The sequence below is a fragment of the Ictidomys tridecemlineatus genome, chromosome 4 (genome assembly GCF_052094955.1).
Source record: "Ictidomys tridecemlineatus isolate mIctTri1 chromosome 4, mIctTri1.hap1, whole genome shotgun sequence".
NCBI classification, from domain to species: Eukaryota; Metazoa; Chordata; class Mammalia; order Rodentia; family Sciuridae; genus Ictidomys; species Ictidomys tridecemlineatus.
In genome coordinates, this window is record NC_135480.1 from 125,302,011 (window position 1) to 125,590,368 (window position 288,358).

The following is a 288,358-nucleotide window of genomic DNA, read 5'->3' on the forward strand; positions in this document are numbered from 1 at the left end:
GAGAGTTCTATAAAGAAATTCTGGGACAAATTAACAAATTTAAAATTATTAAAGGAAGACTATTATGCAATCGTTCTCCAGTTGATAACTCTTGATGAAGAAGACTTTATGCAGGCTTTAGAGATGAACAAAGACCATTTTCTTCCATTGTTATCATCCTAACTTCAAATTGTTCATTGCTGCTTTATATATTTTTCAATTTCATCCACACAGAAAGAGGGAAAATAGAACTAAACAAGAGAACCCATTTGTGCACACTTGAAAGACCAACACTTATCTTAAATAATTTAATTTAATTTACTCCTCTACCAACCATATGAACTAGGAACTCCTGATTCATTGCATAATAGAAAAAGAAAACAAAATGCTTGAGTCTCCTTGGCAAGTAATTTGGGTACTCTGTGCTTCCAGGCTTCTAGTATAAAACTTTAAATAATAATATTTTATTTATGTGCTAGCTAAGTAGATGATCCCAATTTTAAGAGTTCATCTGTATATTATTTGGAATGACACATGAGGGGGTAGTTTATCTTTGTGTTATATTATTGCTAGAGCTATGAATTTCTGAATATGATAGCTCATTAAGATAATAAAAGTTCATTACTTAAAAGTCAAAATAATATAGCACAGGATAAACTACCCCTTTATATCTCATCCCAGATAATATACACATGAATTCTTGAAATTGAGATCAGATGTCACTTGCTCAGGATTTACTTGAACCCTAGAGGGCAGCTTGTCACAGACACATGTTCTGACTATGCTCTGTCCCAAGAGCCCAGGCTACATGCACTTGCACATGGATTCCTGCCATGGTATGGTATACTGGTTCTCCTGTAGAATGTAGACTTCAGAGAGAGGAACAGGGATTATTTGCTTCACTTTTGTGTCCCCTAGTCCAACACACCACTACCTTCTAAAAGGTGGCCAGTAAATAATTGTTGAAAGCATAAATATTTTAAAAAACAGCATTGAAATACATAAATTATGAAACTTTTAAATGTAGTACTAAAGAGACCATGTCTTTTTTGTTGTTGTTTTAATTAGTTATACATGACAGTAGAATGCATCTTGACATATCATACATAGATGGAGTATAACTTCTCATTCTTCTGGTTGTACATGATGTAGAATCACACCAGTTGTGTAATCATAGGCTATTAATGTCTGATTCCTTCTACTATCCTTCCTACTCCTACACCCCCTCCCCTCCCTTCTTTCCCCTCTAATCTAAAGTTCCTCTATTTTTCCCTAGCACCCACTTATTGTGAATTATCATCCACATATCAGAGAAAATATTCAGCCTTTGTTTTTTTTGTAGTTGTTGTTGGTTTTTTTGTTTGTTTGTTTGTTTGTTTGTTTGTTTGTTTTGGAATTGGCTTATTTCACTTAGCTCCATCTATATACCAGCAAACGCCATGATTTCTCCAGATGGAGCTTAGCTCCATCTATATACCAGAAAATGCCATAATTTCGTTCTTCCTTAAGGCTGAGTAATATTCTAGTGTGTGTGTGTGTGTGTGTGTGTGTGTGTGTGTGTGTGTGTGTGTATCACATTTTCTTTATCCGTTCATCCGTTGAGGGGCACCTAGGTTGGTTCCATAGTTTAGCTCTTGTGAGTTGAGCTGCTATAAACATTGATGTGTCTGCATCACTGTAGTATGCTTATTTTAAGTCCTTTGGAAATCAAAACTACTCTTAAGATTTCATCTCACTCCAGTCTCAATGGCAATTATCAAGAATAAAAGTGACAATAAATGCTGATGAGGGTGTGGGTTTTGAAAAAAAGTACACTCAAACATTGCTGATGGAACTGTAAATTGGTTAAAACATTAAGGAGTGCAGTATAGAGATTCCTCAGAAAACTTGGAATGGAGCCACCATTTGACCCAGCTTTTCCAATCCTCAGTTTATGCCCCGAAAGCCATGTCTTTTAATAGTACTTTATTAACTTACTTTGGAGTGATTGTGAATGTTTGTAAAACTTACTTGTCAAAGTTTAACTATGTATATATGGTTCCCAAAATTTCTTGCTTTGGGAGCCTCAAGCCATGGAGAAACCCTATATATGCACTCTGGTCCTCAGTCCAAAGTAACTTTCTAGCCAGAACCAGCATCTACAACCAGTCACTGAGAGACCCTGTGGATGTCCAGCCCAGACAAACCTATTCATATTCACAGCGGGGAAACAATTTCAAATGACAAGCTGAGTCCAGCCAGGAAATGTGAAAGTTTTGTCTCAAGCTTCTGGGTTTCCTGATGTTTTATTTTTACAATAAGAGATGACCAGGACAGTTTTTTTTCCTCTGTATTCTTTTTTTTTTTTTAAGAGAGAGAGAGAGAGAGGAGAGAGAGAGAGAGAGAGAGAGAGAGAGAGAGAGAGAGAGAGAGAGAGAGAGAGAGAATTTTTAATATTTATTTTTTAGTTCTCGGCGGACACAACATTTTTGTTGGTATGTGGTGCTGAGATCGAACCCGGGCCGCACGCATGCTAGGCGAGCACGCTACCGCTTGAGCCACATCCCCAGCCCTCCTCTGTATTCTTTTAATTTTTCATTTCTTTTCTTTCTTTTTTCAGGGACTTGTTATGTTACCCAGGATAACCTGAATTGAATTCCTTGGTGCTCAAGTGATCCTTATGTCACAGGACTATAGGTACATGCCACCAACCCTGATTCAGAATACCCTTTTCACTTCCCTTATCAGTTATTTCCTAGAATCCTAAAAATCAATTCTGTAGCAGCCTTGTCTCTCAACACCTCAACACAATCACTTCATAGAGTCTCTAACCACAGTCTGTGTTCTCAGGAGTGTTGACCATTAGTCTACTCAGATGCTTACGCTTTCATCTTTTCTCATTTTCTGGGTGCTCTGGCGAATGTCTACAGTCCCTTCCTCATCAAAGTCCTTCCTGAACACCTCACTTTCTGTAACAGCACCTGCTCCTTGAGGTCAGGAAAGACTCTTTCACAGTGGTGATGACTGGCACAGAGTGAGTGCTACATAAAGTCTAGTGGGTGCTACATAAAGTCTTGGGTTCCAACCTGCAGAAGGGATTTGGCTTCAGAATCTCACAAATATTTCCCTCTCTCTGTTTCTGCATTTACATAAAACCAGAGGAATTTTACTCTGATGTAACACCTACCAATTTAAATCAAAAAGTTAGAAATTTTGTCAAATATTAAGGAAGACCAGAGGAGACATCATGACACCTGGTTCAATCCAGATGGACTTGGGCACAGATTACTAGAGGCTCTGTGGACTAAGACCCTGGCTAAGCATCCCATTCCCTTCTCAAGGATGATAGATACTATCACTAAATACTTCCATCACCATCCCTCCTTTCTATTTTCTTGAAGGGGAACATGAGACATTTGAAAACCAGAGTTGATGGAACTCTGTGCTCTCTATTAACACAATATTGTAAGAAGTTTATTTCTATTTTTTTCTTTTTAATAGTTTATATATCATGTATCTTTGTCTATATGACACCTTAGGCCCACACTTCTGATCCTTTTACCTGTCTTTTATCTTCCAAGACCATGTTACCATTCTTAAAGACCAGTTTCAAACCTGGGAATTTATCCCTTATCCCTTGAGGACCCAGAGATTAAATGGTATGGGCAATCCCCTGGGGTCCTATCCTTCCTCAAGTGCAACATAATCATATAAATCTCCAAGGAATCATGCTCAGCATTTCTGAAATGACAAATTTCATCACCAGCAGTTCTGAAAGATGCTGACTCTGAGACATTTGTTCCATAATTCAACTGGATTGCAATAATCTTGGGTGACATGAATATCATCTCTCAGGCCCTTTCCTAGCAGTGAAATCATATATATGTCAGCTCACTTTTCAAAACAGTTATTTTTTTATCAAGCGATTATTTTTGTCCTTTTAGATCATTTCTCAAATTTTGTTCCAATCAAGGACTGGGTAAGACACAATCACTGGCATAAGATCTGCATATGTGTTACTGGAAAATCCATCAGGCTACTTATCTTAGTGTATCATTGGCACATTCAGTTATATATTTAGGCCCTAATCACAGGTTTTGACTACAGACACACACAAAAAAGAAAATCAGAAAAATCAGTGTAATAAAAACAGAAAGATGGTCAACCTTTGCAAAAAAAAATAAAATTTATTAATCAAATAAATTGATAAATTATTTAGATGACTCAATAATACAAATCTATCTATGGCAGTAGAGTAGTGATAAAATTTTATCAATATAAAGTGTCACAGAATTCATAGCAATACTGAGTTTTTAATGACTCAAATTTTGGATCCAAGATAATAGTGGCTGATCGGTTTGAAATGGAAATCCCTCTTGTATACATGTTGCCACAAGTATACGCATTTATTATCACTGCCCATGACTTCACACCAGGGGGTAGCTGGCATCTGAGGCAATTCCACAGTGGTTGTTCTTGTTTCTGGCAATCTTCATATAACCATTCATGCCCCATCTTTCACCCCAGCTGAAAGAAGAGCAAGTTTTCCATCTTAGAGAATAAAGCTCATTGGATTTGTTAACAGTGACACTAGATTTAAGCACTGTGCCAGAGGCCACAGACTTCACAGAAGGAATCAGGAGAGACAAATGTTCTTGTTCACACAGTATAAACTTTTGAGTCTAAATCTACACATAACCTCTATTCTTGACTCCAAAATAATTGCAATACTGATGACACAAGACTGAGAAATCAAGAGTAAAATATTTTTTTCCAGTAAGATGTATTATAGATATATAAAAAATTCAGAATTTAGAAATACAGTGTTACATACCATGTTAATAATACCTCAATACCCCCAGGAAGCTTGTGATCACATCTTAATGTTATAATCACACATTAGTAGTTCTATGTCCAACCGGATTAAATAAAGATTTCTGGGACCTGTATCCAAATACTGAGTGGAAACCAGAATACCCTTTTGAATTTCAAATATAAATATGTTTGCATATTTATATCTCACTGGCAACTTATACCTGTTCTTGATCAGCCAGTATTTTTTGTTGTCCGATTCTGCTCCTTCAAAGCCATAGCCAACCACCAGAACAGCATGAGACAGCGAAGTGTTGCTGCAGTGTGGATTATAATAAATTCCTGGAGAATAAAATCAATGCTGGGGTAAGAGACTCCAGCAATCTGACACAGACCCACCCTGTCACCCATCTCAATCCTCTGAAATGACAAATTCCAGATCAGACTTAAAAATAGGATCTATTGTTTTTAAGTCTAAGAATCTCATATAAAACTGACAAAAATACAAATTGGCTTCTATCCCTTAGTAAAAGGTATATCTAGAGACATGAAAAGTCACTCTTGAAAATAATTCTGCTGCTAGGATGTCAATCTTAGGGAATAGCATAGAATGCAAAAACACTTGAATTGAGATACTCTTTTCAGATTTAATAACAGAAATAAAAATATTGGAAAATTTTTTATTACCCAATAATTAGAAAAATCAATTTAAGTAAACTAAACATTTAATGACATAGCTATTTAAAAATGTTATGAGGCACTAATATTCATGGGGATATACTTCAAGTAATGTCAAAGGGGAACATCAGACACAAATTTGTCACGTATAGAATGAACATGAATATGTAAAATTCATGCACCAAAAATTTTACATTAACTTTTGCATGCCAAAGGGTCAATCATATTTGTGTGTCATGGTGCTTTTATAATTTTTATGCATCAATTTCTATAAAAAATACTTACCTTCTTTATAAAACTTGAAGGAATCATGCTCAGCATCAATAGCAACTGAAATAGGCCCCACAGTTGCCACAGCCTTCATAAGGGCCTCCTCATCCTCTGGGATGTCAATAAAGCCTTTGTCATTAGCAACGGAGTTCTGAGGATTGTACCTGCAGGGCCGGTTCTTTTAATGATAACAGGGAAGAGAGTTGATTATTGCCATCACCTCCTGGGGAACATGAGTTAGAACCACAACCCTTAACAGTATGCAGCAGGATTTCTAAGTCAACACTTATAAATCATCTGAAGAAGTAAAATCCTATCAATTGATGTAAAACTGAAAATTAGCTCATATATTTTTAATGGGACCCCCTAGGTCTACCTGTTCATAAAAAGTTTTTCACATTAGAATTCTATTCACATGTTCCATGTTACATGCAAGTAAGATATGTTAACCATCTCATCAGAGAATTATGCAAAGGCTAACAATGTATTGTGATAACACTAAGAGTTTGCAGAGATTGATTCTAACATATGGCAAGTAAATTCTGAAAAGGCATCTTATCTCTGAAAGTGTTTCATTTTCCAAAACCCAAGCAGAAATGACAACACAAGATGATCCATTTACTTGTGCTTCATATGGATAGGATGCCTCTGAGTCCAGGCCTCCATTGTCCTTAATATACTGGAAGGCATGATCCATTCGGCCACCATAACATCCATAATTGCCTTGAGGCAGAGAACAGTCGATAAGGTTCTGCACGCTCAATGGGACCAGTTTTTTAGTTTTCTGGAACATCTGTCCTTCAAGGGCACCAGTTGCACTAAAAGCCCAACATGAATTACAATTACCCTGAAAGTAGAATACAAAAAGCAAATAGCAAGACTTTGACAACAGCTTATCTATTTGAATATTCTCTTCTTAAGGAAAAAAAAATGTTAACTGTATGTCCCTCCAAAATCTACCAAAGTAAAGATGTCAATTACTCTTTGTTTTCCAGTAGGAAGAAGGTCTGAATTAAACAGTATCATACCTGATGTTTCACAGCAGTCACATAGCCTTTCTTTCTCCAATCCACAGATTTGGGTATATCACCAAGGAGAGGTTTCTGAAACACTTTCCCTTTCTTGTGTTTCTGGTTTTGAAAGCCATTCACCATATTACTGAATTCTGCTCTGGTCTTCAAGGAAAAGTAAATAAAATGTTGGAAAGGAAGATATGTTCTTTAAAGAACTGAGTAGAGGAAGCACAGAGTTAACCAATCCCCGCTCCACTCACCATGTCACCAAAGACATTCATTGCCATGATGAAGCTGTGTTTCCCTTGGTTATATTCTCCATTGTGCAGTTCAATCATTTTCATATTCTTCTCCCACTCTGCTTTCCTTTTTCCTTCTTCATTCTAGAAGTACATATCATTAATGCTCTTTCTTTATACTTACAACCCAATCTATGCTCACCCAGTGGATTTGTTGCCAGATATGAAAAGAAACCATGACCAAGCATGACTCTACATTTCTGGAAGTATTTCTCCAAGCTCAGACACAATAAGGGAGTGTTTTCTCTCACTGGGCTCACAATAAGTACCATTAGGTGAATGCCTCATAAGAGGTATTTTCTAGAAGCTACTGTGGCTATACTCCTACAACAACAGACACCATTCTCTCCCAGGTCCCTCTGGACAGTTTTAGTGCTACCAACCATGTCATATGTTTTCCTGTGCTTTGCCTTCCACTCTTGCCACTGTGCTTCTAAACTCTGATCAAGTTTTGGAGCAGGTGAAGCCATTCCAAAACAAAGGATGGCCAGGAAGAGAAAGGGATTCATGTTTCAACAACCTAGAAAGGGAAAAGAAATGAGGGTCTGATTATATTTATCCTTCTAAAAAGTCATCTTACTTTCACCTAAAAAATAAAGGCTGCCATGGTAGAATAAAAATATTTCAATTATTCTCCCCAAAATTTATCCAAAGACTGTGAAAGAAGCTCACAGTATTGTTTGTCAATTAACTTTTGTCACTGTGACAAATACCTGAGTAAATTTCACTAAGGAGAAAAAATTTATTTGGGCTTACATTGAAACCCTATTGCTCTGAGCCTGAGTTGAGGCATAACATCATAGCAGAAGGGCATGGTGAAGGAAAACTGTTCAGCTCTTGGTAGCCATGGAGAGAGGAGGGTGTGGGAAGAGACAAGTTAAACACTTCTAGAGCATGCGCCTAGTGACCCACTTCCTCCAACAAAGTCCTATCTCTCCTTCAGTTTTTACAACCTCCCCTTAGTTCATTCAGCCATGGTGGGTTAATCCTTTGATAAAGTCAGAACCCTCATGATCTAATCACCTCTTAAAAACCCCACCTAGGAGCACTGCTGTACTGGGGACCAAGCCCTTAACACATGAATCTTTGGGAGACACTTCATATCCAAACCATGACAGTTTTGGTTGGATTAAAGCAACCAAGCCAGATCCCATCAAACTACCAAAATTAAAATCAGCATTCCCAGAGCTTGAGGAATTGTGTCAGTGTATGAAATGGTAATTAAGCATATAAGGGTGTGAAGATTGCTATTCAGTCAAAAGTTTAAGTCAACAACTAGAAAGCCATTGGTCCAGGTCTTGTATCAATTAATGAGATCACCTGGGAAAAACTGTATTAATGAGGCAGCTGAGGCCAAGTAGAGGTAAAGCTCCCCAAAATTTTCCAGGCTATCTCACATTTTATTTTTGACTAATATAGAGAGGAGACGATACACATCTTGGAACCTCCCCTTCCTGAATGAAAGCTTTATGTAATGCCCTTCCTCGGGAAACTGAGAAGGACAGCACCCAACACTCCAGCAGTTCCACACTTGAGAGTGTGCCTTCCACACCCATAATCACTACCCAACTAAGGACTGGAAAAGTGGCCAAGTAACCACAAGCCAGAACTACAGGTGAATACCTGGGCAGGGGCGGGTAAGTCCTAGGGCTGTGGGGTATGGTATCGGGTCAGGCCTCCCAGGCTCACTTCTATAATTCCTGGCCAAGGGCTGTCATGTGCTTCAGCCCTTGCACGTGCTCACTGAGGCCAGAGTATATTACATCACTGCAGGCTGTGACAAGATGGAACTGCACTGTCCTACCTGACCAGACCTGCATTACTTGCACTACTTGGGGCTCCCTGAGTGGTCTCAGTGCCTCCTTGCATTCTGCAAACACCTTATTCTGCTTCCCCACCTCAAGCCTGACTGTGCAGATGCTCTTGTTCCTGGGGGTTGCACTTGTCTTCTAGACCTTGTCCTTACAGAGTTCCCCTCTTCTAAGTCCTTGTTCCTGCCATACCTCAGTGAGGCTAGTGGCACTCACCTGGTGTGGCCAAACCTTCTGCAGGTGCTCTCTGAAGACTTCTTGGATCCTCAAAGGTCACCAAGCTTCAAGCATCTGGTTTTGCAACACCTGGACTCAAGCTTTAAAGCCATCAGTCTGCTAGAGGCCGCCCCCACCTCCACTATCTCCCACACTGCAATTGGCTGCCCCAGCTTCTGGGAGGACCTTGTGTGAACTCTATCTCCCATGGAAGTGATGAAAATCTGTTCAACCTGTAACAGATAGTGGATTTCTTATCAGAGGAGTAGTTCTTAATGAGGGCAAGTTTGGCCATCTTTTTGCCTCTGGTGACTGCCCTTTTTGCCCTCCCATCATGTGATACTCTCTACCATGTTATGAGTCAGCAGGAAGGCCATTTCCACATGTGATAGATTGATATTAGACTTTTCAGCCTCTATAACTGTGGTCTCTGGTTTTAAGGTGCTGTTACAGCAGTACAAAACAGACCATGATACCTTCTCTAGGTACTTCATATGAGTGGAATCACACACAATAGTTGTGCTTTGTCTAGACATTTTATTTAGTTTCATTCCTCATATAGCATGTGTCATAATTTCCTTCCTTTTTAAGTTTAGATAATATTTCATTGTATTGTAGATTTTGTAGTACTGACTTTTTATTTTTCTAATTGCTATGTAGAACATTTTTGCATGCTTATTTGCCACTGGTATATATTCTTTGGAAGAATATCTAGTCAAGTCCTTGCCCATTATTTAATTGGTATTTATTGTTGTTGTTTTAGGAAGAATATCTAGTCAAATCCTTACCCATTTTTTAATTGGCATTTATTGTTGTTGTTTTGGTAGTTCTTTACATTTTCTTATACTAATTTCTCAATAGATATATGATTTGTAGACATTTTCTCCCATTCTGTGGACTGTGTTTTCATTATGTTTATAGAGCTGTTTTATGATGAAAAGTTTTTACTTTTGACAAAATCCTATTAATTCATTTTCTTTTACTGCCTGTTTTTCCATGTTATTTTGAAAATTCTTACCAAATCCCATGTCACAAAAGGTTTTCTCCTGTTGCCTTCTAAGTATTTTTATAGTTTCAGCACTTATATTCAGGTATTTTATCTACTTAAGCTAATTTTTGGATACAATGTAAGGGAGAGGTCCAACTTCTTTCTTTTGCATATGGATTTCCAGTTTAACTACAACCATTTGTTGAAAATGTTCTTTCCCTCTTGAATAATCTTGGCATTCACATGAATTTTTAAAATATTTTTAGATGTTGATGAACCTTTATTTTATTCATTTATTTATATGCAGTCATGAGAATTGAATCCAGTGCCTCACATACACTAAGCAAGTGTTCTACCACTGAGCCACAACCCCAGCCTTCCACATAAAATTTTTAAAAGCAATTTATTAAAAATTTTATTTTAAGGCCTTTAAGGAATAGAATAAATATACCAATGAATTTGACACAATAAATGAGTCAGTGGTACCAACTAGTTTGGGGGAGGTATTGGAGATTGAACCCAGGGGCTCTTAAACACTGACCCACATCCCCACTTCTTTCTGTTTTGAGACAGAGTCTCACTAAGTTACTTAGGGACATTCTAGGTTACTGAGACTGACTTTGAACTTGTGATTCTCCTGTCTCAGCCTCCCAAGATGCTGGGATTACAGGCATGTGACACTGTGCCCATCCCAACTAATTTTGATGAATAGGTTTTACAGTCACATTTAGGACACAACACCATAAGATGCATAGAGTGGAAATATCTACAACTGCACTAGGACCTGCCCTTAGAATCTGTCAGAGGCTATGGGTCAGGTTCTTCTGTGAACAACAGCTTCCTTTTTTGTATCTTGGGGTGTGATATAAATGCCTGGAAAAAAACATGCATTTTTAATACCAAATATGGCTGAATCTACAATTAATCAAAAAATATTTAACTACAAGATAAATAGGGGAGAAGTCTATTTAAACAACAACAACAAAATGATATAATTATTTCAAGTCATTGAAGTGCCTATTTTTAAAAAAATCTCTAAAATAATTCATAAAAGAAAGGTGCTATTGCTAACCATTTGCTTCTTCTTTCTACTTCTCTAAACTTGTCATAACAAAAAAACTTCAATGACTTCTAATTACTGAAATAGTCACATTTTGGACCAAGCTTTAGTTGGACTTTAATAAAATGCAATTGGCAGAACTTCCTGAGTCTTATTTAAAATGCAGTACTATGAAACATGTTCTCTTGTGTATCTGTATAGATTTCTTTTTCTCATAAAACCAGATATAGTTCTTTACATAGAATCACCAAATTTTAAGCTGCTGGGAAACCAAAATTAGAGTGGTAGTATGCAGGACACTGACATCACCTCTCCCCACCGTATCAACATCTCCAATTTGTTTAAATTGCCTAAATTACTTTTAAAAGGCACTATCCAGCAGACTGCTACTGAAAAAAATAGTTCATTTTTTTATATACTGTATAGAAAACAGTTTGCTGATGAACACATGTTTATATAAAACCATTTGTGAAATAAATCTCTGGGGTCTTTGTTTTCCTGAAGAGTTAAACCATCAGCCACTTCATTGAGAAGGTAAATGAATCAATCACCAAAATTTTATGAGCATAAAAGCTTTCACTTTATGCTCATTGTCCTTTGCATGGTACACTTGCACTCTGCTTAGAACTCACCTACATGTCCCTTCTATAATGGCTTCTCTAAGGCTCAGCCTTTCCACTAGAAATCTGAGATTAACCACAGTAATCTTGCTTTGACAGAAAACTGGCAAAGAATGTGATAGATATGTTTCAGTGAAATAATGTTCAAGACTTCTGATGCAGGACGTAACAGGGAGCTGACCTTGGAGAGCTCATCTCCTTATCCTCATCCCCAGATCTATAGTCTGTAACTCTCTGGAGGCCAGAGATTCTCTTCCATAGATATGACTGTGCCTCTGCCATCACCTGATTCTTCCTCCTACAGTAGAAAAACACCATCCCAGGAGATGGGACCCCATGCATAGAAAAATGCACTTAAAGAATCAATTCTTGCTTCCTCATGTTAGAACAAATGTACTCCATATTTAACTGTCAAGTGTTATTTTGACAACCTCATAATGACCTTGTGAGGACAAGCTTCCTTACTCAAGAGTGTGGATTAATTCTCCAGAGTAGAAGCTGAGTTTCTCAGTGGATGGACCATTTGGCTTTGAAAATAATGCTTGGGATCACAGCTAGAGGTCCAGTTGGAGGATAATTTCACCAAGATATGGAGGCAGCAACCATGGAGAAGAGGAGGGTGAAGTGGAGACAAGACCCAAGAAAACAAACTTCAACCATAGAGTGGAGTCAGTGATTTAGCAGAATGTTCAAAGTATATTTTGAGATTTCTTTTTTTTTTTTTTTGAGGGCTTGGAGGAATTGTTAAGTCTTGATTATCTGCTCCTGTTTCCTTTCTGTGTTTTGTTTTGTTTTGTTTTTTAAGATTGTTTTCTGTGTGTTTTTAGAATTGTTGAATAAATGAATCTCATTATTTTAATACCTGAGATTGTCCCTGTAGCATTTTCACTGATTTAAGCTTCAAAGTCTGACAGTGAATTGATTCATGGGGAATACAAAGGGTTTTTGTCTACTAGAAATGATCAAGGAGGACAGGCTCATGAGGCATAGGGAAAATTACCTTCCTGGATGCTGATGGGACAGGAAGATGAGGAGCCCCAGTCAGGTGCAGGCAGCACATATTCTTCATGGTCAAAAAGATTCCCTGCTTGACCAAACTTGGATCAGGTTCTGAAACTTCTGTAAACCATACATGTACACTTTTTAAAATAAAATCTAATTTTAGTAAAGAATAATGCTAAGTTTATCAAGAACACCAATGTTTGATATCTGATCATTCTCTATATCTTAGTTTTCTCTTTATCTTTCTTCTCCCAGATGCCGTCTGATCTCCCTGTACTGTGTTCATCAAGGATCCTGTTAGATCCATTCAGGTGGATCCCCCTTATCCTTGATGTTTCTTGTTAATTATCTGTCCATTGGCCCTAATCCTGCTCCTTGGCCATCAATTTCCATTTCATATTTGAATTTTAACCCAATATGTCTCCTTCACATAATACCCATTGCTGTGGTTTCTATACCTATCTTAAAGACCCTGAATAAAGTCTTCATAACTGTGCTTAAACAAGTGTCATATAATAATTTTTCTTTTACAGTGGCTCCCCTGTCTTCCTCCTACCAGCATAACACAAAGTGAGTCAGCACATATATCCTATACAGACAATGGCCTCAGGAATCACATTCCACTTCTCTTGATGCCCTCTGGCTCCAGAGTTGAGTGTGCTAAACAAATGATAAGGAACAAGCCCCAAAGCTCAGCTTCCTTTTCTAAGCCCTGCTGGCCTGACTTGCAATGAAGTTATTTCTTTTCTTTAGAAAAGACCCTTTACTTGTCACTTATGATTCTGCATTCCCCACCACTGTGATGACCCTCACTTATAAAATGGGGTATAAAGGAGTAGTGTGGAGAGCAGGCTGTGCTCTATACTCCATGAAGTATAGAAAAAGAGTTTTCAGGGTATTCCTAACCTGGAGTTACTCCATTTTATAAAGCAATAGTTTGCCATAAGCTATTTTATTTTGAGTATAAGTGCAAAAGTAGAATGTCTCTAAACCTTGTTTACACAGGCAAACAACCACCATCTTCCTGGTACCATAAGGTAGAAATTGATCAATAACTCATACATGCCAACATATAAAATTAAATTGGATTTTCTGGACATGTGGCCATCCCAAATCATATCATGAACACCAGACACAGGCATTTATCAACCTCACCAGACATAATGCCCTTACCTAAGACCCATAAAGGAAGAGCCCCACCGATATCAGGCATGATAGCACTGCACCCTGATCTTGTCACCTATTCATTTGATGAAACTGATTTCCTGTTCCATCAGACTTCATTATAGCACAGTTTCTCCTGCCCATGACAATGACACACAGCCCACTCCAAGCTGGTACCTCCAGCTGACACTTCAAGCTGACACTCTAAAACTGATGGAAAGGAAGATAATTGGAGATTTTCCTGGATCTTTATTTCTATTGTATCTTTTTTGATTTTCTTTCTGTGTTGTAGAAGTAGTGAAAATTATCTGGGGCTGGGGATGTGGCTCAAGCGGTAGCGCGCTCACCTGGCATGCGTGCGGCCCGGGTTCGATCCTCAACACCACATACAAACAAAGATGTTATGTCCACCGAGAACTAAAAATAAATATTAAAAATTCTCTCTCTCTCTCTCTCTCTCTCTCTCTCTCTCTCTCTCTCTTTAAAAAAAATAAGAAAATTATCTGTATGTTGTCTCCTTTCTGTTTATTATTTTGATTGAGTGAAGAAAATTCCATAAATAAGAATATTTTTCTAAAAATACTAAACTTTGATAACTAAGGATGTGAAAGTCTCTTCAGTGGAATTTACAAAACATTGAAGAAAAAAATGAAGAAGCCAGAAGATTGAAAGACCTCCCATGTTCTTGGACTGGAGAATCAATATTGTTAAATTGGCCATATCAGGTAAGTGTCAATGCAATCCCCATCAAAACACAGAAAATATACTTAACAGAACCAGAAAAAAAATCCTAAAATTCATATAGAAACATGAAAGATCCTGAAGAGCCAAAGCAGTCTTGAGCAAAAAGAACAATTCTGAAATATCACAATATTTGATTTCAAAACACATTACATTATACTATGCATTGAACATATAGATTGCTTTCAGTGGTACAGTCATTTAGTCTCTTAATCCAAGAACATGGGAGTTCTTTCCATCTTCTAGTGTCTGATTTCTTTCTTCATAACAAAACAGTATGGTATTAGCATAAAAATAATCACACAGATTAATGAGATCAAATAGAGTGCCAAAAATAAACTCATGCATCTACGGCCATCTGATTCTTGACAAATCACCAAAAGCATATGTTAAAGAAAAAAGAGGCTCTTCAACAAGTAGAGCTGGGAAAACTGGATATCTACTAATAGAAAATTAAAACTAGATGCCTATCTCTTCCCCTATACAAAATGAATTCAAAATAGATCAAAAACCTTAATGTAAAATCTGAAATTTTGAAAATAGAGGGGAAAACATAAAGAAACACTCCAAGACATATATATAGACAACAACTCCTGACTAGGACTTTAGTAGCTCAGGAAATAATAGCAAGAATTACAAATTATCAAATTAAAAATCTTCTGCACAGCAAAGGAAATGATCAACAGAGTGAAGAGACAGGCTACAGAGTGGAAAAAAAACTTTATCAACTATTTATCTGACAGATTATTAACATTCAAAACATATAAATAACTCAAATAATTTTAACACTAAAAGAACAAATAATTCAATCAATAAATGAACAAATGAGCTAATTAGACACCACTCAAATGAATAAGTAGAGAAGACAAATAGTTATATGAAAAATGCTCCATGTCTTTGACCATCAGGGGAATGCAAATCAAAACTATATTGAGATTCCATCTCACCTCAGTCAGAATAATTATTATCAAGAAAATAAAAAATAACAAATAAAGGCAATGATGGGTTGGGGGAGGAACATTTATACACTCTTGGTGGGAATGTATATTACTACAGCCATTTTGGAAAACATCATAGAGGTTCCTCAAACAAATGAAAATAGCTCTATTATATGATATAATTAAACAACTCCTGGGTATATACCCAAGGAAATCAAATCATACAATAGAGATACCTGCATACTCTTATTTTATGGTGGCATTACTCATGATAGCCAAGTTATGGAATCATTCTAGATGCTCATCAATGGACTAATAAAGAAAGAAATTGTAATATATACACACACACACACACACACACACACACACACACACACAATGGGGTATTATTATTCACTCATAAAGAAAAATGAAACTGTCATTTGCAAGAAAATGAATGGAATCAAATATCATCATGTTAAATGAAACAAGCTAGACTCAGAAAGACAATTATTATGTGTTTTCTTTCATATGTGGAATCAAGGGGTGGGGACAGATAACATGAAGTAGAAGGGGGCTATTAGGAAAGGCAAAGTGTGCCAAGGGGACAGGAGATAAGATAGGGTAATAGAGAAGGTGGATGTGATCCATCAGTATATTATGAAAATGTCACCAGGTACCTGTTGAGAGCCACAGCCAAGTTGGAATGGCCCCTGGCATTTTGCCAGAAGTAATGGTTGAGAGGTGAGCCATTAAGATGATGATAATTAAGTTAAACTGTGTATAATTGCTTTGACTGGGTGATCCTGGATTGAAACAGGCTGTGTATTCAATTGTATATAGACCCCTGTTGTCCGCCTCAGGCGCCGGCTACTTTGGAGTTCTCCTGGGATTCCTGGGGAGTTCAGGATTCCTGGGGAGTTCGCATTGGTTGGTGAAGTTCCAGTGGAGGGAGTTCCAGTTGGTGTGTGGTGTTCCAGGAAGGGCCGCATGGGTGCATTCAGGGGAGTTCAGAAATAAAGTTTGTTCCTGCTTGAGTGGCTCATGATTTGTGCCCAGCCAGACTGCAGCAGATACCCATTGTTTTTATATAATGTGGGCTACTAAATATAATAAATATTTTTTTAAAAAAATCAATGATTGTACTCAGAATATGTCTAAATGCTAAAGTAAAGATAAAAAAATTCCTAATATTTGCTTCCTGGAAGATTCATGATTGCTCTTACTTGAACTTTCTTTTTAGGTCTAGTTAAGAACAAAAGCACTTTACATGTTTTCTAAAAATTAAATTTTGTATTGAATCTTAAAAGTAAAGGAAAAGACAAAACAAAAGTTGAAAATTAGAAATTTGAATATAAGGCTTTTTTCCCTAAATCAGCAAAAATGTGATACCTTGATGTATATTTTGGGCAATAAGTCTCTATTATTTTAGATCAGGGGTAGAAACTTTGTGCCACCTCTCATGCACCAAAAAGTCCTTTTCAGTCTGCATAGGTTAAATACTTTATAGAATGTGAATTTCTTTACATACTTTACTACTCTCTACAAGTCTCCTTGTGCATGCATTTATACTTCCCTGCAAAGCATTTCAGCTCTCAACCTCTATCTCAGTGGTTACTGATGTCTCTTGTATCTCCTTCTCCTTCAACCTGTAAACACTTGTGAATCAAACAGCCAACAAGGAAGCTAACCTCTCTCCATAGATCCCCCCTCATGAATTTGTTCCCCTTATGACTTTGTCCTAAGAATGTGAGCAGAAGGAGAGGATACTCAGCTCATCCATAATCCAGTAGAGGCAAGTTAAATAAGATACATTTTTTTTTCATTTTAACTATGTCATTTGTCAAAGTGTGAAGAATTGATGATATTTATGGCTGGTGAGAATCGAGAAATGGGCCTTTTGTTTGCCTTGAATTTTATACAATTTTTTGGTCTAGTATTTGGGAAATGTTCATTGTTTTTTAGAATGATGATATTCTTGAACCCAGCAAATCTACTTTCGTGCTACAAAAGTAGTAACATAAGCCTAAATAGTATATGCTTCACATATTTAAAAGTTTTTAAATAATCCTAAATATTTATTAATAGGGAAATATTTAAACACATTACCTATGTAAACATTGAGAGGGGCCCAGTGTATACCATTCTTATTACAAAAAGTAAATTCTAGATCAAGGAGCATAGCATAATCCTATTAAAAATCAAGTATGGGCTGAGGCTTCAGATCAGCAGTAGAGTACTTGCCTAGCATGCATGTGACCCTGGGTTCACTCCACAGTACTGAAAAAAAAAGAGGGACAGAATAAATTAGCTATGTCCATGTATTTTGATAAATAAACATATGTTTTATATAGAGAAAGATTAGGAGAACTTGTAGCCAACTCTTAATAGCTTCATTTGACAATGGAAAGGAGTGACAGTTTTGTTGGAGGAACTCACTTTTTACTTTTACTTTATGTTATTTTTGTTATTCAGTATTTTTTATTTAAACAAATTTTTATAATAGTGAATGAATTTTATCCACAAATACAGGAAGATCCACACAACTAAACACTTTTTTTTATCCTAGTCCTCAGTCTATTCATACATCTATTGTTAGTTTATTACTCATCCTAGAATTTATGCATTCATCTAAGAACAAATTTATAGAAAGATTCTTATTTTTTACTTTTCCATAAAGGCACTACATTATATCCTTATTTGCACCTTATTTTCCTACCTTTCGGCAATATATTCCACACTTTTTTATTATTTGAAAAAAGCATTTTACAATGATATAGACTCCTCATGAATTTCATTCAGTGAGTAATATTGGATGTCAGGTGGGTTGTTGCAACTGCAGAAGGATTATTCAACTGTCACAGAATTGGTGGCACTTAATGTTTGGCAGGTAGGGAGCTAAGCAATAGTTACAACATAAGGCAAAAATAGCTACTTAAGCAACAAATTTTATCTCAATAGATAATGAATTTTTCCTTTGCTTCCTGATTTTGTTCCACTTAGAAACATAATTCAGCACCTCTAGACAGTTACTTATCTCCTTGTCCTGAAATATCTTTGTTAAAATATGCCAGCATTCTTTCCTCAGGTGTGCCCCTAAGCACTTGCTCCACACTTAGAAAACAGTGAACAGGGAAGTTGAGAACGTGCTGGGAGAGTGAAGCCCTTCTGTGACTTTCCAGCAGTGGAACTTGGGAGGGTAGTAGGACCTCTTGGGTTTCAGTTTTATCATTTCAGAATTGGGAATAAAATTATCCTTTCTTTATAGATTGTTGAGAGTGATTAAGCATAAGTTTATCATAAAGCTAATTTAAAATTGCTTTATTGTGGGGTCAAAGATAAAATCCTTCCAGAAGTCTTGATTAATTAAGAAAATATTTATTAAAGAATTTGATGCACATGTAACCCTTACTTCTTTCCTTACTCTCTGAGCCAGGTTATAAAATTAATCATGAAATCATTATGGTTAGTAAGCAGATATGTAGAAAACAAAGATAGAGTTAACATGAGTAAATAATGTTCCCAAATTGATCAAATTAGCTATATGTATGCCAGGAATATACTCATACAACTTCAAATAAATTCAGATAAATCTTCTTGCCTTGTTAGGATTTAGGAGGCCCTGGGTTCACTTCTCATCATTTGAAGGATGTTCAAGTTTTCTTAAAAACTGTTCAAGATTGCAATGAGACAACATTCTATTTCCAACAGAGTAGATAAAATTTAAAACCAAAGGTTGAATGTTTTCACTGATATGTGGAAGTTTAACCCACAATAAGTGGGGCAAGGGGAAGAATACAAGTTCAATCAATGCAACATAGGGGAATGGAGGGAAGAGAAAGAGGATAAGAAAAGGAAAGACAGTAAAATAAATTTGACATAATTTTCCTATGTACATATATGAAAACACCACAGTGAATTCCACCATCATGTGCAACCACAAGAATGGATTTTAATTCAAATAAGACATAAGATTTTAATTAGAATAAGATATAATTGCATAATTATATCAAAATGGATTTTACTGTCATATATAACTAAAAAGAACAAAAAACAAAACAAACAAAAAAAGAAAACCTGTGGCAAAACTAAGCATTGACCAGGTTGCTGAGAACAACTAAAACTCACACACTACTGGTCAAAGTGTTAAATATAAGGCCACCCTGGAGAGACATTTGCCAATTTCTTATAAACTAAATCAGATGTCTACCCAGTGCCTCACAATACTAATCTTAGATATATACCCAATGGTGGAGGTTCATTGCAGTCTTATTCACAACAATTTCAATGAAAATAGATGGAAAGGTGTCCATCCACAGGAGAATGGATGAGCACACTGCAATGTATTCCTATTCAGCAATTTTTAAAAAACCAACTATTTCTATTGACAATAATATTAATGAATCTCAAAAACTTTGTGAAACAAAAGAGTCAGGTAAATTATGATAATTATTAGATTTGAATATAATTATCAGATAATTATATTCAAGAATAGACAAATCCTATAATACACATTATTTAGCTTGATTTGGTCATTTTACAATGTAGATATAATACAGAACATTCCCGTACAAGCCAGGTTTGGTGGTGCATGACTGCAATCCCTACAGCTCAGAAGGCTGAGACAAGAGGATCACAAGTTTGAGGGTAAGCTCAACAACTTAGGAAGGCCCTAAGCAACTTAGTGTATCAAACAAAATAATAATAATAAGAAGAAGTTGGGTAAAGCACACCTGGGTTCAATTCCCAGTACCCACCTCCCCAAAACAAACATGTATGCAATAGATACATAAAATTTTATCTGTAAATTTAAAATAAATAAAAGAAAGTAGAAAAATATCCATCCATTAACAAGCAGAGAAATGCCTATTTGATAAAGGAATTTTATCCAGAATATGTAATGGCTATGTCAAAGAAATATCTGCACCACAATTTCAAAATTGCATTATTATAATAGGCAAAATGTTGACTGATTCTAAATGTCCATCAGTGGATAAATGGACAAAGAAAATGTGGCATATCTACATACTGGAATATGTAACCTTTTTAGGTGTATGTGTGGTACTGGGGATTGAACCCAGGTGCACTCTCCACTGAGCTGTATCCCAGTCTCTTTATTTTCAATTTTAAGACAAGATTTTACTAAGTTGCCAGGCTAGCCTTGTAGTTGCCATTCTCCTGTCTAGGACTCACAAGTCAATGGTATTATAGACATGCACCACTGCACTTAGCTGAATACTGTCTTAATAAAGAAGTAAATCTGGTCATCTGACACAGCATAGATGAACATGGAGAACATTATGCTAAGTGAAATAAGCTGGACCCACAAAGATAAACACTACAAGATCTCAATTATGAGTGGATTCCAAGAAAGTTGAATTTATGGAAGTAGAAAGTAGAATGGTGTAACCAAGCACTGATAGAGGGTGGGGTAGATTCCAGAGATGTTGGTCAAAGAGTACAAAATCTCTGACAGAGAGAATGAGGAAGAAGGAGGTAGAGAATTTGTTTGCAGACCCTTTCTTCAATGAATGGCATATGGAGATCATTTTGTTAAAAGGTCCTTGGAATTAGAGATATGTAACTTTTATCTCTAGAAGAAGCAATCTTTCCAGGAACAATAAAGTACATTTCTGTTGAAGTTGCTCTTAGCAGTTTTGTTTTTGGAGCTGCAGTATCTGCTAGGACTCCTGGTGGTAGTGGGTTTCATTTAGGATACTCAAAAAATTATTTCCTCCAAGAGAAATTATACTTTCCAGAGTCCAAATCATTTCTTGAACACTGGGATATGTACTAGTAACTAAGTGAGAAAATGTCTTTCTGGAAACCACTGACTCACTGGGTACCATGTAGTGGTCAGAGTGTCCTGTAGGTCAGCACAGAATCCACCTGTACTGCACACATTTATTCCCAAGAAGGTGAGAGAGTCTGACCTTCTTGGGAATAAGGTTCTAGGGAACCTTATTCTAAATGTCTGATTCTAAATGTCCATTAGTGGATAAATGGACAAAGAAAATGTGGCATATCTACATACTGGAATAGTAACCTTTTAACAGGTTCTAGGGAAGACAGCCTCCTTGTCAGTGTGTGGAGCATGCCTTTGACCTCTCTAAGTTCCAATTTTCTTATTCTGTAAAGCAAGAATGAGAAGAAATCAAAGCATCAGTGCTGGCATTGGTGAGGTCTCAGCAAATTCACACTAACATGAAAAGGGGTAGTGACTGATACTGCTTTGTGTTGGATGAAGAGCAGGAAATCACCTGGGACCCATGTCTGGTGAACCACTGACTATAATATCCCTCATTGATGCAAAGTTCTGCAAGATGCAGGACAAAGAACACATCTCTCATAGTTTCATTTTTTAGCCCAGAGAGGATTAGAGGATTATTTTGTGAAGGAGTCAGGATAACTGCTATCCTCCATCTAACAAGGATAGAAGCTGAGAGTGGTTGAAATGATTCCAAAACGTGAAAACTTCATTTGGAGTAACAGAGAAATCATTAAGACCAAAAATGAATGCACTTCACAATGTTACCCAGATTTCTTATAGTATACCTAGTTGTCTAAAGAAAGAATAAGTTCATCTGTGTGATTTTTGTCTTTTTTTCATTTATGTTAGATAGAATTTTCTGTGGCACCTATTTTCACTGAATCATAGATCACATTAATCCTTTTATAATAGATCACATAGATCTATGCTTTTTTATTAACATTTTATATGCCTATTTATATAACACAAAAAATTATACATATTTATGATGCACAACATGATGCTTCCAGATACACACACACACACACACACACACACACACACACACACACACACACATACACACACAGATATCTATTTGGAATGGCCAAATCAAGCTATTTAATACATGCATTACCTCATATGCTTATAATTTTGTTGTGATAACACTTAAAATCAATTATCTTAACAAATTTCAAATATATATGATTTTTAATGACTATAATCACCATGATTTACAGTAAACCTCTTGAACTTCTTTCTCCTCTCTGTAATGACTACATAGATTTCCACCATGTGGATACACCTATTGGTAAAAAACACTTGGCTGTCTCCATATTGTTTTATTTTTGTTTTTGTTTTTTACTTTTGTTTTTTGAAGGGGTGCTGATACTGACAACCTAGCACAGGAACCCTTCCTGGATCCTAGCTGACTGGAATTCAATTACTCACCCTTATAAGAAATAGACAAAAGATGGGAAAAGTAATATTGAACTTGATGCAGTTTGACCCAACTGGGGAGAAATATATTGCTTCTTACCACCAGCCCAACATAAGCATTTATAATTTATAGAAACAAAATCAGGAGATGTGTGTGTGTGTGTGTGTGTGTGTGTGTGTGTGTGCGCGTTGTTAGTTAGCCAGCCTGTGTTAGACCTGAGTGATCAATTTTCACTCCCATCTTCTTCAACACTTATCCAGGTCAGGGGTCTCAGGCCCTCCAGCTTCTTTTTCTCAGTAGAAATGAGTTCTCAATTCAGAGAAGGGGTAGCCTCCAAATTCAGTCTGTTTGGGAGAGTTGTTTTTGTAGTTTTGTTATTATAAATGTAGACAATGTTGTACATATATTCTTCCACATCACCCTTATTCATGGAAGATTAGCCTGTCTGTACAGATATTACTTCAGATTCTTGGGAGACTTGCTACATAAATTTGTATTCCTGTCAAGACTTTTGTAGATATTTCCAAATTGCACCCCCCCAAAAAAAGGCTGAACTCATTTACACTCTCATGGACTCTACCCATCAGGACCACCCTGGATGAACATGTTGAATATTTGTAGATTCACATTCTAGTGGGAAATTATATAAAGTAGGAGTTCAATTCATGAGAAGAGTTATTGTTTTTGTCTTTAATGTGAAAAATAGTTTAGCATCTTGGGCTGTGTGTCCAATTGATAAAAATAAAACCATGTGGCACTATTTTTTTCTTGTGGGTAGTCACATACACATCAAATATTATGAATTAAAGCAAATTTTTCTCCCCATCCCTTTTTTCTCTTTTATTCTATATGCAAATTCAATGAGAACATTCTCGAACTATATCAAGAAAATATTTAATTGTTCTCCTGCACATCCCAATGACATTATTTTTTAAACACCAATTTAATAAGTTAGTTATTTCTTTTTATATTTCAAGATTTCAAATTTTTTTGTTTTTTGTTTTATTTGGCAGTTCTTGGAATTGAACCTAGGGCCTTGTCTATGCTAGGCAGCTGCTAACTCAAGTTTGGGAAAAGACTGTAGTTTACTGAAAAGAATTGGTGAGGATGCGGTGGGGGGTGAGTTGGGTCAATAGAGAGGTTGCTATGGCTGCAGCATAAGGTAAAGTGGTCACCAAAGCCAGTCTTTTGCAGGTTTACAGCATTGTAAGAATATATTCGCTCAGCATGAGACCCTATGAGGCCATGTAACCCTGAGTCAAAACTATGCACTGGGGCAAGAGGAGGATAATGCAAGAGGGTTAAAAATGCAAAGACTATAAGTATTATACAGCTAAACAAAGTAAAGCAAAATAAAATTGAATCCCTGAAGACTTGAGACCAGATTTGTCCCATATATTCCCTGTTTTGTGGGTGAATCTTGAGCACTTAAAATATTTCTAGGGCTGATTCTTCTGATGCCTCCAGATCTCATGGGTCTATGGATTGATTACAAGGAGCTTGTATTAAGCAAGTTTTCTAAAGAAAGAGAACCAATAAGATATAGATAAAGAGATGGTAGATGGTAAGTAGAATCAAAAGACTTGTTAAAAGGAATTGGCTTATGTGATGATGGAAGTGGAGACATCCAAGATCTACAGTTGGCCAGCTGGTGACAAGGAGAGCTGATGTATAGCTGTAGTCTGAGTCTAAAATTATAAGAATCAGAATAGCAATAGTGTTAACTTCCATTCTGATAACTTTGTGGCTCAAGATGCAAGAACAGATGATGTTTCAGTTTAGTTTGAAGAGAAGGAAAAAAAAAACCAATGACCCAGCTTATTCACTAAGAAAATGAGGAGCTCACCCTTATTCATGGAAGATTAGCCTGTTTCGTCTATTGAGGCCTTCAAATACAGATTGAATGACTGCTTTTCTCAGCCTACAGATCCAATGTTAATCTCATCCCAAAACATACACCCCAGAGTGAAGTTCAACCAAATATCTTGATTTCCAATGGTCCAGTCAAATTAGTGTATAAAATACACCATCACAAGCCACCCCTTCTTATCCCCTTGGCTCCAATATGCTTTTTCTTAAACCATCCTTAATTTATAAATAAGAGATCATAATTCTGCCTAACCTTATACAACTATTTATCTTCCCTGAAAGAGAAAATGAATACCTGAGTAATATTTACTTTTATAAAAACTTTTTATTTTATAAAAGCTTTATGTTAAAATAATAAAACTTAAATGCCTTGAAATACTCAGTAATCTTATGCTTCATGATAAGGAAATGAAACAGGAGAAAAATGAAAATATTACACATACACATGCACATACAAACAAATCATCATTCAGTGCCTGTGAGGGATTGATTCCAGGACTCACATTCCCCATGGATACAAAGTTTGTCACTGCTCAATTTCTTATATAAAATTGTAGAGTACTTGTCTGCAATCAAAACACCTCTCCCCACATACTTTAAAGCATCTCTAGATTACTTACAATATCTAATACAGTCATGCCTTATTACATTGTACTTTGCTTTATTGTGCTTTACAGATATTATAGATTTTACAAATGGGATGCATGTGGCAACCCATTATGCAGCAAGTATATTGGCACCGTTTTTCCAAAAGTGTGTGCTTACTCCAAATCTTTGTGTCACATTTTGGTAATTCTTAAAATATATCATATTTTCATCACCAGTAACAGATCTGTAATCAGTGAAATTTGATGTTAATATTGCAATTGTTTTGGGGTCCCATGAACAGGATCCCCAGCATAGCAATATAACAAATCTACAAAAGTGTTTGTTTGGCTGTTGAACCACTCTGTCATTCCCCCATCAGTCTCTCCATCCTGGGGCCTCCCTATTCCCTGAGACACAACAATATTGAAGTTAGGATAATTAATGACCCTACAGTATCCTCAAAATATTCAAATGAAAGGGAGAGTTGCAACAGCTAGAAATGATTAGCTTACTGAGGAAAGCATGTTGAAAATTAAAGTAGGCTGAAAGTTAGCACTCAATACCAAACAGTTCATGAAGCTATGAATGAACAGAAAAAAAAATTAAGGAAATTGAAAGGTGAGTGGTGAGTGCAATGATTTACAAGAAAAGATACAATAAGAAATCAACAAATAAATCATGATGAAGGCCATTGTTTTGGGAATCAGATAGTACTGGGTATACTTAAACTGGTAGAGCCCCCAATTCCTCGCTCTTACCAGGAATATTAAAAATATGTAGCTCAGTGGCTACTGAAAGCATTAGATGGGATGGTTCATCAGTTCATCGTGTGCAGCATGCAGCCTCCAACATAGAGCTGCCATTGTTCTCCTTAGACCTGTTTTGGATGAAGAGTGCCTTTGTATCATTGAAATGCCTTTGCCGGCACCACACCTTAAGATAGATCACTGTAGATTTTAGATGGAGTTTTCAAGAAACACAGGAAAATTAAAGGACACATGACAAGAGCTTAAAAAATGCTGGGTATTTGAGGTTTTAGGACCCAGCAGAGATGGCCAGTTAGAGACACCAGGCTATCAGTAATGTCCTGGAGCCATTTCAACATGTCACCTTTAGTGTACTTTAAAGACCTCAGGTGCTCTTGGAGTTTCTCAACCAAGCAAGATTTAATCATCAGTGCCTTCCTCAAGTTTTCCTTGACAGTTGAGCCCCTACCTACATGTGATGTGTCAAAATATGTTACAGTGGGCAGAACCTATGACTAAATGAAGTGATTAGCCAATGATCCGATGGAAAGCTTGCTTCCTTCCTTTATCTTTTGCATATTCTCAGATAAATAGTAAGCAAATAAAAAAGATGTACTTTTATAGCAAGAAAAAATGACTCTCTTAACTTTCAGTGGACCCACTGTCTGTTCTATTTATTTTGATTGAAACTAAAGAAGACCTGAGTAAACACTTGCCTTACAATTTCTATCTTTAGGGCTTGACCTGTTCATGATCTAATGAAAAAGGCATTGGTTTTTTATAAACAAGTGGAGTATATAAAAGTTTAATTATCAAGTACAGAAATTAATCACCTAGTTATCTGGCTCAGGAGCAACACTGTCACACATTCGCTACAACTTTTTTCTGGAGATGGGACAGTAGGCACAAATAGATCTGGCTTGGTTTTCTTCCCTTGGTGCTTCCAATGAATGACTTGGTGGTAACAGTTTTCAAGGATTCTCAGAACTATCTTAGCAATATTTTTCTATCAGTTTATTCCACTGTTCAGATTTTTTAGTTAAAAAACAAAACAAGTAATTATTATGAAAACTTAGAAAACAGAGTAAAGCTAAAACAACAAAATAAGAGCAACAAAAACTCACCCATGATCTCAAAATTCTTCTATTAGACTCATGAAATTCCTAATCAGATTGGAATGTGTTGTTCACTTACATGTCAAACATGGCATGCACTGTCTCTTGTACTACTGTATTCAAACATATAAATTCTTCATCATTTTCAAACCACACTTAACTTCTTAAGACTTGTACTCTTTTAAGAAGAGTATAATAAACCTGGTTTGTATCATATCCATGACAAAAATCTAATATTTTTCTCTTCAAGAAGCTTTCCTTCCCCCAAAATATAGGTCCCATCAGTTATGAAATAAATATGGGATCAGTAAAACCCTGTATTCCTCATGGAATTTTACCATTCTATTAAATTTCTAATCTGGGGGATCACTGGTATACACAGGGTCTAAAAATCAGTAAAATGAGAAGCTGCTCTTTATTGGAAATCAGCTTTCAGGGATAGAGAAAAATAAAATTCATTTTTATTTTTATTTTTGAGGATAGCACTCTTGTCAAAATAATTATCAAGTTATCAATCAAGCCTATAGTCTACCTCTGTTCCCAGAGGACAAGTAAAGATAATGGGAAAAAAAATCTGATAAATCCACAACTTGGAACATTCTATATAGTAACTGGTTCTGCAGTTTTGCTCTATGGCAGGGTGTTCTCTATGTGAAGGCCTGTAGTGGGGTTTTCACCATTTGCAACTTGTGCTGACTCAAGTTCTCTGGTAGTATGTATCCATATCCAAAACAGAAGCAAAGTTTGAAGTCCTTGGTGCCCTGGGTGGGATGGAGCTGCTCAAAGAGAATGGACCAGAACCTGTATGAAGCTCTTCCCAGTGGAAGAAGTCTTCCCAGAAACTCAGGCCATGAAAGCATACAGAAGGAAATCCATGACAAATTGAGTATAGAGTGTGGAAAGTTCAAAATACATTTAAAGTAAGTCACTAGACAAGAAAATTTGAAATGTCAGTAACTTCTACAGCTTGTACATGAAAAAAACAAAACAAAGCAAACAAACAAAACACTCAAAGCTTTGCAGTGGTGCCCCAGATTTGACAGCAATGCAACATTAATATACCATGAGCAGTAGTGGGTTTTGAAACTGCAAGTTTTTGAAACTAATAATAATGATAATTGTTGAAGATAACCTTATTCTGTCACTGTGGTAGAAAGATTGATTTATCTTTCTATTGTTACTAAAAGAGTAATATTACAAAACCTGTTACATGTAGCAAAAATGTGGTAAGAAACACGGGACATGTTATCAGTTAATTAATAAAGCAATGTTTGTCTGGGAGGGGGAACAGATGGAGCAAACAGAAATGCAATTTTTTGCTTTCTCTTCTTGTATATTAATTATCAGGTGTCAAAAGTAAAATGGTAAATATATTATGTCCAGTTCAAACTACAGAAGAAAGGTGCATGGAGATATTTACCTAGCACTCTTTATAATAGGGAAATTCACCTGTGTGTTTCATAATTAGGAAAATTAGGGTGTGACGCATTATTATAGCATGCTATAGCAATTAAAGCTAACTTTTTAAAAAGTTTCTAATAGTATTGAAAAATAGCTCTGTTGTAATGATAGGTTAGAAAAACAGCAGAGCACAAGATACTATGTGATTTCAGCAAAGTGTGAATATGTACAGGAAAAAAAATCAGCTGACTGGGAAAACAAACTTTATTGCATGAAATTACACAAAAGCCTAGGGGCACTGCCTCTGGCTGAAGCAGGGCATGACCAGACTGATTTGTCGGTGCATGGACCCAAAATCAATAACTGTTTTTCTCTTTCCACAGACATGTAGATCACAGAATATCATGATTTGGAAGCAGCAGCCCTCACTAGCTTGGGATAACTGACCTTACATTTTTGAAAACAGAATGATTGTCATTGCTGCTGGCTGTGATGAAAACTGAGGGCTTTTCAGGGCTCCAGCGGGGCTCATTCGAGTGCAGAAGCCTCAGAATCAATCAAGGCTCTTGCCCAGAAGACCAAGTCTTTATAGTCAGAGAATCCCTTTCCACACACATAAACAAGATGCACATGTCCATATATGTATATATACACAACACACCTACATTTACACTTACAAATTTATGCATGCTTTGATCATACTTGAGACCTTAGGTACCATAGGGCACCACAAAATGCACAGTACACTCATAAACACACATGCACACACTCATACACCTAAATACATATACACAATGTGGGAACATATACAATAACTCAGTTACACATATGCACAAATATTCACATAACATGTGTGTGTACACATATATACATATAAATGAAGACTCACATGCATACACCTGTCCAATATGCATGTACACTCATGAGAAACACATATTCATACATATGTCATACATACACAGATATATATATATATATATGAGATTATAAATATATATATAAATGTAAACACATATTCATACATATGTCTCATATATATATATATATATATATATATATATATATATATATACGAGATTATAAAATAAGCATGTTAGCATAGCAGTATAAATCGCCCTCAGATGGTCCAACACATAGTCTGAATTGGGAATAATTAACTGTGCAACTTGATCTTAATCTTTCATCTTTTTTCTTCTAGTCCCTAAAGATAGTATTGTCAAATCAAATAATTTCTAAGATTTCTTGTACTTGTAAATTTATGTGATTTCAATGGGACAAGATGAGAAGTCATCCATCACAGACTGGCTCAAGTACATCCTTGTTCTTGACAAGGATCCAAATGGGTTAGAGTCACAGCCTTGAACACCTGGTGAAACTATCAGTTTAGTCCTCAAGGTGACACTATGTGAACAGCTCAAGGTCCAAGAGACTCTACTGCAGGCATTTGTGTGAGTCCTCTTCTGTCCTCCCTCACCTGCCATACACGAGCAACTCCTTTCTGAAGAAAACTTGGCCTAGGGAACATGTGGTTACCAGCCAGCAATCATTGGGGTGGGTGGTTCCAAGGAAATATGAGCATCTCTCAGTCCTGGTGGTAAACACCTGTACCAGACAAACCCCAGGGTCTCTTTTCTGTCAGGAAAGGAGAAAGTGGGCTAACTACTCTTTAATGTCCACTTGTGGAGGCTTCTCCTTGGCCAACTCTCTGGCCAGGGCATTCACCTGAGACAGAGGAGTCTATCCCTCTCCTGGTTCCATATGTGGAAGCTGCTGATTTCTGGGATTGAAGGCTTTGGAGGCACAAGTGTCTCCTTAGTACCTGACTTCTGGCAACAATGATGGAGTCAGACTTCAATCTCAGTTGCTGCCCAGAGCCCAGCTACCATCTCTGAAACCAGGCCCTGAGAACAAATTCCTGATGCAACTGTGGAATTGAGGCCTGATGCTCTCTCAGTGAACTGCACTCCCATGGGAAGCATGGAGCTGGCACCACAACAGGTGCTCCACATTTGTCTTGGAATGATGAATTGGAGAATACTGCTCCTCATAAAGAGTCTGGCCTGGTAAGTCTCCAAGAATTCAGTATTGCAAACAGAATGGTGCCAACTCAGTAAGTGAAAAAAATTCATTGCAAACCAACAGAAAAGAAGCCAAAGAAAACTCTGACTTCTCACTTCTGGTTAAAAAAAAACCATATATATATATATATATCACTTTTCCTATTTTTTCTTTTGTGGGAGATTCTGCTTTACTGGGCTGCTCTAAATGCAATGGGTAATTTTGTGCATTACTCTTTATTGCTACTGGGACACTTTTTGGTTCTAGTTAATCTCTTTATTTTTTAAAGTAGTAAAATATTTATGAGTAAAATTTACCACTTTAATCATGTGTAACTGCAAAGTTCATAGGCAATACATTCAAATTGTTCTCCAACCAAAACCTCCAGCCAACCCCAGAACTTTTTCATCTTACAAAATTGAAACTGTCCTCTTGCTCTTAATGAGGGCCTTTCATTTATAAATTCCCATCTCTCTCTTGCCCTCAAGGTTTTACACCTGGCTGGCTCTGGTAGCTCTTTATCCAGGAAAATCTAGTCACACCCTCACATTGGCATGGCTTTTCTGAGGTCACACCATCAGGGGTAAGACTGAAATGGACTCTGATGGGACTCAATTTAGATTTAGAATTCTGTGAATTCTGAAGTTGTAATTGTAAACTCTTTTCTATAAACCCATCATCAGAATTCCCACCCAGAGTTCTGATTGCTTTCAGGCATATGGAGATTCAGATTTTGGAACCAATTTGAATTCACAGAAATGCCCAGAAACCCGCATTACATCTAGTCCCTGGGATGCTTTTGTCCATACTTAAGACCTCAGGTACCATAGGGCACCACAACTGAGAGATAACAAGGAACATGCTTCCCCAGTGAATTTCCTAGCTATGTTAAAGAAAAGGCCCCATGAATGGCTTTTCTTTCTGGATCATAACAACTTGCATATCATAGTTTTTACTATATCCACAGGAAATGAATTATAGTCTGGTTTCTTCCTTGTCCAAAGGCTTTCCCAATTGATCACAGTTCCTGGTACTCAAGTCCCCACCCTGCCTCCTGTAATTCCTCCATGACAGGTCACAGAATTGTGCAGTGAGCTCAGTAAGCCTTAAGCTCTTGATTATAAAGATTCTGGAATGTGACTTCAATATTTCAGGAGCCTGGAGATCCAAGAACCAGATGAGCAGGTACCTGTCCTGAGACCTGCACACAACAAAAGTTAAATAGTAAATAATCTAGCAATCCCTTCATTTGTTTGCCCAGCATCCTCCCCCTTCTTCAGTTAACTGAACACCTTTTTGTGGCAATTTGCTCCTCCCCATCATCAGTACAGGGAAGAGGAACAGGGGCACTATCATATAGGCACTGTCTCTCTAACCATTGTGATTCTCACAGGGATGGCCACATGACCCAGTATGATCTAGTCAGAGGCCTTCTCTGGAATGTTGCACACAGATGCTGCAGGAGGTCAGCCCTGGCCTCTGGTTTTCTGTCTGCTGTTATGCCCCAGTGATGTAAGGTTCCTTGAGGTAGGAGAGACTGAGGCTAACATTCAGGATGGGGCTGGTAAGAATGTGAGGTTCACTCTTGAAAGCAACCATAATTTTGATACTAGTGTATTCCTTAATATATCTTTTATTTAGTTTATTCCTTAATATATCTTTTATTCCTTAATATATCAGTTATTTCTTAATATATCTTTATATTTATATATATTCCTTAATATATCTTTTCTCATTATAAAAGAGAACTGTATTCCTATAAGCACAATCATCATTATCATTTTAGTATTTTCCCTTCTTTCCTTTTTACTTTTTGTACATTGTTCTTTAACTCAATCTTGAGATTTTTATTCAATTATGGTTTTGTCACCTCTAGCATTTGTCACATCTAGGTACTAGAGGTTGATCAGTTGTAAAATTCCTAGCCGATGCCCTGGACAAATGTAATGTTTAGTTAAAGAACAGCAGGAAAACAGGTATTTCCTGCTAGAAGCCTTCTCTTGTTCCTGGTGCTACCCACTGTTTCTCGGTATAAATGCCACAAACTTTCTTCTGTTCCTGTTGTCAGGATTAAAAGATCTCATTTGGTTCCATAGTTTAGCTATTGTGAATTGAGCTGCTATAAATATTGCATGGCTGCATTATAGGAGATGGCTGCTTTTAAGTCCTTTAGGTATAAACCAAGGAGTGGAATAGCTGGGTCAAATGGTGGTTCCATTCCAAGTTTTCTGGTAATCTCCATACTGATTTCCATAGTGGTTTTACCAATTTTCAATGTATGAGTGGACCTTTATCCCCACATCCTTGCCAACATTTATGGTTACCTGTATTCTTGATGATTGCCATTCTGACAGAAGTGGGATGGACTCTTAGTGTAGTTTTTATTTGCATTTCTCTAATTGCTAGAGATGTTGAACATTTTTTTCAACATCAATTTGTTGATTGATTGTATTTCTTCTTCTATGAAATGTCTGTTGAGTTCCTTAGCCCATTTATTGATTGAGTTATTTGGTTTTTTTGAGTTCTAGAGACTAATGCTTTATTGGAGGTGAATGTGGTAAAGATTTTCTCCCAATCTGTAGGCTCTTTCCTCACAAGATTGTTTCCTTAGCTGAGAAGAAGTTTTTAATTTGAATCTATCGCATTAGTTGATTCTTGATTTTACTTCTTGCACTTTAAGCATCTTATTAAGGAAGTCAGATCCTAGACTGACATGCTGAAGATTTGGACCTACTTTTACTTCTATTATGCACAGGGTCTCTCTGTTCTAGTGCTTAAGTCTTTGATCTACTTTGAGTTGATTTTTGTGCAGGGTAAGAAATAGAGGCTTAATTTCATTTTTCTAAAGAGGGATTTCCAGTTTTCCCAGCACCATTTGTTGAATAGGCTATTTTTTCTCCAGTGAATGTTTTTGGCACCTTTGTCTAGTATGATGGTTTAACCATATTTATGTGGGTTTGTCTCTGTGTCTCCTATTGTGTACCATTGGTCTACAAGTCTATTTTTGGTGCCAGTACCATGCCATTTTTGGTACTATAGCTCTGCAGTATTGTTTAAGGTCTGGTATTGTGATGCCTCCTGCTTCACATTTCTTGCTAAGGATTGCTCTGGATATTCTGGGTCTTTTATTTTTCTAAATAAATTTTATGATTACTTCTTCTATTTCTATGAAGAATGTCATTGGGATTTTAATAGAAATTGCATTAAATCTGTATAGCGCTTTTGGTGTCCTCCAATAGATGAATGGATAAAGAAAATGTGGTATAGATATTCAATGGAATATTACTCAGTTTTTAAAAATGAAATTATTACATTCACCAGTAAATGTATGGAGTTAGAGAATATCATACTAAGTAAATAAGCCAATCCCCCAAAACCAAAGGCCAAATGTTTTCTCTAATATGCAGATACTAATTCACAATAAGGTGTGGGGCACTAGAGAAGAACAGCATTAACTTAGATTAGACAAAGAGAAGTAAAGGGAAGGGAGGAGAGGAGATATGAGGATAGGAAGAATACTAAAACAAAATAGAAATTATTACTTTCTGTATATATGTGACCGCATGACCAATGTGATTCTACAACATGTACAACTCAGAAAAATGAGAAATTATATCAGATCTATTTATTATACATCAAAGTGCATTAATGCATTCTACTGTCATGTATAACTAAAACAAATTAAAAAAATTTTTAAAAAGATAAATAGGAACACAAAAAGTGAGAAAAAATGTTAAAATTATCTGGGTTGTTTTTACTTTCCCATGCCACAGTAAGCATCAATAATAAGTAAGCACCTAAGAAAATTTGATTGTTTTCCAACCTCTGGGGCTTTAGGTTTAATGGCTTTCTGGGTTTACGACTGGTTTGTGAGGTGTTGGTAGGGAAAACCCAACAAAGAGAGAGAACTGTTTTTGAATTAACGAACAACAAATCCAATGCGATAAGCAAGTTTATTTATTAAAAAAAAAGAGAAAAAAGAAAAGCAAACGTTTCTTTTATGACATATTATAGATTAAGTAAAAATACCAGTATTAATATATAGGTATATACATAGTGTGTGTGTGTGTGTGTGTGTGTGTGTGTGTGTGTGTAAAAATACACACAGATGATATAACATTAACACTACATGCTTCTCAGGACAGAAGAATTAGGACATGTTTCCCTCATCAACTTAAAATTCTATCACAATGTCAAATCACTGCAAGAAAGCCTGTTCCTGTATTTTCTTTTTGACTTCAAATACAAGAAATTATCAAATCAGGATCTAAATGTGGAAACCATCTTCTATACACCAACCACAACAGACTTCCACAAATCATGAGCCAGGGATCTTCTGAATTCTTACACAGGTCTTCACAACCCTAAAACTGTGTCAACCTTCTACCTGAGATGAGAGAGGATGATGAAGCACGACAGTTTGTAGGTTTCATGTGCACATTCACATGGACATTGCAACAAAAGCCAAGTGGAAAATGTTTTTGTAGAACAACACTGGCTATGAAATCACCCTGGAGGAGGATTTCGTTGTCCCCTATCCTTGCTGAATGAAACAGACACCCCCACCCCAAACACCAAGAAAATAAAAACAAAAACAAAAACTCCGGGTGAAGCACCTCTGGCGATGATCAGCATACAGCAAGGGACAGAGAGGTAGCATTTCCTTGGTGACAGCGCCTGGCTGACTTAGATGATTTCAGACATACCCTCTTCTGCAAAAGGCACTCACATATTGTCTGTTTATAAATCATACAGTGGGGGTCCAAGCATGGGAGTCTCTTCTACAAATATAAAAGATAAGTTGAGGAGCTGGTATAACAAAGAAAAGAGTGTAAGAAATATACATTGTGGATAAATGTGCGCTTTCTCAATAAAGTAGTTTAAAAAAATTTCATTGAAAAGTTATGAATTCCAATAAAATTACTGGTAAGAAGCAAGGTACTGTAGGACAAGAGATGGAGTCCAAAACACTGATAAGACAGACATTAGTTTTTCAAGTGGCCAAAATGAAGGATATTGTCTACCCTCTTGACTAGAAAGACCATCCTCAGACAAAGGATAGGTGTGAGGGAGGGAGGTGGTGGCAGGGAAACAGGCAAAGCTGGAGGGAGGGAAGCTAGCATCTTCAGGATGTGGGCGCAGGAAGGAAAGTCCCAAGATCTCCACTAGAAAGGATGAACTGCATCCCTTGCTTCTGCAGTTGGAAGAAACCCTGTCCAAGTCCAGGCTACCTTCACCGGGACACCACAGAGCTAATGGAATTGTAAGACGTGCCACTATTGCAGCTTGATGCATAGGCTTCCTGGCCATTGCCATCCAGGTTAATTTTGAACACAGAGGATGCCTTCAGTAAAAAGTCTGCGGCATCCCTGCGACCCAGCTCCCTCAGTTTGGACATGAGGACGCCCACTGTGCTCTCAGGGTAGGAGGTCCACTCCCGTAGCAGGGCATGAACTGGGCTAGGGAGGAAATCCCTAGGGGCCCCAGTATTGGTGTTGTACTTAGCCACAAGGTCCGGGAGGCCCAAGTTCATGGCCAGAAGGCACCAGTCTTTCCCCATAGGGTCAGGTGGATCCAGTAGGCGACTCAGTTTCCTTCGGGTCAGGAGGTTCAAATCTGATGCGTGGATGTCCATGCCAAGACTAGCCTGTGAGTAGACATCATGACACCCAAAGCAGGTGATGCTGCTGAAGCTCTCCTTGTACCCACCCATGGTATTCGTCAGGGAACTCTCCTTCAGGGTCTGTGCTCGGAAGAAATCTCGTGGCTGGTAGATCATAACGGGCTCATGGTGCTCTCGCAGCTGCTGGGGGCTCAGGTAGTGCTTCACTGTCAACAGCCCCGGCAATGTGGTGGCCATGACATTCTCAATAGTACTGCACACCGAGTCCAGCAGCAGGCAGCACTTGATCTTCTCAGTCTCTAGCCCGCGTACCTGTACTTCGATGCCCTGGCCATGGTTGACCAGCAGCACCAGTAGCTCTGCCCCACGGTTGGCAATCTTGCAGCCGCTTACCCACAGGCGAATGTCTGCATCACCCTCTGTGCTCTGCTGGTGAATCCACCGACACAGGTTCACCTGAACTTTATGAAAGATGCCACACGGGAAGGGAGTAAGATGCTCCACAGGAACAATGCGAACACCACCGTACACCATCACCTCGTCCTCTTCATCTGTCCAGGAGCGCTGCAGGTTATCTGTCTTGATCAATGCAGGGACATCCACCATGGTCCCACTGCTCAGGTCACGGGCACAGATGTCCATGGCATCCAGGATCTGCAGCAGTTCTTCCACATCACTATCAGGTACCAAGCGCTGGATGTCCTCCATGGTGTAGCGGCCCCTGTAATGGTGCAGGGCCCTGGGAGTTTCCACCGAAAGCAGTTTCCCCAGGACATTGGTGCAGAGCCAGCGGGGATCTAGGAGCAGCACATCCTGCACAGTTTCACTCTGTATTATGTTGATCTGTCAGAGGGGATGATACAAAGTCACTAGTAGGAATGGAACCCAAGGCAAAGGCACCTATCACTAAGAGCACAGAAAAGCCTAATCCCAGTGAGAGAACCTGAGCAGACCTTCTAAGAAACCACACAGGGCAGTTCCGTGGATTCATCTCTAAAATAATGATTCCACCCAAACTAACTTGAGAACAAAAGAGAGATTCTGAGAAGCAACTACATATGACTCGCAAAAAAAATAAATAAATAAATAAATAAATAAATAAATAAAGGAAAAAAGTCCAATATGTAATGAAAGAAAAAAAAAAAAAGACAATGAGAAAAGGGGGGAGAATAAGAGGAGATATGGTAATCAAACACTGCAAATACTGCAATGGGTAATTTTCAACTTGATTCTGAATCCCAAAATAAATATGTAAATGAATAAAAACATCCATAAGAGAAGTTGCTGGGAAAAATAAAAAACCTTTGTATAAAGATGATATAGCCATAGTCCTATATCAATGTTATGTTTCTGGAATATAATCATCGATTGTATCAAATTATGTGGGCAAACATCCATCTCTTTGGAGATATAGATCAAATTATTTAGAAGTACAATGTATTGACACTTTAAAATAAATATGTAAATGAATAGAAGAGAAACCCAGAAAATATAGCAAAAGGTAAATTTAGGTGTAGAGTATATAAGGATTCATGGCAGTGTTCTTACAACTTCTCTTAACTTTTTGAACTTTTTCAAAAAAGGATGCAGAATGTGGAATTAATATGCCATTATGTAAATTTTAAACATACTTCATTAAAAGGGTCTGGAAAAATATGCCACCATGATAACAGTTCTCCCCAAGAAAGAAGAGGAATGAGACCAGAGATAGTGAACAAAGGAGACTTCAGCTCTTTGGATCATGTTTATTTCTTCAAGAAACCAAGTGGGGCTAGGTGTGGTGGTACATGCCTGTAATAATAGGCATTAGAGGGGCTAAGGCAAAAGGATCACAAGTTTGAGGTCAGCCTACAAGACTCTTACCAACTTAGTAAGACCTTGTGTCAAAATAATCGAAAAGGGCTTGGATGTAGCTCAGTGATAAAGCACCCCTGGGTTCGATCCCCAGTACCAAATACCAAACTAACAAAAAACAAAAGGTGGAAAAGAAAAAAATATAACAAAAACCAGAAGTCACTTTTTATTTTAGAGAACAGCTACCTTTCCTCTATTTCTTCTCCATTCTAGAATAGTGCTATGAATAACAGTGATCAGAATAGGCTTCTTCCTCATAGGAATTTCAGACTGTACCTGCTGGCAACAAGTGAACTCCTCTTCACTATTTTGGCTTAGGCCTTTGGATGCCTTCCCTATATGGTTCTGTTCAAAATTGAGCCTTAGACTGAAAATTCATGACATGACCCTGACATGGCTCCCAGGATTAGAGAGTCAAGCTTCTGGTTTTTAATATTCTCAGAACTGCTTCTAGCTGTTAATATTCAGAATGGCCACTCTTGGCCCAGAATAGCTCATGCTGTCTCCTGAATTTCATAGGATGGATTTCTTTCCTGGAAATGGGCATACATAGAATTAGAACAATATTTCCAAACTGCATCGGAGTGCTGAATGTCAAACAACCAAAAGTTAAGATTTCCTCTTTTCTATCATTTCTAGCAGGCATCAGTTGCTGGGATTTTTGTGTACTCCAATTATGATACTACTTATCTGTCTTAGCATATCCAGTCATCCTCTCAGTTAGGACACCTCACTATCTTTTCTCAATTGTTTGTCAACCTAGGATGTCTGTTTGGAGCTGGCACCTCCCAACACCAGGAGCAGCTATCCTGAAGAGTGCCAGGAAGACTAAGGAAGAACCAGGTGCCCAATAAGGGGGAAGTAGACCTAATCACCTAGGGCAGAAGTCCTGTACCCATGATCTAACAGGATTTGGAAGATAAAATAAACCGAAGAAAACTCAACAGCAGCTGTTAAGGTAAAGCAGATGCAGAGAACTGCAGTTCTAAGAATCAGTTGATGCTGTAAAAGCAACACAACTAAAGATATTGTGGGTAACTGGGCCATTTCCACTCTGTTACCCCATGCTCATCCATACTTCAGGAGCTGGATCGTGGGACAGAAATGGGTCCATGGAATCCCTTGAGGACATTCCGGGCTCCGGGTAGCCCTTACCTCACCGGTGCTGTGGAGCTGTTGTGCGATGCGCCTGAGGTCCTCCTCACTGGCCAAGGGGTTCAACTGGTCCTGCACATCATACATGAACTGCTGCAGTGACATCAGTTGATTGGGCCCATTGAGCTTCCTCCAAGAAGGCAGCGTGGAGATGATTTTCTCACAGAGGTGTGTCATGGGAGGGCAGCCCTACAGGGACAGGGCAAGGCAAGTTAGCAGAGGGTGTTAGGAGGTGGAGTCCAGTGAAGAGGATGCCATTTATTCCTGCATGCTGTGCATAACCCTGGTGAATGAGTTAACACTTTGCTTGTGGAGTACTGGGGTAATTAGTGTTTTAGTGCACCTGTATGTAAGCAAAATCTATCAAATATACAGTTGTGTAGAGGCACTATCAATCATGTTAAATAGATGGTGGGTCTTCACATTTGTTTTGGAATTGAGGACTCAATCCATCAACTAAAGTTCATCAACTCTTCATGTTTTACTCATTTTTTCCCTCCCTCCTTCTTTTCTTCACTCACTTTCTTATTCCCTCATTCAATGGTTAGTGACTATTTCAGTAGAATAGTGGTCATATGGTGAGCACAGAGAAGTAAAGAGCATGGGTATCATTATCAACATGAGAACATTCATGGGGACTATTGTCGAAATGCTATTTCAGATTAGATTCATTATTGGTAATTGGCTTGAAATTGGTTTTTAACCTTTGAAGTTGGTTAAACAAACACATCATCCTAATTAGACACCACACAAGTTACAAGCCGCACTGCATCCTTAATTTGACATCTGTCTCCAAATCACATTTTTTTTTGTATCAGCTAATTCTATTTCCTAATTTAAAAAAAAAATTCTCAGGGATAAAGGCAGTTTATTTGAGGGGTTCTACCTGCCTGTCCTTAGAAGTTTGGGGGCATCAGTCTGTCCAGCAGCTGATGTACCACATTTCAGCTCAAAATCTTCAAGATGCCTGGGAATAGAGGCCCTGATCCTGACCTGGGGGAGCATCTGGCTCTTCACAGGCTACTGTTTGTTCCAAGTTCAATGCTCACTGGCTTCTGGTACCATGTTCCCAGAAGCCTGCCATCTGCCAACTGTGCCATGGGACCTTGACAGGAAATTGAGGATATCTGAGTTGTGAGGTCAGGGTCTTCATGAAAGGAGAGGGTTTCCTGAGAATTCTGAAAGCCTGTCTGGAATGAGAGCCTGTTGCTGGATGTTCAGGGTTTGGGAAGGGGAGATAAATCATGAAGTGGCCCCACTGGGTAGGAGAGGGAGAGTCTAGACTCAAGCTTGGGCAGCAGGGACATGCCTGAGAACAGATTATTATTTTTCCATTTTAGCATGTTTTCCATTTAGCAGGTTTTCCCATTTCTTACCAGCTTTGGAGAGCTGTTTGTACATTTTAGATAAATAATATTTTATCTGTCAAGTGCACTGAGAATGTTTTTCCCAGTTCAGTATTTCATTTTTTTTAATTTTTATGATTTTTTTATCATCTCTCTATATATTTTTTTATCTTTATTTTGTCAAATAAGTATACATTATTAGAAAATTTCTAGGGTTGTTTTTACCTCGCTTACTCAGTCCCAAGTTATTTTAAAACCACATTCTCCAAAATTTCCATTTGGGATATTTACTGCTTTGTATTTGCGTACTTAAACATTTTAATCCATTAATTTTGGGTATCTGTCTTGTAGGATAGTTCAACTTTACATTCTGGGCAACTAACCAATGAAATAGGATTTTTATTAAGTAAAAGTTTTCCCCACTAAATGAAAATAATGTATTTGTTTTCTGTTAAATTTCTATAGATATTATGATTTATGTAGACATTCTCTGAGCTGTTGCTATTTAATTAATTATAGAGCCTTTATACTATGTTCTACTTATTCTTTCAAGAAACTCTACCTGCTTCATCCCACATAGATACTAACTGGAATTGTATTAAATTTATACAACTTCACAAAAAGTGAAAAATTTACTTATATTTTACCTACAGCAAGAACACGATCTCATTCTTCTTGTTCTCATATAATATCATGTCCTTCAATAAAATTGTAAGTAACTGTTTTTCTACTTCTCTGAATTTTCTAAACATGTTCTCCAGTAAATTTTGCTAGTGACTGTTTTTCTACCTTTCAAGAGTTTTCCTAAACATTCCAAAATAAAGCACTTCAGAATTGCTTTTATAGTTGTAAAAAGAAATTCTATATTTAAGCAAAACATGAAAACTTTAAGAATTTCATGCACCAAATGGCTCCCTTTTGCCTATTACAACCCTCCATCTCCTACCATTTCCTGTTTCTCTCTCTTCCTGCCTTACCACAGAGAAATAGGACAGCATTCCCCACCCCTCACCACCCAGTTCTGGGACAGTGAAGCCATCCCCTGAAAACTAAAGCAACCAAGAGAGAGAAGCACCCTCCTCCCTGCTGGTAACAGCAAAAGTTGGGTCCAGACCCCTCCAGGGTATACTCACCAAAACAATCTGACTCCGAATTTCTTGCAGGTGATTCCGAAGAACTTTTATGTCCTTAGACCCAGAAGCTCCAGCATCCAGCACAAACAGCTTATTTGAAATTTGAAGATCATTCCCAAACCTATGGCGAGAATAGGTGCCTGAATCTCTCCAGGTCTTTTCATGGAGTGGACAGGTTCATACTTGCCTTAGTGGCTTATAGGAGGCAAGAAAAGTCCTGGTAACCTTGCAAAGGCCTCTCTGTCCCTGCCTGGTCATACTAAGTGCAGAAGTCTGGGGGAAATAACATGCACTCCTAGAAACACAAAAAGGAGCATGGGGTTTCCACACATCGGCAGGAACACAGTGTGAAAATATGTCACCTCCACCTGAGGCAGGAAAGGGATAGTCGGTGTGCTCACTTTTTAATTGAGAAGAAGCGATGTTCCTGAAAGCGAAGGGACTAGTAATAAAGATATAATTTTGTATTCTTACCTGAAATTGATAATACAATATTTGAGTTACTAGTATTTATATAGAGCTGCAGATTCAAACTTTCTTTGATGTAACCCTTGGTGGTTCAAGGGTTAATGCTTTTGAGGCTTGGTCCCTAGTGTGTTGATGCAGTGATGAAAACTTTAAAAGCCGGGGCTTAATTGGAAATAATTAAGGTTATTGGGGTGTTACTCTCCAAAAGGACTAACATAGTTCTCATAGAATTCCAGTTAATTTTCATGAGAGGATTGTTATAAAATATGGAGCTTGATTCTGGCTACTTGTTCCAGCAGATGATCACTCCTTCTCCTAGGTGAACCCTCTAGGTTGCCATCTGTTGTGATGGGACACAGCAAAGGAGGGATTATCCAGATCTAGCTACCTAACAAACTATGAGCTAAATAAACTTTTTTCTTTGTAAGTTACCTTCCTCATGTATCTCATCACAATAATAGAAAAAGGCAAATATAGATTGTGCATTTCCATATATTATAAATAAAACAAAAGGTGTACAAAGTAATACTTCACAGGAAAAGCACTCTGATCTATTCTATTGTGTTTCACTCTTCTCATTCTATCTCATTATAGAGAGTGTTGGTCATGACCCCCTGCATAATTTCATAATCCATTAATGATCTGTAATACGTTCAGAAATACTGATTAGTGCTATAGTGATAATCATGGAGGGGGGACTCTGAAAACTACAAGAACCAACAAAAGTTATCTCTAGGCAGTGGTTCTGGAACATATGGAAGGAAGTGACATGCTTTTTATCAGGTACTCTATTGGATTTGTTATATGTGTATTCATTACTTTGTTAAAATACAACAGAAAGATCAACCAAGAAGGAAAGGCCTTTGATTCCTCCATTTGGGTCCCATGACTTCTGTTTTGCTTCCACAACAATGATTCAATTCCTGAGGTAGGAGGTCCCCAACTCCCTGGATGGAGACCCAGTGCCATCCCTCACCTGTTCTTGATCTCTTTCAGCAAGGAAGTGTCTTTGTCATATCCAAACTCGCCTCCAGCTGGACGAGGGACATTCATGATGTCAGCATGAGTGGCCACCAGGACAACTCGGAGTGGGTTCTTCAGCTTGCCGCCAAAGGCTAGGGGCAGACAATGAGTCCTGTCAGGAAGCTGACTCTCCTGTCCAGGTGAGGGGCCACATTGGCCTCAGGTCAAGCTACCTCTCCAGGTGATGTGCAAGCTGCCCGCTGACTTGAGGGCCCCATGCCATCTGGGCAATGCAAACCCTACAAGGCCCCAGGCCCAGCCAGCAACAGACAAGCAGACTCCCAGGCCTCCAAGAGTATTCTCAGCAGTAGACAAGGACTCACATCAACCCCAAAGCCACATTTTCAGGGCTCCCTTCAAATAGCCCTTACTGTGTGGGGGAAGAAGATTTTACCTCCAACAAGGGGGATGCCCTTCACAGAACCAAGAAAAGTTCTGAATGCAGCCACACCACAGATGGCCCAGGAGAAACTACATGACATACAGGAGGTGTCTCTCACTTGCAGGAGTGTTTAAAAAGAAAACAAGACAAAGTGGCAGCACCCTGAGGGGGATTAAGCCCAATTCATTTTATCATTCTATGCTTTTCTGGAAAAAGACACTGACTTCTTTTCCCCAGAAAAAGATGCCTCTCCTACTGTCTGAAAAGAAGTTCATCCCATGTTATCTTCTCTTAAGAATAACGTCAGGCCAGCTGGTGCTCTTTTTCCAAGGCTCGATGGATCTGCAGGATGAAGCAATTCATTCTGCTGATGAATTAGGGACCCTTTAGGAAAGGAATAGAAGCCATGGAAGGAGGATTCAACTTTGCACTCAGCAAAAAATGACTGTGGTTCTTAGGTGTAGAATAAGTTAGAAATGGCCCTGAAGGAGTGGCTCCAATTGGGCCTTTGAACAGAAATTTGTGATCATGAGACAAAAACTCCCTGCAAAACCCAACAACCAGCTGGACCCCAGGAAGCTTCCCAGTGTGGATGTCTCCTAATGAAAAGGTCAAAGAAAGGGAATCACACTGGTGGGCCACATGCAGGGCCGGGCTGTCTGTTCCTTCCCTAGGGGCAAGGCCAGAGCACAGGCAGGAGCAGAGCAGGAAGTATGCTCCCCATGGTGGCTCAGCTCACCTATGGGTTCTTCAACTGGGACCAGAGACTTCAGGAAACTGAGCCAGAAAATCACTTGGTTCAGCTGGATCTCATAGGGTTCTTCTAGACTAAAAACGATGACATGGATGGACGTGGGATCATTTGCAGCAAAATAGTCATAGCAGCAGAAATATACGGGATTTCCAGAGAATTCCCACACACTGAAATCCCCGACTCCTACAGAAAAAGAAAAATAAGGAATACTATCCCGAAATACCACCAACTTCAATCATAATATTTCTAAGCACTCGGGGGAGGGCTGATGATATCTGTGGCATTCACACATACACAGCCACCCAGTTACAGATCCACACATGAATCCTTATACACATACATCATGTGGACCCATGTCTGTTTCCCTAGTTCTCTCTGTATCTGCTGTCCTGTTTCTTCCTAAATATCTTCAATATGGCATCTATAGCTATACTTACATCATAATTACTCATGATACCCTGGAGAGGTATGGGTGAGTGTTTGTTGTGTGCACCTAGATTCATGCATGGCACTGTGTGTGTGCATATATAGACACAAACACACACATACTTTGTTTTTTTCTCTTAAAATATTGGTGTATAAAAATAGGAAAGACACCAAGAGGTTCCTCCTGTCAGCTTACACAGAAGCATGTACAATGCATCCATAATGACACAGCTTGATACATGTTCACACACATATTCCATCTTTAGATAGAAAGCTGACTCCTGACAAAGAAGGAGCCAGAAAGCAAACTGCCCTCCTTTGTCCTAAAATTCAGAAGATTAATTGAGCCAATATGAAAAAAGGTTCTGTGTCAATGAGAGAACATGTGAGAAAAGATTCTGTGTCCTGAAACAAGTTAGGATTCCAAAATAAGTCACATTTGGCACATGACAGAATACAAAATATTATGGGGGTACTATCCTTGGAAGAGAGTAATACTTAATCTCTTGGGACGTTAGTTTCCATGAAAGGGAGTTGTTATAAAAGGTCAAGACTGGCTTCTCCCTAGTGTCTGGCTCACCATGCAATTGCTCCGTTTTGCATAAACTCCCATCATGAAGCCAATGCCATGAAGTGACCCAGTGAAGGGGCCTTCGACAGAGGTCAAACCCATGGGGCCACCCAAATATGGACTTCCAGAACTGTGAATTAAATAAACCATTTTTCTTTATAAAATACCCAATGTAGGGTATTTCAATAGCACAGAAAGTGTACTAATATAGCCCAATTTTTCAGTTGCACACATAGTCTTGGGAAAATTTAGTAGGCTGTCCTAGGCCACAGAATGGGTTAGAAGCTGTTTCAGGTTAGAATCTGGGTATTTAACTCTAAAACCTCAAGCTCTCATCCTTGGCTTTAAATTGCCTCTGACAAAGCAGGGGACTCCTGTCTAAATGACCCAGGACCATCCAGGAGCCTGGCAAGTGATTTGCTGGTTGAAGGAAATCATTTCAGGAAAGACTTAAAGCCTCTCCCCTTGGAAAAGCTTGAAAGAACACATTTTAAATTTTGTTGATGGAAAATCTTAGCATTAGCTAAACTCTAGATAGCATTAGCTTCAGCTTTATAAAAATAATCATTCTCTTACTTGGATCAACAGACTACTAGTGGGTGTGTTTTATGAGATGTCCCATCTAAGTGGGTGTTCAGTTCTAGTTTTAAAAAGGTATTAGTTTACATATGAGTCATTTGTTAAGCATCTGCTGTGTGCAGGTGCTTCACTAAGTGCTAATGATACCCTTGTGTGTAGTTTTAATCTTGAGCTGTGTTAGCCAGTAGTGTTTCAGTCTGGATCTCTCCCAGCTGAACTTCTGTTGGATTTTATTATAGTCATGATAGATACTGTCTCAGACAAATCCTATTTGAGGAATAACTTAAAATTCCATCAAGGGGAAAACAGACATTCGTTTCTGGGGCCAGGTGAGGTATACCATTCAAATAGGCATTCTGGATGTCGATGGCCTTGGTGGATTGGTCATCGGTCGAGCAGTGCGGGTGGTGGGATGGGGCCACGAACACCTCCAACATTCCTTTAGTGAGGCCCGGCTCAAACATCATGCTGCGGCTCCTCACACTCACGTTCTCACAGCCAGGGTACAAGTTGTTGATGCTCACAGAGACTACAGGTCAGAAAGAAAGGAAGTAAGACCTTGTATAAGGCAACATGTATGTTTGCTCTTCCCTCCCAGCTTCGCTGTGTGTTTTCCTTTTCTGAAACATTTCCCAATCCCCATCTCCCACTAGGCCTCAGGCTGATCTGGGTATGTGCTCTGTGGTGATGCTGCCCAAGGAGGTTGTGTAGACATTCTCTGTCTACCCACCTCCCAGACTTCTCTTCTGCCTTGTTCTGTGAACTGAGAGGTTGACCTTATAGACTGCATCTTTCAGGCTTGTTTGCCATTTGATTTCTGGAGAGGAATAGCTAATGGGAGGCACAGAAGAGGGCAGAAAAGCCTGGGCATTTCCTCCCCTCTCACTTCCTGATGCTTCTCTGATACTGGTTGTGTCTCATTCTATGACTCTAAGCAGAGCTCCAACATTCCAAGTCCCTCTTAGGTTCCTGTCTCTTGTATGTTCAGCCCTATAGTGGTAACAGCCTCCCTTTCTTGCCAGTCTCTAAGTCTTCCATGTTTCCTGGGGTTTGGACCATGACTCCTTCTTCTTAAATTTTTGCAGGTGTATTCTCCTCCAGGTCCATGGTGGACACAGATGAGCACTACTCTTATACATGCAATTATTTTAGGTTGCATACAAAATTATTTTAGATAATGGTAAACCACAGCATTAAATAACACTAATCACACAGCAAGAAAGTTTTGAAAATCCTTTTCAAAACACCCAGCAAGTTTTAAGATCCTTTTGGTTGCTCTAGCATTAAGTCATAATCTATGCCATTAAGATTTTAGCATGGGCTGGGGATGTGGTTCAAGCGGTAACGTGCTTGCCTTGCCTGGCATGCGCGGGGCGCTGGGTTCGATCCTCAGCACCACATAAAAATAAAATAAAGATGTTGTGTCCTCTGAAAAATAAATATTAAAATAAAATTTCTCTCTCTTCTTTCTCTCTATCTTTAAAAAAAAAAGATTTTAGCATCTTTTTAGCAAATGCTGATCTTCTCTTTCAAAGTAAGGGAGCAGGCAACAACACACTGTTCAACCTCACTGCATTTATTTTTACCAGTGGTGGTGGTTTTCCATTTATGGCAAGGAAATTAAACTGTTTCGTTTTCAAATTTTAATGTACTTTAGTAAGTAAAAAGTGAGTTTTAAAATAATTTACATAAAAACAATGGTAGCAAGCAGGTGTGCATGTGTGTGGGGGGGGGGGAGTAACAAATCTGTGTTCTCTTTGTATGGGTTTACAGCCTGTGCTTCCTAACTATCTCCACTGCTTGCTGGTCTACCCATCACTCTGTAAGGTAGGTAAGAGGGAAAAGGGCAATGAAGGACAGGCATCAGGTTTATGCACCAAGAAAAATTCAGGAGTCATAAACCTGAGACAGTGGGGAATCTTATCTAAACAGGCAAACAGATCTGGAATGCCTAACCTTCCCCTAGCTGTAAAGAACTGTAATTCCTTGAGGGAATTATTACTTAAAATTCTGGGACCTAACTACAACAGATACACATCAGAAAAGTGGGGATCACCCCCAGCTACAGCTAATTATAACCCCTCAAGGAGCTATGGTTTCCAAAAATATTTTCCATCATTATCTCTTGCAACCAGCCTTCCCTTATTACCAAAACTATGTCAGAACCATCCTGTCAGCTAGAACATCAAGACCCTCACAAACAAAGTGTGTTGAGGGCCATCCAAGGGGTAATATACCAAAACCAATTAAGGGTGGACAGGAAAATGGAGGCAAGAAAAAAAGACACAGTCCTCTGAAAAGCTCCAGCCTAGAGACCACCTCGCCATCCTCTCTATGAGGCAGTCCGTGCAGTCCCTATGCTGTACGTTACTCTCACTTCTCACTCTCTTTACTAAACTTTTGCTTGCTACTTTGTGTTTTTCTGGAATTCTTTCCAGTGGAGTCAAGGACTGTGGTGGCTGCCCCAGCTCAATGTGGCAGGCCCTAGCCCTATAACCACCCCAACATGTGGTGAAGCCATCTGCTTTATGGCTGAAGCTCAGACCCTGGCTCGAGGTAGGTGTTCCATAAGTATTTGTACCCTTAGTTCACAACAGGTAATGAAAGACACTAAAAGTTACCCAAGAAATGACCATTTCACCGAGTGAGTAGTGTGACTTTCAAAATTGGTGAACCAAACACAAAAGCAATCCCATCTTTAGAGACCAAAGAATTAGGACTCAGGGGATGGGTAATGGATATAGCTAAAGGAAAGAGCAAGAAGGAGAAAAACAGACAGATGGATGAGGCTTAAGCACAGAAAAAAGGAGGAAGGGCAGTAGGAGAGGCAGTTTAATATATATTTTATTCTGATTATAACAGAATAATGTTTGGTAAAAAGAAATGTAAGATAAAAAAATGAAATGACCTAACCCCAAAGGTTAATATGGTCCATATCATAGTGTGTCCTCACAAATCATTAGTTCAAAATAATGGACTTTGGTGATTCCCAGGAATGGGTTTGTCCTTCTTCCTGTGCCCTGACACCTGTGCCTAGGACAATCATTTGTTAGGACCAGACCATGTTTAGTGGCCTCTGGGCTTGTGCTTGCTGAAAGCAGGCAACATTTGGTAAGTGGTCATTATTCCTGCAACTCAAAGACAGTTTACATGGAGAATATAAAAGGTTAGGGCAAGGCGTGGATACGATTAAAATAATAGCTTATAAGGGAACACCGAATCACAGAATGAAATTTTTTTTTTTTGAATTTTTGTAACTGCTGCCCCCGAGTGATAAAAAGGGGCAGACCCCAATGGAGAACCAACCCACTTTGGCACCAGGGTCATAAGAGATTTCCTTAGCAAGCTGCTCTCTAGTGAGGACAGAAACAACCTCTCAAGTGTTCCTCCCATGAGATGGATATTTTCCTCCATCCTGCAGGGCCTTGACTAAACAGCCACAACCCTCAGTGGGTGATGAAGCTAAGTGAAACATGCAGTAGTAAGATGATGAGCAAGTGTAAGATCTATTGGAGATTGGGTCTCCACCCCCCCTGTGTGTCAGACAAGTGTGTAAACTCAGAATCCTCTCATGCCACTTCCTTCATCAAGGGCGAGAATTTGTGAAATGGAAATAACATAGTCTCCCTACCTCCGCCTCTTCTCTAGTACTACTCTGATCAAAGAGTACAATTCTGATAGTGTGAGAGCTTTAACTGGAGGCCTAGCAATATTGTAAGCTGCTGTGAACAGGGCTGGCCACATTCCACCCAGGAGAATGCATACCATGTCCTGTCTCCTGCCTAGGAGCTCAGCTTTTGTCTCTAGTGTTTTTGTAGGAATGGCAACAGCAAAGAGTCAAAATTTTAAAAGCAAATAAACTTCTTGATGTCCAAGTGATGAACATATTCCCATGTGGGCATATCTCCAACAGAAAGAAATAAGGCCTGCCAATTCCAGAAGTTGTTGTGAGGAGGGACAGCAGTGCCACTGGGAGGTAACAGTGCTAATGTTTGTAGAATCAGGTGACTTCCCTGGAGGCACATACTTAGGGGTAGTCTTTCCTGTGGTGTCTATAAAGCAACTCCTGCTTCTGTTCCCTAGTATGCATGGTCCACTGCCAGAGCCCAGCTCCCTACCACTTGTACTTTGAGGCCTTATACTTGTGCCAGGCTCAGCTTTTTAGAGAATGTCCTTTTCTGCTGATAAACAGCTGTGAGGGCTAGGGGTGATATGACCTATCCACCCCAGAGCTGGCAAAATCTTCTCTGGGTTCAGCCCAAACCCCAGATGTGCTTTCTATGACATCTGCCTCAACTCAAACCTGCAAAGACATGTTAACCCCACCAGGGCAAAAGGAGGAGATACTGTGGGGCCCATGGATACCACTCTTACCTCCCTACCAGCTGCAAGCAGGTGCTGGACTTAGAGTATAGGAATATCATTACTCCTGTGACTGTTTATATAAATATTCTGCCAACCCCTCTGGAGCAGATGTGACTTGAGTTTTGAGGAACATGGGCAGCTATAGATATTATATTTCTTCTGCCCTTGTCTTGACCCTCCCTCCAAGAGGCTACCTAACCTGGAAGAACCTACCTGGGTCCAATTCAGCTCTCACATTGACCAGGTGTGACCTTAGCTCAGGGATCTCACACTCCATAGCATTCCTGTCCTTTCTCCACTTGATCTGAAATATCATTGTGCAGGGTAGAATCTCATACATGGGATCCGATGTCTGTATTTGCCTTCTTTCTCTCCTGTTCTACTAGACTCCTGAAGTTGAGGGGAGATGGGGACCATGTGAGCCTATATCCTCAATTGGAAGCTGTCCTCCTCCTCCCTATAATCACTGCTAGGCAGGAAGGTTGAACCAGAGAGGCCAATTCTTCCAATTTTCCACAAGAAGTCAAATATTCAGGTTTTTAGGTGAGATCTCTTGATTTAAACGCTATCAACTAATTCAATTTATCTTTTCTCCTGCCTAACTCTAAAGAGAACATGGCAACTTATCAGGCCAGGCCTACTAGTAGCTGGTGTTCACCACAACTAGGCAGCCACACCTTGTATCTCTAGGCCTTGGGTTACTTCTCTATAAAATGCCTTTGATCTACCTCTGAGTCATGGAAATCAAATGAGATGATCCACATGCAGCACCTGGAACCCAGGTTAGCATGACCTTTGATTTTTGTGTCCCCAAGGAGCAGCCACCTCACAAGCTGGACAGACTCTTGGGCTTCTCTGGTTTCTTTCTGGCATATATTACATTATTAAGACTTGAATATCTCCAGGTGGACTTCCTCAGAGTTGTGCTTCCTGAGAGAATGATGTTAACTCCCAGGGGGCGAAAGTATGAGGAAGGTTTTCTTCTTTCAGCATCCTCTGAGATGACAGGATGCAGGAAAGACTACAAAGAGAGTCACATGGGATTGATTGACTTAAGCACAGCATTTATTCTCCTAAGTGTCCTCTTGGAGAAGCAGGGTTGCCTATTAGATGTGAGGTAGGGGAAATGGAGGGATTCAGCTGGAGTAGGCACCTCAGCTCAGGGTAGCCAAAATAACAGGAGAAGCTGCCTCCTCACTAGACCTGCCATGGCTCTGCTGAGAGCAACTGAATAGTTCATCTGCTCCAGCCACAGATGGTCCTCCAGGAAATCATCTTTCCCAGCACCCATGACCCAACTGTCTCCAAGCACTGACTTGGATGTGGTTGCTTGCAGCAAGGTTTGTTGATTACAACCATCCTGAATGGTATTTTGCCAACAGCCCACTTCAGAAACTAGATATGGAAAACTGACCAAAAGGAAGAGAAATGGAGACATTGTTTCTAAGGAGTTGAACAGCAAGTATGTATTCCCTCCCAGGGAACTCATGCCACTAGATCTGGGCTCCTGGAATACAATCTTCACATCAAATTAGGACTCAGAAATTCAAGACCAGTGTCTGGTGCTTGTGCTCATTTACTGCCTATCTCCTCCACAGAAGTTCAGACCAGTGATATTAACCCTCAGTGAGAGAGAGCCAAATCCCTCTAGCACCAGGAACTGCTGGAGAAGCAGCAGTCACAAAGGCTGGCCCTAATAATCAAACTTGGAAATAAATCCATTGTAAGAAGATATAACCAATCTCAAATAAAGCCAAAATGACAGAGAAAAATGGAAAATAAGTACATAGAAAGGCACTTGCACAGAGCATTCAGGCACAAGATGCTCCATGAATTGGCAGCTAGGACTCCACAGCCTACTGTCCTATCAAAGTTTCTGTGATACCGGTAGAAACATCCCATAAGACTGTTGTGTGGAATATATGAAGCACCTTACATATCATATTTTGCCTAGTTCTTGGCACAGCTGGTGCTCAATAAATATTAGCAGTCTGTATTAACAATATTATCACTATAGTAATTACAATTCCATTTCAGTTATTTCTTCCCCAGGTTCCCAACTGTATAGCTATAGTTAGGGACAAGAAGTTGAAAGGGGAAAGTGAATCTCAGCTGACTGCTCCTGACTACTGCACTCCTCAGACATCCTTCCTCACTGAGAGAGGAATGCAACAGAAACACAAACTTCAAAGTATTTGTTTTAACTTACAGAACAGCTATAACACCTCTGTAATATCAGGTACAGAAAGTGAATCTGAGGTACACAACTTCAAAATTGACATTGTTTAGAAACTCATGGAAGGACTCTATTCTTACCTTCACAAGCATTCATTCTCTCCCTTTACAGTGGGACTCTGGAGACATGATACCCACGATTGCATAGTTTTCTCTTGCTCACTGTGGGTATTTTTCCCCTCAGGAGGGGTGTTTTCTCCTGCAGTTCTGGGTGTGATTCCTGACAGCCACTTTCAATGAAATGACAGATGTACCCACAGAAGGTAGGGAGGACAGCAGAGGCTACTTATCAAGAAGGGTTGATGTGACCAGATAGATCAACTGTAAAACCATTCAAGAGAATTGGAAACCACTAACCAACTTTGAGCTAAGCAGAAACATGCTTCTTCAGGAACCCAATTTTGTTATTCTGGGCTCTCACATGACTGAGTGTACCCACAGTGCTCCAGCAAGAAAGGAGAAGCAAGTCCCCTCCTGGGGCTGCTACTGGATCTGGGCTGTGCTTGGACCTGTATTATTCCAAGAGCAGAGTACTGCGCTAGAACAAACTCAAGTTCTACAATGTGCAGTTATTACTCTGGACCTTTGTGATTGATTTCAGTGGGGCCCCTCTTCTAGTATGGCTCAGTAGATATGAGTCTGGATGATATGCCATCGCTGGATGAGAGAGGTTAGACACAAAGTCAACAGCCAGCCAGAACTACATGTGAAAGCCAGCAAGGAAATGGAATCTGGTCATCCACAAGCCAAACGACCAAACCAGAAGAACCTCTCATCCTCAGACCTTGACCAGAGAGCCAGAGAGAATACAGAGCCACAGCTACTCGAGACTCAGCAGCCACACCGAAGCGCCTACCTGTCGGCTTAGCAGTTAGGGGAGATGGTGGGAATCTGGTGGAGTTGGTGGAGGAGAGTCTGGGCCGGCGCCTTCTGAAAAAGCTCCTCAGCAGACCGCACTTGAGAGATTCCACCAGGGTGGTTTTCCCAGAACCTGAGTGGCCAAATAGCTTGAGCTTGATTCTTGGCTGAAGATTCTGTGTGGGTCGGAGCTGCTGGATGAAGAGCCCTCTGTGAGCATCCTGAATAGAGAGGGAAAAGAGCCTGTTAGTCAGAGGCGGGGATAGGGGGAGAGTATCCCTGAGCATACTTCAAGTGATGATTTCCACCTAGTCACCAGTCTGCACTTGACACTTGTAGTACAGATTTTGTTCTGTATCCACCAAATTTCTTAACAATTCAGACAAATTTCACACACCATGCAAATCACCATTTAAAGTATCCCATTAACAGGATTTCAGTACATCTCTAATGCTCTACAACCATCACTGCTCCCTGGTACCAGAGCACTTTCCTCATCCCAAAGGAAATTACCTATTAGCATTTTTTGCCCCCCCCCATCTGCTCAGCTTCTGGCAATCACTGCTCTGTTTCTCTCTCTCTGGATTTGCCTATTTCCATGGCATTTTTGATGCATAACAAATAGGTGGAACACTTGTGAAGCCATCAATTTAACATGAAATAGGATGAGCCCTCTTTGACCAGTTGGGAGCCCACTTCTCACTTGTGTGGAGGAACTGTTTCCTTAACTGCACCACCAAGGAACAAGAGGGCACACCTTTTCCTGTCTATGCAGGGTCCGGCTCCTTCATGGCACTGTTACAGCACAAATGAAAAGAGCATGTCCTATTTTTGTGGAGGGTCTACTTACCTGATGGTGGTTCAAAAGGATGGAGCCTATCCCTCTGTGTGGAATCTCATTCCTTAATGGGACTGTCAGGGGATAAGGCCATTACTCTCTGTGGAGAGTTGGTTGTTAGATGGCATAATTGCGGCACAAGAAGGAGCCCTGTTCCTATCTGTGTGGAGAGTCTGGTTACTTGACAACACAAGGGAATGGAGAAAAGGGGAATCACAGGAGCCAAGGAGGACACTTCATCCCTCTTACTTCATTCTTTCCTGCTCCTCCAAGAAGACACAGAAGTCTCCCCAGGACAGAATCCCCACGGATCCACTCACTCATTCATTCACTCACCCACAAACATGAGGTTTCATATACTAAGCCCAGTGCTAAGAACTGGAAGGAAGAGTTAGTCTCAGCCCAGATCTATATCCTTGGGGAGATACAGAAGTGAGAACAATTTGATATCAGATATACTGTAAGTGCTATTAATGTAATGGTGTTATCAAGGTGTTCAAGGGCATCCACCCTGCTCAAGTACAGTGGGGCATCCCTCATGACACCCAGGGTTTTATCCTGCCTTCACATGCCATCCTTATTTCTATCACCTCCTGCTCTGCTCTCTAGCAAGGACCTGTTTGGAGTTGTTGCATGCTGCCTCAGGTCTCTTCCTTTACCGGATTTAGTTTGGCTCCTATGCATCTCACAAAACAAGTCTTGCCTGTCATTTTTCCTACAAGCCTCCTTCCCAGGAATGCTCAGGCTATGCATGGCCTCATCAAACTATAGAGTTATATGAAGCTCTGGCTCTAGACCAGGAGCCAACTCAAGGGTAGAGATGGTGTTCTTAGCCCTGGCACATGCAGTACACTCATTAACAGGTGTTACATAACTGACTTCACTCAGAGGGGTCCCAATCAAGAGCATCTCAGTGAGATCTCATGACTAACTGAACTCATTTCTTCAGTTCTAAATTCTGAGAAATGTTCATTTTTTTGTTAATCTATTCCAGTTGAGCCACTGTTATTTTTTTCTTTAACTGTGTGTTTACAAATACATATAACCCTGTAGAAGAGTTACATGTTTCCTAAACAGTTTCCAATTTCTATTCTGGGATCAGTTGTTTTCACCTGGGTAATGCTTCCCCCTAGTGTGCACTGTGGAAAACTGCAGTGGTATTTTTGTTCTCAAAATGTTGGGGAGATGCTACTGATGCTGGAAGTTAAGTGTCCCCACAACATTGCACAAAATAGCTCATACAGTGAATACTCCTGTGTCCCCATAACTTTTGAGCATCTTTTAAGCATTAATATGGAAGGAAAACTTGTTTATTGTCATCTGAGCTTAGGACATTACTGCATATTACATGTAGCATAAGGAACTTTGGAAAGGCATTTTTTTAATATGCCCCAAGTATTCCAAGATTGTGATTATATAAATTGATGTTTGGACTTTGGTTTTAATTCTTTGGACTACTTGTACTCCCTGCTTTTGAAAACCCTTTTAATATGTTGTGTGGCATCTGGGCTACCATAGCAAGCCATCCCTTTAGTACCTGTGGGAACTGCTTTCAATAATTTTGGGAATTGGAGCAGGATCTGCCTATCTCACTAGTCTCAAGCTCCATGTCCCAGCATCTGCAAATGGAGACATGAATACAATTACCATATTTTACTACAAGCATTTCCCTTTGAAGTTTGTTATTTTCTAGCTAGGGCTCACAGATGATTATCTGTGTAGATGTGTTCTTATGTATGGATTTTATTTCAGGACAGTCCAAGATGCATCACAAAAGATATGCTGTGAAATGTTGGGACATCGAGGGTTGGAAATCATGGCTCTGGAAAGTGATTATAGAACATTCTTATTTCTTCTAACCTAAAGTCTCAACAAAGCGCCATAGAGGAAGGAAAGGGCTGGGTGTTCCACCATTATTTCTCCTGGTTTATCACCCAAGTCAAAAAAAAAAAAAAAAAAGGCTGACAAGGTACTATTGTAAAAGTAGTACCACCAGGGTGGTCACTCAATCGGCTGGAATACATGAGGACTGGGGTTCTCCCCAGTGCCATCTATAGATGTTGATAAGCCCATGTGGCTGAGGAGCCACTGACCCACTGCAGAAATCCTACCTTCTTTCATTCTAGTTTAGCCTTCAGAATCAGCCCTTCATCTTCCTTTTGGACAGCAGCCAGCCCGCACCTCCATCAAATGGAAGCACCTGAGCTGCAGCCACTTTGTACAGATTGTGAGCACTTTGTACACCTTCCATTGTGAGCAGAGCAGCAAGCAGAAGGAAACACTCTATCTAGTCCAAGACACGCAACTCAGTCATGCTGAAATCCCTTGTACCAACTGGTGTCTACTTGACCTGCGACAGAGGGGAAGGCAGAAACCCTGCTTTCAGCTTAAACTCCATGGGGCACTTGTCACAAGTAAAGAACCTGTGTCATGATTCAGCTCCTTTCTGCCTCTTTTGTGCTCCAAGGATATTGACACATGGTACCTTGGCAAACACTCCCATCCATGTGAAGGAATGAGGCAGCTCATCCATTCTTCAGGAGTACATTCTTCCACTCTCAGAAGACTTGAATCACAGTAATTGACACACACTGCTGGCCTTGTGTAGCTTCAAAAAGTGGTTCCAATACTACAGATTGACTTATACACTGAGGGCAAGTTACGTCTATGCCTTGCAAATTCTGAGAATACAGCTTACTATTTCAGATTCCATGAGGGATAGTGGTGGGTTCACAACTATTGGCAATTTGTGTGCCCATGTCCTGAGTAAAAACAGAGGAGTTCCAGTGGCTGAAAACAATTGAGACAAATGCACTTCCAGTCTGCAGCCGTAACTTCCTTGTGCATGACATCTTCTAGCTTATGTGCTTTTGCTCACATCACTTATATAAACCTCCAAGAAATGTTTTTGAATAATATCATCATCTTCCTTTTCAGATAAGGAGATAAAATTCAAAGGGCCAAAGCACTTGCCCCAGCTATAGGGAAAAGCAGGATTTACCACAAGGTCTTTTATCCTTCTTATCCCCTTTAGTAGCAGGGGGAGAAAGGAGCAAATAAGGATGTACAAATTAAAGGCAGAATCTCAAAGCTGTGTGCTGGAGATAGAAGCACTAAAGACCTTCCAAGCAGTACCATGCACAGTTCATGCCCTGGGAAGACACCACCTCATTTGTATATTGTCTCAAGGACCACATGACTCTGGGGACACCTTGATTTTAAGTAGACTTATAAGTAATGACAATAAAAGAAGCAGGTAAAATGAGAAAGATCCTCTCTGCCTGGATTTTCATAGACAGAAAGCATATATCATTTTAGCACCTCATTCCATTTTCTGGCCTCAGTGTGAGTAATCTTCTGCATCCCAGGAAGTTATGTGGGCTTCTGTTCTTTCTCAGAGATGCTGTTTATTTGAAAGATGAGCTATAACCTAAAGAGGGATGCACCATCTCAGAATCAGTCACAAGCTCACATGCTGTTTCCCAAAAAGTAATTGTCCTCACAAAAATCTTATTTTACCCCAGAAATAAGCCTGGCTTTTATGATGTCCTCAATTCTAGGTGATCATACAATCAAACACACATTCTAACTTTTCAAATGGGGACCAATGGATAGCAAGCAGAAAAAAGCTTTCAAAAGGCTGACAAATCCTCAGAAAGGAAAACTACCCCAACTACAATAGCCTCAAAAAAATAAATAAATAAATAAAATACTTGGGAATCAACTTAACAAAAGAGGTAAAAGCTCTATACAATGAAAACTACAGAACACTAAAAAAAGAAATCAAAGAAGAACTTGGAAGATGGAAAGATCTAACTTGCTCTTAGATAGGCAGAATTAATATTATCAAAAGGCTGAGAACATGAAAGGGGCCACTGTGCCACTTTCCCTCCTGTCCTGTGCCCAGTACGTTCTTATATCTACCTGGTGCATCCTGCCCTTTCCACCAAGAGCTGTTGGCCTGGGATGAGATGGACCCATTTGCAATTAACCTCGGCTCTGAGAAGACAGAGGTTAAGAAAAGGTTAAGAAAAGCAAGGAAAAGCAAAATATCCTTGGGTCTTTTCACTTCTAAAGAAATCCAAGACCTCTTATCCTTTTCACTGAGAACCCTGGAGAATCTAAACACAACTCAATTTGACTTAACCTTCCATGATAGGTTTCTGAAATCTCAAGGGCTGAGGGTGAACTTTCACATATTGCCACAAGATGGCGCAGCAAGGACAGGAAGGTCCAGAGTCCTTTCCCTAGGAAGGTGGTTTTCATCAATCCAGAGTCTCCAACTCAACAGGAAAAACCCTAGGGTAGTTCTAGAAGGTGCTATAAATATTAATTTGTTTGGAAGGGTGCACAAAATTCCACCCATGGTCAAACTTTATTAAGGAGCCACAATACTACCTTGAGACCTGGGTTGGTCTCATCCTCAATGGATGGTCCAGGTAGGAGCTTATCCTACAAATACCCCTGGGAGAGGGAACAGCTGGGAATTTTGTGTTATCTAAATTTGGCCTTGAAATATTCTGCTGTGTGTGTCCCCTGAAGTCTCTGTGACTGGAACACACATGAGGCCTGGGGTGTCCATGAGTGAGTGAGCACTCCCCTCACTGCATACCAGAAAACTGGGTTGGGAAGAAAATATAGTTCCTAACTATTAGAAGTGCAGAATTCTGAGCTAGAATTTTCCAGGTGGTCATAAAGGTGTACTTTTAGGACATGTTACATTTACCTATTTCTTAGCTTTAATTGTTCACTTTGAGAATATATACAGGAATGTAAGCTTCCACTTCTATTTATATCCAAGGTTTTATAATAATAGAGCCCTGACAATCCCCAACCAAGTATCAACACATCTCACCTGGTTTCCAAGATCACCTCCTACCAGGGTCCTTTGTTCCTCCTCCTCCTGACCCTGACACTGCAGCCTGAACAGCTAGAGATTTCCAAACCAATCAGGTCCAACACCAGCTTGTTTTACAATGCTGGTCCAAACCAATCTTCTCATCAAGGTTCATAGGCTGTGCTTCCTCTCCAGTCCTATCAGGCATCACTCACTGACTGCACCACAGTGCTCAAGCTTTAGCCCTGGCCCAGTCAGCCTCCTTTCCTGTTTGCTCCTTTGAAGAAACTTAACTCTTACTTTCTCAGGCCCCAGGCCCTTTGCACTCACTATTCTCTCTCTGCTTTCTCCAACCCTTCCTCTGGCTGGCTTCTCCCAGGTTAGCTGATCAACCAGGGGAAAAACAGCTCCCTGCTCCCTCAAAACACGGAATCAATTCATTCATCTATTTAATCCCTTGCAAAGCACATACACTAGGGGGCAGCAAATCATTTTGTAAAGGACCAGATCGTCCTGGTTGCAGCTCTGCAAACAAGCCACTGAAAAGAGTAAACGAAGAGTTAAGGCTAGGTTCTAATAAAACTTTACTTACAAAAAATAGGTGGTGGACTGGCTTTGGATTCTAGGCCACTATTTGCCAACCCCCGATCTATCTCATACTGTCTATAGTTTTCTTATTTGTTCACTGACTGGATCTTTTCCCTTCTGTTTTGTGTTCACTGTGTTCTCTGAGTTCATTGGAGAAATCTCCAGTGCTGGGTCCTGGGGAGATCTGGCTGGCATACCACAGACACTGGGCTATCTTTTAAATGCATGCATACATGGATATTATTAGGTAACTGCACTGCTCTTTGCATCCTGGTGAATTTTTGGGTCTCCAGTGTCCTTTTTTCCGGCACGTTTTTTTTCTGGCAATTTAGCTTTCATGTTCTCATCAGAAGAGATGACTAAACCTCTGCAGGGTGACAGGGAAAACCATCCACAATCTGAGAGACCCAGATAAGAGCACCAAGAGGTGATATGGCTTCCACATGTGACAGAATGCAATTAGAACAGATGGAAGAGAGCAGCAACTCCTAGTTATGCAAATACAGTTTACTCATGGTGAATTTTTAATTCTGGGCAACTCCCAATATAGTCCTATTTTCCAAACTATTCCTGGACACCTCTCCACTGTCTAGGCTTAGGCTTAGCAAAAGTAAACTACAGCTTATGGAAAATCTGATTAGAACAAAAATCAAACTAAAATAAGCAACCAAAATCCTGAAACTATTATTTTAACATCAGATAAGAATGGGACTTGCAGGGACAGATTTAGTAAAAATGGAGTCCAATGCAAGCTCTAAATACAGCCCTCTCCTTGCCTCTGGTGACAAGAATCCCATCTTTTTCTAGAAGAACTGGGTTAGGCTAAGCAATCACAATTTTAATAGGTTCACAGGGCTGAAAGGGCAGGAGCTGCACAGGATAGAGTAGAAGGGGGAACATCGTTTTTGTTATAAGGTGGCAACTGCCAGTCACAGTAAAACTGTGGGGGCTTCCAGAAACACCCAAAGGAAGAGTGTCCTGGTAAGCTAGCTCAATGGAAAGTGGAAACCTGATTTGAAGGATTTCTGATTTCTGGGGTGTAAATGCTCCACCAGGGCTGACATCAAGACCCTACTGTCATGTCACCAAGTTGGGACAAAACCACAGGTTCTAGCACCCACTGCCCCAATTCACTCCATGTTGAATTGAACCAGAGTAATCTACACAGATCAGCCCTTCCCCATATTCTTCCTTCTTCACGGCCTGGCCATCCCTCAGACGCCACACCACCCAGAGTTGGGGGGGGGGGCTCACTTGGGTCCCTTGAATACACTAACTACAAACTCTATGACCCCATGGGTCAACCCTTGCATTATCTAATAAAGAAAAACACCTCTCCTGCTCTTCTGCCTTCTTCTGCTGGCAGATAAAAAAGAGGATCTGTTTATCATTTTCAAAAGCCAAACCCAGCAAATGTGCAAAAATCCATTCCTAGGCAATGTCAACTGATGAGAAGTGAAAACATAGGAGGCATTGGTTTTGCTAATTGGCCCCCATGGAAACTAAACAGAATGGTGACAACCTGGCTTTCCCAGATAATGATTTCTCCCATGAATGTGTTCTGGATCAATCTATGGTGACTTACAGAAGGTGGTACCAGCAGAGGGGTGTCAGGGAGTGTGTAGAGGCAGGATTTTTTTGTTTATTTGTTTATTTTGTTTTGTTTTTGCTTGTTCATTTTCACAATGAAGGTGGAGAAAGAATGCTATGATGTTAGATGCTTGGAGGCCAAGGACCAGAAACATCCTGAAAAGGCAGGACATCCCTGCCACCAAAAATACACCAATGGCACACATATAAGAAACACTGGAAAATATTGAGGAAAAATATCATTGACAGAAAAATGATATTAAATGATCTGAAGTGTAATATATTCTCTTCTCTCTGGAACCCCATTGTATCCTGGTTGTGAACAGTCTCTTCCACCAGGTGACACAAATCATAACTGCAAATTATATATTGCCTTGGCTTTCTCAGCAGGTATTGGCTGCTCCCACTGCAACCTACAACCCTCATCCCCATATAGTCTCCAAGGATGCTGTTTTCACAGCTTGATCATTTCCAATATTCAAATTCTAGAATCCAGGTGTACCTAAGTGTCAATTAGTTATTTATTTTGGGACTTATTCTAAAAATATTCAAATAACAAAAGCCAAAATAAGATAGAATGCAATTAGAAATGCTCAGGAGATCACTCCTCCTCTTCTGGCTCATCAGGAATCTGAAGTCAAGTGATTTGAAGGAAGGCGAAGGCAAATAAATACAAAAGAACAGGAATTCTAGAAGAAGAAGATGCTGCTGAAGGGAACAGAAGCCTGGCCCACTCCACTGGGAGACAATGTGTGATCTGATTCAAGGCAGGGCTGCTCTGTACAGGCTCAGCAAGGTATCTAGAAAGACCATTGTGCTCAGTGGTAAGGCATCTATACCACAGCAGCCCTGTGCTGGCTGAAAGGCACTAAAAGCAGAGACTGCTACCTCAGGTCTCAATTGCAGTTCTGCACTTATAAGCATGTTGCTCACCCTCTTGGATGCCAGACTTCCCTCAGGAATATCCTCCTCTGTGAACCATGAGACTATTGTAAAATTACGGTGCTGGCCAAACATACTGACAGTTAAAAATGATTGTTATCACAGATGAATCTGCTGGGTCCCCACCACAATTGCCACACCTTAACATCTATCCAAGAGTGCTTTTACAGGGGCTTGACTACAGTGCTCTACAGTCTATCACGACTGCAAACATATGGCAATTATGTGTGCAGGTACTGTTCTCAGGACATCACTTATAGCAACTCATATGACCCTTACTGGGAGATGGCACCACACTTACTCCACTGGACAAAAGGGGACACAGAGACAAAGAGCTTGTAAGCTCTTGGGTTGCCCAGCAAGACTCTCAAAAGGAGGAAATGGGAACCCAGGCTGTTGTACACCCAAGTCTCCACTCTTTCGCTGCAAGCCTGTATTGTGCCTCTCAAAGAGAAAAGGAAGGGGGGACTTTTTCCTTGGGTTCTAAGTGCAAGAAAGACAATGTCTTTCAATCAGGAGCATTAAAATTAATGTTCTTTGCGTTGATTTTCCTTTGGAGAAAAATCACAGGATAATGGTAAAATACTAAATATTGTAATATTCCCCCTCCCAGCATTCTTTTTAAAACTCAGATATCAAAAGCACAATGGTGACAATCAATAGGAGAAACTGAGACAGTGCAGGAACACACATCATATTAAATTCAAAATTCTAAGCTGGAAAACAGCCACCCCAAAAACACATGGATGGAGCACTCCACAGGCTTCTTTTATTTTAATTATAGAAATAATCTAAGAATGATGCAGAAAATTTGGTAATAGATTAAGAGAAAAAGACTTTTTACTGTACCAATCCCAGTCCAAACCTGGCATTATTTTGATGCTTTCCTTTTATGTCTCTTTTTGATTTTTTTTTCCCCTGAGCAATTTATTCATTTTTTCAAAGCAATTTACTCATTTTTTGCCATGAACATCTGGGTTTGCATGCAGCCTGGCAATCTATTTTTAAATAAAAGAAAAGACCATTCCTAGAAGGAGATGGCAGCAAAACACAGCAGAATGCTATAAAATATCTATCTCTCTCCCAAAGGAAGTTGTCTCCTGTGCTGGATTATTGGAAGCCATGATTTTTCAGCTAATTTTTGCTTAAAAGATAAGCTGACTGCCCATTCCCGTGGGAGTTTCTGAGATGGTGATCAGCACTCGAGGCCAAGTATGAACAAAGCCACTGCATTTTCCAGACTACCTGAGTGTAACAAGTGCTGCCCTCTGTGGGAGCTGAGCAAGGGCCAGCAAACATCTGGGAAGGAACAACAGTGATCTTCAGAAATCCTAGCTAGACCAGGGGCAGCAGGGGAGCTGAAATCTCTCTGTGGTGTTTTGGAAATCTAAGAATACCTTACCATGCATATTTACATATGTAATGAAAGTGGTATGCCTATTCCCAAAACCCTTTCTAGTCTTAGCAAAGTGTACTTTCTACCAGTGGACACTAGAGATAGACCCAGTAGTGAGCAGCCAATAATCTGTGCTTATCCACCCTGTGGAAAAACCAGCATAACTTTCGTGTTTTTTTGTTTGTTTGTTTGTTTGTTTTTACCAGGGATTGAAGCCAGGGGCACTTTATCACTGAATTACATCCCCAGTCTTTTTTGAGACAGGGTGTCACAAAGTTGCTGAGACTGGCCTTGAATTTTTCGATCCTCCTTCCTCAGCCTCCTGAGTCTCGGAGATTATAGGTGTGTGGGTGGCGCCTGGCACCAGTCTACTATTTCATGTCAAAAGTTCATTATCTACCTTATTTTGCTTGTAAACAAAAAGTTTTCTGTCTTTCTAGTCCAAATTGTCACTCACAGAAGGACAGTCCACAGTGCATAAGCAAGAAAACACTGAGCTGACAATGACTTTACTTGTGTCCTGTATGAACAGGTGAGTTAGGCTAGGGAAATTTTTCTAGACTTCTCTCTTGAATCTTTAGAAAAGAGGGGAAATGGAGTTACTCCAGTGGCCCAGGAGTTGACCCAACATCTACCTGGTGCCTTTGTGGCCCCTCACAGCATCAAAAGCAGAAAGGTGTGAAAATAACGATCCATGACATTCTCTCTCCATCAGGTGAACTTCAAAGGGTTTTAAATATATATATATATATATATATATATATATATATATATATATATATATATATATATATATAAATACACACACACACACACTTGAAACAGTTGGTTATTTCCAAATCTAAATTCCATACAAAGAAAGAAACTACTACAATCTATAACCTCCCTCCAAGACCATGGGACAACTATGAAAATTCAATCTTCTAGTGGACATCAAAGGTACGACAACAAACTTTCTGTGGCAGGTACTCTTTGGGCTATATGTCAGGAACATTGTGGAGTATCCAGAGCATGTCTTGGACAATCAACTAATTTATCTATTTATTTCTGTAGAAAATTTGTTTCGTGAAAATTATTTTCATGATCATTAGAGGAAACTTGGAGCTATACAGTAGTGTTTTTAAAAAATGCTAACTCACAATAGCAAAAATAAAAGATACGACTGTTATTTCCTTTATAAGCATTTTAACATAGTAGGAATTATAATGTGCATAGAATTTATCTTTTACTTTGAAGCCCAGGAATTCTCTATGCATTTTACTCTTCCAACTAAGACCTATTCAATTTAAATAACACCAAAGTGAACATTTTGTGCATACAACAAGGTTCCTAGCTTAAAGGGTCTATTTTGAAGACTCTTGATGAAATTGCTATGTATGAGGTAGGCTGCAAAGGGTACATCTGCATTTACTTATTTTTTGTCATGTTTCTATAAACCTCAGAGTAACAATGTTTAATAAATAGGAGCATAAGTGATTCCTGGAAACTCAAAACACAAAGGAAAAATGCAGTCATCTTTCTCATTTCCACTCTACTTTATGGAAATGGTTAGTACAGGATAAAGACCAGACACAGCAATGGTTAAAAAGTCGAATTATTTTTCAAGTCTAGCTCTGGATGAAGAAATCAAATGGGAAGCTTATGTACTTATACCAAATTGATGTGCAAACTATAGAACAGGGACAGGTGCTCTTGCTAAAACCTATGTCCAAAGCTTCCTTCTGTTCACTCTAATAATTAACGTGGGGAAGTCTGAGAATTTTTAAAATAAGAACAGGTAGAGAGCTGGGGAGGTAGTTCAATGGTTGGACTCTTACCTATCACGTGCAAGCCCCTAGGTTCAATCCCCAGCACCACAGAAAATAAACAAACAAACGGAATTTCTTATAGATGAACAGAATTTCTCACCTTTCGGAGTCTGGCAAGTAGACCAGCCACGTGCTCATGCTGTTCTGATTTAGCAAGATCCTCTGCCGTCTTTCCATCCTGTTGGTGAAAAATTACAAGTTTCTTTTTGTGCAAAACACAGCTGTATGTGTCTTCCACACACCTAATCTGTGGGTCTGAGGTAGAAAAGTAACAGACATCAGCAGCAAATCAGGTAAACAAAAAGTATGTCCTATAGTGTTTCTTTATCTGGAGAATCCTTATTTGGTTGCCCAGGAAAAGACAAGACAGAGGAACAATCACTGTGTGATGTCTTGGGGTATAACAAAGAGATGTCTCAACCCCCATGGGTGTTAATCAAAATGCATTAGTTGGCTGATTATTCCATCCTGAGCCCCTCTCTTCAATCAGGAAGACGACCAAGAATATCATTAGGTGCTAAATTCTAGTTAGTGTAAGCTAATGTCTTAACAGTCCTCATACAAACTGAGCCCTCAAATGATGCCGGCTCCTGGTAATCACTGTGCATACCAAAGAAAAGGCTTAATCAAACAATTTTGATTTAAAGATTTTTAGAGACTTCATAAGACCTCAGTTTCATACTGAATGAATTTATTTGTTTTCATACCATGAGTATGCATAAGGGCTAACATTAATTAAGAACCTTCTGATAAGCCATGCCAGACCCAGTTCTTGGTGCTTTGCAATGCATGAACCCTTGGCATCACCCGTGGAAGGTGGAAGCTGTCACTGTGCCCATATCACCAAGAGGGATATAGTTGCTTAGTGGGTTATTCTGTTGCAGTTTTGTAGATCATTCAAAATTCAAAAGTTTAAATGATGGAAACAATTTTCAAACAAATCAAGTTCACCTTGCTTTTTCTTTATCAATATTTATCAACAACGAACAGTTAAATTTCCATCCCTGTATAATCACAGGAACGCCCAAAATCTGTCTACCTGGAAACCTCCCAATTCCTCAACTCAGCTTACTCTCTGAGACATGCAAAGGGTCCCATTAGCCCAACATTTTTCAATCTCAGCACTGTAACATTTGGACTAGAAAATTTTCTGTTGTCAGGGGTGTCCAATACCTTATTGAATGTTTAGTAGCACCCCTGGCTCTACCCACAAGGTACCAGTAGCATTCCCTAATTCTGATTTTGTTTATAACCAAAAATGTCTCCAGATAGTTTCAAGTTTCCAGTGGGGGTCAAAGTTGCCAGGCTGAGGACCCCTATCTCAGGCTGAGGATGGAGCTCAGATGGATGCTCCAGAGGAAGGATGCTTCCCAAGCAGGACTACCCAGCTCTCTTTGCTTCTTTAAAGTTCTGCAATGTGTCAAGTTCCTTCCTTAAAGTTCTGAAATGGGCAGGTGAAGACTTCTCATTTGTTCTGGGGTGAATCAGGTGCCTTAGGGGACACCACATCCCCAGAAAGTGGTTCATGCCAAATCATCTGGTTCCTTTATTGATTCTTCTGGTTCCTTTACTGATATGTGAAAGCCTTCACAGAGACTGAACTCTGAGGAAGAAAAAGAGCAGGCCTGGCGGGAAAGTATGGGCAGAGGTGACTGGGGCCTTCAGAAGATGGTCTAAGACTAGTGCTCTCCAGGTCAGCGGGGATCAAAGACAAGACTTGGAAGGTTTTATTCTCTTGGTGATGTACTTTGCATGGAAGTCCCATCTAAATGATCATACCCCTCCCTGTTCAAAATAGTAACAGGCTATCCCCTGCTCTAACCGGAAGAGCCCCACCATTCCCTGGCCAGAAGAGCAGGGCACACTCCAGCCCTGCTCACTCCTCCACCTGCCTGGGGATTCTTCATGCTGTGTTTCCCCAGTTCTTCACAGCACTCAGTGCTTTCCACATTTCTCTGCCCACTTCCTGCCCCTCAGTCTTCACACTCTGGGTAATGATTCCTTCAGGAAGAGGCTCTGACCCCCTCAATTCCCTTGGGACCCTACTCTTTCCTGTCACAATATTAGCTATTGGGATTCTTTGGTCCAGACTCTCCCCCATTTTCCAGAAGTTTCTGAGGGAACACACATATCTTATTGCTATTATAATCCTGTTAGCAGTACCTGGTAGAGTATATGCTAGGTGTTTGTAGAATGAATAACTTAGAGGCACTGAGTAGGGTTTTATGAGCACCTGGAACCAGTGGGAACAGTAGTGGAAGCTGGAGGTGAGCTCCTCTAGAGGTTGGGGCTGCTGATAGCCCACACTGCTGGATTTTGCAGAGGTTATCTGCTGGCAACTTCAAAGCTAGTAATGAGGTAACATCAACACTTTTTAAAATATTTTTCTTTCCCCATAAAAATGCTTTATTATGAAGTAAGTAGACAATATTCCAAGATTATGGTTGGGCGGGGGTTGGGTGGAGTTGATAATGGAGCATCAGACCCTGGTCCATGCACAGCAGGAAATGTATTTTGCATCATGTGTGATTTTCAGTGGGTTAGGAAGTGCCCTTAGAAGGGGACCAATCCCATGTAGAGTACTGATAATAACTAGGCCTGCAGAGAAAGCACAACTCAGAGCCAACACTGCACACAACAGATTCATTACTTTTGGAAAGAGAATGACATCATAAAAACATGAACACGGTCAGGGAGGCAATATCCTACAGAGGTCAGCAAACATTTCCTATAAAACACATCATACATGTTTTGGGGTCTCTGTTGCAACTCCTCATCTCTAATATTGTATGTAGCATGTATAATCAGAGATAATACTTAGATGAATGGGAATGGCAGTGTTTCAATAAAATGTATTTACAAAAACAGGCAGTGGGCTGGATAATGGTTTGCTAAACCTCTGATGAATTCCAATATATGAAGCTCTACTTCCAGTCTCAGGGACCTGAAATGGGCCACTATATTAAAAAATAGCACTTGGCCTTAGAGAATTACCTTATGTCAGCAGTGCTTCAATCTGTGAGTTTCAGGATTCTCCCAAGCAAAAGACAATTGACCCACTGCTCAGCCACCACCAACTCAAATGATATTTCACAGCAGTAAGAAGACGTTATCTTATTGTCCTAACTATTGTCCCTCTTTGGTAGTTCATGAAATGTGAATCAAAGAATTTCTTCTGCTTAGGAGGTACTAGATCTGAACTGGGGAGTGAGAAAACTGAGTAAGTCTTATTTAAAACTATTTTGAAGACCTAGCAGCAGAGGTGAGCTCTTTAAGGGATAAAGAGCCGCTCCTTGCCTCAAGGCCGTGTGGCCTCAGGTGGCAAACAGTAGAACCCTGTTCATTAGGATGGCTGCTTTTTCCTCTAGCTCCTTCTAAAGGACCAGGAGGCTCCATTGCCCTGAGGTAGAGGGTGAGCATTTAGAAAAGGGAAACACATACAAGTAATCAAAATTACAGGCACTGTTGTGTAACAGAGAAAACAAATGGCCAGAGAGAACCAGCGGGAATTTCTGGCAGAGCAGGGCCTGTTGAAATGAGAATAGGATGAAACATTAACCAGATATTAAACTGAGTTTGTGTGGGCAAATGTTTATGTAACTGCAGTGGAGGAGTTAAAGCTTAATAGCAGCTTGTCTGCTCTAGAATGCAGTTGCCAAGCAATACCTTTCCCCTCACGCCCTTGAGGCACAAGAACTTTCCAACAGCTCTTTCCTGCCAAAAGCTGCAGTACTCACCGAGGTCAACGCCTCCACATTGGCTCCCATCAGGCAGAGGTACCTGACTACATCCAGGATCCCGTTGTTGGCTGCAAGGTGTAGAGGCGTTCGCCCATACTGGAAAGAGAAAAAAATGTCAAAACAGATATCAGGGTTATTGCTCATGAGACCCTTTGGTTCATACTTTGTAATTATTGAGGAAAATATCTAGGGAATGTATTCCAGGAGACCATATTAGGTAGAGGAACCCTGGGCACGAGGAGGAATCATCTCCCACAGAGGCAAGCCAGCCAGGCAGACCATTTTCAAGTACTTTACTGTTTAAAGAGTAATTTCAAAATATAACTACAAAGGATAAAAGAGCAAGCTAAAATTAAGTTTCCTATTGTGATGACAGGATGTGACAGACAAAAAGTCCCAGCAATATCTGCATCACAGTTCTAATTTAGACACAGCAAGGGAAGAGGAGATAGAAGGACAGTTATTGAAGACAATCTACTGAGGTAAAACATGAAGGGCATGCTCACTGTTGATAGGCGTGTGGTTCCCAAACTGCGTGCCATAGGACCTCGGGGCATAGCGGTAAATTTACAGGAGTGCTGAGAAATATCTTAGGTTTCTGCTGTAGCCACCAGGTTCAGATACCAAATGAACTACTAGTTTTGAGGTAGTTAGGAGTCTACACCTTAGATTCTATTGCTTTGCTTTCAATGCTATCATATCTTTGCAAGAGGTTAGTGGTAGGTGGGGTAAGAAACCAGTATCCTGAGAAAATCCTTCTGGATCAGGGAATGAGACAGTTGGTGCCAAAAGGCACAAACATCCTTTGACTACTTGTCGTTAAGTGAGAATGAAATAAAAATATTAATTTTCTTTCAATTTATGTTTTATTTTTCTCAATGGCTGCCAAGTTGTTCGGGCTAAACTACTTAATCGGTTGAAAGTATTTCTTTTGCCCTAGGGGAAGGGGAAATAGAAATTACTGAGATGCTAAAGATGTTGTGATTTGATGAACTCTGGGAATCTCTGTTTTATGCTGCTTATTTTCACATCTGTTTTTGTTATGAAATTAAAACATGCTCATTTAAAATATACAAACAAGTTCTGATGGGCATGCTGCCCAACTGATGAACTGATATTTCAGGTAGGAGGGGAAGAAGTTGCTCCCCCACCAGCTCTAACAGAGGTGTGGTTGCTGGAGAGAGGGCCTCACATCAATTGCCTTACACCTTGCTGTTTCAAGCAGGTGTGATGGATCCAGCCAGCTGCACCTAACCTCATCCAAGACTGCACCTAACCCCAGGAGATTTTTCAGCTTTGGGGGATGCGGGAGTGGGTGGCAAGGCCAAGAGCCAACCACAGAATTTCAAGGGCTGCCTAGGAAGGGCCAGCAGTTTGGGGCTATTTTTACCAAAAAAGGAAGTTAGTTTTATAAAGATAAATGTATCTAAATGATACTGTACTTAATAAAATATTAGTTTGAAGAAAAAAATAAAATATCCTAACAATATAGAAACGAATCCTCGGCATTACTCACCTTTCCTCCACAGGTTCCCCTGCTCAGAACCCTCCCTACTGAACATTTTGGTACATTTCCTTCCAAGCTCTTATCTATGCATCTTTAATATAGGGTACACAATTTTAAAAGCCAAGATGTGGTCATACTCTACATCACTTGCGTTATTCAGCTAATAATAGATTGTAGATGCTTTTTCATATCTGTAACTAAAATCTATTACATGTTTTTGAATATCTGAATAATACTCAGTGCAGGACGACATAATGATTGATTTATCCAGCCCACAGAGGACAGACACTTCAGGGAATTCCAGCTTCTTGCCATTTTAAATGATACTGCATTATGTACACACATTCATCTTTTGTTTACCATCATCTCTAAAGTCATTTAGAAAGCATATATTAAGCTTTGAAATATCCTGGAGTTAGTGTGAGAAAGAAAACAAGTTTGGAAGATAAAATGTAAAGAAGATGTAATTTTGCTTATGAAAAAAATATACACACACACACACACACAGACACACACACACAGACACAGACACACACACACACACACACACATATATAGTTTTATAGAAAAGAGATGATGAAGAGAAGTCTAATAATGAGACAAACAATGACTGACAGTTTCAAAGCCCCCCAATTTTAGATGGAACAGAATTTGTGCTTCTTAGCACTGTATTCTGGGCCTTTTGCTATCTGGACCCAGTATCTCTTTCTAGTATCAGCATGTTCCTTTCCCCCATTGCCTTCTCTCTAAAGAGCCTCACCATGTCCCCTGTTGTCATGTCACCTACAGTCACCAACATATACACATGATTTCCTCTGTCTAAAATTGGCTCTCCTGACCATTTCACCTGTCAAAGCCCTAGCCATTTTAAGTCACCACCTTTGTAAAACTTTCTCTGATTTCTTTCGTTTTCAAAGTATTGCTTCTGGGTTTCCACAAAACCTTGAGAACCCCATCCCAGCATGACATCAATGTGAGGGACTGCTAATTTTGAATGTGTACTTGTCTGCCTAAAAGCAGCAGGGGGGCAGAATCATCCACACTCGTATCCACAAGGTCCTGAGTGCTGGCACCTTACTAACCAAAAAGTGTATTAATTAATCAGTGCTTGTCAGCCATGGAGTTCTCACACTCACAGGTGTGTGTGTGTGTGTGTGTGTGTGTGTGTGTGTGTGTGTGTGTGTGTTGTCTCTGTCTGTGCATGCAACTTGCTTTCTCTGTTGCTGCTTATGAAAAGAGCCAAAAGATATAAAACAGTAAGGATGACACATCTATGACGATGCATTCTATGTGATCCCTTCCTTTTCTCTTGTGTGATCTCCAACACAGCTGTGTTAAACAATCACTGTTCTGACCTTCATATGAGAAGAATGAAGCATGAAATAATGTCTTTCACTACAGTGAGCATCAAAGGTAGTGACAAGGCACTGTCACTTGCTGGTGATGGGTAGAATCTGTCTCTAGGGAAATGTGATCTAGCAGGAAGGAGGCAAGACAACAACACCCTGAGGAAAGAGTGACAATCTGCTTGAGAACGTGGATGCCACCATGCCATATCCACACTAACAATCCCCTATTTGAACAAACGTGCATAAAGGTGGATTAGTTGTGCTTTAGTGAAGAAATGATGTCTTTCCTTTATTTTCCTGCACACCATTCTATAGAGCCTCTATTACCTTTCTTAAAAAAAAAAAAAAAGAGTAGGGAAGAAAAAATAGAAAAACAAGAGTACTAAGGTTCAGATATAGTTTTGTCTCTCTAAGTTTCATGTAATGGAGTTCTGCTGTCCACTGTAAAGTACTAAGAGATGGCAGAAACTTTCAGGAGTGAGGTCTACTGGAGGTGGTTAGGTCACTGGGGCTCCACCCTCAGAAGGGATTAATGCCTGTGACTGGAAAGAAGGTTTCTAGTCATAGGCATTAATCTCTGTTAATTTCTCAAAGGACTAGATTGGTTAAAATAATGGGTTGTTATAAAGCAGTCAGCTTCTCTCTTTGGTGTCTCGGTGTCTCTCTCTCTCTCTCTCTCTCTCTCTCTCTCTCTCTCTCTCTCTCTCTCTCTCTCTCTCTCTCTCTCTTTCTCTCTCTCCCTCTCTTTCTCTCTCTCCCTCTCACCCCACCACATGATGATATCCACCATTTTATGATCCAGCCAGAAGACCCTCACCAGAGGCAGGCCAGATGGTTCCCTGATCTTGGACTTTCAGCCTGCAAAACTGTGAGATAAATAAACCTCTTTTCCACACAAAGTCATGGTGTGCTAAGGATCTGAGCCCAACTGTAGAGTCTGTCTGAAAGTGTAACATAATGAAAAGCTATGGATAACCAGCATTTCTGCTCCAAATAGGTTTTGCATTAAGTGTCTGGACTTTGCCACTGATTCCAAGAGGCTAATAATATGGAATTAATGATTTTCAGTCTAGCTGAGCCCAATTCAATGACAAAATCACCTATTGAATGCCTCTGTATACTACTGCTTTGCCATATATAGTAAAAAACACAAACTTGTGTCAACATTTATTTTTTTACTACCATAGCCATTTGCAATACTAAAAATATAGAAACATTTCCACCAAATGCCCTAGGATTTTTGTTTGTTTAATGCTGGAGATAAATCCAGGGCATCCTGCATGCTAGTCATGCTCTACCACTGAACTACATTCCCAGACAGTGTACACACAGAAGGCCCACTATGTATATAATGGCCAGATCTAAAGGTAGTCTAGTAAGTATATCATGTTCCATGAAGCTGCTTTTGATTCACATAAGCAATACTAGAAGGAAAGCCAGGGTCTTGACACTACTTGATATTACATTCAGCTGTCCCAGTAAGCCACTTACATAACCACTTAGCAAGACTAGAATGGGATAAACCAAGAAATCAACCAACAGCAACTGTCTGAAATCTAGAATATTGCCTTTCCACATTCTCAGAATATGAAGATTAGTAACTTCAGTTTTCATTACAAGTACTCATGTAACATGCAGGAGGAATGATTTTCCTGTTGAAATATAATTTTCCAGCTGTTTCAGATACTAATTCTTTTATCTCAACAAATCAAACAAAATCCTGCTGGTACTGTATATACCATTTGTAAACAAACATGTTCCACAATTAAAAAATCAATTCCACATGGACTTTGTTTTTAACATAATCATAACAAAACAGTGCTTGCCTTTCATATAGTTACAGGGCTAAAATAATATGAATATCCAAATGTTCTATCTTATTTGGTAATGAAAGTTGAGACGGGATGCAGGGGAAAGGAAAGGCAGCAACCTACTCTAGAAATTCGCATATAGGATTTTTTTATGAATATAGATGTACACAATTTATTGTTTTCATTTCTTTATTATTGATGAGATAATAAAATCCTCTCAGTCTTCCCAAATTTATTTAGCACAAAGAAAGGTGTTAGGAAATTTTAACCATAAAACTCTAAATGGAGAAAGATCAGAAGAGATGTAAGGTCCTAGGAACCAAATCATCTTATCAGGCATTTCCTGAAGACTTAGTGCCCTAGAAAAGATGCCTTTCTTTGTACCATATTCTCTGATAGCTCTCTAGAAGCCTTCAAGACACACACACACACACACACACACACACACACACTCATTCAAGATGACCATCAATGGGAATCCAAGCAAAGTAGGAAGTACTCATTAATGCAACAACTTTCTGCTATTCTAGGAGATTATTCAAATGTCACATGTAAAACAGCTTAAAATGGAACCGTCTTGGAAAAAATAACAAATGGCACATGAGAGACATTCACTTAAACAATGTAGAGTATAAACAGAAACATGGCCCACATCCTGAAGCAGGAGGATGGGTGGACACAGTTGGAAGGCAGGGCTCTTCTCCTCATGCTTACCTTGTTTGAGAGGTCCAAATTACAATTTGCTTCACAGAGGGCCACCACAATAGGCACATTGCCATCCTTGCAGGCCACATGGAGCGGTGTGTTGCCATGTCTGTCTTGAAAATCCACAAAACACCCCTGGCTGATGAGAGTCTTAATGACCTCCATCTGGCAGCGTCGTACAGCAAGATGAAGGGCAATGTGTCCATCCTGGAACAGATCATGAGAGCTTTCATTTAGGAGGGCAGCACTGAGGTACACCTTCCCTGCCAGCCTGGGTAGGGCTCAACAGGCAACAGGATTACTACTACAAAGCCTAAAGGAGGAATTAAAATATCATAAACTTAGCTCTAGAAGGGCGGGAGAGGCTTTTCTGCATCATCATCACAGCCTAAGCTGACCACCAGCTTGATTAATTTAGGTTTGTGCAGTTCAATTAATAGAAAGAATTATATTTCTTTGTCTCTGCACTTACAAGACATAAATAATTGTTGATATTCCAAAGGCCTGTTAAATCAAAACATTTTCAAAAACATTTACCTAGAAATACTTACTAACTTCCTAAGTAGAGAGCTTACTGTTTTATTTTACACTAGGGGAAACTAACAAAGCAACAAGAAATTATTTGCTCGACAGCTGTCATACATATGAGAACCAGGTGTAATGTGCTTACCCTCCACATCCCATGAAACCCAGCCTGGGAATTCATTCTACCTGCTAGAATGGATGTGCTGAGTTTCAAGAGTTGTTAGGGAGTTCAAAAACATTCCTATTACTCTTCTGTACTAGAGTTTCTGCACCTCAGTGCTAATGTTGTTTGGGGCAGGATAATTCCATTGCAGAGGCTCCTCTGAGTTGTAGGATGCTTAACAGAACAAGATTGGTCTAGGTCTACTATATGCCAGTAGCAAGCCCCAACCCTAGCTGACACCCAGAATATGTCTTCAGATTTTATCAAAAGTCCCCTAGGAGCAAAGCTGCCTCAGCTGAGAGCCATTACTCTGTATCATGATAATATTTCACAACTAGAAGTTATTAAATGAACTACTAGGGCTGGGGTTGTGGCTCAGTGGTAGAGTGCTTGCCTAGCCATGTGTGAGGCACTGGATTTGATTCTCCACCCCACAAATAAATAAATGGAATAAAATAAGGTTCATCAACATCTAAAAAAATAATATTAATAAATAAATGAACTACCACATCCCAAATCCAACTATACACAGAAATATACCAGACTCATTTTAAATATACGTTCATAATAAAAACAGATTATGTTGAATTTGCTTAGTTAAAGGGAACACCTGGTCTAGAATTGAAATTGCTAGACAAAAAAGACTAGTTCATTGTCCTTTTACAATGAACTGGTAGTAGAAGTAAATAAACTTATCTTTTTCTTTGTTTATCTAAAACTTAATAGTGTGTTGCCAGCTTTAGCACTCAATGAGAATTGTCTGGGATTCAGTGATCAACACTGTACTTTTTCCAAAGTTAAAAAGTTTAAAGTTAAAAATAGACACCAAAATGGTTTTACCAATTTATAAAATGTCATATGCCACAAGTGACTTTGATTATTATTAAAAAGAATCTAGAGAAGTAAAGTTCACAAAATCTTTGGAACAGAGAAAAGATAACTACAATTGGTTGCATTCAATAGCTTGGTTTCCAGAATGGGAAGTTATACTCCATATATATATAATATGTCAAAATACACTCTATTATTATGCATAACTAAAAAGAACAAATAATTTTTAAAAAGAGCTTATTTTCTTAGAGAAACAAATTGAGTCATTTCTCTTGCTCTCCAGATCACTTCTCAGTGAGTGCAACACATGCCCCGTGAAGCACCTTGTCAGAGGCATTAAGGTCAGCTCCATGTTCAGCCAGACACTCCACAATGTCATGGTAGCCCCTGGCAGAGGCTGTCAGAAGGGGCGTCTCTCCTTCTCTGTTCTTAATGTTCACATTACAGCCGGCTTCACAAAGGGCTCTGGCAACAGGGTAATACCCATGCCAGGCAGCACAGTGCAGAGGGGTTTCTTCTTCCTGGCCAAGGAGACAAGGCACAAAGAAGAGGAATGTAATAAAGTCAAAGCAAACATGAAGCATGGCGAGAGCCCCATTTGAATCCAAAAGCAAAGTCAAGTTAAGGAGGTAGAGGGATAGAGCTCAAAACTATAGGAACAAAATATTCATCTGAAATAGCAATACGGTGTGAGTTGCTACCATCAAGAAGCAGATCCAATATTTCTCCTTAGTTAATTTTCTCACCTCAACATCTGTGTGTTGGATATATTTGACTTTCTCAGCATATCACTTATAACTGACTTTCAGGGGCCCACTGAAACCACTGTTTCAGCTTTTCTGAACTATAGAGCTTTCATATGTGTAGATTTATAGAACCTTTCTTATAAAATTGCCATTATTCCCTTCATCTGAAACTATTAATAGGAAAGAGCACTTTTCTGAGCATAAATTTTCTTAATAATTTTCATGCTTGACTGTTTCTGTTATGTATATAACACAAAGACAAGTCATAACAGCATGATCACTTTGGCAAGACAGCAATCAAGATAACGATGCTTTAACTAGTCAAGAAAAGGGCTAGCCTGGAGTTCAGGACCGCAAGGTCTGTACCTTCATGATCAACATCATTAGACACATATCTGTCTATAAGAGTCTGTTACAGTACAGAGGTTATAAATGTGAATACTGAAACTAGACCATGTGGGTTCGAGCCCTGGCTCTCACTTAGAAGAGCTTGGGCAAGTCATGGGACTTCTCTCTCCTTCAGTTTCACCTGTACAGAGAGGATGATAATCATGGAAATCCACTTCACAGGGTTGTCCAGAGGATTAAATACATAAATGAAGAGGTCAGAACCCAAGCTGGCATGAACCCCTGTGTTACAGAATGCTTCTAATGATGGCCTGTGCTCTATAATGGAAACAAGAAGAAAACTAATTGAATAAAACTAGGGCAGACTCCACTGTCTCATTTGGCTGCCTGTACATGAATGCAGAGAGCAGAATGAAGTGATCACATCTGCAACCATGACCTACCTTGTCCTGGAAATTGGGATTAGAGCCGAAGCAGCACAATAAGTGAACCACATCAGCATGGCCATAGCGGGATGCCACATGAAGGGCTGTCTCTCCAGACTACAAAAGAAAGGGGGACCATGAGTCAGAGCTACCTATGTGTGCAAGCTGTGGGGACTGAATACAAGGCCCCTCCAAAGCATACCTGGTCTAAACCCTCCCCTTGAGTGGAATCCCCTCTCTCAGGTCAGAGGCCCCTTAGGAGACCAGGTCAGGGAGGGGATGGGGCTGCCACCAGGCAGCTAGCATCAAACCCACATATCTAGCCCATCCTGTTAGAATAAATCCCCCAGTTGGCCAGCTCAGTGTGAACATGCTCTTTATTCATGAGTACTTATACTCTTTTATGTGTGGACGCTTCTAGCTGTTTGATTTTCTTAAAAACACAAAATTCCTTTTTCAATATTAGATTCCTCATACAACAATTATTTAAAAAAATACAGTTCTTTTCATAACAAGTTTCTTATCTCTTTGTCTGTCTATGCTTAGCAACTTCTATTTTACAGTCTTGGAGACTTTAAAGAACATCCATGTTTGTTTGTATGACAACTTTCTGTGAATTAATAACAAGTACACTTCTTTGAGATACTATACTTATGTCTGCCCTCCAAAAATGTCAAAATAAACTAACTAAAGACACAAGATATTTTATTGCCAATTGACAAAACTGCAGTCATCAATTTGTGTGTTATGGTTTGAATCTTAAATGTCCCCCAAAAGGGTATATATTAAAAGGTTTGGTCTCCAGCATGTGGGCGCTATGGTAGAAATTTTAGAAGGTGGGGCTTAGTAGAATGAAGTCAAGTCATTGGAATTCTACCCTTGAAGAGAATTTGGAGACCCCAGACCCTTTCTCTCTCTCTCTTCCTCCTTCCCTTTCTCTCTCCCTCCCTCCGTTTCTTTCTCTCTGCGCCCCCTCCTCTTCCTAAGCACAATAAAATGAGAATGTTTCTCCCTCATGTACTCATGATGTTTTTTCTTGACACAGCTCAAAAGCTATGAAGCCAACTGACCATGAACTGAAGTCTCTGAATCCATAAGCCAAAATAAACTTTTCTTCCCTTTAGGTTGATTTTATCAAATATTTTGTCACAGAAAGCTAAGAGTGTCTTTGATATAAATGTCATCCCTTGTGTATAGGGCAGTGTGCAACCTAAACAACAGTGTGTGGTAGCCTTAACCAAATGACAAATTAGTCTACGATTATTGGAAGCAGAGAGGTATTGTATAGTAGAATAAGTAATGAAGGAGAAGGTAGGAATCCTAGGTTCAGGCCAGTTCCAATTAATTCACAGGATTGTTATATGAACTAAATGAAAACATGCATTAAAGACCTTAGTAAATCACAAGCCTTAGTAACATCTTTGCCCCCAAAAGTCTTACTTTATATATATTATATCCTTAATCTTCTTGTGCCAGTATGTGTAAAGTCAACATTGTCAGCCACTTCAAAGGAAAGAAAAAGGTAGAGATTTGCTAAAGAGTATAAGAAGAGTCAGAAAATCAGGACTTAGGTCTCTATCTGGTTGTCTCCCTACTAGAACTCTGAGTGTCCAGGCCATGAGGAAGATGATCCACTGCTTGCACATTCTGACAACAACCTCCGAGATTTCAGTCTAAGGCAGATTTTAATTTTAGACCATGGCACAGGCACAAAGGAACATCCACCTGAAGTCATCTGCAGAAGGACGGCAGCCCTGAATCCTTACACTTTGGGTTCTAATGGATATGGCATGCCAGCCTTCAAATGCATTCTTTAATTACTTCCTTCTCTTCCTCCTAAGAAGAGTGGCCTTACCTTGTCTTTAACATCCAAAGGGCATTTGTTCTCATTGAGAAATTTCAAAGTGTCCACGTGACCATGACGAGAGGCCCAGTAGATGGCATTTGATCCACCCTGCATGAAAACCAATGCAGACTCACATTTCTAAAGAGCCAACAGATTCAAAATATGCATCCCCAGAATCACTCTGTTTCCCTTCCTATGTGATGACAAAACCCAAAGGAATGAACCACTTCCAAGAAAAACAAAGCCCCCATTCAATTTTAGAGTTTTGACAACTGTACCATGGTGACTTGAGACAGTAACATTAGAGGTAGCAGGGCAAAAGGGCTCTCCACACTATCTACAACATTTTCCATAAATCTAAAATTGTTTTAAAGTTAAAAAAAATTGGTTTTCTTTTTTAAAAACCCTTATTTCAACCCCTGGTTAGAATTTCTTGTACAGTAAGATCTCTGTATCTGAGTAAGATTTTATCTAGGATTCTGGGCCCACACCAAAATCTATGGATGGTCAAATTGTTTACATAAAATGGTGTGGTATTCATGTAGAATCTGTGTACATCCTCCCATATATTTTAAATCATCTCTAGATCACATTTATAATAACAGAATATAAATACCAAGAAAAAGTTTTACACTGAATTGTTTGGAGAATAAAGACAAGAAAAACTTTCTGAAAAATTTTTAACAAATATTTTTGATCCATAGTTGGTTGAATCTGTGGATGCAGAACCCAAGGAATATGACTCTACTGTAAAGGGTCAAATTTAATCCATTTATAGTTCTGTTGAATGTGTAAGAATCCTAATGACAGATCGACAGTAATGATGATCACCTGTTACTCAACTGTGTCTGCACTTCTAATGCAATGTATACCTCAAAGTGTATCATTCTTATTTGGTTGCCTTAATAAATATGCAAGCAAGTGCATTTCTAATTAGATTAACTAGAAAATAAATTGTTTTCCAAAGGTGAGATCTAACACTGTTAAATAAATTTGATCAGTAAGGAGTGAAATCTGAGGAAGGTACAAAGAAATGCTGATGCTAGCACAGAACAAAGGGGAGATAAATGTGTGATGTTACACAGGCAGCTTAAGCAGTTCAGCTTCCTTAATAGAAAACTAAGAAATAGGCACACATTTTTTTCTCTATTACCCCTACAATTAGGAGACAATTTTAAATACTTAATAAATGAACCCATTTTCAATAAAACAAAATTATGACCTTATCTTGGACATCAATTCTTGAGCCTCGTTTGATAAGTAACTGTAGTATTTGAATATTCCCACAGCCAGCAGCAATGAGCAATGGAGGTGTCCCATGCTGAAATACATAAAAAAAATATATATACACACACACACACACACACACACACAAGATTTTCAGGTTTAGTAAAAAAGGAAAAGCCCTATTCTATCACTGTTGTCCCCACACCCTATTCCTCAAGAACACAGAGCTACTATTGCTGAACAGAAGGAAAGAGGGTCAGGAGGACAAGATGCTCTTCCTCTTTTGGATTCACAATCAAAGGTGATATTGCCATGTGCCAGATGAGAAGGTACAAGATTTCATGGGTGGGGTTGCAGTAGGGGAATGGAAGCAGATCCTCAATGCAAGAAGACTTCATTTGCAACTCATAAAGTGAGTTTTCCCACAGTAGAGTTTCCAATTGTAAGGGAGAATGGAGAAGCTGCTGGGGTCTTTCCAAACTTAATTGGGGTCTATTGCTCCACCACGCAGGCAGAAGATAATCAGACCTTGTTGGGTTGGTTAACATCATAGTTGGACAATGATCCCAGCAGGTGCTGCAGGCCTGGGACATTGTCGTCATTGATGGCATGGATGATGGCTTTCATTACAAAGGAGTCTTCCTCATCCTAGGAAAGACATCAAGGATGGAGAGTTAGCTTTCTGGTCATGTACCATGGTGACTTGAGACAATAACATTAGAGGCCTCAATTTCTTCTGGATGAACCTCCTATCAGCATAAAAGGTTCATCCAAAGAAATTGAGGCTTTTCATTCTCTAATCTACATGGTCATGAAGGGACCTGAGAAGTGACTTTTTGCTCTTTCTGTGCTGCAAGTTAATCCCATCTACTTTTGACTGGAGCCTAATGCCACCTGCATTGTAACCTAGGGAGCAAAACAGCTTTCAAAGATTCAGATTTCCAAAAATGATTATGACAAAAAACCCTTTGTTTTTATCCTGAAGAATCTATCAAAATAGAGAACCAGAAAGTGTCATGGAGAACTAAGGGTATAATATAAACTTTCTTCCTGGATATGAAAAAAGAAAAACTATAGAACTAACAAAATAGTATCTTAGCATAAAATAAGTCTTCAGTTTGTAATTATAGACATCATTTTTTGATCACTCAAATGTCTTCCTTCTCTAGTTCTAAAATAACATATCAAAATTCTCTGATAGATGGTCACGATTTTACAAAAAAATTGTTAGCTCTAATGGGGAGAAACATTTAAAAAAAAAAAAAAAGGAACCAGAAAACAGTTAATGGCCACATTCCTAATTACAAAGGAAAAATAACTACAAAATGTTGAATGACAAATTTGTTCAATTCTTCTTTGTTAATTTTCTTACCAGAAATTTTCTTTCCAAAACGTGGTGCATTAAAACCAAGGAATAAGCTAGAAAAGTCCCGAATAAATATCTGGACTATTAATATTCAGGTGTGGCTACTGAAATTTCAAATCTAGAGAAGTCTATCCACAGAAGCTAAGTCTCTGCTTGTGAGGGCAAAATGAAAGCAGTTCTCTGAACTCACTCTCTTTTCTTTGGATCTAAATCCAAACAAACTCTGAATGGTTTTAGTAATATTTGTATAGAAAACGTATCTAACGATGCCATTGGTTTTGCTTTTCTATCACATTCCAAATTGATAACCAAGATTCACCTGCATGGGGTTGAAAACCAAGAGAAATGGGGGTATTAAAGGAGTAAGAGAGTTTTATACTTTTCCTCATGATTAGCAAAATATGGAAATGACAGAGAATCTGGATTCTAGAAAGGGATCTCCCTAACATGGTCCCTCTCCTACCCTAAACTTTTCACATGTATTTTCTCCTCACTGGTAATTCAGGGTCATTAAAATTTGCAATCTTTATTCATTCCCTTTAACTTACTTATATTCATAGTTGTCCGTTCATAGTTAAATTCACAGTTGGGAATGTCTTCTGAATATTCCCAAGGAAACCTTCCTCTTCTTCTCCCTTCTCCCTCTTCCTAACTTACCTTTCTCCTACTTCCTTTTATTTTTTTTAACATCCCCTATCTCTTTTTACTCCTTATAAAACTAGACCTGTAGCCCCCAGTAAACCTATCACCTTCAGGGGAAAAGAAAAGAGTTAGTATGTGCTAATATGTGATGCATGCCTTTGGTGTACAGATTTCCACCCTGGAAATGCTGACTATTTAGTTACAGAGCACGGGAGTTCCCACCAAACTGTCTGCCTTTCCTGGAGTCCCCTTTACCTCCAGAGTTAACAAAGCCCTGTTGTTTAACTATCAGGGAAAGTCTTGTTGAATTCAGATGTGTCTGGTCATATCTGAAGAACTCATGAGTGGTTAGGTTTCAGTTTTGATTGGGAAAAAGAAGTGAGTTGCCTTTCTCAAGGGCCTCAGTGCAGTACCAATAAATCAAGACCTTCTGGTCTACCCTGGCAGGTCAGCAAGCAGCACTGTATCCTAGGCTTGCTGAAGGAAGATGGTCTGCCCTATCTGTATCACTATGATCCCAAGTTCTCCAGGTCAGTGGCAGCTGAGGGCCTTCATTTTAGTTCATGAAAATCAGAATAAGCTATTTCCTCTTCTACTTATTAGAGTGTGTGTCTCTTTAAGTGTGTGCATGTGTGTATGTCATGTGCACGGGTATGTAACGTGCAAGTGTTGTGTGGGGAGTAGTGTTATAGAGGGAGCAGAAGTGGGAGTGAGAATAGTGCCAACCAAATCCAAGTGAAAAGAGGAAGAAAGAAGCCACAAGGGGCCAAAATCATCCGGTCTCAAGAGGAATAAGAACAGGCCTGGCATTTCCATGATTTCATGTCTTCTAAGCTGCTAAACAAACAGAACAATCTAAACATCCTAAATACACAGAACTAAAAAACAAGTTCACCAGGGCAAACAGGTTTGCTTACCAGAGTATCATCGCTTCTGGCAACACTCATGTTACTTCTGGACAAGAATGATCTGGATAATCTTTGGCACAGTGATATCAAGCGAACAGATTGCTTTAAAAAAAAAAAAGAAAGAAAGAAAGAAAGGAAAATATCAGGAGGAGAGGAGAAAAAATATAACTTATGTAACAATGCTCAAATTAGTGCAAATGACAAAGTCATTGAGATAGTGTTCACTGCTGATAGCACACATTCTCCAGGTGGGTGATCCCACAGTTAGTTAGACTGTAATCTGCCTGAAGAATAATCTGAAGTTCTTATAAATCAAGATAACAGAATAGAGTGATTCTCCTTTTGAATTTCATTATTAAGCTTCAGAATTGGATATTCCACATCTCTTCTCTCTCCTCACTTAATTCTCTATTCTTTAAGGAATACGATTGAACCCTGAAAAAATCCTGGATGTCCCCACTCAGAGAAGTGTAGTATGTGATAGCCTTGCTCTGAGCCTGTCAGCCCATATGAGTAATAATGGTAGATAATGTCTTAGTCTCTAAGACAAAGATCTCTATTTTTATTCTCAAAGAACAAGTAAGAATGAGAGGTGGGGGTAGGGGGAGGGAGAGAATGAAACTTAAGGTGGTTCTCTTTACATTGTAAGACTCACTCTTCATTCAGAATTTAGTGCTGTGGTTCTCATCCCTATTGAAGCACCCAAAATTCAGTAAGTGTGAACATGATATATTGGTGGCCCAGGGCTGGTAAGACACAGCAATCCTTGCTTCCTCTGGTATTGACATCACCCTGGGCACAGAAACCCATCCTATCACTTTCTGAAACTTGAATTTTGATTGTTTTAAGAATTTCTGAACCAGTGTCTCATACACATTGAAGAAGTGGAAGAGGCCACACTGGAAATGCTCCTGGCCCCACCCTACACCACCCAACCACTTACAGTCGAAGGCTGGATTTAGAGAACCTTTTGCACATGTGCTACTATAAACGCAATGCCATTGTGCTAAAGAATACATTTATTTAAAATGTGTCTTGGTGTATCTATCTTATTTAGAAAAAGACTTCACTAATTTTTATAGTAATAATATGAAAATGCCTTAGGAATGATTTTGATAAAAGAAAATGCCAAATTGCATTTGAAAAAATTAAACAGGACTAAACTATGAATTTTTCTTGCCTTTGAAAATAGTATAATGGAGTTGAATATTACAGATTAATTTTTTTTTAAAAAAATGGATGTATGTTCCAGTTGCTGGTTATGGAAGAAATGAGACCTGACAAAACAGAGCTATGCTGAAGAAACAGAATTTATTAATCCCCAGACAATCTTACTTTCCATTTTTTTCGGGCTGCAAACTTCTTAAACTTCTCCATATTTACTGCAGATGCTTTTCTACTAAGTGCCTGTTGCGTATCTTTAGGCTAAAAAGAAAGTTCAAAAAAAAAATTAGAGCTCTCTAATTACAGAAATGGGTTATATGACAACTTTTTAAAACCTCTCACTTTTCCAAACAGGCTTACACATTCACCTTCCTAAAATAGCACAACAAGCTGGGAAAACATGCAAGATCTAGGAACCTCATCTCAGCAGGCTAATTCTATGGCTGAAAGTTTTATATATGAGCCATAAAACTGAATCATGGTGAGAAATTGAGTTTGGAGCCAAGTTAAATTACAAGTTTCCACAAAGACAGTTTGGGAATGGCAAAAGTCAAGCAGTGGCTAATATTATGAAGTGTTTAAACCTGAGTCTCATCAAGTAACTGTGAACTAGAAGCAACTTCCAAAGTGTGCAAATTTGGCTTTTCCTATAGCATTTGAATTCTTTCTGCTGCACCTTGTTCAACAGGAGTATTTGGTAGGAGACTCTACCTCTGAGAGAGGCAATCCAGAAAACTGTTGGGAGCACAAAAGGCAAACAAAGTTTTCTACTGGCCCCAAACTAACTTCTACAAATGCTCCCTTATTGGTTCTATGATTTTATTAGGTAACTATCATATCCCCCCATTATGATTCAGATCTTAAATGCCCCCAAAGATTCATATGCTAAAGGCTTGATCGCCAACTTGTGGAACTATTGGGAGGTAGTGAAATTTTTAGGAGGTAGGACCTTGTTATAGGACATTAGATCATTGGGGGCGTGCCCTTGGAGAAGATATTGAAGCCCTGCCATTTCTTTCCCTCTCTCTGCATTTCAGCCCCTATGAGGTGAACAGCTTTGCTCTGCCACCCATCTATACACAATGGAATCAACTAACCATAGACTGAAACCATGAGCCAAAATAAAATTTTTCTCCTTATAAGTCCATTTTCTCAGGGATTTCATCACAGTATTGGAAAGCTGACAAACATCCCCAAACCTTAGTCCTTTCTGTCTTAGTTTGAAGCAAATTCAGTTCCTTTAACCCAAACGCCAAGGAGGTAGGTAATGCAAAGGCGTCATATGCCAACAGGTAACCACATGCACTGGCAAAAGGCAGCAGTGTCATTTCCATGGCCATGTAGAAAGAGGGCTCATTGTTGGTAAATCTTCAGACTTTTCAAGAGAAGCTAGAAATACAGATCTTATACAATATTTACATGCTAGAAATTAATGCAAATTTTTAAAAATGTACTGTCTGGACAATCACCCACCAAAATTAAATGTGACTATTGAGTGGACTTGACCTTTTCCAATCCTACTGTATAACAGCTCATTTCTCTAATCAGTAGTTTTAAAATCTGGCACCATAGCACACCTAACACTGCAGGTATGATCTGTGGTTGGTGACACTGTAGGTCAACTGAATTCTAGAATGCCTAAACCAAATTGCTTTAAAAATTATTAAAACAGCAACATAATATGCAACTTGCCTTGATCCAAGGATGCTGCAAACTATCTTGAATTGTCATTCTCTTCCTTTGAGGGAGGGCGAGAGAGGAAGAAAAAGAATTCTGTGACCACAACAGCAAACACTAAGGTTATTTCCAAGCTGACTCGGCCTAGCAAGCAGATAGACATTCTGAAAAATGCAGTTCAGGGCCTGCTTCATAGAAAATGCCAAAAATAATAGTTGCCTTATTCCAATTATTTCATTGTACCTTTTAGGCCAAATAAGCAGGTGGGCCCTGATTTTACTTTCTGAAGCATTTCACATGTCATACTTCCCTTCAACAGATAGAACAACCAGGGTCTGATAAAAAGTGGCTATGTGCATGGGACAGATGCTGGCCCTTGGCTAGCAGAGCCTGGAGCCAAGCGCCTTACAGGAATTGTAGACACTCACTTTGGATCCTTGACCAGAAGTCTTCTGATGAAATCTTTGGCTAGGGCACTGGTGTTACTGAAGTACTCATCCTCAAATTCATAGTTGACAGCAGATACATTTGCTAATGTTTCTTGCTTAGTGTCTCCAAGAAATGGGGAGGCCCCACTTAGGCTGTTAAAAATGAAGTGAAACACAGATCAATGATTGCTTCTTGTGTTGTTATTTTTGCTCCTACAACAGCTGATTAGGGGAGCATGAGGTACAATTAGAATCTGGTGCTTGGGAGTGACTTTAGAATAACATTCCATGCTGGGCATGGTGGCACATATCTGTAATCTAGAGGCTGACAGAGGAGGATTGCAAGTTGGAGGCCAATGTCAGTAATTTAATGAGGCACTAAGCAACTTAACAGGACCCTGTCTCAAAATAAAAAATAAAGGCTGGGGGTATGGTTCAATAATTAAGTACCTCTAGATTCAATCTCTAGTACCAAAAAATAATAATAATAATTACATTCCATGAAGCATTCAACTGTCATGAACAAAAGCTCCAGTTTAAGGCAAAGAATTCATTGAAAAAGTTAATTTAAAACAGCATCTAGTAGTTTTTAAAACAACTCTTCTATTTTCTCAGCAGTGATGGACAGCCATGCTTTTTTTACAGTGATTATGCTGCCATTTCTGATGATTCATTCCAAATCAGGAGAAAATGTTTAATTAGTATAAACTAAACATGTTTAGGGGGTGTAAAATGAATATGTTTACATAAAGAGCATGTACAAGCTGAAGAGATCAACATGGCACATTTAATGGTTAATTAAACATATGGTCTCAAAGAAAAGGAAAGAATTCAAGTTGTGAATTCTGGTACTTACAGAATATAAGTTATTACCCCAATACTCCTAGACACAAAAGCAAAACAAAAAAACATGTCAGAAAAACAGTAAAATAAATCAGAAAGATAATAGCAGCAAGGATATGTTCCTTACCACATATCCGCCTCAAGACCAAGAGGTTCATAGTTGACTATCTCAGGAGCTAAGAGGAAATAAACATTCATTTAGATTGGAAAGACAGCAAACCAGGAGATTCTATCTTCATGTGACAACCAAAGATATGATGCACTAGGGAAATAATCTTAGAGCTGGGGAAATTCTGCCAGCATCATGTTCATGAGACAAAAATAACCAAAGGAACAAGGAAATTTACCAACAAACTCTGGTGTCCCAAATATGTTCTTGAATTCATTTCCAAAGTCAATTTTATGGGCCAAGCCAAAGTCGATAATCTTGATCCGAGGTTTAGGGACGTTTCTATCCAAAAGCATTATGTTCTCAGGCTTTAAAAAAAAGAGGGGAAAAAAGCTATTACATGTTATGATGCTAAAGATAAGAAGGCAAAACAGTTCTTACTTACTCTTAAAAAAAAAAAAACTAAAAAAAAAAAATGAGCAGAGAAGGGGAGTTGAAGGAGAATTTCTGGAAAAACAGATATTTTGGTTTGGGTTCTTCCAGAAGCAAGCCTCAGACAAGGATTTGGGTATAAGTGGTATTGTGGGGACGAGGAGGCAGGAAACAGAAGGAAGCAGTACAAGGTGTCTTATCAAGGTGGGGATGACAAGAACATAATCCTTCTGGGCAACAAGGGAGAAAAAGTAGAAGTCAGGGTCATTCTGACTGAAGAAGGAAGGTGTTGGGGTCTTTACCCACTATCTCCCATTCTCTACTGCTGCTCTGTGGGATTTACTCTGTGACATTTCCAGCTCCCAGAGCAAAAAGAGAAACACAGGTGATTGTGAGAAGCCACCTCTGGGGAGTATATCAGTGAGTATTGGGAGTGGGGGATACAGATAGGTCCTTGATAGCTCTGCTATCATAAATATGGAGAAAAATCCTCCCTCCTCTTAAAGTTTCATCCTAGCTCCAAGGATCTGAATTATACTTTGCCACGTCTCTTCTCACTTCTTGAGCCAGAACTTGAATCTAACAGTGTTACTTTCCATGGCCTCTGTGTGTCTTCTTTTTTCAAAGGAAGCAAGCCTCTGAGAAAGACATATGTTTTTTAATCTCCCATAATAGCTTGTCTCCAGGCAGGTAAAGACCCTAATTGGCTAATCTCAGAATTGGATTTAGATTGGTAACCAGTGACAGGTTCAGGCCACAACTTTTCATCAAAAGGAAAGTAGAGCTCAGGACAACTTCTTTATGCTCACAGCCGCAGGAGGATTAAAATTGTGCCAACCACTGGCCTCTCCAGACTTCAATAACCTGGTCACCAAGAGCACCCCCCTTGCTTAAAGGCCTGGCTGGTAAGAACTCTCAAGTTTTTCCCAAGGATTCCTGAATATAATTATTTACCTTAAGCCTCTATCCCACTAAAAAGTTAGGCATCCCACAGTAGCTTGCTGATTTATATTAATAACTTCATTTGTTAAACCCATACAGGAAAAAATATATATACACTCTTTCAGATGCCTCAATTTTTCTTGGCAAACAATGCCTCCACATCCCCCACCCCCACCCCTGCCTCTGCCCCTGCCAGCTAAAGCTTCCATCTGGCCTATATGCTCCGGAAACATACCTTAAGATCAAAGTGGGCAATCTGGAGGGAGTGCAGGTAGCAAACACCATTGAGAATTTGTTTGAGAAATTCAGTTGCTTCCTCTTCAGTCAAAGATTCTTTTTCAGCTAAGAAGTCAAAGAGTTCACCACCTGCAACACTGAGAACCCAGAAGTAGAGGTTGGAGATGACAGTTCTGTTTCACAGTGATACATTCTCTCATAGACTATAAGCATACTCAAATTTTAAACCAGATAGCATGAAAATGTGCTGAAATCATATCTTGCTGTGAAACCACAAATTCTCAGAATGTTCTGTGGGAATTCTGCATTCATATAGTGCTTGTAAGCACTTGAGAACCACTTTCCTAATGTGCTGTGTTTTACAAATGAAGGGACAAAGCAGAGACAAAAGATTGTTAGCTGGGGGGATCAAAGTATCTTTTAAACATCTTAATTAAACATACTTAGAAGTCTAACTCACTAATGGAAAAAAGCCACATGCCACCTTTGAACAGGATATCCTATCTCAATTAGTACCTAGCAGGTATATTATCTGTATGTTAATCATTTTTTTTTCCCAACCCAACCAGAATATGTAATCTCACAAGAATATTTTTGTCTAGTATTTGTTTATATGTAAATAATGCGTTTATAAATGTGATTTTTCAATGAATAAAATGACTTTACTTAATAAAAATAAACTTAGACAAAACTAAAATGTGTGTTAACTGGTTGAGAGGATTGATTTAGTCTATCTCCTTGGCCAGACTATATGTCTGTGCAGGAAGTTGTCAGTCCTACCAGCTGCTGAACACTATTTTACCTTCCCCTGCACACTACCAGGCAGAAAGCAAAAACTCAAAACTTTTCTATCCAGTAAATAAAAAAGCAAACTTCCTTTAAAAATTCACAGTGGTGATTAATGGCAAATAACAAAGAACTTTTAATAAGAGTTTATATAATTTAATCTTTATCAAGTTTACCCATATATTCACAACATAATAATTAAGTGTAATTATGCACATAACTGCTGTTTTCTTTATCTTTCTTTCAGCAAGACAGCTCCATAAACATTATACCTACTGCTTCTACATCCAGAGTAAGAAAATGGGTGTTCATGAGATGAAGCAATAATTACAAAAGTGTGGTTTCTTAAAAAAAAAAAAAAGTGTCATATACCACCCTTGCACCCTCCAAGTCAGTGTCTGTCTTAGCATGTATAGCCCAGGGTCCACTGGTATCAAACCTATACAGGGATGCCTTGAGAAATGTAGGTTTGGGGCTTCCCTTCCAACCTTCTGCATGAAGGTTTCCAAGAGTGGGAACCAGCAAGAGGTGGGGAGGTAGCTCAGTGGCAAAGCACTTGCCTAGCATGGGTGACAGGGTTCAATCCCAAGTAACATCCCCTTGCCCCAAAAAAGTAGGACCAAGAAACAGCATTTTTAATAAATCCCCCAAAACTGAGAACCATTTTTCCATGGTTAATTCCATACTCCTTCTGCAAAGCATTCCTATGATTTCCCACAGGGTGAGGTGACTCTATGAACCATGGAACTCTACCCTCAATGGCCTGGCAAAAGCAGGAAGCCCTCCTGTAGACCACAGGCCTCCTTCCCAAAGGACACCTCAGGGCCTGAGCCCAGCTAGGAAATCCAGGAGCTCATGTGGGCAGCAGAGGCCTGCAGAGAGTATGGACCCTGATCATGGGGTGGCCTACCTCTCCTCCTTGCACCCTCCACCCTGCCTTCTCCTTTCTGCTACATCTTTGGCCACATCCCCTATACTGTCTCCCAGCTCAACAATGCAAAACCCTTTTTGTATCTTTTTTATTACTGCTAAACAATAGGAGAGGGAATCCTTCCATCTGTTGGGGGTAGGGGGTTGGGTAGAAAGAAAAGATGAGAAAATACAAACTAAACTACCCCATGAATGAAGTCCCGTTGCCCCTTTGCTTGTCCAGCCCTCTCCGGTGTTCTCTGTGCCCTTCAACCATTCAGATTGAGGGTAGTGTGGTGTGGGTGGTCCAGAATCAGCACATGCCTGTTCAAATCTTAATTCTGCTATAGCTAGTTCTATAAACTGAAAAGTATCCCATCACGCTGAGCCTCATTTTCCCACCAAAGAGGAATCACAAGACCTATTTGAGTATTATAAGGATTAAAGATAAAACACTGCCAAGGCTGGCACAAGTCCAAAAACTGGGAACGATAAAGAAAGGAGACTATCACCCATGTAGGACACTGGTACATCCTCAGACGGGCTCCTAAAAAGTCTTTTTTCCTCTCCTCTTCTAGCTGGCCCAGTGGTCTGGCCTGACCACTGAGTTTCCCTGGGGCAGAAGGAAGGAGAAGGAGAGCGGGGAGGGAAGAACAGGAGAAGGGGAGATTTCCCTTCGCAGAGAAGCTCAAATGCAGGCCCCACTGTCCAATCCTTCCCACCTGCCCAGGCTGCCCCACTGCCCTCTGACCCCAGGTCTCAGGCTCTACCCAGCTTTTTTAGCTGCCTTTTGTCCCTCACTGCTAACCTATTCTTTTTTCAGAGCAGTGCTCTCATTCTCCTCCTGGCTCCTGCCTCTGTGAGGCAAGGTAGCAAGAATAAAGAGACCCCAATTCAAATCCTACTGAGTTGCTCAACTTCACCAAGACTCAGGCTCCTCTTCTCTAAAACAAAGGGAACCAGTCACACCTCATAGAGTTAAACTGAGATTCCAGGACACATAGACACACTTGGTGCTCAATAAATGCTGCTGTCCCCATGTGAATTTCAAACTAAAAATTCTCCCATAGCAACAGTGGTGTGCTGGAATGTTTCGCAATAGGGTCTATGTGGTTGGTGCTGGGCAAAGTCCATTCTCAAGGTGTCCTATTCACACATGGTCACTTCAAGCTACCCATGTGATGGCAGTGACTCCAGAGTTGGGAAGGAATTGCCCAGTTAGCCGTCCCATGTCCTGGGAGACCTGGCTTTGGTCCAGCTTTGCCCACTGTAGTGTTCTGTGCCATGTAAAGATGGTGTTAACAGGATATCATTTGCATGCCCATGTCATGATTTTGCCATGCTCCCTTAAAAGGTGGCACCTATGGGTCCACCTCTCAAATCTGGGCAGGTCCATGACCACTTTGGCCAATACAACACTGCAGAAGTGTCTCTGTACCAACTCTTGGGTGGTCCTTCACAGGCCAAGCGACCTCAAAATCCCAGCTTGCGGAGCCCTCATGTAAGACATAATAAGTATGATTATCCCACTACATAGAGAAACCCTGAAAGAAGGGATGCCCAGAAAAAGAGGCCTAGGATTACTTTACAAGAAAGTCATCTTACAAGTGGATTTTCCATCCCAGCAGAGGCCACAGAGGTCAGACACTGTCCATCTGAGGTCTTCCTCACCCATAAAATTGTAAGCAAAGTGAAGAAGTTATTCTAGGCCACTGTGGTGGCCACCATGAGCCCTAGCCAGGTTCCCCTTCACTGAATAACCTGCTGTCTCCCCTGCTGTGAGTGGTTCATGAGACAGCCCTCAGCCCTTACCCATCCAGAACTCGCCTCAGCTGCAGAGAGCCATGGGGCTCAAAGTCACACCCTTTCTAAGGAAGCCCATGCCTAGTGGCTGATGAACATGGGAACACAAAGCAGGAACTAGGAAATGTCTTCTATAAAGGGCTAGATAGTAAATATTAGAGGCTTTATGGGTCACACAGTCTTCGTCACAACTATTTAGCTCTGCCAATGTAGTGTGAAAACAGCTGTAGACAATAAATAAATTATTGATGTAGCTGTGTTCCAATAAAACTTTGTTAACAAAACAGGTGGCTACTGCCCTGTATATCTGAAATGAACAAATAAAAAAAAATTAAAATAAAAAAAATACAGGTGGCAACCTGCATTTGGCTGACAGGCAGAAATTTGCCAACACTTGATATAAAAACCAAGTAATTTCAGCCCAATCTGGAACAGCTTTCAACAGTCATTCTGGCTCCAGAAATCCTTGCTGACTAGCTGGGGTTGTCATTAAGGCTGAAAGACAGTTCCACCTGTCTTGCCATTCCTGTTCCCTTCTCCTTCCCATGCCTGTTTACTAAATTGGTGCCTCAGTCTGGCTGGGCAAAAATCAGGAGCCACTCAAGCAGGGACAAACTTTATTTCCGAACTCCCGCGAACGCCATGCACGAGGCCTTCTCCCGGGACACACCACACACCAATCGGAAATCCCTCCTCCAGCACTTCCCCAACCAACGTGAACTCCCCAGGAATCCCCGAGAACTCCAAAGTAGCCTGCGCCTGAGGTGGACAGCAGGGGTCTAATATACAATTGAATACACAGCTTAACATAACCATCATCATCTCAATGGCTTGCTGGCCACCTCTCAACTGCTCTGTTCTGGCAAAAATGCCAGGCGTCATTCCCACTCCGCTATGGCTCTCAGCAAATTGGGGTTTCAATAAACACCTGCACACACTTCTTCCATCCTAGCTTCTGTTGCCTAGTGAACTCAACATGGACCCCACCGAATTTGGGGGTAGACGAATGGAACATCTACCAAACTGAATGGGGGTCTGTCAATAGGCTCAGTCAACAGGGATCAGGTTTGCCTTTCTCTGGGCCTGATCACCTCTGCTATTCGGTCTTCATATGTGAGCAACTCAACTCTATTACTTCCTCACCACAAGAGCAATGCTGGAGCCCCTAGAGTCAGGGATCAGGACTTCAATGAGGCAGTGCCTCATCAAGACTGGGAAAAAAGGACATTAGTTGGTCCTCTTATTTTCTTAATCGAACTTCTCCCAAAGCCCTGTTTCAAATCTCATGCTCATGTCACAGCTTGACAGGGATCCAAACTAGACATCAGGATTAGAAGAGTACTCATCCCACTGGAGCAGGACCTATCTATCCTTGATGCTCTGAAGGATATATACATATCCTCCTCCTCCATCCCTACATATATACTCATTCCCTTTCATATATTTATATGTTCATTTGCCTTTATTCCTACTTATATATTCATCCTACTTCACTCCTACTTATATACTCATCTTCCTTCAATTCTGAAGTTCCTTCAATGCAGAAAGGTGGATGTTTTGAGCATGAACCTCTGATCATAAAGTCTTTAGTCATTAATCTAAAATACTGAAAGTTAAATAATTTCAGCAAAGGCTTGGGAACATGGTAAGCAATGTTAGTAATTTACCTCCTGTTTAATCCCTCAAATCTCAGGTTGAAAGGGACTTGATTTTTTTTTTTTCATTTCCCACAAAGACCCTTTCACATATACGCTTAGAACTAGAATTCAAATGTGCAAAATGTTTTGTTGAACAATAAAGTAATGTTAACAAGGAAATCAGCCAGGCTGCGTGGCTCTTCTTCATGCAGTAACTTAGATGTCTCTGCATCAAATTCTACATTTTGCTTAAGAGAAGGGAGATTGATGGAAGGAGAGATGAGCAATCTGTGCAGCAAATTTAGAAAGTAAATTTAACCTCCTTTATTAGGTCTTTGAGTCAGAGTTTTAAATTCTTACATTCACATGGACATTGTGTGAAATGCATGCTAATAAGCATTTGCTACTTTCACCAAGACAGCTAGAAAATACAAAGGCTCTCTCTCCTCCTCATGTCATTTACTACCAGCAAATTTCCCCTCAAGATTAGTATAACAGAACTTACTTAGGACACCTTACAACTTTAAAAACAAAATGGGCCTTTCAGATAATATACATAGGAAGTGGGACCTAGGAAGCTGCATTTTTAAAATTCCTCCAATTATTGTGATTGTAGGATTCCAAATTCCAAATTAAAACACTAAGAAGGGACCGTGATTTCTGTTAGGAACTCTAACCTTACTGCATCTAGTATTAACTGTGGAATTTTTAAATGTAATTTCACAGAACATACTTCCTGAATTTGCATTTAATAAGTCTTCCTGGTGATCCTGATGCAGATGGACCACACTCTGACATGCTGGTCTTTCAGGTCCCTTCCACCTCTTATATTTTAAAACTCCATGATCCTCCTGTGTGCAAATATGGCAGCACTACTGCTTTGTTCACACCCTAATTAGATCTCCTCATTGTGCACAGCTAGTATATTCATTTCCCATATCCTTTGAATCCAGGACTAGCTCTAGCTAATGGAATATGGACCAAAATGATGTGTCCTTCTTTAGGTTGGCCCCTAACACACCCCACATGGTCCTCCACTCAGTCTCACCTTTCTCTTTGGTCACCAAAACATAAATGATCTGGCAGAAGAATCCAAAGAAGAAAGGAACAGCAGAGATATCTAAGTTACTGCATAAAGAAGAGCCACCCAGCCTGTCACATTCACATGGGAATTTGACTGAGTGAAAAATAAATGTTTTTAGGTTGATCCACTGAGATTTTATGATTGTGTTCTGTTTGCTCTAAATATACCCAGAAATATATACTAAGACAATCCATTTTAAAAGTTAAGTGTAAGCAATGCAAAGCACAAAGCACATTCACAGTCATAATTAATGATATTGCTGTGTGACAAACCTCCCCTAAATGTTAGTGTCTTTAAACCTATCAAGTGGCTCTTTTTGTAACTGCATGTCTCTGATTGGGACTCTCAATCTGGCTTAATCAGGCTTCTGCCTAGCATGGAAGACTGCTCACAGGGCAGTTCAGCACTTTAGGACAAGTGATCCAGAAAGTAGGGCAGAAGCTCCTCAGAAGTCACCCAGCATTGGAACTAGTCACAAGCCCATCAAGATTCAAGGGAAGAGAATATAGATTTAATGTCTAGATGGAAAAACTAAAATTTTCAAAATTATTTCATTGCAAATTATACCTTTAAAGGGTTAAGTATAAATAGTATGCTAGATTGCAAAGGTTGTACTAACAGATACCACAGATCAGATGGTTTAAAACAATTGAAATTCATTGTATCACAATTCTAGACATTGTAAGTCTAAAACCAAGGTTTCAGCAGGGCTATCTCCCTTTGAAAACTGTCAGGGAATCCTTTCTTGCCTCTTTACATCTAGGGGGTTACCATAATGCCCTCAACTTGTAGGTGATTGTGCCAATCCTCTGCCTGCACTCAGCATCCTCCCCATGTCTCCTCATGTGGGCTGCCTCTGTGCATGTCTCTATCTGTATCCAAATATTTCACCTTTTTAAGGACACCAGTCATATTAGATCAGGGTCTGTCTCAGTGATCTCAATTTAAACTATTTCCATATAAGATCACATTCTGAGGTGCTAGGGATTAGGACCTCAATTATGTTTATTTGGGGGTTGGTTCCAATCCAACTAGTAACAGTAGTAACTAACTGTTCACAAGCTTCAAACAGAATACTACAGATAGTTAAAGCAACTCAGAAAAAAGGAGAGTAAGCAATGAAAGAGAGGATAATTAGAATCCTCTAAAGATTTCTCTTAAGTCTTTCCTTTGGATTTTTCTGTGAAGGAAAGTTTCACTGATGTACTGTTAGAAAACATTTTAAATTCAGGTCAGAAAAATGTACATCCTTGGAGCTTAAATACTTTCCCCAAACAATTTGAAATGATTCTTCCTGTACACATAATTATCCTAGTATCCATATGTGAAGGAGTAAGGTGGTACTTAACTACCTCTTGGCCTTGCCTCTAAATAAACCAAAAATTAAAACTCAGTGCTCCCTTACTATTCCTGTGTGCTGAATGTTCTTTCTTGTCAATCTAGAAGGAGTCTCAAAGGGTTTTCACATCCTCAATCAACATAAACTAATTTAAATTCCTCCAGTCACCATAGAATTTGCTAAGTGCAAAATTCAAGCTGGGACATACAAAAGTAAAAATGGAATACAATATGCTCCTTTTTTGATTTGTGAAACAGTTACAAATTTAAGATTGGAAATAGATTGTCGACGTTTGTGAATGCCATGCTCTGCTTATATCCTGGGTCACTCCCAAATAAATGAATATCATCAAAAAAGTTCCTAACCTTAAAGCCTGCTCTGAATGAGCCCTACCTCCTTTGAATCCAAAATTCAAGCATTATCTGAAAAAAAACATTTCCTATCTGTGTTCATCTCAAATTCAAGTAAAAACCTAAAAGTAGTTCCAGAGATTTTCTTGGAAAGAAGTATGCCTGGCACTCCAAACTTATGGGGGGGGAGGGGATGTATTAATTGTTCATTTTATCCAGGAGGTTTACACAAAAAGCAGGAAAGAATATCTAAAGGTCCCTAAGGAGAGAATATCACTCTTCTGTAAGACCCTGGAGGCCCACATCTTATTTAAATCTGGGCTCCATGAACTTAGATAGGTCATTTCTTGAGATGTAGTTTCTTAGTCTATAAAATAGAGATATTAATGCCCACTGTTCATTATACTGGTGGGGATTAATAGGGATATTATGACTTAGGATTTGCATGTCTGGAACATGGTAAAAATATCAATACACCAAGTGGCAATCTTTGGCATTGATTCCTCTTAGTCACAGGTCTCGGTGTGAGAAAACCTTTGCAACTCTTGTGTACCACTAATCCAGATGCTAGACTTGTGATATGAGATTCTGATGTCATCATCACAATAACTCAAAATAAAACTATCCACATTCTGTGGCTGCAGTGTAGAATTTACCTAAAATACATGGACATTTCTAGGGCCAAAAATCTTAGGAAGTGATTTATTTTTTAGACAGGAAATAGGTAAGCTGGAAGGTGGGCCTTGGTTATCAAAAAGATAGAATAGCACTCTCTGGGTTTTTCTCTTGGGTTTGGACTCAAACAGCTTTGAATATTCCTGAGAGCAACCATGGGGCAACTGGAGAAGGAACAGCCAGACTGGGAGGTTGCCAGGACTGAACAAGAAGGAAGTGTTGCAAGCCCAAGCCCAATAAAAGAACCCTGTACTGTACAGCCACCACCATCTATTCAATGTGATTTTCTATATCCCTCCACTCAAGATAACTTTATTTTAAAAGTCTTGGTCTTACCAACTGCAAATAAGAAATGATGCACAAAAGCACTTTGTTACTTAGGCATGAGTGTTAGGGGAACTCTAAGACCTGCATGAAGGTGGTAAAGGTGACTAGAGTATAGGAGAGAACTTGTGGTCAAGCTGACCACACTTGGACAGGCTTCTCCAGCCTGATGAATCTAGGCTCACTAGAGGGAGCACCTTTACAACAGTCATTCGACTGAAAAGAACAGAATCTTAGCTTAGTCTTATAACATTAAAACATCCATTTATAAAACTAAAGGCTTCTGATCATCTGCCCTCCTTCCAATCCTGGCCTTCCTCCTTTGTATCTGCCCAAAGCAAGTACTACATGATATATAGCCCTCTGGAACTTTTTGTATGTAGTCTGTGAACTATACATTGTTTTATGTACATTTTAAGAACATAAGTGGAGCTGCACCATGGTGCATGCCTGCAGTTCCAGTGGCTCAAGAGGCTGAGGCAGAGGATTGTAAGTACAAAGCCAGCCTTAGCAACTGAGTGAGGACTTAAGCAACTTGGTGAGACTCTGTCTCGAAAATAAAATATAAAAAGAAAGGCTGGGGGCTGGGGATGTGGCTCAAGTGGTAGCGCGCTCGCCTCGCATGCGTGAGGCACTAGGTTCGATTCTCAGCACCACATAAAAATAAAATAAAGATATTGTGTCCACCTAAAATTAAAAAATAAATATTTAAAAAAAAAAGAAAAAAGAAAGGTTGGGGATGTAGCTCAGTGGCTAGATAAGTGCTCCTGGGTTCAATCTCAGGTGCCAAAAAAAAAGAGAGAGCAAACATAAGTGGTAGCACCCTATCTTTTTTTGATCTGCAATTTACTATTTTAGTCTAGAAATGCCCATTGTTATAGGCTCTCTTTTTCAATGCTACCTAATGTGTATGTAGATATACAGTTCAAACTATATTTAGCCATTCCCTGACTGATGGTCTTTATGTTGTTTCCAATATTTGCTATTACAAACTACAAGGCAATGATTGTTTCTGCACCTGCTGCTCTTAAGAATGTGATAGCTTTTCTAGATCCACTGTGGAATTTTGGGATCACAGGTTAGACAGTCATAGATTATGCTGTATCAACTTAAACTCTTCATCATTAACTTATAAACATTGCTTTTGCTTCACAGCATCACTTGTTTGGTACTATTACTTTTGGCCAATCTAAGGAATGAAAAAGAAAATGAATGAATGTTTTATCAGACATCTCCCTGTTTATAGACAGATAGTCATTCATGATTACTGGCATTTGTATTTGAATGAGTATAAACTGTCTACACCCATTGTCCATTTTTCTATTGGATTTTTGCTGTTTTTTAATTTTAATTGATTGTGTTCCTTACATATTCTGGATAGTAAAGTTTAATCTCTTGTATATTCCAAATGTTTTCTCCCAATTTGTCATTTTCCTTTCAACTTTGCTTAAAGTGACATTTTGTTAAACTGAAGTTTTAAATTTGAATATACTCAAATTTATCAATTTTTTTGTGAAATCAAGATTTAATGAAATAATAGGGGGATTTAGTAACTGTGGGGTCTAGGGTAAGATATTTAATCTGTGTTTGTGACTATTAACAATGGCTTCCCATGAGTGCAGGAGATTGAATATCTCAAGTTTGTCCCCACCCCCATGCAATCCCCCAACCCAAAAAGCTCTTGTGTGAAACAATCCAAGAAAGTTGAGAGATGAAATGACTGGGTTATGAGCATTAACCTAATCAGGGCATTAATCCCCTGATACAGGGTAACTAGGTAGTAACTGTAGGTAGTAGCTAGGGTGTGGCTGGAGGAGGTAGGTCCTTGGGAGGGTTCCTGTGGGGTATACATTTTGTGCTTGTTGAGCACAACTCTTGATCTGCTTCCTAAACCATGTTCTGAGCTGCTTTCCTCTACCACACTTCTGCCTCACCACAAGTCCCAACAAATGGAGCTGGCCTTCTATGGACTGAGACCTCTGAAACCATGAGCCCCAAATAAACTTTTCTTCCTTTAAAAAAGGCCTTTTGGTCAGAGCAGTAAAAAAAAAAAAAAAAAAAAAAAAAAAAAAAAAAAACGCTGTCTGTTGGGCTGGGGTTGTGGCTCAGTGGTACAGCGCTTGCCTGGAATGGGTGAGGCCCTGGGTTCAATCCCCAACACCATAAATAAATAAATAAATACATAAATACATAAATAAATAAATAAATAAATAAATAAATAAATAAATGGAGATATTGTGTCCAACTACAACTAAAAAATAAATATTAAAAAAAAAAAAACCTGACTGTTAAGAACTGACTCCTATATTGGGAGATATCTGAGGGCAGCATTACATACAGTGGGATGCTGAAACTCCTGACAGCTGGTTCCATGCCTCTTCCTTCCCAACTCTACATTTAGTGACATCACATTAGTAGAGGGAAATTGGCCATGGGGGAGCATTTATGCTATAGAAATAGGCAAACATTGCAAACCATGGCCTATCTCCTTTGGGGAGCCAGTTCTTAGCTATTTATCAACACAACACTGACCTACAGTGGCACAGCCATATGCCAACAGAGCCTTCAGCTGAGAGCTGCTGCTTATGCTGAGACAGATCTAGTTAGAAAATTCTTGTACCAACCTGAAATCTGCCTCTGATAAGGTAGGTCCTGATCTTCCTTCTAGAACTGAAATTAACAAACTTTGTCTGAGAGGCTTTTGTTGAGTGAGACAACTATTTGACTCCATTACATATTCCTCTTAGGTTTTTTCCAACCATTTAAAAGTGGAAAAACATTTTTTTTTTTAATTTCTCAAGGACTACACAAAAACAGGTGGCAGGCTTTGGCCCACCAACTGTCCCACATCATCTGTTCAAGAACAACATGTTCAAAAAGCATGAGCCCTCTGTGACCTACACAACCACCCTTCCCAAATCTGAAGATGGTCTTCAAACATCCCTGGGACTTTCCTTCCCAAGACTAGGATCCTGCCAAGGTTACGCTTAAAATCAAATTCAAATACAGGGTAGAAGGATTTAGGAATGTTTACAGAATCTACTTCATTGGACACCTGAAGCTGTGATGGGCTTTGATGCTACAGGCCCAGTTAATTGCAGCAAAAGGCAGAGAAATCTGTAAGGAGGCCAGTCAGGTACTCTGGCTAACTCAGGTGTATCACAGGACCTAGAAAAAATGAGAACACAGAGAATTATCTACTTGATGGCTGTGTGATCCCTGACAAGGCACTTAACCTTTCTGAGCCTCTAGTACAAAAAAGACACAATTCTTTGAAACTACCCATTGAGAGTTGTAGTCTCTTTCTCCTCTACCTTGAATCTGGGCATTCTCTGGGTCTACTTAATAGAACATGAAAAAACTGATGCTGAGTCAGTTTCCAAGCCCGGCTTTTAAGAAACCAGCAGCTTCCATGACTTGTTTTGGAATATTTGCCACTGGAACTCAGCTGCCATGCTGGGGGAGAGCTCAAGCAGCACTGTGGAGCAGAATCAAGGAGTACATTTGTAGTGGATTCAATGTCTCACTCAACTCAGCTGACAGCCAGTGCTATTGTGCCAGCCATGTGACAGGCCACCTTAGGAGGGGATCCCTCTGACTGAACTTCTTTCATACCAGCACCACCATGCCCTGCCAGTCATGTGAGGGACCATCTTTTAAAGTATCCTTCAGCCTGAGAGAGTTGTCCCTGCTGGTGCTGCAAGGGGGCAAGGAGAGCTGTCCCTGCTGAGCCCTGTCAAAACTAGGTTTGAGGTCAAATGGCTACTGCCATTTTCAGTCACAAAATCTTGGATAGTTTCTTCTTATGCACCAAGAGAAACTCAGACTACTACCTCCTTGGGCTTTGTGAGGATTAAACAACACAGTGTATACAATTTGTTTCCTTCAATGCATGACAAATAAAAAGAACTCAATACTGGCAATTATTATTGTTCAGAAAAAAGTTAAGCTGCTTGAGCTCCCCTCCACAGGGAAAAAGTATTATCTCCTATCCTAGGGTTTTACCACCTCATGCTCAGCTTTCTAAAAAGGTTGAAATTTTTCTTTCATGACTTCTTCATTAAACAAGAAGAAATACTAGCTCACTCATCTTCAAAAATCCTTCCTCTATGGCACCTATCTGGCACATGGGAGGCACTGGGTTTGATCCTCAGCACCTCACAGAAATAAATAAATAAAATATTGTGTCCATCTACAACTTAAAAAAAATTTAAATGTTTCCTCTTTGACACCCAATTTTCATACAAACTCTTAACTAGTCTCATACTTCCATTCCTAAACCTCCCTATTGCCCAACACTTGACCATGCCACCTCTCCAAAAATTAAAAGAATCTGTCTAAGTCCATTGCATTCAAGTTGACCTAGGCCTCCAATGATTCGAGGGAGACACTGTTATTGGTGTTACAGAAAATCTTATGTTTTTAGAGTACATGTGCCACATGCATGGGTGGACCAAACCTATTCAGCCAAGTGTGAAAAGGATGGCCCTAGTCTTATTTTATTAAAAAAGAAAGAGAGAGAGAGAGAGAGAGAGAGAGAGAGAGAGAGAGAGAGAGAGAGAGAGAGAGAGAGAAAGAAGGAAGAAAGAAAGAAAGAAAGAAGAAAGAAAGAAAGAAAGAAAGAATGAATGAATTTGTGGTCCCTAAAAAGTTCTTGACCTCCAGAACTGGGTCCTCATAGTCCTGGAGGACATACCTGTAAAGCTGGATTAAAGAATAGCTTCTATGGAAAAATGAATATTTTTAAAGCAATTACTTTCATTCACAAACAAAAAAGCAGAATCATGACTTTCTTTCAGCATCCAAGATGAGGACAGGATGCCAGAATGGTAAAAAGAAAATGTATCATGATTTATCAATACCAGCAGGCACCATATGACAGCCAACCCCCTCACTGAATGTTTAAGAAGTGGGAGTAGTTGCCAACATAGCACAACCAACTATTGTACTTTCAAGTCTTGATAAGATCATCCAGACCCCTGACTTAAAGGATGACAAACTCAAATTCAAGGCAAAATGATCAAGTGGCAGTTTGCTGAGGCAGACTCTCAGACAGAAGGCTATGGTTTTCAGCTAAACATGGTACCAAAAAAAAAAAAGGAAAAAATTAATTTTTTTCAAATTGAGGAAGCATGTCCAACATAATGAGACGTTTATAATATAAGCCAACAACCAAAAATAGTTTTTATTTCTCTCTTCTTCTTTCAGGGAACAGAATCCCTTTCCCTCTACCCATTGAATAGATCAAAATAATTGTCAATCTTGAGAATATGCTCTAGGTTTCATATGCTCTGGGTTTCAAGAAGGGGTTTGTAATAGACAAATCTCTAGAGGAGAAAACACTGATCATCGTTTTTATGAGTGGAATGACACATTAACCCCCTGCAGGATGTTTTGCATAGACTATTGTCACACCTACAATAGATTCACATAAACCACTGGCCCTCCCTCCCCTTACTCCTGGAACTTGCTCATTTTCTAATTCTCTCCTTGCATTTCTATTTTTATAGGGGATAGGTCAAACAAAAGAGGAACAAATGCGGGAGATAACACAAAAAATTTCAAACAAATGAAGCCAGAATCTCTTTAAAGCTCCAAGAAATGAAAATTATGGAGCCAATTAGTTCAGGAAAGAAATAATTTTTAAAAAGCACATGGCAGCAAGAAGTCTTTAGAGAACATTGGCTCAATGCATTTCTCAAGTAATCCCATGAGACTAAAGGATGCCCTTGAGAGAGGTAACAATGTTGGAGAAAGGGTCCTGATGTAATTAAGGCTTTAGGGAGTCTTGTGGATGTGGGCAACCTTATGTTTCTGATTAGAATGATGAAAAGTCTTGGACCTGGAGTCATTCAGATCTCAATTAATGGAGAGAAGAGTTGAGAGAGAATCCGAAACATCCATTTCAGGTGAAAACAGAAACAAATTCAAAAACCAGATGTTAGTATGCTAGAAAGGAACCCTGAAATCAGGGTGGATCCTTAGCTACCTGAATGGGAGATGCAGTGTGGATTTAAGACCTGGGGCATGAGACTGGGCAACCCATCTGTCAACATCCAAAAGACTAAAGATAGTCTTGGGTTCTACATTTTAAGAGAGATGAAGTCTGGAGAATATTCAAGGATGGAGGTGTGGTTCAGTGGTAGATAAAGTGCTTAACATATTTGAAATCCTAGGTTCAATGCCCAGCATGGAAAGGAAAGAGAAAATGTTACAGTGAGGGTGATACATACTCAAGAAGGACAATAAAGCTATCCCCAGCTCTGGAAAGTTTAGGGAGGACAACAGATGTAGATACTTCCATTGGCTCCAGGAATGGAGGAAGCATTGGATAGCTTGGTTCAGGCAGAAAATTCACTAGAAAACATTTGGACCTCTAGGCACAGCATCCTAGAATTCAGTGGCTGAGTCTGCCAACTGGGTCACCATAAATGATGTACAGGTATGCAGAGCTACAAATGTGCAGCCCTCAAATTGTCTACATGGGGCCTGGGGTGCCAAGCTGGACCTTGAAGGTAGTCCTCTCCAGTCACAAAGAGCTTCATTTATTTCAGTGATCCAAACCAATGGCCACGTTCAAAGCATACTGGACCAAGGTAAGAAAGGGAGAAGGAAGCATTGCTTTAGGCAATGTAGTGGGGGAAAGAGGGTGGATAAAAGGCTGAGAGACAAGCTACTGAACTACTTTCCAATTTGTTGCAAGCAGATTTCTGAACAACAGAAAGTACTCATGCAAAGGAAAATAAGGAAGTCAATAGGCAGAAAGACCACAACATATGCCAAACCTCTTTTTACTTAATGGCTTCAGCCCAAGCTTTGGAGACCCACAGAAATAATTAGGCCAATTGAAAGTGGGGCAAACGAAAAAGCTGGGACAGCCAGACATCTCTTCAGCCAGGGCAATTATAACTGGCGCTAGAACAAAAGGCCAGTGGGAAGTAAACCAAGCTGGGACGGCCATAGATGGAGGTTTACTCCAAAACCAATCTGTCTTAGTTTAGCTGAAAACAAGGGAAAACTATTATCCAGCAGAAGCTCGGAGGTGCAGCTCCTCCTACTTTTCGACTGGATTTAGTTCATGAAAGCTGCTGATTGCTGTTAATGATCTGGAAATCCCAGGATGAAAGACCACTAGCCCATCAGATGAGGGCATGGCCAATGCAAAGACAGGTGTTGCCTGTCCTTTAGCCACCCCTGAGTTGCGAAGAGCTGAGCTTTTAATGGGCACAGAGCAGAAGGGTCCTTCGATTCAGTTTGAGGATGTATTTGAGGTGGATGAAGAAGACCTGGAAGAGGAGGAAGAGATGGAAAAGCTATTAAAATTCACTCGCAGTTGATGAGGCTGCCATATCACTTCCCCTCTCATTTTCCCCCTTTTAAGGATAAGGGACCTGGCTCTAATAGAAGAGGGGACACAGAGCTGCTGACAACCTAAGTGAAAAGGAAAGGGAGGGAGTAACTTGAAACCCTGCTCTTCTGGAAGAGGGGGCTGAGCACATAGCCATCCCCATCAGAGGCCTCTGGGAAGATGGAGACAAGATTTCAATCTTCACTTCAACAGCATAAGTCTGAGGCTATGACAGGATATGGGCTGATGCCATGAAGAATACTGTAATGGGCACAGAGGACTCTTAATTGTCTGAAGAGCTCATCTTCTTTCTTTCTTTCCTTCTGTACATAAACACTTAATTACCTGCTATGTGATGGGTATTATACTACATGCCAATGCCAACTGGCAGCTCTAATTTCGGCCACCCACTTCTGATTGCCATCTGATTGGCATCTAGCATGATAACGCCAGACTTTTAATAGGTTCTCAACTCCTGTCCCTTGAAATCCCATCAACTGTCCTTCCAGTCCACATTTTCCATCCCATGCACCCAACTTGAACATAGGGTCCCAACACTTTTCAGCTCTGCTTTAATGACAGAGGACTACTAGAAGCACAGCAGGTCACAAATGATGCAGAGTCTTTTGGAAGCAATATCTCTGTCTTCAGTTCCTTTCTTCATTCCCACATCCTTAGCTAGAAAGGACCTTCAATGCTGTTAAGGAGAATCAACATAGTCCTCCCATAGCTAGTCACCTGGACTGAACTTGACTTCAGCCACTAATACTGGGAAAACTGTGGGCTAACATTCATGTCCTCTCCTGGATGCTTGGCATATTATAAATGCCATAACCAACACAATTCTAAAAGGTGATTAAAAACACACATACAAGAACAATTAAATCTAACTTGGATAGACAGGAAAAACAGTTGAGGGTATGAGAAGTGAGCTAGTCTTTCATGGATGAATAAGAATTCTTCAGGGGGAAAAAGTACGACCTGGTCATGGCAAGAGATTTTCTATGGATAAAGCATAAGTGACAGAGAGGAAGTGGGTGGAGGGGAAGTGAATAATATAATAAGGGGCCTTGGTAAAAATCAAGGAGTCTACACCATTCTATGAATCATGGACTTCATTCAGCAGGACGATGGAAGCCCTCAGCGATGCTTTTAAAAGTTTTATAAGATTTAATTCACATACCATAGAATTCATTATTTTTAAGTATACAAAACAATGGGTTTTAGTATTTCACAGTTATTCAATAATCACCACAATCTAATTTTAGAATATTTTCATCACCCCCCAAAAGAATCCCCTTTGCCCACTAACAGTCACTCATCTTCTATCTCTACAGATTTGCCTATTCTGGACAGTTCATATAAATTAAATCATACTAACATATGGCCTTTTAAACCAGCTTCTTTCATTTGGCATACTTTCAAGATTCATCCATGTCATGGTAAGTATCAGTACCTTATATTTAATGGTCAAATTGCAGTCTGTTATATGAATGTACCATATTTTGTTCATTGGTTGATGGATATTTGGTTTGTTTCCACTTTTTGACCACTATAAATAATACTACTACGAATATTCACATGCAATTTTTTTGTGTAGCATTTCCACTTCTCAGACTGTCCCCAGGAGAAATGAAAATGTAAGTCATATAGTGACTCTTACACATATTGAAGAATGACGAACTATTTTCCAAAGTAGCCTGCCATTTTACATTCTCACCAGCAATGTATGAGGGTTAAAGCTTCTCCACATCCCTTTCCAACACTTGATATCATTTATCTTTTTAATTAGAGGCATCCTAGTTGGATATAAAGTTTTATCTTAGGGCTCTAATTATGTATTCCTACTGACAAATGATACTGATCATCTTTTCATGCCCTTATTTACTGAAGGTTTTTCAGTAAGATAAGTTGTTAATTTATAATAAATCTGGAAGTAAATCTAACAGTACAGAATAAGAGAATGCCTTAAAAATTCGGGGAAGAGTTCATGAGATTATGAACCAGAGCAAAAGTGGGAGAGTGGTCATGAAAACAGGAATCCAAAAGTTCTTTGAGTGGCAGAACCCAAAGGATTACTTAGCCACAGCATCAGGATTCAAGTATCAAGGGAACTAGAGAACCAAGAGAAATCTTTTTGAACCCAGAGCAAGATTATTTTCTACCTATTTTCCAGATCCATGTTCTACTTTTCTACATCTAGTTCTGGGTCCAGGGAGGCTGTTCATAGAGACTGAGTCATAAGTTTCCCTTATCAGTAGGTTTTTAGTTTGGTTTGGCCAAAATATATCACCAACTGGAAAAGAGAGTGAAGTCAACCCTGCTTCCTTCCTAACAGGTAGCGATGGGATGGCTGAGTCCCATTTTCTAGGGCTCAGTTCATGTCAGACAGTTCTCTCCAGGAAGTTATCCTTTCCAAGGTCTTCAAACCACTCCCCTTCCTTACTCTTCCCCTCCAAGGGTGGTTATAGCTCTGTGACTCAGTTCCAAAAGGATGCTTCCCCATCATCTGTGCTTTCCCTGAACCTTGCATACTCCTTTGTGAACAGTCTCAAATTTCTCTGTGTGTGCTATCTGCTTCCTGGAAGAATCCGTATTGACTCAAACCCTGATGTTGTAGAATAAAGAACTTCTACTCCTCAGGAACCAGTCAAGAGTGTGCTTACTAAAGCTAAAATCAGTAGATCATCATTTTACAAGGAAAGATGCCCTCAACAGTGGTCAGCATCCTGGTTTTTAAGCCAAATATGACCCTTTTAATCATATCAAGTTGTTCTTCTCACTGTATTTGAACTTGGCATGTATTTGTTAGTTCAATGACAGTATTAAGTACCGTGGGTGCTGAAGTAGGATACCATCTTGCCCTCTAAGAAAACATTTTGAGGGAGGCAAACATGTATATGCAGCTGCAACACCAGAGCCCCCACAAACTCATCTATCTGCTGGGATCCATCACTCTGACAGGGAAAAAGAAGGACATTTTTCTGCCTCCAACCAATTTCACAGAAATGCTAAGAAATAAGGATCAAAGACGTGGCTTCCAGAGAAGCAGTATTAGAGAAAGAAATGGAAAAATCAGAGGCCCTCCAAGTAAAGACCGGCTTTCAATAACTTCTAAGTCACTCTTTGAAATGCATTGAGTGGGGTTAGTGGGGCTCAAGGACGAATGGCACATATGAATCACTAACAGAGGAGGGAAAAAGCAAGGGTGACTCAACAGCTCATTGACAGTGGGGTTTGAAGGCTAAGTCGCACAGAAATTTAGGGCTTAGAAAATTCAACCAAAAAAAATCCCTCCCTAAGAGGCTACCGTCTACAATTCCATCTCCCCCTGCACCCTCCCAACAGCATCTGGAAGTAAGTGTATGCAACTTTCTTTATCATGAGGTGGTGATACTGCCACTCTCCAAGAGTTGTACACAAGGATTAAGTGAGATAAGTTAAGGAAGGAACCCACAGTGGCTAGTCTAAACAGGCACAAAAGAAGCCTGGCTTCCCTCTCCAGGAAGAGCTATCCTCATCATTTAACTATATCATCTCTCTTAATGCAGTTTGCGAAGATCCCACCTGATGGGGACCATCTGGATGGTGTACTCTACATTTCTTCAAATGCTACAGAAAAATATCACTAGAACTTCTGTAGTCTAGGGAAGAAGACATAAGTGAAGCTTGTGGCTCATGACTCAATTATATCTCATTTTGTCATTCATCTCTCAGTGGCCATACATGGGAACTGCCTTAATTCAGAGCCTAGAAATGGAGCTGACATGTCCTTATAGAATGTTTACTACTGTTTACTACTGTTACACTGTGTCCTGTTTACTACTATTACACTATGGTCCTAATGGTCCTCATTTACATCATTGTAATGCCAACAATATTAAAAACATGTTTGGGGGTGGGAGTGGGGGGAAGAGGTTAAACAGAGGTGAGGTAATACTTAGTTACTTGGAAATACAAATTAAGAGGGAAAAGGCAATACAAGGTTATTTCTAAAAGTATTTTTGTTTGCTTTAAAAAAAAAAAAAACTTACAAGGATATGAGGAAGAAGGGGAAGGCCTGAGGGGCTAATGGGTGGTTCTGGAAAGATTGTTGTTGGTCTCTTTTCGATAGTAGTTCAATATGATGACACTTCCAGTGATTTGTGGTCTACAGACTCTTTCTTCTGAAGCAGCAGCTGTAAGTGAATGATCCCCAGCTTCCTGTCTCTAATCACCCATTCAGAATTCTGGACACAGCAGGGCCTGGAGAAGGTACCATCTGACCAGTGTGGAGGAAAGCCAGGTGGAATACTTGAGCTGAGCTTGGATCTCCCTCGTGGCAGCCCTTGGGGCCTGAGAGGGAGGTGGGCTCTGTACATGAAGAGGAAGCTGCAGATGTAGCCAATGATAAGGATGCAAAAGACATGGGAGCAGCAAGGCAAGGGGACAAACAAGAGGTAAAACCAGCATTCCTGAGGGGTCCATTGAGCCAAAATTCCAGAGTCCCTTTCTACCCTGATCTCTTGGTATGCTGGCTCCAGGAGTAGTTGGCCAAGACAGGAAGAGAAACAAGATTTATGACATGGCTGTGAGTTTCAGAGAGGAAGTGTAAACATTTCACAGAGAGGCCTGGATATAGAGTCTGTGGCCCCTTGGAAGAAGTCTAAGCAAAGCCAAGTACCTGGGGCTACAAAAATCCACATGGTGGACAGCCACGTGGTTGGTTCCCACCCCCCCTCCCTGTTTCCCAAATTACAGGTCTTTTTTGGAGCTAAGCAGAGATTCGAAATACTCATGTACACAGTTAAGAGACCCTCATGCCAGATACTAAAATTATAAAAATGTCCTAAAATCTATAGACCAATAAGCTTACAGATGCCACATGTGGTTTGTTTTTCAGATTTCCATTGTCCTGAATTTCTCAAGACTGTCCAGAAACCAAATGATCCACTTAAGTAAGTATAAATACCAATTTAATAACATGAAGGAAGGAAATTCTTTTTGACTGATCTGGCAAATAGAACATGCATAGGGGAAGACGCACACAGGGCTTTATTTCTCAAGAGAATGCCTGAGTGGAAAATAACCTATTTTCTGTGATTTAATTCTATTGTGAAAGGTTGAGGCTGTTGCCAAAGGCACTTTACTTCTCTGCTCTTGCTTAATAAGAGATATCTGAAGAGCAGGCTGCCAAAAGTGTAAGCCACAATAGCTCTTGAAATTACCTTTGTGAATAAAAACAAAAGTTCAAAAAGTCAAAAGAGCTGAGTGGAGAGAACAAATGTGCCAGCAAAGAAGCACTAAAGAAGCCCCCAGATGCTTTTGTGTTTTGTGGGCACTACAAGTGAAGTGGAGAACTATGTGACTAGAAGGCCTGGGCCTCAGATACCCATCATTATTGGCTTCGCTTAGGTCCCTGCCACCACACTCTGCTTCTTACAACTTGTGCCACTTCTACCATGTTTAGGAACCATCATTTTATTTTTTTATTTTTTTTTTTTTAATTTACTATCATATACTTTATTTTTTTTTTCTTTTTAACTCTTAATTTTTTATTGTTGGTCTTTCAAAACATTACATCTTTCTTAATATATCATGTTTCACAATTTGATTCAGAATGGTTATGAACTTCCATTATTACCCCGTATACAGATTGCTGAATCACATCGTTTACATCAGTTACATTTCCATTGATTTACACATTGCCATTCTAGTGTCTGATGAATTCTGCTCTCTAACCTATCATCTACTATCCCCCCACCCCTCCCCTCCCCTCCCCTCTTCTCTCTCGACCACCTCTACTGTAAAACATTTATTCCACTTGTGTACTTCTTCCTTACCCCTTACTTCCTCTTGTATGCAATTTTATAAAACCCTGAGGATCACCTTCCCTTTCCCTGCAGATTCCCTTCTCTCTCCATTTCCCTCCCCCATCTCATCCCTATTTAATGTTAATCTTCTTCTCCTGCTCTTCGTCCCTACTCTGTCCTTAGTTACTCCCCTTATATCAAAGAAGTCATTAGGCATTTATTTTTTAAGGATTGGCTAGCTTCACTTAGCATAATCTGCTCTAATGCCATCCATTTCCCTCCAAATTCTATGATTTTGTCGTTTCTTAATGCAGAGTAATACTCCATTGTGTATAAATGCCACATTTTTTTTTATCCATTCATCTATTGAAGGGCATCTAGGTTGGTTCCACAATCTTGCTATCGTGAATTGTGCTGCTATGAACATCGATGCAGCAGTGTCCCTGTAGCATGCTCTTTTTAAGTCTTTAGGGAATAGACCGAGAAGGGGAATAGCTGGGTCAAATGGTGGTTCCATTCCCAACTTTCCAAGAAATCTCCATACTGCTTTCCAAATTGGCTGCACCATTTTGCAGTCCCACCAACAATGAACAAGTGTACCCTTTTCCCCACATCCTCTCCAGCACTTGTTGTTGTTGGACTTCATGATGGCTGCCAATCTTACTGGAGTGAGATGGTATCTTAGGGTAGTTTTGATTTGCATTTCTCTGACCGCTAGCGATGGTGAGCATTTTTTCATGTACTTGTTGACTGATTGTATGTCCTCCTCTGAGAAGTGTCTGTTCAGGTCCTTGGCCCATTTGTTGATTGGGTTATTTGTTGTCTTATTGTCTAATTTTTTGAGTTCTTTGTATACTCTGGATATTAGGGCTCTATCTGAAGTGTGTGGAGTAAAGATTTGTTCCCATGATGTAGGCTCCCTGTTTATCTCTCTTATTGTTTCTTTTGCTGAGAAAAAACTTTTTAGTTTGAGTAAGTCCCATTTGTTGATTCTAGCTGTTAACTCTTGTGCTATGGGTGTCCTATTGAGGAATTTGGAGCCCGACCCCACAGTATGTAGATCATAGCCAACTTTTTCTTCTATCAGATGCCGTGTCTCTGATTTAATATCAAGCTCCTTGATCCATTTTGAGTTAACTTTTGTGCATGGTGATAGAAAGGGATTCAGTTTCATTTTGATGCATATGGATTTCCAATTTTCCCAGCACCATTTGTTGAAGATGCTATCCTTCCTCCATTGCATGCTTTTAGCCCCTTTATCAAATATAAGATAGTTGTAGTTTTGTGGATTGGTTACTGTGTCCTCTATTCTGTACCATTGGTCCACCCGTCTGTTCTGGTACCAGTACCACGCTGATTTTGTTACTATTGCTCTGTAGTATAATTTGAGGTCTGGTATCGCTATACCACCTGATTCACACTTCCTGCTTAGCATTGTTTTTGCTATTCTGGGTCTTTTATTATTCCATATGAATTTCATGATTCTTTTATCTATTTCTACAAGAAATGCAGTTGGGATTTTGATTGGCATTGCATTGAACATATAGAGAACTTTTGGTAGTATCGCCATTTTGATGATGTTGGTTCTGCCTATCCATGAACAGGGTATATTTTTCCATCTTCTAAGGTCTTCTTCTATATCTTTCTTTAGGGTTCTGTAATTTTCATTGTATAAATCTTTCACCTCTTTTGTTAGGTTGATTCCCAAGTATTTTATTTTTTGGGGGGATATTGTGAATGGAGTAGTTGTCCTCATTTCCGTATCAGAGGATTTGTCGCTGATATACAGGAATGCATTTGATTTATGCGTGTTGATTTTATACCCTGACACTTTGCTGAATTCATTTATTAGCTCTAATAGTTTCTTTGTAGACTCTTTTGGGTCTGTTAGGTATATAATCATGTCATCAGCAAATAGTGATAATTTAAGTTCTTCTTTTCCTATTTTTATGCCTTTAATTTCTTTCGTCTGTCTAATTGCCCTGGCCAGTGTTTCGAGAACTATGTTGAACAGAAGTGGTGAGAGAGGGCATCCCTGTCTTGTTCCAGATCTTAGAGGGAATGCCTTCAATTTCTCTCCATTCAGAATGATGCTGGCCTGTGGCTTATCATAGATTGCTTTTACAATGTTGAGGTATGATCCTGTTATCCCTAATTTTTCTAGAGTTTTGAACATAAAGGGATGCTGTACTTTGTCGAATGCTTTTTCTGCATCTATTGAGATGATCATGTGGTTCTTATTTTTAAGTCTATTGATGTGGTGAATAACATTTATTGATTTCCTTATATTGAACCAGCCTTGCATCCCAGGGATGAATCCTACTTGATCATGGTGTATAATTTTTTTGATATGTTTTTGAATCCGGTTCGCCAGAATTTTATTGAGGATTTTTGCATCTAGGTTCATTAGAGATATTGGTCTGTAGTTTTCTTTCTTGGAGGTGTCTTTGTCTGGTTTAGGGATTAGTGTGATGTTGGCCTCGTAGAATGTATTTGGAAGTTCTCCCTCTTTTTCTATTTCCTGAAATAGCTTGAAAAGTATTGGTGTTAGTTCCTCTTTAAAGGTTTTGTAAAACTCTGCTGTATACCCATCTGGTCCTGGGCTTTTCTTAGTTGGTAGTCTTTTGATGGTTTCTTCTATTTCCTCTATTGTTATTGGTCTGTTTAGGTTGTCTATATCCTCCTGACTCAATCTGGGCATATGATATGACTTAAGAAATTTATCTGTACCTTCACTATCTTCTATTTTATTAGAGTATAAGGATTCAAAATAATTTCTGATTATCTTCTGTATTTCTGAAGTGTCTGTTGTGATATTGCCTTTTTCATCCCGTATGTTAGTAATTTGGGTTCTCTCTCTTCTTCTCTTTGTTAGCATGGCTAAGGGTCTGTCGATCTTATTTATTTTTTCAAAGAACCAACTTTTAGTTCTGTCTATTTTTTCAATTGTTTCTTTTGTTTCGATTTCATTAATTTCAGCTCTGATTTTAATTATTTCTTGCCTTCTACTCCTATTGCTGTTGTTTTGCTCTTCTTTTTCTAGGATTTTGAGATGAAGTATAGGAACCATCATTTTAATTCCTACATTTGTCTCCTAAAAGGCTCCTGTAGTTTTCAATTTGCTGATCAGGCCACCAAAAATTCCTTTACATCATGCACCATGCTGACATACAATGAACAGAATTCATGATCACATTCTGATTATTCCGCATCTCCGTTTGGCTAAGAAACACAGAATGAGCCAACTGAATAATGATCCTGCATGAAGCGATCTAGCATTCACAAATAAGTAAGAGTACAACTTAGCAGTTATTTGTGATGAAGAAATTGGATTCTAGAAATTATTAACTTAGCTACAGTCAGAAAGAGAGCTAAAAAAGAAGAATTGTTATTCAATAGGGATAGCATTTAAGTTTGTCAAGATGAAAAAATTTAGAAATCTGTTGCACAACTGAGTACATACAGCTAACATTGCTACATTGCACACTTAAACATGAATAAGATGGTAGAATTTATGTGGGGCATTCTTTTTCACAATAAAAAAATTAATAAAATTTACCTTTATAAATTAAAAAAAAAAAAATGATGCAATGTCCTGAAGTTGACTACAACCATACCAGAATACAGTAAGTGGAAACTCCTGGAAAGGAAGGTAGAGAGACATGGAGAAAGGGAGGGGAAAGTCCTAAACAGGGTTACTTTGTTGTAAAAATGTGCCTTAACATTGAAAAAAGAACCAATAAGGGGAAAATTAAGAATTAGAGAACCAAACTGTCTTGATTTCTTATAATGGACTATCATGTCAATTATTATTAGGCATTTTGCTACTTTTGCTTTCTAAATCTTTACCTGGTAACCTTTCAGGCAGGTGATTCAAAGCTAGTAAGGTAACCATCCCGAAAGAGGCCATGATTGTGTCTTGTCCCTTTCTTCCTTATGCTAGATCCTGAACCCCCTGCCCCTCTCCAATCGTTCTCTGCCCAGCTTCCTGCCTGAGCAAGGTTTATTTGCAGTGACCTACTGATGGTGTTATCACCTACTGATAGTGTTTTGTTTAAGTAGCTGTTATAGTTTGGATATGAGGTGTCCCCCAAAAGCTCCTAAGTTAATGCAGGAATGTTCAGAGGTGAAATATTTGGATTGTGAGAGCTGTAACCTAATCAGTTCATCCTAGTTTAAGTGGACAGACTGGGTGGTAAATGTGAGCAGACAGAAAATGACTGGAGATGGGTCATCGGGGATGTGCCCTGGAAAAGTACATCTTCTCTATGTACTCTTCCCCTGCTCCCCAACTCTGCTTCCCAGCTATGTTGAGTTGAGCACCTTTCCTCCACCACACCCTTCTACCATGATGTTCCTCCTCTCCTTGGGCCCAGAGCAATGAAGTTGGCCCTCCATAGATTTGAGATCTGTGAAACCATGAACCAAAATAAACTTTTCATCCCTAAGTTGTTATTGTCAGGTATTTTGGTCACAACAACCATACGTTGACTAATACATTAACTTACAGAAGACTAGATTAACATGTAAGTAGGCCCCTGCTCTAATAACCATTAGAAATAGTTCAATCAGTACTTCTGTTCAGTTTCCTGGGCCTGCTGTAACAAAGTACCACAAACAAGATGGCTTAAAACAACAATTATTATGTCATACTCTGAAGACCAGAAGTACAAAATTAAGGTGTTGAGGGATCTGAGGGGGAATCTAATTCCTATAGACTCAGGTATTCCTTTGCTGGTTGATGCCTCACTTCAGTCTCCTGTCTGCCAGAGGCATTCCCCTGTATCTGTTTCACAGGGTCTTTTTATAAAGACACCAGTCGGACTAGACTGGGGTCCTGCTCTACTCCAGTATGATCTAGTCTCATTTGCAACAACTATGTTTCCAACTAAGGTCACATTCTGAGATAGGAGAAGACAGACTTCAACATAGTTCAGAGGGACACAATCAACATTTAACAGCATATCAAAAAGTGAACCCCAGACCAGCAGCAGTAGCAGCAGCACCTAGGAATCTGTTAAAAAAAAAAACCAAAAAAAAAAAAAAACCCACAAATTTGTGGGTCCTACCTTGAAACTCTGAGAAGATAGCTTAAAAAAATTTTAAGAAGCCCTCCAGGAGGGCTAATTTGCTAATATTTGAGAACCACCATTTTAAACCATTCTGGATATTTTTAAAACTCATTTTATAATGCTAAGTGTGCATCATGCCCTTCCAACTAAATCACTAGCCCTTTGGGACCATCTCTGACGGCACTTGCCTCTTGTTGTTTCTCCTAGGATGACAATGAACTAATTATATTATCACTTATATGAAACAGGCTGACTCTGAAAGTTGCAGGCTCACATGGCCTTCAGATAACATTTTATTTTGTTCTCTTTTAAATACCATAAGCTGATTGCCATCATTGAAAACCTAAATTACAGGCTTCTCTTGAAAAAAAAAATGCAAGATTTGGCAATACTGGATCTAAAATTCCACAATCAACTAATTGTTGGCTGTCCCTTTGAGATTGGGCATGAGGATTACATTCAGCCATCTCTACAATTCCCTGATGTCTCCCTGACACTGAGGTGCTATGGAGACCAACCATGGTCATTTTATATTGCCACCCTGGTCCCTAAAGGCTATTGGGTTTGAACAGTAGCTGGATAGGGAAAGAGCTAAAAGAAAAGTACAATGCCATCCATGGAACAAAATGCACAGCTACTTCTGAGCAGCAAGGTTAGGAAAAGAATACTAGAAGCTTAGAGAACATTGCCCCACACTTAAAAAAGAAATAACATTGACTTTAAGTTCTTTAAGTTTGTCTTCTCTTTGCCAGGTGACAAGGCAATTATGAAATGACTCAAGCTCTGAAGATCAAAGTTTGGTAGTGGCTTACCCGCACAATGACATGTGGGCAGGCAGCAACACAAGAAGGTGAGATTTTTATATCTGCACGACTTCATTAGGGAACAATAGAATGTGGAGGAGATGAAATTGTGATGTTGAGACATCGTGTATGCCTCCTTCATGTTTATGCTATGCTGAGCTGCAACAGCAAATCCACTGAGAACAACTGATTTTCCAGTGAAGCAAGTAGGGAGAAAAGTTATTGCTTTGAAGGCAGATTCAGGCTTACAATAATTTTAAAGGGCCTAGAATCCTGGCCTCTAGTATTTGACAACTATACCTTAAAAACAAACAAGAAATAGTATCTGCACATGGACCACAAATATATATTTTCAGGTCCAGGAAGTAGTTCAGGAAACAATGGAATGGTAGTCTAAGATCTTTGTCTCAGTGGCAAAGATATGCTTGGGATTCAAGGAGAGAACTCATCACATACAGGAGGAGGCAGGAACAAGGTCTCAATGAGGGAACACACTTCATTAATAAGCCTCAAAGAAGCTGGACTTGCCATGGAGTTCATACCAAAGCAATAAATCCAAAATAAAGACCCATTTAAAGATTGCTGATCAGGCATAGTGGTGCATACCTATAATGCTAATGATTCAGGAGGCTGAGGCAGGAGGATCACAATTTCAAGGCCAGCCTCAGCAACTTATCTGGACTTCATATCAAAATAAAAAATAAAATAAATAATATAAAAAGATATAAAAAATAGAATAAAAATAAATAAATAAGTGATAAAACAAAAAAGAATAAAAAAACAAAAAATAAAAAGATGTAGCTCAGAGACAAAGCACCCCTGTTTTCAATTCCCAGTACCATGGGGGACAAAATGATATTGATGTAAAGGGTGCTGATAAATGGCTATTTAAGTCACAGGGTTACTTTCTGACAAATTCTTAATTTTTATTCTCTTCTTAACCAACCATATTTCAGAACTCTTAAGAAATAAAAGAGCAGATGGCACCTATCAATGAAGACCAAAAGCTTCTGTTAAAGCTATTAAAATTTTAGAACAATGATAATTTTCTCAAAGATAATCACTTCTTTTGGACAGACTTCATAGTTTGAATTGTCTATTAAAAACTTTTTAAAATACCTCTTCATGGCAATGTGAATGGACAAGATTCTGAGAAAATAAAAAGGGTACATTACCTCTTTGATATTTAGCACCACTGTATTAGAATTCTCCAAAGAAACAGAAACAATTTAAGATATAAATATAGACACACACATAATGCATATATTATTATATAATGTATAAACAACATATTACATATTATGTTCCACATTATGTATATTATGTATACACATACATATAAATCATGTGTCTATAAGTTATGTACATAACTATGTTTATGCACAAAATTTTATGTATATGAATACTAGAATTGTATGGCATAATTATTTATCTATGAATTATATTATTATAAACAATATATATTCATAAAAGATAATATGTTATTTTTACATATTTACTCAGTCTATTAATTTAAATGTTCCTCATTCAGAAATACCCTCTGGCGAACACTCAGAATAATGTTTGGCCAAATACCTCAGCAGTCCATGGCCCAGACAAGATGACACATAAGAGTAACCATCTCAGCCCTGTGCATGCCTGGCGGGTAAAGAGAAAAGACAATCAACTCACAAGAGTTGCTGGGATTTACAGAGAACAAGTAATCAAGAATGTGCTGAATTCTGTGAGGAAGACCTCTTCTGCCCACTCCCAAACTACTGTTGCTCCTGGTGAGCTCCCACAACCTTTATTCAAGGTCATCACAGTGAGCAGGTAAACTTGTACACAGTCATACAGCTGTTAGAATCCCTATAACTAGATAGATAGATAGATAGATAGATAGATAGATAGATAGATAGATAGATAGATAGAAAGAAAGAAAGAATATATAGATAAAAAGATATGACTCAGATATAAATCATATTTTTTTTGACACTGTCAAGGGCTATCAGAGCAACAAGTACTCTTATCCATTGCTAAAGGGATTGTAGAATGATACGGTCACTTTTGAAAACAGTTTGCTGGTTTCTTACAATATTAATATATACTTTTCATGGGATCTAGCAATCCTACCTCTAAATATTTACCCAAGAGAAATAAAATCATATGTTCACAACTCAGATCTATGAGAATGGTTCTAATAGTTTTATTCATAATCACCAAATACTAGAAACAACCCAAATAGCTGTTAAGTACATAGGCAAAGAGGCATCCATATCATAGAATACTAATCAACAATAAAAAAGAATGAGATACATACAGATTTCAAAGCATTATGCTGAATCAACTGGGTGTGGCAATGTACATGTCTGTAATCCCAGTGGCTCTAGAGGGGAAGGCAGGAGACTTGCCAGTTGAAGGCCAGCCTCAGCAACGTAGCAAAACCCTGCTCAAAATAACTTTATTTTTTAAAAAAGCATAGGGATGTAGCTCAGAGGTAAATGCCTCTATTCCTCTGGGTTCAATCCTCAATGCCATCAAAAAATAAAAATAAAAATTATGCTGAGTCCAAGGAGCCAGTCTCAAATGTTATATACTAAATGGTTCTATTACTTGACATTTTCAAAACATAACAAAACAAAAAGACGCTAGTGATGAAGACCAGCTTAGTGGTTGCTGGGGCTAGGGAGTACAAGATTTGTGACTAAAATATTTGTGACTAAAATAGTACAAGGGATGCTGGAGCAATTAGGGTGAGGAAAAGTGCGTTATCCTCATTTGAGTGGTGATTATATGAACTATATTTGTTAACTTGCATAGAATCATACAACCTTTCTCCAATATCATACATTACATGATAAATTTTTAAAAATTATATCAAATGGTAAAAAAGAGAATCCTATGTCATCCAATTTATGCATAGGGTAAATGTACCTAGAGGAAAATATCCACAAAATGGGTTCAGTTAACAGAAGTGTAATTCAGAACATACACACCCCGTGGGCACAAGAAGGGCAGTGACACACAGGCATCTTTTACATATTTTAGTGTGAAAAGAAGACACAAGATATTCTGAAGCCACTGATTACAACCAGGGAATTCTTTGAAAAGGCAAAACAGTGATGAATTGTGATGCTTCTTTTTCCAGGCACTATTCATGATCTCTTTCAACAAAGCCTTAAAGAAGGGAAATTCAGCTTCAAGACACAAAAGGATTTGCCCTGGTTAGCTCAGTTCTGTCTGGTCCCTAGTCCTCAAGTTTAATAAGCCCATGGCCTCCCAGAAGCCATATAAAGCCACAGTGAGGATTACAACAGGATATGTCCCTTTTCTTCTGTGTACCCAAAGCAGCCCCCTAGTCTCCTGTCTCCTTCAAGCCGAGCCTTTCCTTTAAAGCTGAGGTTCTGAAAGGGGGTCTTGTTCCCAGGGGACATATGCTAATTTCTGCATACACTTTTTAATTTTTGCTTGTCACAATGGGCAAGGAGAGGAAGAGGTGCAACTGGCACCAGCACATAGAAACCACAGATGTTGCTAAATGCTGTACAATGCACAAGAATAATCCAACCCAAAATGTTAGTAGTGTCAAGGTTGAGAACTTCTGGTCTAAAGGAAGTAAGAAAAGAAACAGGCATAAAACACATCTATGAATCAGCAATGTGGTTAATATTTGAAAATTCTTATCTCGTTCACCTCCCAAAATACTTTTCGGGTAGATGTTATTAACCGCTTCTATAGGTAAGAAATCTGTGGCTGAAACCCATTTTGGGCTGTGCCCAAAATCCAGTGATGAGACAAAAAGCTGTGGGGACCACCAGTACCTGTAGTGTGGTGCCAGGGGGTGGGCTAACTTCCTTGAAAACCTTTCACTTCCTTCCCTGGCTTTAGAAAATCAGTGAGAATTAGGCTGACACACACCTTTAACCCCAGTGACCCAGGAGGTCAGCCTTGGCCATTTAGCAAGACCCTCAACAATTCAGCAAGACCCTGTTTCAAAATCAAAAGGACTGAGATGAAGCTCAGGGGTAAAGCACCCACCCCGATGTTCAATCTCCTAGTACCCCCCATCCAAAAACAAAGCCTCAGTGAAAATCATCCAGGCTGAGTGGCATGCCTATAATCCCAGATACTCAGGAGGCTGAGGTAGGAGGATCATTTGAGCCCACGAGAGGGAGGAGAAAGGGGAAGAGAAAGAAAAAAGAAAGGGGGGAGAAAGAAGGAAGGAAGAAAAAGCAGGTGGACAGAGGAGGAGGGAAGGGGAAGAAAAGGGAGGGAAAGGGAAGAGAGAGAGAAAAAAATCACAGAGATGCAAAAAGAATGGAAGCCGTTGGGCTGGCAGACAGGCAAATAAGAGCTCAAGTGTCTCCTAGGGCATGGATGGAAACTTCCTTCCATGGCTAAGAACCACTCAGGGTGGGTTTATCACAAAATCTTCTTTGCTCCATGCATTCCTCTTCCCTCAGAGAACTCATGTTGTGCCTCAATCTCAAGAGCCTACAGAGAGATCCAGCTGGTGCCCTTGGTTGGCTGCTTCTCTCCTACCAAGAGTTGCTCCTGGACTCAGTGACATAGAATGGGGCACCCCACACAACAACTTAGACAGGCAGACAGAGAAGGACAGAGATGGAGACTAGAAACACCACCGAACAATGAGCTACCGTAAGTTGCCTGTAATAACATCCAATGGGCAGAGCTGGCCTAAGAAAATCAGCAACATGGCTTAAAAACAAATCCTATAATCAAATGCAAGTGATTCTGGTCCAGTTTCACCCATTCGTATAATTAGTGTTGACAGTTCCAATAGTTAAAAATGGGTTGTGTGTTTGTCTGTACAACATACAGAGAGTGGGTAGGAAAGAGAACACAGGAAGGGGAGAGAAACAGGGAAGACAGGAACAGAGGAAAAAGGACCTGTTCTTGAAATATAAGGGAAAATGCTCATGAAAAATGAAGAGGAACAGACAGATAAGTGGTAAAGCCTAAGAATAGGGGACCCTCTTGCAAATCTAATGGATCCTCATTAATGAAAGCTGCTCCTTAGAAGTTCTTCCAGATATGTGTAGCCAAGTCTCAAGCCAGGCAGCTCACTTGTTCTCCAGCACAGGGCAGCAGAATCCATTCCCATGCAGCTCCAGGGCTCCCCACTGCTGGAGCTCCCCCAGCCACACCCTCTCTCCCACCTAACATGAACAGAACTCACAGTTCCAGGATCAGAATGACATCTGTCTTGTTCTCATAGACCTCATGCAGGGTGATAACGTTGGGGTGCTGGATCTCCTTCAGGATGCTGACCTCTCGCTCAATGTCCTCGCGGCTCACACCACGCCGGCTAGACTTGGTCCTCCTTTTCTTAATGAACTTGGCAGCATACTGCAGACCAGTGCTTTTCTCACGGCATTTCTTCACCACTGCAAACTGTCCACTGAAAAGAGAAGATAGAATGTTTTGATGGTTTACTAAAAAATGAGATTTCAGCCCAGATATGGCATTGGGAGGGAACAGAAATGTGACATGGAAGGCTCAAATGATGAAAAATTAAAATAATTTCATATTGTGATTTTATTACACTTGTTTTTATGTATAATGGTACAAGGAAAAATTTATTTTCTTACAGTATATTTTATTGAATAAGTAATAATGTTGATATCTCCGTATTCTCCTCCTTCCCATCCCATATCAGACCTGGAACAGTACAAAATTGCTCTCTGATCCAACCTCATTTCCAAGAAGCACTTTTCCTGTATGTCTAGTCTCAGAGCTAGGATAAAAGGCAACTGAGATGAGGGAACTGGTAGAAAACAGAAAGTCCTGCCTTTGGAGATGTATTTCTAGTACACTTGAAACACCTTGAATTTTTTTTTAAAAAAAGAGTATATCATTTTATTCACAAAAAAAGTTTTGTTGGTTATTTCTCTGATGACCTCTCAACTCTCTTCCCTTCCCAACAATATCTGTTTCTGGATCTATGTGGTTGTGGTGCAGCTGACACCCCCACCCCTCAACACACACAAGGGCGCACACATGCAACTATAGACATGGATCATGTGACTCAGACTAAGCCATCAGTGTACTATGTTCTTCTGATCCAAAGATAAGCACATGACCTAAGTAGGACCTTTCAGAGACTGGAAGACAAAAGATTTTCTGAGACTCTCCCATGAGCATGTGGACACTGAATTTATAGACATAACCCTAAAAGCTTCTGCCACACATTTGGGGATTATAAGGAGAGCCATTCTTGGTATGGGGAGGTGGTAGGGGAACCACTGCAAGGGCCATACCTGTAGAAGAAAAAAACCAGGTATTTGGTCACTATGGAGTAGCTGCATCAAACCTAACTGAAGCTATATGCTTTTGGATTTTTCAGCAACATAAGCCAATAAATTCCCTTTATTACTAAAGCCAGTGTGATATGGGTTTGTTTTTTGTTTTTCTTTTTTTTTTATTTCTTGAAGAAAGAATCCTAAATGCCACACAGAGTATAAAACCAGAACCTCCTTCTCGCATATAATATAACAGAACCTGACAAAACACATGAAGGTCTGGGCAGTAAGGAGGTAAGATCATGGGAAGTAAATAGTGTCCTCCTGAAAGTAAGTGAAATACAATCAAAAGGTCCTTCTTGAATCATTGCTGACACCCTCACTTCTTCCCTTAGTGCCCAAGGAAGAGCTGATCTACCCATCACAGAATCTGTACATCTCTTGGCACCTGCTGGAAAACTGCTATGTAAAAAATTATCAGTTATTTTTAGCTGGCTTTCTTCTCTTCACATGAAGACAAAAGGGGAAAAAAATCAAATAAAGGACAGTATTTTGATGTTAAAAAAATGGATACTTTAAAATATTATTCATTTACTTTAGCAGCAGGAGGCCACATCATCAAAGATTACTTTTCTATCATAATCTTTGCATGACAGGTCATTAATCCCCCCCGTCCCCCACAGGCAGGATAACAGAGAAGCTGAAGAATCACACTGGAACACTAGCATCAATTGCCCATAAATTCACTACCTTCAAGAGTCTTAGGATCTATGGTATGACTTTATTACAACCATTTCCCAATTTCTTTGGGAAGTGAAAAACTGCTCTCTCTATGGGTGGTAGAGGGTGGCAGAGATGAAATAGAAGAGGGAAATGAGCTGATCGCAAAGCATGTTCAGCTATTGCTTCAAGGAATCCAGTGAAGAGGTGCTTCTGTCTTCCACTCCTCACAAAGATGGTATCATACCTCACGAGCACATTCAAGGGGGTGCTGGATAGAAAGGTGCTGCCCAGGATAGCCAACCAACAGACACACATGCTCCCAGAGGCTGTTCCTATTCAGACCTCATACCCTCATCCCACTTGTCTCTTCTGTTTCAGACACAAGGAAGACATCCTTTGAATCATGGCACTTTGAAAGACAAAACAAAAGATCAAAGGAGAAAAAGAAAAAAAAAAAAGAAGAATTGTTTCACTGCCAAATGTTCTGTGTTGAATATTAGCCCTTTAAATGGGAAGGTGATAATGTCTATGCAAGGTTAACACTAATGGCAGTGTTGGGCAGGTGCTGGGAGGCCATGTGCACCAGTCCAGGAGCATGCACACATGCACAGGGTAACTGAGTGCTGGAGTTTGCAGTGAAAGTTGTGGAGCTCAAGTCCTCACTCGACATCCGACCCTTAGTCACACTTGTAGATCCCCACAATGGCAGCACCGGATGGAGTGGAGGCAATGACCACTGGCAGGCAAGCTCCATCCACGGCTGTCGCTCAAGTCCTGGTTAACCCTGACTGTAGAGGATCAACATGATTCTGGAAAGCATTCTAGACCTATCACACTTTAGACATCTTTCCCCATTTCTCTCTGACTCCCCTGCCAATTCCAATTCCATCTTCCAAATTCTCCTATAGCCTGGAGTCCTCACTTTATATCCTTATGTGGAATGCGCTGTCTTCTACCTGTTTCTTACCATTTCCACTCTCCCAAGACTGAGAGCTCCTTGAGGACAAAGAATCCAGACTCATCATTCTATCTCCTCAGGCCCTGAATGCCTGAGGAGTTGCCCCAGAGTCTACATATGATGCTGGTATGCTGCTTTTGAACTCTGAAACTATAATCTGAAAACCTGACCCAATAAACCAAATGTGCTGCATTATAATTCAATGGGATGTGTAGTGGCTGGGAGTGCAGGATTCACCTAACTCTGTTAATCACGGGATTACTTATGACTTAGTCAAGTGGGTATGAGAGTACCTAACTTGTTGGAGGAGCCTCCTGGGACTTCAGGGCCACAGGCAGAGCCACAGTACAGGTATTATAACAAAATTCCTGAGGTAATCAATTTATAAAGAGAAAAGGTTTATTATGGTTTACAGCTGGCGGGGTTCCTGTCCATGATACATATGCCATGAGGCAGTGCATAATACTGGCAGCATACAGCAGAGCAAAACTGTTCCCCTTATGGCCAGGAAGGAAAGACAGCAAGGAGGGGGCCTAGAGTTCCACTATCTCCTTCAAAAGCATGCTCTTCACAACTTAAACACTTCCCACTAGGACCCACCTCTTACAGGCTCCAGCATCAATCCTTTAACACACAGGCCTTTAGAAGACATTCAAGATCCAAATTATAACAAGGGGGAAGCTGATTAAATGAGATAACATGCATGAAGTATTTAGAAAACTGCCTGACCATAGGAAGTATTCAATAATCATTAGCTATTATTAATCTGGAACAAATGGAATTACTTCCATTACTATACTGCTATTGTTTCAATCTCAAAGCAATATAATATCACCACCAAAATATCACTTTTCATGACTACCAGGGAAAAAAAATATGGTTCTAACAGGACCAAAAAAGGAAAAAAGAAAATCTCACAACAGGGCTGAACTACATTAACAATGTCTAAAATTATTGCTAAATCTGACTCCTGGCTTCAACCTTCATGCACATCATCCCCTTCCCCTGTTTTCTCTCTGATCCACCCAGGGTGAGTTGTACCTCACAACTTCTCACTGCAGGCCACCTTCGCCTTGGGACTTCAGGGCCACTAAGCAGAGCCACAGTACAGGCAACCAGGTCCACTGGGAGCCACGGGGTGGGGGTGGGGGGTCCTTTGTGTGCACTTAGTAAAACATGCTGGGCACTTCCACAGCAGAATCCTCCTCAGGCAGCTAGTGAAGACTAAAGACAGCAACCTGGAAGAAGAAATTCTTCTCTAATCACAGTAATTTGCTTTGTGAGGGCTATTCAGGTTGAGCTATGGATTAATTGTTCCTCTGATTCTTTCTTCTTTGGGCAACTGGCTCTCAATCCATGGGCTCCCTGGGGTTCACTTTCTATCCTAGATTCATACCACATTGGGGGAACAGCATCTTTACACCAAACCGTGCCACCCCAACAACTTTAAAAAAAACTTATTTATGTATGTTTTTATTTATTTTTGGCAAGTGCTTTGAAATTGAAATAGCATGATTCCTCCTTGAGACTGAGCTCAGATCAAGTAAAAGTGAACACATACAAAGAAGTAAGACCCCCCACATTGGCCCACTCAGGTATGCTCATCCCTTCAGCCTCCTTTCCTTCTACCAACACATTAGGCCAGTGAGTAATTAACACCAATACAGAGGACCACAGCATTAATTAATGTTAGTACAGTTAGAGTTGCTCAATGGATGAGAAATGCAGCTTCCACAGTGGTGAATATAAATTCTCAGTATGCTATGACATTTAATTTTGATGAACATTACGACATAACCTCATCACTTGTGAATTTTCCCACTTACTAAAATTCGTCTGTAATCACCAAGTAACGACTCAAAGCACTTTTTATTCATGGACATGCACGTGTTAAAAAAATATCTGAGCTGTGCACAGTGGTACATGCCTGTAATCCCAGTGGCTCGAGAATCTGAGGCAGGAGGATCACAAGTTCAAAGCCAGCCTCAGCAACTTAGTGAGACCCTGACTCTAAATAAAATATAAAAAAGGGCTTGAATATTGCTCAGTGGTTAGGTGCCCTTGGGTTCAATCCCTAGTACAAAAAAAAAAAAAAAAATTGAGTTCTAATGTGCCTGTTCCTAAATGAAGACAAATGAGGTTTGCTCTACTTCCCTAATTCAGCTCTCAGGCTGTAAACAAATATATCCATTATACTGCTACCTTTTTTTGAACTTGTGCATGCGTGTGTGTGATTTCACTGCTTAAAATAACTTCCAAGTATGGTGCAGTAGTGCTGTGGAACTATCACTCCTGAGCACAAGGCTGTGGTGTGCGTTATGGATAAAACATGCACTTTAGATAAGGTGCACGTAAGTGTGAATTGTAGTGATTATAACCATGAGTTCAATGTTAGCAAATCAACAATACACATTAAATAAAGTATTTTAAAACAGAAAAAAAAAATTTTAAAGCTGTTACACAACAGGTTGACAAAAATGTTCTGAGCAGAGTCACAGGAATCTAACTCTCCACCCTCCTCCCCCAGGAGCAACAATTCAGTATTGGCCGTGAATTTAGAGAACATAATTCCCACAAATAATGAGATTCAACTGTTTGTCATTTTTTAATGTACTAACAACATTCTCTATAAATTAATAATTGGTAAAATATTTTGTTGCACTACATACAGGTGGTCAAACTAAAAACTTTCAATTAAATATAATAAACATTGATTATAAAAAATAAACAAACTATTGTTGGTCAAATACATACAAAATAAATGACACATCCGAGCTTCAAAGAATTTCATATAAAACAATCCTGACTCTAGAAATAATCGCAAAATTATTAAAAAGAGGCAAATGGGAACAAAACTTCATAAAGAACTATTTGCCATTTAATTTCTTTGTCCAAACCTACTTATATTTCCTGTTTGACTCGTCACTCAAGGAAGTGTAACCAGGATTTTATGCAAAGCTCTTCACACGTTAGTAACTGTAACTCATGAGATATACATCATTGTGTGCTTTTAAATCGCCCTAAATCATTCAGCAAATAAGCTGCATAATTGAAAAATTAATCTGAACCCAAGTATACTTGCCTCCAATCCCCATTCACCAAGTGCAATTGCCCTGTTGGCCTTGTGTGCATTCTGTTTGATACACAAGTCACCGTCACCTCACAGGTAAGTGACAAATATCTTTCTAGGAAAGAGCTTTGTGAGAAGAATCCAATAGAAGGCATTTGTGGTTGAATGAGTTTGGGTGTTCTTCTCAGTAAAAATTCAGTGTTTGAATTAATTATAACCATAGCTTTAAGAAGCTTTGAGGTGCCCTGAAATTAAAATTAAACTATCTTTTTTTTGTGTGCTGAGAAAGGTAAAACATCCCTAATATGAAGATCAGATAGATCTAAAACCCCCAAATTTTAAAGTGCTCATATAATGCCACAAGTGCAAAATTCCACAGTGTGAAACTTTGTTTCATACACATAATTACCAAGAATGTTATGTAAAAAACCTTTTTGTTATGAGAATAAGATGAATATGAAACAAATGATCCTGTGTTTATAATTGAGTCCCATCCTAAACTATCTATTTATACCTATGCAAATATTCCAAAAAAATAAACTAAAACAATTTGGTCCCAAGAACTTCAGATAAGTGATACACAATTTATACTCAAAATTAGAAAGACAAGAATTCTCCAAGTCAGGGCACAAGAATGATACATTCATCTGTGAAGCATTTGTGCTTTTGTAGTTCTCAGGAGTTCACAGTGCATTAAAAATAAACCTATGGAATGTTGTTTAACCCAGGCAGGTCTTAACTTTCTAATTTATTTATTTGTGAAAACTTCTATTCATGTCCATAAGATGAACACACACTGTCAGAAAGGATATAGAAGGGGCTAGGGGTATACCTCAAAGTTACAGCCCTTGCTTAGCATGCATAAGGACCTGGGTTCCACCACAGCACCATAAAAGAAATCAAAACAAAACAAAATAAAAGACATTGCATTCAGAATTCAAAAGGTACAATCTGAGGAACATAACAATCTCTGCTTCATGACTGGTGTGACCAATCTAGAGTCTTACATTATCATTTCTGGTTCTATCTAGTCTCTTCATAAGAACAACCTCCCACCTGAGAAGGTGTGTGCAGCTTCAAAAAAAATGTGACTAAGACAGCATATTGTTTTTTATCTTTGATTTTAAAGATGTTTCTGCCCACACTGTATGACAGTTAGCAACTATTTATGGTAGCTATTATTATTATGAATTACCTACATTAATGCTGGTAGTAGATCTGGATTAAATCTGACACCATATGAGTTCCATCTCTCTCTCTCATGCCTTTACAATGAACACAAAATATATACATACACACACACACACACACACACACACACACATATTACACTTTGGAGTTTATATATCAAATTCCTGGCACAATTTTAGTGCTGATTTACTGGTGATCTATTATCTTGAAGTGTTGCTTTGAAAGAGTGGAGGGATTGAATCCTGCCAGAATAGTAGAAGTGCAGGTCTCAGGGAAGAGAGGAGGTGACATATGAGTTCTCAAGGATGAGTTCACATTTAATCATAATTCACATTTACAGCAGGGGGAAAGACCCTGAGGGCTTACAGCCTAGTGGGAGAGACAATCGTAAAACACTCGTGTGGAAAGAATGAGGTGCTATGGGACAGAGAAGACTCGTCACTGGGAGACCTACCAGGCTTGGCAGGCTACGCCCTGAAGGTGAGCATGAGCTGGGAGTTGAAGAAGGTATGTGGTGATTTGGATGTGGCTTGCCATCCAGAGCTCGTGTATTACCAGTATGCTGAAGTGTGAGGTGGCAGGATCTTTATGAGGTGGGACCTAGTGGGAGGTAATTTGGTCCTGATGAGGTACTACTCTGAGAAAAGATTAAGGTAGTTCTTGTGGGACCCTGAGTTAGTTCTTGTAAGAGAGCTGCTCTGGCTTCCTGTCTCATCACATGATTGCTCCCTCTTGCACATCTACCATGAGGGACATGCTATTTGAACTTTTAGCCTCCAAAACTATAAACTGAAAAAACTATTTTCTTTGAAGTTACCTAACCTTGGATACTTTGTTATAGTAACAGAAAAGCAGGCTAACTCAGTACATGTAGAGGAACAGAGTTTCCAAGAGAAGAAACACAGTAAGTAGAAGCAGAGGTATGAAAGCCCTGTTTTAGAATTTCTAGAAAAAAAGCAGTGTGGGGGGGGGGAGGATGCACAAACAAAGCTCTGCATAAAATGGAGCAATGTTAAGTCCTGCCTCTGCCAATAACTGGAAAACACAGGGGCTTCTCTGACCCTCAGTTTCCTTGTCTGTACAAGGGTAATGACAATATGAAATGAGGCCATATATGTACGGGCATAATGGTTTCTCTAAACACATGAAGCACACGTAAAGAAGAACACTTGATACATTTCATGTATTTTTCAAAGAAGCCAAATTTCTCCTTGCCATTTTTCTACCCCAAAAAGTATGAAATCTAAATGTTAAGCCTCTACATTTTTCCCCAATTAGGACTCAACAAAAATATTTTCATTTTCATTGAAGACATATTTGATTTTTTTTCCTTTGGTCCCCCAAGGACCTGTGCCTGGCTTGCTTAGATGCTTAAACTGTCACCTGAAGGTGACCAAGGTGAAGGGAAGCAGACTAAATTTTCCAAAGATGGCCTTAGTCAAATCTTCCATTCCAAAAGTTCTCTGCAATGTCACCTTCCAGTTGCATCTAAAGGTAGAATTTAATGCCTTCCCCTTGAATCTGAGCAGGCATCAGTGACTTGCTTGGCCAACAGAATGTGGTAGAAGTGGTCCTAAAACTTCACCTGAGTTTCTTGGGAATCTCCTCCTGGTACCCAATCCCTAGGCTGGGAGAACTCAAGCTATGTGAAGAGGTCACATGTAGGTGCTGCCTTTGGCAGCTTCAGAAGAACTGACAGCAAACTTAAAAGACCAGCCATATGTGTGAGTCATCATGAACATTTGGCCCATCACATCTTCATATGACCATAGCCTCAACTACCGTCTCAGTGCAGCCATATAAAAGACCCTAAGCAAGTACCATCTGGCTGGGCCTGAGGAGGCCTGCAGAAGTATGAGAACTAATGAATCATCATACATCGGTATTTTCAGTTACTAAGTACCACTTGGCTGGTTTGTTTTGTAGGAAATGAACAGCCACTAACAAATTTTAGGTGGGTTCAACAGCTCACCCAAGAGGCTAAGTGGAGGGAAGATGTGACCCAGAAAGTAAGGGGTCTATAGATGACTAGGCCATGGGTTGGCCTCACAGAAGGACATAGGAAAGGAGCAGGTATCCACACTACATTGAATGCAGGCCCATATAGGACACAAACAAACAGTACCATTCATTACATGAGTACTGTGGACTCGCCTTTCAGGTCCTTTGCTCTCACCTTGGCAATACTTCTCAACTTTGAAGAAAAGTGCTGCATTACTTAAGAAGGACCTCTCGGTCTTAACTGAGTTTTGTACAGTAAGTATTCTGAGGCAGAATACTTCATAAAGAGGTTTACTTAACTCATAACTTTGCAAGCTGAAAAGTCCAAAGTGACTGCATCATAACATGGCAGACCAAAGGAAAGAAAAATAGCTAAATGCAGAAGGAAAGGTCATATGGCAAGAGAGGAAGTAAGACATGTGCCAAAGGCAGCAATCACATGGTTGATGGGATAGGCTCACTCTCTTTTAACAACCTACTCTCAAGGAAACTAATCCACTCCTTGGAAACCTGCGTTAATCCTATCATAGGGTAGCGCCTGTGATTTAATCATCTCCCATATGACCTATACCTTAAAGATCCACTACCTCTCAACACCATTGCATTGGAGACCAAACTTCCAGCGCACAAACCCTTGGAGGACAAACCACATCCATATCCAAACCATAGCAGACCTCTGGGCAAAATGCAAACAACACAAAACAGCAAACCCCAAAGTCTTTCACTGAGATGCTGCTCAGATTTCTAGCGAAGCTGAGCTGGTTGCTAATCTCCAAATTCACCTTTCCCAGTCTCTATGGTAAAGCAGATCCCTACTTTGGGAAACTTATAAAACCAAACACGATACATGATTCAGTAAATACAGGTACCTAGTCTTCACTATGATGACCCTGAATGCCCAGGGCCCACCAGCAGCGACAGCACCTTCAGGAGGAAGCAGGTGAAGCAGAAGCACACTCTCCCCTCATCTAGTAGAAACTACCCCTTCCATCCTAATTCTACCAGCTCCATAGGTGTCAGCTGATGATGAAGGCAAATCCTGTATGGAAACCTGGAATGTCAGTCCCAGGTAGTACGTAATTCCCTTGGAACATTTTCTTGGTGCAGCCCATACTTGGAATTGTTTCCCCTCTGCCCTTTGAGAAGTTATTAAGTGAGAAGCAAGCAAACCACATTTTAGGAAGAAAAAAAAGTAAAGCTGGTGATAATTTTAAAAATCCTATTGTTAAAAAAATACTATCTTTCAAAAATTTTTATGAACTGCTACAAGATTTCAGTAAAATGGACTATGATTTGGAAAACAAAGGTTACCTCACCCACAAGCAAGCCATTCAGGTTGCCATAGCACCTAAGGGAGAAATAGTGTCCTGAGGAATAGGTAAACAGCCTCCTGTCACCCAGGGAACCTGACAACACCAAGGCCGAGAGAGATGCAGAAGGAGAATGGCAGGCCAGGGCATGTGACTAACTGTGGGCCAAGGAGAGCAGGAGAGAGGTGGATTCCTTAGGGACAGCATCCTCCCAGGGACAAGATCACAGAGAAGACTGGGGAGGAGAAGATGACAAACCTAGGGCCCAGGGCCAGTGGTATGGCGTTCAGGATGATGTCAAAGAAACAAATACCCAGAGGAGCAGCTGGCTCAAACAGCCTCTTATAATTAAGAAATAACAAATCATAGCAGTTAAGGACCCTGAAACAAGGGGAGCTGAGAAAGAGAGCAATTGGGGCCTCTGTTCACTCCATTTGTGTCCATGGTGCCTTTGGAGGTGCAGGTCCAGATCCATCTAGAACAGTTTCCAAAGGGAGAGCTCTGGAAAAATATTCTGTGGCCAAGAAGTTTAGGGAAAACTGGGTAAACAGAGTCACACAGGCTGCTGTATGCATTCAGCATTTCCCACTGTTTGGAGTTGTTGGTAACCATGAACTGTGTAACTGTGTGTATTTGTGTGTGTGTGTGTGTGTGTGTGTGTGTGTGTGAGAGAGAGAGAGAGAGAGAGAGAGAGAGAGAGAGAGAGAGAGAGGGAGGGAGGGAAGGAGGGAGGGAGGGAGGGAGGGAGGGTCCCTGGGATTACAGGATTGCACTACCCCATTCCTGATTTGGGCTGGATTCTTTTTTGTGGTGCTAAAGATCAAACCTAGGACCTCATGCAGGGAGCCACATCAGTAGCCCTGGGACTGGATTCTGTATTCACAGTTTCCATTCAATTTGCAACAGAATTGCATTTGAGGCTACTCCCTAAGGCAATATGTCAATAGCAAAGCTGGAAGTGAGAAGTCCAGTGGTTTGGGGCTCTGACCCATTAGAATCTATTCTAGGAAAGGAGGCCACCTATCTCCTTGGAATTGGCACCCTTCTGTCTCCTTCTGTCTGCTGGTCAAGGGCTGCTATGGGAACACAAGCAAATCTATAATGGACTCATCCCTGATACAAGGTTTTTATTCTTTGAGATTAGAGGGGATTGGTGGATTTTTTTGTTTTTGGTTTTTGTTGTTGTTGTTGTTGTTGTTCTTTTTTTCTTTTAAGAGCTTAGATGCTCAGAGGCAGAGCACACTGAATACTGGTCAGCTGACAAACAAACACTTGAGCCCTTGCTGCCACCTTGAACCAAGAAAGCAACCCCTGAGGAACAGTGTGGTGGTGACAGGAGCTTGGGGCATGAGGCCTCCATGGAGTAGTGTACTCCCTGCACCTGCCTTGCGGGAGTTGACACAAGTACTCCCGCTTTGTTCAAGGCACACAACTTCTCTGCTTTGGGACTCACTGCCATAGTGAATTCTATCTGGTTCAGATACTGTCTGTGACTTCAGGAATTTATAACCCACAGGGATTAACAAGACCTCTCAATGCAACAGACCTGCAAGTGCTGAATGATGGGGAATGCAGAGGGAGTGGGGCCAGGTAAGGGAACATCCCTTACACTCTGTACCACCCTTGGACCTAACAACTGCAAGCTTGGTGCTTGGTATGTTTGGTTTTTGTCTTTAAAGCCAAAAGGGAAAAGAAGTTTAAAAAGTATTGGGAAAAATATTATTTGAAATGATGTAAATAGGATCTCCAATGGACCCAATGAACAGTATTTCAGATATTTACTCTAAATACAGTAAGCCCCACATCAGAATCAAAGTTGATTTTTGAACCCAGTTTCATGGAGAATAAAAATGCCCTTTGGGGCTGCAGCTGTGGCTCAGTGGTACAACATTCGCCCAGCATGTGTGGGGCACTGGGTTCGATCCTCAGCACCACATAAAAATGAAAAATAAATAAATAAAGGTATTATGTCCATCTACAAACAAAAAATAAAATAAGTGCCCTTTTAAAGAAAGGATATTTGCAGATTACCATCATGCCAGGATTATTCAGTGAATGGTGATCATGTCAAGTGAGTGATCAGAGCTTCCAGCCCCAATATCACATTCTAGCCATAGAGCGCCCTTGAGTTGTTCCAGTTGAGACTTAGAAAGGTCAGACTTGGCTTTATCATTCTGACTTCACCATGCATTCCCCTTAAGTCCTCAGGATAATTTTGTCACATTTTCCTTTTCACCATTTAGGACAAAGTTAACTGGGCCTCAAGGTATAATTTTTTCTCAACTCAGCAAGCTTCAAGGAAAAAGTTGAAAAGGGAGCAGGAGGGTCATATAATTTCATGGGGGAAAGGACAAAGCACAGATGCTGAGTTTAAGTTCCTTATACCATGGCCAAAATGGGGGTGGGTTGGGGTGGGGTGTCAGATTTGTCCAAGTTTTTCAGAACAGCTAGCTAAAGGGAAAGAGAAAGCAAGAAGATGTGCTGTTCGATGGCCATAGGTCCTAACAGGGTAAGGTATACCAAGTAGCCCAGATTAAGATGCAACTGATAGGAATCATGGGGTAATTCTCTCTAATACATACTTTCCATAGTTCTGGAGCATGAGAGGAATAAAGCAAAGATGTCTAATTATTTTCATGGCTTCCTTTTCAACTTAGGTAGAAATATCATTTGCCTTCCTGTTTTTATAGATAGGTCTGGGACCCTCAGACCTATCATTAGAAAAATTAGCTCCCCCTTATCCTGAGAGTCATGTCTGTATTGGTGAAGAGTCTGGACTTGAATGACTTGAAAAAAATTCAAATACATCTGGTGTTATGTGGCTTTTAGTGCAGCCACAGGGCGGATGGACTCCAGCAATGGTGTGCACGGGGTCTGTGCTGCTCTGGAAACTGAAAGACCAATGGCAGCAAACTCTCTTTAGGGTTCCTTCTCTGGGGCTTCAAAAGTCACTGGCCCAAGTGTTCAGGAGATAATGAGTAGCTGCCTGGCCATGTGCCCAGCCAGGAACAATCCTTTTTACAGTGATCTTGGCCAAGTCCTTTCCTGGGATGTCTATGGATCTGCCACCTTGGCTCTGAATGAGGTGGGATTCATCTCACAGAGGAAGTCTGGAGGGAAGGGGAGTGGTACAACATGTAAGAGTCTGAGGGGGTCAGTTCAGGCCAGGCCAGATGAGGCTGGCAGGGATCGTCACTGCTGGAGTTACCTGAAGTGAGAGCCAGGAAGATAAAACTGAAAGATGATAAGTTAAAGAGAAACCAGAGCTCCCGGGAAGCCTGAGTATTCCCTCAATGGAAGCATAATTCTCTGGAAGCCTGCCAGGAAGGCTGACCTCACTCCTGGGATCCGATCCCAGCACACATGAGGCTTATCATCAAAACCAGAAAACAGCTGTAAATTCCACAGCCAGGAAAACAAACATGTTGATGATGCTATTTCTCTGAGGAAGTGAAAGTTTTGAAGAGCATGAGTCACTAAATAAGTTTTAGGGCAAACACCAAAGAAAATTTAAAAATTAAGGAAATATAATTTGTGTGTACAAAGATTATGGGTGAGCCTTCCCTAAGCAGGGATTGCAAACCCAATAACCTTTTAGTGAAATGTTGCTTCTTAAGGAAGTATGAAATCTGACTTTAGAGAGACGTGGAGTGATCATCAACTAGAGGGTTCCAAAGCTCTGTTTGGCAAAAACATAATTTTCTGGCAGGCAAGGGGGTCATAGTGGGAATTGCATCATTGGGCAACAAGGAGGTCTGACCTCTTGTACGGAGCATGCCCAGGTAGGGTGAGAAGTACTTTCTCTTGCTGGGCCTCATCTGCAGTGTAGAGGCTCATGAGTTCTGCACCCCTCCCAACACAGATGATCTTGAATTCAGCACAGCTGAGGGTAAACACAGTCCCCCCGCCTCCAGTAGGATCAAGATACTGTGAATATCTGTAATCATGTGGGAACAATTGTGGCCAGGTTGGTCTGTTGAATCAAGCACAGCTTCTAGGAAGCATAATGAGGCCCAATGGAAAAGGCAGCTAAAGCCATGAAGCAATGGAAAAAAATCTAACAGAGATGCAGAACACATATAAATGAACACATACATGAGATGCCTGTTAGTCAACTTTCTGTCACTGTGACAAAATGCTTGAGGTAAACAATTTAAAAAGATGAAAGATTTATTTTGTCTCATGGTTTCTAAGTTTTTGGTCCACAGTCAGTCAGTCAGTTTTGGGCCTGTAGTGAGGCAGAATATCATGCAGAGAGGGTGTGGTGTAGCAAAGCTGCTAACTTCATGGTAGTAATAAGAAAAGAGAGAGGAAAGGGCTGGATCTCAATATTACCTTAAAGATACTGTTCCCAATAACCTAATTTCCACTATGCTCCTCCTCCTAAAGATTCTCCTACCTCTCAACAGTGCCAACCTAGGAACCAAGTCTTCCATACACAGCTTTTAGGAGATATTCCAGATCCAAACTATAGCAATGCTCTAAGACAGGCACAACAGAAGTCACATGAAAATTACCAAAACCACTTGTCTAGACCTTCCACTCCAGGGTGCTGAGTTCAGGGGGCTCCATACTAACTCAAGAAGTGACTGGAGGGCTGAGGTTGTGGCTCATTGGTAGAGTGCTTGCATAGCACATGTAAGACACTGGGTTCGATCCTTAGTACCACATAAAAATAAATAATGGTATTGTGTCCATATACAACTTAAAAAAAAAAAAGAAGTGACTAAACTCCAATGACACAAAAAGTCTCCATGGTGAAAGTGAATGTGTACTATGAGGTGCTGGCTAAAAAGACATAAGATCTTTTTGTTGGGGGATAGCAGGAATTGAACTCTGGGGCACTCAACCACTGAGCCACATCCCCAGCTCCATTTTGTATTTTATTTAGAGATTTTATTTTATTTTATTTGTATTTTATTTATTTATTTTATTTGTTTATCAGGGTCTCACTGAGTTGCTTTGCGCCTCATCATTGCTGAGGCGGGCTTTGAACTCATGATCCTCCTGCCTCAGTCTCCTGAGCCACTCCGATTACAGGTGTGCACCACCATGCCCGGCAACATGTAGGTTCCATTTGGAACTTAATTTCTACTTAACAAGAAGTGGATGCACAATAATAGAACCCATTTTTGCAGCTACTTCATGATTTGTTACTCATATATATGAGATACTTCACTGGTTGCTACGTTTAGATTCACAAAGAAGTTAACATGAATAATGCAAGAAGAACTGGCTTGTCAAATTAAAATTTTAATTCCCTTCATAATGACTTCCCAATGAGCTAGGTTAAAAAAAAAATTAATCATACCAGCAAAATTCTAAAGAGTGCCCACAATCTGAGAGGAAATGCAGAATCAGCAGATCAGTTCTGGACCAGAAGACAGAAGACAGAAAGTTGACCCACTCTACCATTTCACATGTGTGAACACCAATCTTTCGTGACTTATTCTGAGACTCACTACAGTTATTTGGGAAATAAAGCAAGGATTCGGGATGTAGCTCAGTGGTGAAGTGTTTGCTTATCATGTACAAGGCCCTGGGTTTGATGGGGGGGGGGGGCATGGAGAGGGCGACATTAATAATTAATAAAGCTCAGCTTATAGGGCTATTTTAAGACTGAAAAGAGGTAATAAGATATGATGATGTTTTATATATTGTATGCTACCCAAAAATATGACATTAATATTTGGAAATGTTTAAGTGATATTGCAGCTGAGAATAAAACCACTGAGTCCATGTCCAAAGATCTCTTAAGATTCAGGTGAGTTTCTAACTAGGATAGGAAGGAAGAAAAGGAACTTTTTCAACAAAACTTAGAAACATCCATTTCACGTCTTCTGAAACTAAAATTTAACGTAAATATCTGGACAGGTAAATTTGTTTTAGTTTTCTGTACTTCGTGATGACTTATGAATTTTAAAGGCAGAAGGCCTGTTTTACATTCTAGCTTTGATTTTGAGCAAGTTCCTCAGCTTCTCTGTGATTCAAATTCCACTGAACATTATCTACCTTAAAGAGCTGCTACAGAGAATGAAAGAGTTAAACATATAAAGTTCTTTCAAAAGAACCTCATGCATAATATGGATCATATGCCTAAAATTGTAATCACTATTGTTATATATAGTTGCTTAAAGCCTACACAGTGGCATCTCTTAGGAACATACCAAGGTGCAAACTGTTCTACTAGAGAAAACAAAAGATGAGAAATCCTATGCAAGTCCTTCTCCACCCCTTCCTAGAGACACCATCATGAGCAAGGGATCTTCGTGAAGACTGTATGCTTTAAACACCTCCAACTCACGGGGATGCCTTTCATATAAAATTGCTTAGACTTCTGAAATACTGAAATATTCAAGATAAAAGGAAAGAAAACATGAAAACAAAAGTGGCCCATTTTCATGTCTTGGGCCTTTGATTAATATTATGCAGACCTCTTTCTGGCCTGAGAAGACACGTTTAAAATATGTGGGCAAAATCACCCTGAGACAATTATAGGTTATTGTTCCATCTTTTGGCCAACCACTGAGAAAAGACTTATTTTTTTTAAATATTTCTTTTAAATTTATTCTTTTTAGTTATACATGACAGTAGAATGCATTTTGGCTAACTATACATACATAGAGTATAATTTATCCTAAGATCTCATTCCTGTGGTAAATGATGAGGAATTACCCTGGTTGTGTATTCAAATACATGGCTAGGAAAATTATGTCCGATTAATTCTACTGTCCTTCCTATTCCTCACCTCTTCCCTTTGTTTCTCTTTGTCTAATCCAATGGATTTCTATTCTTCCCCTTCCCACCCTCCCTTGTTTTGAATTAGCATCTACATATCAGAGAGAACATTCGGGCTATGGGTTTTAGGGATGGACTTATTTCACTTAGCATGATATTCTCCAGGTTTTGTTCTTCTGTATGGCTGAGTAATATTCAATTGTGTATATATACCACATTTTCCTTATCCATTCATCCACTGAAGGACACCTAGGTTTCCATAGCTTGGCTATTATGAGTTGAGCTGCTATAAACATTGATGTGGCTGTGTCACTGTACTATGCTGTTTATTAAATCTGTTGGATATAGACCGTGGAGTGGGATTACTGGGTCAAATGGTGATTCCATTCCAAGTTTAGAAGATTCTTAACTGAAGCCATTTGAGGTTGTGTCTAACTCAAGTTTTCTTATGTTCAAAGAAGCTTCATTTCTAATGCTTCTTTCTGATTCTAATCATTCAAGGCCAGTATTTATCATGTACAAGAAAAATACTATTAACTTCCCCTGAGAAATGTTCAGTATTAGAAAACAAAGCATTTATTAAAAGTAAAACTAAAATAAGCTAAGGCAGTAGAGAAGGACCAAGTCTTGATGGGGGCAAGGAACACAGACAGAAGCTTCCCACCTAGGAGCCAGTGTTCACTCCACTGGCCCAACAATGAGCTGGGTAACCTGTGTAGCCATGAGAACACATCTTGTACTTCCAAATCTATGCTTTCAGCAAGGGAGAAGAGGAATTCCAATGCTGCTAAGGATATAAAAATATAAAACAAAGAAATAAGGTGATACATCTTTTCCTCCTCATCTCAGCAAATACTAGCTGAATGGGTGAATAAATTAATTTATGCCTCAGTCCTTGGAATTCCAAGTTTCTCATGTTAATGTTTGATTTGTTGGTTCAATTGCTAAAGAGAATGATAATTAGATATTCTTCGTTACTGAGTCCTTAGACTATGAGGAAGAGGTAAATAAACTGAAGAAAGTGATGTTTAGGACACTTCAGTCAACTTTTAACATGTTGGTTGTCATATAGCTAACTGAAAGCTTCAGAAGAGTTAATATTAGTGGTTCTGGGTAAAGGAAACAATTGAACTTTGCACTCATTCCAAAATTCTAACCTCCCTCAAAATACATATGCTTCAGCAGAGTAAAATTTCACAACGAAAAATCTAACTGTACTAAGGGTGATTCAATATTATACATCCATCTATTCAAGTACTACTATCAATTATTTCTTCAGACGACTTGTCCAATAATATTTGTTATGGTTTGGATGTGAGGTGTCCCCAAAAGGCTCATGTGACACAATGTGAGAGCATTCAGAGGTGAAATGATCGGGCCATGAGAGCCTTAATTCAATCAATGTATTAATCACTTGATGGGATTAACTGGGTGATAGCTGAAGGCAGGTAGGCTATGACTGAAAGAGTTGGGTCATTGGTGGTATGCCTTTAGGGTATATATTTTCTATCTAGATAGTGGAATCTTTCTCTGCTTTCTGATCATCATGTGAGCCACCTCCCTCTGCCACACTATTGGGCCATGATGTTCTGCCTCACTTTGAACACCAAGGAATGGTGCCTGTTGTCTACAGATTGAGACCTCTAAAACCATGGGCCCCTAAATAAACTTTTCCTTCTTTATAATTGTTCTTGTCAGATCTTTTAGTCACAGCCATGATAAAGCTGACTAAAACAATATTTTAGCACAGAAAAGAGGTTACAGCTAAGTAATCTTGATAATTAGATCATACACATATATAAACATTTATAAATTAAAACAATGACTTAGTTTACAACAGATCAGATCTATGCATCAAAAAATATAAAACAAGCCACAAATGCAAATGACATGTGCAATTTAAATTTTTCAGCTACATTATGTATGTAAAAGCAGGTAATATAAATTTCAATAATATTTTTTATTCCTCCTAATATATCAAAAATGGTCCAATAATTTCAAATAAATAATTATAAGATATTTCACCTTTATTTGAGTGTTTGAACCCCAGTTTTTCACAGCACATCCCACCGGGACTAGCCATACTTCAAGTGCTCAATGGCTACATGTAACTAGTGGCTGTCCTATCACATAGCACAGCTTCAGGCTGATTTTATAGCTACAGTAGAAAACTGGGGCACAGCTTCGGTATTTTTGGAAGGGAAGTGGAAGAGATACTTGTGAAGACCCTGGGAGGTGAACCATAGCTAATTTAGCATATTAATGATCGGAAGATGAAAGATACACCTGCTTGCTTTTTTGAAGAACAACAGAGAACAAAATTCCCTTAAAAACCAGACTCTGAATTTCAGATAATTTTTTTTAAATGTGAATTTATTTTCAACTCTTCATCGCTGTGGACCAACATGGTTTCCTTTTTTAATGTACTCTGCTGTCTTGAGTATGGAAGTCAACCAGACAACCTACACAAGAAGCATTTGTGTACTTGAAGTCATTTACCAAGTCACAAGCCTTCTTAAGCCAACTGCTGTTAGAATCATGTAGAGGAGCTTATGGCTCCCAAAGGATAAAAATCAAGATTTCCATGCAACATAGTATGTGAGACTACAAAACATAAAACCAGCCGAAGTGATAAATATAAACACAGATTATGAATCAGTTAATTTTAAAAGTTTGATCCTACTTAATAAGTAAATTTTCTGTATGATTTTAATTATTTCAGTTATCTTCATCCCTACCTTCACCTACATAGATTGAAAGGAGGACAGCAGTGACAGATAATGAAAAAAATGGTAACTGGAAGTTTTCCAATTAGGAAGATGACTGGTCACGGTGGAAGCGGTGGACAAGACAGGGAAGGATGTGTTGTGCAAGGGGCTTCCTGGAAATGGAGATTTTGGGGGGAGTCTCTGGTGACTGCTGTAGAGTAAAGAGGCTCACTGGAAACGAAAGGGTCAAGACCAGGAGGCAGGGTGCTAGTTATACTGACGACAAGGGGGTCATGGAAAGGATGGCAGTGGGGAGGAAGGGAAGACTGCTCACAGAAGTTTGTCCTCTCCATGCTCCATGCTTTAACATTCATTCCTTCTTTATTTTCAAGAGATCACAGAACTAATATCCATTCTCTCCCTTTGCTTGTCAAAATCATAAAAATTAACAAGCTAATGGCAAGGAACTCACTAAATTTGCTGTGGACACTTACATTCAGATTGGTTAAAGGTCCTTCCTAGTGGCAACTTTAAATATGCTGAGGAACAACTGGGGTGACCCCACCTGATTTTCCTGTGACTGCTTTTTATGTGTTCATTCATTTGTTCATTCAGTGTACAGTGTCAGACATGAAATGATAGAGGGAGGGGCTCTCTAAAATATCCCCAAATAGGGGAATCTGTAACAATTCAGTGGCATTCTTCCCTCTCCTAGCTGAGAATGATAATCTCTTAACCAATTTTTATCCCTTCCTTTCTCTGCTTCCTTCCTTCTTCTTATTAAATAACAGAAAGATAACGACATACGATTTGAAAGGTGGTCAAGTATACCTACTGTTGATAAGTTCCAAGATTCCAGGGTCAACTACTCCTTTTGGATGGATGGTGACAGGATATGTGGGGTTTGCTTGCTATGAAGCTACCGTTCTGAACTTCCAATATCTCAAACTCCTTTCATGACACGGAGATCCCAAAATAAGTGGAGGCAACTGACAAAATGTGACCATGTTAAGAAAAAATTGCATCATAAGCATGGAGAATCATGGCAGAAGCCACTGAAGTCGACCTCAAATGTGCCAGCCACTCTGATCACATTTTTAAAGGACTCATCCACCATATTGAAAAGCAGTGATGACTGCCACCAAATGTCCACCATATCAAACTAGTTATGGTGCTAAAGTGCCCGAGACTCTAATGATTGGTGTTTTCCACTGTTTTTTTCAGGACACAACTAACTTTTTAACTCTTTCACCTCTGATTCCACTTTGCTTTAAACATTTGGTACAATCAGAAACGTTGCCAAGATTCTAGCAACTCTTGCAGTATTATTTTAATGGACACCCATTTCAGATCTCACTAGCCACTCCAGCTCATTAAGAAAGGAGAAAGCTGGGCTGGGGTTATGATGCAGTGGTAGAGAACTTGCCTAGCATGTGTGAGGCACTGGGTTCAATTCTCAGCATCACATATAAATAAATAAAGATCCGTTGACAACCTAACAATATTAAAAAAAAAAAAAAAAGAAAAGAAAAAGGAAGGAGAGAGTTGCACCTGTTACAGGGCCACATTCTAGGAGAGAACAAAATAAATCTTGTTGTATCATTTTGTAGTATAGCTTTGAAGGCCTGATTTTTTGGAGCATGGCAGTGGCAGGAGTGGGGGTTGGGGGGTGGAACAGAACTCTGAGGTGAGGCCCTATTTAAGTTAAACTTCAGTTAAAATTTCTTATTACCTTAAGCCCAAAAGTCTCAAATTAAAGAAAATGAGAATAAATGTTTAAAACTACATATGACCCCAGGGCATGGTACATGACCTATTCCAGGTGAAGGACACACAATGAATTACTGATTTGTTCCCTGGCAGACATCTCCGACCCCACCAAGGTTCTCCAAGTTTCCATACCAGTTCAGTCAGGCAGCTTTCAGGCCTGTCTCTGTTTTGCAGGCTGGTCATGTGAGCACACTGCTTTTGACCCAGAATAGTGTATCTTCCTCAGGGACAACAGATAATTGAGGTACTCAGGCAAAAGCATCAAATTCTGATTTACAACCTAACCTAGTCACATCTACACACAAACACTTGAATTTCCAGGCTGAAATGCTCTATTGCTGGTCAAGAAAACTGTCATTTCAGATCTGTTTTGACTTCTGGATATCATTGCAAATAAAATAAGTTTTTAAAGAAATCAGAGCCTGGTTCCATCATCATTGCAAACCTGAGTCTATATATATGCCTACAGATGAGCTTTATTTGTCTATTGATTTAAAATGCTAATCAGGATTAGTGTGAAGGTAAACATCAGCCAGATACCACCCATTGCTATTCCTAGCTCTTTCTCTCAAAAAGAAAAATAAAAACTAAAGCACAATAACTACACACTTTGCAGAATACAGTGTGTATCCAAAGAATGAGTCCGTCCATGTACCTCCAGAAGCTATGGATTTTCAGAAGCTAGACTAAACAGCAGAGGGAAACAGCCTGCATCAAAGTTTTAGACAATGAAAGTAATTAAAGAGACTGAAAGCAAGTAGAGAGAACAACACAGATAAATTACCCGATTGTTATCTAAATGGGTCACACATTCATCCTGCTGCTTGTAACTAAGGTAGAGTAGGTTCAGTGGTCCCACAGATGTTTGTGCAATCTACACCTAACAGGAAAGTCAACACCAAGTTATACAAAGGGCACACATGGAAATAACAATCACATATTCACCCTAAATGTCTTCACATGTTATCAGGACCATATTCTGAGCACTGCTTCTCCTTCAGAAAACCTCTTCAGAAGCTTATCTGGCAAAGTACATAAGAGTCAAACAATGGGAGTCTTAGAACAAATGCAGAGCAGGAGCAGGATTCAATATTTGCAGTTACTCTGATACTAGCCATATATCTAGCCTGGTATAAGGTAAGTATACACCCAATGAATTACTGAGCAAGACAGTCCTCCAAAGGTAAAGACATGATGAATAGAACGAATTCACTACTATGCAGCCTGCTGTGGACACTGTATTTTCCATATGATCTAAAAAGTAAAATTACACTTATGAGGACAAAATATTTGAGATTGCTTTTGCATTGGAAGCCCACCCCCACTAAAGTGTTAGTTTCTGAGCCCTATCTCTGCAAAGATCTTTTCACCATATAAGGTAATTTACTCACAGGTTCCAGGGGTGTACCAGAAGAATGACATTGGGAGCCATTACCCAGTCTAACATATCCCCAAAACAAGCTGACCAGAACCACAGATCTTTTTGTTTATTTATTTTTAAAATTAGGAGCTTAAAAGGAATTGCCTGGCCAGGTGTGGTAGCACACACCTGCCATCCCAACAGCTTGGAAGGCTGAGGCCAAAGGATCCCAAGTTCAAGGCTAGCCTCAGCAACTTAGAGAGACCCTAAGCAACTCACAGCAAGACCCTGTCTCAAATTTTTAAAAAAATAAAATAAATAAAAAAGACTGAGGAATGAAGGAATGAATGTAACTCAGTGGTAGGCACCCCTGGGTTCAATCCTCATTATCCCAAAAAATAAAAATAAAAAGAATCTGTCTGGAAGAAAAGGCACATTGGGCAATTGTATCTATGACCAAGAGGTTTTCTGCCTCATAGTTAAAAGATTTTCCCTGCTGTAACCACTGCCTTTGAATAGATAAGGCATTATAACTGGCAGATTCTTGATACGTTTTTCGTAAGGTCCAGTTTCAATAACAAACAACAAAAAAGTTCTGTATATACCAGAATACTGGGCCTCCAGATAATTATATCTTCCTACATTGTACATTACTGATTGCTTCAGAAAATAAGGATCCATAAGTAGCTACTTTCTAGAAATACGTTAGATAATACTACTTAATATGTTTTTATCAGAATGGTGGATAGATGGATGGGCAGATGGATGGATGGGACAGAAAACATCTAGGGACCTATGGGTAAAAGACCCATTCTTGCAGGACTGCTTAGCTAATTTCCCTAAACTGAAAAAGAAGACTAGAGAAATTCACTGTGCACAGAAATGAATATGTAAATCTGTGGACTTGTTCCCAGAGCAAATAAGCTCAATCTTTCTTCCGACCCTTGCTCCTCCTGAGCTTCCTCACCTCCCAAATTCAATCAGGGTTATTCATCTGTGGACTGTATTTATAGGTTTAACCAGCCATAGACAGAAAATATCTGAGGGGAAAATCTGCATCTGTACTGAACATAAACAGATTTTTTTCTTGTGATTATTCCCTAAACAATAAAGTATAACAACTATTTACATAGCATTTACATTGGATTAGCATTTACATTTCTAGGTAATCTGGAAATGATTAGAGTATATGGGAGGATATCCACAGGTTACATGTAAATATATCCACAGATGTAGAACCATCACCTGCCATGGACACCAAGGGATGAATTAAATGCCAGGTTCTTGGAATTCACCAACAGTTGTGCCTCTATTATTTTCCCTGGACCACAGAAGCTCTAAGATAAGGCATGAATTCAAGTTGGCAGTTGGATATCTATACGCTTCCAAAAGTAGATGGACTAGAATTTGAAAGTACCAAAAGCAGCCTCCGAACAAGAATGTATTCTCTACTTCACCACCTCCCTTCCAGCACAGAGCTTTCTCTCTGAGGGTTCCAAGCCTAAAAAGTCCTTGACCTACATGACTTTGCTATCATAACCAGGTGGGGTGGCTGCAAGATATTAAATGTCACAGTGGAAATGTTCTCTATCCCCTCTTCTACCCAAGTAAAGTACATTCAGGTTAAAAGCAAAGTCTGTGATTACAAGCCCAAGTGCTTCAATCAAATATCATTTGTCAAGAACATCCAAGAAAATGGATTCCGGGATTATTCAGTCAGGGATCCTAAAAGACTTCCCTTCATGATACCCTGAAAAAGTACATTTGAGTGCATGTGTGTGAAGAGAGAAGAGTTAGCTGATGGGACAGCCTTTCCAACTAATTACACACACCCTGGTGAATAATTTAACTGCAATGCCTTTTGCTACAATATTCAGAGCACCTATTAAGTGCTTCTTAAGGCTCTGATCCTAAATGCTATACTGGCATGTGCTGGTATGCAGGGCATGAATAGGTTAAAACATCCAAATGCATTACAGAAGAAGCTCAGATACAATGAAGATGATGCTTCAAGAGAGCAAAGCTGAGAATTCCAGATGGCCTCAAATCCCAAGATAAGATGAAAATCCCCAAACTACAGCTGTCAGGCCTCAGAAAGATAAACATGCCTCAAAAGATGAACAAAAGGAAGATAAAGACACAGGGTTATAGAAATCTGTGACCAGTTCACAAAGAGCTGCTGGAGGGCAAGGACGAAAATCCTTGGCCCATCAAACTATTTGACAAATAACTTTTTTGATGTGGTGGTGGTAGTTTCAGTTCTATTTCTGATTTTTAAGATAATAACCAATGTCTACAAAAGTACAAGAAAAGATGCACTCTCTCATTCAGAGAGTGGGAGTGAAATGGCACAACCCTTCTGGAAACAAATTCAGTTCAATTTAACAAGAACCTTTAAAATGTTTATAACTCTTGACTCAGTGATTCTACTTCTAGGAATCTACCGTAATGAAATAATCAGAAAAGCTATATCCAAGATTTTTTTACAAGGATATTTGTACTTATCAAAAAGAATGGCATGAACCGGAAGAAAATGACCGAGCTGATCATGGGAAATCTACACCATGGAATCTGATGCCAACTTTGAAACTGGAATTTTAAAAATCACACAAAATTATCATAATATAATGTTAGGTTAAAAAAAGCAAGACATGTAACTATGTACATCAGTATGATGGTCCTTTTATATTATATTTTATATTAAAAAGAACATAAGCAAGACTGAAAACTCATGCAGCAAAATGCTCACATTTAATGGATCTTTTGGGGGACAGGTTTATGGGAGATTTCCTATTTTCTCTTTCAAGGTTTTCTGGTTTATTTTTTCTTCAACCTTTCTGCATGGGCATGAGTTATATTTAAATTTAAAAGAAGACTGCCATCAAAGATATCAGAGCACTGTAGGAAATGAGATTAAAGGCGATGAGAATTTTCTATGGCCTGTGGGGAACATCTCATGTAGTCCCTGCCATCCAGTCTAAGCACTTGTTAACAAAAATATTCTTCCCTCAATTACAACCCCCAGGCCAAAGAGTACAAGAAGGAGGAGGAGGAAAAACAAAACAGGAGAAGAGGTGGGGGAAAAGGAGAAAGAGATCAAGACAGAAACTCTTTAGAGCAGAATTTTTCAATCCAGGCTGCAAATTGAAATCATCCATGGAGACTTTAAAAAAAAATCCTCATGCCCTGGGCTTTAGCCCAGATTCACTAGATCAGAATCTCAGCAGTGAGGATGCAATGAGGCTGGGTTTCACATTTTCCCAGGAGAAATCTAAGATTCATCAAACCCAGAGAACCAGGATTTAAATACTAGTGGCTCTCAAATGTTAGCATACATTCAAATCACTTGCAAATCTGGTAAAAACAGATCATTGGACCCCAGCCCCAGACCTTCCAATTCCCCAAATCTGGGATGGGAACTAAGAATCTGCATTTCTACCAAGTGTCCACGTGATGCTGATGATGTTGGTCCAGGACAATCAGCTGAAATGGAGTCTGGTGTTTTTAGAACCACTGAGACTGGTTCTCTGCTTAGGCCTGCCTTATTACCCTTGAGTTCCATATTTCACTCATATATAAATGTCACCGGAAATCCAGATTATTAATGCTTCCTCTTACTGATGACTTGCAAGGGTTTTGATCCAAAAAAGGCAAAGGGAATATCAAGATAGAGAAAAGATAGAAAAAGGAGATGTCCATTTATTGAACTGAGTGCTGGGCTGGATCCTTCATGTATAAGCTTTAGGGGGACATAATGGTCTTGTGGCAGTCCTCTGAGAACAGCACAATTATCTGTATTTCAGGAAAATGAAAAGTGAGATACAGAGAAACAGGGTAATTTGTCAGGATCTGGCACCTTGTGAAGTGCAGGGGTAAGATGCAACCACACTTTGTCAAACACCAAATCATGGCTTTTTCTCTCCAAGAACAGACACTGGACAAAATAAAGCCTTCCCTAGAAGCAAATACCATGCTGCCTGAAAAGATATGACTCAGATAATATGAGAAAAACATAAGTACAAATGCATGAATCTATTGTGCCTTGGTTTGTGTGAGTTTCATTCTTATTAGTACAGATAAAATAGCAATGCTTTCAGTACAGGAAAACATTTGCTCAGCCTGACTTTTAGCAAAAATTCTATCATATTTTCACTGACTCTTTATGTGGCTGTGTGAAGAACAGGCCCAACAAGATCTAAAAAGTTTGGAATATGCTGGGTGCTAATATTTTAAAAAATGATAAAAAAAAAACAGACATCTGACTACTGCTAATCTGATCTAGTTAGAAACAGGAAAACATCAACCACCAAAAACATCTGTAAAACACATGAGATTTGACTACTTTGGTTTCAGGACTTCAATGTATTCACAACCTCTCTCCTGGGACATGGCTGGGTCTGCCTAGGGCTGTATGTGGTATAAATTCTATCTGTACCTTTGCTCTGCCCTAGATTTCACTTGTCAGGGGAGCTACTTAATGCCTGAAAATGTGAGAGCTATTCTGTTCAAATATATGATGATTAGGTTGAAGAAAATTATTCTTCCACCTCTCCTGGCACATTTTCTTCTAGAGGGAAAACTGTGTTTGCAATTAAAGCAAGAGAAAAAGAGAATGGGTGAAATATTAACCTTCAGCAACTCATGAGTCTTCTTCACCTGCGCAGAAACTTATTCTAGTTATTTTTTAGGCACTAGCTGAAACATGCTAGACAGAATAAAGAATCGCCCACTTGAGCTTAAAGCATCTCTAAAAATCTATTTAATTCTTAATGTTCAAATAATATTGACGCCACTTCTCGAATGATGGAGTGGCCATTATGCAGTGCTTGGTTCTTCCTTTCTCAAGCAGAAATAAAAATCTGGTTTGCCTCTTGAATTTATACGTGAGCATCAAAATTACTTTATTGGGTGATGACCAATAGAGTTTCAATGATCTGAAGACCTTAGAGATGCAGGGACAATTGTTTGTCCCAATATTTAACCTTTCCATTGTCCTGAGTCCAAGAATTGCCAATTTTAGCTGGAGAGCTAGTCCTGCTTGATATAAAGACTACATTTCTTTGTCTTTCTTGTGGTCACGTAACAGAATGGCCAACAGGATGTGAGTAGAAGTATTGTGTGCAATACCCAAGAACATCTTTCATGGGTAAGAGCATGCCCTTCCTCCTTTCTTCTTCCTAAAGAATGAAGATGTGGCAGCTTGGAGCAGAGCATCCAAGTTGGACTATGATGCTGAAGTCTCATGCTTAGGATGGCAGAGTGGCACAATAAAAAGAGACAAGGTCCTTGATATCACAAAGCTGCCACACCAGCTGTGGACCCCTGCCTGATTTAGAAATAAACTTCTATTTTCTTCAAGTCATTATTATTTGGGGATTTTTCTGTCACAAACAGCCAAAACTAATCCTAACAAACACTCTGTAATGAAAGTATTTCTAAAGAAAACCCCAAATGATCAGCAGTCGATTTGGATTAAAATCAGAGATCTCAGACAGCATGGCAATCTCTGATTTGGAAACCTGTAACCCAGGGTATTATATGGACAACAGCAACAGACTCACCTGAGTACATTACAGAAGCACAGGACCTCAGTCCCCACCCAGACTCACTGAATCAGAATCTGCATGTTAACAAGATTCCAGGCTACTCACTGCACGGGGAAGTTGGAAAATGCTGGTTTTTTTAGGGGGTGGGGAGTGGCATGAGGAAAATATATTTAGCTATAGTCATGAAAATAGATCTAATCACTTGCTTCAAATTTGTTTGCTTTTATGGTTTTTGCTTGTTTGTTTGTTTTGCAGTACTAGGGATCAAACCCAGGGCCTGGTACATGCCAGGCAAGCACGCTACCACTGAGCTATATCACCAGGCCCAACTTGTTTCAGTTTTAAAAATAAAAACCACTTATCATGAGGATTAAAAGTGACAATGCATTATGGGCACAGTAAGGGGCAAAAAGTCAATCAATGACAGCTTGAGTTTTGCCACTATTATTATTACCTGCTATATTCATTGGAATAGATTTGCCAAAACTCAAGATAATCATTGGGGGGAAAGGAACTTTCGTTCCAAAGAAGCTCTATTTACTTGTGATTTTCTTATTCCCAGCACGACTCCACAACATTCTCCCCAACAAAGAAAGTCAAAATCTTGGTCTTGACTGATACTCCAAAGGCTAAAGAAAATAACAATGTCCTGGAAGAAAGATCCTGGACTTGAGGTCATCTACCAACGAGACAACACAAGAACCAACTGCTTGGCCATGCTCTGAAGGGAAGCCTCTAACCAGCTGTTACCATTCGAAGAGATACATTCACATCACATTTATGGTAAAGAAGTCACAAGGCAGTGGGTATCCACCTAAAACAAAAGAGCCCCAAATTCTCACACTGGCACATACACATTGCCAACCCATAATTTGTAAGTAGAGTGTAAGTGCTTTTTAAGTGACTTTAACTGCTGGCAGGCAGATGGACAGCCACAGGATACAACTATCAATTTGTGTCACTGGAACAAAGAGGCAGATTGAATGGGGGAACCAAGCTCTCTGATCCCTTTCCAGTCTCCTTCTGCTTGACTTCTGGTATGTGTGTGCATGCTTAGGACTAGACTAGATTCTGGGTTTCTTCAGATCCAAAGTCACATAGCCACATTCCCCTACGTTTTTCTTTCTTCTTCTTCTTCTTCTTCTTCTACGATTTTCTTTCTTCTTCTTCTTCTTCTTCTTTTTTGGTGATACTGGGAATTGAACCCTGGGGTGTTCTACTACTAAGCCTCACCCCCAGTCCTTTTGTTTTTGTTTTTCTAATTTTAAGACAAGGTCTCACTATGCTGCTGAGACTAGCCTCAAATTTTCAATCCTACTGGCTCAGAGTCACTGGGATTAATATCCCCTCTTTTTCAAACTCCAGAAGAAAACATTACATAGATTACAATTTCACAAACAAATGCCAGAACAGTGCAGACATCTGCTCCAGGGTCCCAGCCACTAACTTTGCAGAGTAAGAAGCAATAAGCAGAACTCTAAGTTCCCCACCTTGTCCCAGGTAGTGGCTTTTATTCCCAGAGTACAATTAAGTCACTGTTTGCTTTGTGTGTGTGTACCATGTGTACCTAATGCACAATGACTTCTTTTCTCAAAGCCTGAAGAAAACAGGCATTGGCATGAGGCATCTACATCTTCCTTAATGAACTAAACAACCCAACCTGAAATTCAAGTGCTAAACTTTCAATGGCAAACAAAAGGCTTGTGTTCCAGTCCAGTTCACTGAAACCAAGTGACTTTTATATCAGCCTCAGACCCCGGGAGTGTTTACTTACTTATTCTTCTCTTATCAGCATGTTTAGGGGTCAGTTCCACATATAAACAAGGGAAACAAATTGAGCATATGATACTGGATGAAAAAAAAAAAAAGCTATTGAGAGACTTACTCAATACCCTATGTTTCCTAAATGGTTTCTATCCTTTCTCCTGTCCCTGAAATCTGCAGAATCAGACTTTTGGGACATTTCAATCTTTGGAATCCATCTCCTAAATTGCAACCTAAATGACTACACCCACCAGGAATGCCCAGGTAAAGCAAGCTTTTCACTCCCCAAGAAATCCTTTGCTTGTGGTTACCATATAAATTATAGCTCCATAGCAGAAAACCTATATTATTTATGCTGGGTGCAACTGGCTATTTATTTGCATAAGGAAACAATAAAAATGAAAAAGTACATGGCCCAACTAGAGGGTAAGATTTTCAGAGGTAAAAGTATTTGATATTATAAAAAGATGCAAGTATAATAAAATGTGTTCCCCAAACATAATTTTTCTCCACTTTGCTTATAACTTATGCTATCTCTCTCCATGTTAATAATTGGACAACACTGGTATCCAAAGAAAACTTTGAAATAGAAAGGTCTAAACAGAATAAGAATGAAGCATGCCTGTGTCAATACTGGAGGAAAAATGAGGTCAAGAGTCCATACAGGCTGTAATGATATTTGATCAACAGGGTTTTTGCCTTCCCTCCTAGATGGCAACTAACAGAAATTCTTCTCTTATCACAACATGACAAAGAAAATATTAGCAAGTGACTTGGTTACGCAAAGAATAACACTAAAAGGGCAATGCACACTTTGAGATAAGAAGTATAAAAAACAGATGCAGGAAAAACAAACTGCTTTTGTCTCTAAGCTTTTTTGGCTCCCATAGGAGAAAAAAACACAGATCTTATATTGCCAGAAATAAACATCTAGAAGTAGAATTTTACAATGATTTCTTTAATCAAAAGAGAATATAATTTAATTTACTGTACTGGTGAAAGTTGTTTTCCAGAGTCTTAAAGTAAAAAACAAAGCAAGGGTAAAACAGTTCTTAGCTAGAAAGCCATGGAAGCATCTAGATTGAGAATGACACAATCTGGCTCTGCACACACACCCCCACCTCCCACCCCCATCCAACAAGAAGCTCCAGCTGCAAGGATTTAGGTAATCACAGGCTTTGAAACTTAATTCCCATCCATTTCGCAGCATCTATTTCCTCTTCAAGCAACCGATAAAAATGGAACACTAAAGCACTTGTATTTTATTAATTGCAAATAACATATCTTTGTGTGCATGTGTATGTCAGTACCTGTGCCAAGATCATCTGGGTCTAGCCGGAGTCAAGACTTTAAAGAATACAGATTCCAGGGGCTGGAGTTGTGGGTCAGTGGTAGAGCGCTTGCCTAGCATGAGTGAGGCACTGGGTTCGATTTTCAACACCACATATAAATAAATAAACAAACAAAATAAAAGTCCCTCAACAACAACAACAACAACAAAAAAAAAAGAATACAGATTCCAAAGCCCTCCCTTAGGCTCTAATTCCACTCTTGGGCAGGGGCCAGCAATATGCTTTTTTTTTTGGGGGGGGGGGGTACTGAGAATTGAACTCGGGCAACTTGCCACTGAGCTACATCCTCAGATCTTTTCATTTTATTTTGAGACAGGGCCTTGTTAAATTTCCACAACTGGTCTCAAATTTGTGATCCTCCTGCCTCAGCCTCCCACATTGCTGGGATTACATGTGTGCACCACAGCATGAGCATGCAATCTGCAGTTTAACAAGCTCCCCAGGTGCCTCTGATGCACACTGAATTTCAAATTTCACACACCTGGAATAGAGGCTCTCAACTATAGGGCAATGGGAGAGATGTTAAAAATCCAGATCTATCCTTCACCAGACCCCAGGCCAATTAAATTTTAATTTCTGAAGGTGGGTCCAGGGAATAATGATTTTCAAAATTCACAGGAAACTGCAAGCTGCCAAGGCCAAGAACCATTGAAGCTAATGCAAATGGGTGCTGCTTGTACAAAACTGAAGGTGAACTCATTATTAATTCCCTCCATCAAGAGAAACTACCACTGGAAATATTTTTTAATCACTCTTGCAGTGGCCCTTCAGTAGCCATTTCTATATTCCTCTAAAACTCTTTTCTCAGTATAAAATCTGCTCATTATATCAATCCCCTGTGCACATCAGGACTAGAACTGAGCTGTTTACTGTAGAGAGATTCCCCTTCATGCACTGGGAGTAAATAATTAATCTGAAAGTGGACCTGTTTTGCAACCCCAAAACTATGTGGCTCAGGCAGCCTTTATCCAATTTTCAAGGATTTTTAGAAAATTGTTTTTTTTTTTTTAATGCAATCACACAAGATACATTTGAGACAGCCTTTCCCTTGTACAGCATGATGGGCTGCCACATAGTGGAGTTGAGATGCTGTGCAGAGAGGACAGAAGAATACAGTTAAATCACAAGATAATACAGCATCCTATTTTCCCATTCTCTTTAGCCAACAATTCTTGAATTTGGGGGATGCAGAGCAAGCCCAAGATGGTGCCTTGGATGGAAAAAAAATCTCCCCCAGAGACAGCATTCATTAAAAAATAAACTGCTTCAAAAGATTCTTCTAAAATGCAAGTACCCTCAAAGAAAACTAAACCTAATTCATTTGGCGGAGGAGGGGTGTGTGTGTTAATCCACTCATCACACCTGGAGGTTTGTGGGGAAGTTGTTGATGACACAGTGCTGTGAAAAGAACTGAATCCATCATCAATGTTTAAAACTTTAATTCCTGGCATTGCCTAAAGAATTGGAAGAACTGCCAGGGCTGGCCCACATCCACATAGACAACAAGAGCCCAGGACTTAATGGCTGCCCCCAAAGATGGCCCTGGCTCTTCAGCTGGACACAGGCCCCACTGCACCCTACTGTCATATGCCTGGTCAGCTTCACCACTCATCTCTGCTATCACTTCTTTAATCAGTAACTTGCCCCAAATGGGCAGAACTGGAGATAGGGCTCTGATAATCATATTGTGATCTTCTCTTTGGTTATGAGACCTTGGACCATCACTGTCTTCTCCTTGGAGTCTTTCAATTCCTTAGCATTAGAATTTGGATTGAAGGGTGACAGTTGCTTGGGGTGTCTATAAAAGGAACTGTGCTTGGACACAATAGAGCATTATGCACATGTAAACAATTGCCATCTGATTAAGATTTCAAGAGTACCACTCAGAACTGGAGTCTTGCTTGAGAACCCCTGAAGTGAGGCCCAGGTAGGGCTGGGCTCACAGACTAATCAAAGGCAATCTGAGAAGTCTAGGTGTAGCCCCCAGCACCTAAAAGGGCTCAGATCTGACAATGGCTCCTGCTACTCAAACCCACCAATGGAAACCAAGTTGCCAGTTCTTTAATTCAAAAGAAGAAGCTACAGAATATATTACCACAACTAATTCCCTCATTACTTCCAGTCTGACCCAGTTTCTCCCATTTGGACCAGGAAGAAACAGAGCTTTATCTCCTCTTTCCCTATGTTATCAGTTTAGCAAGTTTTTTGCATTTTGGCAATATTTTCCCTTCCCAGCGCCCACCAAAGGAGACTGGAGGAGACAGCAGATGGCTTGCTACACAGCTAATTTGAGTACATATTCACGACAATAATCAGCTACAGATGGATTTGGCACTGACCACCATGGGAGGAGAGGCCAAGCATTTCTAAAGTCCACCACATCCACATGACTTTGAGGTCACTTCCTTGCCAATAGAAGAGTGTATTTTAATGTCCAAATAACTTGTTTGGGGAGCTACTTTACGTAGCACGAGCAGTCCATCTACATCTTCAGATGAACTACCCAATGACTTCTAGGGCACTTCTCTTTGGATTGGCAACACTTTGGTAGTTGGCTTTTTGCTATTTTCCTATTCAACAAAACACTCAGATGTTTAGAAATCAGTTTAGGCTCTTCCCACATTAACAAAGATCTGGCCCACAAGGAACATTGTCAACATCCTGCTGAAATTCCCAGAGTGATAGGATAACATGTCTATGTTTCATCAGTCCCATGATGTGTTCATATGAGGAAATAAGGCAGGCCTGAAGTGACCAGGTCCCTAAGGTAAACCGCCCTGGAGACAAGGAAACCAGGAAATCATCAGTAATGTAAATGCCACATGAATCAGCCCTTTTGCCTTGAGCACAATATAGTTTTCCATAGATTCTTGAAGTTTCCCACAACAATCAAGCCCCTCCTCTGTGACCAGTTGGTATTGTATAACAAGAAAATGGAGCCAATTCCTTATTGCAGAAGAGATATTTATCATGTTCCCATCGAAACACTAGACTGAGCTCTCTGCTTTTGAATATTCTCCAAAGAGTAGCCAATTCACAGACTTCCAGACCGATATCTACCTTTTTAGAAATATTTCATTGTCCACTTCTATCCTTTTTAAAAAATGAGAATTTTCTTTTAAATAATACACATTCACTGTCATCCTGTCCCAACCCCCTTGTACAATCCCACTATGTCTGGATAACACCTACAGGATCCCATTTTCACCCTTAAAATGACAGGCTCCCTTTATTACTGTATTTCACTGCATAATTGTACCAATTGTGTAATTATTGCATGTCTTAATTGTTATCATCACACCATTTAAATGATAAACAGAGTAACAATGTATTCACCCATAGTATGTGGATGTGCATTTGTCTTCTAATGTTCTGTGAGCCATGACCTTAGAATTCTCCTCACATCAGCACTGTCAGTATATTTCAAAAGCCAACTCGCATGGCTTGTTGAGACTGCTGCAATACTAAGGAGAAACACATTCTGTAGGAGTAGCACTGAGGATGATGTGCCAGATGAGAAAACAAATGACAGTGGCATGGAATCTTTGAGACACAGATGATTGAATTTTCTAAGTCAATACTTCAAAACACTGTAGTGAATTTTCAAGAGCAATATTTCAACTACAATACACAAATCAATAGCGATTAATGTGTTAATTTTTTTTCCACACCTAAACAAATGTCTCTGCTAAACCACCATGAACAACATGATGTGCATCAACTTGGAGTATTTAAATTTAATGTATATTCAAGAGTATTCCATGCATCCTAACCCTAGTAATATATAATTTTTTTAAGTAATACTGGCACGATTTAAAGAAAAAGATTCACACAATGGTCACACCCCCACTATTTTGCAAAATATTTTGGTATAAAATCTGCAATGATTATGTGGTGAAATACAATAGTCATACTCTGTATTCTGGCCATTGTCAAGACTCGTTTCCATGATTTTTTTCTCCACGAGCTATTGAGGACCTACGTTACTTTGAATGGTCTCTTTCTTGGTTGCTTTGGTTATCTTTGGTGGCCTTGCTACTCACGACCATGGGAGTACGTCAGGATGCAGACCCAAAGGTCTGGATGCACCCACAGGATCCCATTAGCACCTCTCTACACTCCTACTGAATCCGACCTACATTTTCACAAGATGTCCAGGATTCATCTGCACATGAGCGTCTGAGAAGAACAACTCCCTTCCTCTTTTCTCTCACCCATTCACCAAGTCCTTCACTTTCCTACCCAAAATTTTAGATACCATTAGATACCAGGATCTTCTGTTGTCATTAATTATTCCCTGGGTTGAACCAAAAGTGGGAGCAGTCAAAGCATAAAACAAATATTTTCAGGTCCTCCAACACATTCAGAGAGCAAATGCCAGCCTCTTTACTCTTGGCAAGAAGTCTCTAAACCAGCCATCAGGAAGCTCTCAGCAAAGTCCTGAGACAGAGACAAGATGATTCAAATTCCAGTTCTGCCATTAAATGCTGTGTAACCACAAGGAAGACGCTTAACTTTTCTGAGTCTCAGTTTCATCACTGACAAATAAAGAAAAAAATGTCTCTCCAAGTTCTTGCAAGAATGAAATGAGCTAATACATGGAGAAAGCTTAGCACAGTGTCTTATCTAATGATAAAAATAAGTGTTCACATGCAATAGAGTAGTGAGTAGCAATAATGAAAATGTTAACGGGAGGGGGAAACAGAAAGACAAAAGAAAGGAGGAAAAAAAGTAGAAAAACAACTATAAGTGTTAAATAGGAGGTCTGAAAAGAGAGAGAGTATTAGGTATTAGCACATGTGTTCTTTGCCTCTCAAATTGGAGCATGGAAACCTTAAATTCAAAAGCAATCAAAGACCTTAAAATCACATTTACCTTTCTACCCCCAGTTATAACTCCCCAAATCACCATTTTAATAAACTTGTGTGAATTGACTGATGAAATTCTCACAAATGTATACATTTATAAACCAAGAAAACGGCACATTCCAGGAAAGAATTCCAAAGGTACAGTTGATAAGAAAAAAAAAAAAAGAATGAAGAATTCATTTACAGAAAGCTTAAGACAACAGAAAACAAGCACAACCACTTGACAAAGAGGGACCAGTACATGCCCTGACATGCACAGGTAACAAACATCTAGGCGGATTGCTGCCCTCCTTTCATTCTCTAACCTTCACTCCAAACCACATCATCTGCCATGAAGGAAGTATAAAAGTTTAAGAAGTCAACACTTGGTTTAGGTTTCACAGCAAAGCAGAGCAAGTCATCCTGTCTGGGCAGAATCCTCTTTAAATCATCCTGTGCTTAATAGGCAGAAAATTTTCTTTATTTTGAAAGAGCAGCTGACTGATGCTTCAATCTGTCTTCCAAATAGCAGCTGACATGCTATTATTTTGAGTTAGACTTGCCAAGATTTCTTTCCTTTTTTCTGGATACTGGGCCTGAGATTAAGCAAAACACTGGTAAGGGGTAATCTCAGCTTCCTTCAGCAATGAATGGTGTAGAGACACAAGAGTTAGCAAATGATCCAGCTCATGACCCTTCTTCTGTAAAAATATAACTTCCTATTTAGATAATGCCAGTGGTAGCACTATTCATCAAACATTTCAGAGTCTCCTTTTGACATATGGTAGGAGAGTACTGCCATGCTCCTGAATTGGGTGTGTCCACATCACTTCTTTCAACCAAGTCCTGGTATTGGTTCCAGTCAAGAGCCTCAAAAGCCAGTCTTCCATTTGCCATACCCTCCTCCCTCACCAATGTGGGGATATATACTAATATTCCAGATGCTAAAGACTCTCCATTAGCTTTGGTCCCAGAGTTAGGACAAATGAAGTAGACCCTCCAGCTAACTTACACTGGCCATTGGAGCTGTTCATTTTAGCACCATGATTTTGCCCATCCTAACTTTAATAAATTATGGAGGAGCACACACTTTATCTTTGTTATGCTAAAGAAAGGGATAGCCGGATTTAAGTAAGATGGCTATGGTTTTAGAGCAGTTTGAATGGCAGTAACAAATGCTTACCATTTCTATCTGCTCGAACTTCTCCTGCCTCTATATTCTTACTTGCCTTGGGTTTAGGAAATGGCTTAATTTCCTTTGTTCATCAAAAACTCACAAAAGGCGCTGAGTTAAGATAGAAATTTGGGGGCATATCAAGGTCCTTTCCTGCCACAGGACCTTTGCACTGACTTCTTTGATCATCATCCCCAGGTTCGAGATTGTGGAACCAAAGAATATGTGCACAGCCCAGAGACTATCTCATCCATTCTCCTGACTCTGAGTCAGGAAGAGTGGGCGAACTGCCTAGAATACATGGCAAAACAAGGTCTAAAACCTAGGCTATTTTCCAGGGTTCATTCCCAGCCCATGTCCTGCTGCCAATGTGCATGTACGTTGTACACTGTATAAATGTACATGTACACTATATAAACCTAGACCTTTCTCCTCAGGAATCTTAACTTGCCTTTTCCAGCTCTGCCTTACTGGTTTGAGGGCTCACAGGCTTGGATCTCTCTGATCTTGCATAGGTTTCTTTCCCCTGGACTACAGCAACGTCCCCATAGTCCAGTCCCAACCCTGAATGCCTAAAGTCTATAACCTTGGCTGACAGAGACTTAGAAAACCTTGACTGGGCTCTCTTGAATTCCTGCTAAACCCACAGAAGCAGTCTCCCACAGACTGCCCAAGTCCCTGCTTCTGAGAAACCAGAATGACAACAACTGCCTGGCTGCCGGCAACCTCTTCCCTTTATAGCAGAATTAAAGTAAGGAAGAAGACAAAATGACTAGTTGGTCCAATCAGGAAGGGCTCTACTATGGTTTCCATAGAGTTTGCTCCCCAAGGGCTCATGTTGGAGGCTTGGTCCTCAGTGTGGTGACTTGTAGGTGGTGGAATCTTTCAAGGTGTGGTGCCTAGTGGGAGCTCCTCAGGTCAGTGGGAGTGTGCCTTTGGAGGGGATTAAGGTAGTTCTTAAGGACCTTGAGTTAGTTCTTATAATATAGTTGTTAGAGTGACCTGATCCCTGAGTCACTCTCTTGGCTTCCTGACTGATGATCTTCCAATCTCTATCTCTATTTCTATCTCTATTTTTCTCCTTCTCTCTGGGCTCCTGCCATGATGCCATCCCCCATCAGACCCTCACCAGAGGATAACCCAATGGAATGCATCCCCAAGCAAAGGCCTCTCTCCAGGCCAAGAGCCTTTTGGCCCAGGAAAGGAAATTCATTTTTAGCCATTGCTGGAAGCAAACACAAGGAAAAGCAATTCCACCACCTCTTTGAAAAGGAAGGGAGAGAGGGATGGAAAACTTGAGGAGGAAAAGGAGGAAATTCCTCCTCAGGAACCAGCTGAGGATCCACACAAGCTCTGTTGGAATCCTCTCTGCCATGCTATGCTCCATGACCTGAGCAAAAGGCTTCACCTCTAGGAGACCAAGGCTCTCCTCTGCAGTTGAGGCTCCTTTGTTAGGTTTCAGCTACAGCACACCAGCTTCCTCCATCCACTGCCAATAACCTGCACCTCACCTGAACTCACACCATGAGGTTACATTGTCTTGTCCACTGCTATATCTCTGGTGGTCAGTGAACAGCAGGTTTTCCATGGATATATGGTAAATGAATCAATGATCCAAAGAGAGCAATCTGAAGCCCCTTGACCAACTAGGGATGGCCTGGAAGGCAGATATAGAGAGTGTCTGAACACACAAGTGAAAACTTCACTCAACCCTATGACCTTTGACGAGAGAGTTTGGACTAAGTATTTCTATATGATTCCATATCTTTTATTTATAAAGTCAACAAAACATTTGTATTGATCTCACAGAGCTATGTGAAGATAAAAGAGATGATACATGAAAACACATTTAAAACAATACCCAGTCCACAAAGGTACTCAGCCACATAAGATATTGTTAATGAAATGTCCATCCCAAATTGCCTTCTTCTGTTCTTGGGTCCTGCAACATCAGTGAGTTCCAGGGACAGAGACTATATTAGAAATCAGAATGCAAATAAACAGCTCTTCCTCTGCTCCTGAGCAGTAATTATGATGGTTACATTCACTCTTGCTTCATTTGTCTTAAGAATAAAACAATATCTAGTGGCAACACAAACTAATGACTACTTCCATTCCCTTTAAATAATAATTTTCCAGTGCACTGTTGAATCATATTGATATGGAACTCATCTACCTTTTAGCCAGCAATTTTTAAATAGTGTGCGTTTGCATGATTGCCTATTTATTCTTAACAGTAAGTATGAAGGTGCTTCTAGTGCTTAACGAGTTTTAAATATTGGAAGTTTTAATCTTTTTTATTTAATTTGGGGAGGTAGCTTTGTTACTAATACTACTTGAAGGATAGTGTCAGATAGCCCAAAGGTGTCTTTCCCACCTTCTGTGTCTGTGGAAGGGAAGGAAAAGGTTACACAGAAGTGCAGATGCATTGCTTTAAAAGGTTAAGACCAGGCTTAGATCTGACCTAATTGTTTTTGAACTAATGTCTGCTTAAGAACACGCTAAATTGCAGAAATTCCCCCAACAAGACAGCCAGATCAGGAACTGGGTCCTCTGGGACCTTGAGGTTTTCAGAAATAAGGAACTCCCTTTGCTGAGAAAAAGGGAAGTTATGTAAACCCCAAAGTCCCTAAGTCATCATAGTGAGGCTGCCGTAGGCCCAGCAGAATGACAAGGCCTCAGTGCACGCAGCAGGGCTCTTCCCACAGCCTTGTTGAGGGCTATGAGAGGCTCAAGCATAGTTCCTCCTCAATCCCAGCAAGTTGCTCTGCTCCCAGAATCCTCTCTGAGGATTAAGGGGCTTCTACAACTGATGTCTTCTTTAAGTCCTCACTGCAAATTGTGGCCGAGAATTGCTACCAATAGGCTTCTTCTTTAAAGGCTTTCTGGAGCGAGGAAAAACCCTGCAATTCTTAGGGGTTCTGGGAAGGTGGCCTAGAGGCCATGGCAAGAGACAGAATTGGCTCCCACAGTCCTCCACTGGACAGTTAGGTAAAGGCCACCAGATGGCTCTTTGGTCTTTTAGTGGGTCTGGGTTGTCATGGGGATCAGTGATTTCCCAGCAGGATCCATGACCACAGAAGCAAATACTGCATCCCTGTGGAGGGATCTACATGCACAAGTATAATACACACTTAAGTCAAACACAGCAAAATGCAGGCTTTGTGCAGAGGTTTCTACCAGCGGACCCCTTCATCTTTCCACCTGATTCAGAGGTGGGAAGCTGAAGTTATGTCCAGCAGTAAAAATTGTTTAAACTGAATTTTTTTTTCCCCTGATGCCAGGGATGGAACCCAGATCCTTGCCCATGCTAGGCAAAAGCATTATCACTGGATTACATCCCCAACCCCTGAATTTTAGAGAAAAGTGAAGGTGACATTTTTTTTTGGCATCATTTTTATTTTTTTACTGCTCCTTTCAGTATTTCTTTAAAGATTGCTATTGAACTAATATAATAATAATAATAATAATAATAATAATCACTTGAATTACTACAGAATATGGGAATAATAAATAATTTTTTTAAACATGAACCCTTAAAAGCATCAGTGTAAGAGCATCAAAAAATGACCTCCTTTTACCTGCTTGATTTGTTTGAGAGATTACTGATTGTGAAATCAAGTGTAATTTTGTTTTTTTGAGGTGACAGTGATCAACCCCAGGACTTCATGCAAGCTAGGCCAGCACTCTACCACTAAACCCCAAAATGCAAAATTTAATGAATTAGTAGGTCTTTATGTACTAAGCCAATTAGGTGAAAACAAAAATATTGCTTATTATATACCTTGGAACAGAATTTCTAATCTGGGGGTCTAGAAATCTGCCAAGACTGGGCTTTTGTGTTTGGGTATTTGAGGGCATTATTCTGAGAAGGGGGGAATATAGCTTATAACTATATTCAAAGGAGATCCACCCAAATATTAAGTTTAATTTACAGTAAATTTTCTCAACTTGGTTCCCTATTTTCATTCCATTGAACATGTAAAACTCAGTGAAGGACATATTGAGGGTATTCTCCTAAATCTCTTTTCAGTTCATGGGACACATGTCTTATCCTTTCTCTCCCTCTTGTCACCCTCAACTGTGGAACATTAAGAATAAATATAGAGCACCCCACATGCCAGAGAGAGTGCTCAGAGTTAACAATACAAGGAAAAACATGTCCTTATGGAACTCAGTCAGATGGGAGAAAATATCACATAAATGAATAACTGGTGATTACATTATCAGATTAATTATATTTTCATACAATTACTAGTTATATTAAATAATCATTAAGATGCATATGCACAGAATGCTAGAGGAGGGTCAGAAAGTGTACAGATATCAAATATTACTAATCACCCACTTCTACCCTCTATGACAGAGCAAAATCAAAATAGAAAATACTCTTGAGTCTGATAAATGGTATTTAGCTTGGTTTCTAGCCTAAACAGATAGCTGGAACTTAAATATCAACAATGTTAAGGACCAGAACACATCTTTTCAAAATCAGTTTAAATTCAGTATAGAAAGTCAAGAGGAAATGAGAAGTTAGTGTTCAATGAGTAGAGTTCAATTTAGGAAAACAAAAAAGTTCGAGATGAGTGGTGGTGATACTGCACAATAACGTGACTGTACTTACTGCCACTGAACTGTGCACTTAAAAATGGTTAAAATGATACATTAAAATTGTACATATACAATTAAACAATTGTTTTTCAATCGTTTTCATTTTTTCTGTCTATACTAGGAAAAAAGAGAAGTCACCAGTGGTAATGTCTGCCAAGGTGCTACAGAAAATGAGTCTACTAAATTATGAGTTGCATGAACCCTAACATACAATAGTGCCTGTCGTTCTATAAACATCCCTTCTTGCTCCTTTCTGGGAAGTTCAGAAGGAACTCCCAGGTCCAGAGAGCCATGATAAGTTACATGTACTAAACTTGTTGAAGGAACTTCCCTGCTCCTCAACTGAGCACCTCCTGAAAGCAGCATCCCCTCTCTTTCTTGCCATCCTTGCCAGGCTCTCACCCCCTACAAGGACTTAGAGAGTGTGCAACCCCAAGACAGATTAGACAAGTCCCTGCCCAGGCTGGAAGATACAGTATCACATTCCCAGACTAGCAGGCTGAAAGGTGAGCTGGCCCTTGGAGGCCTCTTGGTTGTCTTAGAAATTGATCTTGGTTATCATGGGAACTCCTCACCCATGAAGCCCTCCTGGCTTACAGGCAACTGAGATTATTCTGGAGTGTATTTGTTCATCTAGATTGTGGCTGCTGATGGCTGGCACACAGAGGCATCTGAGACTTGCATCTGCTGTAGGCTAACCTTTCGTGTACATCAGCAAAGCTCACTGCTCAGAGATGACAGAGCACAGTGATATTTATCTTTAGGACTGTCCTGCTGGGCTCTGTGGTGACACTCTGGTTTGGTTACAGCTTCTCTGTGTCACCATATCAGGATCCATGCTTCCCTGAAAGAGGTCACGGCTTTTATCAGGTTCCTTTGCTGGAATGCAGGCAGACATCATGCTGGGGCCTTTCCCAAGTCCTACAATAACCTGGGATGGCTCCCGAAGACCGCTTCTCTCCCTTTCCCTTGCAGCTCTGGAGGACTTTGTCTACTGTTCTGTCCCTCATCCACTGTCACTGCTGTCTTGGGAATAAGGACAATCTTTCCAGTTCCTTTATTCCTTGTTGTCCCAGACAACATGTCCTCAGTTTTTGCATATTTAAGGATTTCCTCATTAACCTTAGAGGGAAACCAAAAGATTGGCTTAAAATCTAAATTAATAAACAAGATGATGTTTCTTAGCTCATTTTCTGTTACTGTAACAATATCTAAGATTGGATAATTCAGTGGCCAGATATGATGGCACACACCTATAACCCCAGTAGCTCCAGAAACTGAGTCAATAAGATCGCAAGTTCAAAGCGGCCTCAGCAATTTAGTGAGACTCGGTCTCAAAATAAAAAATAGAAAAGGGCTGGGGATGGAGCTCAGTGGTTTCAATCAGTGGTTTCAATCCCTGACTATGCGCGGGTTGGGCGGGGGGAGATTAGGTACTTTATATGAAGAAAAGAGGTGTACTTTGACTCATTGTTCTGGAGTCTGGGGAGATATCACCGTTTGCATAGCTTCTGCTAAGAGCTATATAGTGCTGTCAATGCATGGCTGAAAAGTAGATGGGGGGAGTGATTTATGAGGACTAGAGAAAAAAGGGGGCCAAAGGCCTGAGATTGCTAACCTAATCCCATGAGAAAACATTTATTCTAACAGGTACACCTGTTATCCGAGTAACTCGGGAAGTTGAGGCAAAAAGATCACAAGTTCAAGGCTAACCTCAGCAACTTACAAGATCCCCAAAATAAAACATAAAAAAGAATTGGGGAAGTAGCTCCGTTGTAAGGAGCTACATCCCCAGTTATTTTGGTACCCCCCAAATAACTGAGAAAGAGAAACCATTAATCCATTCATGAGGACCTACCCCCAGCGCCCATGGTGTGGCACTTCTTAGAGGCCCCACTCACCTCTCAACACTGCCACATGGAGAATCAAATTTCAACATGAGTCTTGGTGAGGATAAATTATATCCTGACTACAGCATGTTTTGGCATTGCTGTGGTTTGACATTGCTGCCTCTGGATAGGATTGGAGCAATACAGAAGAGGTGCTATCTGGACTGCTGCAAAAGGCAGATGGGAGACCCAGCCGCTGAGTCTTCTGGTCTCAGAGGAACAGCCTTCCCTATCCATCCCTAGATCAGCCCTCTATCCCCAGTAAGATATATATCCAAGACAAACAAAAGTAGATATGCACAAAAAGACTTGTATGAAAAATGTTCGTTGCAGCTCTGTTCACATAGTCAAAACTACCATCCATCAGTAATAATGGCTAAACAACTGCAGTCTATGTACACCACAGAATGCTCCTTAGCAATAAAGAACCACTGACCCACATAACAATCTCAGTGTCAGGATCATGGGTTGAATTATGATCTCCCAAAAATCATATGCTGAAATTCATATTATGAAGTACAACCAGTACCTCAAAATGTAGTCTTACTGGGAAATAAGGTCACCAAGTATGATTAGTTAAGATGAGGTCATAGGGCATGCTCCTGATCCAAAATGACAGATATCCCTAGGAAGACCTTAGGTTCTTAGAAGGAAATTTGGACAGACACAGAACAGACAGAGTATATTATGTGGAGATGAGAGTTATATTGCCCAAGTCAAAGAAATTCTAGAAAGCAGGAAAGGAGCCTGGAATAGACCTTTCCCTATGCCTATCAGAGGAAGCACCTTGTCAATACCTTGATCTTGAACTCCCAGATTTCAGAACTATGAGGCAGTGAATTTCTGTTATTCAAGGCACTCAATCTGTGGTATTTTGTTATAATAGCACAAGCCAAAAAAAAAAAAAAAGTCTTAGACAAAATAGTGCACATGATGTACAACTTCACACACAGTAAGGTCTAGGACAAATTAAACTAACCTACAGTGAAAAACTCAGAATGCAATTTTGTTTGAAAAAGTGGGGCAGAAATTATTGTAAAGGCCATGAGGAAACATTCTGGGATGATGGTAATGATCTACAGTTATTTTTACAGAGGTTTGGGTTACCCAAGAAATGCATTTGTCAAAGCTCATCAAAAGGCATTTCACTATGTATAAACCAAACCACACATATAAAGAACCAAAGAAATACCAAACTCCATGAAATTATAAAGTGTTAAAGGAGTGAGACGTACAGATATCTGTAATTTACTTCAAAATACATTTTAAAAATGATGATGGTGTGATAGAGGAAAAGATACAAATGTGAATTTTGGCTCTTATTTGTCATCTATATTTTAAATTTTTCAAAATATAATGTGAAAGAGTATAACCTCACTGTATCTTATTTCTTTTAGTACCAGCTACAAAGTCACATGGCAGTGCTACTGAGGACTAAATATGAAAGTTAATAGAAAAAAAAATCCTTGGAGAAAAATATTATTTCATGCTGAAATATTCTGTTAATGATGAGGAAGTTTCTCCCATTCTGAACTATTTGTAAAAATAATTTCAATTGTGTGAGATGTCTATTTAAAAACAGAAGAAGGTATGAGTAGTATTAAGAACTTTTCCTTCTTGTCAGAGTTGTCTATTCTTTATGTGTTGGTGGGCAGTGGACTGAAGATTGAAGCTGTGGACCCTTGCACATGCTAGGCAAGTGCTCCACCACTGAGCTACATCCCCTGCCCTTTTTTAAATTTTATTTTGAAACTGACTTTCACTAAGTTGTCCAGGCTGGCTTCAAACTTTCCATCCTCTTGCCTCAGCTTCCCAAGTAACTAGGATTACAGGTGTGCAACACCATGCCTGATCAAAGTTGTTTATTCTTAAAATATTCTCAGGCAAATGCAAACCAATCTACTGCATAAAAACAAAATCCACACTTGGTGGTGATTACCAAATGATGCAATCTGCTGTGGAGCCTCAACTTTGCTGGTAGACTCAGAAAACAAAACTAGATTCTAAAAGAGTAGAGCTGAGAACCCTTAGCTAAGGTATAAACCTTCAGCACATGTTTATAGGAGTAAAATCAATACTATGTGCCCCAAGAAAAGAGTGAAATAGGTGGAACTGAGGTAGTTCAGGAAAGATAGTGACAACTTGACCACTGAAGGCAACTCCTAGCCAGGTTCTGTATTCTAATTAGGGGAAAATAAAGTAACCAATGATAACAAATGAGGCAGGGTCTTCACTTACATCCATAAAGAGGAAGAACCAAGGCAGAGTGACTGGCTCACTCATGGAGTCCTTGCTGGGTCTGCTCTGCTTTATGGAGTATTACTTTCACTGTCACTTTCAATAAATCCACACTTGGCCTGTTATGTCTATATGACTTGCTCAATTCTATGTTCAGAACGCCAAGAACTTGAATCTCAAGTGGATACCCCACCAGTATCAGAACACTAGCTCTGAAATGGTCACTCAAAAAGAAAAAAAAAATGATACAAATAAGAACCATGCCATGCTGTTCTGAGGGAGGTAACTCAGAAAACCTCGGAAATTTAGTTGTTCGAGAATCAAAGCAAATTTCAGTGCTTCAGTATTCGTGTAAAGAAAACACAGTGTAAATCAATACAGCTTTTCAACTACAGTAAGATGTCTTTTATTGATCATGTTACCAAGCTTATATTTTGTAAAATAAAAGAAATAGAGTGCAGAAAATGGTAAGAGGTAGGTGCACAGAGAAAAGACGTAGGAAGGAAGAGAGGGGTGGTACATCTGATCATCAAAGTCAGCTGACTCTATAATAACCTTGCCCTGTATTTTCTATCTCTGTCTGATGCTGGCTGACCCTGGACAGACAGTCCCTCCCAAAGTTGGCTCATTCCTAGAACTGTAAACAACACACCTCCAACACACCATTCATATGCAAATTAACCCACTCAGGGACCTACCCGGTCCAGAACACATCCTCCTATATCCAGTTCTCACACTCCAGGCAATAATTCTCTGATCAACCCAGAGCCAATTAGCAGACAATCAGGGACAGCTCCTATGCCCCATAGTCCCTGAAATTACTCAGAATAACCAAAGCCAAACCTGCTCACCCTATCTTGCCTGGTCCTTTCAGCAGAAGCCACAATAAAGGCTCTTGCCCATGTTTTCCCCTCATCCCCTTTGCCTCCAGAGCAATCCTGGTGTTTCCCCACATGGCCATGTGTGCCACAGTGTACCCTCTCCTGCAGGAAACTTGAGCACCAGCTCTTTCCATTAGCAGGGGTCTCCTGACTGTTGGCCTTCCTATACCTAAATAATACTAAAACCTATATTTTGAACAGTTTACCTCAGCCATATTCAGCCTCAGTAGAAAAGTTCAAGTTTAACTGAAAAGCAACTTCCTGTCAACAAACAGAAAGTGTGTGCTGCGGGAATTATTGAGGCCACCACAGAAGTACTAAAAAAAAAAAAAAAAAAAAAACAACTGGGTGTGGGGGAGGATAAAGAGAGGGAGAGAGAAGGAGGAGGAAGAAGAAGAGGGCCTGGCTTGTGGTGCTGCCTGTAATCAATCCCAGAGAAGGTTAAGACAGGAAGATCACAAGTTTTGGGCAAGCCTCAACAACTTATAGAGAAACCCTGTCTCAAGGTAAAAATTAAAAGGGCTGGGGATCTAGCTCAGTGGTAAAATGCCCTGGGGTTTCATCCTTAGTACTCAAAAAAAGAAGATTAAGACAATAAGGATGACAAATAAGAAGATGGTGATGAAGAAGACTACTCCTCTTTTATACTTTTTTGGGATGAAGCAAAACTGTCCATCCTATAGAAGGATCTTAGAAAACCTATGAAACAGCCATAAGACCCCTTTTATTTTAGTCAAGATGTCTTGCCCAAGGTCACCAACAAGGGCAAAGCTAAACATTCTGATTGATGCCTGCTGCATTTTTTTCTAGTAGGTTTTCACTACTAAGAGAAACTAATGAATTACTGTGTATTGTGTATATTTCAATCAAAGCAGCCATTAAGATGTCTTCATCTTAAGTAGCTTCCAGAGTTGAATTTATTAGTAACAGTTTGGTGGCTGGCTCAGGAACCATTTCTAAAGCTCATTAAGCACTTCCCCACACCTCACCAGGAAGCTTGATCTGCAAGAAAGAAGAAAACTGGGCTCCTGGAGGCCTGGAATCTTCTGAATAAAAGGTATTAAGCACTTTAGCATCTGGTCTAACAGCCTCTGTAATCAGGTGGAAAGGGAGTTGACAGTGTTTCCCAGATGGAAAGGCAGGTGTGAAAAGCAATCCATGAAATGCCCAAAGCACCCCAGAGTGTGTAAGGACACCACTACAGTGCTGTAGATGGGCCTTGTTCTCAGTTCAGCAGTGGCCTTCCCTTTGAGAAGGACAGGGATACAAAGGTGTGAGAAATCATTTACCTGCCAGAAAGCAGAGCAGAATGGCCACTTCCCCCTTACAGGAAGGAGTCGAATGAAACTAAAATCTTCATTTTTCAATTTCATCCTCTAGCAAAATACCTTTCTTCCCCCACTTTGGATACTAATAACAAAATTAGTTTTATGTCAATCCTAAAATGCTCACTTAAAAATTACCACTACCAGCCAAGGGGCAGTGACACACACCTACAAACCCACCTACACAAAAAACTAAGGCAAGGGGTTGGGGTTGTGGCTAAGCAGTGGAGCCCCCTCACACATGCGAGACCCTGGGTTTGATCCTCAGCACCACACAAAGATAAATAAGTAGAATAAAGGTATGAGTCCAACTACAAAAAAAAACAAAAAAACAAAAAAAAACACTAAGGCAGGAGGATCTAATTTTGAGGCCAGCCTGGGAAATCTAGCAAGACCTCAACTTAGATTATCTCAAAATAAAAAGTACTGGGATTTGAGCTCAATGGTAGAGTGCCCCTGGGTACAATCTCCAGTACCAAAAATAATAAATAAAAATTTTTAAAAATCAAAATTCCCAAAATCCAGTCCCCCCAAGTTCCCAGTTTGAAGTCTTATATACATAATCCACCTTGGCCATGAAAGCCTGGGAGATACTAAGTGTGGGAACCATCCAAAATCTTGCAGTTAAAAATAAATGTTACTGTCACCAACAATATCACAAAAACATCAGAAAGGTGAAGATTGTTTTGGAAGAAATGTTACACAAATTTACTGGTGTTAATGTGTGTGCATATAACATGAATATACATGTATTTACATACATGCACATAAGTGCGTGCATGAATATAAAACAGACACTTTGAAAATAAAAAACAACTTCCTAATAACTACTTTTACTTCCTCATACTGAGAGTCAAGGCAGTAAGGCTGCGCCCCCTACCCCCACCCTACAGAGTCAAGGAAGCTGAGAGCTGCCCCTGCCCCAGCCTGCCTGCTCTCTCATAGGCTGACTAAATCTGCATGTGTATTTCCTGCCTTTTGTCCCACTTGGCTGCTTCTTCTCTTTTAAAAGCCTTTCTGGCTTTCCAAGATAGAAATCTGAAACCAAAAATTTTCTTCTACGCTCCTTCAAAGCTGGCTTTGCATAAAACCTACTTTCCTACCAATTGGACTCCTAATATCCGTGGAATTATTAGATCAATAAATAAATAACAGTAAGGAGTAGCATCTTATCCAAGTGGTTATAATTCCACCCTAGAACAAACACATGCATGCATACACACTCATACATTCTCAAGTTCCATATGTTCTTGAGAACAGCATTTTGCCTCGTCATGCATCCAATATCTGAAAAATGAAAATCGAGCAAGCTCACTGGTTCATCTTTACTGTCAAAAAATATTCATGAATTCTAATGCTAACAGAGGTTTGATTGAGTTAAGGGGTTACAGGTGATCTTTCCCTCTGCTTTTCTAAATTTGGATAATAAATTATGTTGCTTATAAAAAAATTTTAAGTTTAGCTGATACATAGCTATGTGTGCTCCTCTTCTGAAATTTGATCTGAAATCAGTTCATGGATAGAATTCCTGCCTTCTGGGGTGTTATATATTTACAATTTCTACCTTTATTACCTCAATGTGAGTTTGTTTTAAATACCAGAGACTGCTAATTAAAGGCCATGTGAAATCGTTCGAGTCTTCAATCCTTAGAACCATAGCACAATATTATAATAAATAAAATATGAATGCATTTTTTAAGAATTTTTTTATGGTTCTGAACACTTAAAAAGTGAGTCTTTAACATTTTGCTCATATTTATATCATTTTATCCAACTCAAAAACTCCACTGCAAACAATGCAATGCTAATTAAAGCAAACATAGGAAAACCTGTGATAAGGACAAATGATGAATTTGCAGGAAGCTCCATGAAATGAAAAGATAAAATCCTGAGACTCATTTTGGCAGGTTGTGTTGTTCTCATAAACTCTGTCAAAACCGACTTATCTGAACAAATGTTCAGAAAACATTATTAACAACACATTTTTTAAAAATTTAGTTGTTGACAGATCTTTATTTTATTTATTTTTATGCAGTGTTGAGAATCCAACCCAGTGCCTCACACATGCTGGGCAAGTGCACTTCCGCTGAGTCCCAGCCCCAGTCCCTATTAAGGACATGTTTTAAAGAACTGGGTTCAGCTGGGCAAGGTGGCTCAAGCCTATAATCCCAGTGGCTCAGGAGGTAAACGCAAAAGGATCCCAAGTTCAAGGCCAGCCTCACCAACTAAATAAGGCCCTAAGCAAAATCAGCTTTAACTTGGGGAGACCCTGATGTAAAATAAAAAATAAACAGGGCTAGAGATGTAGCTCAGGGGTTAAACACCTCTGGGTTCAAATGTGAAGGCTTAAACTGTACTTCCAACTCTTTTGACATTAACAGTCTCTAACTTGTCCTATACAATATGAGCCATATTTTAAATAGTCATTAAAACAATTCTCCTAAAATGTCTATATGGTTTAAGTGGAAACTTTAAAAGAAATTTCTGTGATATGTATGTCACAGTCCAAATTTTAACTAATTCAACAATTAAGTATGTGTTGTGTATATGTCAATCCTAAGCATGAAAAAAATGATTAAAATACAGATTGCTCTAGGAGGTTCACAGTGTAGGAAAAAGACATATTAATAAGCAACTATATTATGGTTAGTTTACTATGGTCACAATGATGTACCTATTATCAACTGTAATTATTTTGTCGTAGTAAACTGACCTATACATCCTAAACTACACATCCATATTTTAAATCTATTTTTTAGAAATCTATAGATTTTAAACTTCATTAACTTTTAACATGCTATAAATCTCATTATTTTCAGAAGACTTCATTTAATCCAACACAGAGTTTTCATAAAAGATCTATTTACATACACAAATGTTATCTAATGAGACAGATTAGCTTATTTCTTAGTACCTAAACAAATTTCCTAACAGGCACAAGGACTGATCACAGCTACAGATTGCAATAACTTAAAATGGATTTAAAACTAATTTTAAAAATAAAGTTAACAAACAATTTATAAAGCTGTAATAATTCACTGTAGTTTTATAGTCTAAAGTTTTGTATACAGGTGGCATTTAATGTTAATCAGATGGAGTTTGTTTCTTTTTTAATCTCTTGAAAATTTCTTTTTAGTATGTGGAAAATTAGAATCAGACAGTAAAAAATCCACTGGGCACAAAGTTGCTCACATAAATATTGGGTCTCACTGGTTTCAGTATTTTATAAATACTCAAATTCTTGTCCTAACAACACATCATAAAGACAAGTGAATATTATTAAGCATTTCCCTGGACTTCAGAGAAGATGGATTTGAAATTGAGAAAATAATGGACTCTTAAGGCAAATGGAGGAATATAGCCTTTATATCTACAATTTGAACACAGATCTGCAAAAATAATCCAATACACTAATATTTACAATGATTTTCTTCAAATGGTCATATTACAGCTGATTTTAATTTTCTTTCTAGCATCTCCCTGCTCCCCACTCCTGGCAACAGCCACCCCACCATCACTTTTATAACTAGGGGAAAATTTTTCTTTAAAAAAAAAAGCACAGATCCCTAAGTCATTCTTTAGCACTACTATTTGGCTCAATTATTAGACTATACTTCTGTGCAAAATTTACATGTCAAATTTCCTCTAAAAAGATTCCAGAACTATAGTCTTGGTGAATTCATTTAAACAATGACATCTAGATTGTAGCTTTAAGCTTTAATTAGAATCCTTTTGACCTTAAAATAAAAATGGGAAGATGCTGAAGTCTTCCAGCCATCTGCAGAATTACAAAGCATTTGAACCAGTGTGATGACTATAATTCCTATGGGATTGTGGACTGAAAGCTGGCAACAGAACTTTTATGAATGTGAGCACACTGGGGCTCTCAACCCCCAGCTTGCCTGGGGCTCTGCTCTCTGATGTTTATAGCTTTAGGGCTTTGATTTTATGAGGATGCGCCTTCACTGGCCTCAGAACCAATCTGGTCCTCACTCTGATTTTCTTCTAACTTTACAGCTGCACGTTTCATACCATCTGCTGCTTCCAGAAATCCTTCTCTTCCAGTAAAAGCAGAGCATGAGAAATGCATCCTTTAATGACATTCTCCATAGTTCCCCTGAAAACACATACACATACACACAGGCACACTCTACCATATACATCACATGCCCCACACCAACATACGCAAGCCGCCTACTGCACATACACGCAAACCACATTTCATATATACACATGCATATGCTGTATGGCACATACTCCACACACACCCACATACACAAACATACCACACATTCATACCACACACACACCAATATACATTACATACACTACACACATTCTACACACACACACATTATACATCTCACATGCGTGCGCGAGCGCGCATGCACACACACACACACACACACACACACACACACCATACACAGTATAATGACACATACATACACATCACACCCAGAAACATCTGCTCCATACACCCAGCCTATAAAAGCAGAGCAAGCTACATATATGCCAAATAACAATGAATATCAACACACTATCTGAGGTCTTCTAAAGCACATCAAGACCTCAGTTCTTCAATATCAAGGTTTTCAGAGAAAAGTTTAATCTAAAACAACTATTGCTACTTATATGATAAAGCTAATGCCCACTGCTCCAATAGAACAAAATCAAATGATAGGGTTAATTAAAATTCTTTCCTATCCTTGATTTTTTAATATTTATTTTTTAGTTATAGGTGGACATAATGTCTTTATTTTACTTTAGGTGGTGCTGAGGATCAAAACCTGTGCCTCACACATGCTAGGTGAGCACTCTACCTCTGAGCGCTCAACCTCTGAGCTCTACCTCTGAGCCACAACCCCAGCCCATCCTTGATTTTTGAATACATTTATTCTTACTATGCCTACTCAAGACAATAAAAAAATTAAATATGAATAAAATATCCTCAAAGAAAATATTATTTGCCCTAAAACCAAATAAATGAAATAGTCCATAAAACAAATTGAACACTGCATAACAGCAGTTTCATTTAAAGCTGACATCAGTAAGGGTCATGGGGAGGGATCAGATATTGATTTGAGTGCCTTATTTATTATTGCATTATTTATTGATTCAGTTAAAACTACTGTCTCCAAAACATTTTTATAATTCCCACAAGTGTAGATTTGTTTTTGTTGTTGTTGTTGTTTAATTAATTTAACTCTCAGAATCTTATCAGCACAGGTAAAAGCTTTTAACTATTTAGCATTTCCCTAAAGCAAAGTCTGTATCATAAACCACATTTCAGCCACATGCTCATCCAGTGTCTTTAAAACATCCTGAATTGCAGACATGAGCTGTATCTTCACATCTTACACATTCACTCATTCTGAGAACACGTTTGTGGGCCTTCTGCACTACAAGGTTTCAGAAGAAAACAGAACACATACTAAGCCTTAGAGGAACTCCCACACTGGAATCTCTGTCACTAGTCTTTCACCCACAGGCTATAGTTTTAGGGAAGAGCTGCTTTGGTGACACCAAACTGCTGTCACTTCTGACCTCAGAGAGTTCCCTTGTGTTGACTTGAGCATCAAGCTAACCTTGGAAACAACTGAACATAAATAAATCTGCATGCATGCAAACCCCACCTCACTTGAGCAGTAGAGGCTGGAGAGCAGGAATAAATGACCCTATTCATTTTGTTTCTTATTACCACAGTAAAACATCGATTGTGGGAATTTTAGAAAACCAATGAGCAAAAGGACAATAAAAATCCAGGGTGATGGTGGCTGAGGGTGAGCTTAATGGTAGCAAGTCCCTGGATTCCATGTGCAAGTCCCTGGATTCCATGCCAAGCACTGTCTAAAATAAAAATTAAAATAAATAAAATCATCTAGGTGTTACATTTCATCTAAAGACAAGACCAGAAGATTAATATCTTTCAAATCCCCACCATACAATATACTAAATTTCTTTAAATATAAAGAAATTTAAACATTAGATTTTTTTAAATGTTAAATTCTTTAAATGTTAAATTCTTTTCAGGGGAAAGAACATTTACTATACCTGCCACCTACTGATTGAAATAATGTATATTTTGTCTAATAATTTTATAAAGAATTAGTGAAAAAAGTTTATTGACCTAGACATCCTCTAAGATAGTCTGAATTCTATTCCTGTACTATATACAGAACTCTGACGCATTGATGTTTAAATTAACTCGTCTAAATTGGAATCTTTCCCGGAGAAAAAAAAATATCATATTTATAAATAATATTACATTAAAAAATTATCAGGTATGTGACATCATAGGAGACCTTCACACATGAGAAATTCAAGTTAGGAGTAACTGAACCTTTGTAGGTTACTCAGAGTCTCTGTAATTTACCATGAAAGATGCTTAGCAATTAGAGAGCAAGTTTCAAACTTATACCTTTTTTGAAATCACACCCAAAACTTAATAGGGCTTATAATTTTTCTGTAATTCAACATCAAGAAAACAGATTTATTTCCTATAAAATATTAACATTAAATATAAAGTAAATCTTAAGAGCACTAGTACAATACAGCACACACATAAACATCTCTTTGCTGATTTTCTGCTCAATGATGCCGAGAGAATGATAATCTAGGGTCACATAGGCAGAGAAAAGAGGGGCTAATAGAAATGCAGTTCTCAAGCTAATGGTGACCACAATCATTACGACAGGCTGAATACTGCAGGACTTGCTCAGGTCTAGAAACACAGAACACAGGAAAAAATGGATGGTGTCCATGTCATTTGGTTATCCAGTTACATCATGTGGGTTCACAAGGCCAAGAACTGAGAGAGGATTTATTCTTTAATCTTCTGAACAATATGCTTCCTCAGAAGTGTTCTTCCTATTGATGAATACATTTGCATAATTGAATCAATAATAACAAATGAATTAAAGAGAAATATCACACACTGTAAAAATAAGTGTACCTAACACGAAGGTATTTATTTATTTATTTGTACCAGGGATTGAACCCAGAGATGCTTAAACACTAAGCCACATCCCCAGCCCTTTTTATTTTTTTATTTTGAGACAGGGTCTCACTAAGTTGCTGAAGCTGGCTTTGAACTTGCTATCCTTCTGTCTCAGTTTCCCAAGTAGCTGGGATTACAGACGTGTGCCCTCATGCCTGGCCAGGAAGGCATTTAAACCCATCATTTTGCTTGTTCCCAGATTATCTTCCAATAAGAACAAAGAATGTGCTTGAAGTTATATCCATGTATATATAATATGTCAAAAAACACTCTACTGTCATGTATATATAAAAAGAACAACAACAAAAAAGCTACTTTCGCTAACATCCTACTAATAATTCAAGATAAACTCAGTTGAATGTAAGTATCTAGGGAACATCTGCAAGGATCGGCATTGTTAAGAGCCTGGGAAGACCCAATGAACTGTTCAACATGGTGCCCCAGGTGTAGGCAGCAAGGACTGAGAGAGACAAAATCCAGCAGGTTAAAAATTTCCAAGCCAAACTAGTTAGAAGAGCACTGCAGCCTTTAAAAAATAAACTGCCAAAATAAACCATCTACATTGTTGCCACTGTGTATCAGGGTGTATATTTACTGAAAACTATGCCCTAATGTTTATTAAATAATTTTCCCCCAAGAATTCAGACCAAATGTGCAAATTTTTAAAAAAATCTAAGAAATTGGGATAATAACCACCACAGCATTATGGTGGAGGCAAATACTAATATAGAAAAGTACTTTAAAAGTGGCAAACAGTGGCACGCACCTGTAATTCCAGCAACTCTAGAGGCTGAAGCAGGAAGATCACAAGTTCAATGTTCAGCAACTTAGTGAGACTGTGTCTCAAAATAAAAAAAAAATAAAAAGGCTGGAGATGTAGCTCAGTGGTAAAGTGTCCCTGGATTCAATCTTCAGATCTAACCCCTGCCCCCTCCAAAAAAAAAAAGAGAGAGGAAAAAAATGCAAAACACTATGCAAATTTTTATTTAAATAGACTTTAAGGAGGGGAACCTGAGAACTGCTCTAAGAAAATAAGTTTTCACAATGGATCAATTAAAGAGTAATTGTTCCAGACAGCACAGTGGTACACACTTGTAATCACAGGGACTCAGGAGGCTGAGACAAGAGAATGGCAAGTTTGAGGTCAGCCTGAGCAACCTAGCAAAAACATCTCAAAATAAAAAAATTAAAAGGGCTGTAAATGTAGCCCACTAGTAGAGCATCTCTGGGTTCAATCCTCAGTACCAAAAATACAAAGATTAATTGTTTCTATGAAGAAAGGACTCCTGACTATGAAAATATTCCTCACTGGGTCCATCAGTTTGCAGTAGGTCACCTAATGGGTCCAGTAGCTGCAGCTAGCATACCACAGGCACATATGCATTCTGGTCTAGCTTGGCCTCTGGTTCTTGCCCCCTGTATACCCAGCTGATGCTGCCCATGAACTCACAGAGCCAACCACTGACTCTGGATGCTCTCCTGGAGCAAGTCCAAAGAGATTTCAGCAGAACCAAAACAAAACTGCAGAAATATTCAGGTTTCTTTTGAGATCCACTCTGTAGTAAGGACAGGAATGTGGCCAAGTGATCAAAGACTCACAACCTACCTAGACTTGGGATGCCCAAGCCCACACTCTTTCCCCCCCTTCCCACATGTGTCCTTGGGGCTGGGGTTGTGGCTCAGTGGTAGAACACTTGCCTCACATGCACTGAGGCACTGGGTTCAAGCTTCAGCAGCATATAAATAAATAAAATAAAGGTAGCTTAGTTGTCTATCTACAACTAAAATATATATATATATTCATACACATACACACAGTCTTGGTCAGTCCAGGCTTTTTAACAGAATGCCATAGATCAGGCAGTTTAAACCACCAAAAAAAAAAAAAATCATATCTATTCACCAGCTAGACACATGGTACAGACATGACTTTGGAATCTTTAATTTCACAATACTGATAGTATCTGAGCATTGCTAGATGCATTTCTCTCCCAGCAGCTTCTCAAAGACTCTACTATCTTATGACCAATTCTATTCCTTCACTTTACATATACACATAAAGATACACATATGCACACAAAAAATATACAGAATTACACAATGTGCATTAATAAATATTTTAGATTTGTTTGTTTTATATTTTCATTTATATTTATTATTTATGCATTTATTATATAAATATATTTAGAGTAAGTACATATATTTTTTTTAACCCAGGCTTTAGTTACAGTATATCTTTCTGTTTACTTCTGCCTTTAACTCTCCCCATTTACTCTTCACAGAATAAAAGTATTCTACACCCTTCAGACTATATCTGACCAACAGTGAAAATAAAAGGAACCCATAGTTGAAATGTACTAACACATATTATTTGAAATGCATAATGTTTTGTGGACTGACTGGATGGATGGATAGATAGATGGAATAATGGGCAGACATGTAATAAAGGAAATATAGCAAACTGTTGGCAAGTGTACAATCCTGGTGGAGGGCAACTTCTTGGTATATGTTTGAAAATGTTCATAATAAAATGTTAGGAAAAAAAGAAGGAGATGGTAGAAGAGTAGAAACAAATTTTTTCTTCTCTCAAAGCTCAGAGGGCTGGCTCTCTTATGGACACCTCGCTCTGTGTGTTCAACAGTTTCTTTCACTGTCTAGAACTTTCAGATTTTTATGGGGAACTGTACAAAAAATATGATAAAAATGAGAATTGTTATTTTATAACATAAGTGAAAAATTACTTAATACATTTTAGATCTCAGAGTTTAAAACAAACAACGTCACAAGAAAATAGTACAGCATGCTTATCCTTAATGATGAACCAGGGAGTTGGCAAACTTTTTCTGTAAAGAATCACACAGTAAATATTCTCAGGTATAAGGGTGACACATCTCAGTCACTATCACTACACTTTGCCATTGGAGTGCAAAAACTGTCAGGGAGTAAGTAAATGGGTGTGGCCATGATCCAATAAATTTCACATGTCACAAAATATTATTGTTTGGATTTTTTTCTAATCATTTAAAATGTCAAAATTATTCTTAGCACAAGGGCTATACAAAAAAAAGTAGGGCCCAGATGTGGCCTTGGAATCACTGTTAACGATCCACTGATTGAAAAAAAAAAAAAAACAGAACCTTGGCAATAACCTCACCAGTTAAACCAGGTGGGGCTTACAAATACAAAAAAGATCCAAGAGTGTCATCAATCCCAATTTGGCCAGAGAGACAGGACCTACCTCCTCACTAAAACCTGTTTAGGAACATGTTATTCATAATGACACTACCTCATAAAAGACAAAACCAACAGGCAGGCCTATAAATTTGCCATATATAAACACATTATCAAAAAATACCAGCCCAGGTGACACACAAGAGGAAAAACAGCTACTTAAATAAGGAAACCGTTATGGTTTGGATTTTAAAGGCCATGTGTGGGCACCAACCTGTGGCATTACTGGGAGGTGGGGCCTAGTGGAGGGAAGTTAGGTCACTGGGGATGTGCCCTGCAGGGGATATCAGGATATTACCTCCTTCCTCTCTTTTCTACTTCCTGGTTACTATGAAATGAGCAGTTTCCTCTACCATGGGCTCTCCACCATGATGCTTTCTCTGCCTTGCCACAGGCTCAAAGGCAACTGGACCAAATGACCAAGGACTGAAACCTCTGAAAATGTGAGTCAAAACAAGCCTTTCCTCAAGGCAATGAAAAGCTGACTAAAGTAGGGGCCCTTGGAGATTCCTGGAACTAATATCTATCTCAGTTCCCCCTTTTTTCCTGTTTACCAATACTCTCCAACATTCCACGAACCCTCCTTATGCTCACAGCAACCAGTAAGAGACAGTTTAACTTTCAATTAGCCTTTTAGTCAATGAATGATACATTTAAGTAGCATATTTCTTGTTGTGACAGTTGGGGATGGGCTGTTTTCCCTTAATATAAAACTGAAGTGGCTGCTCCTCTACTTTTTCCTACCCATAAGTGGGTCAGTATCCATCAGAAGACTATACCAGGCTGAAGCACACTGTCTTTGCTGCCCCCATAAAAGACATTTTAACCCTGAACTTCTCTCCACTTAGAAAGCCTTCAGATAGTTTCACATCATAACCATTTTTTTTGGTATTTATTTTGCTTTCCCCAATTATAAAGTAATTCATGCTCAGTGAAGAAAATATAGAACAGCCCAAAGGAAAAAGTCAGGTCTCTTGAGTTTATCTCTTCTTTGAAGACTATTGTGTCTTCTTTGAATGACCAGTACGGAGACTGGTGGCAGCAATAGTAAATCCCAGTTAAGTATTTGCAGTGGGCACAGAAGCACAGATAGAAGGTCAGCCTCCCAGAGGAGACCCAGTGCTTACTTGCCAGCTATGATCCTTGTAGAGGAGGACACGAGAAGCACACTGAACTCATTGCATGCAACAATAGAAAGATCAGACCTTTTCTTTCCCTAAATAACATTTTAACAAAGATATCTCCCCCCCCCATCTAACTCCCTCTCTTTTTTGCTTGACAGAAAGGGTTAGACCGATTCTTTGAAACATAATGCTTCCACTGACTGTTCAAAGAGTAAGCATTTCTTAAAATTCATCAGTCTCTATTTTTAAAAGGCCTGATGTTAATGTTTGGCTCACAGCTGCTCCATCCCCCGGGAAAGGAAATTACTTTTAAAACCTTCTTTGAAGGAGAGACCTGCATGAATATGGAGAGGTCATCAGTCTGGCCCCAGTGACTACCTTTGTTCCAGGGAAGATGACCTTCAAAAGTGCCCCTTGGGTATTTCCTTGGATGTTGGTTACCACCTGCCACAAGAAGGCTCCCCTCTGTGTATCCTTGTCCTGTGGCACCATCGCAGGAAACCCCATTGACACGAAGGGAAACCAGTTCATTCAGTCTATCCCAAAATGTCACAACTCCCTCTATGAGTGGAGTTTTAAAATTAAATGATGTTTATCTTTTTTAAAAGCCAACATCATTTTTCTCAGGCAGAGGGAATTTATTTTGAAATGTATAAAAAAGTACTTTTCATCCACTAAAATGAAAAGGGAGTATATACATATGGATATTAACTTTCTCTTTCAATTTCTAAATTGGTCAAGAAAAGCAAATATATCATTTGACCCTCCAAGAGACTGAAGTTTTTGCCATGCTTAATAAAAATTCCCCATACAAAACAAACTTGAAATCAACTTGCAAATTTAAAACCAAGCCACCCTATAGAGGGATAAGTACAGGAACTGGTAACACAACCTGTGCTGGTGTGGCAGTGTCTTTGAGGTTAATATTACAAGCTGCAGAAGCTCTAAACTGCTTCCCTTGGACTTCTAACAACTACATGAAAGTTACAAGTTCAAAGATCAGCTCATGGGCTGGGGATATAGCCCAGCTGATAGAGTACTTGCTACCTTGCATGCACAAGGCCATGGGTTCAATCCCCAACACCACCACAAAAAAAAAAAAAAAAAAAAAAAAAAAAATCAGGTAACTCCTCAAACTCTAGAAAATGCTATGTTGCTAGTGATACGGAACAGAGAGATCTGAGCAATGGGAACACAAGGTTAAGGAATAACCACATGCTTCTCTTTTTTTAAAAAAAAAAGTGATTTACTTGCAGCCCTGCCTTGTTTAAATCCACAGGATATGTTACATTCCTCAACAAACCATCTGCAGGAAAAATGCAGGCCCTGAAATGCTAAAAAGAAGAACATAAATCACCCTGAAGGGGGAGACTTCTGTGAAACTTACACAGACCAGACAGGATGAGAATAACACACAGCAGATACGTTAAGAATAATTCAGGGAGATAAGAATAATTCCTTCTGACCCTAAAATCTTAAGAACAGGTTCCAATTAGAACTGATTAGCAGCATCCAAAGTGACTTAGAGTTGTCATGGCAGTGGGGACTTGAAAGTCTGATGCCATCAAGCTGTCTGTCAAAAGTCAAGAGGATACCTGGGTGCGACTCTGGAAATGTCCCTGGGATCCCAATAAAACTGGAGAGTAGGAGAAATGCACCATCCCTCTCCTCTCTGAGAGGACCCTCTTTCTCCCTCTAGTGTCCCCTTTTTCCATTTCCCATCCCTTCTAATAACTCATGGCTGTTTCTCTGAGCAATATGTCTAAAATCTTTCTGGCTTGGCTGCAAGAACTGGAGTCTTCATGCCTGCCTCAGTTTCGCAGAAGGCCTGTGCCCTATAACACTATGGCGTAAGTCGTGGTGACAAAGTAATGACAGAGCACAAGAGAACGACATAGGTCTTTTTGGGGAAAAGAAGACAAGGTAAGACTGCACTTTGTCACTCCCAAAAACCAGTGGACAGCTAAAATAATAATAACAACAACAATAATAATAGCAGCAACAGCAGCACTGCAATAAGCATTTAGATACATTTTCTGCTATAGTCTGCACAACTCTCTATGGCATTTCTCATACTTTGCAGGTAAGAAAGCAGGAGTTCTGAGAAGTTGAGGAAGCATCAGATCTTACTCCACACCATTCATTCTCACAAAACCCCAAATTTAATAGGCCAGAGGAAATCAAAAGGAGATTTAGAGCAAGAGATGGACTCCCACTACAACAGACTGGATCTGATCTGCACTCGGGGCAGATGACAAGGACTTATCCTGGGCCTTCCCCTAAGCCCCCGGAGATAGGAGGTCCCTTGCTCCAGGAAAGCCCAATCTAGTCAGTTTGCCTTGCAGGTAAAGGGATGTCAACTACAGTCCATGTGTTGCTGAAGCTCTGCTTCTTCTAGCATCTGCCTCTTCTTGCAATCAAGAAATGAATACTAACTAATAACCAAAACACTATGCCAGGAAATGCCTCAGGCATTCACACTTTGAGTTTTTATTGAGCACCTATTATGTGCCAGGCACTATTCTAGATGCTCATGACAAAATAGACAAAGATACTTTCTCAATGAGTCACAGATCTGTTATGTTGGTTATGTAAGGTTATGTTTAAGTATCTTAGAAACTGCTCAGTGCTAGAGGAAAAGCAGAACAGAAAATGGGGTGCAATGTGGGCAAGAGGTAATTTTATAAAGTGATTGAATTCAACTTCACTGAGAAAGTGACATCTGAGCAAACACTAATGGAAGAGAGGGTTAACTATGTGGCTCTCTGGAGGAAGAGCACTCAGGAAGAGGCACCAGACAATGCACTATTTAAAAAAAAAAAAAAACCCACATGAACAGAGCATTAGTGTACTTATGCACAGTGAGGCCTCTCAAGCCTCATCAATGTAAGCAACTGATACACTGTGTACGTTAGTGTTAATGTCCTCAGCACATGGCTGAATACATGGAATTCAAACCACCTATGTATACTGTGGGAGGCACACGTGCAATTGGAATGTTTCTGAAATGTAATTTTCCATTTCAAAGTCAGTAGAATGCAGCAGCAAAGGAGGTTTAATGATTTCTGCATTCCAGTCAGCAAAGGATCACTTGCAGACAAGGCTTTAACCACAAGTTCACTTCCCATCCTAGGATTTTTCCCTGGCTTCATGTGTGTGTTTGTTTCAAAAGATAAGTATTTTAAATGTCACTTGCAAGAGAAGAAGGATGTGAAATAACCACCTGGGGGGAGTCCCAAAAATTCATCCAATATCAATTCAAAAAGAAACTGGGTGTTTGGAAATTGTCCAAAGAACACATTAGGTTTGGGTTTTGGTATGCTTATTAATGGAAGACAGTACTGTGTACACATCTATTTAAGCCTTTTTTAACATTTATTTTTTAGTTGTAGGTAGACAAAATATCTTTATTTTATTTTTCATGCGGTGCCAAGGATCAAACCCAGTGCCTCATACATGCTAGGCAAGCACTCTACCTCTGAGCCACAACCCCATCTCCTATTTAAGTGTCTTTTTAAGGCTTTGAGGATCTTTTGCCACATCACCTTCTTGGAAGACCTGCATGCAGAAAGCATCTAATTCCAGGAACAGAGCTTACCTCAATGAGCATGAGTTCTATTTTCTGTTCTGCTGACAACAGCCTTGGCTTAGCTGGCTCAGGCATTGCCTGTTTAGAACGTGGTCTACCCTGAGCATCTGGTGAGCAATGGCAGAAGCTGGAACATTCTACAGCATGGAGTTGCAATCTGAACTTGCAACCCCAACAGACTACACGGGCTACAAGGTTCTGAGAGGAATGTGTTCAACATCAGGGACCTAAGAGGCTCACAGGAGTTTTTATCTTAGTCTGTTTGCCATTGCTATAACAAAGTACCTGACACTGGACACAGAAAAGAGGTTTATTCAACTCAAGAGTTTTGGAGGTTGAATGTCCCACTATGGTGGTTCCATGTGTTCCAACTCTAAGGAGGGCCTTCTGACTAAATCACATGGTAGATGGCAGTGGAAACACATACATGAGACCAGGGAAGCGCAGGTTTGCTTCCTTTTTTTTTCTTTTTTGTACCAAGGATTAAACCCAGCGGCAATTAACCACTAAACCACATACCCAGCCCTTTTTATGTTTTATTTTGAGACAAGGTCTTGCTAAATTGCCAAGTTGCTGAGGCTGGCTTTGAATTGGTGATTCTCCTGCCTCAGCCTCCTAAACCACTGGGATTATAGTTGTGCACCACTGCGCCCAGCCAGGTTTGCTCTTTTACGGTAACCGACTCTCTCAAGAACTAATCCAGTCCCATGAGAACTGTCTCACTCCTGAGTGGCAGCATTAATCCATTCATAAAGGTAGAGGTTCTGTCACTTTATTACCTTCCACTAGGCCTCCCTTTTTAAAAGTCCCATCACTTCAACCTGCAAATGGGAGATCACGTTCCCAGCACAAAAGACTTTGGGAGAGCAAACCTTATCCAACCAAAGCAGCCCTCATAATGGCAAGAGGAACTGGAGGATAAGTGATCTGCCCAAGATAAACAACACTCAAGAGCACACTAGTCAAGGTCAAGAGCTGAGTGGCCACCATCGCTGCCACTGGGATTTTTCATAGTCACTGGGAGACCCAACACCTAAAGAGGCAGAGGATCACCCAAAAGGTCACAACCTCCCAAGGAAGTATGGAAATACCAGTTCTCCTCACTGCAGTGTGCACTAGACTTATGTTTATAAACTTTTTTTATGTTTATAAACTTTTGTTTCTATAATACAAACAATGATAATTATACACAACTAACAACATAATGGGCACTACACTGTGAAGTGTCCAGTCTGTTCAAGCCCCATGTATTCAACAAGTTCTTTCTGTCCCCTTCTTCCTTGGCCCCCCACTGTTAAGGAGTCTTTCTCTATTTTCATGGAAAGAAATCTGTCACACTGTTCTCTGACTGTCTTTGAAGTAGAAAATAGCATATGGAAATGGTTTAGTTTGGGTTCTGAATTTTCAGAGAAATCTTATAATATTTCTAATTGTCCACAACATCAAAGAAGGCCTGTCACTCATACAAAAGAGCAATAGAGAATAATTAAAAATGGCACAATAGTGAGATGTCAACCGGACTTGGGCACAGTGACAATATCACTATCATAGCTATCTGGTGAATAATCATACAGACTATTTTGTTGAATGCTGCCCAAAAAGCTTTGTCCTCAAAAGAAATACAAAAATATTTAATTAGTATCACAATGATTCTCTAGAAAGCTTCCCATTCACTAGGGAATGGGAACAGATTGCTGGTACTATAGTCCCTGCCACATATGGGGGGATTCATTCGTCTTAGAATGGTCTTACCCCAGTGGATGCCTGAAACCTCACATAATATCAAATTCCTACACATGCTATGCTTTTCCTATGTATAAACTACATACAGTCTGAGATTAAAGACAACAATCAAGGGCTGGGGTTGTAGCTCAGTGGTAGAGCGCTTGCCTCACAAGCATGAGGCCCTAAGTTCAATCCTCAGCACCACATAAAAATAAATAAAAATAAAGATATTGTGTCCATCTATGACTAAAAAAAATTAAAAACAATAATCAACAATGAAATAGAACCATTTTAACAATATCTGTAATAAAAGCTATATGAGCATATGAGCATGCTCTCTCTCTCTCTCTCTCTCTCTCTCTCTCTCTCTCTCTCTCTCTCTCTCTCTCTTTAAATATCTACTGAAATTTGCTGAAGCTGACCTTGAGTAACTGAAAGTCCAAACATCCCAACATCCTTCAGTAGATAAACAGATGAACTGAACTGTGTATATTCATACAAAGGTATAAAACTCAGCAATAAAATGGGATAAACCATCAATACAGGAAACAACAAGGATGAATCTCAAATGCATTATGCCACCCAGACTGAAAACACATATATGCCATGAGTTTATCTCTAGATCTTTCTAAAAAGGGGAGACTACCAGAATGGAAAACTAACACATGCAAGGGAAGGGCCTGGGTTGGGGGCCACTAACCACAAGGCACACATGGGAACTTGGGAGAATGTGGAACTGTTAAATGCCTTGATTACAGTGGTGGTTACACAACTGTATGTGTTTGTTAAAACTCAGAATTGTACAGTAAACAGCATAAATGTTACTGTATGTAAGTTATGTCTTCTAAAAAGGCCAACAGTATCTAGGAGTAGTACGAAAAAAAAAAGCAAAATTCAACAAAGAATCTAAATATTTACCATTCGTAAGTAAATTTCATTTTAATATTTTAAAAACAAACTTACTCTATCTGAACACCTGTGCTATAACTGACAATGGAACTTAGTCATATGCTTCCCATGGAGAGGGCAACACAGACAGGTAATTCAGCTCTGTGAGCATTCTGGCACCCATTATGTGCCAGACACAGCAAGAAGAACTGGGCAGGTAACAGAATAGTCACATCCCAGCCCTGAAGAGCTCACAGTAGGGAGAAATGAGAAAATACAGGAAGGTAAACCAGAGGTCTCCACCCTAGATCTGGCTCCCAACTAAGAACTACCTCAGTTTATTTTTAGAACCTGGCATTTTATCATTCATTTAGTCAACGCATTTTTTAGGATAACCACTGTGTTGGGCACAGTGAAAAACAGATGCAGAAAGTTCTAGAACTCACCCACTCACACACAGAAGGACACATTCTTCTACTTCAATTGCTTCCACAGAGCCACCCACAGGCTCCCGTGAGATTAAAAAAAAAAAAGCAGGGGGGGTGGGGTGGGGGAATGGGGGAGACCTCGGGTGCACCATTCACACTGTTTGGGATGTGAATGGGTCCTGCCTGGTATCCCCTGGAATTCTGTGAGGAGGTGGTTCTAGCAGGGAGCCCACCCCAGCTCTCTCTTCAGGCTTTCAGAAACGCAGAAATTCAAGGTCTCAGGTCTGTGCCTCCCACCCTTTTCTGCCTCACCTGAAAGAATACAAAGAACTGATGCCCATACTGCTTTCACACAAAGATAAAGATCCTGGGAGATTAATGCTCCAGGCTCTGATTGGCTGCCCTGAGAGCCACGGGATGGCAGTCCAGCACATCTGGAGCACCTAGGCATGGAAATCATGGAGCTTACTTACTGAAGACTTGAGTAAACACACCAATGTCAGGTCACTGCTGGCATAGTCAAGGCCTTTGTGAATAAGAAAGAGGTACCCCTCCTCCCACAGAGGCCCCAGATCATCTGCTAACCTTCAGCTCCACCCCCAGCCTCTCTTAAGAACATTTATGGGGCACAAACTGCTCTTCCTTGCAGCACATATTGTCCAAGAGGGAACATTCTGTCTTTATCCAACCCCCTCGGTGGAGAGACCTCGAGGCCATCTTACAACAGGTATAGACAATGTACTGATTAAATGTCTGTGATTCTATGTGAGGACAGCAAGGATAAACACTGTGGAGTCAGTGTTTTTCTAGATTTCATCAGCCTAGCTCAGTTTAATAAAGCCACACACCCATACACACTTACTCACAAGAACTTCTGAAAACGGCCACTTAGCTGAAAGATACCAAACAGTGCCTGAAAAATCCCTGACTCAATCCAACTAGCTCTCAAATCACTTTTTGATGACCAAATGGCAATTAAGAGGTTGGGGGAACACTTGAAAACATACCTCACATTTTACACCAAAGTGAATTCCAGGTAGATCCCAGATTTAAACACAAGTGAAAACACTAGGAGAAACCATGATAGGATATTTTTAAATCAAGTCAGAATGGGAAGGGCCACTAACTAAGATATAAAAATATACGTAAAAAATTAAAAGAATTTGATAAGTCAGACTACTTTTTAAAAGTATCTGTTTGGGATGATGACAAAGTTCTGGAGATAGACAGTGGTGATGGCTGTATATCAAATGTGATCATGCTTGTGGTGCTGCCCTATATGATTGAAAGTGGGTCAAAACGATAAACCTTGGGTCATGTATATGTCACTATCAGATGACAGTGTTTATGGAGGAAAAGCATCAGAAACAACATCAAAAAACAAACTGCAAAATAGAGAAAAGTTGTGTAAATCATAAATCATGAACATATAGCTATTTTTAATAAATGAAGAGTATCTACACTAATATGTTACAAACCCATGAAAAATGGGCAAATAGTACAAATAAGAAGTTTATGGAAAAAAAAACAAACAGTTCTTAATTTTAAAATACACTTACACTCATGCATACTTAAAAAATTAATAAAAATATGCTTGTCACATAACAAAAAATAAACAACTGTGGGAGGGGGGTAGGACAACCAGCTCTCACCCGCAGTTAAATTGTAAAGTGACTTATATTCTATGAAGAGCAATATGTCAATACCAACAGGAATAACAAATGCATGCACTCTCTGATGCAGCCATTTTGCTTCTAGGAATTTACTATAGATAGATAGATTCAACAGTTCACAAAATTCTACAAATTGCATAATTGCTTATAATAAACAAATCAGAAATAAACCCAAGAAGTTCAGAGATAAGGAAATGTTAGAATAAATAATGGTAAATGTATATAAAACAGAAAGAGGTATTTCTTTTTGTATAGTAATGAAAAAAATTTACAAGCCATGTTGTGAGCTGGGAAACAAAAGTGAAGGAAAATGTGTATTACATACTATCATGTCAGTAAAGACATGAAAATATTTATTTATCAGTTCATCGATTTACACATGCATAGAATAAATCTGGAATGATCACCAAGAAGGATCACTGGAAGAAGCTAGTCACTAGAGGGCAAAGATATTCGCTCTGACTTTTAAACTATGTGAACATATTACCTATTTGATTCAGAAGACGTAAAGGGACCTAAGAACAGGTACATAGACCTCTTGTTCTTCATAACTGGCCATGTACTTTGGTATTGATGACTACTATAAAACATCAAACTGCTAGACAAGAAGGCCTTCCCTTTTGGGGAAGATGGGCAATAAAAAATGCAAGAAGATCACAGAAACCCGGAAGAAAGGAACACTGAAGGAAACTCCATCCTTCTCCTCCTCCTTATATTTTTACACCACCCGAGTGCTAATGTCCCACAGGAAAGCAGGGCCCTGCCATCCAGGTCTGATGATAAAGACAGCTCCTGATGCCTGTTCTTTCCCAAGATTATTTATTGCCTACCAAGAATCTTGTCTCCATGGGATATGAATAGGTCTCCCATGACTTGGCTCCTGGACCCAGCTTTGAAACCTCATTCATCCATCCCACCAATACATATTTAGTTTCTAACCACACACTCAGCACCTCTTTAGGGCTGGAGTGAAGAGTGAATAAGATCTAAAAGTATCTGGCTTTCCAAACCCTGACAGTGGAGCTGGCCACCTAGCTCCCAAGAGCTGACTGCTCAATTTTCAGGCATCTGATGAGCTAGTTGTGGAGCATGGACATTATTTGATAATGCAGAATCAGATAATGTCCCAACCCCTGAAATGACACCAAAACCTAAAAAAATGCTAAGTGCTACTGAAATAGCATTTCAGAAGCCAAAATGAGATTCAATTTAAAGAACATAACTTGTATAAGGCAGAAGGTGAAAGGGATGATCCAACAGTATGTCATTTATCAGATGAAATAATAATAAAATCATTAGGAAAAGAATAAATCGGGATGCAACTTTGTCAAAACACTGTCAATCATAGGCTGGCCGCAGCACAAATCAATAAAATCATTCTGTAAAATTCCACTGGCTAAGTCACATTATAATTGAGAGTGAGCATTGTTCATTATTATTTGTAAACTGTGTCTTAAAACTTCTTTATTTCAGTAAAAATGATAATAAGTGCATGTATGCATATACATTTATATATCTTTGTATACAAAACACACATTGGTTACATACATATAAACACAGATACACGTGTTCACACACACATATACACACACACACACAACTAGATACCCTCACACAGATCAAATATCCCTTATCTGAAATACTTGGAACCAGAAGTGTTTCAAGATTGGGGATTTGGGCGTTTTGAGGGTCTTGCAATATTTACATGGAATTTACTTATTAAACATATAGAGTTTTAGATTTCGGACTCTGGGATTGAAATCAGTAAATTCACCACTGAATTGCTCTGCTGCCTCAAGCCTCATTTCTTTGACCTCTGGTTTCCTAACCTGTAAGGAAGCATAAATAAACTGTCTAGCTGCTGGAGTCAAAAAGAAACTGAATAAGCCACAGAGTTGTCACCAATATCCTAACTCTTACTCCTCGAACATGGCTGGTTTTTTTGGGGTTTTTTTTGTTTTTGGTTTTTATTTTAGTTCTCGGTAGACACAACATCTTTTTGGTGCTGAGGATCGCACCCGGGCCGCACGCATGCCAGGCAAGCGCGCTACAGCTTGAGCCACATCCCCAGCCCCATGGCTGTTTTTAAAGTACCTGCTCCAAAACAACTTTCCCCATGTCTTTTGGATTTAAAGCAACTGTCTTCCTGTCTCCAATCCATTTATTACATAGGAAGAAGTGCAACCCAAAGAACAAGAGGGTTGAAAACTGCTCTGTCCATGTTTCTGTCTGAGTGGGGCTGCTCTGCTCCCCAGAACCTTTCACAGCCCCAGAGCCAGCGGCAGTGCACTGCAAGGCTAATTCACACCTTGCAAGATTACCAAACCTCAGCACCAGAAACCTATTTTCCCATCAACCAGTTCACACAATTCTTACTGAACCCTCCTTTTCTTTTCCCCAGGTGAAATGAGCACTTCCTATAAAATTCATTTTAAACCATAATTAAATCCTATCCTTTTAGAACTCATCATACACCTTTCTACATGTACTAGAATCAATTAAAATGTGCCATGGAAGAAGTCAGTTCTATGTTAAGACTTCCTTCTTTCTTTTTGAAGTCCCAATTTTTAAGCATCATTAAAAGAGAGCAAGATTTGACAAGACTTACTGGCCAGCTGACCCCACAGTGAGACTGCAAAAGTTGAACATGGGGTCCCTCAGGTTTTCACTTTGAAACTGCAAATATTCCAGGGAAAACAAGTGTGCTATAGAAAGGTGAGGCTCCCAAGATCAGCCACCGATGCTTGCAGTTTTTTATCAGAACCACACTCTCTGTAACAAGGGGCAGATCAGGAAGGACCTGGGTAACCATTACCCCTGGCACCCATTTCCTTTTTGCAATAGAAATAAAGTCAACCACATTTTATTCCTACTAGGCTCTTCCCTCCTCTGATTTAGAACTTTAATATATATATTAAAGTTCTAAATCAGAGGCATGGTGGAGCATGCCTGTAATCCTAGCAACTCAGGAGACTGAGAAAGAGGACTGCAAGCTCATGGCTAGCCTTAGCAACTTAGCAGAGGCCTGCTGTTGCAACTTAGCTAGAACCTGTTTCAAAATCAGTGGTACAGCATCCCTGATTTCAGTCCCTAGTACCACAAAAATAAATAAATATATATATGTGTAATATATATGTGTGTGTAACAGATTACACATTTTACATATATATAAGTGTGTGTGTGTGTGTGTGTGTGTGTGTATCATGATAAAAGCATTAAAATGGAACAAAGGACAGGAAATATGCAGATTTAGTTAGCCTGTAGTAGATAGGCCCAGGCAGGAAGCAATCCATTCAGGTTCCTTAGTCATCAATGGATTATAGGATTGCAGCCACTCAGCCTTTATTCACAGTGTAAAGAAGTTGCTCTCAATTTTAGAAGAGCCCCAAGTTCTGTTTCAATACTATGAACCTTCAGGAACTTTTCAGCTATTACAATCAGCCCTCTGCAGATTTAACCAAACTCCTCAGAGGTTGCATATATTGTAATTAGGCCTACAATAGTTTCATCTGTATTGAAAATGCACAAACTCTTTTTTCCTTTTTTATTTTTCTTTTCATACCGGGGATTGAACTCAGGAGCACTTAACCACTGAGCCACATCCCCAGCCCATTTTTGTTACTTTATTTAGAGACAGGGTCTCACTGAGTTGCTTAGAATCTTGCTAAATTGCTGAGGCCAGCTTTGAACTCACAATATCCTGTTACAGCCTCCTGAGCCACTGAGACTTCAGGCATGAGCCACCACACCTGGCACAAACTTTTTTTCTTATCATTGTACCCTAAATAATGAAGAATACCAACTATTTGCATAATATTTACATTGTATTAGGCATTATAAGTAACTTAGAGATGATTTTAAAATATACAAGAGGACCTGACACTGGCACACACTTCTAATCCCAGCAACTCCAGAGGCTGAGATAGATAGATCACAAGTTTGAAGCCAGCCTCAGCAATCTAGCAAGGCACTAAAGAATTTAGCAAGATTCTGTCTCAAAATAAAAAGTAAAAAGGACTAGGGACATAACACAGCGGTAAAGGGATCCCTGATTTCAATCCTCAATATAAAAAAAAAAAAACACATAAAAGAGGACACACACAAGTTACTTGCAAATATTATACTATATTATAAGGGACTTGCACATCTGCAGATGTTGGTATCTGCAAAGAGTCCAGGAACCCATCCCCCAAGGATATCACAATGAACACAGTTCCATGTTTTCTCTACCAAGTCATCCTCTGATGGATACAGGTTGATTCCATTAACTCAGCCTTTGTCCATAGTACTGTAATAAACATAGAGGCCCAGCTGAGATTCAACATACGAGTTTAATTTCCCTTGGATATCCACCCCAAAGTGCAATTGACATAAGTGGTCCATGTTTAAAACTCATAGGAACTATAGCTACAGTCCTTTATTTCAGAATTTTGTGATTATGACCAGTTAATGGAATTAATCATCAAACAACAGATACTTGTGAAGTAACTTCTCCTTGAAAGATGCTGGAAACAAATGAGTTATGACACCTTTAGGGCTCAAAATCAAATAAGACACACACACACATGCAGTCATTGCTTTCAGGCAGAATATTTAGGAATTGAGAAAGGAATCTAGGGATAAAGGGAGAGTCTCAAAGGAAGCACCCATGAATCATGAGATGCAGAAAATGCCCATGAACCACTGCAACTCCTGAGCAACCTACCCCACACACCCCATTTTCTACCCCACACTCCATCCTTGGCCCATGTCCTCATTTGCAACAAATAACATGAGTGGGTAATTCAAAACTGCTTTACTCCACCCTGGCTCCACCTTCAGTCCAGCCCCTAATACTGCCCCTCTATAAATATTGGAGTCCCAACTCAGAAAATGGATTCTCACTCTCAAGACAGCCTACGTTATGTTATCCCTTGAATGTATATCCACTTTCCAAATAAACCTCTGTCTATGCCTTTGACTGGCATTTGCTGAAATTCTTTTCTGTCACACATTCCAAGAATCCTACTGGTCCTAAGTCTAATTCCTCCTTCTCTCCAGGAGCTCCTCAGACCCTTCTTCAAAGACGTCTCCTCTCCTGTGACAGAATGACTTCATGAGGAAAATAATATATAAGTCTAGTACCCCAAGAATTAGAGAGGATGGTCCAGCATAATGATACTGATCATCTGCACCAACAGAAGGAAGCAGTAACACAGTGAACCCATTATTGTTCCTCTGCTGTCATTAGTGGACACCCTTTCCTGTTTATTCTCCATCTGGCCCATGGGTCCACCCTTCCCCACCCCCTACTTTGCTCTTCCCTCTTCCTTGCACACTGTACCATCCTGATTCCCTGCAGGGGTTTCCTGTACATTTAGCTAATGGGAGGCACAAGTGGGAAGGTGGGAGCTGGATGAGGTAAAGGTAGTAGCATTTCTTCCCCAAAATGGCTTGTGCTGGTGGCCCTCGTCCGTGGCTTCAGCTCAGCCCTAGGTGTGGTATTGGCTCTACTCATTGCCAGGTAGTGCCAGTGTATACCTGACATTTTGTAACCTCATTCTGAACCACCAGAAGGGGATCCAGTTTCCTGCCAGCACCCCTTCCTTTTCACAATGCCCTCCAAATCAGGCGGTCCTTTTGTCCTCTGGTCCTTTTGTCCTCTGGTCCTTTTGTCCTCTGACCTCCCCCTCAGGCTTCCTCAATTCATTTTCATAAAAGTGCTCCGCCTGAGCCTTGCTTACACCTCTGAAAACACCACATCCCCAGAACTTAGTGGACAAGGCAGAAAGCACTCTTCAAATCTCCTGCCAGGAGTCCCCAGAGTTGATCAGGTACCTTTAAAAGCACCAATAGAAGGAAGGGATAAATGAGAAAAAAAAACTTGAAGGTAGAGATGGAGTTTGGCCACACAGCATGCTATACTACCTGGCCCGTGGGCGAGGCAGAAACTGGAGGGCTTCTGAGAATAAAAAACAAGGAGTTATCTAGCTTTGACTAAATGCTGGAAATTAGCCTGAAACACACAAATACATATTCATATACACAACTATTATGCAGGTTAAAAATGAAGTCATGAGTTGGACGCAGTGGCACATGCCTATCATCCCAACTACTAGGGAGGCTGAGGTGAAAGCAAGAGGATCACAAGTTCACAGCCCACCTCAGGAACTTAGTGAGACCCTGTCTTATACACACACACACACACACACACACACACACACACACACACACACACACATATATAAAATCATGGAAACCAGAGCAGGAGTCACTGATGGGAAAGCACAGGGTAGACCAACATAAGAAAGTCACTCATAAGAAGGGGATTCACACAAGAAAGTAACTAAGGCAGCATCTAGCAGGGAGGGGCAGGACAAGGTGAGGCAAAAACTGTGGTGTCTGCCAGGGCTGGCCTGGAGCTAAGGGCTGACCCTCGGATGGGAGGCCCAGACTCCACAAAGTGGCATTTGCAGAAAGCCCACAATCGGACCTGGCCCTAGAGGCAGGCAGCGTTATTTGCTACGGAGCTGGCAGTAGACAAGGAAGTCTGGCCATACCTACCTCTAGCTGGAAATCAGTGAAGACACAGAGAAAAAGAAAGTGTTGCTGGAGACTGTCCCAACTTCTACACCAAAGACAAGGGCAAAAACTTGAGCAAGATCAGCCAGAGTATAAACCTCACATTGGCATCCAGCATCCAGAGGCCATAGTTCACGGGCACCCCTCACAAGCAACCTTCACATGGGCTACTTGGTGAACATGAACCCCCAGCTGTCCTACACTACCCTTTGTGTTCTCCTTGGGGATTCAGTTGAGTGTGGGATGAGTGCTTGGAGCCAGGGATAGGGGGCTGGGGCTGTTGCTGACCACTATAGAAGAGGGCTGGTTGGTGGTCCTGGCCCAAAGTGAAGCAGACATCAGGAATGAACAGGAGAGATCCGTAGGTTTGGACTCTAAGGATGGGGAGAAAACAGTAGTTACTCTACTGGCAGGTGTTGGGGCCAGTGTGCAAGGGTTAAAGGAGACTCTGACTGATGCTGTCACCTAAATGGCTTTCTTTGCTGTTCACCACAGATCCCCAGGGCTGGAAGAATTCCACAGAGGTTATCAATGCAACTTCTTCCCCAAACCAATCACCTTTTCTCAAAGTTCCAGACAGGTGGACACTTAACACGAACACTTCTAGTGTCTAATACTCACTTCCTCACCCACACCTGCTCACAGCAGGTTACTGTTAAACAGCTTCAAGTTGAAACTGTTAGTTTCAAGTTCCTCCTACTGAGCCAAACTCTGCCTCCCCACTGTTTGCACCAATAGCCCCCAATTTGGCATCCTCCCGTCACCCACACAAGCCCATCTCATCCAACAGACAGCACAAAGTTTGTGAGCTGCATGATGAGATAAAAAGAACACGGGCTTCAGAGCCAGATAGGCTCAGGGCTGAATCTTAGCTTAGCCTGTTCCTCATTTGGATAAACTGAATTATTTCACCTCTTTGAGACTTGCTTTAGTCATGGGTAAAATAAAGCAGGACTAGCAAATTATGATCCACAGAATAAACCCAGCCCACTGCTTTTTTTACTAGAATATAGCCACACCCATTTGGTCATGGATTGTCTAAGCTGCTTTCAAACTCTAAGAGCAGAGTTAAGTTGTTGCAAGAGACCATATGGCCCAAATAGCTAAAAGATTGATAGTTTTTATAGAAAAAATTTGCCAAGTCTCCATGAAGAGGTAGTCTGAGAAATTAAATGCAGTTAATACTTGCAAAAAGGTGCACACATGGAGCTAGGCACAATGCTGCACGCCTATAATGCCAGAGACATGGAAAGCTGAAGCAGAAGGACAGCAAGTTAAGACCAGCCTAGGAAACTTAGTGAGACCTGCTTCAAGATAAAAATAAGGCAATGGTAAAGCACCCCTATGTTCAATCCCTAATACCAAAAAAAGAAAAATTGCACATGGTACCTAACTTCATAGCTAAGCAAAATACATTTTTCACATGATAATGAATGATGACTTTTGCTTTCTTCTCACACAGAACAGAACATCATGTCCCATCTGTAGAGGGAACTCAAGGGAAAACAGAAAGACAAACACCTTCCAGTACAGCAGGAATCCACACGAGAGGATTTTCCACACCATGTTAGTGCCAAGAATAAGAATGCGTGTATAGAGGAAACAAGGAAATAAATATGTACTGACCATTCCAAATGAGTCAGAACTGTACCAGATACTTTATACTTCTTTAAACTTCTCTCTCCCATGACAGTGACAGAAAACAGTTCACAAAATAAACTGCACACTCACCATTCCATTTCCAGACATGGCTTAACAATTTGGAAGTCCAACTGTTACCACCACCATTTTAAACACACTATCCAAGCTGGTGCAGAGACAAGACCCTATAATCCCAGCAACTTGGGAGGCTGAAGCAGGAGAAATGCAAGTTCAGAGCCATTCTCGGCAACTTGGCCAGGCCTGCACAACTTAGCAAGTTTGTGTCAAAATAAAAAATTCAAAGGGTTGGGGATATAGCTAGAGATGAAGTGCCCCTGACTTCAAACCCCATTACTAAAAAATAAAAAATAAATAAACTACCCAAAAGTCATCATCTTTCTTAGCCCTGGTCTTCACATCTGTAAGAAGTGATTTACAGTACTTACTTCCAGCTGCTGGTCTAGAAAGCATCCCTAGGAAATCTTAGCTTTCTCGTCCTCTTCCTTAATGTATGATTTCCAGTTTCTTCCAGGGAATATACAAATAGACACATAAATATCCATGCCTAAACCTATATGTTTAGATTTTTATGTCCCCCACAAGAATCCGAATAAATGAATGAATCTTCCCAGTCAGAATGACTTCTCCTTGCCCAAACTCAAAAAAATTTTTCATGGTTTGTTTATCCTGCCATCCCTCCCCCCTTTTCTTTTTTTTTTTTTTTTTTTTTTTTGGTGGTTTTTGTTTGTTTGTTTGCCAGGCTAGGGATCAGACACAGGACCTAGACAAACACTCTACCACTGAGTTAAACCCCTACACCTGTTTATCTCACTTCTTGTACAAGCTTTCTATTATTTTCCATTATGTAAAAGTCTGTCTGCCTTACTTGAAAGGTTATTAAAATGAAGGGCTCTACCCTGGACAATATCATTCAAGTGGTCAGTCAACCTCAGATGAATGATAAACAATAGTCACATATTATGGTTCAGATGACAGTTTTGTTTAACAACTATTTATATCACCCTTTATTAATTTAGCATTTTAACTCCTTAATTTTTTATCTGAAATCATAAATTCAATTTCCAGGCATTTTCCTTTTCAAGTTTGTACTTAATGTTTTCTTTAAAAAACAAAGATATTCACCCAAGAAGCCAGAAATTGGGAAGAATCCTTAAAGGGGCTTCCCCTTCAGCAACCATGTTCCTTGAACAAACTAGACCCCACTCCAGGCAAACAAGGACAGGCACTCAGACGTGTAAGTGGGCATTTACCCACAGCAGCTGGCAGAGCCTCGCCATTAAGCAAATCCTAACAATTCAGCCTTTCAGCCACCAACCTAATAGGCTTTTCTTGGCACGGACAATTCTGGCTTGGCAAAACACCCATTCTCACATCTTAAATTAGTACGTGTCAGAAATGAATGGGGCCTCCGGATCTGCCGTATGTCTTACATTCTGTAGCAAGCTCATCTTGGTCAGGAACCCAGATGCCCATACTCATTTGAGACTCCTCTCTCCATAAAGATCCATAACAAAAAATCAATTACTCATTTTCCCGATCAAATTCCTACTGTCATATTTGGGCACTTAAGGCAGTTAGTTTTTCATTTAAAACATAAACTTGAAAGATGAAATATATTGTTCCAGCCAGGCACAGTAGTATACAACTGTAATCCCAGCAGCTTAGAAGGCTGGGGCAGAAGGATCGCAAGTTGAAAGCCAGCCTCAGCAATGGTGAGGCACTAAGCAATTCAGTAAGACCCTGTCTATAAATAAAATACAAAACGTAGGCCTGCAGATGTGGCTCACCAGTTGAATGGCCTGAGTTCAATCCATGGTACCAAAAACATAAATAAATAAATTCTTTTAAAAAAATTTAAAGGGCCTGGGATGTGGCTAAGTGGTTAAGCACTCCTGGGTTCAATCCCTGTCCCACCCACCCCCTGCAGCAAAAAAAAAAAAAAAAAAAAGAAGAAGAAGAAGAAGGAGGAGGAGGAGGAGGAAAGAAAGAAAGAAATGTATAGTTGGAGAACTTAAGCACAGCATAGTAAAACATGAATGACATGGTGACACACTGTCTCAGGTTCTCGGACATGCAAGGATGATCATCCCTTAAAGCATTTCTAAGCAGTCCTCATACAGAACAACCAGCTTCAGGCTGTAGTACAGCTTTAAGTTGTCTTTGCCTCTTTGAAAACACCTCTTTTCATCTTAACAGATACTCCTAATGAAATGTCTCCCTCCCCTTTCCCATGCTGTCCCAACGGACTTTGGAAAAGGCCATTATTTTAGCTTCACTTCTAGTTGCAGACTTTTAAATGCATAGGTAAATTTCTAGTTAATGTGTTTCTTAGGAACTCTAAGAACCAACTAGCACTTCATCATGAGAACTCACTGAGGGAGCCCAACACAAACTGAGTCTTGGGTCCAAGCCAGCCAGCATGGGGCAGGTACACATAGAAAAAATGGATAAGGTAAACAACATTAAACTAGGCAGAATGAGCCCACCAGACAGACTGAACCAAAGAGGGAGAGAGAAACAGACAAAAAAAGGAGAAGGACATAGCTGAAGGGAGCCCCACCCCATTCACTCCAAGGGCCCAGGCTAGAACCTAGGTATGTTAATGAGGAAGGAAGAGAGCAGAGGTAAGACAAAGGTACACAGACCAAAAAACAGTTTGCATAGTCTCATTCTCTCTCTGTGTCTCTCTTTCCCTCTTGCTCTTTCTGTCTTGTTAAACAGCCACCTTCTCTTAAGCAACTACTGTGTGCCTAGTACTGTGACAAGCACTGTACATACACTTATACATCCATACATCTTTAGGAGGCAGGGAGATGATGATAAGGAGGAAGGGATGATGGTAATCCCCATTTTACAGATAAGAAAGCTCAATACCACAGAAGTTGAGTGACTTTTCCAAGGTAATAGTGTGTTGTGGAGTCAAGGATCTGGGTCCTACTCTGGTATGAATATCCCCTCCAAAACTCGTGTTGAGACTTGATCCCCAATGCAACAGTATGTGGGCATGGGGTCAAAAGACAGATGTCATAATTGTGGGAGTGGGTTAGTCACCCCAAGAGTGGGTCGTCATAACAGTGGAACTGGCTCTCTAGCTTTCTTTTGCTGGCTTGCTCAGCCCTTTCATTCTTCACCATGGGAAAACAAGGCACAGAGCCCTCTGCAAATTCTAGCACCATGCTCTGCGTTTTCCCAACCTCCAGAACCATATGAGCCAAATGAATTTTTGTTTATAAATACCTGAGTCTGTAGCATTCTATTAGAACAGCAGAAAATGGACTAAGACAGGTCCAAAGTCCTGTACTGACTATTCTAATTCTGTATATGTACCTTTATAAATGCACAAAGCTTACTATACACTTGGCATAATCCCACCAACACAGGAGAAACAAAAAGTCATGTTCTCTCTCTACTGAAAACAAATGATCCATAGGCAGAGTCAAGAATCACATGCATAAGCCAATTATAAAAAAATACAAACAATGCTATAGGTCTGGATATGAGGTATCCCCCAAAAGCTCCTGTTAATGCAGGAATATTCAGAGGTAAATGATCAGATCATGAGAAATGAAACATAATCAGTTCATCCTAGTTTGAAAGGACTGACTGGGTGGTAACTGTAGGTAGGTAGAGTGGCTTTCCTTTGCTGAATCTTTCCTTCCCCCATTTTGGGCTCAGAGCAATGTAGTCAGCCATCTATAGATTAGGAGCTCTGAGACCATGAGGCCCAAATAAACTTTTCAGATATGTTGGTCCCAGCAATGCAAAAGTTAACTAACACAGTCAATGATCTAATCCAAATGGTTAAGGAATACAGAAAATAAGAACCAGAGCTTAATATGGTAATTTAGCCCTAGACATGCTCTGGAGAAGGATGTGGGAAAAAAGTGATCAGGCCATTCATTTTTTTATTTGCTTCGTTTTTCCTGGTTATAACTTCTAATGTAGATAAGTTTTTTTGTTTTTTGTTTTTCAGTTATCTGCATTTGAGCTAGACCCAGTGACTCACATCTATAATTCCAGCAACTTAGGAGGCTGAGGCAATAGGATTGCAAGTTTGAAGCCAGCCTGTGTGAAGCCAGCCTCTGTCTCAAAATAAAAATAAAAAGGGATGGGTTGTAGCTGAGTGGTAAAGCACTGCTGGGTTCAATACCTAGAATCACACACATACACGCATACACACACACAAATTATCTACATAAAGAGAATGCTGCTTTTTCAAATGAGGCCATTAAAGAATGATTCATTAATTAGGAATATTCTTACAACAGGACATGCTTATTCAGTGCTCAAATCATACTGAATAAAACCAAGGGACTTTATGCTTCTACACAGCCACCAGCTTTCAATTTCCCCATCCACTGCTATATTTGCCAAGCATTCTTATCTCTTTGAGCCAAAAGAGGAGTAGGGAGGAAAGCTGGAAATGATAAAATTTCATCCTGGAAAATATTCCACTTGTGCTAATTCACTTCCTCTCCCAAACAATTGAATCAGAGGACCGAAGCACTCGTGAGATAGAATACATGATAGAGCTTGGAGCAAACTCTCATCAGTTCTAAATGAGAGGACTGTAAATATTTTTTTTATTCCATGTACAGTGACATTAGTGAGGGAGGAAAAAAATACAAGGCAAGTTACTCAAGTCAGCCAGGCCCTTGGGGGACCCATTAGTGCCCTACATGTACAGACAACAGAGGAACAGAACCAACAAGAAAAGGGGCCCCTCTGAGTGCTGCAGAGGGGACTGAAACAATGCCATGACAAACTGAAGCCAGAGGGAAGCCTAAGAACCACAGTGGAAGTTTCTGGCAAGACTCACAGAAGCTCATGTGCAACTGTAGAAACTCTGAGTAGCAAGGACAACATTTAGAAAGACAACTTGTATATCTCATTCCAAGTATACAATGAAATACCCCAGCAGGCTGTTTTACATTATACTTATTTACAGACCAATAAAATATTATGGTTTGAGTATCCCTTGTCCAAACAGCTTGGGACCAGAAGTGTTACAGATTTAGGAATTTTTCAGATTTTGGAATATTTGCATAGACTTATGGGTTTGAGCATCCCTAATCCAAAAAATCTGAAGTGCTCCAAAAATCTTTGAGATTTAGAACATTTCTGACTTTAGAGTTTCTGATTAGGGATGTTCAATCTGTATTTTTAAGGTAGCAAATAATTTTTTAGTACTACTTAGTTTACCAAATTCCTAAGGACAGCATCTCTGTGTATCCTGTGCCATTCATCATCTCCAACTTCATCAGTCACCTTTAAGTCTGTCATCTACAAGATACACATACATACAATGCCTATGGCTTTGTTTTTATATAGTGAACTGCTTGTAACTCAATCGCTTAAATATTACACTCAAAGGGGTGCAAGCTTGCATCACTTTCCCACAGACACACATTTCTGCTACTTACTCATAAATTACAGATGACAAAAAACACAGAGGAAGCAAAGTGATTTAGAAGAACTTCTCAAAGGAAGGTAGAAATATCAGAATGAGTCAACATTAAATATTGACCTCTCCTCCCTGTTTGTCCCAACATAGCTACTGACACTATTTCCCCTGATCACCTATTCATCCTCATATGAGATCTTATAGTAAATTCTTTTAAAATTTTTAGTTTTTTAGCCAGGCAGAGTGGCACACACCTAAAACCTCAGGAACTTGGGAGGCTGAGGTAGGATCACAAATTCAAGGCCAGGATCAGCAACTTAGGGAGACCCTGTCTCAAAATTAAAAAAAAAAAAAAAAAAAAAAAGAGAGATGTGGCTCAGTGGAACAATGCAACTGGATTCAATCCCTAGTACCATTAAAAAAAAAAAAATTCTGACTTTTTATCTTAAAAAGAAAAAGGCCACATGATTTCAAAAGCAGAAATAAATGAACTATTGACAGAACTGTTCAAAAATGAAAATTAGTTCATTCTTGTAAGTGAAAACTTAACAGAGGTTGAATATCTCTTTCCAAAGTGACAGGAATTAGGAGTATTTTGCATTTCAAATTTTTTCAAGTTTTGGAATCTTTGCACATATATAATGAGCTATCATGGAGACATGACCCAAGTTCAAACACTGAAATTCATTTGCTTCTTGTTCACATACTCTGAAGGAAATTTTATGCAATGTTTTTAGTAATCTTGGGCATGAAACAAAGGTTCGTCCTGTGGAACTTTTCACCTATGGCATTATGTAAGTGCTCAAAAAGTTTCAAATTTTGGATTTCATGATTAAGGATCCTCAACCCGTATTATCAACTCTCTTTAAAATATTCAAAAATAATTACTATTCATAATTTATAACTAAATAACAATAATCAGGCACTTTTGCTAAAAAATGTGAACCAAAAGATAATCCATACTTAAAGCCAAGTTCTCCAGTCAAAAACTATCAAGTTTATAAATAGAAGCATCATCAATATTCATTTGCTTCATGATATTCATCAGCATTCATTTGCTCAAACACTATGTTCTTCATCCAAAATTGAATGTGTTTGTTAAGGGAAAAAAATCAAGAACATTCTCCCATCCTCCCATTCCTGACATCTCTGTATTTACATTAGGTTTAAAGCAAAATTTTCCAAGCCTACAATGGAAACATCAACAGGTAATGATCAAGCCTCGTGATCATTTCTCTGAGGTAAGCCACGTCATATTTAAATGACTACAGTATGATCCATAGGCCACACTAGCTGCATCACTATAGACCACACTGGTCAGATGTCCCCAGAGATCTGTTACTATCACATGACTGTTTTATTTTGGTTTAAGATTAAAACAAAACACAAAATAGTTTAGGTTTTAGACTTTTTCTTTGTAAAACTCATCTGGCAGACTAAATCAACAGCTAGGATACAATTGCACTTTTTGTTTTACCTAGGAAAGATGTAAGAGGCTGGCAATGTGGCTCAGTGATACAGCATTTGCCCTGCAGGAATAAAGCCCTAGGTTCAAACCCTAGCACCTCAAAACCTCAAAAAATAGAAAGATATACTGGCCAGAGAAAGGTATTTTAAACCCATTTTGGTTAGAATATGTAGAAATCTAAATACAAATTTTCTTCCTCAGTCCTCTCCTAACTGCAATTTGAAAAAATTCATTAAGAATATTAATAAAATGATACATTGGATTTATTATAAACACAATTCCATATAATCTCCTTTAAGGTCAAGAAATGCTGCATTTTATTTTTATAAATTACTAGAAACAAAAGGGAACAACTGAATAATACCTTCCACATAAAGTCCCAATCACACACCAGTTGTAAGTTAGACTAGTGCTACTCAGTGAAATGAGAAACTGGTTATTCAGTGGGTAGGCCCCAGGGGCAGAGACCAGATTTTTACACATTACACTATTCAAGTTAAATAATAATGAAAGTGCTTTAAGAATCTCAAGAAAGCTAAACTATTAACTTCGGGACTTGACTTTAACTATACCACATGCTAACACCATTTATAACTGCAAGGCACAAGCTATTTGGAAAAGGAAAGGAGGTTCCAGTGTGTCATCATGGCTTGTGACTTGAGCAATAAGGGTAAACCCCATTGGCTTTGGCCAGCTTCCAGTGAAAACCTACCATGAAGTGTTTGCTATTTACTATTAACTACCCTTTCCAATGCACATACTAAAGTGGATTGGCATTTAACAGATGCCCCAAACATGGTCCTTAAATATCAACTCCTTTTGGATTTCAAATCCTAATGGTGCAGATAATAAAACAGACTTGGCCATGACTCTAGGTCTCTCTTGTGCTTACTAACCAGCTGCCTTGAGAAAGCCACCTGACCTGTATAAATACCAACTAGATAAATAAGGGATGATGTGCTGACCACCTTAGCTTCCTCCAGGTTGTTGTCCCTGAAGCCTCTGGGTTACCTTGGACCAAAGAAAGCCATGTCCCTTCTGTCACCAGGTGTATTCATATCTCACCATTAGAATTTTTTTCTTTTTTTTTTCTTTTTTTTTTTTTGTTGTTGTTCTAGAGATTGAACCCAGGAGTGCTCTGCCACAGTGTAAATGATAAAAGAGTTATATCTAAGAGAGCTTCATCACTAGCCCTTTTTGAAATTTTGAGGCAGGGTCTCACTAAGTTATCCAGGCTGGCCTCAAACTTGGAATCCTCCCAAGTCTGATTATAGGCATGCACCACCATGGCTTGCCAGAAGTAGACTTCTACTTCAATCCTGTTTTACTTCATCAATACAAAATGCTTTTTTGGTTGTCTGTACATAGCAGTTGACGTGAATTAAGGATGAAAGTTCCTAACAGGTTTTCCTGGTGAGTCAGGTAATAAAATATTGACCTTGTCACCTTGCCCCCCACCACCACCACCATCTCAGCACTATCTAGCAGCCAGTGATTGTGCCTCTCCACCCACTCACCTTCCTCCTCCACCCCACCTCAGTGAACTAGTCTGTGCCTTCAAGTAGTTACAATTTTGCTAGTAGACAAGAGGACAAACCAAAGGAGAAGAGATAATGTCACCTCTTCTGATAGAACATTTGCATATAACTATTAGAATTAATCTGAGCACCCATTTGTCAGTAAGTTTATGGTGTTCTCATGGCTCTGATGGGACATGCCAATGTTAGGGAGCCTTTAGGTTCCTAAATAGTTGCGTAAGACACAAGCCCAAACTGAGGAACAGGAAGTAAGCTTCAGTGTTGTTTGGTTTCCCATCCCTATCAGTAATCACCTCAAACCCCTCTGCTCTGGGCCCTGCTGAACTTAAATGATGCTTGCCAAAGTACCACACAAACACGATAGAAAATAAGCATTCAACCAAACTGCCACTTACTAACTTTATCATGCTCACCCTTCCCCTCCTACAATGCACAGATTTTTAAAATCACTAACCACCACTTCGAACATATGTACAGTCATGTATCACTTTAACAATAAGATACACACTAAAAACCATGTGGTTAGGCAATTTCATCGTTGTGCTAACATCATAGACCAAAATTACACAAACCTGTTTTACAGCAAACTTTTTAAATAAGTATACTGTAAAATAATGGTTAAAAGTACTATATAAGCCGGACATTGTAGCACATGCCTGTGATCCTAGCAGCTTGGGAGGCTAAGGCAGAGGACTGCAAGTTCAAAGCCAGCCTCAGCAATTTAGCGGGGCCCTAAGCAACTCAGCAGATAATCAAATAAATAGGGATGGGGATGTGCCTCAGTAGTCGAGGGCCCCTGGGTTCAATCCTTGGTACCAAAAACAAAAACAAAAAATATATATATATAGCTGGGCAGGATGGTACAACAGTAATCCCAATGATTTGGGAAACTGAAGAAGGAGGGCCGGCCACAAGTTCAAAGCCAGCTTGGGCAACTTAGTGAGATCCTGTGTTTTAACCTTTTTTCTTTCTTTCTTTCTTTTTTTTCTTAGTACCAGGGATTGAACCCAGGGGTACTTAACCACTGAGCCACATCCCCTAGCCCTTTTTAATTTTTTTTTTTTTTTTGAGATAGGATCTCACTAAGTTGTTTAGGGCCTCACTGTCTTAAAATTTAAATAATAATATTTTTTTAGAAAAGAGCTGGGTAGGAGAATGACAGGGAGGACAGAAGGGAAAGGAGAAGGTAATTGGAATGAATTTAACACAGTCATGATATATTCACATATAAAAATACTAAAGTGAATTTAACTTTCATACTTGTGTAGAAAAAAAGGAAGTTTAATAGAGTAGATGAAGAAGAATTAGGGAAGGAAGGAGGGAAGGAAAAAGGGGTAAGAATAGGGATTGAAATTAAATTCTTTACATGTATGATGTTATCAAAATGAACCCAATTACTATGTATAATCATGATGCTCTAATATAAAATTATTGGAAAAAAGAGAGCTGGGAATGTATCTCAGTGGTAAAGTGCTCCTGGGTTCAATCCCTAATACCACAAAAAGAGAAAAAGAAAAAAAATGTAGTATATAGTAAATACACAAGCCTGTAATAGTAGTTTATTATCAAATATTACATAATTTTATGTGCTTTGCTTCAAGAAGACTGGCAGAGCAGTAGGTCTGCTTACACCAGCAATACCAGGAGCAGTAATGTGTTATGCTGCAACATTACAATGGCTGTGATATCACTAGGTAATAGGAACTTTTTGGTACCATTATAAATAATCATTATGCAGTGCATGAGTGTATTCAAACAATCTCTCTCTTAAAACTTTGCTGCCTTTCCTACCAGAAGAAAATGTCTGAGAGTATTCTGAGTCAGAAATGCAAAGAGAAAAACAACCACACTCAGCACAGTCCTTCAGGATATTCAGTAGTCAGTCCTCTAACAGTGACCTATGCTTCCCACTTTCAATGAGAAAACCCAGCAGAACACCTCTTCTTCCACCCACACAGGGTTGCTGTTATTCTTGGGACTAACTCCTGCCATCAGCAGAAAACCAAGTGAAATATAAACACAGACTATCAGAGCTTGGGACAATTTCTTACTTCAATTAAAATGCCTATGGATTTTATGCCAACAGGAAAATGTTATAAATTTGAATTATTAGCTTCCAACAATCATCCAAATCAATGTAAAATATTTAATGCTGTACTCCATTTATTTTGTTTAAAATGGATCTTGTGCCTGGAAATTTTGGCTGCTGTGCTCATTACTATTCAGTCAGAGAATGTAAAAGCAAAAGCAGTTTTTATTTTCATAAGCTGCAGCTTTTATATCCTAAGTGTTCATCTTCATCATCACCACTTATTGAAGTCCTGATATATATTTCTTCCAAGGTGCTTTTCGTATATTTATCCATTTAGTCAATGAGCATGTATTTACTGAGCGTCTACTAAGTACCATGCGTCTAATTAGGCATGAGAAATTTTTAAAATGATGAGCAAGTCCAAAACCACAGCATCATGGAAAAAGCAGATAATCAAATAAACAAATACTATGCAGGGTAATAAATGCTGTGGTGTGAAAACCAAGTTACTAAATGATGTAATATGTTAGGTAGGGACTATGTGGCAGATGTTTGGAACCATTGTTTCTTAATTTTCACAATACCCTACAAACATACCTCCATCATTCTCAAATAAGTGTACAGAGGTTATCCCACACTGCACACTGTCTCTCTAGACAGCATCAGCATCTGCACCATCATTTGCTTTTGCCTTTTTTCCCCCGTTACCATTAGAGAAATAGGGAGTGTAGCTCTATTATAAGCTTTTTATTTATTTATTTTATTTCAAGACAGGGTCTTGTTAAATTGACCATGTTGGCTTTATTGGGGGGTCTTCCTTGCTCAGATTCCCAAGTAGCTGGGATTATAGGTGGGCACCAATACACTTGGCTCATCATTTGCATCATAAATCCCTTTTCTGGTCTCAGCATCACACTAGCAGATCAACATTAGCTCATTCAGGCATTCATCACACATTTGCCTGACATTCTTCAGCACTCTGCATACCTGGGAACAACGGACCTCAACAACACTGAACTATAGAGACCCTTGAAGGAACATGCAAGCTAGCTACAAGGAGCAATACAAGACTAATAACACAAACCAGGGATGGTACATGCCACTGGACAGTCCATGATAATGGACTATGCAAGTGTCTCAGACAAGTCACTTGACTCCTGAAAGGAAAAAATTACTGTGGAAAGAGATGTTAAGGGAATTGGTTCTTCAGACCAGAGTAGGATACAAAAGAAAGGCATTCACTCAGGAAAGCAGTATACAAGGAGATGTCCAGGAGCCTCACTGGTGAGGGTGAAGGACCAAAGTTGTAAACACAGTCTAAAAGTAGGGCAAGTCAGCCTTGAGCTCCCCATGGCGCCAACTTATAAGAGGTGCCATGGCATCTTAGGGTACTAAAAAACCCAGTGTAACAATAAATGGAGAAAATTACATGTATAAGAACTCCTCTCAGAGACTTCAGCACATGATGGAAGTAGTTCTTTGCTCAGCCTCCTGGGATAGAGGATGAGTCCCTAAGGACCTCCTGGAGTCAAAAATCAAAGATTACTTAGTCTTCAAAAAAGACAGGTCCCATCTACTGCTACTTGCTTCTGCTTAGAGCATATGCCAGCCAAAAACCAGAGCTGCATTATTCAGAATCACAGTGGAGAAACTAAGAGCTGTCAGCAGAGGGTCTCCCCCAGGACCTTTTCCCACAGCATCCCCTCCAGAAACTGGTAAGCAGACACTTAAAGGAGACGGAATAGAAAGCCAAGTTATTAGCCTGCCTAGAACACCCACATGTCCTCCCTAGTCCTATGGATAATATACAGCCGGGTGTGTTGGCACATGTCTATAACCTCAGCAACTCAAGAGGCTAAGGCAGGAGAATTGCTAGTTTAAGGCCAGTCTCAGCAATTTAGTGAGACCTTATCTCCAAATAAAAGGTGGGAGTCTTAGGGGATGTAGCTTAGTGGTAGAGCACCCCTGGATTCAATTCCCAGTACCAAAAATAAATAAATGCTTTTACATATGTCAGATTACTTTATTTTCACAACAGCCACAAATAAACACCAGGCCTCCCACTTCATAGCTGAAGATTCTGAGGGTCAGACTGGATATTTGACCTGTTCAAGATTATAAACCTAGAAATCTTCAGAGCTAGGTTTTGAACCATTTTATCTGTTCACATGAGCCATCACTCCTGCAACAATCATAATATGTTATGGACATTATGATTTGGCAGAAAGCTTTTTAAAAAGTCTTGGGCAGTATACACAGACACACACATTCATACATGCATGCACTCAGTTTTACCAAAAGTAAAATCATAATCATAATATTGTATTCTATTTTAAAAACCCATCTTCCCTCCTCTTTCTATTGATTTTGTCTCAGTACACTTATAAAGTGACAACAATTTAGATTATTGCTAAAGATATGTAGGTAAAGTCTAGGTATTGGTTCGCTTAAAATTGACTGCTTAGGATCGCACAGCTCATTACTTAGAGCAGCCTTGCATTTGTGCCAAATACCTGCTCATTTCTATTTTCTGCCACTAAACTGTTGCCTCCACACCCAATCTTCTCTCAGTGACACATCCATCATATAAGTAGCACCTTTCCTACCTGTCCATATTACATTAAGACTTGTTTTGGGGAAGTAGCTACATACTAGACAAATATAAAAAAAAAAAATCAAAGGATTTGAAAGGCCCTTCAGAAAAAGTCACTTTTCCCCCCATATTTTAGTAAGAACAATAGCAGCTACACAAGATAATTGGGTAGTGTGTGTGTGTATGTGTGTCTTATGTATGCTTTTGTTTGTTTGTTTGTTTTCAGTGCTGGGGTTCAAAACCCAGGACTTTGTGCATGCTAGGCAAAGGCTCTACCACTGAGCTACATCCCTAGTCCTTTTATTTTATTTTGAAATACGGTCTTGATAAGTTGCACAGTTGGCCTTGAACTTGTGATCATCCCACCTCAGCCTCCTAAGCAGCTGGGATTACAATTATGTACCACTGCACACAGCTATAGTTCACTAATAAAAAAATAAAAGAAAATGAAAAAAAAAATTCCAAATTCCCAGTTTTTCAGTACACTTCTTTCAAATTCCTAGGTCACATAAATTATTTAATAAACAATTAGTCTTGCACAGTAGAGAGAAAGTTACATACAGAAATGTAGACAGAGTCAAAATCAAAGCAAAATGCTAGTGACAAATGAGCAAATCATCTCCCTTGTCATTGCACCCATGAAATAAAGATCACAAACTCCCTTCACCAGCCACAGGGAGGCTTCATTTTTTTGTTGTTTTTTTTTTCCCCCTTTCTTTTAACATATAATTCTACCAAAAGATCATTATGAAAACAAGGGCAATATACTTAATCCATTAAACAATCATTTCACCTAATTTAAATCATTTCTCTTTACAAATGAATTCATATAACCAGACCACCCTACACAAATGGAAATGAAATATATTTTTTCATCTTTTTTATTTTCTAGTCCCAAAGGAAAACTCCATATATCACTCATCTTATTGAAAACACAGGAATAGTTGTTTAATTCCAGTTCAACCAAGTATTTAAACTTCACTCTCTTAAGGCTCAATCTTAAATATATCCATGAAAATGTGATTTTTCCAAGAGCTTTCCTTCTTACTGACTCACTAAATCTCAAAAATAGTAACCTCCTCCTAAGCACAGCCTCCCACCAATGTTTTGAGTCAACACTAAACATACACAGAAATATTTCCTTACAGGAACTTTTAAAAAATTACTTTTCATTCTTCACTATCATCTGAAGATTCAAAATTTTTCATTAATCCCAGCTTTCCTAATTCTCAATAGGTAATCTAGTGTGGGGGTATTTTTTATATTTTCCTTCTCATGAAGAAAAAGGAAGCTATGTATGAAGACATCAGGTGTGTTGGGAAAACACAAATTTCAATACACATACACTTTTTTCTTAATTTAAAGATCCTTTTGTTTCTTCACTTTCAACACAAATACACCACAGACTCCATAAACTGAATTTTGAGGTATGAAAAGTGCTAACGTAAAGCAGAACCCAATATTCTGTGGAATATCCAAAGGAAATACCCAGCAGTCTTTAGATGCTCCCCAAGAAACAATACTGTGTCTGCCTGGAAACTGAAACATTTTACTGAGAATCACAGCTCCTACAGTAGAGTAGTAATGAAAGTATGCTCTGAATCCAGATAGCCATATTAGACTCATTGATTTGTTAAAAATTCAACATTGTAAATGAAACCAAAGCAACCGCCAACACCAACTGGATAATTAAATTACTGGTTGGAAGAAGTTTCAAAATCCAAGCCCAACATCAACATCTGGCAAGTTTCCATTTACCACCTACCAAAGCTTGCTCATGTTACACTGAAAATTCAGAAAGAGGGAAAGTATTAAAATTTTTAAAAGGCTATTAATTAATTTGTACTCTGTTTAAATCACACATTAGAACTAACTCCAGTGGCAATTAGAATCTTAGCGTTTGCCTCATTGTCTCAGAAGGGCAAAGGCTGACAAGACTTAGTGCGGACAATTAAATCTGTTCTTGTGCAGGGATTCTTATCAATACCCTATATATAATAACGGAGAACTAAAAGGCTGCTCTTCTCCATCCCTTGGATCAAACAGTTTATTTCTGGTCCCTGGCCTTCACTGCATTAGTAACTCTCTTCTCTACAATTTGCTCCTGAAAGGGCAAAGGAGATGCATGATTGAAACTGCGTTTGTTTAACGCCGCCCACCACCTCCAGTATTATTGTTGCATTCCACAACCCAGTAGCCGTGCATCCACACCCCTTGTACCTGCCAAGTTCCTCGCCGGTGTCGTAGTAATCATCCACGTTTTCCTGCCTGAACACGGTCATGATAAACTGTCACACCTCACCAAAGCCCAGCGCACTTCAGCTCCGCTCCCCAAACCATCACCACCGCTCCTGTACGGATGTTGGCCCCTCATGCATCAGTCTCCAGTCCTTTAAAATACGAAGAAATGAAAGAAAGCCAATGATAATAAAATGACAATCTTAAAAGGAAGCAGATCTCCCCAGTACTAAGACCTGCACACTAGAGACCAGGTATCTGGCGCTGCCCCAGCCGCGTGGAGAGACGCACCCTTTGTTAAAGGCGAGCTCGGGACGACCCCAACTACGAAGAACCCGCGCGCGTGAGGTCCGGACATCACTGTATCCCAAGGTCCCCGTCCCGTCTGTGCGCCCAGATCCGAACAAGCTCCGGAAGTGACTGTCCTCCCCCTCCTCCCCTTTCTAAGCACACACGCCCACCCAGCTCCCCACCTCCAGGGGCGCAGAGGAAGAATGAAACCCTCGCCCGGGAGGAACGCGCCTCGCTAAAGGCATCCCTTTCTAGCCTTCTCGGCAGTGACACCCCCGCGCCACCTCTCGGCTCCCGCCCTCCTCCCTCAAGCCTCTGCCACCTTTTCCCTTTCCCCAGAGATACATTCCTGACGACTCTCTCTCCGTTACCCGGTCGACTCGGCGTGCCGCCGCCCGGGGGAGCAAGGGAGGGAAGGGAGCGGCCAGGGAGGCGCGGCCGCCAGCTCCGGGCCCCCGATCCCCAACACAAAGCGCCCGACCCGCGCCACCTGTTCCGAAGCGGTGCTCAAGACTGGGGACGCCGAACGACTGAGATCCTCCTCCCCGTAACCAAGTTTGCCCCCCTTGGCCTTCCCTGTTGCCCCGGGTACTACTCAGGCAAACCCAGCCGCGCGGCCGCCACGAAAGCAAAAGCTGGCGGCGGGGCCCGGGAAGGATCTGAAAACCGCTTATGGCCACTCACCCCGGCGTCCCGGAGCTCCCCGGGTCTCTCCGGACGCTGTCGCAAGCCGATCATAGGCACCAACGCCGGGGACCTGTAGGGCAGCTGCAGGAGTGCAGCAAGCCAGCGAGTGGAGGGCGCAGATCTCGCGTGGCCGTGCCGGCTCCAACACTAGAGCCGCGAGGGTCGCCGTGCCCCCTTCGCTGTGGGAACAATGTCCTCGGCAACAGCTTCACCGTGCTCTCCCGCTCCGGCTACGGAACACCCTCTCCTCTCCTCGCCGCCTTCGGGACAGGCGGCCAATGGAGACCCCGCTGGCGGGCTGGCGGCGCGGCCCACCCACCTCTGAGCAGCCGGGCCAGCGCTGCGGATTCTGCGCTGCGCTCGCTGCTCCTCCTGGCTCCACGCTCCAGGCTCGCTGGCGCGCTCTACCGAGCACACACCCACTTACCCCACACCCACGCCGGCGAGGGAGGGAGAAAGAAAGGGAGGGAGGGCGGTCAAGCCGAAAGTGGGCGCCCCACCTGTGACACGTCGCCTAGCTGCCCTCTTCAGCTCTGTTTAGAGAAACCCGATTCCTTCGTCACGCAAATGTGTACTGGACAACCTAAGTATGCCAGGTACAGTGCTTGGCACGGGAAAATCGTGGGAAATAAAAAGGAATTTTTAAAATCCCTTGCCCTGGTGAAACCTGCATTCTGATGGAAAAGGTAGATAATAAATAGCTAATAAATAAGGTCATTCTAGAAGAGATTGATTCTGGTAACAACAAAACAGGTATTCAGAATGGTATACAGAATGACCTCATTAGATGGGATTCCTCTTTAGGAAAGGTTTTGTTGTTTTGTGGGGGAGGGGTTGTTTTGCTTTTCTTTTTGTTGTTGATGTTGACAAGGTCTCAGTAAATTGCCTAGGCTGGTCTCAAACTTGTGATCCTACTTTTAGTTCCCCATGTAGCTAGCAGGAAAGGTGTTTTGAGCTGAATTCTGAAGATCAGAAGGTAGGTAACCCCAGAAGCAAGGATGGAGATGTCGCAGGCTCCACGAAGAAACGGAAAGGAATGGCTTATTTGTGCTGTCCAGCTCACGATTGGCTATTGAGTTGAAATTTAGCCAGACCCAAATCCACTGGGCTGTAAATTAAAATATACACTGGATTCCTTGACTTAATATGAAAATAAGAATGAAAAATATCTCATATATTTCTTTACATTAGTTACATGTTCTAATTATAGTACTTTGAATGATTTGGTTAGAAAAATTATATTAAAATTAATTACACCTATTTCCTGTTACTTTTTAAAATGTGGCTACTACAAAATATAACAGCACCTATGTGACTTGTATTTTATTTCTGAGGACTTCGATAGCCTACACAAAGACCCCATCTCCACTAGAGATCTCTTGCCCATTTTTTCTTTAATTCTCACTCCATGCACCCCCCCCCCCACCAAGCCTTTGAGTGGGTAACCCAGAAAAATGGGAAGGACAGATCAGGAATTTTTCTAAATTGAACTCTTAACTGCCTATAATGACATAAACTGATAAGTGAATCCTCTGAGATTTCAGATCCACAGCATTTTACAAATCTCAAAATTTTCCAATATGGGATGATTCAAACTCTTTAATTCAACAGAAATTTTCAGCTGTGGAGGTGAATGTCCTCTTGAAAAGACAAAACAAAAGACTGTTCCTTAGGCATTGTCAAAGGCTACTTTTAAATAAGAATATTTCATTTAATGACCTACTGAAAGAGCACATGGTGAGGATAATGGAATGGGGAAGGCTTCAAGTTGAAGGCATGTTTACATAAGTGGTGAGTCTGAGAATTAAATACAAAATTATCCTCAGAGGTAAGAAATGCAGTCAAAAATAACCAAACACCTAAGAGAAAAAAAGGTAGGCCCAGATCTTCATCGTGTTGGCTTAGGACCTGATTTCCTTAACAAGACTCCTAAAGCTCAAGAAGGAAAATCAACAATCAATAAATGGAATGGAATCAAACTAAAAAGCTTCTTCTCAGTCAAGGAAATAGTTGATAATGTGATGAGACAGTCTACAGAATGGAAAAAAATCTTTACCACTTGCACCTTAGACCACTAATCCCAAGGATATATGAAGAACTCAAGAACTAGGGTTGTGGCTCAGCAGTAGAGCTCTTGCCTAGTACATGAGAGCACTGGGTGGGTTTGATCCTTAGCACCACATAAAAATAACTAAATAAAATAAAGGTATTTTGTCTAACTATAATTTTTAAAATTTTTAAAAACCTCAAAAACCTTAACACCAATAAACAAATATTCCAGTCAATAAATGGGCTAAGGAACTGAATAGACACTTCACAGAAGAAATATAAACAATCAACAAACATAATGAAAAAATGTTCATCATCTCTAGAAATTAGAGAAATGCAAATGAAAACTACTCTAACATTTCATCTCACTCCAGTCAGAATGGCAATCATCAAGAATACAGGCAACAATAATTGTTGGTGAGGATGTAGGGAAAAAAGGTGCACTCATACATTGCTGGTGGGACGGCAAACTGGTACAACCAATCTGGAAAGCAGTATGGAGCTACCTCAAAAAACCTGGAATGAAACCACCATTTAACCAAGCTATTCCACTCCTCAGATTATACCCAAAGGACTTAAAATCAGCATACTATAGTGACACAGCCACATCAATATTTATAGCTGCTCAATTCACAACTATGTTCCATAGCTAAACTATGGAACCAACCTAGATGCCCTTCAACAAAGGAATGCATAAAAAAGTGGCACATATACACAATGGAATATTACTTAGCCTTAAAAAGAATGAAATTATGGCATTTGCAGGTAAATGGATAGAAATAGAGAATATAATGTTAAGTGAAATAAGCCAATCCCAAAAACCCAAAAGCCAAATGTTTTCTCTGATAAGCGGATGCTGATCCATAGTGGGGCAGATGGTGAGGGGATAAGGAAGAATGAAGGAAATTTAGTTTGTGTAGAGGGAAGGGAGGGGTGGGGCTATAAGGATGGGAAGGACAGTACAATGAGACAGACATTATTATCCTACATACATGTATGATTACACTACTGAAGTGACTCTGAACCATGTACAGCCAGAAGAATGAGAAGTTGTGCTCCATTTTTGTACAATATGTCAAAATGCATTCTACTGTCATGTATAACTAATTAGAACAAATTTTTTTAAAAGAAATACAAAAAAAGTGATTTATGTGGAAAAATGTAAATGATTGTGTTGTGTGTATATGGGGGTTAACTCACAGATATTTGGAAGAAACTTAGAAAGTGCTTATGGATGATTGCTTTATGGGTGATACTTTCCTGCAAGATAAATATAGTCTCCAAGGCAGTTAAAATAATCAAATTTATTTGGTGGTAGTCAATTTACCTATCCTATTAGAGATGGCTGATCACAGTAAATCTTACAGGGCAGTAAAAATGTGTAGAATTTTGAGTCACAAAGTTGAATCTCATATTAATGGAACCATTTAACACCTGAATGACCTTGGATGAATCACTTACCCCTGATGTACTTACATTTATACTAATGTAGGCAAGCATTTTAGAAAGGAAGGTTGTAGTTTAAAATTATGTTCACAAATTCCTTGACATTTCTCCAATCAAGAAATAGATTCTAGCCCTGCATGATGGGACATGCCAATAATCCTAGCAATTCTGGAGGCTGAGGCAGGAGGATCACAAATTTGAGGCCAGACTCAGCAACTTAGAGAGTCCCTGAACAAGTTAGGAGAAGCTATCTCAAAAAAAGGGGGGGGGCCACAGGGCTCAGTGGTAAAGTGCCCCTAGGTTTAATCCTGTGTAAACAAAAAAAAAAAAAAAAGAGAGAGAGAGAAAAGAATATGTACCTCACCCACCTCAGTTTACTTCTAGGAAAATCTGGTGGTGGTAACACAGATGGTTAGGTCTTAAGGTCTTAGAGCTTCTGTCTTCCTCTATTTCCTTCCCACACCCCTCTCTCTATTTCTATCTCCTCATTCTGGACTCTTCTGCTGCCGAAGCTGTCATGTAAAGAGACATGTGGAAAGATCACAGAGAGAGATGCTGAGAAAGCCAACTGTCTAGCTCCACCCTCAACCCCTCTTAGCTCACATGATTCAGCTCAACATCTGTGAGCAAATTAAATTGTTTTAAGACATTATTTTGGGGTACTTTGTTATACGGCAACAGATCAAGTTATTAAAAACTCAAAAAGTTTAAAAAAAAAACTCTGAGCTCATAGCAGGTTTTAGGAAGACAAAATTTTTCTCTTAATCTTTACACAATTATGTAAATTCATTTTTCCTACTTTATACCTAATCTTTTTAGTCTCAGTTTCATCACCCTATAAAATGGGGACAATGATAAACTCTTGCATAGTCTTTAAAGTTGTTGGAAGAATCTGAAGAGATAATGCATGAGACAGTGATTATTACATAATACACCAGAATATTCATTATTCTGTTTTCTATCATATTCCAGGGGGGAAAAAGGCTCCAAGGAACATCTCTCAAGTAGAAAATAATAATATAACAATCCTCAAATTATGAGATTCAAGCTAGAAAGTACTTCCATAAAAATAATCAATTTTTATATGGACTGTTGATTGTGATCATCACAGTAGTAGCGTTTAAAACAAACTCCAAACTGCACACAGTGGTGCTTGCTTGTAATCCCAGCAACTCAGAAGGCTGAGGCAAGAGCTCAAACCTGGGCAAATTTGTGACACCCTTTCTCAAAATAGAAAATAAAAGGGTGGGGATGTCGCTCAGTGGTAGAGCATCCTTCAGTTCAATCCCCTGTACTGTAAGGAAACACACACATACACACACACACACACACACACACACACATACACACACGTACACACACACTTGAACAACTAAACAAAAATGTTAGTTTCTAAGACATTATTTTATAGCTGTTTTAGTCAAGGTAAAATAACTGTTACTATAAAACCCAACAAATAACAGAGGTTTATCACATTAAAGATTTATTTCTTACTTTCAGCTCAGAGGTCTGTAGGGAGTAGAGAGAAGAGTCAGCTCCACATAGTCAATAGGGGACCCAAGCTTCTTCAATCTAATGAATTCACAGTACCCTAATGTGAGTTTGTCAGTTGACCCTTCCCATGTGTTGGCTGGTGAAAGAAGACAGAATGCAGGTATAATTACACTGAAGGTCAATTTAGTAGGTCAGGTTTAAAGCTAAGGTTTAACCACTTTTTAAAGTAAGATATTCTTAGGTCAAAATAGACCACGTTAACTCAGTTCTCTTACAGGTTACTTTTTAAGAATATGGCTTCAGTTTTCTCAAGGGTTAATATTTTTAAATGGCTCCATGCAAAATGTTTGAGCTCTTAATGGTTTCATTGTTAAATGTGCAGCTGAGTGCCTCTAATATAAGCAATCACATGACTGATTCTGGTTCCTTACAGCATTGCACTCTAAAAGAACTCATCTCTCCTGACCAAATGATATTTCCTTTTATCAAACAACTAAAATTATAGAGCTTATGCTGTTCCTTGTTTTGCCTTAGGTTCCAGAAAGCATGTGGCAGGTTCAGAAAGCATAGTCCTCCAAGTAGTGCCCAATTTACCATATTCTCTGATTTAACCCCTAAGCGTCTCTTGAAAGCATAGTATATGTTAGATGCTATGAATGCATCCATAAAAGAAACATCTTCTGTTCTCAGGTAATTCAGGTTGTGCAGAGAGCCTGATGAACAAATACACATGTGATTATGCGAGATAGCATCCATTTCCCCCACTGCATCTATTCTCTATACTTCTCCACCCTTGTAAGTCTGAAGACTGAGCTATAAGAACTGTTTTAACCATTACTTATCCTCTGCAACCAGTTTGATCGGTGGAAAATTCAAGGCAACCTTTTCTACATGATTTTCTCTTTCTACTCTCTCTTCTTGTCTCTTCAAGAGGATGGGTACCTATGGAATGGATATGGGGTGAGCCCAGTGTATACAGCAGGGGAGCTGTGGGAGTGGGAGTGGTAAAGGTCACCTAGGGACAGGATGCAGGATAAAAAGGAAGCCTAGAAGTAGAATTCTGGGAATAACAGTATATTAACCCAGTACAGAGGGGCAAGAATGCCTGGCCAGTAGCTACACTTGCCAATAAGTCTGATGAACATCTATGGGTGTTTTTTGTTTATGTGTTTCTTGAGCAGAGAGCAGGTGGGAAAAGAATGGGCACCATCAATATGTGGCCAATTAAGACTTCATGCATATCAAGTGTCTCCTATGCCTCTTATATACAGTATATTGTGCATCATGAAAATTTGCCATCTTCTTGATCTAATAGGTTACTAACTTCCTTATCTATGCTTAACACAGCTTGTGAGTTTCTTTTATCCCATTTATTTTCTTATTTCTCACAGCAGAATATTCACAAACAAAATGGCAAATGCACATTATGTACCTCCCACTGAGCTGTGAGCTATTTGCAACACCTCTCAGATCCCTTCTCCCACGATTGTTCTAGTCTCCCAGCTCTTTAGTAGTACATGGTTTTAAAATTGAGGGCCTTTGCCAGATGCCATGGCACATACCTGTAGTACCAGCAACTGGAAAGATTGAGGCAGGAGGATCACAAGTTTAAGGCCAGCCTCAGCAACTTAGTGAGACCTTTAGTGAGATCTTAAAATAAAAATGAAAAATAAAAGGTGACTGGGCATGTAAAGCAATGGTAAAATGCCCCTGGGTTCAATTCCCAATGCCAAAGAAAAATAAAGATCAGAATTGGGAGTTTGTGATTCCAGTGTTAAGGCTTCTTAGTATGTGGTTTTGCTTGTTCTGCTTTTCTAGCCTCACTTTCCCTCTGATTCAGTTTCTTATTTCCTTTTATGGTCATCTAGAGTATTGAATGTATGACATTATTTTTTTAAAACAAGTGGACTGTAAATAAATATTTACCAATCACTGACCAGTGAGGATATAGAAACTTCTGGGGTTATAGGTTTAGTTTTTTTCCTATTTTATGTCTGGCTTTTAGGTTCTTTCAGGTTTTGTTACTACCTGAAACAAAAAATTGGCAACCTTTACTAGGGGTTATAAAATTCAAAGTCCAGGATGTCAGTTAGGTTCCTAACTGAATGTACATAGAGCTGCCTCTAAGTAGCGTGTATTTCACTCATTTTGCTATACATAGGACTTTGAGGGTTGCACATTCATGAATTCTACCAAATGTGGAACAAAACATTAGGAGAAAATTGCATCTGTATTGAATATGTGCACACATTTTTCTTGTCATTATTCCCCAAATAATACAGTGTAACAATTATTTACATAGCATTTACTCTTTATTAGATATTATCAGTAACCTGGGGATAATTTAGAGCATTAGAGGGATATACCTAGGCTATATGCAAATACGATGCCATTTTATATAAGGCAGTTGAATATGTGAGTTTGGGTGTCCTGGGAGGAGGGTGTTGTCTTGGAACAAATCCCCTTAGGATACTGAGCATCAATTCTAAGTAAATTTAACTTTTGCATAACATGTGCATTGTCTCCCCCACAGAACTTACTGCTATTAGAATTTTAGTGCAGTTAGCTACCAGAGACTACATTCCCAGTGAAAATATTTAAATATAATTGGGAAGGAGAAGGATGAAGCATTCAGTGGAGTTTTTCTCTATTTTGTCAAACAAACCTAATGTTAAGACTGGGGGAAAATCATCCAGGAAGAAGCACTCAACATTATCCATCAATTAGAACTGGATGTACCAATCACAATTACAGATAAAAATCTGAAATTATTTCCACATTGATTTAGTGAATGTGCAAGTATTTATTTTCTATTGATTCTATTTTCTTTCTCTGCTGGTGACTAATGAACCTCTTTAAAACCATCAGACTTTACAACACTGATTTCTATATTTATTTCTTTCAGAAAAAAATTGTAAAAATATTTCAATTGGTATCAAAATTCATTTTTTGGTGGGGGGAATGTATAACTATTAATATTACAGAAGGCTCAATATCAATGAAAGCCTCTGGTTTCTTGGCATAGTTTCATGAAATAAAAGTCCCATTACTCAAGCCAGTGAAGTGATTTACAACCTTATTCATAGCACTTTAGTTGGATTTATAGACGCGTTGCTTTTAAAAAAGAAGAAAAACTTGCCATAAATTTTCCCAGAAGGTGCTGTCAATTTAAAGATTTGCAAAAGAGCAATAATCTTTGACCCATTTAATGCAGTATTGTCATAAGAAGAACTCTACTTACACATCTCTAAGATTGGTAATTTTTGCTTACTAAATCCAAACATATTTTTTTAAAACAAAAACATGAAAAAAAATTGGTGAAATTTAATTTGTTGCTTAAGCATTTTCTGCCATTTTCTCTTATTTTTAAGAAAACTTAAGGGCATTGACATTTGTGAGGAAATACCCACCATGAAAACTATACTAGGTTTATAGTTTCATCATATCTCAGTAATCCAAATTTCTTCTAAGAATTTAATACTTGCTTATTCATTTAATTATTACTTGAGTGATAAAGATTTTGCTGAATAAGACAGGCCCAACTATTTACGATATAGAAGTAGTCACATTTTGTATTTCTTTAGAATCTTTTTTTAAAAAGGTCCTGCCTGAGTTTTCTTAAATTTCCAGCCTAGGTTTCCTAGAAGAAATCTCCAAATGGAACTCTTCAACCAAAACCAATAAAATTAGTCTCTAAAGGCACAATGGCCAAGGAAGCATTTCCCATCTCTTCTGCCCTCCATCACTCCCCTCTCTCTCTGGTCTACCTTACTCTCTTAAGGTTTAAGAAACATGTCTCCCCAAATCCTAACTTTTTTTTTTTTTTGCATAAATCATGCTATGGTTTGGATGTGGTTTGTCCACCAAGAGCTTCTGTATTTCCACATTGATTTAGTGAATGTGCTAGCATTTATTTTCTATTGATTCTATTTTCTTTCTCTGAAGGCATGATCTTCAGGGTGGCCCTATTAAGGTGATGGAACCTTTAAGAGGTAGATCTTAGTGCAAGTTAACAAGGTTTTTGGAGACTCTGCCCTCAAAAGGGATTAAAGTAGTTCTCATGGACCCTGATTAGTTTGGGTGTGTTATGAAAGAACAAGACCGTCCCTATCCCTTCTTTCTGGCTCCATGTCTCACCATGTGGTCCCTCTTGCATGTGCTCTCCACCTGATGTCATCTGCCATTAAGCCCTCACTAGAGTACATACAAATGGGGCCACACAACCTTGGACTTTAAACCTCCAAATAAACCTCTTGTTCTAGCCTCAGGTATTTATTACAGCAACAGATAACTGACTAATATAGATGATTATTTTTTCAAATGTTAATATTGATCATTTTCAATTAGTAACTAAACAAATTTTTCAACTACTAAAAATCACATCTGCAAGATGTCTTTTAAAAATGTCTTTCCTTTGTAATAATTTGATCAGGAAGTGGATAACAGTCACATCATGAGCTCTTTAAATATTTGTAGGTGTCTATATTTTGTCTTTCAGAATGCCTCAAAAAGTTAGCAAGCATGGCACCAAGTACAGTAGCACAAAGTGCTGTATTAGTTACTCTTTAGTGTAATTAATTAACAACGTAATGATCTGATGTACAGAGTTGTTTTTAACCAAAATGCATTCCATAAAATGTGTGCATGTATATGTACGATATCATATACATGTGACTTTATGGTATTATAAGTGCTTCTTAAAATAGTATACTGAGCAAAGTAAATATTAAATGGTCTTAATTAATAATTGTGCTTTTCTTAGAAGTTTGGAAGGATTTGCTGAGAATGGTAGTGGGGTTATGGGCCTAATTTCCAATATCCATATAAGTTTGATATACTTTCCTTTTCTCTCTTAAAAAATTCCCTAAAGTTGGGCTGGGGATGTGGCTCAAGCAGTAGCGTGCTCGCCTGGCATGCGTGGGGCCTGGGTTCGATCCTCAGCACCACATACAAACAAAGATGTTGTGTCCGCCGAAAACTAAAAAATAAATATTAAAAAATTCTCTCTCACTCTCTCTTTAAAAAAAAAAAAATTCCTTAAAGCAAACAGAGGCTTTCAAGTTCATTTGTGAGTACTCCAAGGTACTCACCACATAATAATTTTGTTGTTGTTTTGTTTCTATTTATTGGTATTATTTTGCTTTTTCATATTTTATTGGTGCATTATAATTATACATAGAGGTGGGATTCATTGTTACATATTCATGTGTGCACACATATGTTGGCTATTAACATTGATGGTGCCTGCCCACAGAAATGTTTTCCTGAGGATCTCAAATTGATCAACAATATCTCTCCTTCACTGTTGCATCCTCAATTTATTTACAAATGCTATTTATTATTAAATAGAAAATATATCAGAAAAGAATAAATAATAACTTTTTCCAGGTGATTGGAAAACTCCAAAGTTGTAATAGTTTATGTAGTTTTCATAGAGTTGCTCAGTGAGGCATATAACAAAATCCAACCAATCCAGCTAGCTGTTCCATAAGATTCTGACAAAATCCTCACAATGAAGGACACAATGGAGGTGTTTTAAGTCTGGCGGTACAATGAAAAAGATACTCCAAAACCTCGTAACTGTGAGGTACTAGAAACAGTAACAACGCAAACAAGCATCCTTTAAATTTACTTCTGCACCTGGAAGAAAGTACAGAGGACGCTCCAGTCTGACAGCACTGGGGGTAGGGTTGGATTGTTTTTTGTTGTTCTTGTTGCTGCTGTTTTTGTTTTTTTAATACCCAATGGGGTAAGAGATGAGAATTTTATAACCCTGGGATAAAACAGACACTCTCCAAGAGACAAAACCTTTAGTTAAAAGGTAGACTGGATAAAAATCCATCCACTTTATGAACTGAAGACAAAAATCTGATCTGCTAGGAAATGCATGAAAAATTATCTCAGCCTTCCTTCTAACACAGAATTAGCTTAAAATTTATACTTTTGACAGGATGTGTGGCTCAGTGGTAGAACAATTGTGTATTATGCATGAGGCCCTGAGTTCTGTCCTCAGCATTGAAAAAAAAAAAATTGTGCTTTGTCCAGAATTCCAGAATCATTTAGATCAAGAAAGTTATCCTGCACTGATCAACTGCTCTGAAGGGACTTGGTTTCATCCTGTGACAGAGAGGATGATCAAGTCCCACTAAACATGAGTTCATAATCAAAAATTGGAAAACCTCGGGCAAGGTGGCACATGCCTGTAATCCCAGTGGTTCAGGAGGCTGAGGCAGGAGGATAGTGAATTCAAAACCAGCCTCAGCAACTTAGTGAGGCACTTGGCAACTCAGGAAGACCCTGTCTCTAAATATAGAAAAGTGCTAGGGATGTGGCTCCGTGACTGAGCACTCCTAGGTTCAATCCTCACTACCAAAATAAATAAATAAATAATTCCAAAACCCTTGAGGAATCAGTGGAACATACTTATTAGCAAATTTAAGTAACAACAAGGATAGTTTCTCTCCCAAGAACTTCAGATAATAAGACAATTGGATAGAGAATAACAACAATAAGAATGTTTAAAATGATTAAAGAATCAAAAGGAAAAAAATCAACTTAAAAATGATAAAAAGACAAACATTGAAGTAAGGTTGCTAAGAAAGTGTTAGGCAATATGAAATGTAAGAACTCAATGCAGAAAGAGATTCCCACTGCAAGCTCTGAATGTTTTATGTAATTGGACTTTTTTCCATAGAGTGCATTTAGCCATGATCTATAATTTCAAAGTAAGAATGGAATGAAAATATTCTACTCCCAATCAGGATGATATATACAATTTATACAGATCAATTTCAAGTGACGAAATAGCAGACGCCATCAAAAGTCTACCAATCAATAGAAGCCCCCAGGACCAGATAGATACACAGCAGAGTTCTACAAGACTTTTAAAGAAGAACTAGTACCAATACTCTCCAATTTGTTTCAGGAAAGAGAGGCAGCACTTCCAAATTCATTCTATGAGGCCAATATCACTCTGATTTCAAAACCAGGCAAAGACACATCAAAAAAAGAAAACTTCAGACCAATATCTCTACTGAACATAGATGCAAAAGTTCTCAATAAAATTCCGGCAAATCGAATACACAAACATATCAAAAAGATGGGGCACCATAATCAAGTGGGATTCATTCCAGGGATGCAAGGTTGGTTTAACATACGGAAATCAATAAATGTAATTTGTCATATCAATAGACTTAAAGATAAGAATCCTATGATCATCTCAATAGATGCAGAAAAACCATTTGACAAAATACAGCACCCCTTCATCTTCAAAACACTAGAAAAACTAGGGACAACAGAAATATATCTCAACATCATAAAGGCTATCTATGCTAAGCCCCAGGCCAACATCATTCTAAATGGAGAAAAATTGAAGGCATTCCTTCTAAAAACTGGAACAAGACAGGGATGTCTTCTTTCACCACTTCTATTTGACATACTTTTTGAAACACTGGTCAGAGCAATTAGACAAAAGAAATTAAAGGGATACACATAGGAAAAGAAGAACTCAAATTAGCAGTGTTTGCTGATGATATGATTCTACACCTGGAAAACCCTAAAAGTTGCACTGGAAAACTCCTAGAACTAGTAAATGAATTCAGCAAAGTAGCAGGATATAAAATCAATACCCATAAATCAAAGGCATTTCTGTATATCAATGACAAATCCTCAGAAAGGGAAATGAGGAAAACTACCCCATCCTCAATAGCCTCAAAAAAAAAAAAAACCCAAAAAACAAAAACTGGAAATCAACTTAACAAAAGAGGTGAAAGAACTACATAATGAAAATTACAGAACCCTAAAGAAAGAAATCAAAGAAGACCTTAGAAGATGGAAAGATCTACCTTGCTCTTGGATTGGCAGAATTAATATTATCAAAATGACCATACTTCCAAAAGTACTATACCAATTTAGTGCAATTCCAATAAAAATTCCAATGACATTTCTCATAGAAATAAAAAAGGCAATAATAAAATTTATCTGAAAAAATAAGAGACCCAGAATAGCTAAAGCAATCCTTAGCAAGAGGAGTAAAGTAGGTGGCATTACTATACAAGACCTTAAACTATACTACAGAGCAAGAGTAACAAAAACATCAAAACAGACTGGTAGACCAATGGTACAGAATAGAGGACACAGAGACTAACCCACAAAAACACAATTATCTTATATTAGACAAAGGTACCAAGAACATACATTGGTGCTGGGAAGACTGGAAATCCATATGCAACAATATGAAATTAAACCCCTATCTCTCACCGCACAAAACTCAACTCAAAATGGATCAAGGACTTAGGAATACAACCAGAGACTCTGCATTTAATAGAAGAAAAAGTAGGTCCTAATCTCCATCATCTGGGATTAGGCCCCAACTTCCTTAATAAACTCCTGTGGCACAAAAATTAAATCAAGAATCAATAAATGGGATAGACTCAAAATAAAAAGTTTCTTCTCAGCAAAAGAAACAATCTATGAGGTGAATAGAGAGCCTACATCTTGGGAGCAAATCTTTATCCCTTAACACATCAAATAGAACTAATCACTAGGGTATATAAAAAACTCAAAAAGCTAAACACCAAAAAAACAAATAACCCAGTCAATAAATGGGCCAAGGACCCGAAGATATACTTCTCAGAAGAGGATATTCAATCAATCAACAAATACATGAAAAAATGTTCATCATCACTAACAATTAGAGAAATGCAAATTAAACCACTCTAAGATTTCATCTCACTTCAGTCAGAATGGCAGCTATTATGCATACAAACAACAATAAGTGTTGATGAGGATGTAGGAAAAAAGGTACACTCATATACTGCTGGTGGGACTGCAAATTGGTGCAGCCAATATGGAAAGCAGTATGGAGATTTCTTGGAAAATTAGAAATGGAACCATCATTTGACCCAGCTGTCCCTCTCCTTGGTCTATACCCAAAGGACTTAAAAACAGCATACTACAGGGACACAGCTACATCAATGTTTATAGCAGCACAATTCACAATAGCTAAACTGTGGAACCAACCTAGATGCCCTTCAATAGAGGAATGGATAAAAACAAAAATGTGGCATATATACACAATGGAATATTACTTAGCAATAAAAGAGAATAAAATCATGGCATTTGTAGGTAAATGGATGGATTAGAGAAGATAATGCTAAGAGAAGTTAGCCAATCCCAAAAAAACAAATGCCAAATGTTTTCTTTGATATAAGGAGGCTGATTCATAGTGGGATAGGGAGAGGTGCCACAGTCTGGCTGGGCACAAATAACCGGGAGGTCATGAGCTACTTGTAGATTCAAGCAGGAACGAACTTTATTCCAGAACCCATGCAAACTCAACGGGAACTCCAGGAGAACTCAAAAGTAGCGGGCATCTGAGGTAGCAGGAGCCGCCTTATTGCTGGACAGCAGAGGTTTATATACACAACTGAATACACAGCTTGTTTCAATTTAGCATCATCCAGTTACAGCAATCAGTCATTATCTTAATAATTATACACAGCTTAACTTAATTATCATCATCTTAATGGCTCACTGGCGCTACCCCTCAACCACTTCTTCTGGCAAAATGCCAGGCACCATCTTGACTTGGTTGTGGCTCTCAACAGAGAGGGAGCAGAGGGGTGGGAGGGGAAGGGAGGGGGCATGGGGTAATTAATGATGGTGGAATATGATGATCATTATTATCCAAAGTACAGGTATGAAGACACAAATTGATGTGAATATACTATGTATACAACCAGAAATATGAAAAATTGTGCTCTATATATATTAAAAGAATTATAATGCATTCTGCTGTCATATATAAATTAAAATAAATAAAATAATAAAGGAAACCATATTAAAAAGAAAGAAAATATTCTACTTCCAATTTGTGGAACTAAAAATGTTGACCAGATATCCTGAAGAATTGATTCATGATTGTCTATTCTTATTGGAACCATCTATGAATTTAAAAAATTTTACAAATTTAAAAACAAAATTTTAAGTATTTTTTAATTACTTTTTAAAAATTTCATGTATACTGGTTCACATCTAAGTAAGTTAGGCTTTGAGCTCCTATTTTATTCCTCTCAAGATTGTTTGTGACATTGTTCCAATCCGTACATCTGTCTTTCTGTGGGCTTTAGGGTGTACATATGGAAGCTGCTGTAAGGCAGAACTTTATAAAACAAGCTGGAGACTAGAGTTGAGGAGACTTGGACTCTACCACTCACTGTGCCATGGGACCCTATGCAAACAACGTGACAGTGATTGATATCTATCTACCCCCATACCTTTTAAAAATAAAACTTGGTACCAATTAGGCAATGTTAGTAGGTAAAATGGCAAACAAAATATGTATGGGCCAGATTCCACTGGTGTGTAATATTCACCTAAATTAATTTCTATTTTACTTTTTAGAACAGTTTTGTGTTTACAGCAACACTGAGCAGAAGGAGAACAGAGTTCCTGCCCAGAACATTTATAATCTCCCCCATTATCAACCTCTCCCACCAGAGTGGTACATGTATCATAGTGGATAAACCTGAACTGACACATCATCACCAAGATCATCATTATAGACTACATTAGGGTTCATTCTTGCTATGTGGATTCTGCACTTTTGAATAAATATGTACTTTGAATCTACCATTATAGTATTATAAATGCTCTGTGCTCTGCTTAGTCATCCTTCCCTCTTACCTAATTTTTGACAACCAATGCACTTTTTACTGTCTATATAGTTTTGCCTCTACCAGAATATATAGTTGGAATATGTAGCCTTTTCAGATTGGCTTTGTTCACTTAGCAATATGTATCTAAAATTCCTCCATATCTTTTCAAGGCTTGATAGCTCATTCTGTACCACTGAATAAATATCTCATTATCTGAATGTGCCTTAGTTGATTTATCTACTCACCTACAAAAGTCATCTTGGTTGTTTCCAGATTTTGGCAATTTTGAATAAAACTGCTATAAAAATCTGTGTGTAGGTTTTCATATGGACATATGTTTTTAACTTAGGTAAATACCAAGGAGCATGGTTGCTAGATCATATGGTGAATGTAGATTTACTTTAGTAAGAAACTGCAAAACTGTCTTCCAAAGTAGTTAGACCATTTTGCATTCCAACCAACTTCTGTTCCTCCATATCTTTGCCAGCATTTGATATTTTCAGTGTTCTGGATTCTGATCATTCTAATACATGTGTAGTCATATCTTGTTTTATTTAGCATTTTTTTTCTGATAACATATGTATTAGCTTTTCATCACTATGACAAAGTATCTGAGAAAAATAACTTAAAGGGGGAAAGATCTGCCAGGCACACTGTGCATGCTTGTAATTCCAGCTACTCAGGAGGCTGAAATAGGAGGTTCAAAAGTTCAAGGACAGCCTGGGCATCTCAGTGAGATGCTATCTCTTAAGTGCCCCTGGGAGTCAGGCACCAAGACAAAAAAAAAAAAAAAAGTGCCACTGGGTTCATCCCCAGTACTAGCAATGGGGGTGGGGAAGAAAGACTTATTTGGTTCATGGTTTCAGAGGTTTCAGTGCATGGTTGGGTAGTTCCATTACTACTGGTCTATGGTAAGAGCAAAGTTGCTCATCTCATGGCAGCTGAGAATGGAAGAGAGAATAAAAGAGAAGAAAGAAGAGTGAAGAATAGGGAAAAGATAAAAAGAAAGGAAGGGATTGGGAACAAGAACTAGCCATCCAGGGCATCCCACCCCCTGCCCCAAGATGTATTTTTTCTAACTAAGCTCCAACTCTTATAGTCTCTACTCTCCCCAATAATGCCATCAATTAAGAATCCATTGATAGGTTAATCCACTGATAAGTTAAATATGATCACTTCCCAAGAGCTGCATCTCTGAACATTGCTGCATTGGGGACCATGCCTTCAATATGAGAGTTTTTGGAGGAAAATTCCAGATCCAAACAATAGCAACAAAAGATGTGTAACATCTTTTCAGATGTTTATTTGTCATCTGTATATCTTCTTTGGTGAGATCTTTGTTAAGATCCTTATTCATTTTTTAAATCTATTTGTTTGTTTGTTTGTTTTATTGTGGATTAGTATTTCCTATATTCTATTGCATGGAGTTCATTTCCTTCACATGCCACCAAAATATTCTGTAGTAAAAATGTTCCACTGTCCAGATAAGCTCAGAGAATTCTAAAATAAACAAAGATAAGCATTTTTTTAAAAGTACAACTTCTCAGACGTTTAATTAGATTAAGTGCAGGACCATGGCCCAAGAGAGAAATTTGGTATGCTGGGTTTCCCTAACTTGTTGAACTTCATTTTTGTCTAGAAATATGAAAACTAAGAACAGTAGATATTTGCAGACTATGCTTTTTATCTTTCAGCTCCATTGTTCTGTATCTTATTTCTAAGATAACTTAGGTAGTTATAAATATAGTTTATGTCACTAGTGAAATTTTGGCTATATATCATAGTATCCCCACATTTAGAAATTTTCTTTTAAGAATATTAACCATTTGTAGCTCCAGTTCATGTCTTCTTTCTTTCATGTAATTGATCTTAATATTTTTGAGCTACATTGATCTCTCTTCTCCAAGATGTTTTGACCCTTTATTGTAATTCTTCTATGTAATTTACTCCCAAATAAGTATTCCTTTGAATAACCTTTCTTATTCCATGTTTTATTGTCTAATCTCTCAAAACAAATTGTTCATTTTTTAAAAAAATGTGCCTATAGTTACAAATGAGTTTCCCACTGCTTAGTAGAATATAGTATACATGGCAGGTTTTGAAGCAAAACTGTCAAACACTGTCAGCCCTTTGTATCCATAGATCCTGTATCTGTGGGACAACTGCAGATTGTGTACTGTCTAGTTAGGTCTAGGAAAACTGAAACTGTATTGAATGTGTAGACCTCTTTCCTTGTCATTATTCCCTAAACATTACAATATAACAATTATTTAAATGACATTTACATTCTATTAGGTATTGTAAATGATATAGAGTTGATTTAAGGTACATGGGAGGATGCATATAATTTCTAGGCAAATATTATACCATTTTATATAAGGGATATGAGCATCCAGAGATTTAGGTATTTGTGAGGAAGGGGGGGTGGTTTCCTGGAATCAAGGGATGACTGACAACTATATGGTTTCTTTCTTAGCCCTTCCCTCCTCCCTCCTTTGTTTTGTTTCTTCTTTAGCTTTTGATTAAAGATATGTTAATTGAAAACATAACAGTTCTATTTTCAGATGGATCAGTAGTGCTAAATTAAATCAGCTTCCATAACTCACTGCAAGCTATTTAAGAATGCTAATGCATAGGTGATAATACAGATACAAACTTTATGGCAGCTTTAAATTATGCATCATGGCAATCTTTCCCGATAACCAATTGGTTGTTCGCCTGCCAAGAAGCAGAGAAAAATTTATTTAATGATGACTAACTACATTGTATTTTGGCAGTGGAATAAACCATTTTAATATCTGATGGCAAAAAAACGGGCTTAGTAGCATTGCAAATGTTTAACCTATCACATCCTACCTTTGGAGTGTATTGTGATATAAAACAGGATTAACCAGGTGGAGTTCTCAGTATTTTGATTACCTGTGGAGGCAATCAAATATTGTTAAAACATGTCATTGGGAAGCTTTTCAATCTTCTAGCAAGCCAGGACTGTGAGTTCTGTACAAGTGGGTAACCTAGAAACAGAAGCAACCAATACACCTGAATTGAAAGGATTCACAAGATTGAGGAAAACTCAATACAAGCTTCTTACCAGGGACAAGCACTTTTAAAAGAAATTGCAAAATGTACTAAACATCATTGAACTGTATGTGTTAAATGAGAGAATTTCAATAAATCCTTGTTTTAAAAAAAATATTTGCAGAATTGTCTTCAGAATGATATTGAGAGTGCTCTTGAAATCCTTGCAGGCAAGCACTTCTCTGGTGTAATAGAACATAACAACTTATGCTTAATTTACTGTATAAGCATCTTTTTAAAATCTCTCTGGGGACTGGAGATGTAGCTCAGTAGTAGAGTATTAGAGTACCCTGGACTTGATCCGTAGCACTGAAAACCAAACAAACAAACAAACAAAAAAACTAAACTAAAACAAACAACAATAACAAAAAATAATCTTTCAGATATGGGTAAATGAATTAGAGAAACTACAGAATTAACATTCCCCTCAATATTTTTCTTTTCTTTTTTTGGTGCTAGGGATTGAACCCAGGGCCTTGTGCATGCAAGGCAAGCTCTCTACCAACTAAGCTATATCCCAATAATAGTTTTGGGATTTACAATAATAGTTTTGTTTAAAATAATGATTTGCAATTTTGTTATGTCAAGTACAATGATATGCAAGATACATTTTTAAAAACCATTTTATCCAGGTGTGACAGACATATATAAGAGCTATTCATATTTAATGTATACATAATGATGAGTTTAGGGATAAGCATCAAACCATTATCACTGACAAGATCACAGACATAAGGAGATACATGTTTTTAAAAAGATTTTCATTATCTAATTTAAAACAGGATGTGTTTATCCTGGAGCAAGGCCATTAATTAAGTACTCAAAAATAGACAGCAAGATGCTGCTTTTTGAGGTCATATCTCAATGGTTATAAAGATACAAATAGCCAAAATAAAGTATTTGTTAATTGGCATTGAGAGTTATGTTTAGCCTATTAAGATTGTATGTGGGTCTGGGGCTGGAGCTGAGGCTCAGCAGTAGAGTGCTTGCCTAGCACGTGGGAGGACCTGGGTTTGATCCTCAGAACCACATAAAAATAAATAAACAAAATAAAGGTATTTTGTCCAACTATAACTAAAAAAAAAAATTCATGAGGGCTTTTTGTATATGATTTTCCATTGTCCTGCCTACCCTGCAAGGCATTCAAACCTGTACAGAGATGCAAGGTTACTGGGATCTGATACATCCTGAATTTTATTTAATAGGTAATCTTGTGTAGGAGTTTTCTTTTAGCTTTGGTCTTATGACATGAAGACATGATTATGTGAGTGAACATCAAATTTCTTTTCTAATATCCCCTTTTCTATATCATGATTGATTTTGTTTTTTAATACTATTGAATCCAGGAATGCTATACCTCTGAGCTACATTCCCAACTCTTTTTATTTTATTTTGAGATAGGATTTTGCTAAGTTGCCCAGGCTAGACTCAAACTTGAGATCCTCTAACCTCAGCTTCCCAAGTTGATGAAGATACAGGCATGCTCCACAGTACCCAGCTCCTACAACATCATGTTTTATTAACAATAATGATTCCTGAGGTTATACCTTTCCCTACTTTAAATTTTCTCAAGCAAGATACCCATTTCAACCCAGCTGGCAAGACATAGGAGGAAACTTACTTGGAGCTTTCCAATGGCTTGTCATGTGTGACACAGGGCTATGGCTTGTTTGTTAAGCATTAAATTCCATGTCATTGTCAAAATGGTGACATGATCTGGCCACCTTCACAATTTGAGTAAGTCCCCCCCCAAATTGTAGTAATTTAACACTGTGAACTAAGAAAGTGAAAGAAAGGAAAGGGTTACTAGAGATGACTTTCTGGAAAAGGAACAATCACTTCATCAAGGAAATCAACAAGAACTCAGTCACCAGAAATACCTTCTGACAATCACATGCAGGATTTTGCTCATAGTTCCAAGGAAGTGGGGATACTCTGATATCAACTGTGTAACTAGAATTTATCATATCCATTTACAGATAATTTTATTCATGTTTTTTGGTACGAGGAATTGAACCCACAACGCTCTACCACTACAATATATCCCCAGTCCTTTTCATTTTTTATTTTGAGACAGGGTCTTGCCAAATTGCTGAGGCTGGCTTTGAACTTGCGATCCTCCTGCCTCAGTCTCCTGAGTAATTGGTATTATAGATGCATACCTGTGTAGCTGGTTTACAGATAATATTTTTATATAATAAGCATTATAAAGTGTGAAATAGCAAAATGGTATCACACACATAAAGATTCTTGTAAAATGTTAAATATCCTGCATAAGCAAAGTATTAAATGAGTTACTTTTCCGCCCCCGTTGTCTTTCTCCTGTCTTCTCTATTTCCTTCAGACTAGTAGAACTAGAATACTTCCTGCTAGGCTTCCTGTCATACCCCCACTCATGTACCAGGCTTGCCACATTGCCACACCCAATATCTTTATGGGCTCTCTCACTTTACCAGCAACCCTTCAGTTTGCTGTACTTCTTAGACAGTGAGCCTGTGGCCCAGGCAGTCCTGCTGGGCTTCCAGTGGCTTCTGTGTGTTTCTCGATGATCTAATTAGCCTAGGAGAGAAGGTAGCAGGATAGGAGCACTTCATTACACCCTGACTATTATACAGATATAATTTCATCTTTTCCAAGTGATCCAGAAGGCACCATGAGATCTAGAAGAAATATGAGCATCTTTTTAGGGAATTTTCCAGTTTACAGGCATTTGAGGCTGCAGGAATATTGCTGAAACTTGCTTTAATACTACATTAAGAGTGAATGGAAAATTCATTAATATTCTTGTCCCTGTGTTAAACTTGTGCTATTGATTTTAAATCAATACGTAAAATTTGCTCAACTCTCCCATTTGAAAGGCCACCAGTAGCTGACTGGTTCTGGTTGCACAAAAAGCTTTGCGAATCTGAGTAAGCCATTCTTGGAGCCAGGCACAGTGGCCATATCTATAATCCCAACTACTTGGGAGGTTAAGACAGGAGGATGGCAAGTCTGAGGACAACCATGGCAACTTAGCAAGACTGTCAAAATAAAAAATTAAAAATTAAAAAAGAGCTGGTAGTATGAATAGTACACATGAATTACACTATGAATTCTGCTGTCATGTGTAACAAATTAGAGTAAATAAATTTTTTAAAAATTCATTTTTCATTTAAAAAAAATAAAGAAAAAAAAAGAGCTGGTGATGTAAAACTCAGTGGTGGAACACCCTGGGTTCAATCCTGAGAATCAGGAGGGAGGAAAAAAAGCAGGGGTGGGCATTGTGGCGGGAGCTCATCTCTATGTCCATGGTTCCTCTTAAATTTTGCAATATATAATAAATTCTGTTAGGATTCTCAGATAATTTGGATAGAAGGCCTTTCAAAATTCACCTTCTATTTTATAGTTATTCTCAGGAGTAGAATAAACTATAAATTTTTTTTTTTTTTGGTACTAGAGATTGAACCAGTAGCAGTTTACCACTGAGCTACAACCTAATCCTTTTTATTTATTTATTTTTAAGTTTTCTTTCTTTATTTATTGGTACCAGAGATTGAACTAGGGGTGCTCAACCACTGAGCCACATCCCAGTTCTATTTAATATTTTATTTAGAGAAAGGAACTCGCTAAATAGTTTAGGGCCTTGCTAAATTGCTGAGGTTGCCTTTGAATTCAGGGTCCTCCTATCTCAGCCTCCTGAGCTGCTGGGATTAGAAGCATGCGCCACCACACCTAACTATTTTTTTAATTCTGAGTCAGGATCTCACTAAATTGCTGAGGTTGACCTTGAACTTGGAATCCTGCCTCAGCCTTCCAAGGTGCTGGGATTATAGGTGTTCACTACCACCGCTCCTGGCTGTAGCTCAATTTTGACTGACATCTACCCTAAGTGATAAATCAGGCCATTTACTTATTCGTATTTTTCTCTGGAATATCTGTATTTATTTGTCCTGCCTGCATAAAATGTAACTTAAAATTTTTTGGAAGAAAGAATAAAACTAGAAGATAAAACTTGCCACTTTTTATAGGAGTTGTACCAGTTATGAACAGATTGTCTCTGTAGTTAGATGCCTCATTTGAAATATTCATTTTTTGTGATTTTTTAAATTTTTCATGTAACAATAGGACTCATTTTGACATAGTTATAAATGCATGGGATACAATTTGCTCCAAATAAAGTCCCTAGTACTTAACCTTACCCTTGCCTCCCTACCTTCCTCTGTTCCCTTTCCTCTATTCTACTGATTTTTCTATTTATTTAAAATGTTTGGTAAAATTGGTGTCATATGGATATACATAATGGTAAAATTTACTATGATATATTTGTATATGTACATTAGAAAGTGAGGTCAGTTTCTCTGATATAAGGAGGCTGACTCATAGTGGGGTAAGGAGAGCATGGGAGGAATAGATGAATTCTAGATAGGGCAGAGGGGTGGGAGGAGAAGGGAGAGGGCAGAGGATTAGCAAGGATGGTGGAATACGATAGACATCATCATCCAAAGTACATGTATGAAGACACGAATTGGTGTCAACATACTATATGTACAACCAGAGATATAAAAAATTGTACTGTATAAGTGTAATAAGAATTGTAATGCATTCTGCTATCATTTACTTTTTAAAAAAAATAATAAAAAAAAGAAAGGTCAGATTCATACCACTTTTTGCCCCTTTTCCTGTCCCTCTTCCCTCCCCTCAATCCCCTTCTTCTACTCCTTGATTTTTCTTTCTTTCTTTCTTTCTTTCTTTCTTTCTTTCTTTCTTTCTTTCTTTCTTTCTTTCTTTCTTTCTTTCTTTTAATGTACCCTCTTCCCTCATTTTTCCTGCTCTTCCTGGTCTTGCATATCAGAGAAAACATTTGACCTCTGACTCTCTGAGTCTGGTTTATTTCACTTAGCATTATAGTCTCCAGTTCCAATCATTTACCAGCAAAAGACATAATTTTATTCTGTATCATGGCTAAGGAATATCCCATTGTGTATAAACACCACATTTTCTTTGTCCATTCATCTGTTGAAGGACCCTTAGATTGGTTTCATAGTCTGGTTATTGTGAATTGTGCTGCTATAAGCATGAATGTGACTGTGTCCCTGTGATATGCCGATTTTAAATCTTTTGGATATATACTGAGGAATGGGATAGCTGGGTCATATGGTGGTACCAGTCCTAGTTTTGGATGAATCTCCAAATCTTCAAAATCTTCAATCTCCAGAGTGGATGTACTTATTTGCAGTCCTGCCAACAATGTAGGAATGTATTTCCCCCCACTTGCCAATACTTATTTGTATTCTTGATAATTGCCATTCTGACTGTAGCAAGATGACATCTCCATGTGGTTTTGATTTGCATTTGCTACAGATGTTGAACATTTTTTTACATATTTGTGGGACATTTGTATTTCTTGTTTTGAGAAGCATCTGTTTAGTTCTTTTGCCCATTTATTAATTGGGTTATTATTATTATTATTATTGGTTTTATGTTTTTTGAGTTATTTATGTATTCTATATATTAAGGCCCTATTTGAGAAATAGGTGGCAAAGATCTTCTCCTATTATATATGGGTGCCTCATTTTAAATCTCAGGTCCATTTCTATGCAAACATAGACAAGCTTCTGAAACTAGCTTTACCTAGGTTTCCATCTTAGAAAAACTGGGCAATGGTTACTAGCAACTCCATAGAGTTGTTGCAAGTTTTAAATTTGTGTATAGCCCAGTGTCTGGCATAAAATATGGTTCAATAGAATGAGTATAGCATTTATTTTTACTATTTGATTTGTAATATGCCCATCAACTTAAAATTATGAGGAGTAAGATAATTACTATTATGGAGATATAATTAAGATAAACATAATATTTGCAATTAAAGGCTATCACTTAGTCTTAAACAGTAGCTAAATTATTGCCTGTATCTCTGTTATCATCATGATCATAGGAGGAGAAAAGACTTGGCATAGACTGTAATGTGAAGCTCTAGAGAAAGGGTAACAATTGAATAGATGACAATTTATGAGCTCAAAATTCATTCCTTAGCAAAAATAGAACAGTACAGATCTCTCACATACTCTTAAGTTCTGAGAGAGGAAAAAAAATAACTCAGAGGGAAAAGGATGAAATAGTGTAGGAGTATTTCAAAATGGCCTAGGAAAGAAAAGTCTGCTTGTTGCTCCTTTGAAGTTAGATTGAAATAAATCTATTCCTTTCCCAAGAAATGAAGGCATGATTTGCAGTGTATATTTAAATTTTGCTAAAAATATGTAGCTAAGAGAAAGCCAAGGAAATATTTTCATTTAAGAGAAGCCAACATTGGTGTTGTTTTCTATGTGGGTGGAAAGTGCTGTGTTGTTATTCTTGCCAATCAATAACCAAAATTCAGAGTCTCAATACACATTACTATTAAGTGATTACAATTTTATCTGGTCTTTAGGGAGTTTTGATTTTTGTTTATTTGTTTATTTGTTGGTAATGAAACCCAGGACCTTGTTCATGGTAAGCACAGACCCTACCACTAAGCTATATTTCCAGCCCAAGATGAATGTTCAAAACAGCCAGGATCTCTAAGAATAAATGTTTCTTTCTTCAGCTGATGTGTGTATTTCCTAATGGACACCTAACACTTTTTACTATTAATTTAAGCCTATTCTTTTCATTGTTCAGGTATGAACATCAATGAGACTTCTAGATGCATTCTTCTTGGTATAGTCAGAGGTAAAATGTTAGTCATGCAATGTGCGAGGGTCATCAGAATGCAAGTTCAGAGTCAGATAAACCAGGTTCAAATTTCAGTGTTGCCACCTGGTACTCTAAGCCTCAGTTTCCTGATTTGTAAATTGTGAACAATAATGATATCCATTATCCTCATTTTATTTTATTTATTTATTTGTACCATAAGAACAAATAAATAAATAAAATAAAATGAGGGTAATGATAGTTCTGACCCATTATGATAGTTGAAATTATTAAAAGCAATAGTACTTGGCCAGGCATGGTGGCACATACCTGTAATCCCACAGATCAGGAAGCTATGGCAAGAGAATCATAAATTTGAAGAGTAAATTGTAAAAATTGAACACCAATTTAGTGAGGCCCTAAGAAGTTTCAGGAGACTCTGTCTCAAAATGCAAAATACAGGTGACTGGAGATGTAGTTCAGTGGTAAAGTGACCCTGAGTTCCAGTACAGAGAGAGGGGCAGGGGCGAGGAGAAAGAAGGAAGTAAGTTTCCAGCCTGAGTTTCCAGCCTGCTGGCTTGCCCTACAAACTACACACTTTCCAGCCTCAGCAATCGCATAAGTCAATTCCTTAAACTAAACCATAAATTCTTTTATAAGCTATTGGTTCTATTTCTCTGGAATCATGATTATTATATCCTACTTTGTCAGTTTTGAACATTTTGTTTGCATATATCATTTCCCCTTCAGGACAGCAAGCTGCTAGAGGAGGGCAAGGTGCATCCTCATATAGATCTTGTTATCTGTATCAGTTAGTCCCTCTCTCTGCTCCAAAGTAGATTCTAGTTCAAAACTTTGCATGCTCCTGGTTGTAAGTTCTGCTTAGCCTTTTCCAGGTGGATCTGTAAAGCTGTTTTTTTTTTTTTTAAGAAAAAAAAAAAAAAAAACCTTAAGGCCAGGCATAGTGATGCATGCCTGTAATCCCAGGACCTCAGGAGGTTGTGGCAGGAGAATCACCAAGCTTAAGACCATCCTCAGCAATTTAGTGAAGCTCTCAGCAATTTAGCAAGTCCCTGTCTCAAAATAAGAAATAAAAAGGGCTGGAGATGGAGCTCAGTGGTAAAACACCCCTGGGCTCCATCCCCAATACCTCCCTCTACTCCCCAAATTTTAAATTACTTGCCAACATTCTCAAAGGGGAATATTTCTCATATAAAATTGGGGTTTGGACCTCTCAAAAAATCAGTAGATTTGGAAACATGGGGTCCATATTTCTTCAAGGTAACTACTGTGTGGTGCTTCACGGGGGTTGTTTGCCCACATAGACTCCTTATCTAACACACCTGATTGTAGATAGAAATTTGAATTGCCAATCCTCTATGTTCCACATGTATTTGTTTCTCAGTGCTGGGGATGGAACCCAGGTCCTCATGCATATGAGGCAAATGCTCTGGCTTGTGTTTGTTCAGTAAGAAGCGATACATGAATGGGGGATTCATTTAAATTGTCATTATGTGTATTGGAATGTCCAGTTTTCTTTTTAAAATTGTGATAGCCCAACTATTTGAGGGTTGGTAGATATTATCTCTCTTTCTCTCTCTCTCTCTCTCTCTCTCTCTCTCTCTCTCTCTCTCTCTCGATTTAAAAAAATAAAATGTTTGAATTATTCATAATGTAAATATCTCTTTCTATGGTTTGGGTAAGTGTTCCCCAGGGGCCCATGTATTAAATACTTGGATGCCAGCCTGTGGTATTACTGGGAAGTGGTGGAATTTTTAGGAGGTGGGACATAGTGGGAAGAAGTTAGGTTACTGGGGATGTGCCCTTGAAGGAAACACATAGACCTAGCCCCTTTACCTTTCTCTGTTTTTGCTTCCTGATGAGTAGCTTTCTCCATCACTCATTTCCATGATATTTTATTTCACCACAGGCCCAAAAGCAACACAGCCAACTGATCATGGACTGGAACTTCTGATACCTTGAGACAAAATAACCTTTTCCTTATTTAAAGTTGATTACCTAGGGGCTGAGGTTGTGGCTCAGTGGTAGAGCACTTGCCTCTCATTTTGAGACACTAGGTTCAATTCTCAGCACCACATACAAATAAATAAACAAAATGAAGGTATTGTGTCCACCTACAACTAAAAAATATGTATGAAAAAAAAAGTTGATTACCTCAGTTATTCTGTCCTATTGCCAGAAAGCTGATTAACACACTGTTAAACAACTTTTATTTCTATACAGTCTGAATTCCAGAAGGGAAAATAAATACTATAGGAAAGGGCCTTCAATGTAAAATTATAGCAATGACAGGCTGTGACAGTGAGTTGACTCATGTCCTTTGAATGAAACTAAGGTCTGACTAAAATGAATGGTTCATGGAAAATAGGTAGACTTTTATGACATTGAGTAGATCTAAAATAACTATGAAAATGGGGCTGCTTAGACAGTCATTTATCATTTTCAATTTATTTACTAATTCTTCTGTCTTATTTGCCTTGCTTCACTGTGTCTAACACAATTATTCCAGAGCCTTTCCTGATTCATTTCAAATTAGAACCAGACTAAATTAACCTCCCAAAATGGAACTGCTTTGTTCTGGTTTCCATGAAGTGATTTAATACTAAGTGAAGTTAAATATTCTGAAACTTGGGATTCTTTATTAAAATATTCAGCTACTACAATTTTAGGCTCATGTGCATGTATCCTGGGCAATCTGAAGATAAGTGTCCGTCACATCCCTGGAAGCATCTGCATCATAATGGAGAAAACAGCAGAAAGAAAATCGCTCACCAAAATTCACCTACAATTATCAGGAGGTGAAGACAAGAATCATGAAGTCAGTCACAGAGAAGTGAGGTCCTACTAGTTGGGAAACCCTTTATAAAATTATTATTTTATTTTTAATTGACATACACTCATTTATGTGGTATAGTGTGATGTTTCAATACATGTATACATCGTATAATGATCAAAGCAAGGTAATAGTATATTCATCACCTTAAATATTTATCAGCTCTCCATGGTGAAAACATTAAAATTCCTGTCTTCCACTTAGCATTTTGAAATAGACAATACAATATCTTATTATTGTCATCCGACTGTGCAACAGAACACCAAAAATTGATAATATTATCTAAGACTTGACTCATTGACAGATCTCTCTTTACTCACCTTCCCCTGGGTGGGCAACTTTTAATCAAGTGACACTGGACTCATTGCTGGGAGCCTATTCCCCACATTTGGGTCTCTAGGATAGAACAGGAAGTGAAAGAAGTGAGTCAACAAAGAGCAGCTGACATAGGTTTCCAAAGGACCTTCATTGACCCATCTTGTGGGATGTATAGAGTTTCCTGATGGTGATACAAATATTATTTATTAGGTGATAGAATTGATGGGATTGTTTGAAAAGGAACCATAGTTGACTGTCCCCGGCTATGTCCCTATATGAGAAGAAAGACTCCATTCACCCTCTAAAGGTTTGATTACTGAGCCTGTGCAATAAACAAATAATAGGCAGATTAGTAGGAAAAGGCATTTAATACATACATGTGGGAAATACCGGAAAGAAAAATGGACATTCAAAAAATCAGTGAGATTTAAGAGCTTTTTTACCCTCTTTATAAGGAGCGGGGAGAAGATATTGCCACATTATAAATGATTTTTATCAAAGAGGAATAGGCCCTAAGGAAAAGAGAAGATAATTTGTAGCAAAGTTTGATTGGGTGTGGTGCTGACTTGCTGTCTCCTCTCCTTTGATAAGACTTAACCTTCTCTGGTTGATGAAACTTCTGGGGAGGGGATTGAGAACAGTGAATTCCTTTTGGAGATCTCTCTTTAGGTAGGTAAGGGGAGTTCACAGAAAGCCTATGCTTGTTATTTTTCAATTGCCTTCAACTGAAATAATCAACATAACAAAGTGTCACATGAGGAAGTGTCTTCGCCCCATCCTCAGTTTTGCCATTTTTGCCCACTAGTACTGTCATCCATTGGCATGCCATCTATTGGATGGAAGTGCCTGGGAATTAGCACATACTAGCAACTTTCAGCCAACGAAGGGAAACACCTTAGCTACCTCACCCTGAGAGCAGCTCTTAGTAGATTCCTAGAAGCTTTCAAATTGCTCCTAGCAGCTTTAAACCAAAGGCTGATGGAAAACAGTGTATAAAGAACCCAGCTTCCTCACTGTGGGTAGGTGGTGATAACTCCTAGGTACCTATTCTGCTTTGTTTCCTAATTTGTCCTAGGAGGATTACGTGCCACTTGCCCATAATGATGAGGGTCCTCCTGCCATTTCCAATCCCACTTCTTCACTTTTCTAGTATTTTGGGGGATCCTCTTCCAAACTGGGGATTTTACACTTGAATCAGGAAAGGCTTCTTGGGGAAACTCAAACCAAAATATCTATTTTCCAAAAGTTTCTCCTTTATCTGAATAAAAACCATCTGTTTATTTTCATTCATTAATCCATTGGCTCATTCTCACTTTTAAAAAATATTGATTGAGTGCTTCTTTGATGCATAATCACTGAGCCAGCTGCTCTGCCCCAGAGCAGACTATCCCATGGAAATACAATGAGAGACACGTGTGTAATATGTGTCCCCAATTTTTTCTCTCTTTCCTTCCTTTCTTCTTTCCTTCCTTCCTTCCTTCCTTCCTTCCTTCCTTCCTTCCTTCCTTCCTTCCTTCCTTTCCTCCTCCTCCTCCTCCCCCTCCTTCTTATTCTTCTAGAAAAGTTCTCTCTGTATTGCCCAGGATTGCCTCAATTTGGAATTTGGAATTTTCCTGCTTCAACCTCCCAAGAGTGGGATTACACGTGTGCACGCCCATGCCCAGCTTCACACGTGTGATTTGAATTTTTCTAATAGCCACATTGATAGGAAAGGAAAAAAGATAGGCAAAGAAAAAGAACAAAATCCATTATGTCCAAAATTACTCTCATTTCAATGGGTACTAACTAGGTCTTTGAAATCTGATGTGCACTTTGCATTAGCATCTCTGCTCAATTTGAACTACTCATGGTTCAAGTGCTCAATAGCCACATGTAGCTAAAGGCTTTGTACAGTACAACCCAGCTTTTGAATTTTACAATCTAGTAAGGAAAAAGGAGGAGCAGATCGCTTAGGATATGATCAAATAATAGGGTATGTGTCACCTACCTAACAGTTTCCCCCAAAATAATATTTGTATCACCATCAGGCAGTTCTGGTGTATATTTGGGTCACCTAGAGAGCTGATAAAGAATACAGACCCCAGAGTTCATGAAAAGTGGAGAAGGCCTGGACTTCTTATTTTCACACAGATCCCAGGTGATCTAGATAAACATGAGTTTGACCACCACTGCCCTACCTCATCTTCAACCTATCTCCTCACTCTTGGTTCTTTAGGTAAGGCTATTATTCTCCAATTTGTTTGCATCCTTGCAGATACTTAAGGAATTTAAAAAATATATTGATGTGTAGATTACACCCAAAAATTGCATCTTGAAAATTCCTAAAAAATACTGATACATGGGTTTCATTTCAGAAGTTCTGATTAAGTAGTAAAAAGAGAGACCTGCCTAACAATACATTTAAAGTCTTCCTGATTATAAGGTACAACCAAATTGGAGAAACACTGATCTAAATTATGTGAGTACCAAAAAAGCACATACCTAAGACATCTGTATTTGGGGTCTTAACAGTGAAGATTCTTGAAAGACAGGGTCTAATGTCCCATGCTGGAAGACATGAGCCCGGACATTTTTTATGCTCTTTTTGCTGCTATTTATTTTCTGATTTTTCTTAATAAAAGTGTCTGGCATTTGAAATCCCAGATAATAAAACAAGATATAATTAAAGAAACAATAAAAGAGTAGCATCAAGATTTTGGGGGGTTTTTGTTTAGATTTTGCTTCTAGTTTTCAGCCCATTGTGTCTGCCTTTTGGAAATGTTTTCCTATTTAACATGGCCTTGAATTGAATGTTGCCATCTTTCCTCCTAGATGGAGGTAAAGAAAACAGTGGGGCATGCTTTTTAGGACTGAGCCATCTACATGAATGGGCACTGTGTTCCTATCTGGACTCCCAATCAGGTAGGCCTTACATTTGAGGCCTCCTCGTTGAGATATGGGATTATAGCAGTACACCATCAGTTGTTATTCTTTTAGCTACTACATGATGTGTATATGTTTCAGTATATTTGTGGAAGTCACATAATGCATTTTTAAAGTTCACTTTGATAAATGAAATAAAATTAAAATGTTGGTAACTCTTAAGAAGCTGTCTAAACAGTAATTTGATCTGGTCTTATGGAAATGTCAAGTTCAAGCCAGAGGAAGGGCTTGTTTGATTTTGGGGTCTTCCATGGTTTTCAGATCCTTATTTATATGCTGTGCTTTGTAGTTCTTTATTATTGTTTATTTTTATTTTTTTTACTGTACTGGGGATATGACCCAGGGCCTTCCATATGCTAGGTAAGTGCTATACCACTGAGCAGTCCCCTTAGCTTCTTTGTATTTCTTTCCCTGTGTGAACTGACTTAAAAGGATAGAACCTTTTAGAGAAGTCTGTTTTAGTCAGCTTTTTCTCTCCTCTGACCAAAAGATCTGAGAAGAACAATTTTAAGGAGGAAAAGTTTATTTTGGGGTCCACTGTTTCAGAGGTCTAAGTCCAAAGATAGCAGGCTTCATTCTCAGGACTTGAGGTAAGGCAGAGCATCACTGTGGAAGAGTGTGGTGGAGGAAAGCAGCTTTGGATATGACCACTACAAAGCAGAAAGAGAGTCCAGTCACCAGATACAAACAAAATACATACCCCAAAGGCATGTGCCCAAGGACCACTGACCTCCTCCAGCCCCACCCTACCTGCCTTCAGTTAATCCCATCAGGGGGGTTAATTCATTGATTGAGTTAAGGCTCTCATAACCCAAGCATTTATCCTCTAAAACCTTCTTTCATGATCTCACACATGAGCTTTTGGGGTACACTTCACATATAAAGCATAACAAAGTCAGATGCTAAACTTCTTTTAATACCACACACACTGGTTTTATTCTAAACAGATCTTTGCTTTGGAGTATAGAATGAAAAGGAAAATGCATGTAGCCAAGATCCTTATTTGAGCCCATTCCAAGATTCAGACTTGTCTAGACCTGTCTGTTGAGCTGGAGGCAGGTCCACAAGAGAAGATTTATGTGAGCTGATGTTATCAAGTCTGTTTTTTGTTGAAGGAGAGTAAGAATGACTATCAAGAGCTGGGGAGGGAGGGAGGAAGGAGGCTGTTTTGGTGCAGGGTCTCTTCCTTGCTGGCTCTGATTCAAAAATATTAGTGCAGTTTTAGCTCCTTTCTGTTCCAAGTGACAAAATGTGGCCCAGAGTGGCTGATGCTTCCTCACTGAGACTTAGCACCCTTGAAAGCAGCCAAAGGAGACTTTGTAATAAACTTTGCCCTTCTTCTGATGGGTGCTGGAGGCAAGGTCAAGGTTTGAGTGCTGGAGTAGAGGCTGGTCAGAGAGGAATCTTTTGTGGGTGCACCCCCTTGGAGATTGAGGCTGAGGATCACATATGGGATCCTTCAGAAGACAACAGTGGGAACTCCCAAACACAACTTAGGACGGACATTTTTTTAGTAGCAAGCCAGGTCAAGAATGTGCACTTTCTGCATTAATCCAACTCCTTCTGTATTTGTCTCCAGTGTTACAGGCAAACTTAAAACTGGAATTACTGGAATTCAGAAATGTTGATTTATATTAGTGGCAGAAATTCTTTGTTTCCCCATTTTTTTAAATTGGTGCATTACAGTTGTACATAATGGTGGGATTTGTCATTACATATTTGTATATGGTTCTTTAGAAGGTTTTTTTTTTGTTTTTTTTTTTTTTTAGGTATCTTGGTTGGGAGGTGACTCTGCACAACTTCAGCTCCAGTGGTTTTTGATTCATGGAAAGATTCTTAGAAATATTTCACTAGAGCATACTCATAAACAAACAACTGTTTGAATTTTCATACAGGAAGTGCCCTTGGCCAATAATCAGCCTCAGGTTATTTTCAGAAATACATGTGATGCCCAAAGAGGTTGTTTGGGGAATATCTAATAATTAATTCCCAACTTTGACCAAACTCCATAGGCCTATAATTGCTATGTAAAGTCCACTCACTATTTGACTCATATTATGTTGTTGTTGTTTTATTGCCTCAAGATTTGTCATCCATTTAAAAAAAACAAAAATCTTTATTAGCTATATTTTTGTAAAGTCATGTGACATTGCTGGAGGGAAGAGCAAGTTTGCATAATGTGGATGACATGTTCAGGTGGTTAAACATAAGACACTCAGGCAGGCATGGTGTGCATACCTGTAAATCCCAATGACTGGGGATTATTATATTACTAATTATATTACTAATAATAACAATAAAAATGATGCTGTCTCACTGTGTTGAACATTAACTATATTTAAGGCTTTGCATATTAAGTGATTTCATACATTTCTTTATTCCTAAATATGATGAATGGAATAAGCTATGGGCCCTACAGACCTAGATCAATGACATGTTGATCAAGTCATAAGAAAGGATTTGGTTGTTTTTAGAAAGTCTGAGTATGGTGTGGCATGGTGACACATGTCTGTAATCCCAGCAGCCCAAACTAATCACTGCCACTTATTCTAGAACTATCTGATTTCCAAGGTCTACTTCAGGCCTGATAGATTAACATTTCTAGAAACTTATGTTTCAAATGCTTCTGTAAGAAATTTACCTGGTTGTGTAACAAAAATGGAAACGCTCTATTGTTTTTCCTGATTTCAACTTGCTAATTACAAATATCCATACAACACAGAATTTATAAAATAAAGGTCACCAGAAAACATGTCTCTCAGCCAGAACCACAGCCCATATTTTGGTATATATCAGAATCTAGAACTATTTCTTTGGAATCCTGCACACATTTATTTTTCCTAGGGTATTTCCAAAAGCCTTACAAATCTTCATCTCTCTGCTCCCTCATGTTATATGTCATCTTTCCACATCTTTCAGGTTAAGAAATACAGGCCATCAGTATTCAATAATGTGACTCAAGCTTGATGACCTTATTTAATCCTAATCACCTCCCAAAGGCCCTGTTTCTGAATATCATAGTTAGATTAAGTTGAAACCATATCCAAACCCAAACTGAATGTATTTTTTTCTTATTGCTTTGTAAAGATTCTTTCTGTGTTAAGGACATTCTAATACCAAACATACATCTTTATTCTCAAATTACTCTCATTTCAAGTTAATGTTCAATTCATCTATTAGTAAACTGAAAGCTTATAGTATGTTGGGAAGAGAGGTTACTATACGGAGAAGGTCAAACCTTATTTTCTATGGCAAATTAATTTATTTTCAAATTCCACTTTTTCCCTATTTCTTTCACTTTACTCCCACTCTCTATATAGAATTCTTTCCTAAGCCCCAGCTCCCTCTTCAGCTCCCCAAAAGTGAGGCTATTAAGGTGCTCAGTGATTACAGGAGTTGAACATTTTGAAAGAGAAGTGGGTGGTGATGGCACGTTATTGAAACTTGAAAGAAAGCCAGTGTGATATAATTTCACACTGGGAGCTGATTGCTATGGCAACACAGAACAGATTCTGAAAAATACAGTTCAGTATAATAGAATTAGGGGAGAAAATTGATTAGAAAAAATAAGCCATCTATCTTTTGTTTTAGTTTCAAGTTGTTTATCATATGTACCAAAATTCTATGTTAGCACCCAAGAAACATATTTCTGCTTTCAAAAGCAAACACATTTTAATTATGTTTACATGGTATAAAGCCACAAGAAGGAAATACTTTTTGAATTACTGCTTTTTGTTTGCAATAATAGTGACAGTATCTCTTTGGAGTCTTTTATTTGAGAAGGAGTAATTTAACTTAAAATTTATACACAGTACAAATTCTTCTATTTTTAAGTTAATATTTTCATCAGTTTACTCACTCAACCAACAAGTACTCATTGCGCCACTGTACTAGAAATGAAGTACACAGTATTGAACAAACTCAAAGGAGTTTTCACTTTATAGGAGATGTTTTCTCATTTTCTTAAATATTCCTCAAACCATAAATTCAATGGTTCCTAATATACCAGGATATGCATATGTGATAATTCATTTAATTATCTTTCTACTGTTTGACATTTAACCTGGTTTTATTTTCTTGTTATAATAGATATTTAAGTGATAAGCATATCTGTATATTAATCCAAGTTTCTGGTTATTTTTAAAGAGGGGATTACTAGTTTTAAATACCAAACCTCTTTTTTTTTAATAAAAAAAACACACTTCAAAAGATGATAAAATCACGTAGTCTTTTTAGTAATAAGACCATCTCAACAGCAGCATGTCTAGAAATGCAGTTTGATTGAGTAGGATAGGGCAATAAGTTCTTCTACTTTATTAGGGTTTTCCTAAGTAGGTGTTAAAGGTAGAATTTTGCTTTAGAAATTGAAACAAATGTCAGAATTCAATATCATTCAATGAATAGAGCCTTTGTAGAGAAGGTCATTTTTGACAAGAAAGAAAAAAATGCCAGATCTATGAATTAAGGTTGGATTTGAAGGAAAATTATGATCCAGTTTTGAAGTGAAGTTTTCTTCAGATCAGTCCCAGAGGTCAACAGACAAATTAAGAATGTCAGAGACCAAGGGCCTAAGAAGCCAGTTATGAGTCCATATCTTGCCAGGGTATTGTTACTAGTGACATCATCCCCTGTGATCCATGATGACTGCTCCAGAGAAAACAGGACCCCATGTTTGTCTCATGAAGAATATCGTTCCTTCTGACCATATCGCTTTCTCAAATAGAGTGTTAATGATGGAATGCATACTATTTGTTGAAAAGACATATTCTACAATATTTGCATTTGAAAGAGTCACACTTATAAATGCCACTTCCTTTTCCTTGTCTCATAACATTTCAGCTCCAGAGAATATTTCTTAATTGCCCCACTTCTGTCTAAGGAAAAAACAAAAATGAAATTGCTCCATGTTAGGAGCCTGTGTTCTAGTCTTGGGTGTGCATTGTGTGTCCTAAGGTAAGTCACTTAACTCTTCCTGTGTCTGACTTTTCTTACCTGTAAAATAAGGAAGTTGAAGTAGATGATTCCAGGGTTATACAGTCCAGTGGTCTCTATACCCAGTGTACACACATACACAAATAAACACGAAGTATCTGGAAACAGAGGCACAGACAGAAGTTTACAAGGAGATGCTACTTCTTCCTCCTTGGTCAGCAGATGTCTTACAACTCAGGATGCTGTAATAAGTTATCATACAATGGATGGTTCAAACAATAAACATTTATTTCTTCCAGTTCTGGAAACTTGGCAGCCCAAGGTCCAGGGACCAGCAGATTTGTTTCTGGTGAGGGCTTATTCTTGGTTTTTGGATGTCTGTCTTCTTTTTCCTCACATGATGGAGAGCAGAGGGAGACAAAGAAGTTCTCATGTCCCTTCTTGTAAAAGAGCCAATCTCATTCATGAGACAACCACCCTCATGACATAACTACTCCCCAAAGGCTCACCTTCTAATTTTTCCACCTTGCTAGTTAACATTTCAACTCATGAATTTCAATGAGTGGCGAGACACAGTTATTCAATTTGTAATAGCATAACTAGACAAAGCAAAACATCCTAAGGTCACCGAACATAGAACACAATCCTTAACCATCCTATATGTGTACGTCTGAGTAAATCTATGGGTATTTCTGCTTGAACTGTAAGGTTGAACAATAATTGCAATTTATCAAATCTTGGGGTAAAACAGGAAAAAAAAGTGTTAGAAAAAAAGAATTAGTTGTTTTGAAAATTAGCCTTTTCAAGAGTCTTTGCTGTGAAAGTCATTAACTAAACAGTCACTGTGTGAGGTAAGCCTGGACTTGGATGGGAAATTGAAGTGGAGGCTTTTGTGGGTTGACTCAGATCCCCCTTCCTTAGGCATATGTTCCTCGTCATTGGTAGCATGCACCTCTCCAGCTGATCTACCATTGTACTTGAAGGTAAGCAGAGGCAGTCCCCTCCGTTCTTAGACAGTCTGGTTGTCTTTTTCTGTCAACACCTAAGCGTTGGGATATTTGGATTACAGACTATCATGGGTCACATATTCATAATATTTGTAGTCTTATGAAACATGTGCTACTTTTTTGTTGTATGACTTCCTTGGTAAATACCTGCTGAGCTTTTTCACAGAAATAGTGTGTAACACAATGATCAAGAGCGATTTATTTGTTAAACAAGAATTGTTTGTTTGATCTTTCAGTATGCTATTCAAACTAAGACAAATATTGACTTCACTTGTCAACCCGATGCCTCCAGTGTACATATAACTAACCTCCTAAAGAGGGAACACATTTGAGTGGTTATTATGAATTGTGTTTGGACCAAAGAGAGAGCTTTATAAATAATAGTTGATGTTTTCCTCCTTTGTTGATTTAAACAGGATTTTCCTCACCAGAGATGCTTTTAAAATTAGTAAAGGGAGTGGGGCATAGTGGCACATGCCTGTAATCCCAGCTACTTGGGAGGCTGGGGCACGAGGATTGCAAGTTCAAGGCCAGCTTCAGCAATTTAGCAAGATGCTTTCTCAAAATAAAAACTAAGAAAAACTTGGGATGTAGCTCAGTGATAAAGTGCCCCTGGGTTCAATCCCCAGTACCAACAATAAATCAATAAATATTTTTAAAAATTTAAAAAAGGAAAATCTTCAAATAAAAATGTTGTTTGTTCTTAAAAGTCAAGGATCATATGTTTTCTCTCACATATGAAGGCTAGAGAGAAAAATAGAAGAAAAGTTGGGGGATTGGGAATCTCATGAAAATAGAGATGAGATCAACAGAATAGAGGAAAGGCACCAAGAGGAGAGAAGAGGGAAAGGAGAAGTACTAGAGAATGATACTGACCAAATTATATATTGTGTACATGTAATAATATGTAACAACAAATCCCACTATTATGTATGATTATAATGCACTGATAAAAATATGAAAATAATGCTATTGGAAGTTTTCCAAATCAATATTTTTTTTTCATTAAAAAAGAGCTACACAGGCTGGGATTGTGGCTCAGCAGTAGAGTGCTCGCCTAGCACGGGCGGGACCTGGGTTGGATCCTCAGCACCACATAAAAATAAAGGCATTGTGTTGTGTCCATCTACACCTAAAATAATATTAAAAAATATTAAAAAAATATTTAAAAATATTTTAAAAAGAGCTACACAAAGAAAGGAAAGAAAGAGAAAAAGAAAAAGAAAAACCCAAACAGAAAAACATAATGCAAGAAGGCAAGTGTTGACCTACTCTGTTCTCGGCTGCTTTTTGAAAAGAAGCCCATCAAATCTTCCCTTCTTGGATGAAAAGTCAAATTGAAATTTTTTTACCCAAATGCTCATAAGCACCTTTTATCTCTACCAAAATGAATTCATATGTATCTCAAGGTTATGTTCACTGCCTTATTAAATATAACTCAAGAAAAATGAAGGCACTTCTTAATATTTACTGTTGCTCAACCACTCTATTAAGTAATTAGTTACATTTTCATCATTTTATTGTTGATAATAAGAATGATAATAATAATTAGTTGTGCAGGAGTAGTACATAAAACTTAGGGATTCATGGGTCATCTTTTCTAATGAGATGCTAAATAGTTGTTAGGCTCTACCTAAATTAATTAGTCTGAAATAACTATAGGCAGAAGGACAATTATATTCAGTTATTTATATCTTCCTATAAATTATAGCTTTCAGACCTGGGATCTCTTGAGATTTGCATATTTTCAACCTCAGTATAGAACACAGGTTTGGTTCTAATTTACATTCATGAATACTCTGATTGGAGAATTCTTAATAACGAATGCAAGAAAACCAAGATCACATGTATATTAATGGGCAGGCAATTATGTTAATGGCTAAATAACTTTCTACTACATGTTTTAATTATACATTTTATTGGCAGGTGGCTTTTAGAAGGCAATTTCTCAAAACAAGGCTGAACTTGTTATCTGCATTTAACAGAACAAGCAGCAAAAGGTGCATGTAGCTAGTGACTTGCTCAAGGTCATAGAAACAAAGTGAGATATGGACTTTACAGCGCTTGAGCTTTGGTTATTTGCTTGATTCTCTTCTGTTGCTTTTCATTTGTTGCCTAGAAACGGCAGCATTTCCTTGCCCAATAGCATGATATCTGCTTGTTCCAGTGTAGAATTTTTAAGTGAAACTCAGACTCTTGTTAAATCAGTTCTTTGAATTCTGTATGTAGCAATAAATAAATAAATCCTCAGAAACAATCATAGTTTGAAAAGGTTGAATTCTGCCAGGTTTGAAAAAAATGAATCCTTCTCCTAAAACCTTATTAGGGTCAATTTTCTCTTGCAGTTTCCATTACTGCAGTGTTGTTAATTTATCTGTTTGACCTCAATATGTTACAGCCAACAGGAATCTGTTGCTCCCAGGAGGAAACAGTCATGGGAAAACAAGAAAAATAGCTTTGAAAACAACCAGAATAGTAGTTGATAGTAGTTGATTATTTATTAAATACTGACATTGTTTTCAAAACTTCTTCTAAATATTGGCCTCTCTGTTAGCTTTCCATATATATAGAATGAAATCACTGAGGCTTAACTTATTAACAGACAGGCTCATTTTTGACACATGAGGTTCTCATCTAAGATCAAGAAGATTTGGGCTTCTGGTGGGGAGGGCTCACTGTATCAAGATGCATGGTGGAGCAAACAGATCACCTTATGAGCTAGGACACAGACAGGAAAGGGAAGAAACTGGGGTCCCACAGTCCCCTTTGAAAGCATTCCCCCCGCAAGAACCTACAGAATTCTCCATAATGCCACTCCGCCTAAAGGTCCATAGCACTGCCCAATAACATCAGCCAGGGGATCAAGCCTTTAACATGTGGACCTTTGGGGGATCCAAACCATCGCAGCATCAGCATTTCAACCTAGAACTCTGGCATGGAATATCAACCCTTAGGTTCCTGATGCTCCTTTAATATAGTGCAGTAGTTGTGGTCATGGAGTCATATTCAATTTCCAGTCCTGGCTGTACTTCCTATTACCCTAGGAAGATTGTTCCAATACTCTGATCTTTCTTTGACCAAAGCAGAAATGATCCTATTCACCTTATATAGATTAGTGAGGAGGGATCAAAGTACAAAATGAATGTAAAACACTTTGCTCTAAGTCTGGCACATAGTGGGTACTTTATGACTGTCAACTATCACTATTGCTATCTATATTAATCAGCATAGATACAGGCATGGATGGGAGAGATCATCTGCATGTGTGAGAAAGTTTCTATGTACAACATATTGCAGCCTTTCAGAATTGGAAGGGCTCTTTAGTTCAATGTTCTACCTATCATTTTCTGATGAAGAATCTGAGGTAGAGAGGAACTAGGTCAGTCATCCGAGGTCCCTAAGTGATTTGGTCAATTTGTATCACTGACAAATGCCTAGGATAATCAATTTTAAATGAGGAAGGATTTATTTTGGCTTAGTTTTAGAGGTTTCAGTCCATGGGTGGTCCAATTGTTTTGGGGCCTGTGGTAAGGCAGAACTTCATGGTGGCAGGAGTATATGGTAAAGAAGGCTGCTTACCTCATGGCAACTGGGAAGCAAAGAGAGAGTAAAGGATGTGGCAAAGGTACTAATATTACATTCAAGGGCATGCTGCCAATAATTTAACTTCCTTCTCGTCGTACACTCCACCTCTTAAAATTTACACCACCTTTCAACAACACCATCAACTGGAACCCAAGTCTTCAACACCTGACTTTGGAGGACATTTATGATCCAAAACGCAAGGTATGGTGGCACATACCCTTACACCTGTAATTCCATACTCAGGAGGCGGTGGCAGGAGGATCACAAGTTTGACACCAGCTTCAATGACTTAGTGAGACTGTATCAAAATAAAAATTTTAAAAGGTTGGGAATGCAGTTCAGTTATAGAGCACTCCTGGTTTCAATCTCTAATACTGGTTAAAAAAAAAAAGGTACAAACTAAAACGCCAAGTCAATACTAGTGAAGGTCAGAATGTGACAGGTTAAATAGCACATGTATGAGCAGAGGTAGAGACTTGAGGTGAGGGTGCAGAAATATAGAATTGAATTCAGACAGGTTCTGACAACCAAAGCAGGTGTGTGTGTGCATTTGTATTGGTGTGGCAGTGGGAGCACTAGTTCTGGGAAGCTGATTTGGGGCTGCGGCTGCCCATGGGTAAATGGAGGCCATGGAACAATTTGAGCATGCAGAGAGTCCAAACTTTATGAATACATTTGATGGAAAATGAATAATGCAAATAGGACTCAGACATGGAAACAGGTGTCAAGCATACCAGAAAGAGGCTCTACCAAGGTGACAGAGATAGGCACAGTAGGGAGGGAAAATAAATCCAGCTACCCAAGGGACTTCATGACTATACCTGCCAGTCCAGCTGCCTATGCAGTCCATAGGCAGAGACACTCCTCCCAGTGTGGCCCATAAAGGACTATCTCCAGAGTCTGCCGGGTGTATCAGGATGCAGGTAACCAAGTGCTCAGGAGAAGTACTCTTCACCTTCCTCAAGTTTCACATCTGCAGATTCAACCAGTTGAGCATCGTAATTATTTGGAAAACAACCACATCTATACCAAACAGGTTCAGACTCTTTTCCTTGGAATTATTCCCTGAACAATACAGCATTATCACTATTTACACTGTATTTACCACTATTTACACTGTATTTATATGTAGTAGGTATTATAAGTAATCTAGAGATAATTGAAAGTATATGGAAAGAAGAATGTATTGATATGCAAATACTGCATCATTTTATCAATTTGACACCTCCCTTTTTTAGTGCTATGGATCAAAACTCGAGCCTTGTACTACTAGGAAAGACCTCTACCACTGAATTATACCCCCCAGGGCTGCAATAAGCATTTTGGGGGGGTACTCTACCACTGAGATACATTCCCAGTCTTGTTTTATTTATTTCATTAAAAAAATATTTCAATTTTGAGACTATTTTATTTACTTGTTGAGGCTGGCCCTGAAGTTGCAATCCTCTTGCCTCACTCTCTAAGTAGCTGGAATTGTGGGCATGTGCCACCATGTCCAGCTCTGCAGCAAGATTTTTAACATGATTAATCAAGATAGGTGATATGCACATGTAATCTCAGCTACTCAGGAGGCTGAGGCAGGAGGATTTCAAATTTGGGGCCAGCCTGGATAATTTATCAAGACCTGGTCTCAAAATAAAAAACAAAAAGGACTGAATCTGGGTGTGATGGTGCATACCTATGATTTAATGGACTTGGCAGGCTGAGGCTTGTAAATTTGAGGATTATAAATTTGAGGCCAGCCTTGGCAATTTAGCAAAACCCTATTTTTAAAGAAAAAATAAAAAGGACTGGGGTGTAGTTTGATCTACATTAAATAACAGAATAAAACAACAAAAGTGGATTAATCAGCTGTAATCAGTGGCTTTTCATCTATGACCTTGTTGACTTTTCCTTGATTCACAAGGAAATTTTGTGCAGGGAACTGGTGAGAAGAACCTGTTTCAGAAAGGCTGTTGGGCTGGAGAGTGCTGGTACATTTAAGCAAAGCAGCATGAAATGGTGGAGCTGAGGTAGAGAAGACCCCAGAAGGGCCATGGCCACACTTGAGATGACCATCAGGAGCTGAAGGGCAGGATTTGGATGGAAAGAGAAAGGCCTTTGTGGGTCAAGAAGCAGTGAGAACCGGTAAGATGCAAGATATGCTGGACTGATTCTGCAAATAGAAGCATCCTCCAGGTGCCTGACCTGTGCTGTGGGTTGGATATGCCCTAAAAGAGAACACCCATTTCTTTCACTTTCCATCTGATGGCAGCTTTAGTCTTTATACATTAAGATATTTCAAAGACTTTATTTTGAGGGCCTCTCTTGAAAATAACTTGGCATAAGGCTCTAGTCCAGATTCTTCCTCCAGGATTAAGTTTGGCTGCATATAACTGAAAATTCCAATAGACAACTTAAGCAAAACTGAAGTTTGTTTAAGGTGGCCGGATGTGGTGGTGCACACCTATAATCCCAGTGGCTTGGGAGGCTGAGGCAGGAGGATCGTAAATTCAAAGCCAGGCTCAGTGAGGCACTGAGCAACTCAGTGACACCTTTTCTCTAAATAAAATATAAAATAGGGCTGGACATGTGGCTCAGTGGCCAAGTGTCCTTGAGTTCAATCCCTGGTAGAAAGAAAGAAAGAAAGGAAGAAAGGAAGAAAAAGAAAAAGGAAGGAAGGAAGGAAGGAAGGAAGGAAGGAAGGAAGGAAGGAAGGAAGGAAGGAAGGAAGGAAGGAAGGAAGGAAGGAAGGAAGGTAGGTCTGGAGGCAGAGTCTAGGGCTGCTAAGGCTGATACCAGGCAGTTGAAATTCATATCAGGGAGCCAGGCAGCATCATTGCTTCTCCTCTACCAGTTAGAAAGCATCTTCCTCACTCAATATGACCTCGTAGATCCAGCTGGAATCTGGAGCTTTGACCATGAAATCTGAGTCTTAGTGTGAAATCCAGGAGATAAAGGGCAAGGCAGAGGGACTCACTTTTGAGCTGAGTCAGTCCCCTTTAAGGAAGGAGCATGGAAGCACCACTCTGATTATATCTTATTGGCCACCCTTCTGGCAAGGAAGTCTGGGAAATGTAGTTTTATAATAAGACTATTGCTGCCAGAGGCATAAAACAGCTCTGTTAATGAAGGAGAGCAAATGGATATTGCAGAGGAAACTAGTAGTCTCTGCCACAGACCACCCCATCCCTTAACAATATTTCATGACTCTCCTTAGTGCATTATCAAATATTTTCTGATCTGTATTTAATTCTCAGCAGTTTTCCTTGTTTTTCTTTCCTAACATATTAGGGTTTAGAGGACTTAATATGTAATATAAAAAAAAACTACTTCAGGGATTAACTTTTTAAAAAAAGTATTAGTTCTACATGACAGTAGAATATATTTTGACATATTAAACATATATGGAATGTAACTTCCCTTTCTTGTGTTTGTACATTGTGTGGAGTTATACTGGTCATATATTCATACATGCACACAGTAAAGTTATGTGCAATTCATTCTGTCTTTCCTATTCCCACCCCCCTTCATTCACCTTTGTCTAATCTAGTGAACTTCTATTCCCCTCCACCCCTACTTATTGTGAATTAGCATCCATATATCAGAGAGAATATTTGCCCTTTGTTATTTTGAGATTGGCTTATTTTACTTAGCATGATATTCCCCAGTTCCACCCATACCTGCAAATGCCATAATTTCATTCTTTAAAGCTGAGTAATATTCTATTGTATATTTGTACCACATTTTCTTTATCCATTATTCTGTTGAAGGACACCTAGTTTCATTCCACAGCTTGGCTATTGTGAATTGTGCTGCTATAAACATTTATGTGGCCTCATCATTGTAGTATGCTGATTTTAAGACCTTTGAGTATATACCAAGGAGTGGGATAACTGGGTAAAATGGTGGTTCCATTCCAAGTTTTCTGAGGAATCTCCATACTGTTTTCCAGAGTGGTTGCAACAATTTGCAGTTCCACCAGCAATGTAACAGTGTGCCTTTATCCTCCACAAGGTATAAACTTTTAATGGCATAATTTTGGCATTTAGGATAATCTAAAGGTAAAGGAGAAGAGACATTGTTAGGCAAATGTGCTTTATATGTAGAAAATCACGTTGTATGGACCTTCCTTCCCTTAGTCTCACAAAACTGCTTGCCTTCCTTCTTCCTCCCTTTGATTTTCAGCTGAATCAAAAAATTCCTTCTTGCCTCCAAGCTTCAGGCTGACCAACTTCCAAGTCATTGAGTTTTAACCAGGATTTTACATGAGAAACAAAATATCCCTTTTTCCAAAACATATGTATATGGGCTCCGTTATAATCTCCAAAGTTGTATTAAGATTATATGTACTTTGAAAAAAGGAAAGTTCATACAAGCAGACGTTCAGTATTGAGAAATATGGCTTTTAGACATCATTGATTAAAGTGGACTTTTTATTTGTATTGTGTCAGACTCCTCTCAAAAATAACATGTGGTAGATTAGATAGAGAGAAATGATGGGAGGGGAGGGGAGGGGAGGAGTAGGGGGGATAGGAAGGGCAGCAGAATAGAATAGACATTATGATTTCTGTATGTATATAGGTGGCTCTATGACCAGTGTGATTCTGCAATCTGTACAATTAGAAAAATGATAAATTATACCCCAATGATTCAAATGTATGAATTGCCAAGATCATTGTAATGTCATGTGTAGCTAATAAAAAAAATTAAATTAAATTAAAAAAAATAACATGTGGATGGGCTGAGAATGTAGCTCATTGGTAGAATGCATGGTTAGCATGTTTGAGGCCCTGAATTTTTACCCCCATTACCACAAAAGAGGGGTGGTATTTAGAATTGAGAATGCCTCCCACGCCAGCCTACATTAGCCCAACTAGGGAAGTAGTGCCTGCTCGAATATGGAATATTAGGAATTCTCCATTAGTATCTGAATCATAGAACTGTAAATAAGGAGTTCCTGCTTTGATAATGGGTGTTGTCTGCCTGAGTTGTCTAATAGGCATTTTGTGGCTTGCTGAATCAGACTTGTCCCTAAACCTTTGTTCTAAATTGGGTAGCTATCCTTTTGTTCAGTGACTAGGGCCTGTGAATTACACTGACAAAGACAGATCAACAGGAGGAGAGGTTTACAGACCTTACTGAAAAGAAGGAAAAAATGCTCCAAACAAGTGGGTAGGCCTGGGAGTTTATGTACCATTTTAAGAAGAGTGACAAACTGTGAGAAGACAAAGGAAAAGGAGTTTGCTCTGGTAAATGTGGTAAATTGTTGGAAAGAAATATGTGTACAAACCTAACAAAAGCTAGAGATTATTTTGGTTTGTTTAATGCAAACTCATCTTGGTGCCAACTTTCTGTTTCCTGTGATGAAGGTTGTTCTCTTCTTACTGGTAGAGAGATGATTTTCCTTCACAAAAGGAAAACTTTGTCCTGCTTTTGGTCAGAAAGGGGAGAGCACAGAGTTTCTGCTGTATCTGCTATTTCTTAATTGTCCTCAGCTCCAAATAATCCCTGTGCCAAAGTGCCATATTTTAGGGTGCCATATTTAGATTTCCCTTATTATCAAACTGAAAAAAGTAAGAACCAGGTAAATTTCAGGAGCCTCAGCTTCAAGAATATTTAGATTCTTGCTTCAAGGTTCTCCTCTTATTACATTTGCTATAGAATCACATTTGTGGAGACTCTGACACAGCTTGATGGGGCGTGCCGATCTTGTGCCAGTGATGGTAATAACACTTTCTGATTGGTAGCTCATCAGAACCACATGGAACAAGATGGAAAATATGTCCCCAAAACACATTTGTATTCTCAGATAGACATAATATATGTCACTATAGTAAATTAGGGTTACAGGAAAGTGGCTTATCAAAATTGTTATTGAACCTAAATGGAAAAAAATACAGTAAAATTCCCATTTATGTGCTAAAAGATGTAGGGACAGATTATGAACTGACAAACTGCTAATCTAATTATCAACTGTGACCATTTAGGACTTGTTATGCCACAGAGGGTAAAGTTCTTAAGAATTAGTAGCTGTGGTTATGAACCAATTTAAAGAGAATACAAAAAGACAAGGAAACTAGATACATTGGCATACTTCTCTAATCCCAGCAACTTGGGAGGCTGAGGCAGAAGAACTGCAATTTGAACCCAACTCAGCAGTTTTGTGAGGCCCTAAGCAATTTAGCAAGGCCCCATCTCAAAATGAAATTTTAAAAAGGGGTGGGGATGACTTCAGTGGCAAAGAATCCCCAGGTTTAATCTCTGGTGTCAAGGGGAAAAAAACTAAATAAAAACAAAAAAATAAAAACCCCGCAAAAACAAGGAGCATAAAAGTAGATGTTTTCTTCTACCATCATTGGATATTTTAACAGATGTTTCAAACATAAAGTCTTACTTCAAGACATCCAATAATACGCAGAATATTTATGAGATTATGCTTGTAACACATCATTGTGTAGTCATGACTAATGATTTAAAAATAATATATATAATAGGAGATAAAGCATTAAAGTACATTTTATATAATGGGGTAAAGAATGTCTTATGTAATTTGTGATTCAATTATATGAGTATGTGAACTTATTTGCAATATAAATTTATTTCATAGTGTCAATTATAGCTCTAAACACTTGAAAAACACTAAATTTTCATAGTATGCTTTTGGTGTGCAGATGTGGGGCTAACTTAGCTGAAATCCAAATTTACAGATTGACTCTGCATGTTGCTGATTTTTATAACAGCTTAATTCACAATCTGATCAGATTTCTTACTGAAAATTAGGACTTTAACCAGGGATCTCAGCTATTCATAGGGGATATATGACAAAATTCCAACAGATTTTTAAGATTTCACAAATTTCTCCTCCTCTTTGCCTTTCTTTCCCCACTCGTCTTCTCCCTAGCTCTCCTTTCTTTCTCTTTTCTTCTCCTTTTTTTCCCTCTTCTCCTCTCCTTTCTTCTTTTTCTATAGTGGGAATTAAACCCAGATGGGTTCTAACACTGAGCTACATCCCTAGCCTTTTTATCTTTTATATTAAGACATGGTACCACTAAGTTGCTGAGATTGGCTTTGAACTTCCAAACCTCTGGCTGTAGCCTCCAGAGTTACTGGTATTGGAGGTGTGCAACCCCACACCCTGCCCCCACAAACTTTCTAAAATGCTGTCTATAGCATTTATTTTTCTTTTTTGGTACCAGTGATCTAACATAGGGGTGCTTAACCACTGAACCACATCCCCAGCTCATTTTTCTATTATATTTAGGGAAAAGGTCTTGCTGAGTTGCTTAGGGCCTTGCTAAATTGAGGCTGGCTTTGAACTCTCAACCTTCCTGTCTCAGCCTCCCAAGCCGCTGGGATTACAGGTGTGTGCCACCACGCTCAGCCTATAACATTTCCATTTAGTAAGAAGCCACATCACTTCTGTGGGGAAAAAAATGACAATTTACCACATGTCTCTTCTCTTATTCCTATTCTAAGGATAACTAGGGCCCAAGCACAATATGGTCAGGGTGACAAAGTACAAAGTTCTAATGTCACATTCAGGAGAGCCTGAAAGGATTTGTAAATTTATATCATTTAAGGTATAGACTTTTTTTTAGATAGATTGTGAAGATATTTCACTAGGGATGAGTGTTTATATGGGTGTATTGTACCAGAGATTCAGCAGGAAGTGGGCTAGGGTGAACTAACCAGCTATGATTCTACCAGTTCTCTTGGTTAATTCATATGATCTTTGATTAAATGTTGGCTTACACTAAATGACACAGAATGATCATTAAGGGTAATATTATAATCAAGAGTAGTAATTACAGGAATTTGAGTGACAAATGTGGAGTTGAATGGATCACATTGGCGTGATCTAGGAGACTCTCTTTAATCTTGTCATGGAGACTATGATGATGGGAGAAGCATCACAATATTTTAAAACAGCTTTAAATCCATTCTTAAAAGGTCATAAATCCAATGGAAAAAGCTCCCATTGAAATGATCTCCGTATGGTTGATAGAAGTTGTTATAGTTGTATCTGGAATGTCCTGCAAAAAGTCATGTGTTGAAAGCATAGTCCCCAATGCCATAGGTTCAGAAGTGGGGCTTTAAGGCAATGATTAGACCATGAGGGCTTTGACCTTATCAGTGGATAAATTCATTTGATGGATTAACCCACTGATAGCTGAGGGTACTACTGGGAGGTGTGTCCTTCTTGGAGGAAGTGATGAACCCAGCCTAATTTCATTTTGAAATTGGGAACCATCTTGTCACAAAGTCATGAAAAGTTCATTTTTATTGTACTGTAAAGCACTAAGATTTCTATTTGGCCTTACCAAAATTTGATGTTTTAAACTTGCTTGGGATTCCTACCCATGCTTTGAACTTACCCGTGCCTGGCTCTCCTTGACCAGATAATGACCCTCCCTGAAATCCCAGCTGTTCTCTATTAACTCTGATGTTGGAATCTGAGTTTGTTCTCAAGATGTTAAGCCACGTAGATCATTAACCTGCTATCTGCCCTTTATTACACTTGCCTGACCCCTATCAGCTGTAAGTTCCCAAGACACCTGCCTTTGTAATTTTTATTATAACCACCCCCGCCCCCCTTGCTTGCCCTTAGATCAGATGCTCTCCTCTGGCCCTGTTTCTTCGGGTGAGGCAGTCTCTGGTCAATTCTCTTGTGTACACAATATAAGCTTGCTTTAATTTGGTATAATTTGGTGGTCTTTTCTTTGCATTGTGGTTCAACAGAAATAGTTTACTGGAGGCTTGTCTTGGAAGAGTTTATCCTCTCCTTAAAACCCTATTCCCCGGCCACCACCACTTTGTCTCTCCCCGCCCTCTGTTTACAGGCTGCCACGAGCTAAGAAACTTTCCTCCATCGTGCCCTTTATCCATAATGTTCTGCCTAACCTTGGGCCCAAAGTAATGAAGCCAACTAACCATGGCCTGCATCCTCTGAAACTGTGCGCCCCAAATAAATCTTTCCTCCTCTAAGTTGATCTTGTAAGGTATTTTGGTCAACAAAAAGGTGACTAACACAGGATCCCAGTGTATCTGAGTCCAAATGACAGCAGAAACATGGTTAGTCTGGTCACTGCATTGTGCAGTGGGGCAGGTATTATGTGAAGGCCTTAAGGGATTATCAGACTTGCATACATTTCTGACTGTCATGTTAAAATTATGAGATTCTCAGGAATAAAATCAACAGGCAGCCCATGGATGGATGAAAAGAGAAATTTTACTTAGCATAGAGCAGAAAAAAAGGACTTCTTTAAATGAAATATGAGTCATAAATTTCCGTGATTTGAGTCAGTTAAAAAATATTTTGAACCTTTTGCATGAAGGTGAAGCTGAGTACAACCGATAAAAGGCTGTGCAATATTACCACATACGACCAGTAAATTTCTTCTGGCATTCTCTTTAAACAATTGTGGCTAAAGGGGAGTAAACAAGGACAGGGTAAGGACGAAGAGCTTGAGAAGAAGATTTACATTAAACAGGGATGAGAAAAGGGGAGGGGAGGGGAGGGGAGGGGAGGGGGGATAGTAGAGAATAGGACAGACAGCAGAATACATCAGACACTAGAAAGGCAATATATCAATCAATGGAAGTGTAACTGATGTGAAACAGCAATCTATATACGGGGTAAAGTTGGGAGTTCATAACCCACTTGAATCAAACTGTGAAAGATGATGTATTAAGAACTGTGTAATGTTTTGAACGACCAACAATAAAAAAAAAAAAAACAATTGTGGCTATTTTATTGGGAGAAATTTCTAGATACCAAGAATGATTAAATGAATTATTGAAAATACAGATGTCATTGTAATTTTCTGATGAGAGTGATTGGCTAAATTCACTGAAGAGTAAATGGGAAAGCAAAATTCCATTTTGGGCAGAGTTTCAGAGATTACATTCTAATCAAACATTTAAATAGACTGTCTCCTGGTTCATTTTTGCATTCTGATATATTTCCCAATTTGGCTAGTGCAAAAACCCCCGATTTATCCTGTATCATAATGGTAAATCAGAAATCTAACAAGGTGATAATTTTAATTGTGGGTGTTATTGCAGGACATTCCAGATACAACTATAACAACTTCTGTCAATCATACAGAGATCATTTCAATGGGAGCTTTTTCCATTGGATTTATGACCTTTCAAGAACTTAACTTGAAAACTTATAAATTAAGTTTATAGTTAAACTTATAAAGCTCTGTACGTGATAAGCAGCTATTCTGCTAGTTTTCTTTTTAATATTCTTTTATGTGATGTTTAGTCAGATGTGGTCACAAGAGGAGACAGAGTAGAGGCTTAGGAATGCAAAGTTTATTATGCTTACAGTTCCTAGAGACAGAGACAAGGTGTTCCAGGAAGAGCAATGTGGAAAAACACCAGGAGTGAGAAAACAGGAAAGCATGGAAAGCAGAGCCTTTATTGGGGATTGGGTAGGAAGGTAAATCAGGGCAGGGTGAACAGTTGAGGAGTCACCATTGTGAATAATTTTGGCTGGCACTATACCATAGGGTTGCCCCTAATATCCTGGTTTCTGGCCTCAGGATGATTAAGTTGGAGAAATATTGTCTCCAGGAATTTGTGGGCAAGATAAAGGGGGTATGACTCTAGATTGTTAGTTTTTAATCAAAGACAGGCTCTGGACAGGTTTGATGTCACTAAGAATTGGCCAGCTCACAGAGGAACAGTCTCTCTGGAGCCAAGAAAGGTGTTTTTGTTTATGTGTTTGTTTGTTTCTTTTCTTTCTTTTTTTAAAAAAAATCAATTTCAATAAGGGAAGACTACCAAAAATATTTGGTTAACCTGACAAGATCAGCAATAAACAGTTGCCATCTTGTTTCAGGGGTACATCAGTTTAGACTCTGTGCCACAATCTAGTCCTTAAAGACCTGTAACAAAAGTAATCACTCTATATCATTAATACTTACACTGATGACATGCTGACCCCAGAGATCAGGAAGTAGCAAGTTTATCAGTTATTCTGGTAAGACACATGAATCAAGTATTTGCAAAATAACTTACATAAAGCTTGTAGAGCTCCAAGGGTCTGAGGAACATTAGATTTTTGTATTTTTCAACAGAAAACACGTTACGGAAAACTGTCCTCTACAGCTAAGAAAGAGGCATGGTACATGGTAAGTCTCTTTGGATATTGGGTGTTCTGTTTGAACTAGTTTTAGCAGGTGACTCCCAAAGCTATCAGCTTTGTATGGGGGCCCAGTGTAAGATAAGACTCTCCAAATGGGCTGCTTTATTTTTTCTTCTGGTTCAGAATATTCAACAGATCCTGGAGTAACTGTGGTAGATCAGAATATATTTGAAGCTCATGACAAGTCCTGACAGGAGAATCACAACAAAGACAATAGATATTGTAGAACAGTGTTATACTCCTAAAGCTAATAACTATTCTTTGAGAAAGAACTTTTGACTTGCTACTGGTATTGATAAGATCATGAACTGGATGCTGTATGATAGAATCAGTCACGAAGTCAGGCCTATTGCAATTCACTTAGACCTAGGGATTGAACCAGTAGTGCTCTACCACTGAGCTATATATCCCAGCCCTTTTTATTTTATTTTATTTTATTTATTTTGAGACAAGTTTTCACTAAGTTGCCCAGGCTGCCTCAAACTTGCAATCTCTCCCTCAGTCTCTAGAGTAGCTGAAATGACAAGCATGCAGCACTGTGCCTGGCCATCCTTAGACTTTCTAAAACTACCAAATTCTTTCTTATGGCTTTGCTAACATGACATTTTTTCTAGGCCTGCACAGCCTATACCTTATTTTATTCATCATGTTTAGGAATGAGGAAATGTATGAAAATCACTTAATATTCAGAAGCTCACACATATTTGATATAGTATGATATCATCTTTTTTGTGTTTTTATGAGATTGTGTAGCTACGAGAAAGAATATGATCTAGAGAGTTGGGGTATAAATCCTAGAAAAAGTCATCTTCTCTAATGACCCTGTTTTCTTCATCTGCAAAGGGTCTGATAATTTATGCACAGTGTACTAGTCACACTGACAACAAAGTAAAGTGTATTCCTGGAGCTGTGCTATGTGGAGTTAACTTTCTTCAGTGTTAGATCCCAGGAAACATTGTGACTTTCTTAGCTTGTAGTCAATGCTATCTGATTACAGATTCCACAATCAAGGTGTAACCCATTAGTCAATAGTATGTGCTTGAAATCATTGATGAAGTATCCACTGAGAAATTAGCTAGTCCTGCTGTAATGAGCTTCATGCTTGTGCAATTGTAGTAATTGTCAAGTGGGAATCAGCAAATATAAATCTAGAGGGAAGCAGGATGCTTATGTATCTTCTGAAGTTTCTAGTCTCTAAAGGAAATGGCCAATGAAGCTGATCACTGGGGTTCTAATATTTAAGGACCCCCCCCCACAAACACCCTCACTGAGATACTTTCTGGCAGGCTACAGGATCATCAAAGGAGGTTGAAGGAAAACACAAGGGCCAGCTGATGCTAAGAAAAACTTGATGCTTTCATATACATACATGTGAATTGACTACGGGAATGTTGCCTAGCAACATATTCTCCTCCCCCTCCACAGCTAAGTCAGCTTGCTTATTGCCATCTCGTGACATCTACACTCTTTACCTCTTTTTAAAAGATTTTAACATTTATTTATTTATGGTATGGTGGGGGCCAAACTCAGGGCCTCCTCTACTGCTGATCTATATCCCCAGCCTAACTTTTTTTTTTTTTTTAAACTGGTACTTATTTATATGTTTTTTGAGAAAGGGTCTTGCTATGTTAACCAGGTTGGTCTCAAATTCCTGGGCTCAAAGATCCTCCCACCTCAGCCTCCAGAGTATCTGAAACTACAGGTATGAGTCACCATATTCAGTTCTCATCTTTTGATATTAGCTTGAAGTTTCCTATGAATCAGAATTTGCTTAGATACAGCATAGGAGGAATATGTCGCGTAAAAGGATAGAAATGCAGATTGACTTACTAGTTTCATTTGGAAAACACATTATACAGACATCTCTTTAAAAAGTTAATGAGGCCAGGTGTGGTCTATAATCCCAGCTATTCTCAAGTTGAGTCAGGATCGAAAATTCTAGGGCAGTCTTGAGAGCTTAGCAAGATCCTGTCTAAAAAAAAAAATCTATATCTATATCTATATTGATATATATATTATATATAATATATTATATATATTGTATATATTATATATATGAATAAGCTGGGATGTAGTTTAGTGGTAAAGTATCCTTGGGTTTAATCCCCAGTACTCAGTATGGGGGTGGGCAGAGAGAGTCAATGGCCCACTTTTTGATCATGTAACAAAAGAAGTTTTAGTTGAAAGAAAAATTTTAATAAGGGAAATAAACTAAAAATCCTGCCTTCTTTTGAAGGTCTCATTCCATACCACAACTCTGTCACTATCATATTTATAACAGATGCTTGGGTGGATGTTTCTGATTGTGTACAGCAATATTTATAGGTAGACTTTAAGACAGAGGTGAGGGATAGTGTGGCTCAGTGATAGGACAGAGCACTCCCCCAGCACATAGAAGGTCCTGAGTTCAATCCGCCAGCACCACAAAAATGAAAAGAAAAGGTTAAATAAAGTTCTATTTTGGAAAATATGTAAAAACTTTGAAGAATAATCAAAACCAAACGCTAATTTATAGCATTTGTCAATGTCCATGATTTATATACTCTTGTGATGGCCAATTTTAAGCTACAATGTGTTGTCCCTGAATGTAGAGTTGAGAAGAGATGCATGGAAGTTGGGCTCCAGGGTACCACTGAAGGATTTCTAATATTTAGTCTTTAAGGTAGGAGAATTTCATACATTTGCCAATAATTCTGCAAAATCCAAATCCCAAGAGGATATAATTCAAAGTATTTAGAAAAGTATTCAGAAAAACAAAACAAAATAAAAACCAAGTAGGTTTATTTCAGTAACTCATAGATATGATTAACTGGAATTTCCTAGAAATGAAGGAGAGAGTCTGCAATCATTTACAAAGTATTGAGAACATCATGAGCACCAAATTATTACTTGCAAAATATTGGCAATATTTGAATACTGACTCTTATTACTTAAATTTTGAAATTGACATTATTTTTTTTAAGAGAGAGTGAGAGAGGAGAGAGAGAGAGAGAGAGAGAGAGAGAGAGAGAGAGAGAGAATTTTTAATATTTATTTTTTTAGTTCACAGCGGACACAACATCTTTGTTGGTATGTGGTGTTGAGGATTGAACCCGGGCCACATGCATGCCAGGCGAGCGCGCTACCATTTGAGCCACATCCCCAGCCCTTGAAATTGACATTATTTAAGTCATTTCTTAAAACTGAACTTCATTCTGAGAAACTATATTATTTATATTATAATGGTGAGCTGGTTATATTTTCAGATAGACATTTTAGCAATTACAGAAGCTTTAAAGTAACAAATATTCAGGATAAGAGCCTAAATCACTTTGCATTACCACTTGTGGCTTTTGTACAGGTGTAGGCACTGTACTCTGTGAAACAACACATCAAGTAAATGTTGGACATTATTACTATTTTTCTTTGGATGACGAGTATTCAAAAGCACCCTCTCATAATACAGGTGATAAATTCTTAGTACTATGTTTAGATAAATCATGTGAAGACTTGGCTCTCAATACCTTGAAAAACTTTAGGAAAAATCTGTTTGACCTTTCTTTAAAGGTCACTGCTGCTAGGCAACATGTTTCATTTGGGATGTTTCTTAGATTTCATTAAAACACCTGCCTATTAGAGGTGGAGATGAAGAAATACATTCTGCTTCTGTCTGACATTTCAATAGGGATGGGAGCTCAGAGAGGAATTCATGAATTTTGTTTCCTCCTCTTGCACATCTGTGCTGTAAGCAGAGAGCAGTGGATTGGAAAATGGGGATCTAACACATTTAATCCTGCTAGTCACTGGCCAGCTTCCCAACCTTGCCTTCCCAGTTCAGTCAAACCAGTTGGAGCTGGAGTCAGTCTGCAATGGTGGGGAAGATCAGATTTCAGAAATGGAAGGTGTTCTGCCCCATCCTCCCTCCAGGGCTGATCAAGGGTAATTATTCACAACAACAACAACAACACATGGTGAGTCATTTTCTTTTAATTTATTGATTTCTAACCATAATTGAGAGAACACTTCTATGGCAAGTTTGGAAGAAATTTTTATGCCTTGTTACTATTTTTCTTTTTCCTTGTTTTAAAGAGGACTTAGCATTCAAACCTAAATCCAAATCAAAACCTAATTTCCTTAGGTGGTTAACTGAATCAAAGAAAGAGTTGCCTCTAATTACCAGCTGTCTCCTGATTGCAGGCTTATCTGTATTCATCCACGACTGGTAAATTTATAATTTATGAAGCCTGTACTGCCACTTGCCTTAATAGCCCCCATTTTAGAACGCTGAAGTCTTCAAACCAAAGGATGCTTAACACAATGTTTAGTAATATTGATGAAGCTTGATCAATTATTCCTGAAGTAAGTGCTTGGGGAAAAGGAAGTAATTTCCTAATTCATCCCTGCTTCTCCTCTAGGTAATCTACCCAGTATCTTTCTCCCAACTACAGAAAAAAACATAAGGCTAGAAGGTTCAGAAATACACCCATCTGCTAAATTGACTTCACTGCAGAAGGTAACAAAATTCAGTGTATTTTCAAACTTTCAAATGTCAGTGGTGAGGTTTTTCTATTGCCTCACATTTTCATGCTCAATGATTAGAACTTCTTTCCTGTCAGCGGGTACCTGACCTCACAGTTAGTTCCTCAACAGAGTCTTGGAAAAGGTTCAGTCAAGGAAATGGATTCTTGCTTCTGACAAGACTTGATCACAGGCTTAAAGCAGGTGACAGGAATGGTTTCTATGCAAGAGGGCTTTTCTGAATCTGAGAGGTAACTAGCTGATCATCAGCAAAATAACATGGACACCAATAGTACCAGTGTACACAGTATATGCAGTCTCCCAAGCAAAGTAGATTTAACTCAACTATTATCACATAAAAGACATACACACTCTCAAGAACTCCTATTTTAAATTATCTTCTGGTAGAAAAAAAAAAAGCCACAATCTGTATGATGCAAAGGGTTAACAGCCTTTTGTGACCCATGTTAGATCTAGCATTACTGCCCAGCCTTGTGATATAAGGCTTAATTTTTTTTTGTTTGGGGTTGGGGTACCTGGATTGAGCCCAGGGGCACTCAACCACTAAACCACATCCCCAGTGCTTTTTTATAGTTTATTTAGAGACAAGGTCTCACTGAGTTGTTTAGGGCCTTCCTAAATTGCCGAGGCTGGCTTTGAACTAGCAACCCTCTGGCCTCAGCCTCCCAAATTGCTGGGATTACAGGCGTAAACCACTGTTTCTGGCAACTTTTTTTTTTTTTTTTAAGAGAGAGAGAGATTTTTTAATATTTATTTTTTAGTTTTTCGGCGGACACAACATCTTTGTTTGTATGTGGTGCTGAGGATGGAACCCGGGCCGCATGCATGCCAGGCAAGAGCACTCTACCGCTTGAGCCACATCCCCAGCCCCTACTTTTTTTTTTTTTTTTGGTTTTGTTTGTTTGGTATTTTTTGGTGGTGGGGATTGAACCCAGGGCCTTGTGCATGAGAGGCAAGCACTCTACCATCTGAGCTATATCCCCAGCCCTCAACTTTTTTTAGTTACTAGTTTTCTAAGAAGAAAATGAGTTGAGCAAAGTACTTTCTAAGGTTTCTTCCAGCTCTGAGTTTCTATGGCTCAATTATGTACCTTTTCTTCTAGAATCCTGCTTAGTCCTCTGACTACTTAAGGTCACATTTTTATTGTAGTGTCAGGAATTAATGATGTCCATGAGATGAAGAGTTTCAAGCATCTCATTTTCTCCCTGGCATTTCCGCACTTTGTCTTTGATTTTCTCTTCTGGGCTTAGAATTCAGTAATTGAGAATGTCATGGGTTATCCTTAACTTCCTTTTGCCTGGGGTTGTTGGTGAAAAAATGGAAAGCATATACTGGAATATTCTATAAGCTTTGGAGCAAGAGGGACTTAGGCTCAAATTCCAGCTTAGCCACTTACTCTCTGAATGACTTTTGGCAATAGGTACCCGTTCTGTAATGTGGAAATAAGAATACCATACCATGTAGAATTCTTGAAAGGATCAAGTATTCCCACAACCCAAAAGCATTTATTGGTTCACCCATTCAAAACTCACACTACTTTTCCATTTTTTGAGACTTCCACATCCATATGGATATTCTATCTACATGTTTGAGTTCCAATTTCTCTACCTGAATTAGTTACCTTTTGTCACTATGAAAAAAAATACCCAATAAGATCAACAAAGAAGAAGGAAAAGTTTATTTGGGGCTCACAATTTCAGAGGTTCAGTTCACAGTGGGGTAACTCCATTGTTTTAGGTCTAAGTGAGGTGGAAAATCATGGCAGAGGGCATGGTGAAGAAAGCTGCTCAGTTCTTGGTGGCCAAGAAACCAGAGGGAGATGGGGGAAGGGACCATAGAGAAGACCAACCCTTTCAGAGCACATCCCCAGTGACCTACCTCATCCAGTCATGCCCCACCTGCATTTCATCTCTGATCATTTCTGCATCAACACAGGAGCTTCGGGAGGATACTTCTTAAACCTAACCCTACCTATTCAATTTACTTATTTCCTTTTATCTCACCTAAGCTAATAACATGAATTTCATCATCATTAAATGCATGATCCCTGAAAATTAACTTCAGTACCCCATTATATGATTACCACTTTCTACTCATCTTCTACCTTTACTCTAATATCTCTACTCCAACAATTTTCTTCAACCTTAACCAGGAATGTAATCCTTTGGTCTGAATGTATTTTCACCATCAGATACTTTATTGTATTCTCATTGCCCTTCTTACTGAGGTCCATGGCCATCACTGTAATCACCTCTTGCATGTGCCATGAACAATGTAGGCCTTTTTTTCAGTGTCTTACTCATAGCAAAAGTACAATCTTGATTAAATACTGTTCTTTACCTTCTCGTTACCTTCACCCGAGCTGCTAATTATTGAGGGGGAAACACCAAATAACTGTGTTAACTGGTCCTTGCTTTAGTTTCATGATTAGAAATCTCAATTGTACATTTAAAACCATCCAGTAACTGTATTAACAGTGTATTAGTTAAGTAGTATGTTTATTGAACTAGCCTATTAGTAGTATATTAGCTTATTAAACTAGCATATTATTTTTTCCCACTATTTTATATGACCACTTCGTATTCTTCATTCCCTTCAAATCTTTCATGCTCCTCTCCAATGCCACATATTCAACTGGGAAATAGAAACCCTTAAACATCACTTCTTCCTTCATCTGCCAGTACCTTCTCATACTTGCCATTAATTACCAGAAGGAAGGTCAGTACCTCTACTTTGCTCTTTGTTTTCATTTCCTCTTATCTGCTAAAAGACTTTCTTCTTGCAGATGGTGCCCTCTTCTGCTATGGCAAATATCATGCTTATCCTGGGACACAAAGACTAACAAACACCAATCCTTTCCTGAAGGCCTCCTTGAGCACTAGCTAGAAGACCATGTGATGGGTGCCTCTCTTAAGAGAATGGGCAAAGTTCTGTGTGGCCACAGGTAGCTCTGGAATCAATTGGTGCCAGAAAATAATTCTAGGTTCAGTGGAAATTTAGCAGCAATGTTATAAACCTCCTTTGTCTACTTGGAGCTAATGAGCTTTCTCATTATCTTTAATACTACTCTTACTCTCCTCATATTGGAAGCCCAGGCAATAATTTACTTTTTATAAAGCAAAATGATCTTATTTATGTAAGATTGGTCACTTAATTTGGTGAAGACACATGAACAAATCTATGGTTTGTTATGTGTTCCAAGTATTTTTTCACCTTTTCTTCAATTTATTCATATTTTATCATATAGAAACTTAATCTTTTGTGAAGTTAAATTTATCTATTGATTTATGATTTGTGTTTTGTCATCTTGCTTAATAAGACCTTTTTTTATCCAAAACATACTTACATACTCTTCTTTTCAGTCATTTAATGCTTACTAATGTAATGACTGCAAAGATCTAAAAATTGCTATTGGCCCTGAGTGTGTGTGTGTGTGTGTGTGTGTGTGTATGTGTGTGTGTGTGTGTGTGTGTGTGTGTGTGTGTGTAAGGGAGAGAAAGAGAAAAGAATAGTTCATTTGGGCAGTTTTTAAATTTTAGTTGGAGACTATAATACTTGAACATCTGCATTTGATAATTTTGTATTGTCATAAAAACTTTGGAGGGCATAAACAGGGTTATATGATTGATACTACATGGGAAAGAATAAAAAGCTTGCTTGAAATAGGGTACTAAGAAGAGCCAACCATTTATGTCAGAGGTAAGTATTTAGGCACAAGGAAGAGCAAAGACAATTGCTCTGAAGCAAGAGAGGGAGTAGTGTGTAATAACCCCAGAAAACAAATATGTGGAGATTTATGAATGCAGGAAAAGTGTGGGAGCGGTGGATAAAAGGAATTGTGGTGCTGGGTTGATTTCTAAGAACAGTGAGAAACTATTGATAGGTCTTGAGAGAAGAACTTAAGAGGCTCCCTGTCTTTCAACAGCTCAGATGACCTGTAAGCCTTGCCTTAGGAGGAACTGTAAGCAAGCTCACCTGAGAATTATCTAAAAGGGTCAGAAAGTCTTCTATTTTCTCACTTTATATCAGGAATAATGACTTTAAAATGCATTATATTATTCCTCTGTTTTCAACAGAAGCATAGTATTTATGTGATTGTAAGGATGGCCTAGGCCTTAGCCTAAGCAACTCCTTTTAAAACTCTAGCTTGAAACCTGCAGTCTTACCAGACACACCTAACAGAGCTCTCCAGTATGGCCCTCAGGCACAAATAAGTCACTTCTTCCCACCCTGACAAACTCAGAGTGAAGTCTATGGCATGTTGTCCTAGCCCAATAAAGGAGAAAGGCAAGAAAATCAGGATGGGAACCACCAGACCAGATGCTTTAACCTCAGGGTAAATGACATCACTAAGAAACCTGATGGCAGCTGGTAGGGATTGAAAAGGGTGATCAAAAGCCCCCAAATTTAGTATAAATGAAGGAGCAAATGAACAGACATTCAGCCAGCTGACACTGATGCCCTTATGCTGGAGAGCCTGATGAGAACCTGGATTGACATCTCAACTCTTTTCATTGTTTGCCTGATCCTCTGCATCTTCCTCACCACTCTCAAACTCTACAGCCACATCTTGACCCTGGCGAGAGTCACAACTTCTCCCTACAACTCTCTCCTCAACTGTTTATCAGCTCCACCCCAAGAGAAGCCTGCCTGAGGTCCTGACCTGATCACCATGGTCAATGTGCATCTTAAGCCTAAGGCTTGAGACTTTTGATCTGACACTTGAGCTTAGCATGCAGAGGAAATGTCAATCATGAGCCTGTCATGATTAAGTGTATTTTCAGTGCTTAGAATTAATCTAGAATTGTTTGCTGTGAATTGATTATGTCTATTGCAGTGCCTAGCATTAAGAATTGTCATTTTCTTGATTAAGAACCTATAGAATGAAATTGTATTGAGTGATTTCAGTGAATTAAGCATTGACAAAGGCAGAAGCACATGAATATTCTTTATTTCTCTCCCTCAACTGCATAAGTCGCACCTTTGCCATTTTGACAGTGATATTTTGGAGGTTTCTTTAAAAATATATAGATTGATTCTGCTATAGGGAATGCTGTATTCTAAAAATAAACTGCAATGTTCTGCATGTTCCATGAACTCAAAAGCAGAATTCTTTCATTCTTTTAAAAACACATGAGAGTGATAACAATTAACAAGAAGCTATTGTTGTAAGGACAGATGAGGCAAGGCACTGATTACAATAAACAAGGTGCTATATGGAAACTATTGTTTTATAAGAGACAGGCTTTGCCCTAAGGTATCTACAATTATCCGAGAAAGATAAGGCATGAACCTAAATACTTATAATATAACAAGGATATTTTGTTGTTGTTGTTGTTACCAGGTTTGAACCTAGGCCACTGAACCACCTTGCCACATCACCAGCCCTTTGTATTTTTTTGTTTTGAGACAGGGTTTTGTTTTGAGTCTTGCTAAGTTGTTTAGGGCCTCACTAAATTGCTGAGTCTGGCTTTGAATTTGTAATTCTCCTTCCTCAGCCTCCAGAGCCACTATATTAGCTCTTATAACAAGGCTCTTAAGAGAGCTAAAAATAGAGTATTATCATTGTTCATGAGAGCACTGTCCTCAAATGCTGGGGTGATGGGGGAAGGCTTTATGATATGGGCAGTAATGGAGATGGATCCCAGAGAGCTCTAACACTAAGGGGAGAACATTCCTGGAATGGGAGAGGGCTGGGTAGTATTTGAGGCAAGCCAGTAGAAAAGTTGGATGGAGAGTGGGTAGATTCAGGAGATTAGGGGAAAACATAGCTTAATGGTGGTTAGTTAGGGACAAGAGTTGGTTGGCAAGGCTGTGAATCCTGTTTTAAACAGGACCCATAAAAAGATAGATTTAAAGCTTCATACTGAGGCCCTGTTGGGCACTGTTTTTCCCCAGGAATCCCTGAAACTTCATCTTAACATCTTACTTCTAAAGGAATTTATGTGCTTTTATCTTCAAGTTCCTCAACTGGTTCTGTTGTTTGGAGGACTGCCCTCGGGCTTCTGGAACTCCTTACTTGCAGCATCAAGGTGTTAGAAGCTCCCTACAGTTTATGTCACTCTTTGCCCCTCCCAGGTAGATTATGATAGTTTAGCTCCTTGGTCTCAAAGAAGGAGCCTAACTATAGCCTAACTTCCCCCTCTTAATTCCCTTATGGGATCAGGCTCAATCAACTCCATAGGACTTGGCCTGAAACTGAGCCTCTTGCTGCTTTGCTTCTTAATCTTCTGTTTCACTTCTCTCACCTTCCAACCTAGCTCCTCTGGAGTAGTCTCCTTAATAAATCACTCAGTTTTGAATTCTTTTTGCAGCATCCTATATGCTGGCCAAAGGTTACTTTAATTTTCCCAGCTGAGTACAGGAATGCCCCAAGGTGGCCTATTTACTCTCATATGGATCAACTGAGAAACAGCTTTGGAGGAATGGCGAGACAACAGTCAGATTGCAAAGATTAAAAAGGGAGTGGGTCATTTTTTTAAAATCCCTTATGACATTGAGGATATTTACAGCTTTTTGCATTTTGCCTCACCAAAGCAGAGTTTAGAAGATTGAAATTTCTAGCTTCTCTTGCAGGTGGGATGCCAGCAATGTGATACAGGCATCAGACACACCCATATTAACCATCTGTTCAGAAATGAGCACCTTGGGAAAGAGACCTTCTTGTGCAATCCTTGATTACTTTTGTTATGTAGGTGGCAGCAAAAGTTTAGGCTTTTTGAGGAGCAGTGATTTTTTGATTGTGGACTTGATTTGAAAAAAAAAAAACAAACAACTTTTTTTTTTTTTTTTAATTGAGCATGGCAGTACTGGAGGTGGTTCCCCATGGTTCTCAGTGGGTGATGGTGACAGCTGCCAGAACAACAGGAATTGTTTTCTCTTCAATTGTTTTCTCTTCAGTTCTATGGATGGTTTGGAGCATTGTTCCTGGAAATTCAACATCAGTAACACTGTTCTCCAGCCTTTCCAACAGTATCTTTTCAATAAATTCCTCTTTGGAATCCTTGGAGTCGATCTTGGTTGGCTCTAAGCATGTAGGAACTCTGCCTGAGACAGTAGAGGATGAGAAATTATGTCTATGTTGGAAAGTCTTTCCACAGTCATGGGAAAATTAGACAGTGCCAGTTGACTATGGTAGCCAGCTTCTAAGATGGCCCCAATATCACTGTCCTTTCGTGTTCTTGTTCTTCAGTTGACCCTTCCATGTTGAATCAGGGGTGGTGTGTGTGACCAATAGAACACATAGGAGATAACAGTGTATGACTTCTGCAGTTAGTTCACAAAGACATTATATTCTGAATTGTTTCCTTGGCTAACCTGCTCTGGGAGAATGCTAACTACTATGTTGTGAGAAAATTCAAGAAGCATTTTGGAGATGCCTACATAGAGGTGGGCATGCTTGTCAGCACCAGTTTACTGGCTATGTGAGAGATGATTCTCCATTTCCATCTAGCCTTCAGATACCACAACTCCAGATAAACTCTGGCACAACCTCATGAGAGATTTCAAGTTTAAGTAGGTCCACTTTTTATATTTACATTTATTAAGTATTTTGTGCTAGGCCTAGTGTTAAGATCTTTCATGTTTAAACTTATTCTAACAACTTTATGAGACATACCATATTTTCTTCATTTAATAGATAAAGAAGCAGGTGTTAGTGGAAGTTAAGGAGACTAGAGGTGAACCAGTTCTCTCAAATATCAGAGAAAAAGTTCCTAATATTTTCTACATCCTTTGACTGGTTTACGTAAGAGCAACTGTTCTGAAAAATATAAAAAGTGAGTCAATATGAGAAGAGTTAAAGAAAAAGCTTTTTTTTTTCTTCAAGAAACTATATGACCCTCAACCTTCACAATTTCAACCACAAAATTGACATAAAGGTAAATAGAATTTCCCCCAGCTATTTACAAACACTTTCAGAGTAGACATTGTTTTGCATGGCAAAAACAATATAAAACTCCAGACATAACACCAATAATTTATGCATATTCCAGTTTCTTTTGGGAGATGGTAAAGTTCTCAGGGCAGTTTGTGAAGTGGCTTGAGGATGCTGTCTGTTAATGTCTAATGCTCTGCACTAAACCAAAGATGTGCACCTATGTGTCAGATCTTGAGTTGAAAAGTCAATTTATTCTGTAAGGGGCCAAAGTTAGAAAGTAAAGTAATAAAAGAGAAGCTTGGTTTCTAAAAACTGAGCTGGCCACGTATTTTAAAGACTACGGTAATTAAAATCACAAGGTACTGGAGTGAGGATTGACAGGTCAGTCAGGCAGGACAGTTGTCAAAGTCCTTAGTATGTTTTAGGAAGTCATTTATAATTAAGGAAACATCACAACAGATATCTAACAAACTAAACAAAAATTAGTTTAAACTTAAAAACAAAAAGGAAACATCACACACACACACACACACACACACACAAAACATCCAGGCACAACTGCACATACCCACAACCCCAGTGACCCTAGATAGTCTGAGGCAGGAGTATAGCAAATTCAAGGCCAGTCTCAGCAATTTAATGGAGCCTGCTCCTAAAGAAAAATAAAAAAGGCTTGGGAATACAGCTCACTGGTAGAGCACCCCTGTATAGTAATAATAATAATCATCATAAGGGTGGGGGCCCCTGTAAAGTTTACACTGACTCAGCTAGTACATATATAAAAATCTATATAGAAGAAATAGAAAATCAGAAAAAGATTTACATATGAAACTAAGCAACAATCTAAATAAGCTCTCTAGCTTCATTTGCTTTTAATTGTTTGATTCACTCACCAGATTTAGAAGTCACATAGCTAAGCAATATACTCCCATTAGCTTTGCAATAGATAATACCCACCCCTCACTTTCCATTACCATCATATGGGTTATGATGGTGATGATTGCATAATGATTTTTCCAAGTTGTTTTTCAGGAAATTTCAGGTCACTTTTCAAATAGATTGAAACCACTGACCCTTCTTGGGGGCCTGTGAAGTGTCTGAGAGGTAAGTAACTCTCAGAGCATGTTAAGGTAGCCATTTTCTGAACCCGTGTCCATGAAGAGCTGTGCTGTGAAGTTTGACGATGCATGCATAGGCCACTAATTACTTCATTTTCCAATCACCTTTCCCCACCTGATTTTTTTACCCCATGAATACCCCTAAACCCTATGCGTGGGACAGCAGATTTGAGACAGATTCCCCTATTTTCATGCCTGCCTACCTTGCAAATAAATTCTCTTGAAAAATTCATTTCAGTGATTGGTATACTGTTCAGTAAGCAAAATGTGCCTGGTTTGGTAACATATATCAGGTTATTAATTATACTTTTTTATTACAGCATTATACTTATACATAGTAGTTGGGTTCATTTTGATAAAATAATACATGCATGGGATTTGATTTCAATTCCCAACCCTCCCACCATCCCTCCCCTCTTCCTTCTCTCTATTCTCCTTCCTCTACTCTATTCATCTTCCTTTTGATCCTTTATTTTTTAAAAATATTTTTTAGATAGATATGGACACACAATATCTTTATTTATTTATATGTATGGTGCTGAGCATCGAACCCAGTGCCTTACACGTGCCAGTCAAGTGTGTTACCGCTGAGCTACAACCCCAGACCCTGCTCCTTTATTTTTCATTAGTACTTTCTACATATACATAAAGGTGAAATTCCTTTGGTATATTTATATTTGCATATAACATGATTTTGTTAAATTGATTTCATATTTCCTCCCCTTTCTCATCCTTCCCATTCCTCAATCTCCTTCTACTTCTCTATTGTTCCCTATATATTTATGTATTCTACTCCTCTTTCCCTTATGTCATTCTTACTTCCACATATGAGAGACAACACTTGATCCTTGATTTCTGAGTCTGGCTTATTTCACCTAGCATGATGTTCTCCATTTCCATCCATTTATTGAAAATGTCATAAGTTCTATTCTTCTTTATGACTGAATAAAACTCTATTTTGTATATGTACCACATTTTCTTGATCCATTTATCTATCAATAGGCATCAGAGTTGATTCCACAATTTGACTATTGTGAATTATGCTATTATAAATATTGAAATGGCTGATTCCCTAGAGTATGCTGATTCTAGTCCTTATGGATAAATATCAAGGAATGCGTTAGGCGGGAATAGTGCTTTTCAGAGTGATTGTACTAATTTGCAATCTCAACAACTGTATAAGGGTACCTTTTCCTCACATCTTTGCCAGCATTTATTATTTGGGTTCTTGATAGTTACCATTTTGACTGAAGTGAGCTGAAATCTCAGTGTAATTTTGATTTGCATTTTCCTGATTGCTAGAGATATTGAACATTTTTCATATATTTTTGACCATTGTATTTCTTCTTTTGAGAAAAGTTTGTTTAATTCTTTTGCCAATTTATTAGATTGGATTATTTGTGGTTTTTTGGTATTACATTTTTTGAGTTTTTTTTATTCTGAATATTAATCCCTTCTCAGAGAACTGTTGGTGAAGATTTTCTCCCATTCTGTAGGCTCTCTCTTTACTCTATTAATTATTTTCTTTGCTATGCAGAAGCTTTTTTAATTTGATGGTGTCTTGGTTTTATTTCTTGAGCTTTAAGCATCTTGATGAAATAGTCTGTATGCACTTATATGATTGCTTGTTGACCTGATAGTTTTTACTAACAATTACAAGGTTTCTGGTCTAATTCTTAAGTATTTGATCCCTTTTCATTTGAATTCCTTGCAGAGTGAGAGATAGGATCTAATTTCATTCTTAGTCATAAGGATATCTAGTTTTCCAAGAAATCATTTTTAGAAAGGCTATCTTTTCTCTAAATATACTTTTGTCACCTTTGTTAAGTATCAAATGACTGTATGTGGGTTTGTCTCTGTTTTCTGTTTGATTGTCTGTTTTGATGTCAATACCAAATCATGTTTTATTAAGGGTGAAAGTTACTAAAAGTATTAAAGAAGATGAGCATATGTAAATACAAACATGGTTTATTCACTTAAGAATACAAGGTTATTAAAATAATATGTTTAAGTGTTTTTTTTTTGTTTGTTTGTTTACAGAGCTAGAGACTGAATACAGGGCCTCTAGGCGAATGCCCTGTCACTGAGCTATATGCCCAAACCTTTTAAATTTTATTTTGAGACAGGGACACATTACATTGCTCAGGCTGGCCTTGAACTTGGATCCCCTTTCTCAGTTTCCTGGCAATGACAGGTATGCCTCACCTCACCTGGCTAAAATCATATTCTTGGGAACGAACAAACAAACTTATGAACAAAAAATAATCATAAGATGTGAAAAATAAAAGAGAATACAAATTATGTGTACTTTATGCCTCCAATTTTGAAAAATAAAGACTATCACTAGAAATAACATGCAAAACTTGCATGTATGTGTGTGTGTGTACATGTATATATATATATATATATACGTATATATATAATACTTTGGCGCATATATATGCCAAAATATTAAGTGTTTAGTACTCAGGTTGGAAATTCAGGTGATTTTAATTTTCTTCTCCATCATTATCCAGATTTCCAATAATGAGCATGAATTACTTTTATAAAGGTAAGACATAATTTTAAGTAAAATGTTCCATAATCTGTGCAGATGGGTCATTTGTGTTTTTATAGTTGGTAGGATTCCATCTGGGTCTACTTTTAACCTCTTGTTTTATTCAAAATTACTCCAAATAGGATAAGGATATTCAAACACCCAAACTCTGTTTGGGATTATTTGGATGAATTCTACGTCTTAGTAAATCTCTCCTCCATACAAAAAAAGTGGGAAAGAACAGATGCCAATTAAAGGCTCCTTCACTTGTTTTCGTCCAGTGCTTCTCAAACAGTAGTGTCCATATGAATTAACTAGAAATGTTGACAAAATACAGGTAGAATTCTGAAAGTCTGAGTGGGGCCTAGACCTTGTGTATTTCTGATAAACTGATGGTGCCAGCCCAAGAACCATCCTCTGATAAACAAGGTGTAGGATCCCTTTCTGCAACATGTTGCCAGCCCAACATCTCTTGCCTGCAAGTATAAAACATTTAAAAACAAGTTTCATCATTAAGCATTAGCTAGATGAGTAATACACATCTGGTGTCTCAGAGTCTACTTCTGGGGGAACCATTCTGGGGTTTTGAGTTCTTTAGGAGATTAATAAATGATCTCACTGTGCAAGTACACTCACATGAATGTGGGAAAATATATACATTATTTGATATATGTATGTTTTTGCAAATTTCTGGTGAACTTGTTTTAGGAAATTCTTGGGCATATTGGGCATAATATTTCATCTTTCCTGGTAGAATTGCATACAGTGATAAAAAGGGCAAACCATCAATCCTTTTCTTTGTCTTTTTTTCTTTTTTTTCTTTCACAAAATCTATGGTCTCTGCATGTGTGCTCAGTAATAAGAGAAGCCAGGGCCTCCTGTGGGTCCTCAGAAATGCATTATCTAATCTAAAAATAGACAAGAGCTCATTGTCTCCTGCAAAAGTAAATCCCATATACTAATCCAGCAGAAAATGATCTAGCCCTTTAAAAGATTTATTAGTTTCTGATCTTCTCTATGCATGGCATTTTTCATCTCATCCTGTGATAGATAAACTGAATTAAGCAAACATTGAAATAACTTCCTTTTAAAAAGGTATATAAATCTTTGTAATATAAACCCTTAGGTTTTAGGAGGCTTCCAGGATTTTGAAGAATCAGAGCATTTAATGAGAAGAGCGAGAAAAGTTACTGTTATTATAGGAAAAGATGCTTTGCCAGCCGTGGTGTGCTACAAGAGTTGAACAACCAGCTCTCAAACAAAACAAACCCCAAAACAAGAAACCAAGAAACGTGGCCTGGGGCCAGGGTGAGAAGTGTGGCAAGTGACTGATAATGAGTTATGAGCTTCTTTGGGGGGTGATGAAAATGTTCTGAACTTTGATAGCACAATTCATGGCACAAGCTAATGAATAAATTAAAAAGCACTGAACTGTACAATTTAAAATGGGAACAATAATAATAAAAACTCCCTCCCCAGAAATATTACTTTTATTATTTGCCAATTTTCACAATGGAAATTCTGTGTGACTGATTTCTGTGAAAATAAAAAGAAAATTATGATGAAAGCAACATTGAAAAAGTCTTTAACAATGGAGTTGGAGGCCATTAGGAAATGTCTATTGCACAGTTCTAAAGGCTTCTTGGTGTGAGCACTGATACTCCCACCCTTTGTCTGCCAGAACCTGGAACTGAGATTTACAGTGTACCCAGAGGTTCAAGATGAAAATCTTGTTTTTGGATATTTCCATTCTGATTACACTGCTTTTTTATATCTCCCAGTACTGCTGATTGAACCCAATGGTATTGTACCACTGAGCTGCATTCCTTATCCTTCCTATTTTTTAAAAATTTGAAATAGGCTGGGGTTGTGGCTCAGTGCTAGAGCACTTGCCTAGCATATATGAGTCACTGGGTTCTATTCCCAGCACCACATAAAAAAAGCTAAATAAACAAAAAGAAGTATTGTGTCCATCTACAACTATAAATATTTTTTTAAAAAATTTTGAATTAGAGTCTTTCTAAGTTGTGAAGACTGACCCTGAATTTGCTATCCTCTTGTCTTGGCTTCCCCAGTAGCTAGGATTTCAGGCGTGTGCATTGCTATACTTCTTAATCTTCTATAAATCAGTAGGCCCCTATTCCTTCTCAACATTTCAAGACCATATAGGCTCCCACTTTTCCTGCTTTCCTTGGAACACTGATTCAGAGCTGTCTGAACTTGTTTTTCCTGAATTATAACTCCTCAGAGCTCCCCACCCCCAATTTTTTAACTTTTGCTGTTTCAGAGTTTGAATTGGTTGACATTCCCATGCTACTGGTTCCCATTGTGACAATTGTTTCCTAACCAATGGGGTTTAGGAAGAAAGAGGTACACCGTGTTCCCTATATGCTGTTTTAAGATATACTTTTGAGTTTTTTGCTGATGTTCTTTATTTTTTTTCCTGCCTTTTAACATGTAGCAAAAGAACCCCAGAGTTGGTTCCAACGATTTAACATTATTCTTTTAGTAATTCAGACATTGAACAACATATTTAGTACCTCCTCATGCTGGGCTCTGTGCTGTGTGCTATGAATTTTTAAGGCATTTGTGAGATTGCAATCTAGCTAAGGATATACACATAAAAAAACTATTATAGAGGGAATAGAAAGGGAAGGTACTGGGGAAGAAAACTGAACAAATTAGTTTTGTGGGTTCTATTCCCAGCATATGGCATAATAAGTCCAACTATCATGTATAATTATAAAGCACCAATTAAAAAAAACCTTGCAGAACATGAGTAAGCATACACTGTAATAGAGGTATGTGCACTCGAATTGAGAACATTATTTTCCCTGGAGAATGGGGGAATGTTGGTGGTTGTTTCAGTGAATGTCTCAGAAAAGAGGCGATATCTGCCCTGGGAGCAGGGAAGAGCACTGCGATTTAAAATAACAATGTAAGCAAAGGCACGGAGACATGAGAAGAATGGAATGCTTAGAAAATTGCAATAATAAGTTGTGGCTAGGTCACAGGTTCATTGGAGGCCAAGATGAAAAATGACTAGAAAGATAAGCTGGTCTGCTTTTGAAGTTTTTATAGGCCATTCTAAGGAGTTCGCACATTATCCTATATAAAGTGGGGTAGCCATTGAAGTTGTGAAGGAAAGCCATGAAGTTTGTGAGACAAGCCTAGTTTGGCATTATTACTCTTTGATGATAAAAAACATGTGAGTAGGAAAGAGGTGTGAGAAGAAGACAGAATAGAGAATGCCTGATAATTACTGTGTTATTACAAGCAAAAAAAGAATAATCCAATGTTGTGGGGGCATAGAGAGGAACACATGAAGTGGAGAATGTATCAATAAAAATTGGTTCAGCTGAGTACTCAATTGGATGGGTAGTGTAGAGCAGATGGTAGAGTCATTGTAATATAAAAATTTCTACTCTGGGTAATCAGGTGAATGGTGATGCTCGTATAATGCCTTGTGGACAGGAGGTATTGAGTGAATATTCACAGAGGGCAGAATAAATACTTGGAGCAGAGGGGGCAGCATCGTGTGATAGAAGGCCTTTGCTTATGTGAGAGCATGGCTACTTATTTGTTGTGGGACTTTGAACAAGTTCCTTGATCTCTCTGAACCCAGTTTGAACACATGTGTAGCAAAGAAGAGATTTTGAGTTACTTAGTGGTGGGAGTATTTACCTGTTAGAGGGATTTAAAAAGTCTACAACTATTCCTTGGGCTCCCCAAAAGAAATATGATGTATTTATTAGATAAATTAGAATTAAGACAGAAATGTGCTTCTTGATTAATATAGCCATTACAAATAATGACTCAGTCACTGTTTCTTGATTTATGAAAGATGCCTGAGTGCCCAGTGACTTTTGTCACTTTTAACCATGAACAAAAGTCACTGGGATACCGCGCTTGCCTGGGCATGCGCAGGGCGCTGGGTTCGATCCTCAGCACCACATAAAATGAAGATGTTGTGTCCACCAAAAACTGAAAAATAAATATTAAAAAAAAATTCTCTCTCTGTTCTCTCTCTCTCCCCACCTCCCCCCCCAAAAGTCACTGGGAATCCAGGCATCCTTCAGATATCAAGACATGGGAATTGAATAATTATTTCTAATTGATCAGAGAGGCTCATCAGTTGGTATCCACGGAAACTTGACGCCACAGAAAACCTTATGATAGTTGGGCAATCAGAAACCCAGAGGATGTCTTCTTATTTGGGAAATCCATGTAACCGGAAACTATCACATGGGAAGAGAACCCTTATCAGTTTCAAAGTAAACCTGGAAATGAAGTTACTAAAATAAACCAATGCAAAGATACTTAACTTTGCTAGTATTCAGGTAGTTAAAGTTATTGCTACAGTTTATAATTTGTAGGCAAGGATCATGCTGTTATCAAAATGTAAATTGCAAGTCTTTTTGAAGGACAAATTATCACAATTAAATTATTCTGATCTAGAAATTCTTCACCTAGGAGTTTGTCTTAGGAAATGTTTGTATATAAAAAAAAATATTTGTATATAGATCAATGGCAAAATGCTTGCTTGGCATACACAAGGCCCTGAGTACAATCTCCAAGAATGAAAAAAAAAAAGAAAATACTTGTATATGTACACAAATTTGTGTAAAAAGATATTAATTACTGTATGGTTTCTTAAAAAGAGAATTAACATAATTGTTCAAGATGAAGTGGAGTGACAGATATTAATGGGGGAGAAACAGGGTTCAATTCATATTTTACTTCTTATACTTCTCTGATTAAAAAAATCTTTTAAGTAAGAATGCAAACATATTTACTTATTTAAGTTCTAAAAGTAGGAAAATGTAAAGAATTATACCAACGTATTTAAGAAGTTATCTCTAGATAGTAGCATCTTAGATATATAACTTTAAATATCATTTAATTAATCTATAAGACGATATTATGTAAAATTTGAACTCTGTATATATTTATACTTACATATAAAAATGCACATTAAAATAAATATCTGGATTGTAGATATAGTGATGATTTTCTTTTTCTCTTTCAAGTATTGTGTGATGAACTCTTTTCTTTTAAAGATTGCCAAGTGTGGTGGTGCACACCTTTCATTCAGTGATAAAAGTAGGTTGAGCCAGAAACATCACAAGCTCAAGGCCAGTTGGCAATTTAAGGAGATCCCTATCTCAA

At 39.0% G+C, this 288,358-nt stretch overlaps 2 protein-coding genes across 5 annotated transcripts; both read right to left on the bottom strand.

The window, feature by feature from the left end:
* Window positions 1–4,185: 4,185 nt before the first annotated feature.
* Ctsl (cathepsin L) lies at window positions 4,186–15,926 on the bottom strand. 2 transcript variants are annotated; one of them, XM_078047380.1, is made up of 8 exons: window positions 12,726–15,926; window positions 7,414–7,550; window positions 6,992–7,114; window positions 6,747–6,893; window positions 6,341–6,565; window positions 5,734–5,896; window positions 4,995–5,112; window positions 4,186–4,485 (listed from the first exon to the last, which is right to left on the bottom strand). In XM_078047380.1, exons 2-8 carry the CDS (start codon window positions 7,537–7,539, stop codon window positions 4,386–4,388), a joined length of 1,002 nt encoding a protein of 333 aa, XP_077903506.1. In that variant the 5' UTR covers window positions 7,540–7,550; window positions 12,726–15,926; the 3' UTR covers window positions 4,186–4,385. The 2 variants fall into 2 exon arrangements, with proteins under 2 accessions (XP_077903506.1, XP_005337499.2); XM_005337442.4 differs by having other exon boundaries at window positions 7,414–15,926.
* An 18,529-nt stretch (window positions 15,927–34,455) lies between these two features.
* Dapk1 (death associated protein kinase 1) lies at window positions 34,456–214,155 on the bottom strand. 3 transcript variants are annotated; one of them, XM_005337440.5, is made up of 25 exons: window positions 214,015–214,155; window positions 122,360–122,581; window positions 89,257–89,395; window positions 87,886–88,015; window positions 87,666–87,714; window positions 87,552–87,578; window positions 86,696–86,848; window positions 86,283–86,328; window positions 84,762–84,851; window positions 83,436–83,528; window positions 81,039–81,158; window positions 80,506–80,604; window positions 79,293–79,391; window positions 77,456–77,554; window positions 76,242–76,439; window positions 74,409–74,606; window positions 69,025–69,123; window positions 65,388–65,465; window positions 53,287–53,509; window positions 46,171–46,359; window positions 44,240–44,437; window positions 43,072–43,210; window positions 41,628–41,748; window positions 39,149–39,337; window positions 34,456–36,982 (listed from the first exon to the last, which is right to left on the bottom strand). In XM_005337440.5, the coding sequence occupies exons 1-25, from the start codon at window positions 214,074–214,076 to the stop codon at window positions 35,750–35,752; spliced, it is 4,293 nt and encodes a 1,430-aa protein (XP_005337497.1). In that variant the 5' UTR covers window positions 214,077–214,155; the 3' UTR covers window positions 34,456–35,749. The 3 variants fall into 3 exon arrangements, with proteins under 3 accessions (XP_005337497.1, XP_077903504.1, XP_040141522.1); XM_078047378.1 differs by lacking the exon at window positions 214,015–214,155 and adding an exon at window positions 118,756–118,818 and having other exon boundaries at window positions 122,360–122,490; XM_040285588.2 differs by lacking the exon at window positions 44,240–44,437.
* Window positions 214,156–288,358: the final 74,203 nt, after the last annotated feature.

Bases quoted from the DNA above. Each gene is read 5' to 3' on its own strand.
- Ctsl (XM_078047380.1), bottom strand. From the start codon at position 7,539: ATGAATCCCTTTCTCTTCCTGGCCATCCTTTGTTTTGGAATGGCTTCA. The intron at 6,894-6,991 runs GTGAGTGGAGCG...TTTTCCTTGAAG, and splicing joins TGAATGTCTTTGGTGACATG to ACCAGAGCAGAATTCAGTAA. The intron at 6,566-6,746 runs GTATGATACTGT...TTCTACTTTCAG, and splicing joins TGACTGCTGTGAAACATCAG to GGTAATTGTAATTCATGTTG.
- Dapk1 (XM_005337440.5), bottom strand. From the start codon at position 214,076: ATGACCGTGTTCAGGCAGGAAAACGTGGATGATTACTACGACACCGGC. The intron at 122,582-214,014 runs GTACAAGGGGTG...TTCTCTTTTCAG, and splicing joins ACCGGCGAGGAACTTGGCAG to TGGACAGTTTGCAGTGGTGA. The intron at 77,555-79,292 runs GTAAGGCCACTC...TTTCTTTTGTAG, and splicing joins CTTTGGATGTTAAAGACAAG to TCTGGAGAGACAGCCCTTCA.